The sequence below is a fragment of the Ochotona princeps genome, chromosome 16 (genome assembly GCF_030435755.1).
Source record: "Ochotona princeps isolate mOchPri1 chromosome 16, mOchPri1.hap1, whole genome shotgun sequence".
NCBI lineage: Eukaryota > Metazoa > Chordata > Mammalia > Lagomorpha > Ochotonidae > Ochotona > Ochotona princeps.
Window position 1 is genome coordinate 355159 of NC_080847.1, and position 271331 is coordinate 626489.

General features: G+C 59.7%; 10 protein-coding genes across 19 annotated transcripts in view; 6 read left to right on the forward strand and 4 right to left on the reverse strand.

Annotated features, from left to right (window-relative positions):
- Positions 1 to 9674: 9674 nt before the first annotated feature.
- Positions 9675 to 105759, forward strand: ANKRD11 (ankyrin repeat domain containing 11). Its single transcript, XM_058674029.1, has 13 exons — positions 9675 to 9818; positions 42414 to 42481; positions 87552 to 87699; positions 90656 to 90794; positions 94065 to 94235; positions 94445 to 94648; positions 95207 to 95349; positions 96262 to 96409; positions 96516 to 102742; positions 103543 to 103641; positions 103735 to 103878; positions 105059 to 105151; positions 105510 to 105759. Exons 3-13 carry the CDS (start codon positions 87613 to 87615, stop codon positions 105693 to 105695), a joined length of 7641 nt encoding a protein of 2546 aa, XP_058530012.1. The 5' UTR covers positions 9675 to 9818; positions 42414 to 42481; positions 87552 to 87612; the 3' UTR covers positions 105696 to 105759.
- Positions 105760 to 115793: 10034 nt separating this feature from the next.
- Positions 115794 to 127254, reverse strand: CDH15 (cadherin 15). 3 transcript variants are annotated; one of them, XM_058674035.1, is made up of 14 exons: positions 126430 to 127254; positions 121433 to 121591; positions 120994 to 121149; positions 120625 to 120769; positions 119572 to 119732; positions 119045 to 119173; positions 118688 to 118873; positions 117969 to 118222; positions 117505 to 117647; positions 117190 to 117429; positions 116877 to 117116; positions 116516 to 116652; positions 116268 to 116426; positions 115794 to 116002 (listed from the first exon to the last, which is right to left on the reverse strand). In XM_058674035.1, the coding sequence occupies exons 1-14, from the start codon at positions 126469 to 126471 to the stop codon at positions 115802 to 115804; spliced, it is 2352 nt and encodes a 783-aa protein (XP_058530018.1). In that variant the 5' UTR covers positions 126472 to 127254; the 3' UTR covers positions 115794 to 115801. The 3 variants fall into 3 exon arrangements, with proteins under 3 accessions (XP_058530018.1, XP_058530017.1, XP_058530019.1); XM_058674034.1 differs by having other exon boundaries at positions 117190 to 117647; XM_058674036.1 differs by lacking the exon at positions 116268 to 116426 and having other exon boundaries at positions 117190 to 117647.
- A 1932-nt stretch (positions 127255 to 129186) lies between these two features.
- Positions 129187 to 152213, reverse strand: ACSF3 (acyl-CoA synthetase family member 3). Of its 2 annotated transcripts, XM_004584244.2 has the most exons (9): positions 151549 to 152213; positions 151020 to 151175; positions 148985 to 149139; positions 148162 to 148310; positions 143460 to 143569; positions 134887 to 135013; positions 132449 to 132583; positions 131186 to 131297; positions 129187 to 129354 (listed from the first exon to the last, which is right to left on the reverse strand). In XM_004584244.2, exons 1-9 carry the CDS (start codon positions 152200 to 152202, stop codon positions 129237 to 129239), a joined length of 1716 nt encoding a protein of 571 aa, XP_004584301.2. In that variant the 5' UTR covers positions 152203 to 152213; the 3' UTR covers positions 129187 to 129236. The 2 variants fall into 2 exon arrangements, with proteins under 2 accessions (XP_004584301.2, XP_058530022.1); XM_058674039.1 differs by lacking the exon at positions 131186 to 131297.
- Positions 152214 to 182508: 30295 nt separating this feature from the next.
- On the forward strand, positions 182509 to 209106 carry CBFA2T3 (CBFA2/RUNX1 partner transcriptional co-repressor 3). Of its 3 annotated transcripts, none has more exons than XM_058674037.1 (12): positions 182509 to 182792; positions 198900 to 199043; positions 200918 to 200995; positions 202965 to 203206; positions 203372 to 203461; positions 205069 to 205247; positions 205488 to 205693; positions 206484 to 206569; positions 206770 to 206962; positions 207048 to 207116; positions 207638 to 207828; positions 208136 to 209106. In XM_058674037.1, the coding sequence occupies exons 1-12, from the start codon at positions 182714 to 182716 to the stop codon at positions 208403 to 208405; spliced, it is 1827 nt and encodes a 608-aa protein (XP_058530020.1). In that variant the 5' UTR covers positions 182509 to 182713; the 3' UTR covers positions 208406 to 209106. The 3 variants fall into 3 exon arrangements, with proteins under 3 accessions (XP_058530020.1, XP_036348430.2, XP_058530021.1); XM_058674038.1 differs by lacking the exon at positions 182509 to 182792 and adding an exon at positions 190202 to 190747; XM_036492537.2 differs by lacking the exon at positions 200918 to 200995 and having other exon boundaries at positions 182510 to 182792.
- Positions 209107 to 210873: 1767 nt separating this feature from the next.
- PABPN1L (PABPN1 like, cytoplasmic) lies at positions 210874 to 213096 on the forward strand. Its single transcript, XM_004584090.2, has 7 exons — positions 210874 to 211220; positions 211376 to 211511; positions 211637 to 211704; positions 212086 to 212192; positions 212270 to 212357; positions 212679 to 212824; positions 212944 to 213096. The coding sequence occupies exons 1-7, from the start codon at positions 210984 to 210986 to the stop codon at positions 212981 to 212983; spliced, it is 822 nt and encodes a 273-aa protein (XP_004584147.2). The 5' UTR covers positions 210874 to 210983; the 3' UTR covers positions 212984 to 213096.
- A 1252-nt stretch (positions 213097 to 214348) lies between these two features.
- TRAPPC2L (trafficking protein particle complex subunit 2L) lies at positions 214349 to 216123 on the reverse strand. Its single transcript, XM_004584089.3, has 5 exons — positions 216011 to 216123; positions 215580 to 215752; positions 215085 to 215172; positions 214915 to 214994; positions 214349 to 214507 (listed from the first exon to the last, which is right to left on the reverse strand). The coding sequence occupies exons 1-5, from the start codon at positions 216041 to 216043 to the stop codon at positions 214462 to 214464; spliced, it is 420 nt and encodes a 139-aa protein (XP_004584146.1). The 5' UTR covers positions 216044 to 216123; the 3' UTR covers positions 214349 to 214461.
- Positions 216124 to 216225: 102 nt separating this feature from the next.
- GALNS (galactosamine (N-acetyl)-6-sulfatase) lies at positions 216226 to 231607 on the forward strand. 2 transcript variants are annotated; one of them, XM_004584088.2, is made up of 14 exons: positions 216226 to 216419; positions 219141 to 219264; positions 219779 to 219853; positions 220850 to 220952; positions 221619 to 221762; positions 222989 to 223055; positions 223418 to 223545; positions 223989 to 224128; positions 224602 to 224705; positions 227137 to 227273; positions 227573 to 227675; positions 228657 to 228778; positions 231173 to 231290; positions 231470 to 231604. In XM_004584088.2, the coding sequence occupies exons 1-14, from the start codon at positions 216300 to 216302 to the stop codon at positions 231554 to 231556; spliced, it is 1572 nt and encodes a 523-aa protein (XP_004584145.2). In that variant the 5' UTR covers positions 216226 to 216299; the 3' UTR covers positions 231557 to 231604. The 2 variants fall into 2 exon arrangements, 1 of the variants encoding a protein (XP_004584145.2); XR_009246792.1 differs by lacking the exon at positions 228657 to 228778 and having other exon boundaries at positions 231470 to 231607.
- Positions 231608 to 231832: 225 nt separating this feature from the next.
- On the forward strand, positions 231833 to 233030 carry APRT (adenine phosphoribosyltransferase). Its single transcript, XM_004584087.2, has 5 exons — positions 231833 to 231931; positions 232011 to 232117; positions 232294 to 232427; positions 232712 to 232790; positions 232865 to 233030. The coding sequence occupies exons 1-5, from the start codon at positions 231852 to 231854 to the stop codon at positions 233005 to 233007; spliced, it is 543 nt and encodes a 180-aa protein (XP_004584144.2). The 5' UTR covers positions 231833 to 231851; the 3' UTR covers positions 233008 to 233030.
- Positions 233031 to 233624: 594 nt separating this feature from the next.
- CDT1 (chromatin licensing and DNA replication factor 1) lies at positions 233625 to 236280 on the reverse strand. 2 transcript variants are annotated; one of them, XM_058674040.1, is made up of 9 exons: positions 235964 to 236276; positions 235538 to 235788; positions 235260 to 235457; positions 235032 to 235177; positions 234858 to 234958; positions 234528 to 234716; positions 234295 to 234447; positions 234006 to 234204; positions 233625 to 233923 (listed from the first exon to the last, which is right to left on the reverse strand). In XM_058674040.1, the coding sequence occupies exons 1-9, from the start codon at positions 236192 to 236194 to the stop codon at positions 233763 to 233765; spliced, it is 1629 nt and encodes a 542-aa protein (XP_058530023.1). In that variant the 5' UTR covers positions 236195 to 236276; the 3' UTR covers positions 233625 to 233762. The 2 variants fall into 2 exon arrangements, with proteins under 2 accessions (XP_058530023.1, XP_058530024.1); XM_058674041.1 differs by lacking the exon at positions 234295 to 234447 and having other exon boundaries at positions 235964 to 236280.
- Positions 236281 to 242730: 6450 nt separating this feature from the next.
- The window catches only part of PIEZO1 (piezo type mechanosensitive ion channel component 1), a 30907-nt gene continuing 2306 nt past the window's right edge, over positions 242731 to 271331 (forward strand). The window contains exons 1-43 of one of the 3 annotated variants that reach the window (XM_058674030.1): positions 242731 to 243033; positions 256763 to 256858; positions 259620 to 259745; positions 260077 to 260119; positions 260201 to 260339; positions 260728 to 260875; positions 260958 to 261171; positions 261249 to 261420; positions 261553 to 261645; positions 261714 to 261807; positions 262235 to 262335; positions 262463 to 262723; positions 262823 to 262934; positions 263005 to 263183; positions 263256 to 263404; positions 263483 to 263665; positions 263739 to 263845; positions 263923 to 264083; positions 264157 to 264333; positions 264718 to 264843; positions 264981 to 265181; positions 265555 to 265759; positions 266341 to 266445; positions 266538 to 266691; positions 266765 to 267008; positions 267080 to 267176; positions 267255 to 267426; positions 267554 to 267643; positions 267729 to 267832; positions 268117 to 268188; positions 268323 to 268423; positions 268634 to 268730; positions 268803 to 268856; positions 268929 to 269101; positions 269194 to 269276; positions 269352 to 269543; positions 269618 to 269876; positions 269946 to 270134; positions 270210 to 270414; positions 270609 to 270714; positions 270791 to 270938; positions 271029 to 271243; positions 271321 to 271331. The exon at positions 271321 to 271331 is cut by the window's right edge and continues 148 nt beyond it. In XM_058674030.1, coding sequence (XP_058530013.1) covers positions 242970 to 243033; positions 256763 to 256858; positions 259620 to 259745; positions 260077 to 260119; positions 260201 to 260339; positions 260728 to 260875; positions 260958 to 261171; positions 261249 to 261420; positions 261553 to 261645; positions 261714 to 261807; positions 262235 to 262335; positions 262463 to 262723; positions 262823 to 262934; positions 263005 to 263183; positions 263256 to 263404; positions 263483 to 263665; positions 263739 to 263845; positions 263923 to 264083; positions 264157 to 264333; positions 264718 to 264843; positions 264981 to 265181; positions 265555 to 265759; positions 266341 to 266445; positions 266538 to 266691; positions 266765 to 267008; positions 267080 to 267176; positions 267255 to 267426; positions 267554 to 267643; positions 267729 to 267832; positions 268117 to 268188; positions 268323 to 268423; positions 268634 to 268730; positions 268803 to 268856; positions 268929 to 269101; positions 269194 to 269276; positions 269352 to 269543; positions 269618 to 269876; positions 269946 to 270134; positions 270210 to 270414; positions 270609 to 270714; positions 270791 to 270938; positions 271029 to 271243; positions 271321 to 271331 — 6022 coding nt within the window. In that variant the 5' untranslated portion in view covers positions 242731 to 242969. The remainder of the gene's footprint in view (positions 243034 to 256762; positions 256859 to 259619; positions 259746 to 260076; positions 260120 to 260200; positions 260340 to 260727; positions 260876 to 260957; positions 261172 to 261248; positions 261421 to 261552; positions 261646 to 261713; positions 261808 to 262234; positions 262336 to 262462; positions 262724 to 262822; positions 262935 to 263004; positions 263184 to 263255; positions 263405 to 263482; positions 263666 to 263738; positions 263846 to 263922; positions 264084 to 264156; positions 264334 to 264717; positions 264844 to 264980; positions 265182 to 265554; positions 265760 to 266340; positions 266446 to 266537; positions 266692 to 266764; positions 267009 to 267079; positions 267177 to 267254; positions 267427 to 267553; positions 267644 to 267728; positions 267833 to 268116; positions 268189 to 268322; positions 268424 to 268633; positions 268731 to 268802; positions 268857 to 268928; positions 269102 to 269193; positions 269277 to 269351; positions 269544 to 269617; positions 269877 to 269945; positions 270135 to 270209; positions 270415 to 270608; positions 270715 to 270790; positions 270939 to 271028; positions 271244 to 271320) is intronic. The other 2 variants (XM_058674031.1, XM_058674033.1) reach the window with 2 other exon arrangements.

Consider the following 271331-nt stretch of genomic DNA (forward strand, 5'->3'; position numbering starts at 1 on the left):
CAGTACCAGTGGCGAGGGAGTCTCCCACGGAGTCTAGAGCAGCCTGGGTTGTTGGGGGATTTGGGGAATGAAGAAGCAGATGCAAGATGTCTGTCTCCCCTCTGTCAGTGTACTTTGCAAACAAGCAAATGGGTTTTTTTTGTTTTGTTTTGTTTTGTTTTAAGATTTATTTTTATTACAAAGTCAGATATACAGAGAGCAGGAGAGACAGAGAGGAAGATCCTCCGTCCGATGATTCACTCCCCAAGTGAGCCACAACGGGCCGGTGCACGCCGATCCGATGCTGGGAACCTGGAACCTCTTCCGGGTCTCGCATGCGGGGGCAGGGTCCCAATGCATTGGGCCGTCCTCGACTGCTTTCCCAGGCCACAAGCAGGGAGCTGGATGGGAAGTGGAGCTGCCGGGATTAGAACCGGCGCCCATATGGGATCCCGGCGCGTTCAAGGTGAGGACTTTAGCCGCTAGGCCACGCCGCCAGGCCCAGCAAATGGTTTTTAAAAGCCTTTAGCAATTTATTCTAAGATGTAGTTTTTATTTGAAAGACTGACCAAGAGAGGGAAACAAATTTTTCATCCAGTGGTTCACTCCCCCAATGGTCAAGAAGGCTAGAGCTGGGCCAATGGGGAATGGAGGGGAGCCATGAACTGCGTGTGGTGGGGGAGGGCAGGGGAGCCAGGAGCTGCGTGTGGTGGGGGAGGGCAGGGGAGCCAGGAACTGCATGCAGATTTGCAGTGTGGGTGGCAGGGCCCTGGGCCATCTTGAGCTGAAGTTCCAGGAGGGGAGCAGGAACAGTGGGAAGGGGGGTAGCCAGCTCTCAGGGGGCTGGTATTGGAGTCTTGATTGGTCCTGCTGCTAGCAGCTCTGTAGGGTTGGGAAGAGTACAATATGCAGTGATGCTGATGTTGAGATCCCAAGGCTGCTGCCATCCTTGGCCAGGGTCACATGGACAGGGTGTGACCCTCCTCATCTGTGAAGTGGGGTAATAGGAATAATGATGAGCTACAACGCACAGTTAATACCAGCCTTGGCTTTTCCCACAGGGCGGCTGTCAAGATAAAACGCAGTAAAATGCCTGTGAAGGCAGCTTTGAAGGCAGGTGAGCAGTGACCTGTGAGGGTTTTCGTGTCACCACCAGAGCCTGGCCCCGGGCAGTAGGATGCCCTCTGATCCTCCCCACTGGAGCTGCAGACCCGCACCAGCTCCACTTCCCTCATGGCTATTTCCTTCTGGACTTTGTAACTGCTGTCCCCTCCCGGCACTTCCTGGTCACCCTGCCCGAGCCTGGCTGCAGTGACTGCTCTGTGGGAGCCCTGGAGGCAGTCCTCTTGGCTGGGCTTGGAAGGGGACTGGAGAGTGAGCCTGACCCCCCTCTCCCTGCACCGCAGGCTCTGCCCTTTGAAGCAGGGAGATTCTGGAGGCTGGAGCTCACCCTCTGGGTCCTCTTGGATTAAGGGCTGTGCTGCTTGTTAAGATCTCAGCAGGCAGTTGCTTGCCTCTTCCCAAACCAGATAGCAGCTGACTGCTGAGCTTCTTATTCATTTGTTTTTCTTGACATGACCACTTTCACACTTCCCTGGCATGTGGCCAACTGGTGGCTGCACCATTATGGTTGTGGTTGACTCATCACACGGTCTGTCCCTGGGTACCTGTGTCACTGAGGAGGGCTCCTGGGAAACAGCACCTTGGAACAAATTCGTGTCTCTGAATTTTGGCAGATTCTGTTTCTGAGTAAAGCTCTTCTTCCAGAAAGTTCCTTTTCATGCCTTTTACCAACTGGATTTTTAGCTCCTCATAAATATAAGATTTTGTGATCATGACGTTTCATTCTTCTTGAAAAACACCAGGTTCATTTCTTCTTTCTTAAATTATATTTATTTACTTTGAACGTCGTAGTTACAAAGGAAAGAGGGAGAAGCAGAAAAGGCCCTTCCTTCCCCTGGTTACTTCCCAGATGGCCACAGTGGCTGAGGCTAGACCAGGCCAAAGGCAAGGGCCGTTACAACACGAACCATCACCGCTGTGGAATGCCGGCATTGCATGCAGACAGCTCATGGGCTGTGGCTTAGTAGGTAAAACCACTGCCTGTGGCACCAGAATCCCATCTGCTCCCTGCTGCTGAGATGGACCCTTCAGTGATGAGGATGGACATGGGGGAGTGTACGGATAACCATGGTCTTCCCAGCTATGCGCCTCACACTGTGTGGCCGCAGCCAGAGCACCTCAGGGCCACATCAACTAAGACAGGACAGTCATGCCTGGAGTCCTCCAGCAGGGTTTCATCTGCAGAGGAGACGCTGCTTCCTGGGCCTTGGAACAGAAGCATGAGGCTGTGTGTGAGCCTAATGGTGAGGTCGCCTCCACTGCCCAGTGCCTGCCCCTCCTTTCCCTTGTCGCGAGCCAGTCCCTTATAGTTCTGCAAACTGAGATGGATGCTTATTTGCCCAGGCTCATCAGCTGCTCTGCAGTTACCCCTGGCCTGGGGTCAGTGCCAGGAGGGAAGGGGCAGCTGAAATCACTCTAGAGGACCAGAGCACAACTGGCACGCGTGTTCTCCCCAACAGCTTTTGTTGTGACCCCTGGCCAGCGCCATCCTTGCCCCCAGTGGCCTGTGTCTTCCAGCAAGTAGCAGTGGGCCTGCCGGTGTAGCTTCCCTGAGCCCCGCTGGAAATTGGACGGCCATAGTGGGACTGGCAGTGAGTGTGCCCACAGCACCCCCTCTCTGTCCGCTGGGCATCTCCAGCCCCCTGTCCCCAGGTTGCCTGCTTTCCCCAGAGGTTTTATAACGAAAATCATAGCATGTCAAAAGGCAGCCAGAGAGGCAGAAGAATGGGTACACGGGGCACCCAGGGCCAATATGCCAGGAACAGGTGCAGAGGGTGCTGGGCAGGCTTTCTAGAGCAGCTGCAGAGGAAGGAGGAACTGTAGGGCCATGCAGGGGTGGCAGCCTTTGTCAGGCGTTCCCTGGTGACCAGTGCTGGTGACATGGCAGGAGGTGGCACCTGGCCTCACAGAGCTACCATCCACAAGAAGAGAGGCACAGAGAGTGCACTGGGTGTGGGGAGACAGCAGGTGTATCTTAGATGGGTATCTGACCTGCTACTCAGAAGAGATTCCAGGGCCTTTGCTGAGGGAGGGAAGAGCATCACCCTAAGATGGCAGAGGCTTCTCGGTCAGCGCACGGTGGGCAGGCAGGGAGCACTGACAAGGCCTGTTTTGGACACCCTGGAGGAATAAAGACAGGCCAACAGGAGGGCCAGGGCCGTGGGCGGCTGTACCCCAAGGAAAAGGTGCTGCCGGCTCAGAGGGGACTGGGAGGAGCCTGCTTCTCTGTGTTTACTCTGTTGCCGGCTCCAGGAGGCTACCCAGCCAGCAGCACGTGGCTGTGGACCCAGCTGCCCCGTGGCGACAGGCGGACAGGCTGCTGACCACCAGGGCAGCATCAAAGGGCAGCCAGGCTCAGCTGCTGCAGGCACTGTTTCCTTTCCTTGTGGTTCAGGGGGCTGCTTGACTAAGCAGCTGGTGGCTTCCACTCAGAATCTGCAGTGGCCTGCTTGAGAGCCTTTCCTGTGGGTCCTTGGAAAAGTGGACACATGCTAGGCAGCGGGGCTCTGCTGGTGGGTCAGGTCCTGGTCCCCTCCCCTGCAGCTCCTGGGCCACATTCCTCCCACCTGCCCCTCTGTACTCCAAGGAGCCTGCTGTTGGCAAGCTGAGGCTGGAGGGACCAGCAGATGGGGTTAAGTCGGAGAGTATCTGGCTTCACTGATGTCTCTGGCCAAAGCACACAGTTTGGGTGTTTGGGTTTTGCTTTGGTTTTGTTTAGCTTCTCAGTGTGTTTGTTACTTGTGCCCTGAGGCGATCCCAGAAGAGTTTAGTTTCATCAACAACAGACTAAATAGAGCAAATTCCATCGACAGTGTTTATGATGCCTTGGTTGATGAGGGGCAACTGGGCACCTGTCTGGGTGTCCAGAGCATAGTTGTTCTGTGAGGTGGGAGGTAGGGGAGCCTGTCCCACAGTGGCTCATGGCAGGGGTGGGAGGTGAGGACAGGCAAATGGTTCACTTTCATTTAAGCAGAGGCACTGGACAGCCCAGTGCCCTTTCCCTATCTGACTTTTAAATTCCAAACTTTTGTCTTCTGAACACCATTTTTTTAAAGATTATTTTTATTGGAAAGGCAGATATACAGAGAGTAGGAGAGAGAGAGGAAGATCTTCTGTCTGATGATTCACTCCCTAAGCGGCCACAACAGCCAGAGCAGAGTCATTCCAAAGCCGGGAACCAGGAGCCTCCTCTGGGTCTCCCGCACAGGTGCAGGGTCCCAAGTCCCGGACCGACCTTGACTGCTTTCCCAGGCCACAAGCAGGGAGCTGGATGGGAAGTGGAGCTGCTGGGATTAGAACTGGTGCCCATTTGGGATCCCAGCGTGCTCAAGGTGAGGACTTTAGTCACTAGGCTACCGCACCAGGCCAGATTACCATTTTTTAAAGAAAATTTTATTTATTTATTTATTTGGATGGCAGTTATATACAGAGAGAGATGGAAAGGGAGAGAGCTTCTATCCAAATGGTTGCAACAGCTGGAATTGGACCAAGTTGAAGCCAAGACTATGGAGCTTCTGTTAAGTCTCCTGTGTGGTAGAGGACCCAGCCAGTGGAGCCAGCCCCTGGTGCCTCCCTGCGTGTGCATCAGCAGGGCTCTGGATGGACACTGCAGTGGGCACTGCAGGAGGGCATGCAGGTCTCACCGAGTCACTGAGTGCAGAGTGGCTGTGTGGTTCTGGAAGATGGGTGTGTACACCCAGCTGCAGCTCTGTGCTCACGACCATCACGCACTAAGCACAGGTGGTGTGTAAGTTAAAGAGTGGCTCATGCTTGTTGGGGGCAGCCCTGCTCCTGTGAAAGGCTGTGAATTTAACCCAACAGCCCACAAGCCTTTGGTTTCAGGGCCACTTTAGGTTTTGTTATTTACTTTGGTGCTTAAAGATGCATTTGTTATTTATTTGAAAAGTAGAGTTGAAGAGAGAAGAGGGGAGATCTTCCATCCATTGGTTCTCTCCCCACATGATTACAACAGCTAGGACTGAGGCAGTCCCAGAACTTGGAGCCAGGAGCTCCGTCTGGGTCTTCCACATAGGTGCAGGGGCACAAGCACTCGGGCCATCCTGAGAGTTTCCCAGGTGCATTGACAGGGAACTGGATCAGATGTGATACAGCCAAAATACAAGAAAAAACAAGCCAAGAAAAAATTTTTGATGTAGCCAGGACTTGAACCAGAACCTATATGGAGTGCTGGCTTTGCAAGTGGTGGGTTAGCTTGTTGTGTCACAACATCAGCACCCCCTTGAGGTTCTTTAGAGCCAATGAACCCATGATCAGCTTCTGTGGATCTATCTGTCCATTCAGAAGCCAAGAAGTGCCAATAGCATAATCACACTCCCCTCAGCTGTCAGGACACTTTGTGCTGCCCCAGGACGGCTGGCTCCTCAGACATTTTCAGAAGACAGGTGTGTCCCCTGGGCCCTAGGGTGCCCAGGTGGCTGACACAACTCCCTAACCCTTTGACAACAGACCCTGGACTGGGCAGTGGCCTTGGGAGGAGGCAGAACCGGCTCCCCACCGCTGCTGAGCTGCATCCTGTGCAGGCACATCTGTCTTGGTTGAGGCGGGCTGAGCAGGGACTGGGTGACGCTGGGCGAGCAGCCGCCTGACACTGGTGCTACAGCTGTGCCCTGAGCCTATTCATGTGACACATGCTGCTGCGGCACCTCAACAGCTGTTTTTACCCCAAGACAAAGATGAGTTTCGTAAATGCAGAAAGGCAAATCTGGAGTCAAGATCATCCCCTGTGAACCCCTCTTGTTTCCAGAACGTTGGAGGAGCTGGCTGTAGAATCTTTACTGAATTCAGCAAGAGTGAAAGTTCTGAGCTGGTCATCTCTGGAGTCACTCCCAGGGTAGGAACAGCCCCAGGACTCGGTCCCAGTGCCTTGCCAGCGTTACTTGGCTATGCCGGAGATGAGGGAAAGCAATACCTCCAAAGCCAGGCTGCCGTGGCCCTGACTGCAGGTGGCCACCCACAAGGCCCCTGGCATGTTCTACGCAGTCAGACTCGGGCAGTGTTTGGAGTCCTGACTTGCTGGCCTGTGGAGCTGTTGTCATTCCTGCCTGCCTTCCAACTCAGGCCTTGTTGATGAGTTCACGGGTCCTCTTCCGTATGAGTGAGCCTGCCTGTTGTAGCCCTAGGTCATTACGTAAGGCATGTTGCGCAATGTGACAGCTGTCTGGGGAAGTCCTGCCTCTGTTTTGCATCATCCCACTCGGGGTGCAAGCACGATTTCTATTGTATCGATGAGAGGAAAGATTGGAAAAAAAAATGTACAGTGGTAGCACTATAGAGAACGTCCTGGGTATTTCTGGAACTGGGTGTGGTGTCAGGACAGAGCCCCATACTGCTCTTCATGCCGTGGTTTCAGAAGGCAGCACAACAGGTCGCAGTGTAACATGAAGTGTGCACAAGTTCCTGGGCCCAGAGCTGGGAACACTGAGGAACTGGGGCTGTGTGCAGGACTGGCCGGAGGGGGTGGAGGGAGGGGACCTGTGTGCAGCAGGAAGTGGACCGTCGGCAGGGAAGCATGGCTGCCTCTTCAGCAGTGACCCTGGCAAATCAGTTCATCACAGGGAGATGGGTGGCATGGGGAGAAGGAAGGAGGCAGGCAAGCCTCCGGTGCCTTCGCTGGAGACGGAGGGCAGCCTGCATATCCTTTCTTCTCGGGTGCAGCACCCCCCAACATCACTGGGTCCATCTCCCAGTCCTGTGTGCAGCAGGCCTGGCACACAGCCTTGGTGCCGTGTACCACCACACGTGCCAACAGCAAGCAGCTGCTCCAGGCTCTGTGGACAGCTGGCTTGTGGTTTGTCCATGCTAGGCTGCTAGTCATCTGGACAGAGTGAACCAACATGTAGCTTTCTATCTCCCTCTCTCTGTACTCCTGTAATAAAAATAAATAAACAATGAAAGGAACAGCAGTTCCCCGAGTGACGTCTTAACCCCTGGAAATGCTTAGTAGTCGCATGTGAGCACATTCGGATGCTGCCCTCCCGTCTGCCCCAGAGGACTCTCACTTCCACAGGAGAACCCTCCTGTAAGCCAATTCCCACAGCAGGCGTGCTTCACGTCCTGTGTCCCCCATTTCTACTGGAAAGGCAAAGTCATATAGAGGGAGAAGTTAGAGGTTTTCCATCTGCCAGTTGACTCCCCACAAGGCTGCAATGGGAACTAGGGCAGCTGGGACACGAGTACTTACTATTGACTGCAGCCTGGTTGGCTTAGCAGCAGCAGACACATGTTCTTCAGTGTGTGAGGGTCCATTCCCCCACAGATGGTGCTGAGTGTCTTCCTAGTTGGAGAGGGTGCCCAGGCTCCCTTGGGCCTCTTTTCTTTCCTGATGATAAGTCAAATGAGGGCAGAGCAAGGCCCTGCCGACTTCCCAGTGCTTCATACACTTCCGGTGTTGAGTTCTGTGTTTATTCCCCACTGCTTTGCTCTGCCCTACACTTCTGCTTCAGTGGAACTCCAGCCTGTGTGTTTGCTTTTTTTTTTAAAGATTTATTTATTTTATTGCAAAGTTAGATATACACAGAGGAGGAGAGACAGAGAGGGAGATCTTCTATCTGATGATTCACTCCCCAAGTGAGCCGCAACGGCCGCTGCTGTGCCGATCCGGAGCCAGGAGCCAGGAATTTCCTCCAGGTCTCCCACGTGGGTGCAGTGTCCCAATGCATTGGGCCGTCCTCGACTGCTTTCCCAGGCCACAAGCAGGGAGCTGGATGGGAAGTGGAGCCGCGTGGATTAGAACTGGCGCCCATATGGGATCCCGGGGCGTTCAAGGCAAGAACTTTAGCCACTAGGCCACTGTGCTGGGCCCCAGCCTGTGATTTTCAGAATCAGTTTTCCATCCAAATTTCTGCCTTATTCATGGTGCCTACTTGGCAGTCTCTAGAATTTGATTGCCTTTGGTCAGTATTTCTCAAATTTACTGAGGAAATGAGCAGTGCATCATGTTTGTTTGTTTATTTTTTATTTACATGAAAGGCAGAGGGGCCTTGGCACAGTGGCCTAGTGGCTAAATCCTTGCCTTGCATGCTCCAGGATCCCCTACAGATACAGGTTCGTGTCCTGGCAGCTCCACTTTCCTTCCAGCTTTCTGCTTGTGGCCTGGGAAAGCAGTAGATGACGGTCGGCACAAAGCCTTCGGACCCTGCACCCGTGTGGGAGACCTGGAAGAAGCTCCTGGCTTCAGATCTGCTCAGCTCCGGCTGCTGCAGCTACTTGGGGAATGAACCAGTGCGTGGAAGGTTTTTCTCTCTGAATGTCCTTCTTTCTGTAAAATCTACCTTTCAAAAAAAAAAAAAAGGGCAGAGGGAGAAACATCTTATTTTGCTGATCTACTCCCCAATTCCTGCAACAGTCAGGGCTGGGCCCAAGGATGCAGGAACTCCACTTGGGTGTCCCACGCAGGGCATCACCCGGTGCGGTGGGGAGAGGCCGCTCTGATGCCCCCAGGCACTCCCATGTGGCAGTGTCCCAGTGGCCATGCACCCCCACCCCCAGGGTGTTCAGGTAGGAAAGAAAGGAAGATAGAGTTCGTGGGCCCCGCCTACACAGCAGGTGCGGGTGGGTGTCAGTCTCTGCAGTTGACCAACCCTGCGAATTCTCAAAGTAAAGCCTGTATGGAAACCCTGGAAGCACGTTTTCGTAGACTTGTGCGAAATGGGCGTGCTGGGTTTGTTGTCGTGTTTTACACAAACTGCTCACTTGAGAGGTTCTCACACACAGGCAAGACAGGTCTCTTCCGCGCACCAGGTCACTGCCCAGGCGTCTGTGACAGCCAGCGGGGCTGCAGTCGGGGGCCACGTCCACGCCGGTGGTGTGCGTGGCAGCCATGGAGCTGAGCGGTCACCCGCTGCTCTCCAGGAGTGCGTGCCCAACACTCGCCCCTGCAAGCAAAGCCTCCAGCAGGTGTCACACACGGTTGCTGCATGATTCCTCGGCCGCGCGTCCCGCAGCCTGCTTCCTGCGTTAGGAGCGCGGGCCAGTGGAGGATCAGGGGTCGCGGCAACACCCCGGGGAGGTCGCACTGCCCGGGGCAGCCTTCCCGGCCGACCGCCACTTCTTCCGCGGCCCGAGAGGACCGAGCCCGAGTCGGCGCACGACCTCGCTCCCTCCGGCTTCCACTTCACGCCACTAGCGCTTCCGGCACTCGGCCAGGCCAATCGTCGAGTCCGACAGCGCAAGACCCGCCCCCTGCGCGGCGCAGACAGCCAATCCGGTCCCTCGTGCCCCGCCGCGCGCTGCGCGCCCGGACGCCGCTCTGGGCCCGCCCCGCGCCGGCCCGGGAAGCCCGGCCAGCGCGACGCCGTGACGTGAGCGGCCCCTGCGGCCCCGGCCGCGGCGGGCCAATGACGGCGGCGCTCACGGCGGGCCAATGGGCGGCGGCGTCTCATGCGCCCGGCGCCCGCCGCAGCCGCCGCTGGGTCCTGGAGCCAGAGGCCGCCCGCGCCGGAGCGCGATGGAGCGAGGCCCGCAGCCCGGGAGGCGCCGCCGCCGAGCCCGCCGCCCCACGCCCGCGCATTAGCGCCGGACCGCAGCGCAGCCCCGCGAGCCTGGGCGCGCCGGACGGGCAGGCCCAGCCCGCCGCCCGCGGCCCGCGGCCCGCGCCGCCGCCGCCGCCGCAGCCTTCCCGCCCGGGCCGCGAGGCCGGGAAACCGGCGGGGCTGCATGGGCAGCGCCTGCGCCCCGCCGAGCCGCCGTGGGATCCGGTGAGAGGCCGGGGGTCGGGTCGGGGGTTGGGGCGGGGGCTGCGTCCACGCGGGGCCGCGGCCTGCAGGCCTGCTCGGCCGGCCTGGGCGGCCCGGGCGTCCGGAGCCCCCGGCGAGGCGCTCGGGGTGCGCCGGGGCGTCCCCGGCGTCCGAGCCGTGTGCGGGTGGGCGCCATGGCGGGCCCGGGGGCCGGGCGAGAGGGCCTGGGGCGCCGTGGGCACTGCGGGTGGGCTCTGGCTTCTGGGGGCGCCGTGTGGGGCGAGCCCGGGGGCGCTGACCTGTGGCCCGCGGCGGGTCTGTCATGGTTTCCCTCGGCGTCCCTGTTATTATCGTGATGTGGAAACCGGCTCGGGCGCCGGAGGGGGCTGGCGCGCAGGGACCGGGGGCTCGGCAGGGCAGGAATGCGGGCGGTGGGGGGCTGGGGGCGAGTGGGAGGAAGGCGGCGGCGGCTGCAGCCCTGGGCCTCCAGGAACAATGTGAGACGTTGCCTGAAATGTTAATTTCCGTTCCTCATTTCATCATCCCTGGCAGGGCGGTAGCTGTGTGTGTGTGTGTGAGTGATGTGAGTGTGTGTGAGGGAGTGTATGTGAGTGTGCGCGCGCGGGTTCGTCCTGCCACATGGATGAGGCCCTTCTCAGGGATCTTGTTGATAAAGCTTGTGTCTGTCGTGGGGGAGGCCCGTGATTTTCCTGCTGCCCGGTGACAGCGTTTTTGTTTGTTTGTGTTTTTGCAAAGCTTCCGCGGAGTCTGTGTTGGACGCAGAAGGCCCTCCCCTCGCGTGCAGGACGCGTCTGGGCAGCTCACTTGTGGCCTTCTGACACTCCCTGGTCTGGTTTCTGGGGGGCTGGAGGAGGAGGCAGGCGCCCTGGGCCAGTGGTGTGGCTCTTCCCCCCCCCCCCCCCAAGTCAGCTGTGGGTTGGACGGGATGGAGGAGACAAAGGGCCAGGTGCTGGAGGCTGTCCTGTTCCTGCTGCCTCTGCGTCCCGGGAGGGTGACCAGAATGAACCCAGACGTGGGACTTCCGAGAGGCTCCTTTCCTTTTTTGAACGGTGGTTTAAACCTTGCCTGCAGAAGGCAGGGTTTCAACTCCTGAGCTGTGGCTGCCATGTGGGCTGTGAGTGAGGCCGTTCTGCGGGTGAGGTACCCTTTCTTGCCTTGCATTTGGAAGTAGATTGGGCATCAGAGGGTATGTCCAGCTGTGAGGCTGGTTTTGCATGTGGGCAGGCAGCTGTGGTCATCTAGACGGGCACCTAGGGAGTGCTGAGCTTGTGCTCCCCGCGTCCTCTCAGCCTCGGCTCCCACGGGTCCCGCTGGCAGCAGTGAGAAGGCCGCTGACCGCCTGGCCGGCCGACTCACTAGGCGAGGTCTGAAGGTGTTTTCATTACTGAGTTTCAGATGGGATCTCTGTACAATTGAATTTTTAACACTTTTTTTTTTAATTGATTAAAAAATTTTTAATGGAAAGGCAGATTTACAGAGAGCAGACTTAGAGAGGAAGATTTTCCATCTGCTGGTTCGTTCCCCCAGTGGCCACAATTGCCGGAGCTGAGTTGATCCGGAGCCAGGGTCTCTGCCTGGGTGCATGGTCCTAAGGCTTTGGGCCCTCATTCTGCTCTCCCAGGCCACGAGCAGGGAGCTAGGTGGGCAGTGAAGTGAACAGGATGTTCCCGGGTGCCCATGTGGGATCACGGAGCTTGGAAAGAGAGGGTTAAACAGCTGAGCGCTCCTGCTGAACCCTTTGTACTTTTTATTTATTTATTTTTTTAGATTTATGTAATTTTATCTGAAAGGCAGATTTACAGCAAAAGGAGACACAGAATTCTTCCATCCTCTGGTTCACTCCCCAAGTGGCCGCAGCAGTCACAATTGAGCTGATCCAGAGCCAGGAGCCAGGAGCCTCCTTCGGGTCTCCCATGTGAGTTATGGGTCCCAAGGTTTGGGGCTGTCCTCCACTGCTTTCCCAGACCACAAACAGGTAGCTGGATGGGAAGTGGGGCTGCCATAATACGAACCAGCACCCTTATGGGATCCCGGTATGTGCAAGGCGAGGACTTAGCTAGTCGGCTACCATGCCGGGATCCCCTTTGCAGTTTCATCTTTTTTTGTTTCTTTTAAGATTTATTTTATTTTTATTGCAAAGTTAGATATACACAGAGGAGGAGAGGCAGAGAGGAAAATCATCCGTCCAATGATTCACTCCGCAAGTAACTGCAACGGCCAGAGCTGAGCTGATTCGAAGCCAGGAGCCAGGAACCTCCTCTGGGTCTCCCATGCGGGTGCAGGGTCCCTAGGCTTTGGGCTGTCCTCGACTGCTTTCCCAGGTCACAGGTAGGGGGCTGGATGGGAAGCAGGGGTGCTGGGATTAGAACTGGCATCCTGTGTGGGATTCCAGCACGCTCAAGGAAAGGATTTTAGCTGATAGGCCACTGCGCAAGGCCGAAAGTTTTATCTTTTTTTTTTTTTAAAGATTTATTCATTTTATTACAGCCAGATATACAGAGAGGAGGAGAGACAGAGAGGAAGATCTTTGGGGCCCCAAAGTTTTATCTTAAAACTGTGAAAGAGGGGCCTGGTGCGGTGGCCTAGCAGCTAAAGTCCTTGCCTTGAACCCACCAGGATCCCATATGGGCGCTGGTTCTAATCTCAGCAGCTCCACTTCCCATCCAGCTCCCTGCTTGTGGCCTGGGAAAGCAGTCGAGGACGGCCCAAAGCCTTCAGACCCTGCACACATGGGGGAGACCTGGAAGAGAAGAGCTCCTGGCTTCAGATCGGCACAGCACCGGCCTTTGCCGTCACTTGGGGAGTGAACCATTGGATGGAAGATCTTTCTGTCTCTCCTCCTCTCTGTATATCTGACTTCCAATAAAAATAAAATAAATCTTTAAAAAAAAGCAAACTGAAAGAGGATGTGAGTCCTCATCTCTGGGGACTCCTGCAGCTGGAGGGTAATGGTTGTGGAAACCCTTTCTAGGCTGAGAGAACAGGGTTGCGTGAGTGCTGGGCTCTGAAGACTGGTCCTCTCTGAGGTGCCTGACCCCAGACTCCCTGAACGCAGTCACAGGTCTGCAGTTTTCTTCACTTTGAGTTTAAAATTTTATAATTCACCTTTAGGCAAAATAGTGTTTTGTTTTGTTTTTATAAATGAGATGTTCATTTAAAGGACAGGGAACAGAATGAGAGAGAATGAGAGCGAGCGTCTGCTGGCTCCTTCTTCAAGTAGCTACTGTCTCATAGCTGCAAGAGTTGGGCCAGGGTGCAGCCAGGAACCGGGGAGTCTACCTTGTTCCCTGGTAGCTAGCAGGGCCTGAGTCTGTGGAGCGTCATCTGCAAGTGGAGTGACCCGGATGTCGGCGCTGGCCTCTGCTGCCTGCATACCTCCCGAGTCCTGGGGAGCTGGCCCCAATACCGCTGCCCACTGTTAGGGACGGGGCCCTTGTAGTTGGCTTGGCCTCGGCAGGCTGACCGCTCAGTTTGGGGCAGGCTGCTCCTCAGTGCTGGCACATCTACACCAACTCCTAGAGAACTCTGAGCTTCAGGAGCTTGGTTCCTGGTTATTTTTCTTTGAGGTAACATTTTTGGTTCCTGTTAGTGTTAAGCAGTTAGGTGAATGAGCGTGAAAGGACCCTTGTGAAGCAGCAAATACTATCAGCAGTGATCACGTGAAGCGATGTTTAGCTGCATTTATGCAAACGCAACTGTAAACTAGAGTACTAAGCAGTTCCTACCAATTGGTCTGGCAGAGATTTAAAACTGAGTTTGGGGCCTGGCGGCGTGCCCTAGCAGCTGAAGTGCTTGCCTTAAATGCTCCAGGATCCCATATGGGCGCCGGTTCTAATCCCGGCAGCTCCGCTTCCCGTCCAGCTCCCTGCTTGTGGCCTGGGAAAGCAGTCGAGGACGGCCCAAAGCCTTGGGACCCTGCACCCGTGTGGGAGACCTGGAAGAGGCTCCCGGCTCCTGGCTTTGGATCGGCACAGCACCGGCCGTTGTGCTCACTTGGGGAGTGAATCATTGGATGGGAGATCTTCCTCTCTGTCTCTCCTCCTCTCTGTATATCTGACTTTGTAATAAAAATAAATAAATCTTTAAAAAAAACCCCGAGTTTGGCAGAACACTATTTGCAGCAAAATTGATAAACCTGGGCATTTTTTGTCTTTGTAAAAGCTTTGCTCTCACATACAAGGCATAAGCTGCAGGATTTGTTTTTCTGTGTCTGACAAACTGCACTTAATGTGATGTGCTGCAGACGGTACCGTCTTGCTCCGTTCAATAGCAGAATAACGTCTCGTTGTGTCTGAGACCTTCCTGCGTGTGTGGAAATGGACATCTGGGTTGGTTGCCTGTTTTGGCTGTTGTGAGCAGTGCTGTTAGAAGCCTGGTGAAGGGCCCAGCGCCATGGCTTAGCGGTTAAAGTCCTCTCCTTGAACACCAGCATCCCATATGGGCGCTGGTTCTAATCCCGGCAGCTCCACTTCCCATCCAGCTCCCTGCTTGTGGCCTGGGAAAGCAGTCGAGGATGGCCCAAAGCTTTGGGAACCTGCCCCCGCGTGGGAGACCTGGAGGAAGCTCCTGACTCCTGGCTTTGGATTGGCGCAGCACTGGCTTTTGTGATCACTTGGGGAGTGAATCATCGGATGGAAGATCATCCTCTCTCTCTTCCTCTCTGTATATCTGACTTTGCAATAAAAAACAAATAAATCTTTTTTTTTTTTAAAAAAGAAGCTTGGTGGAGCAGGTTATCTCTTTGAAAAAATGGTTTCATGTGTTTGTGGTTTATAGGCCCATAGTGGGATTGCTGGACTTTTAAAAAAGTTTTTTAAAAAATATTGATTTATTTTTATTGGAAAGTCAAATTTACAGAGAGAAGGCAAGACAGAGAGAGAAAGATCTTCCAACCACTGGATCACTCCCCAAGTGGCCACAACAGCAAGAGCTGAGCCAATCTGAAGCCGGGAGCCAGGAACCTCCTCTGGGTCTCCCACGCGGGTGCAGGGTCCCAAGGCTTTGGGCCGTCCTTGACTGCTCTCCCAGGCCAAAGGCAGGGAGCTAGATGGGAAGTGGGGCTGCAGGGATTAGAACCGGCGCCCATATGGGATCCCGGGGTGTGCAAGGCGAGGGCCCTAACCACCATACTATTGCGCTGGGCTCAGTATTGTGCATCGTTTCATGTTTGTTGGCTGTTTGAGTTTCTTTCTAGCTAGATCTGTTCACGGTCTTTGCCTCTTTCTTCAACCGGATTGGTTTGTTGCGTGATTTGGAGGTGAATCATTTGTAGCCTTTGATTCTTGAGTTTTTGAAGATTTATTTATTGAAAAGGCATCCTGATAAGTTCTGTCATTCACTGGCTCCCTACCCCAATGGCTGCAGCCTGGGATGGGGCTGAAACCAGGCACCTAGAACCCTGTCTAGGTCTCCCACTTGAGTGCAGGCCCTGAGGGGTTTGACGTTGCCTGGAGGCAGGGGTGGTACATGGTACTTGATCTGCTGTGCCACAATGCTATCTCATTGTTTTTGAAGGACACTGAGAGAGAGAGAGAGAGAGAGAGAGAGAGAGAGAGAGAGAGAGAGAGATCTGCCATCTGCTAGTTCACTGGCCAAATGGCTGGGGCTTGGCCAGTCCAAAGCTCGGCTCGTTCTCTGGGTCTCCCATGCAGGTGCGGCCCGGGTTGTGTCCAGGTGTCTGCAGGAGCAGCTGGGACATGCTCTGGCGGCTGGAAGGGAGGCTGGTGCTGTAGGGAAAGGCTCACATTGCTACAATGTGGTACCAACTCCTCACTCATCTTTTCTCTCTGTCAAAGATTTGTTTGGTAGCCGCAGTACCAGTGTGAGATAGCTCCCACAGCCTGGGCTGGGCCAGGTTGGAGCTAGGAGCCTGGCCCTCTGTCTGGTCTCTGTGGGTGAGGACGGACACTGGAGCCATCCTGGGCTGGGAGCTGGGGCTGGCCTTGACGTGGTGTTCTGATCAAGTGTGGCTGTCAGGTTTTGTCTGTATGCCTGAGCAGCAGAGTTAGGCAGAGTGGTGCTCCATCTGCTGACTTACTCCTCGAATGCTGGAGTGTCTGAGCTGGGCCAGGTTCTGTTGCTTTCCCGGCCATTAGCCGGGAGTTGGACCGGAGGTGGGACATCCTGGACTCGAATCCATGTTCCTGGATGCGGGCTTAACCTGCTCTACCGTAATGCCAGCCTCCTGCTAGTGCTGCTCGCCTCTCACCCAGAACTTCGTCCACACTTGCTTATGAGGGTCATCAGAATTAATTGCTGCCCCCACCCTGATGGAGCTTAAGGATGGTTGCCTAGGCCCCACCCAGCACTCTGAGTTATCTGTTGACTTGTTTAAGCCTCCTATAGAGAGGTACTGGAGTGATATTAAAAGCGCAAACTTTGGGTCTTGAACTTAAGTTTATGTGGCTGGGAAATGTTGCTGTTTTCCTCCCATCTCTGCCTTTGAAACTTAGATAAAAGGTGTGGGATGGAACAGGAGATAGGGGAAATCCTTCAAGAGAACTGTCTGGAAGTTGAGTAGCAGCAGGGGCAGAAGGTCAGGAGCAGTCTGGCTTACCCCGTACGCTGGTTGTGCATTCTAGGGCATTGAGAACCCTTGGGTGGGAGGCTCTTTGCTGCTGTTCTTGACCCCTATCTTGGAACACCCCTGGCCAAAGGCAAGAACAGCGGATTAGCATCTGGGCCTCTGAATGTTTCACATTTTTTTTTTTTTTTAAGATTTATTGACTTACTGATATGAAAGGCAGATTTTACAAGAGAGCAGAGACCGAGTAGGTCTTCCATTAACTGGTTCACCCAAATGGCCACAATGGCCAGAGCTGAGCTGATCCAGAGCTGCTTCTGGGCCTCCCATGAGGATGCAGGGTCCTAAGCACTTGGGCCATCCTCTACTGCTTTCCCAGGCCATAACAGGGAGCTGGATGGGAAGTGGAGCATCCGGGATTAGAACTGGTGCCCACATGGCATCCCAGCGTGTTCAAGGCAAGGACTTTAGCTGCTAGGCCATGGCGCTGGGCCTGGTGGTCATCCCTTTGGAGGGAAGCACATCAAAATAGGGTCTGTGTTATTCCTTTCATGTGTAGATTTATGATTTTTTAAAGATTTATTTTTATTGCAAAGTCAGATGTACAGAGAGGAGGAGAGGTAGAGAAGAAGGCCTTCTGTCTGATGATTCACCCCCCAAGTGGCTACAACAACTGGAGCTGAGCTGATCCAGAGCCTGGAGCCAGGAGTTTCTTCTGGGTCTCCCACACGGGTGCAGAATCCCAATGCTTTGGGTCATCCTCGACTGCTTTCCCAGGCCACAAGCAGGGAGCTGGAAGGGAAGTAAAACAGCCTTTATATGAACCAATATCTATATGGGATTTTGGTGCATGAAAGGCGAGGACTTTAGCCACTAGGTTACTGTGCCAGGCCCAGATTTATGATTTTGTAACAATAAACTTACTTTTGATGAGGTTTATGATTTCTAAAATAAAGCCTGTTATGTAATTGCAAATATTCCTTTGTAAGGACTGGTGTGGTTGGAAGTGGACTGGACTTGGGTTACTTCAGCTTCCTGGGCTGCAGCTGGATGGAAGGAATGAGTGTGGCTGGAATCTGACACCCATAGGTGTAACAAGTCTAGATTCTGGAGCTGGCTCTGTGAATAAATAGTTCAGGGTGTTTTAGTCTGATTTTCCAAGGGCAGGAAGGGCTGAGAGCTGTCTACAGCCAGGGTCTGCGATCCCCCCGGTCCCCTCCCAACCCTGCTGATCTCTGAGGTCTTGGTGAGTGCAGTGCCCTGCCTGGACTGGCCTGTGTTCCCATTCTGTTCTTGGGGTGTCTGTGGTGCAGTCTTCTTTGTTTTTTGTAAGGTTTTGTTTTTACTTATTTGCAGGGTCCTAAGCATTGTGTGAGGGAAGTGCATTGTAAGTAGAGCTGCCAGGACATGCCTGGCACCCGGTGGGCTTCACTGGCTGTGCCCCAGTGGCGCTCTGGATTCTAGAACACATGTTCAATTCAGTCAGGGTCTGAGAGCAGCTCGCTCCCGGGCCTGTGTGCAGATGTGTCGGAGGAGCAGGCACTGGAGAACGTGCTGTGTCGTCTACATGCACGCCGCACTTATGCTGGGGTTGGTTTCCTGCAGTCCTGGCCTGACATAAATACGTGTGTAACTGAGATTTAGTTCACAAGAATTCGCCTCAGGAAGAGTAGCTGCGGCTGGTATCATGCAGTGGGTAACACTGCGGCTGCGATGCTGACATGCTGTGTGTCCTAGCTGTTCTGCTGAGGGTCTAGCTCCCTGCTGGTGGCCCACATCTTAGGACCATTCCAGCCTTGTGGCAGATCTGGAAGACGCTCCTGACTTTGGTTGGGTTCCATCTGGAGAGTGAGCCGAGGGTGGAATATCTCTCCCTGCAGAACTCTTTCGTGTGTGTGTGTGTGTGTGTGTGTGTGTGTGTGTGTGTGTGTTTACACAAACTTTTAGGAAGGAAAAGTGGTGATTGGGGCTGGCACCATGACTCAGTAGGCTGATCTTCTGTCTTTTTTTTTTTTTAAGATTTATTTATTTTTATTACAAAGTCAGATACACCGAGAGGAGGAGAGAGAGGAAGATCTTCTGTCCACTGATTTACTTCCTAAGCACCCGTAATGGCCAGAGCTGAGCCAATCCGAAGCCCAAAGCCTGGAGCTTCATCCGGGTCTCTAATGTAGGTGCAGGGTCCCAAGGCTTTGGGCTGTCCCCAAATGCTTTCCCAAGCCACAAGAAGGGACCTGGATGGGAAGCGGGGCCGCCGGGAACAAATCAGCGCCAATATGGGATCCTGGTGCTTGCTTGACGAGGACTTTGTCACTAGGCTATCGCACCAGGCCCTGATCTTCTGTCTTTTAGGCACTGGCATCCCATATTGGCACTGGTTCTGTTTCTGGCTGCACTTTTGATCCAGCTCTCTAAATTTTCTTTGTTTTTTAAATATCTTTCTCTTCATTATTTTGAAGATTTATTTTATGCTTAATGGAAAGTCAGAATTACAGAAAGAGGAGGAGAGACAGAAAGATTTTCCACCTGCTGGTTCACTGCCAGAAATGAGCTGATTTGAAGCTAGGAGCCAGGAGCATCCAGGTCTTCACATGGGTGCTTCGGAGCGTCCCACACTGCCTTCCCAAGCCACACACAGGAGCTGAATGGCAAGTGGAGCAACTGGAACATGAACTGATGCCTAAATGGGATTCCAGTGCTTACAAGGTAAGGGTTTAGCCCTGAGCCACCACACTGGTCTCAAAGTTAAAGAAAAAAATCTTAAAAGAGAAGTATGATTGTTAAAAAATGTTATGACCAAAAAAAAAAAAAAATAGTGATAACTAGTAGGAACACTCAGTCCTTTACAGAAAAAACATTTTTTAAAAAAGATTTATGTATTCTGCTCCACATCGGGCACTCTAAGATGACTTTGGGTGGCTGTTCCCCATCCCTGGGTACTGGGACAGTTGGGAGGCTGGGTGTGACTTCTTCCCTTGTCTCCCCCCTCCTCCCAAATATAGGAAGAAGATAAGGAAGGTGTGAAGATAGTGGTCTCACTCCTTTCCCATAGTCCTCCAGCCCCCACCGCATCAGCTGTGTAAACATCATCATCAAGGGCCGTCGCCATGGCCTAGCAGCTAAAGCCCTCCTCTTGAACGCACCAGGGATCCCATATGGGCGCCGGTTCTAATCTCGGCAGCTCCACTTCCCATCCAGCTCTCTGCTTGTGGCCTGGGAAAGCAGTCAAGGACGGCCCAAAGCCTTGGGACCCTGCACCCGTGTGGGAGACCTGGAAGAGGTTCCTGGTTCCCGGCTTTGGATCGGCGCAGCACTGGCCATTGTGGCTCACTTGGGGAGTGAATCATCAGACGGAAGATCTTCCTCTCTGTCCCTCCTCCTCTCTGTATATCTGACTTTGTAATAAAAAATAAATAAATAAATCTTAAAAAAATCATCACAAAAAAAAAGATTCAAGTATTCATTTGGAAGGCAGAGTTACACACAGAGAGGGAGCATCTCTCTAGGGGCTGCCACTCCTGGTTCACTCGCCACATGGCTGCAGTGTCTGGAATTGGGCTGGTCCGAAGCCAGGAGTGGTGTGCCCAAACGCTAGGGCCGTCTCCCTCTGCCATCCCAAGTGGCAGGGAGCTGGATTGGAAGTGAAACAGCCAGTGTCTTTATCTGCTTTGCCTCAGCACCAGCCCTGGGGCAGGGGTGCTGTCTTTGCTGATGTGCCCTGGCTTCCCCAGATCCGGTCCAGGGTCTAACACACCCCGGATTCTTCTCCCGTTACCCATGTGGGACAACAGGATGGGGTTGATGAACTCCTGGCTGTTGGCATGAGAACCAATGTCTTTCCTGTCACTCTGCGTTCAAACGTGTATGTCTTATTTTAACCTCTGTCAAGTTCACTAACTAGTATTCTTGAGTTGCCACAGCTCAGGGAGGTGTGCCCTCTGTCCTGTGTGTGAACTTGAGCCTGGCCAGGGCGAGCGGTGTTCACTGGTGCCTCAGGCCTTCACTTGGCGATGGAAGAACGGGGTGACCAGCCACATGGTTTGGTGTAGATGGAGCACACAGGGCGTGCGTGGGCATGCTGTGGTTGTGCTTTGAGGCCACTATTCAGCTGAGCACAGGCCCTGGGTTTTCTGTGCAGGTAATCTGATAACCTGGAGGACTGCAGTGACTAATGGACAAAGGGATGATTCATGTCCTGGGGCAAGATCTCCTCACACTCTCAAAACAGCACCCAGGCCAGAGCTTACAAGTAGTTCATTTCTGGAGTTTTCCTTTTAAAATCTCTGCACATGATTGTCTTCAGCTAGCCAGAACTATAGAAAGTGAACTGAGACTGGGGTGGGTCTTCCAGGCACTGGGCTCCGGGCAGAGGTGCTCCCAGGGAGTGGGCTCCGGGCAGAGGTGTTCCCAGGGAGTGGGCTCCGGGCAGAGGTGCTCCCAGGGTGTGGGCTCTGGCAGAGGTGTTCCCAGGAAGTGGGCTCTGGCAGAGGTGCTCCCAGGGTGTGGGCTCCGGGCAGAGGTGCTCCCAGGGTGTGGGCTCCGGGCAGAGGTGCTCCCAGGGTGTGGGCTCTGGCAGAGGTGCTCCCAGGGTGTGGGCTCTGGCAGAGGTGCTCCCCATGGTACGTTTACTTTTTCTTCTGTTGTTACTAGCAGATGGAGGAGAGCTCTGCCTCTCCCCTCCGCCCTCTCTCACTCTTCATCATGTAGAACTTTTTCAGGGCTTGTTGGTGTTAATGAGGATGGTTAGCTGTTTCAGTTTTCAGTGTTATAGTACCCATCCAGCCACTGTTTCTACTTTGAGTTTTACAGTTGTTTATGATAATCTTTATCGGAAAAACCAGAGAGTGGGAGAGGGAAGTAACATGGGAATGGGGAGGGGGAAGGAGGTGTGAAATGGAGCTTCCTTTTCTGTCTCGTTCACAGACTCCAAATACCCACACGGTTAGAACTGAGCGCTTGACTCAGATGTCCTTTTGGTGTTGGGGTCTCTCCGTGTGGGTGGGGGTCCCCAGCTGCTGCACCTGAATCTGTGAGTTGTGTGGGGCTAGACACCTCCATTGTTGAGCTGAATGCCTGCCCTTGCTCTCTTGATTATGCGTTTTATGTATTTATTTTTTAAGAGAATTACTTTATATAAAAAGACCTTCCTTCTACTAGTTCATTCTCCAAGTGGCTGCAAAGGCTAGAGCTGAGCCGATCTGAAGCCAGAAACCCCAGGAACAACTTCTGGGTCTCCTGCGTGGGTGCAGGATCTCGAGGCTTTGGGCCGTCCTCTGGCTTTCCTAGGCTATGTGCAGGGAGCTGGGTGGGAAGTGGAGCAGTGGGAACAGGAACTGGTGTCTGTACGGGATCCTGGCATGCGAGCTCCTATCCTCTTTCCCCTGATTATATAGATATATATTTAAAGATTTATTGTTATTTTTGTTTTCATTGGGAAGGCAGATACACAGAAGGAGATACAGAGAGAATGATCTCTTGGGCCCTGCACCAGCGCATGGGAGACCCGGAAGAGGCTCCTGGCTCCTGGCTTCGGATCGGCTCAACTCTGGCCGTTGCCACCCCTTGGGGAGTGAATCATCGGACAGAAGATCTTCTTCTCTGTCTCTTCGTCTCTGTATATCTGACTTTGCAATAAAAATAAATCTTTGTTTAAAAAAATTAACAGATTCAGAACTTTCATAGAGCTTACTAATTGAATCTATATCAAAGCAAACATTGCTTGTTGTTTAAATTTTTTTTTCAAAACAAAAAGGTTTATTTCAAAGGCAGGGTTACAGAAAGAGAGAGAAATCTTCCATCCGCTGGTTCACTCCTTAGATGGCCACCGTGGCCAGAGCTGGGCTGGTCCAAAAGCTTCATCTGGGTCTCCCGTGCACTCCCAACTCCTTGGTTTCCTGCCACCTGCATGGGGACTTGAAGGACGTGCTAGCTGTCAGGGCCATGGAAGGAGTGGCCCAGCTGGTAGACATACTCTCCCTCTCTGTCTCCTTCATGTAATAAAGTGTTTGTGAAGAGGTCTGACGGAAGCTGGAGAGCAGCTGTCAGCAGTGGGTGGGTGGGGCAAGAAGGGGCACATTTGCATGCTGCTTGGTAGGGTGCCACTGGCTGTGCCAAGGCAGCTGTGGGGCTGTGATACCTGTTCTCTTTGGGGCATTGTGGGCCAATTCCTGGGCTTAGGGAGAATGACAAGGTTTGGATGCAGGTGTGAAGGTGGTGACCAGTGTAAGGAGTTTGATTTCTTACAGATATGCTTGCAGTACCTGTCCTCTGCAGGTGGGGGGTTGGAAAACATCTCTGCCAGTCAGGAAAGTGGAAGAGACCCAGACCAGCTGTGGTCCCGGTACTCTGCAGACGCCTGGTACAGCTGTGGCCTTGGGGACGGAAGCCAGGAGGCAGGAGCTCAGGCCAGCTCTCCCACATGGATGGTTGTTGCAGTCCAGGGTGTGTCAGCTGGAGTCAGAGCTGCTTGGATACGGGGCGTGGCATCCTAACTGGTCAGCCAAGCACCCACCCCACAAGTTTTTGTATACTAATTAGAGATCATGAAAAGTTTATTTTCCTATGGCATTTTTGCATTTTTAAAAAACTTATTGAAGGAGTGGGAGTTGGGTCATTCTTTGTGTTGGATCATTCTGGAAATGCCTGCATTGGTCCCCAGTTGGAGAAAAAGCCAGACCTGGGGTTCAGTCCAGGTCTTCCACATGGATAGTGAGGTCTCTGTTGCTTGCTGCTAGCACTGCCTTCCAGGGTGTGCGTTAGTAGAACTGGGTGTGGAACCAAGGTGGGGGTGGGCAATGTGGATATGTGGCAGGCAGGCAGGCAGTTCCTGTAGGTCATTTTCCACGGTGGGAGTGAGTTCTTGTGGGGATTGTGCTCGTCAGTGGCGTGGGGCTGTCTGGGAGTGCAGGTGTTGGCAAGGAAGGCCCCTCATGCACTCGCCCCTGCTTGGGCAGCATGCCTTCTTGCCTCCTCTGCCCCCCACAGAAGGCCTTGCCTGCTGATGGAGTGGTCTGCTTTGGACTTGGATCTCTGAAATTGTGCAGCAACGAAAGCTTGCTTGCTACCTGGTTTGGAGGAAGGGAACAAGATAGCTATTTTTCCTTTTTTAAGAATTTATTTATTTAAAATTATTTGTTGAGATGAATTATTTGTCCTGAAAATTGCTACATCAGTTAATGGTGTGGGGCCCAAGCCAGGGACCCGAGCGCCACCGGGCAGCAGGCCACATATTTGGGCTGTCTCCACTGCCTTCACAGGGTTATTTGTAGGAAGCCTAATAGGCATATGGGATTCTGGAGTTGCAGGTAGTGGCTTAATCCACCGCACCACAGTGGGCCTTGAACAGTAACTTTGAGGCCATGTTTTCTTCTAATGTGGGGGGGAGGAGTATACAAGAGGAGAAACCATGCCCAGATGGGGAACTGCCACCTGACGTCACCCCAGGGTGCCCACTGTGGAGGTTTTCTGAGGGTTCTGCTCGTGTAGTTTCAGTAGTTCTGAGATGCTGCTGATACCGCTGCTCCATGGATGGGAAATCCTTCCGAGGTCAACTGGCTGTCAGAGTCCACCTCCGAGTCTTCATAGCAGGCATTGCTGCCAAGCTTCATTGGGTAGCTGGTTGATCAGTTTGTTCTGTCCCCGGTCTTCAGCCAACCAGTGTGTGCTGCTGTGTTACTCATTTTTAAAGACTGTATCTATTCTGCAGTCTAAATGTTTTAAAAAAATATTTATTTGGAAGGCAGAGTTAGAGAGGTAGATTTAGAGAGATCTTCTATCCACTGATTCACTCCACAAATGGCTGCTGTTACTGGGGCTGCACCAGGGTGAAGTCAGAAGCTTCATTCAGTGTTCCATGTGGTGCTGGGACCTAAGGACCTGGGCCATCTTCTGCTTCCCCAGTCACATTAGCAGGCACCTGAAACAAAAGTATCCTCACCTTGCAAGCTCCGGGATCCCATATGGGCGCCGGTTCTAATCCCTGCAGCCCCGCTTCCCATCTAGCTCCCTGCCTGTGGCCTGGGAAAGCAGTTGAGGACGGCCCAAAGCCTTGGCACCCTGCACTCATGTGGGAGACCCAGAAGAAGCTCCTGGCTCCTGGCTTTGGGTTGGCAGCTCCAGCTGTTGAGGCCAATTGGGGAGTGAATCATCGGACGGAAGATCTTCCTCTCTGTCTCTCCTCTCTGTATATCTAACTTTCCAATTTTAATAAAATTTTAAAAAGTAGTTGAGAAAGACTTTCCATCTGTTAGTTCACTCCCAAAATGGCTACAGTGGCCTTTACTGAGCCAATCCAGAGCCAGACGCTGTCAGGAACCTCTTCTGGGTCTCTTGTGGGTACAGAGTGCCAAGGCTTTGGGCCATCCTTCATTGCTTTCCCAGACATCAAGCAGGAAACTGGATGGGAAGTGGAGCAGCATGTCCACATGGGATGCTGGTGGTTGCAGGCAGAGGATTGGCCAGTTGGGCTGTGGTGCTGGCCCTTGACCCTTCACGTTTGGAAGTCACCTTGAGGCCCTTGTTGAGAGGAGCAGCAGCACACAGGTCTCTGTGTTGTGGAGGCTGTCCCACTGCCCTGGGAACAGTGAGGGAGAATGGCTGAGAGTTAGGGTTGCTGCATTTGTCATGAAGTGTGTGCGTCTGCTCGTTTGGGAAAACCCGGGACTTGGTTGATGTAAGGTGAGTTTTGGCCTCTCCAGGGCCACTTTGTGCTTTCCAGCTCTTGTCGCTGGTAGACCGCAAGGGAGAGCGGAGAAGAGCCTCTGGGACAGCCTTTCCTCTGAGGTTAAAGGAGTTGCAGCACTTTAGGTGGATTTAGGGGAGGAACAGGAAGCTGGAGAAGAGGTATGTGGAGGGGTGATGGCTGCCTCTAGCCTGTTAGCCTGTGCAGGGACTGCTGTGACCCTGGGGGCAGTGGTGGGGACTTAGGCTCTTACAGGGTTGGGGTGAGATTGGGAGCAAAGGTTTTGGGCAGGCTGTTCTCTGCAGCTTACGGGCTCAGTGCTGATGATGGCCGGGCTGAAGAGCCCCAGCCTGCTGAGCCGGGAGTGCGACGCCGTGCCCACCTGTCCAGGCTGGGTCGGCTGCGCCTGTCCTGTGGAAATGCCCCTCCTGGGGTAGCCAAGGGTTAGAGTTTTCTTTCTTTCTCATGTTGACATGTAAGTTACGTGGTCACAAAGCAATCATTTTACTGTTCCGAGAATCCGGAGGATCTTCTTTGCATCTTCCCCTGTTGGGGGGAAAGAGTGGGTCCTGGCTGGTGGGTATCAACATTGGGAGCATCAAGGGTTCTGGGATTCCGCCTTGTGTTTTGAGAGTGTGCATAGGTGTAACTATTTGGTATTTTGATATTTGGATATGAAAACATCCAAAACTGGCTAAAATTGTTGTCCTCATAATTTGCCTCTGCCTTTTCATGATTGTTTGACTCATTGTTTAAAACAATTTATTCGTTTTTGTTGGAAAGGCAGATAGAGGAGGAGAGACAGAGGAAGATCTTGCGGCCGATGATTCACTTCTCAAGTGACCACAACGGCCGGTGCTGTGCCAGTCTGAAGCCAGGAGCCAGGAACTTCCTCTGGGTCTCCCACGTGGGTGCAGGATTTGGGCCGTCCTCGACTGCTTTCCCAGGCCACAGGCAGGGAGCTGGATGGGAAGTGGAGCTGCCGGGATTAGGACTGGCGCCCACATGGGACCCTGGTGCTTGCGAGGTGAGGATTTTAGCCGCTAGGCGCTCTACTTGACCCTTTTTTTTAAGGTAACAGATTCATTAGTGTGAAAGGCAGAGCAGGGAGGCATGGGAGGAAAGACCTATCTGCTGTCTCACTTCCTCCATGGTCACACGGCTAGGTCTGGGGCAGGCCGGAGACAGGAACTAGGAACTCCAGGAGTGGCAGAAACCCAGGACCCTTGTGCGACGGTCACTGTCTGCTCTCTGTCCAAGGGCGTTGCAGGTAGAACAGTCAGGGTGTGAACCGGCACTCCTGGTCAGGAGTGTCAGTGTCACAAGTGGATGCATAATCCTGTGTCCCTGACCCGGTTGGTTGTTGTTCCTTATCCCCGTGCTAACTTCTGGATGTTGCTGGATGTTTAGAATGAAACCAGGGACGGAATGTTGGTGACCTGTTAGGATTCTGTTCACCCATTTTCCTAAATGGGAGCTTAGGGATCCCTGCTGGCATGCTTTCCTGGCGGTGGTATGTGAATGTCAAACTTCTGGTGTGAACGCTACAAACATAGTCTGGAACGGAAGGGAAAACCTTGATGCGTGTGAGTGGTATTTCTAGCTTGAACCTGATTAGAACCTTTTCTTTACTGGTTGGCTGTGTGGAGGAGAATGGTAGAGACTGGCTGGTGGGCGGTGGTGCCCAGTAGGCTGCAACCTTCCCTTAGCGGCTCAGGGCTGCTCCTGTTGCTTTTCCCCAAAGGGGTGTAGATGGTGAGTCCTGTGGGCTCTTTCTTCCTGCTTGTCTTGGACCTTGGTCTCTGCTGTCCAGCTGTGTACTCAGGTCCTGTGCTGCCACCTGCTCATTGGCTCTGTCTGAGCATGGTCAGTGACTCTCTCCTGGCTTTGTAGCTGAAGCCTCTGTTTTCCTGCCAGTCACCTGGGGCACTCCTGTGCTGCTGTGCCCTAATATCACAGAGAGGGACTGTTCTGTGAAGGATGAGTCCTCTGTAACCTAGTGAATACACAGGCAAGGTTGGATGGTCACCTTGCCAGCTAACGTAGTCTTGTCAGTTCGTCAGAAGTCAGCTCGTTGTGGACTTTGCCTGCCTTACAGCGAGGGGAAGGATAGCCCAGGACGGCATGAAATTGAGTGCTTGGCTGCTGGTCTGAGAAGCTGGGATTCAGACGTGTTGTCTTAGCGGAGTATGTCTCGTGTCTTCCTCTGCTCCTGTGCATCTCTGGCTGTCAGTGTAGATGGACGGAGCTTGGAATGCTGGTCAGGGCTGGCTTTTGCTCCTGCCTCACCGTCCCAGGTCTCACACTTAGCGCCGCCTGCTCAGCCTCAGGTTAATGGTGAAGAACGTGAGATGGCGAGTATGGCTGGTGAGCCAGCTTGTCTGGTCCTTAGAGTTCTCGTCTGGTTGGCCCGTTGTGACTGGTTCATTGTATTGGCCTGTCCAACCTTGCTTTCTGCTTGCTGTTTTGCTCAGTTTGTTGTGTGGTTGAGAGGTGTCAGTGATTTGCGAATTGCCGAGATCCTGTAATGCTGCAGTATGCCAGACTCCAGAGCGCAGGCAGCACCTGGATATCAGGGCTTCTGTGTGAGGTGTTGCTGCTCCGTCTGTGCCTGTGCGCCTGGTACTTCTGCAGTGGCTTCACCCGGGAAGAGGACAGGGAGCCTGTGGTGAGATTCTCTGCTCCTGAGCCGCTGCTGTCTTAGCTGGGAGTCGCCCTGATGTCAGGGCTGGAGGAGGCTTACAAGCGACATCCGTGACACCTGCCTGCCTGCCTGCCTACCTGCCAGGGGAGGCTGTGCTCAGAGAAGGGAGAGGCCCAGGTACTCAGAGGCTGTGTCTAGGTCAGTGATTGGAGGCCAGCAGAACATTCTTGTGCTGGCTGCACTTGTACCCGAGGCTTGCAGAGCAACTGGGGGATCTTGATGCTCTGAGAGTGAGATCACTTCTTGATGTAAGATTTCAGGTTGACAGGTTTTGTTTATTTTTTTAAACATTTATTTTTTGGGCCAGTACCATGGTGTTTTATATTAAGCCTCTGCCTGCAGTGCTGGCGTCTCATATGGGTGCCTGTTCAAGTCCTGGCTTCACTTCTGATCCAGCTCCCTGGTGATGTGCCTGGGAAACCATGAAAGATGACCCCAGCCTTAAGCCCCTGGACCTGTGGGGGAGATCCATGGGAGGTGGCAGGCTCCTGGCATCAGAGCAGCCCAGTTACAGCATTGCGGTGATGTGGGAAGTGAGCAGATGGAAGATCTGTTTTTCCTTCTCTCTCTGTAAATCTGCCTTTTAAAAGAAAATAAATAAATCTGAAAATATTTGTTTATTTCATTGTCAGATAAAGTGGTGATATAACCACTGTGCTCAATGTCTGCCCTTGAGGAGCATCTAGGTATTTATGTGAAAGACAGGCAAGGGAAGAATTCTCATTTACAACGCTGAGCTGGGCCAGGCTAAATTCATGAGCCAGGAACTTCCTGCGGGTCTCCCACCAGGGTGCAGGGGCCTAGGTGCTTGGGCCACCCTCTGCTCCTTCCCAGGTGCGTCCGCAGGCAGTGGAACTGGGGGCATGGTTGAGGACTTGGACTTGGATTGCCGCCTGTGTGTCAGCTTGGCGACCTGCCACCTGCTGGCTCCAGGAGGCTTTCGGTTGAGGAAGGACTTTGCTTCCTGTGCTTTCAGAGCCTCTCCTGGAGGCTGATAAGCTTTATTTTCTCTTTGCTAAAACCATCACGTTGATGAATTTTCCCTCCCTGGGTCCGTCTGCAGCCTGTGCCCTGAAGCTGCTGTGGACACTAGTGTTGTGCTACTGGAATCGCATCTCCCCTGTTGTTGTGGGCAGGTCATACCGTACAGCTCCTTTCATTTCAGCTGTTTCTGTGTTTTCATTTATTTCTTTGAAAGACAGAGGGCATGGGTTAGGAAGGAAAGATATTCCAGAGAGGCAGGCAGACAGACACGGACAGTCATTGCAGGAAGCCAGGAGGCAGGAAGGAATTCAAGTGTCACCCGTGGGTAGCATGCACCCCACTGCTCACAATACCTCATGCTGCCTCCCAGTCAGGATTTGTAGATGGTTTGCACCACAGTTACAAGGTACAACCAGGGGGAGTTCCCAATTTTTTTATGCTTTTGGTGCTCTTGTGAGAGTTGGAATTGAATCTACGACTCAACAGATATTTGGGAGCGAATGAACTAATGATTTGTAATGCAGCTCTCAGCTCATTGGCCCAGGAGTTGTGAGTCATTTTAAATATTTTTCCTAGCTGTTTTGCTTGACTGTTGATGCTACCAATTGCTATTCCCCCTCCCCCATAGCTTATTCAGATGTTATTGAGATGTGTAAGCTCTTACTGAAGTGTGCCATTTGATGGATCTTCTGCAGTCAGGACATGAATGTGCTGTCACCCCAGAGTGCTTCACAGGACCCTTGCCGCCTGTGTCAGCGGTGGGCTGGGGTCCCTTTTTCTGCCATGCTGACCATTAGTCGGCCGTACAGCAGCATCAGCTTGGTGCCTGTGTTGTGGCATAGCAAGTAAAGCACCACCCACAGTGCCAGCATCCCAAATGGACACTGGTTCATGTCCCAGCTGCTCCCCTCCCTGTCCAGCCCCTTGCTAATATCCAGGGAAGTGGTGTGGAAAATGGCCCAAGTTTTGAGCCCATGCCACCATGCATGAGGCCTGGAAGAAGCCCTGGCTTTGATGTGGCTCAGCACTGGCCTTTGGGGCTTCTGGATTGGGAACTAATCAGTGGATCAATGGGAAATCTATCGTCCTCTGTATAACTCTCAAAGAAATAAAATTCTGTCTCCCACAGGCTTATTGGAATTCCAGTCCCACCTGAGGTTGCTGTGGCAGGGCCTGTGGACAGGGTATTCCTCTCTCGTGATCATGGCGTGGTTTCTACGGTTCTGTGTCAACAGACCCTCTTCTCATTACCTTTGTGTCTCAGACACACACAGCAACCTGGGTGTATGTGGCTCTGTTCCTGGACCTGTTTTCCTGTCCTCTTTTTTTTTTTAAATTTATTTATTTTATTACAAAGCCAGATAGACAGAGAGGAGGAGAGACAGAGAGGAAGATCTTCCGTCCGATGATTCACTCCCCAAGTGAGCCACAACGGGCCGATGCGCGCCGATCCAAAGCTGGGAACCTGGAACCTCTTCCGGGTCTCCCACACAGGTGCAGGGTCCCAATGCATTGGACCGTCCTCGACTGCTTTCCCAGGCCACAAGCAGGGAGCTGGATGGGAAGTGGAGCTGCCGGGATTAGAACCGGCGCCCATATGGGATCCCGGTGCGTTCAAGGCGAGGACTTTAGCTGCTATGCCACGCCGCCGGGCCCCCTGTCCTCTTTTTGAATGCACCCTAAAAATGCCATGTAGGGCCAATCCTGCCTGACAGTGACTGTGCTTGCTTCCTTCCTTCCTTCCTTCCTTCCTTCCTTCCTTCCTTCCTCCCCCCGCCCCTCATTTATTTATTTTTATTGGAAAAGCAGATTTACAGAAGGAGAGAAAGAAATATCTTCCATTTGCTGATTCACTCCTCAGGTGACCGCATTGGCTAGAGCTGAGTCAGTCTGAAGCCAGGAGCCAGGAGCTTCTTCCGGGTCTGCTGTACGGATGCAGGGTCCCGAGGTTTTAGGCCATTCTCCACTATCCTCCAACGCCACAAGCAGGGAGCTGGAAGGGAAGTGGAGCAGGTGGGACAGGAAGCAGTGCCCATATGAAAAGCTGGCACTTGCAGGGGGAGGTTAGCCAATTGAGCCATCATTCCAGACCCAGTTTGTCTTCTCATATTAATCTTGTTTTGTATAGTCATACTAACCTTGCTTATAAAAGCTACTTATTGGGCCTGGCGCCGTAGCCTAGCAGCTAAAGTCCTCGTCCTGAACGCACCGGGATCCCATATGGGCGCCGGTTCTAATCCCGGCAGCTCCACTTCCCATCCAGCTCCCTGCTTGTGGCCTGGGAAAGCAGTTGAGGACGGCCCAGTGCCTTGGGACCCTGCACCTGCGTGGGAGACCTGGAAGAGGTTCCTGGTTCCCGGCTTCGGATCGGCGCGCACCGGCCCGTTGTGGCTCACTTGGGGAGTGAATCATCGGACGGAGGATCTTCCTCTCTGTCTCTCCTCCTCTCTGTATATCTGGCTTTGTAATAAAACAAATAAATCTTTTTTAAAAAAAGCTACTTATTTTAGTGGCTTTCTTTGTATTAATTCTTTGGATTTTTTGGGTATATAGCCTGTGAAGGCAGTCTCATTTTTGGTTTATTGCTGTGTCTCTGGTTCGATTGCCTGGACTGCCCCTGAGGGGGTTCCCCTCTGTGCTTGCCCCTCTCCGCTTTGCTGTGGTGTGCTCCTGGAGAGGTTCAGGAAGCTCACTGTTACCCCAAGGTTTCTGTATTTTAATGAAAACTGGCTGTTCTTTGAATGTTGACCCAACCCTCTGCAGTGACATGTCATCCTGTAGCCTGACCACTGGGTAACTCCCAGGCCGTCCTGTCACAGCAGGTCACAGGTGGAAGATCCTAGGTACCTGTAGGCACAGTCCCTGCATCCACCTAGCCCCATATCCCTTGTTTTTTGTGGTGATCTTCCCAGCCGCTGCTTAATGTAGTATCCTCCTTTTTAAAAAATATTTATTTATTAGAAAATGTTTATGTTCATAAGAAAGGAATTTTACAGAGCAAAGGAGAGACAAAGATCTTCCCTTTTGGTTTTTCTCATGGTTCAGGAAGACTTGAACTATCCCCTACTGTCTTCCCAGTTCATAAACAGAGGGCTGGATTGAAAGTGGAGCAGCCAGGATATGAACTAGTGCTCATGGGCCCAACACAGTAGCCTAGTGGTTAAAGTCCTCACCTTGCATGCCCCGGGATCCCATATGGGTGCTCGTTCTAATCCCTGGAGCCCCATTTCCCGTTCAGCTCCCTGCTTGTGGCCTGGGAAAGCAACAGAGGATATGTGAAAGCTTTTTTTTTTTTTAAAGAGAATTTACCTAGGGAGTGGCATTGTAGCATAGTGGGAAAGCCACTGCCTGGAACGCTGGCATCGCACATGGGGACTCGTTTGCATTCCAGCTGTTCTGCTTTCCACCTAGTTCCCTTAACAGACAAGATAGAGACGCAGCTGAAGTTGCAGGCTGTGGGCTTTGGCATGGCCCAGCACCGGGGCTTGTGGCCATCTGGGCAAGCAGCCAGCAGGTAGATCTCTTTCTCTCCAGCTCTCCCTTTCTCTATATGACTTTGCCTTTCAGCTAAGTCAATTTTTAAAAAAATTTTTAGAATTATTTTTCTTTGGGTTAAGTAAATCTGAAGACAGTTTACCTAGATAAACAAATTTAGGTCATGTAGGGCCTGTGGTCCATTTGGCAGTTACGTGATTGGAGGAGGATGACAGTAAAGCTGCTGTTGCAGTTTGTGGTGTTCTTCATTCTTTTTGTTTAGACCTGTGCTTTTCCTTCTGTCTCTGGGACTCTGTTTCAAGTATGGCGTTTTGTCTTTGCTTTCCAAGGGTGTTTTTGCAGCGTGAACCTTTCTTCAATCTGCTGAGTCCCACAGGTGGTCCCCCAGGTGGTCTCCAGAGAGATGCCCATTTCTGGGGCGCTCCCCTGTGGAACCCCTGAGAAGCCCCCATAGTCTTAGTGGAGTTTGATGTTTACTCCTGTGCAGCTTTTATATATCAGGCGGGGGTGTGTGGTAGTGTACCTCAGGCGGAGTGTGTGGTAGTGTACCTCAGGCGGGGTCTGTGACTGTGGTAGTGAACCGTTGAGGGGGTCTGTGGCTGTGATTACACCTTTGATTACTGCTAGCTGCAGTCTGCTGTGTCAGGCATTCTTTATTATTCCAAGGTTTTTATGATCTCATTTTTATACATACATGTATTAAAAGCACTACATGTTGTTAGGCTTGTTTCCCTTTATTTGAAAGACAAACTGAGCAAGAGAGGGAGAGATAGATCCGAAATGCCTCTAGAAGGGACTGAATCTAGGAACGAGGAACTTCGTGGGTCCCTCACGTGTGGGTCTGTGTTCAAAGTAGCACTTTACCATGATCCCCTGCTGTCTTCCGAGGGATGGTGTGCATTAGCAGGAAGCTGGACTGAAATGGGCACAGTGCACTCTGGCATGGCTGGGGTTCCCAAATGGCAGCTGAAATCACCACCCCAGACACCTGTATTCAATTTTTATTTATTGAAAAGGTACCAGGAGCAAGTGAGCGAGAGAGAAACACCATCTTTCAGAACTTGATCTGTGTCTCCCACTGGATGGTGGAGCACAAAGGCTGGAGTTCTCACCTGCTGCCTCCGTGGGGGCCCGTTAGGTGGGATCTGGAATGGGGTTAGGACTCCAGCCCAGGTGCTGCTCTACGGGGTCAGCCTGAGGAGCTTGGTTTACTTCCCTACTTGGCGTCATCATCTGCTACCTTAGAGCACACAGAAGGTGCTCGTGGCTTGCGTGTCACTTGGTTTGTGCACCAGTCCTGGTGGTTTTTCTGTCGTTGCTCAGCTTGAACACTTGCTTGTCTTGTTGCTTGCCTGGTTTGTCTCTGGATGTTTCTATGTCTCCATCAGGACCTTGGGCTGTGCTCTGGGTTGTACCTACACTGCTGCGATGCCGTTTGGTATTTCAGTTGTTTGGTTCAGGCCTCTTGACGTGGGATCTCTGATTGAGTCATGATCCTTGTTGTGGAAGCCAGTTTGGAGAACGTCCTCTTTATGCACTGCAGTGTCACTTGGGTGGCCCTGGCAGCCCTGGGCAGCCCTGTCTGTCCATGTTGGCCCCGTGGGGACTACTCTTGCCTTTTTGTTCCTTCTTAGCTTTGCTGTTGGTAAGGGGAATGGTGGATCTCATCCAAACGGGAGGCTGGGACACGTTTTCAAACATTGTTTTTGCTTGAATGCTCAGGTTGTATTGGCGGTAAGTGCTGATGGTTGTCCAGAGCCAACAGTTGTGGCAGTGCCTGCTTCTGCAGACTGCTGTCCCCTGCTGTGCTTTGGCTTCTTCACAGTGTTAAAGAGCTCTGGACTCTGCTGTCAAAATTGATGATAATTAAATTTTTCTGATTAAGGAAGAAATTGAAAAAATTATCACCTTTATATTTGTTTTAAAGATTTATTTCTTTGAAAGGCAATCAGGAGAAAAAAATAGAATCTTTCACTTGCCAGTCTACTTCCTAGATGGTTGCAATAGTCAGGGCTGGCCCAGGTCAGCCCAAGCCAGCAGCCCAGAACTCCATCCAAGTCTCCCATGTGGTACACTGCCTCCTGGGTGTGTCCACAGGACGTGAGCTAGACGCGGAGCACCCAGGACCAACCTTCTCTGATGGCATCGCCACTGTTCCCGTTGTGTGGGTGTGGAGACTGATGCCTTGAGTTAACAGACTAGACTGCTTCCCCCAATTCTGTGGAACCCCCAGCAATTTAACCCTGTTTGCAAGTCAGTCTTAGGAAAAAGACTAAATGATTGGGGCTTGGCAGCATGGCCTAGTGGCTAAGGTCCTCGCCTTGATCCCATATGGCCGCTGGTTCTAATCCCGGCAGCTCCACTTCCTCTCTATCTCTCCTCCTCTCAGTATATCTGACTTTGTAATAAAAATAAAATAAATCTTAAAAAAAAAAAAAAGACTAAATGATTGATGCTCATGGGGATTATGGAAGTGGATTGAGCTGCCAGTGAGTGCAGTCCTGGGTTGTCGTTCCGCTGGCTCCTTCCTGCGACATGGAGCACTGTGGGAATTGATGAGTGCTGGCGTCATGATAACAATGTGTTCCAGTGATTCTTTTTTAGGAAACAAACAGTAAACCATAAGCTTGTTTCCCTATTTTGAAACTTAAGTTCTGTTTTTATCCTTTGAGAAAGGGAATTACAATCAGGAATGTTCCTCTTTCTTTTTCCCCCAATTTTTTTCTTTCCTTTGTTCTTTCCTTCCTTCCTCGTTAAGATTTATTTATTTTGGTCCCAGTGCGGTAGCCTAGCAGCTAAAGTTCTCAACCTTGCATGTGCTGGGATCCCATAAGGGTGCTGGTTCTAACCCTGGTGGCCCACTTCCCATCCAGCTCCCTGCCTGTAGCCTGGGAAAGCAGTCGAGGATGGCCCAAAGCCTTGGGACCCTGCACCACATGGGGGACCTGGAAGAGGCTTCTGGCTCCTGGCTTTGGATAGGCTGAGTTCCGGCTGTTGTGGCTGCTTGGGGAGTGAATCAACCGACGAAAGATCCTCCTCTCTGTCTCTCTTCCTCTCTGTATATCTGACTTTGCAATAAAAATAAATAAATCTTTAAGAAGATTTATTTATTTTACTTGAAAGAGTTTCACAGAGAGTTGGAGAGGCAGAGAGAAATGTTCCATCCACTGGTTCACTTCCCGGATTTCCGCCGCAGTCGAGCTGGACTGGTCCGAAGCCTCCAGGAGCCAGGAACTTCTTCCAGGTCTTCCACGTGGTGCAGGGTCCCAGGGTGTTGGGGCATCCTCTGCTGCTTTGTCACGCACATTATCAGGGCCCTGGATTGGACGGGAGTAGAACAGCCAGGACTCAAACCAGTGCGCACATAGGATGCCACTGCCTCAGGTGGAAGGTTACATTGAAACGCCACAGCATCCCTTAAGTTGTGTTTGTTCCCTTAGAGTAGGCAAGGTGGGGTTTTACTTGAGCTCATGCTGTGCAATGGAATAGCTGTCTGTAGCAGCTTCAGAGGGAGCTGGTGCTCTGGGGTCTGTCTCAGCAGGCCACTGTGGTGAGCTCTGTGGATGGAGTGAGCTGTTCTCAGTAGGGCCTGCACAGCTGAGTTACCTGGAGGAGTGGTTACAGGAAACACCAGCGGGAGTATGTAATGAAGGAAGTAGAATCGTGTTCTGAATGAGATTTAAAACGTGAAGTCATTTAGAACTTTTGCGCAGTGACTGACCCTGGGTGCAGGGCCGTGGGCCGCAGTGTACAGGCTGAGCCTCAGCAGCCCATTGCCAGACAGTGCCTGTGCCTCGTCTGCTTTTATTTTTTCCTGTTCTTCTTTTTAAAGATTTATTTATTTTTGAGTCCAAATGACAGAAGAAAGGGTGGGAGAGAGATCTTGTATCCAGTGGTCGACGCCTTAAATGGCCTAACAGCCAGTCTGGACCTGGCTGAAGTCAAGAGCCTAGACCTCCTTCGGGGTCTCCCACGTGGGCGGGAGGAACCCAAGCCCTCATCTCTTTGCTTCCTGGATACAGCAGCAGGGAACTGGTTCACTTGCTTTCCAGTACAGTATGCTCAAGTCTCTTTGGCAGTTTAGAGCGCTGTTCCACAGTGCTGGTCCGTTAGCTGCTTGTAATGTCTTTTCCTCCCTGTTGGAGAGGTGGAAGGGCAGGTCACTCCCCCAGTGCTGATGGTGGCTCTGGGCTGAGCCCAGACTTGAGGGCGGGTGCTGGGGCTTAGCACAGTTCCCATGCTTGTGCCGTCACCAGCTGCCCTTGCTGGAGACTGGCATTGCTGCAGGACTAGAGCTTGGTCTCCACACTTCAACCAGCAGCTCAGCTGGTCTCTAAGCCTCTAGCCACACCTGTTTGCCTCTTGAGTGACCTGAGGAATTCCTACCAGACAGGTCACAGTTGTTCTTCCATTACTCTCTGAGAAGAGGAGCCGTGTTATATGTGCGTACTGCTGGTGATCAGGGAAGGGTGTGGTAAGCAGGTGATACCCCTGTGTGCTCCTGCTGAAGACAATAGCTTTGATGGGTTTTCCACTTTATTGGTTGCACTTTTTTAGTGATGATGTTTTGGAATTTTTGTTTGTCCATCTTGTGATGTTTACACATTGCCTGGAAGCTCTGGCCTCTTCCACAGAGAGATGTGTGCAGGCTTGCAGGAGCTGTCAGGGTTTTGTGAGCATCTGGGGAGAGGGAGACGTTAGGATGTCTTTGTGAGGATGCCTCCAGCCCCAGCTGTGTGCTCTGTTCTGGCTTCTGACTTTAGCTTCATGGGAGGGGACGGGACAGCTCCATCGCTGGGATTGGCTACTCTTTTTGTTTTTATTGAAAAGTGAAATATACAGAGAGGAGGAGAGACAGAGAAGATCTCCCATTTGCGGATTCAGTCTTCAAGTGGCTGTAATGGCTGGAACTGAGTCGATCCGAAACCAGGAGCCAGGAGCCTCTTCCGGGTCCCATGTGGGTGCAGGTCCCAAGGCTTTGGGCCATCCTCGACTGCTTTCCCAGGCCACAGGCAGGGAGCTGGATGGGAAGTGGAACAACTGGTACATGAACTGGCACTCACATGGGATCCCAGCGCTTGAAAGGGGAGGATTTACTAAGCAACCCATTGTATCAGGCTTGAGAAAAAGTATTTTTGAAAAACAATCAGTGTGTTTCTTGTTTGGGCAGTGCTGGGTATAAATACAAAGTGAGTCAGAGGTGGCAAACTCACTTCCCCTCCGGTGAAGCTAGAGTCGGAAGCCAGAGCGGTGTGTATGATGAAAGGAGGAGAGAGTAAAGTTAGGACAGTATGGGTGAAAAAAGATGGTGAGTTGAAGCTGAATTAGAGTCCAGGGCAGTGCCCTCAGGTGGGGAAGATGGGCACTAGCTCATGGACTTGGCAGGGCTTGTCAGTTGGCTTCTGGTGTTGAGGAAGGAAAATCAGCTGGATCCTGGCTTGGAGTATGGTGTGCACTGCAGTTCCAGAATGGGGCAGAAGTACAGGGGCTACACCAGACTCTGAGCCCTGAGGGACACTGTCTCTGGACCCAAGTAGGGGTGGAGTGAGGCAGAGGTACTGCCCTAGACAGGCATTGAAAAAAGAAACATTGAAGGAGATAAACTAGAAATAATGCAAGGAAGCCTGGACTGACTGGTGCAAAGCCCATTCAAGGCAGTGTCAGCTGCAGGAGGGCCAGGTGCAATGACTCAACAACTAAGTCCTTACCTTGCATGCGCCGGGATCCCATATGGGCACTGGTTCATGTCCCAGCTGCCCCACTTCCCATCCAGCTCCCTGCCTGTGGCCTGGGAAAGCAGTCAAGGATGGCTTAAAGCCTTGGGACCCTGCTCCCACGTGGGAAACCTGGAAAAATCTCCTGGCTTCTGGCTTTGGATCAGCTCAACTCCAGCCATTGTGGCATTGGGGGAGTGAACCAGCTGATGGAAGATCTTTCTCTCTTTTAGTCTGCCTTTCCAATAAAGTGTGTGTGTGTGTGTGTGTGTTTAAAAGAGTTACAGAGACAGGGAGATCATTTACTGGTTCACTTCCCCAAGTGACTATAACTGGGCCAGGCTGAAACCAGGTGTCTGGAATGCTGCCTAGGTCCCACGTGGGTACAGGGACCCAAGCATTCAGGCCACCTTCCACTGTATTTTCAGCCTGTTAATAGGGAATGGGGTTGGAGGCAGTGGCTCAACTTCCTGTACCACTGCACCAACCTCTACTCCAGGTCCTTTTGTGACCGGGAGCAGTGAGGCAGAACGTGTGACCATGAGGGTGCCAGCTCTAGAGTTGGAGTTTGACCCTGACTGGTGTATGCATCAGTCTCTCTGAGGTGAGGTGGGTCATGGGAAAGGACACATGGAGTGCAGGAACCGGGCGTGGTCAGTGCTGCTGACCAGGAGGTGTGGCTGCTCGCCAGCACCTCATGCCACGATGTGCCAGCCAGCAGAGCTGTGCCAGCCAGCAGAGCTGGGTTCTGGGAGGCATGGCCAGTGCAGACACACATAGGCCACATGCCATGGCGGTGAGCCACAAGCCTGCAGTGACTGTTACGTCTTGCACAGGCTTTGTGGAATAGGGGAGGGATTGCCCCACGCCGGGCCTGGGGGCGCTAGCTGCTGTGGAGCCCGACTGGTTGCTGGCCTCAGTGGGGAAGGTACACGCAGAGCTGGTCAGCAGCATGATTTCGAAATAGGAATTGCAAGTGATTTCACATGAGGGACAGATTCCTTTTGTTTTGCGGAGCCACTTGTCAGAAGCCGAGTTGTCCTTGAGCCATCTCTTCCTCTCTAGATTCACAATACCGTAGAGCTGTTCCCCTGTCCAAGATAGCCCTGTAGTCTCAGGCACCGTGCCTAGGGAGGCCAGGGCTGGGCAGTGTGTGCGGGAGGTGAATGCACAGAGCAGTTAATAAGCAGCCGCTTCCCTCAGAAACTTCTTGACCATTAGAGGAATTGGTGAGATGCAGTAAACTTGGAATCTTTTTAAAAGATTTACTTTGTTTTTATTGGAAAGGCAGATTGAGAGAAGGACAGGTAGAAGTATCTTCTGTTTGGGCCCGGCAGCGTGGCCTAGCGGCTAAAGTCCTCGCCTTGAAAGCCCCGGGATCCCATATGGGCGCCGGTTCTAATCCCGGCAGCTCCACTTCCCATCCAGCTCCCTGCTTGTGGCCTGGGAAAGCAGTCGAGGACGGCCCAGTGCATTGGAACACTGCACCCGCGTGGGAGACCCGAAAGAGGTTCCTGGTTCCCGGCTTCGGATCGGTGCGCACCGGCGCGTTGCAGCTCACTTGGGGAGTGAATCATCGGACGGAAGATCTTCCTCTGTCTCTCCTCCTCTGTGTAGATCTGGCTGTAATAAAAATGAATACATCTTTAAAAAAAAAAAAAAAAGAAGTATCTTCTGTTTGCTGGTTCACTCCCCAAGTGGTCACATCAGAAGGAGCTGAGTCGATCTAAAGCCAGGAGCCAGAAGCCGGGAGCCTCCTCTGTGTCTTCCACATGGGTGCAGGGTCCCAAGGCCTTTGGTCATTTTCTACTACTTTCCCAGGCCACAAGCAGGGAGCTGGAATGGAAATGGAACATATGGGACACAAACCGGCACCAATATAGAGTGCTTGGCATTGCAGGGAGAGGATTAGCCAATCGAGTGACTGTGTAGGCCCCACTCCTTTACATTAAAACACTCTTTGGGGGCCTTCCCACCAAAGGGAACCATTTTTTTTTTTTTTTTTTTTTTTTTTAAAGATTTATTCATTTTATTACAGCCAGATATATACAGAGGAGAGACAGAGAGGAAGATCTTCCGTCCGATGATTCACTCCCCAAGTGAGCCGCAACGGGCCGATGCACGCCGATCCGAAGCCGGGAACCTGGAACCTCTTCCGGGTCTCCCACGCGGGTGCAGTGTCCCAATGCATTGGGCCGTCCTCAACTGCTTTCCCAGGCCACAAGCAGGGAGCTGGATGGGAAGTGGAGCTGCCGGGATTAGAACCGGCGCCCATATGGGATCCCGGGGCTTTCAAGGCGAGGACTTTAGCCGCTAGGCCACGCCGCCGGGCCCGGGAACCATTTTTTTTAATGCCATGATTTTTTTTGCTTGCTGCTGCTGTTTTACTGCATATACAGTAAATCTAGTGCATTCAGATGTGTTTCCTGTGCAGGAGAGAAGGTGTCCCTGCCTGTGGGGAAGTGGTGTGACCGATTTCACTGTCAGCAATGCAATGTCACAGCTGCTGTTACATCATTCTCTCTGAAAGCAAGTGAAACATGAAATTAAAAAAAATTATTAATGCAGAATAAATCCAGGTATAAGTTTCTTCAGAAAGTTTGTAAAAAAATGTACATTATGGGGCCCGGCGCCATGGCCTAGTGGCTAAAGTCCTCGCCTTGAACGCCCCAGGATCCCATATGGGCGCCAGTCCTAATCCCGGCAGCTCCACTTTCCATCCAGCTCCCTGCTTGTGGCCTGGGAAAGCAGTTGAGGACGGCCCAAATCCGGCACTCACATGGGAGACCCGGAAGAGGTTCCTGGTTCCTGGCTTTGCTTGTCACAGCAGCGGCCGTTGTGCTCACTTGGGGAGTGAATCATCGGACGGAGGATCTTCCTCTCTGTCTCTCCTCCTCTCTGTATATCTGACTTTGTAATAGAAATAAATAAATCTTTAAAAAAAATGCACATTATGAAAAAAAACCTGTATGTAGATTACAAAATAGTTTGCACTAAAATGAAGTGTTCTTTTTTATCTAAGTAGAATTTATTTACTTATTTATTTGGAAGACAGATTTATAGATAGAGAAGGAAAGAGCTATCTTCTGTCTGCTGGGTGCCTCCCCAGATGGCTGAGTGCAGGTGCAGAGACCCGAGGCCTTGGACCATTTTCTCTGCGTTACCAGGACATCAGTGGTGAGCTGTACTGGAAGTGGAGCAGCTGGAACGTGAAGCTGCACCAGTATGGGATGCTGGCACTGCAGGCATAGGCTCACTGGGATTCTACAGCACCAGCCTCTAGGTATTACAAGTCATCCATAGGTCCTGGCGTGATGGCCGAATTGGCCTGTCCTCTCCTTGCAAGCATCTGGGGCTCATGTGGGCTCTGGTTTGTGTACTGACTGCTTTACTTTCCATCCAGCTCCCTGCTTGGGCCCTGAGGAAGTAGTGGAGGAAGGCCCAATCCTTGGGACTCTGCACCCTTGTGGGTGACCTGGAAGAAGCTCCTGGCTTCGGATCAGCTTGGCTGTTGCTGTTGCAGCTCTCTGGGGAGCAAACTAGCCAAGGGACAATCTTTCTTTCTGTTTCTCCTTCTCTCAGTAGGTCTGATCTGCCTTTCCAGTAAAAATAAGTAAGTCTTTAAAACACAAAAAACCAAGTCATCTAGAGCTCATTGAGTATAGCCAGGAGGATCTGCATACCACAGGGGGTTTGTTCCTGTGAGTGGCCAGCTGGAGCCTGGTGGAGCCCTGTGTGTTGACACGTTTCTGCAGCCTGCTCTTGTGTGATTTTCAGGGCTTGGCCTGTGTGCATCCGCTCCTCACACGCACACTGAATGTTCTCGTGGCCCATGTTGGGAAGAATGCTTGTGTTATGTTTCTGAACTGGATCACATGAAGTGTATCTGGCGTGGATTGCGGTTCTTCGGTTTTTGGGAATGATCCCTAAGTTTAGTATAAGTGAAGAGTGTGTGCCCAGGGCACTGTGGTGGTCTTTGTGGGGTTAGAGTATCCTGCCTGCAGTGCCAACACACAGAAACACATGGCAGAGGAAAGCCATTCTGATGGTGTTTATGGGAAAGGGAAGGGGAGGTGGCAGAATGACAAGCGGTAAGACAGGGAGGCCCTGGGGGTGGTAGCGGAGGGGCCTTGTTGGCCACAGGGATAGAGTGGTTTATTTATTTCAGTGTGGCAGAAATCCATGTAGGATGTAAAAGCTATAACATTGATACACGTTGATATTTGTGCTGTGAGGCTTCTGTGAGGCCTACCTGTGTTTTCTCAGCTTGGGGCAGCAAGGCCAGCTCCTGGTGAATGAGGGCTCTTGTGGACAGGCAGTGGCATTCCTGCTGCCACCTGTGCCCTGAGGAAGAGAGGGTGCCCAGAAGCCCATTGGCACAGGCGAGCCCTTTAGACCCCAATCTAGCCAGACCTCCTGGAAACGGCTGGTGTGGTCACTGGCCGTCGGGGTGGGCAGGAAGAGGAGCCCTGTGCTGACTGCCCTCTCGTTTCAGACGCTGCACCTCCCTGCCGTGGATTGAACACAGTGTCCTCATCACCTCGACTTTCAGCTATGGAATCGGTAAATCCTGCGTTCTCTTCAGCTTACATGGTTTTCACTGGGCTGTCCACGTTTCCGGCTTGTTTTTCTTGCGCTTGGTAGTGTTTTAAGTAAATGTTCTGACTTTGTCGGAGTGGGATAGTGAGCTTCGTGGGGTCATTCAGGTGAGGTATTCTGCCTTGGCTGTCAAGGAAGTTTGTGATGACAGTGAGTGTGAGGACCAGTTGTGGGAGGTACCTGCTGGCTCAGGCTGGGCTCCTGGCAGCTCGAGGCCAGAGTGTGGCCGGCTGTAGAGCTGGCCAACCGCCCGTTCTCCTGGGGAGGCCTGCAGTCCAGAAGTGCACCTTCTCCTGGTGACGGAATGCCCTCCCTGCTTTGAATTAGATGGAGCAGGGAGGTCTGAGTGTGCCTGATGGTGCGGGGTCAGGCGATGTCTTTGCCTCCTAGGGCTTCTGCTCCGCGCTTCTGTGACCGGGCTTGTCACTGAGGGGGGAGTGCTGGGCCAGAACAGCTCGCACTCGGCCTGTGTAGAAGTGTTGGCCTGGCCTTCACCTGCAGTGAGAACGAAGAAAATGCTGTCCGTGTCAGGGGGAGGTTAGATCGTCAGTGCACTTGTGGCACCTTCAACACGCTCTATGGGTGGGAGGGAATGCGGTCGCTGGGCTCTGGTAGAGGCGGTGCTGCCCAGGTCTGCATGTCACAGCAGTTGGCACAGGCGTGCTTTAGTTTGTCACCTCATTTGCTGCAGAGTCCAGCTGTCTGGTTGGGATGTTCCTTTGCATGAGGCCTCCCGAGCAGGTGCCAGTGCCCCACCCAGCGGCATGGAACTGAGAGGCTGAGCGTGGCGCTGGTGGGGGGCGCCGTCCCCCTCCGACATCTCTCCTGCAGGGTTGGAGCAGTGCTGGGAGTCTTGTCATTTGTTAACTGCTGCCATTCAGATTGTTCACAAGTGTGGGTAGCTGCCAGGCCTGAGGCCTGCAACTCTGCAGCCCCTCCATCATGTGTTCCAGCAGTGTCCCGGGCAGTGGGCGTGCCTGGCCAGCTCTCTCAGCCTCAGCTTCCTGCTCTGTGAAGTGACAGTGGTTGTACCCAGTGTGAGGTTTTCAACAGACGAAATCACTGGAAGTAAACTAAATGAGAAGATAAATGTGAAATCTTTCACAGTGCTGTGGCGTACCACTATGGCCAGAAAGTTCTCTGAGCACTGGTGTGGATGTGTGTGCATGGGGGTGTCTGTACATGCCGGCCTGAGCTGGCTCTCCATGCTGTGTGTTAGTAATGGGAAACTAGGCTTGGAGTTAATGTTTTGTACTTTCAGTTGGACAATTGAATTTAAAGTAGAACTGATCATTTTTGAACTTGCAAGGTTCATAGCACAATAGTGTGTGCTGCACGTCAATGCCCCTGGTTCCCAGGCTGGGCGTTTTGAAGGGCTGTGCTATGCCCAGCACTCACGGTGGCTGTTCCTGTTCTTGCTCGAGCTGCAGGGTGGAGCATGACTCTGCCCCCCTTCCCCCCGCAGGGCTAGGACTGGTAGTTCCTTGCTGGCCCCTGTCTTCTAAGGATCATCAGGAGGCATCAGGGCCACTCGGTTTCCTGCCTGCGTGCATATCTGTGCCTGTGAGGGACGTGCAGGTCGCAACCAGAATTTTCTACCCTCTTAAGATCTGTTTATTTGAAAAAGCAGAGTTAGAGATCTGGTCGCAGGCAGTGGCTTTCCCCTCTTGCCACAATGTGTATCTTGTCTGCCCTGTTTTGATATGAAGATTTTATTCGATTTAAATATAGATAGAAAAACACTTTTTACTTCATTATTAAAGGAGTATTCCTGGCTAATTATGTCAAGTTAAGGTACTGAGTTGTTCACTATACCCAGTTTGAGGATTCTGATGGATCGGCTGTGTCTCGATTCCCTTAGAGGTGCCATTCAGTGACTTGACTGGTGTGGAAAGTGCTGGTTGAATGATGTCTCCCATCACCGCGCACGCTCTCCTTGCTGTGTGGTGGCAGAGCCTGCAGGGCCACCTCCGTGTCAGGCTGGGACTTGGCCTCTCAGGTCTGCGACCACTGCCTGGCTGACAGGGTGAGTACACTTGTTGGAGCCCTGCTTGTGCTCACGATGTTGCTGTTGTTCTCATGGGTTGTTCATTTTTTTTTGTTTTTGAAGATTTATTGATTTGTTTGAAAGGCAGAGTGACAGAGTGGGAGGGGAAGAGTGTAAGAGATGCTAGACTTTTGAACCTAGTTTCCTCTTCTGACGAGTGCCACAGTAAGTTCTGGCCCAGGCCTAAACCAGTAGCCAGGAACTCCCTTGGGTCCTCCCGCCTGTGTGGCAGGGGCCCAAGATGCATTAACAGGAAGCAGGTCAGAAGCAGCGTAGTGGGACTGGAGCTGGACTCTGACTGTCCCGCTTAACTCCGGGTTCACAGGCTGACTTAGCTGCAGCAGGTACTGGGTCCTTCTTCCATGTTGTGTTGGAGGGTCCTGGCACAGAGCTGGACGTTCATTGAGCTCAGTTAAACCTGAGGCAAGTGCCTTCTCTGGTCACTGCCCATCCTCACTGCTGGGGGCCGTGGGAACTTGTCACTTCTGGCCGGCACCTGTCTCCTTAAACTCATGAGGTGACCTGGAAAACACCAGACAGCTTGGTCCTTGATGAGAATTTGTGCAACTGGATCAGTTACTTTGCTACAAAAAGGCTGAAATCCATGCATAATTGAAAGGCAAGAGCTGCACAAAGAGAGGAAAAGGGAAAGAGATCTTGTATCTGCTGGCTCTCTTCCCCAGAGGCCCAAACGAGGGCTGAGCTGGGCAGAAAGCAGGGTTTCTCATGCGGTGGTGGAGACCCAGGGACTCGCACCATCTTCTGCTACTTTCCCAGGCGAATTGACAGAGAGCTGGGTGGAAAGTGGAGCAGCAAAGGTGCAATCGAAGCCCCCAGCAATGCCTGTGTTGCAAGGGTCTCTCCCTCCCTTCCTCCTTCCTCTGCCCTTCTCCCTCCCCCTCTTCTCCCTCTCCTAACTCTTGGTTCTGGACCTGCTCCAGGCGCTGCAGGCCTTCACTCCAGGGGATGAACCAGTGAGTGGAAGAGCTTAGTAATACTGTCCCAGATCTGCCACATGGGAGGTGGAGCCCGGTAAGCCAGTTTCAGGAGCCTCCCAGCTTTACATCAGCAGGAAGCTGGAGAGGAGAACCAGACATGCAGCCTGACTACCCTGATATAAGATCTCTCTTTTTCTCAAGATTGATTGATTTATTTAATTTATTAGAAAGTCAGATATACGGAGAGGAGGTGAGACAGAAAGGAAGATCTTTAGTCCGATGGTTCACTCCCCAAGCGGTCAAAGCAGCCAGAGCTGCGCCGATCCAGAGCCAGGAGCCTCTTGCAGGTCTCCCACGCGGGTGCAGGGTCCCGAGGCTTTAGGCCATCCTCCTCTGCTTTGCCAGGCCACAAGCAGGGAGCTGGATGGGAAGCAGGTCTGCCAGGATTAGAACTGGAGTCCAGGATATCTTCTTGTTAAAAAAAAAAAAAGTACACATTATTTAATTTTAATTTGAAAGATTTGCAAAAAGAGAGAGAGATCTTTCATGTACCAGTTTACTCCTCAGAGGGCTGCATTGGTCAGAGTTGGGCTAATCCATGGCCGGGGGCCTGGAGCTACCTCTGGGGCCCAAGGACTTGGGGGATCACCCACTGCTTTCCCAGATCCATCAGCAGGGAGCTGGGAATCACAGCCACACCTCTATGGGATGCTTAGCCTGTCATGCCATGGCAGTGGTCCTGTTATGGGATATCTTAAATCAACATTTTAATTGCCAGGTTAAAGCCTGCTTCACATGTAACTTTAGCTTTTCCATAAATTGCTTGAAGTCGCTCTGTTACTGATTTTTTATAACATGAGCAGTGGGGAGTGGGGACAGTTCATTTTACAAAAGTGTTTGCTTCAAGATGTTCCACGTACAGCTTAGATTTTCATGGAGGGAGAGGAGAGCCCGAGGAAGGAACCTGGGTCTGCTGTAATCTGGTCTGAGATTTGAGTTTAGGGTGCTTCCTGTCTAGTCAGGAGCTTTTCTTTCTTTCTTTATTTTTTTTTTTTAAGATTTATTTATTTTTAATTACAAAGTCAGCTATACAGAGAGGAGGAGAGACAGAGGAAGACCTTCCATCCGATAATTCACTCCCCAGGCGGCCACAGCGGCTGGTGCTGAGCTGAGTTGATCTGAAGCCAGGAGCCAGGAGCTCTTCCAGGTCTCCCACACACTGTTGCAGGGTCCCAAGGCTTTGGGCCGTTCTCGACTACTTTCCCAGGCCACAAGCAGGGAGCTGGATGGGAAATGCAGCAGCTGGGATTAGAACCTGTGCCCATATCGAATCCTGGCGTGTTCAAGGCAGTGACTTTAGCTGCTAGGCCATGGCGCTGGGCCCTTGAAGGTCTTTTCTTAGGGCACCTTGGTGCTTGGTCTCTGGGTCCCTGCTGCTTGTTCCTCACCTCAGGGCTTTGGTACTGTTTCTGTCTTCTTAGCTCTTGTGGCTGAATCACCTCTCCTCCCAGTTCAGGTTCGTGGGAGGCGTAGACTCTGCTACATACTTTCCCTTGTTTTTCTCCCTACAAACCCAAGGAAATGGGTACAGACTTTGTGTTTATTTCACCACGTGGGGCTAGGTCAGTTTCCTGGGCTTCAGTGCCAGCCAACGGCACCATGTGTGAGGCTGCAGCTTCTTGTCCCCCATCTGAAGGAAGTGGGGGTGTGGCAGGGTGGACTGCAGGGAGGTTAGTAGGCGATGGGTCAGTAGAGAATTGCTTGCTGGGGCTGCTGGCAAGACCTGACACTGTCTGATCTGCAGGGAACCCTAGGTAGAGTGCAATCCCGTCTCCTCAGCAGTGTGCCCAGTTCCAGGTGAGGTTGCCTTGTTCAACAGGGCATGTGTCCTCCTCCCATGTGTAGCCTTGCCTGCTGGCAGTGTAGTCTACTTTACGTATCCTTTTCCTGGTGTCCCTGGATGTGCTAGGCTGAGACTGAGGGAAAGCTGAGGGACTGCTGCTCTGGGCGTAGTTGGAATATCTTCTTTCCCAGAGTGCACTGGCATGGGGAGCCCTTGAGTCAGACAGTGCTGGCACACCTCCCGCCATCTCGGCATGGAATGAGGCCTTTGGGTGTCCCCCTGGATGAGGCAACTCAGTGCCCCGGGGAGTTGCTTTCTTAATTATTGTCCTGATGCCAGCCCTGCTGGGGTGGGAAAGGCACCTGGTGAAGATATTTCAGTGTTGTTGAGCTGTGTGGAGTTCCGTCTCGTTCTTGCTGTACTGGTGGTAGTGGTGAGGTTCACTTGTCCAGCCTGCTGTGTGTGATGCTGCTTGGCTTCCAGGACTGTCTTCCCATTGCCTGCTGCAGCATGCAGGTCTCCGATGGAGCACATGTCTGCACCCCAGGGCTTTGCCCTTTCCTTGGGACCATCCCTGAACCTGAGCTCGGCTTTGTGGCGACATCTGGTTCCCCCACAGATAGACCTCCGCTACTGTCCCTTTACCTGGTCAGATGCTGACATTGAAGGCTGGTAAACCCCGAACTCCCACCCCATGTCTGCTGTGTCCTTGTTATCTGCTGAACACAGGCCCAGTTCTGTGTGCCTTGTTCTGTTTCTTGCTTGTGCTTCTGTCCCTTGCATCCTTCTTGAGTGATGACCTGTGCTTCTCTAAAATCGGTGGCATGACCCAGAACCTAGTTTGTACTTTCCAATTCTGCCTTCCCACCAGGGGTCCAGCACTGTGGGCAGAGAGGCCCATACCCGTGCCTGGAGACCATCTGTGCTTACTCCAGCTCAATTAAAGGCCTTAGCTGTGCTTTGATAGTTAAGAACATAGCCAACAGCACCTTTGTCATGGTTAAGTTGGGATTCATAGTTTTGCAGCTTTTACGCAGGTGCTTGGGGGAAGAAATGAGGAATTGTATCCCTAGGTACTGGGGGCTTCCTGGGTATGTGCCAAGACCCCTCTGCTGGTAGGGAGCTGGGAGGGCTTCCCTGGGCTGCAGTGTAGGCAGGGAGTCTGATGGGATGCCACTCGGTTGCAGAGGCTTTGTGAATGTGTGCTAAGGAGCCCTGTGCTGTGAGATGCTGGAGGTTGTTAGAGAGCAGGTGCTGCAGAAAGCTGTTGTGGAGCTCTGACAAATGCTGCAGCACTGTGCTCAAGCAAAGGCATCCTCCCCAGCTTGTACCCATGGCGTGGGCACCGTGAGCAGGTGACTGTGACTTGGGAGTAGTGGGGACTGAGAAACGTGGGCGTCTCTGTTCGGTGATCTTTGGTTGTCACTTGTGCTTGAACAGTCAGCATCACCCAGAGTGGTTCTTTGGTTGTGTAGCACTTAGGGAATGGAAGCAACATTTGTCTGCACAATCTTTGTGCCCCACCACAGCTCTGAGTTGGCTGGAGGAGAAGCAGTTGCTACAAGGGCCTGTGAGTGCAACTTGTCCCTCAACACAACCTGTTTCTGGTGGTGGCCTCAGGTGAGGCTCATGGTGCTTTTCATCCTTTCTTCAATGCATGCTGGGTTTTTAGGCTTTTCTTTGCTTTTTCAGAGAGCACCTGTAGGTATTAGTGCAGGGAGAGGTACATTTCACATGGGAGCACACTTTAAGCACACTCACTCAAGGCCAGCTTTTGTCTTGTGTAGTTTTGGGCTGTAACAGGGGAGGAGGCCAACCAGTCTGGGAGCCACTCCCTCTCAGGGTGGTGCTGGTGGCACCCTGTTTGCGAAAGTCGTCAGAATTGGCAGTTTTAGTCAGAAATTTGGCGTATTTTGGATCTTTTGCATGCTCTTGCCTCAATTTTAGAATCCATTCACTCTCTGTGCCCTGTTGTGAAGACATGCTCTCAAATCCTGGCCCAGAAGGCACAGCTTTTCCTCTCTGTGGCTCTCAAGTCGGCCGTTGGGGAAGCGCCTCCTCAGGCCTGGGCTCCAGTTGGAGGCTTCACTGAGCGCGTGGTCATGGTGTTTGATGAGGACGCACAGACGGCTGTGTTGTGCTGAGACCGGTCTGGGCTGCTGCCAGGCTCTCTCAGAGGCTCCTTCTGTGAATGGTTCATGTGGTGTTGTAGAGTGACAAAGTAACCTGTTGTGGGTGGGACTGCTTCCCTTCCAGATCACCCACAACCTGCACAGTGGGAGTGGTTTCAATGGCCTTGGACCCTTCCTGACGTGGTGCTTGACTGGTTTTCCTTAAAGATGTAGGGATATGCTGGGAAGCAGCTCAGAGACCATAGTTAGACTGCGCTGTGGCGGAGGGCCCTGGCACTGCTGAGGAAGGAAGCCTGCATGCCTGGGAGGTGTGCGGGGCAGGGGCGCAGCAAGTTCCTTCTCTCCTTGCTCCTCCAGGGTTTTCCCCATGGAGCTCAGCTCTTAAGGCTTGTTGCCATTGCGCTAGTGTTCCAGCGCCCGCAGAGACCACCTTGTCTGAGTGTTGTAAACAGTTCATGTTGCAGACTGGGCCAAAGCTGAGAGCAGAGACAGTACCAGATGAGTCCTGGGTCTGCTTGGCCAGGGCTTATAGTGCCTTGTGTCCAGTGCCTTGCCCAGGTGGTGTGTGTTGGGCTGTAACGTAGCCTGGGTCTTGCTGAGCTGCACCCTAGGAGGCAGCAGATGATGCCTGCAGGATATAGGTCCTTATCACCCACGTGGGAGACCTGATGGCTTTGACCTGACCCAGCCCTGACTTGTGGACCACATCATCCTGTGGATGGTCTCTGTGTCATTCCCCATTCAAACACACAAATGAACAGTACTTTAAAAATATATCTGAGATGGTCCTTTTTGCGTGTGTTTGTGGAGAAATGGGCTTAATTAAAATAAAAGAATTTATATATTTTATTTTAGAAGACCGATGTGCTGGGCCAGGCATCTGGGTCTCCCGCTTGGGTGGCAGGCCATGGTACTTGCTGCCGCCTCGTATATCCATTGGCAGGAATCTGGTCAGTGGTAGAGAGGCCGGGGCTTAGAGCTGGCCCAGCAGATGCAGACTGTGGGCTCTCAAATGGGGAAAGCCACCTCATCTGTGACTTTTAGGGACTGCACAGTCTGGAGAGATTATGTGACCTGTGTGGTCAAGGACACTGTCCAGGGCAGTGTCAAGCATATATGAGTTTGTACTTGACTAGAGGCAGGTTAGGGTGGTGGGAGTGAGAGGCTGTTGCTGCAGATCTGACTCCCCCACAGGATCCTGCGTGTAGGCATGCGTATTGGGAGGTGTGTTCCTTGGAACCCCGCAAGCAGTCCTGTGAGCTTTGCAAGCCTGGCTACCATCTGCTGGAGTGTGGTCTTCGAGGTAGGAGAATCACTGTGAACAGACAGACTCAGCTTTTCCAAGGTTGACCCTCCCCGAGTGGCCCTCAGAGCTGCTCTGGGTGCTGGATGTCCTGCAGATGCGCTCCATGGCTCCACCCGCTTGCTCCTCTTCCCCGCCTTGGCCACTGCAAGTCTTCTCATGGACAGCGTGCGCTCACTCAGTCCCTCCAGGGCTCCTTGGAACAGGTGGGTCTGGGCCTCTAGGTTGGCCAAGGCACCCTCTGCAGAGTGTCTTGGGCCATTTGTTGTCTCTCTGAGAAAAGCAGGTACTCTTGTGGTGTACTTCTTGTGGTGCTAGTGTGGTGCCTGCCTTGTCAAGCTCAGGTCCTTGCACTGGGAGGACTCTGTTGAAGAAAACCCCAAATGTCTGCCTCAGGGCTGTGTGTGGTGACATAGTGAGTTGTGCCTTAGTATTTTTTTCCCTGAGGTGAGCTCGGCCCCTCTGCTCTGTCCCTAGGATGGTATTGGCTGGCACGTGCTTTGTGACATGTTTGTGAGCAGGTTTTCTGTTGCAGACCAGTCTGTCATTTTCATTCTGGATTTAGATCACTCACAACATGTCAGCATCTTCAGCCTTTTCAAAATTCCACCACATTCTCCAGGCACAATTTTATTTTTTAAAGATTTTTAAAATGTATTTGAAAGGCAGAATCATGGACTGGTGCCGGAGAGAAAGAGAGGCTTTCCATCCACTGAGTCACTCCCCAAATGACCACAGTGGTTGTGTTTGGGCCAGGCCAAAGCCAGGAGCCAGAGGCTCCGTAAAGGTCTCCCACATGGGAACAGGGGCCAGACACACGGGCCGTCCTTCACTACCTTCTCAGGCAGTGATCAGGTAGCTGGATGGGAAGAGGAGTGGCTCGGACTTGTGCTGCAAGCATGTTTTAACCAGCTATACCGCAGCAAAGCGCCTTCTCCCATCTTAATTTTATGAATGCGTGCAGTGGCCGTAGCTTGTTGTCATTTCTGCTGGGCAGATGCTGTACACTGGGTGGAATCCCACTGTGGTTTCTGAGGCAGGCCAGCTTCCCTTTTCTCCAGGCCTCTGCCAGTTAGGAGACATCTGTTGTGTGAGCGTTCTGGGTGCTTTCTTAGGACACGGAACAGGTGGTGCTGGGTGCCCATCTATAGAAGAGTTCTCTGAACGGTTCACAGTGATGCCTCCTCACTCTTGGAGTCACACCTCAGCCCCAGGCTCCTAGGCCCCTTGTCCCTTCCCCGGTGCCACACCCTGCTCAAGTCCATCTTGCGAAAGCAGACCAAGCCTGTGTGAGTCCACGAGTCCAGAGGCAGGAAGCTGTTGCTCTCAGGGCTGGTTGGGTCCTTCTCATGCTGTTGATAGCCTCAGATAGACTCCAGGTCTGGTCTGCAGGGATCCTGGACATGGGGAGGGGCCGTGGCGGCCTTGTCCCCACATCCTGGTTCCCAAAACCTCTGTGCTTAGACACATGGTAGATCCCAGAAAACCAGTAATGTTAAGTTAGTGTGTCCCCATTCCACTAAAAGTGGGAACAGTAACCTTGTTGCACGTGGCCACCAGTAGAGCCTTCCTGTGTAAAGAGGAGCATTGTGTAATGGTTTTACAGATCCCTGTGGCTTCACAGACAGTGGCCGGGCCCTCGGAGCTGTTTCTACATCCGATCTTCTTGTAGGTTGACTGGTTGAAGCACATGAGGGAGATAAATAGTTGAAACATGGAAGATTTTTTTTTTTTTTTTTGCTATAATCTCACAGATTTAATTTGGTTTGTCACCAAAACCTGACTGATTGTTCTTGTCAGGGGATGCAGGGCACCTGGGCACCACCTCCGACCCTGTGTCCTGAGCAGGTGTGGCACCTTGGGCTCTCAGCCAGCTGTGCATAAGGCTGTGCTCACTGCTGCCAATGACTGGGGCTGTCAGAGCTGTGTGTGTGAGCTGGGGAGTTCCCTCACATTTTCATCTTTGCCTGACAGATCACATTTTGGGGTTGGTCAGTTGTTTTCCTTGATGTGGTGTGGCAGGCTCCCGTTCCCCATGCATGTCTGCAAGGGGCAGGCGTGTGTGAGTGCTTTCCCACCCCTCTTGGTCAGCAGAGCTGATGCGGTGTTGCTGCAGCCTGCAGGTTGCTCCTAGACACAGCGTTGTAGTCTCTTCCTGGGACTGTACTGTGGAGAACATCTAGTCTGGAAGCTGTCGGGTCTGGCCCTGCTGAGGCAGCTGCAAGCCGGACTTGACATTAGTAAATCTGAGTTGGTGATTTTGGCTAGTCTGTAAGTAAAATGGCCAGAGACAGGACAAAGAGTCCTCACCCCTGAAAAGGGGTCACGGAGGCCCGGATGCTGCAGCATGACTTCGGACATTGCTTTGTGTCTTTGCAAATGGTCTGTCTCTTTCCCCTCTGCTACTCCTCACAGATTGGCAGTTCCAGGGGGCTTTCGGTGTGGTGGCTGCCAGTTGGTGAGTCCCCATCTAGGATTCTGAAGGTCGGATCCCTGTGTTGGTGTGAGCCTCCTGTTGGCTGCATGCTCAGGTGTTTGCCGGGTTCATGGCCATGTTGGCACAGGAAGCTGCTCCTCTGTGGATCTTGTGGTGATGTCCAGAGGTCAGCACAGAATGGTCACTGCTTGGGCCTTCCCACGTGGACTCTGCCCAGGGTGTTGGAAGAGGTCCAGCCATGCCCAGCAGCTGTCAGCCGGTGCCAGGGCTCATCCAGTGTGTGTGGCCTCCGTACATTCTTCCTCTTACAAAGGTGCCCCCAAATTAGCTGTGAGTCTCGGCTTTGGGAGTGTCTTAGAATAGTATAGTGCTGTGGCCTAGGCATGGCTCAGTTTAATCTTGTCCTGTAGTTCAGTCTGATTGCTTGCTGTAGTAATTGCTTTTGTTTCTCCACAGTTATTTTTAAAAATTCATTCTTTTATTTACTGTTAAACAGAGAGGTAGAGTTCCATCTGCTGACACCCTCCCTCCCGACCTCTGATACTGGCAAGAGCCAGGGCTGGGGCAGGCTGCAGTTCTGGGCCGGAGCCTCCAGCTGGACCTCCCGTGTAGATGGCAGAGATCAGAAACGTGGGCTGTGGGCAGGAACACAGGCCTGGGGTGTGGGTATTCCAGCTGTGGTCTTCCTCAAGAGGAAATTCTCTGCCCCACTCTCGTCTCTGCTGGAACCCGAAACTCTGAGCTCAACCTTGTAGAGCTTTCGCTGTGTAAATGACTATGTTTGGTTATTTTTCTAAAATGCCAACAGTTTCTTTTGACTTTTTTTTGGAAGTTTTATCTGTTTGAAAGGCAGAGAGGAGAAATATTGATCTTTTGCTCACAGGTCCCCCTCCGGATGCCCACAACAGCTAGGGGTCACGTAGGGCTGAAGGCAGAACCTTCACCCAGCTCTCCAACGTGGGGGAAACTGCATCAAGCCGAGCAGATCGCCTAAGTGATGGCTGAAATTCTCCCTCTATCACCACAATATCCATTACACAATTGTATTTTTTTTTTTAAAGAACATAAACATTTATTTGCTTGAATGGCAGAGTTAGAGGAGAGAGACATTTTTCCATCCAGGTGGCTGTAATGGCTGGGGTTGGATGAAATTGAAGCCAGAAACCTGGAATTCCATGCCAGTCTCACGTGGGAGGCGTGGGCCCTAGCACCTAGGCCATTCTGGACTGCTTTTTCGGGTCTGTTAGTGGGGAACTGGACCTGAAGTGGAGCAACTGGGACATGAACCAGGTATTCTTCCACCTTTGAAATTGTGTCCTTTTGTTTGTATGTATAAAATGCCCCCTTTTCCCTGCCTCTGTCAGGAGTATTTTTGTAGTTTGAAGATTTCCAAGATGATGTGCAGCCCTTTGTTTACAGTGACAGGTGGACTCACCCCAGGACTGTGGTTTTGGTGTGTGCCTGTGTGGTGGGCAGCAACAGACTGCAGGTGCCTGTGGCCCTGGGTGGCCGCCTGTTTAGCTGTGCCCGCAGAGTGCCCTGGGAGCTTGACCCACCCCTGCGCTACGGCTTGTGAGGTAGAGAGAGGTGTTCCTGGAGTTGTTGGCACTGCTGGGTCCAAGTCATCAAAATTGACCTCCCAGCTGGGACCGCATGCACTTGGAAAGCACTGTCCTTATTTGTAATCTTCATGATTAATCTCTCTGTTCTATGAACTTCTGTGTGTTTTTTGGGGGTATGCACATTTTTGGATATACCTGCTTACATAAATCAGAATGCTAATTCTCACTGATGTATTTCCTTCTGTCCTGAAAACACTTAGCACTGAAGTGGGCAGGATGCCCCACACGGCTCGACTGCGTTTCCTCAGTGAAGGGAAAAGGCCTTCCCTCAGGCCTGTGCTCATCCTGGGACTCTCAGAGCCCCAAGCAGCTTTGCCATCGCACTTCCAGAAGCAGAGCCTTGTGTTAGGGGCTGGGACTGCAAGCCTTGGTGGTCCCTGCAGCTACCGTGAGCCCAGGGCAGTGGGGCTGGCATCCTGCCTTTGAGGTATTTGCCATACAACAGAAGATGCCTGCCACGACCCCTTGAGGGGCAGTCGAGTAATATTGATGAGGGAGCCCAGAGAGGCGTGGCTGAGGTCTGCAACCACTTGCCCTGTGGAGCTTTGGCTCAGGTGCAGGATGGCCCTGCTTTCACCCTGAATGGAGATTTGGGTGCAGGGCAGTCCAGCTAGTGCTGGACTAGGCATGAATGAAGGTGGGCAGCTGGACTCAGACACACAGGGATCTGCCAGCTGGACCCTGGCAGGTGGATGCTGAAGGTGCCTGTGCTTGGGGGTTTGCACTTGTGTTGCTTTTCACAAAGGTGTCTATGGACGGCCAGAGCTTGTTGTCTGCTCGCCTGCGTTGCTGACTTCCTCCTGCTCTGCTTCAGACGGTGACTTTGTGCAAGAGCGTTGCTTTCTGTTTGTCTACTTGTTGGGTATGGTGGGTTTAATTTAGTTTTCCTAAGGTGGGTTTTTGCTTATTCCCCATTTAATAGATGTAGGGGCACACTCAGACACAGATTTCTCAATATAGTGAGTGTAGGGCATACACACCTCACTGTGGCAGGTGTGGGCACAGACATGCATGCTCACATCACTGTGGCAGGTGTGAACACACACACACCTCACTGTGGCAGGTGTGGGCACAGACATGCATGCTCACATCACTGTGGCAGGTGTGAACACACACACACACACACACATCACTGTCCCAGGTGTGGGGGGCACCTATGTACCTATATACCTGTCACTTAGATGTGCCTACCTGAAGTATAGCTGCTTTCTGTGCTCCACCTGCTCTGGGGACTCCTGTGCCGAGCGTGGATGTGCTGCACATCTTGCTGGAACCACCCTCTTCCCATTTTTGTGCGGCTGATGGAGTGGGGTGAGCTGACGGGGTTCTTGCTGTGCTGCCCCTCATGGAGCACCTCCTTGGCTGCGTCAGGCCTGGTAGGCAGCAGGTAATTGGCATTGTTCTTGTGGAATGCATGTTTTGCTTACTAATATACCTGTGTTTTTTTTCTCATATTATGTTTTTCTTTGAGTTTCATGTTTATAAAACAAAAGTTACCCATGTGTCTGTGCACCTTGCGCTGCCTCCCTTACTGGCCAGCACCCTAACTGTGCAGACCAAAGCGTCAGCCCACTGTGTTCCGGCCTGTTTTCCTGCTGTGTCCTTCTGCTTGGTCAGGATGTTGCTGGGGGCCCCGGTGCCCTTGGTCCATCTCCCATGTCCTGGTCTCTGGCATTTTCTGCACGTCGTCTCTGTTTTCCTGTCAGCATGGGAGGACGCTGCTTGACTTGTTCCTCTGGTCATGGGTGGCTCTGAAGGGCAAGGCGGGACTGGCCCGCCTGACTCTCGCCATTTTCACTCGGGGCCGAACTCTTCCCTTCTTTTTTATAAAGATTAACCGTGAGAAAGGGACCCCCTGGGCAGAGCCACGGGGTGGGGGGACATCTCCTGTCTCTGAACCCTGACCTGACCTGGCCAGTCCCACAGTCCTGCTCTACCCATTCAAGCCCTTCTGTGCTGTGCTAGGTTAGCACTGGCAGAGGGTGCTGCGTGAGGTCCTCAAGCAGCTCTGAATTAGCTTTGCCACTTTTTTTGTACATCTTCATATTGTAAAAATGTTTTTTAAAAAAGAACATATGGAGTGGGTGTTCTTGCAGCAGTTAGGGTGCTCCTCTGGACACCTGCACCCCATGTCAAGAACTTTTCATTTTACTTGATAATCAGATGAACACAGAGAACTGTTCCATCTGCTGTTTATTGCCCAAATGCTGAGGGCCTGGCCAGGCTGGAGCCAGGAGCCAGGAGCGCAGTCCAGGTCTTGCATGCAGGAGCAGACTCAAGGCGTGGATCATCATCAGTGGATGTTGTCCTACAGTGCATGTTATGAGGGAGCTCGTTTGGAGTGGAGCCAAGGCTTCAGCCAGTCCCAAGTAATGCAGATTTTACAGAGAGAGAGAGAGAGAGGGAAGGAGAGACAGTGAGAGAGGTCTTCCATGTGCTGGTTCACTCACTAAATGACACAGTGTATGGAGCTGATCTGATCTGGAGCCAGCTTCTTCCAGGTCTCCCACATGGGTACAGGGACCTCATGACTTGAGCCGTGGTCCACTGCTTTCCAAGCCGTCAGCAGGGAGCTGGATGGACAGTGGAATAGCTGGGCTGTGATTTGCACCCATATGGTATGCCAGTGCTTGCAGGTGAAGGACTAGTCTATTATGCGATAGTGCTGGCAGCAGATGCCTGCCCCCAGGGAGCCATGCTTCTGTGTAGTTACCATGTGCCCAGGAAGCCTTGCAGTATGACCCGTGTTGGTGTGGGCAGACTGTCCGTCTGAGGTTTGAAGAAGTCAGAAGAACCTGACAGCGCCTTGCTGCTTTCACCTGAAACTGCAAAAAACTGAGTTGTTCGTTTTCCCTTGAGATTGTGTTCCTTAACTTTGTAAAGTCAGTGAGAGTTGAATTACTTTTCCCTTTTAATAATATGAACTGAAATGTGTGTTTTTAAAAGTGCATTATTTCTCTATTTGAGTGACAAAGATGGAGCATTCCCATCAGTAGGTTCACTCCCCTGGTGGCAGCTCGGCTAGGGCTGTATTCTGGGACCTCCTATATGGACGGCAGGGAGTCCGTCCTGGGAGCCCTTGGGTCTGCCCAGGGAAGTGGGGCTCCCTGAAGAGCTGAGGTTTTGCAGTCTGGGCCTCTGTGGTCTGTTGTGAAGGTTTGGGGTCAGCTTGTGGGGTGACAGCAGATAACAAGATAGTGGCCTTGGTGAGCAAGAGGTCCTTTGCTGTGAGTTCCCAGGTGGCCGATTCCTCACAGCTTACCTGTGTGACCACTTCCCATGCTGGACACTCACTGGGTGCCCACTGGTACCCTATGCGGGGAGAGGTCCAGGAGGTCTTTGTGTGGGTGTGGTTGGAACCATCTGTGGGAATCCTCCCTGGGAAGTGACCACGCTGGTCATTGGGACTTTTACTATAGCGTGGTTGATGGTTTGGACCTGAGCTGAGCTTGCATCCCTGAGGTCCTTGAAACGCGCATGGAGGCATTAGGGCATGGTGGCAGCAGCGACAGCTTCGTGCTGTGCCCAGTGTGTCTTCTGTTCATTGGTCGTGCACGGCCAGGTCTTTCTTCTTCCCAGAGGCCCAGCATCTTTATGGCCTCATAGTGGAGGTATAGTTTCAACCCAAGGACTTTGGGGGACCTTCGCACTGCAGCCATCTTACTGTGATTCTGAACAGCCCAGAAGTCCTGTTCTTCATGCAGACTCTGCCTTGATCAGCTGAGGTTCCCCCAGGGTCTCTGGGCCTTTGCCCCACTGGTCATTCCCTAATCCTACAGGGATTAGATGCAGGTTGTCATTTAGTGACCAAGACCATAAAGCCACCTTGACTGCTTGAAGCCAGTGGCCCTTTGTAGTGGCCGGCACGGAGTGGCTGGCGTGGCCTGCCTCTGTCCTCACTCTGGCTTGTCCTGGGTTGCTCGCTGTGCTGTATGCTTGGCTCCGGAGCTCAGGTTCTTTCTTAGCAGAAGGCAGTGTATGTGGGTGTTGAGCTCTGCATTTTAGCTGTTTGGGTTCCCAGGTGACTGACTCACATCACCCCAGAGCAAGTAGCTGCGTGCTTGCAAGGGGAATCGGGGTGCCCGGCCCAGCCTTCCTGCTGAGGCATGCTGCAAGACCTGACTAGGCGCTGGGGTGAACCTTCCAGAACACAGGGAGAGATGCTGCGGCTGGGATTTTGTGGACCTTTCTTGAGGCATCCACTTGGGGAGTGTTGAGGCTGACAGACAAAAAGCGAGGAATGTCTGTGGGGACAGGAGGGCAGTCCGTGTCCTGTGGGATCCCGGACCCACTGGGTGTGGAGTCCACACTGCTGGTGATGGCTCGTGGGCGGCTTGGCCTGCTCTGGCCCGCTGCGGCCACGCTGGTCCTCCTGTGGTCGAGGGCAGCTGGATGGCTCCTTTTTGCCAAAGCATCCATGCAGCTGAGGCTGAGTGAGATGGCAGCCATTGGCAGGAGTGCGTGCAGCATCCTGCTGTGTGCAGGGTAGAGATGTCAGGTGGAAGGCTGGGCTTTGTCCCCTGAGAAGTCACGTCTGGATTTTGGATTTTCCTGGAATCTTCATGGCATTTTGGTGGGTTTTTTTATGTTGCATGTTTGTTTGTTTTTCCAATCATCAAATGAACCAATTGTTCTTGTGGTTCCTGTTTGGGTTTTTTTTGTTTGTTTGTTTTAAAGATTTATTTTATTTTATTTTATTTTATTATTTTTTTAAAGATTAATTTTATTTTTATTACAAAGTCAGATATACTGAGAGAGGAGAGACAGAGAGGAAGTGGAGCTGCCAGGATAAGAACCAGCGGCCATATGGGATCAAGGCGAGGACCTTAGCCACTAGGCCACGCCGCCGAGCCCCATGTGGTTCCTCTTTGTTGAAGTCCCAGATGACCTCTCCCTTGGCTATGGGTTTTGAGCAAGCATTTCTGGGCACATGCACCTTTAGCATTTGTTGGTAAGGCACTGGCTGGCCCACTCTGTGACACTGCCTCCTTCCCCACATTCAGTGGCCCGGTGGGGCAGTTCTCAAGTTCTCCATGTGTGCTGCCTCTATCCTGTCCCTTGAGGAAGTGCCTGTGGGTTCAGCCTGTATGTGTGCTGTTCTCAGGAGCGGGGATGGGTGCGGGCTGTGGGTGTGGGCCAGTGCTGTCTTGCAGGTGGATGTGCAGCTGTGATCTCACAGTCCTGGGGCCCTGGGTGGAGCTGTGCACCTGGTGTCACAGGGCCTGCCTTGAGTCCTGCCTCTGGCGTCAGACGCCGTTCCCGCTGATACACTCCCTGGGCTGCAGCAGTACTTGTGCGTGTACGTGGGCCTTACCACTCCATTCTGGGCTCCTCATTGCAACCTGGCAATGAACCAGGGGACAGAAAACATCTGTGTGTCTCTCTGCTGTTCAGATCACAAAAATGAACTTCAAAAAAAAAAAAAAAACAAAAACCCAACCCCCAAATATGGAAATTGTCGCTCTTCTGCCTCCATCTTCTCATTCACGTACATACTCTAGCTTTGCAGAATGTGCGTGAAAATCTTTGTCAAACCACGGAAAAGCCAGAGTGCTTCTTGTCATAGCTGGGGGAGTGTGAGGCCTCTGCAGATCCTGGGAGGGGGCACTTAGAACCTTGTACTTGTGTTACCTTACTGAGCTGCCAGATGAACTCGCAGCAGGCCCGGATGCGGGAGTGAGATGTACTAGAGTGCTCACTCAGGTCAGGGAAGCTTTCCGCGATGTGACACGTGGCTTCCTGCTGCCCACCTGGAGACCTCAGTGATGCGCCCTGGCTAATGTGGGCATCTGGGACGTGAACCAGAGGACCTGCCATGCTGCGTCTTGTTAGACCTCTCAGGTTAGTGAGGCAGTGATTAACCCTGCAGGCTGCAGACTCACTTCCTGTCCAGTTCCCTACTGATGCCGCTAGGAAAGCAGCGAAGGTTGGCCCAAGTCCCTGTGCTGCCCACCCACACGGGAGAGCTGGGCGAAACTCCTGGTTCGTGTATTGGTCCAGCCTCACCCTGGCTATTGTTGCTGTTTGAGGAGTTGACCAGTGGGTGAGAGATTTCTCTCTCTGTAAGTGCCTTTGAAATATACATATATATTTAAAAGATGTGTTTAAGTTTTTTTTGAAAGACAGGGCAGTAGGGGACCAGTGCAGTATCCTAGTAGCTGAATCCTCACCTTGCATGTGCTGGGATCCCATATGGGCGCTGGTTCTAACCCTGACAAACCCTACTTCCCATCCAGCTCCCTGCTTGTAGTCTGGGAAAGCAGTTGAGGACGGCCCCAAAGGCTTGGGACCCTGCACCCGTGTGGGAGACTCAGAAGAGGCTCATGGCTCCTGGCTTCGGATCAGCACAGCACCGGCCGCAACAGTCACTTGGGGAGTGAATGAGTGGATGGAAGCTCTTTCTTTGTGTCTCTCCTTCTCTCTGTGTATCTGCCCTTCTGATAAAAATAAACAAATCTTTAAAAAAGGAAAGAAGAACCCAGCACGGTGGCCTGGTGACTGAAGTCCTAACATTGAGGACGCTGGTTCTAATCCTGGCAGCCCCACTTCCCATCCAGCTCCCTGCTTGAGGCCTGGGAAAGCAGCTGAGGACGGCCCAAAGCCTTGGGACCCTGCACCCACGTGAGAGACCTGGAAGAAGAAATTCCTGGGTCCTGGTTTCGGATTGGCGCAACACTGGCCATCACAGTCACTTAGGGAGTGAATCATCAGACAGAATATCTTCCTCTCTGTCTCTCTTCCTCTCTGTATATCTGACTTTCCAATAAAAATAAATAAATCTTTAAAAGAAAAGGCGGGGCAGTTGTGACTTGAGCAGTGCTTATACGCAATGCCAGCATCGCAGGAAGGGCTTCACCCATTGTACTGCAACACCATCCGCCTTTGAGAAATGTGAAAGAAGAAAAGGACAGATAACTCCGGTTAGGCCAGTTAAACCATTGCCAGTGGTGTTGGTGCCCTGTGTTGAGGGCTGTTTCAAGGTACAGCTGTGTCCCTCCAGCCCTGCTTCCTGTTGGCTTACCTGGAGGCATTGGGTGATGACTCTGGAACTCGTGTGAGAGACCTGGATGCCTTTCTTGGCTCCTGGCTTTGCCCTTAGTTGGGGTTCTAAGAAAGGACACTTGCACACCTCTGGGGGTGTCCTAGGAGAATAACCCAAGTAGCAGAGATCTGTCTCCAGGACCAGGGAGCGAACTGAAGTTTGACCACAGGAAGCGCTGTGGCTGTGGGGTAAAATGCAGTGTCCAGGAGGCTGGCCCTGTGACGTTCTGTGCACCTTGAGGTATGCCAGGATGGCACTGAGTACATGTCCTAGGACTCATGCACACGTCAGCGCGTGGCGGGATTCTCCCTGGGTCGCTAGACTGACTAAGCCAACACAGGCAGAGCGAGATCCAGCCGGTGGCTCACAAAGGAGGCCAGCTTGCTGGGAACCAGAGGAAACGGGAGCGTGCGACTAAGCTGGCATCTGAAGTTCAAATTCCCTGGAACTCCTTCACTTTAGTCAGAATGCTGTGATTCTCAGAGGCTCGCAGCCATGACCCACAGGAATGTGGGGGGAAGGGCACAGCCCCCCATACTTACCTAATGTGCATGGGGCTACAAGGTGGCACCCAGCCAGTGTAACTGCTTCCAAGTTGAGCTGTTAGCTACATCTGCTGGGAAAGCTTCCCATGGCACACAAGAGGGAACTGAGTGCCTGGAGGTGGTGAGGATGAGGAGGCATGACTCCCTGCCTTGTACGGGGGCAGTCAAGATGCGGGGCTCATCCATGGGGACCCTGGAAGAGAAGGTGGCACTGCCAGCCCTGCCCTCCCCCATCCCTCAGACCCTTCTCGGCCTGGCCAGAGCCCTGCTATGGATGTGCCAGATGTGAACTGGCAGTCCTGTGCCCACAGGTGCCTGCTCTTCCTCCTGGGAGGGCAGCAGGGGCAGTGGGAGCTTGGTGACTGGTGGGAGGAGGGGGCTGCGCAGCAGTGGCCTGGCCAGCTCATGGCTGCCGCACTGTGGTCCGGTTGAGGGCCTGTGTGCTCCTCTGAGAGGCTTGCCTCTGAACTCCTGACACCAGAGCATTGTGACCTGCTAATGCCAGCCTGGGTCCCCAAAATGTCCTGGGAGCTAGACTTACTGCCTTTTTTTTTTTTTTTTTAAGATTTTATTATTATTGGAAAGCCGGATATACAGAGAGGAGGAGAGACAGAGAGGAAGATCTTCCATCCGATGTTTCACTCCCCAAGTGAGCCGCAACAGGCCGGTGCGCGCCGATCCGATGCCGGGAACCTGGAACCTCTTCCAGGTCTCCCACATGGGTACAGTGTCCCAAAGCATTGGGCCGTCCTCGACTGCTTTCCCAGGCCACAAGCAGGGAGCTGGATGGGAAGTGGAGCTGCCGGGATTAGAACCGGCGCCCATATGGGATCCCGGGGCTTTCAAGGCGAGGACTTTAGCCGCTAGGCCATGGCGCCGGGCCCACTGCTTTTTTTTTAAAAAACAATTTTTAAAGTTTATTTTTATTGGAAAGTCTGATCCACAGAGAGAAGGAGAGACAGAAAGATCCTCCATCTGCTGGTTTACCCCCTAAGGGACCTCAGTGGCCAGAGCTCAGCCAATCCGAAGCCAGGAGCCCAGGTGCTTACTCCAAGTCTCCCCCCATGGGTGCAGGGTTCCAAGGCTCCGGACCATCCTTGACTGCTTTCCCAGGCCACAAACAGCGATTCAGAAGGGAAGTAGAATAGCCAGGACATGAACTGGTGCCCATATGGGATCCCAGCGCATGCAAAGTGGGCCACTAGGCAATCGCTCTGGGCCTGATTTTGTGCTTCCTGCAGGAGCCCCTGTATACTGTTGTCTCTGTGAATCTGACACATAGGTCTTTCAGGGTGAGCGCCTGGTTGAGGGAGTGAATGCCTGTTTGTTGCAGGATGACTTTTGTGAAACTGAGGCACTGCCAGGCAGCAGGACTTGCTCTGACTCCCATCCTCAGCACGTTGCTCTTCCTCCTCTCCTGGGACAAACACGAGGCATGAGAGCTCACAAATACTTTGAAAACAAGTTTCAGAAAGTTGTGGGACTTGGCACTACCACATCTCTGCGTGGTGCACGCAGCCATGCTGAGGGCCAAGCAGGTCCTTCTCTCATCTGAGAGGTTCGCCACCACTGGGGATGCGCAGAAGTACTTACTCTGTACCCTGAAGGTGACTGGCACTTTGACACTCTCACTTACCCGAAACAGAATGAGACACACCAGTTGATTCACTCCCAAAATGTCCAAAAGAGCTGGGATTGCATTCGGACCAAAGCTAGGAGCTAGACACCTAAGGTGGGTTGCAGAAACCCAGTCCCTTGAGCCCTGCCTGCTGCCTCCCAGGAAACCGGAGTCGGGAGGCATCAGCAGGAGTTGGTGGGTTTCAGTCTGCAACCCTGTGACAGTTGCACACAGGCACAGTTACAAGAGGGAGACCCCAGGGGTGGGTGAAGTAGCACAGTGTCTGTGACAGGAGATGTGGGGCTGCCTTCCGTGTACGCTGTCACTCCCTGCTCTGTGGCGGCCTGTGGAGCCATAGCAGGATTCAGCTCCTGCGCTCACAGCACATCTGCACTCCTTGCGTCGTGAAAGCATTCTAATATGTGTGACGTGTCATTTTTTAAAATTTATTTTTATTGCAAAGTCAGACATACAGAGAGGAGGAGAGACAGAGAGGAAGATCTTCGGTCCGATGATTCACTCCCCAAGTAGCCCCAATGGCCAGAGTTGAGCTAATCCAAAGCCAGGAACTCGAGTTTCTTCTGGGTCTCCCACGCGGGTGCAGGGTCTCAAGGCTTTGGGCCGTCCTCGACTGCTTTCCCAGGCCACAAGCAGGGAGCTGGATGGGAAGTGGAGCTGCCGGGATTACAACCAGTGCCCATATGGGTTTCTGGCACATTTAAGGCAAGAACTTTAGCCACTAGGCCACAGTGCCAGGCCCGATGTGTCACTTTTTAATTTATTTTTTAATAATAAATTCACTTTATTTTTGATAATGTTTACATGCCTGTGTGGACCATCGGTTAGGGAGGGGAGAGAGGGTCAGGGAGTGGGAGAGAGTGGATAGACAACTGTTTCCAGTCCGTGTCATTCTTTGCAGGTTTATCAGAGCTGACTAAAGTGTCATTTATGTAGGTGTGCTCATCTGCTGGATGAATTACAGGATGCCAATTTTGATGATTGGCATTGTTCTTAGAGGGTTTTTACACAGATTTTAGCATATACTGTCACTTAGAATATACTATAGACTACATGTACACATCTTAGATAGAAAGATGGTTCAAGTGGCTCTTAGGAGCTTGTCTAGCTCCGGGTTTTTGGTGGAGAGAGCTGAAAAGGGAAGAAGCTTTGGTGCCATTGACTGTCTCGGCACCACAGGGTTAGGCTGAGCATCCCGGAATGCATCCCCAGAACAGAGAGGCAGAGGCGGTGTTTTCACAGGCTGCCACCTGAGGGGCTGCAGTGTGGGCCCAGCGAGTCCTTGCTGCAGCTGTATGGGAAGGAGTGCTGTGAGAATCCCATCAGGAATTAACAGAGGGCAGGCGTTTGATTGCAGCCAGGCAGCCGTCGCTGGAGGCATTCTGTTCCTACTCGGCTCCGTGCTCATGGACTACAGAGGCATTTGGGTCCCTTCTACCTGTGGAGACCTGGCTGGAGTTCCTGGCTCCCTGTTTAGGCCTGGTTCAGCCCTGACTGTTGTAGTCATTTGGGAGTGAACCAGCAGAGGGAAGCTCTCTCTTTGTCTCCTCACTCTCTGTAATTCTGACTTTCCAATTTAGCATGTGTTGCCAAAGCAAGCAGCATAATTTGGACTTTCAAGTAAAACAGAGAATTCCCTTTTTTTTTTTTTCTTTTGGTAAATGGTCACTTGAATGATTTGCACCTAGCATTTAGGATATGTGGGAAGGACTGAGCCTGTTGAAGGTGTGGAGGGCAGGTGGCACCCAGGTTGTCCTGTGGAGATCTGCAGGTGACCAAGAATCAGAGAAATGGTGCCCCGAGGAGAATCAAGATGGCAGCAAAGGGTGCAGGCATGTTTGAGATGACGGAAAATTATTGGACGGGGTAAAGAACAGAGAGCAGGTTACAGAAAAAGTTAGGGATCAGGAAGTGAACAGGGAGGTACCTGGAGAACCGCTGGACTCGGGGAAGAGGCAACGACGGCGGAGTGGTGTCACAGGTAACGGAGAAATGGTTATGTCAGCTTAGGAGTGTATCAAAGTTTGTGGAAAATGTAATTGAAATGTAAGTTTGTATTTTTGGACATGTACTGGCATTTCATATGAACTTTTTGGAAACCCTCTCGTGCTGAATTTTCTAGATTTTTTGCACCAAATTAAGAACCTCTTCTCTCTCTCTCATTTGAAAGGCAGACTTAGAACGGAAGATACAGAGATCTTTCTTGCATTGGTCACTCCCCAAATGACTGCAGTGGCTAGAGGTGTGCTGGTCCAAAGCCAGAAGCCAGGAACTTCTTTCGCTTACCCTCTGTGGCCGTAAGAGCTCAAGGATTTGGGAATCTCCCACGGCTGCCCGTGGCATTTTAGGAGAGAGCTGGGTGGGTGGGAAAGGGAGCAGCTGGGACTTGAATTGACACCCTGCTACATCCCAACAACAGCCCCCCCAAATAACTTTTTTTAAAAAAATGATTATTTATTTTTATTGGAAAGTCAGTTATATAGAGAGGAAGATCTTCCGTCCGATATCTCAATTCCCAAGGAGCCGCAACGACCAGAGCTAAGCCGATCTGAACCCAGGAGCCAGGAGCTCTTCCAGGTCTCCCACGTGGGTGCAGGGTCCCCAAGGCTTTGGGCCGTCCTCGACTGCTTTTCCAGGTCACAGTCAGGGAGCTGGATGGGAAGTGGGGCTGCCAGGACCAGAACCGGCGTCCATATGGGATCCCCGACATGCAAGGTGAGGACCTCAATCAGTAGGGTATCGCGCTGGGCCCATAACTTTTTTTTTTTTAAGATTTATTCATTTTATTACAGCCAGATATATACAGAGGAGGAGAGACAGAGAGGAAGATCTTCAGTCCGATGTTTCACTCCCCAAGTGAGCCGCAACAGGCCGGTGCGCCGATCCGAAGCCGGGAACCTGGAACCTCTTCCGGGTCTCCCACGCGGGTGCAGTGTCCCAATGCATTGGGCCGTCCTCAACTGCTTTCCCAGGCCACAAGCAGGGAGCTGGATGGGAAGTGGAGCTGCTGGGATTAGAACCAGCGCCCATATGGGATCCCGGGGCTTTCAAGGCGAGGACTTTAGCCGCTAGGCCATGCCGCCGGGCCCGCGGGCCCATAACTTTTAATTCTGTTACCCACAAGCCTTTGAGGTTGTGTCTAGCAGTGCTTCCAGTGGTAGGAGCTGGTGAGAGCTTGACCCTCTGAACATCTCCGTGGAGTGTAGCCTCATTTTAAACATTTTATTGATTTGTTTACATTTTTTTTTCTTTTTGAAAGGCAGACAGATTGATGCATCTGTTGAGTCACTTCCAGAAATACCCACAAAAAGCTGGGCTGGGTGCTATTCTGAAACAGCAGCCGGGCTCTGTGTCCTTCATTGAGCTGTGGCCTGTGGTGTGCGGTCACATGGGCGGGGAGCAGAGCGGTGAGGCATCACAGGTGGTACCTGCCTGCTGCACAAACACCTGTCCTGCTGTTGCCTTTGCACTGAAGGGAAGTGTGGAATCCCCCCCACCCCCCATTTTAAACTGAGTTTAAATGGCTATGATTGTGTTTCAGAACTTAGAAAACAGAAATGTACTGCAATGAGGCTCAGTGAGATATCGAGCTGCGTCGTGTGAAGTCTTCAGTGCCCTGGTGTCTGTGCCTGGTGTGTGCACAAGGCTGGATGTGAGTGGTGGGAGAATCCTGCATGCTCCCGAACAGTCCCAGAGCCATGCTGCAGGAGTCCTGGGCACCTTGCACTTTGTTGTTGCCTTTCTGAGACGTCGGTTGAGTGTCCACCCTGGGGTGCTGGGATGGCTGCTGTGTGGGCCTTCAGTGGTGGACAGTGCATTTTGATGGAACATTAGTAGACTTCCTGTTGGGAAGTCAGACTGCATGGGTTTGGAGTGTTGCGTTTCTGATCATTTGTTTTGGTTCACAAAGAGCCTTGGTGGGAGGCTCGCATGACTGCAGGCCCTCTTACCTCGTTGCCCCAAACCTTACGGTTCCATTCTCTTCATGTGGTGCATGATGCATGGATGTAAAAATGCGCAGGCCAGGGCCCTAGTGGCTAAAAATCCTCACCTTACACATGCCGGGATCCCATATGGGCGCTGGTTCTAATACCGGCCTTTGGGACCCTTTCTGCACCCATGTGGGAGACTTGGAAGAGGCTCCTGGCTTTGTATTGGCTCAGTGCTGGCCATTGTGGTCGCTTAGGGAGTGAATCAGTGAACAGAAGATCTTCCTACCTGTCCCTCCTCTTTTCTGTATATCTGACTTTCCAATCTGACCGAATCAATCTGAAGCCAGAAACCAGGCATTTTTTCTGGGTCTCCCACGTGGATGCAGGGTCCCAAGGCTTTGGGCCGTCCTCGACTGCTTTCCCAGGCCACAGGCAGGGAGCTGGATGGGAAGCAGAGCAGCCAGGGCATGATCTGACATTTGTAGTGGGATCCCAGCACTGGCAGCAGGAGAATTAACCATTGGACATGGCACCAAGCCCTTTCTGTTACTTTGGCCCCAGTGTTTGTTTAAGAAGAGCAAGGTGTCCTTAGCAAGGAGCCACAGCCCTCTGCTCCTCTGGGGAGAGGACATGCTGGGCAGATTGCCTTTTGCTGTTGGGTGGGCTGCTCCTCTCTCAGAGGGCCTTTATGTAGTGATGGACTGAAAAATCGGTGGGTGCCTTCAGTGCCCGGAAGTGGAGCTCTCCATCATGTGCGCATTCTGGTTTTTATGGACCCTGGGCTGGTTCGCACTGTCTTTCCAGCAGTGCTGTGGCATCCCACTTGGTCCCCTATCTCTGGCTTCTGTGTTCCCTGTGCAGTCCTATCTGCTCATCCTGCATGGTACACCTCTAGAAAATTCATACACAGCCCCTGTCTCCATCCTTAGCAGAGCATGGTGGACCTGACCAGTGGTCTGCCTTCCCTTCTCTCCTCTTCTGCCCTCTGCTTATTTTGTAGTCAGATGTTGGCCCTGGCTGCGTCGCTGCTGGCAGACTGCTGGCATGGGGCTTCTACCTTTTGCATTTGCATTAGGCATAGAGCCCTGGTTGGCGGAGGTGACTGTTGAGGCCTGGGGTGGTCTTAGGGTCTGGTACAGGCTTTTGGTTTTTTGACAATGTGCATTCTATTAGGGATCCCAGGTACCATCCCTCCTTTCTTGTCCTGCCCTGTGCCCCTCCTTGTCATGCCTGCCACGCCCCTCTGTTGGACTGGCGCACGTGACTAGGAGGGGCCTGTCACCAAGAGAACCTGCTGCCCTCTGGAACTTTGTCTTTTGCTCCTTGACACAGGATTTTCCTATGAGCATGTTCATAGCCAGTGAAAAACTACAAAAAATTCTCTAAAATATTCCATATTTAAATAAAAATAAGGATCTTTTTTTTTTAAGATTTATTTATTTTATTGGAAAGGCAGATATACAGAGAGGAAGAGAGACAGGGAGGAAGATCTTCCGTCCAATGATTCACTCCCCAAGTGAGCGCAACGGCCGGTGCTGCGCTGATCCACAGCCAGGAGCCAGGAACTTCTTTCTGGGTCTCCCACATGTGGGTGCAGGGTCCCAAGGCTTTGGGCCGTCCTCAGCTGCTTTCCCAGGCCACAAGCAGGGAGCTGGATGGGAAGTGAGGCTGCCGGGATTAGCACTGGCGTCCATATGGGATCCCGGCGCATTCAAGGCGAGGACCTTGACTATTATGCTATCCTGCCGGACCCATAAGGGTCTTTTTGAGCCTTGAGAGTGTTTTTTGTCTTTTTTAGAGGCCCCTGATCCTGCCTGGTCTTCCCAGCACTTCCGTGTTGATTGAGCTGTGTGCGGGAAGCTATTTATGGCTGTCAGTCATTTGAGGGGTGTCACTGGGCTGCAGGCAGCTGGTCTTTTTGGGCTGCTGGTGCACTCCTCCTGTGTTTCGGCCCTGTGCCCCGGCCAGTGCTTGGAGGACTCCAGCAGCAGTGGCCGAGGCCCGTGGGGCTGTGAAGCTGCTCAGATGGTCCACATCTGCATCAGAGTCCCTGAGTTCCAGTGTGGTGGCAGGTGGTGACCCTAGTCTGCCAGGTAGAGAACATTCACACTCCCTTTTATTTACGTCCCAAGGCTCCTCAGTGGTTCCGTTGCTTCCACCCAGTGGGCACAGCCCTGCTCTTCTCTGCCTCAGCGTATACATGCTCATGAACAGATGTCTAGGAAAAATATCTTCACTTTTGTTGATTGAGGCAAGAGAGCTTTTATTTTTATGAAACCCTGTGTTGATGTTGGTGCTGTGACCTGGCAGGCCTGTGTTGGTGTTGCTGCTTGGTCCAGTGGCTGTCCTGGCTGGGAGAAGTTACTCTCAGAAGGTGTGTCCCAAGTCCCGAGCACAGTGAAGTGGAGCCTTTGCAATGAGAGGTTTTTTGGCAGGGGCCGTGGTCAAAACCGTTTCAGAACACCCTGTTTTGAATGTCATCGTCCTGCTCGCCTCCTGGGGAGTCTCTTGCTGTGTGAGTTGGAAGAGTGAGTGTGTGACATACTTTTGTGCTAGGAGGTCCTCAGGTGCCTGTCGCTGTCCACTGACCTGTGAGCGGCTGGGTGGGGTCTTGCTGGGAGGTCTGTACTGGAGACTTCAGGGAGAGGAAACCTCATGTTCTGGAATAAAGTAGGTGCTTCGGCAGGAACAGTGAGCCTGTTAAATAGTGTACCACTCTAAGGGAGAAAGTGCCTCCCAGCCACCCATGTGATGAATCTAGAAGCAGAGAACTGACATGATTGGTGGGCACTGAGGGTCTGGGGCTGGCAGCTGCCCCTGTGGCAGCATGCCTGTGGACAGAGCTCTGTTGTCATTTGAATACAGGACGTGCAGCCGGTTCTGCTCACGAGGCTGAGAAGACCGTGGAGTCTTACCCACTGTCCATCAGCGCTCAGTCCGCACAATGTGGACCATGTGCCAGAAGGGACATAGGCTGTGCTTTGTGAAGGGATTCACAGCTCCGTGTGTTGCCTTCCAACTGGGCCTGGTGGTTTAATCTTTAGCCTTCACCAGTGAACTGTGTGTGAAAAAACTTTGCTTATATACTGTGTGTGACTAGCCCTTCCTCACTACTCTGTGTGTGTGTCTGACCCTTGTCTCATGTATCCTGTGTGTCTACACCCTTTGGTTGCACACAGTATGTCCGGATTGTCTGTGTTCTTGGATAGGTGTTTATTATTTGTAGGTCACATATTGTATCTAATGCCTGACTGTGATTCTTTATGGAGAAAGGAAGGAAGTTGGCTTATTACTTGTGGTGTAATGGTGTATCAGTTTTATGTGAAGCACAGTAAATAGACGAGGGCCAGTGCTGTGGCCCAACAGGTTGCTCCTTTTCTCTGTGGCACCACTTCTCGTCCCCGCTGCTCCACTTCAGATCCAACTCCCTGCCTGATCCTGGGAGTGCAGCAGAGGGTAGCTCAAGTCCTTGGGCCCCTGCACCCTGCATGGAAGACCTGGAAGAAACTCCTGGCTTTGGTCATAGCAGCCGTTTGGGTAGGAAAGCACTGGATGGAAGACCTGTCATTCTCTGTAAATCTGCCTTTCAAATACAAATAAATCTTTCCAAACAAGTAGAAGCATGTTGTGAGAGTCCCGACTTCTTGAGGGCACGTGGACCTGGTCATCATGGTACCAGGCACAGTACTGTGCAGGCCCTGATGCTCAGTGGGTTTTTCTGGTGGACTGAGGCCTGGCCTTAGAGATTCTTCCGTAAGTGGAGTGGCCTGGGCTTCACTCAGATTATGGCAGCCCAAAAAGGGGCTGCAGGAGAAGAGGCTGCCCTGGTCATGAGTGATGGCCACTTCGCTTGCACCTGGGGCCTTCCCTATGTGGCCCTCTGCCTTGCGGCAGGAAGTATCATTGCTTGCTATGAAGGGTTATTTTATAAATTTGAAAGACAGAGTCACAGAGAAGGAGAAACCGAGCAACCTTTGCTCAGCTGGTTTCATTCCTCAAACGACCCCAATACCTGGACTGGGCCAGGGTGGAGCCAGTAATTTCTTGCAGGTCTGCCATGTGGGTTCAGGGACCCAAGTGACTGCGCCAACCTCTGCTGCTTTCTCAGGTTCATTAGCAGGGAGGTGGGTGGGAAGTGGGGTAGCCTGGACTAACCAGTGCCCATTTGGGGTGCTGGTGCTGCAGTTGCCAGCTTGGCATGTGCCACACCACCCGTCTGGACCCAGCATCAACATGTTCTGCTCTTTGTTTCTCCACAGGTGCTTAGCTGTCGTGGGGCCCTGTGTCTTTTTTTTTTTTTCCACAGTCACAAAATTGTGTGTACTTTATTGAAATGTAATTTTATAGCTTATTGTATTTACATGTTCACAGAATTATACTATTATCACCACAGTTCAGAACATTTCATCAAATCCAAAAGAAAATCTGTACAATCAATAGTCAAAATCCATTCTATCTCCAATCATGAGCATCCAATAATCTTTCATCTGTATAAATTTGCCCACTCTGAGCATTTGATAAAATTGAAACTATTTGGCACGTGCTATTTTGTGTCTAAATTCATTCACAAAATATTAGGTTCTCAATGTTTATCCATTGTTGCCGTATTGTTTATTTCCTTTTTCTTGCTGAATAGTATTCTATTTATTTTAGCTTTCTGTTGCTGCTATAACCATTTAACATAAGCCAAACACAGTGAAACAATGTTATATTATACTCCTGTAGATCAGAAATCCGACGTTGGTCTCAATGGGCTCTTGAGGTCTTGTCAGGGATAGACGCCTTTGGGAGCGCCAGAGGAGAATCTCGTTCCTTAGCTTTTTCAGATTCTTTTTTTTTTAATAGTTTTGTTTTGAAATTTGAATTATGTGGTACATTTTTATAGGCTGGGATTCCCCCCCAAACTCCCACCCCCATCAGATTTTTCCCATTTTGTTACAATAGGGTAGTCCTTCATAAGGAATCATAATTCTATCAGTCTTATTGAAGTGTACCCCAACATTGTTGGTACAGACAATGTCAGACAGTCCAGCATCCCATTGTCCACACATGTCCAACAGTTTCATTGGGAATCCATCTTTCATCTGGATGCAGGGATGCATGTCCCATTGTACCCCCACGTCTGTATATGATAGACCCCAGTACTCCACTATACATTACTCTAAGTGAGAAGCCATGAAACAAGGTCAACAACCGGTATGAGTTAGAACAGCCACATCAACAACAACAAATTACAGCACCTTGAAAAAATAACGTGCCACCGAGTAACCAGCACATGAGTGACAAAAAGGAAACACACAAGTCTCTTGGGAAAAATGATGCCAAGAGGCTCTGTGTCTTTAATGGACCCTGTGGTTGGGCGCATGCCTTCCCCAGACCACTAGTTTGTGATGGACATTAAGTCTGTACTCCCTCTTCCCCTCAGGGTCTGCTACCTGGTTAACCTGTTGGTAACACTTCCCATCACTGGGGTCATTTGCACAGTTGCACCTGGCCACACACGCAGAGTGCTGTGGCAGTACAGGTGCAGCTTGCACACAGATGGGTTAGAGAGTGTACCAACTGTGTGAAATGTGACACAACTAAAAAAGACTGTGTGTGTTGCTGAAATCAGATTCCTTGGCTCACTTGCGGAATAGATCTGTATTAATTTTTTTCCCCATTTATTTGAGAGAGGGGGAGCTTTTTCATCTTCTTGCTCACTCCTGAAATGCCTAAGCTAACTCCACCTGAGTTCCCCGAGGGGGTGGCAGGGGCCAAAGCACCCCCAGGGTGTCCGCAGGAGGGAGCTGAGTCAGAAGCAGAGTACCAGGAAAGGGGCACTCAGTCAGGGTGTGAGCATGCTAGACACCCATGCCACGTGGAGCCCGAGCAGGTCAGCCGCTTCCCAGCACATGCTTGTCCAGCATCTAGCACAGCTTCTTCCTGCTCCATTCTGCGCCCCTCCTGCTGCCTTTCTTGGTGTGGACTCAGCCAGTGCCTGCAGCTCAGTGTGAGGAGCTCAGACACACCTTCAGGCGGGACCCTGTGTTGCCCTCTCCTAGAAGCTGCCCTGGTAACCTTTGCCCACAACCTGGCCACTGGAGGTTTTTTTCTGTTTTAGAATGTGCTATGAATGGAAGTGTACAGCATGGGATCAAGTAACACCTCCTGTCCGTCAGCTCTTGTTGCTGGAGTTAGTCCCTGTTCGTTTGGAGCGATTGATCCCCCGCTGCCTTGATCCCTGCCTCAGCAGCTGCAGTGGCGGCGCGCAGAGCACCTAGGGGAGTGTTTGTGCTCCTCTCCTCCAGAGTGAGCCTGCGGTTCTGCATGCCTGCCTACAGGGAGGGGAATGGCACAGCCGGGTGGGTACAGACGTCCCCTGATGGGCAGGCATCACACACCTTCTCTCCCTAGACTTTTCTAACATTTGTCCATTGCACACAGTGGGATTTGTGTTCTTACTGAGTTTGTAAGATTTCTTTATACATGCTCGACACCAGTTCATTGCCCAGTGCATATTGTTTGAATGTTTTCTTCCCATGCTGTGTTGTATTGTTTTTGTTTTCATACCAGCATTTTACACAACGACATAGGAAACAAAAGCCATACATTTACTTTAGAGATGTGTGAAGACAGAGAGAGAGGCGTGCACAGAGAGAACTCCATTTTCTGGTTCACTCACTAAATGCCCCCTAGCAGCCAGTTAGGTGCCCAGAAGCCAATGAGGGTTCCGTGTGGGCAGCATGTGCCAGGCTGCCTGCAGGACCAGTCTGCTGCTTCTGTGGGATGTGCATGAGCAGGAAGCCATGTCAGCCTGCGGCAGGAGTTGAATCCAGGTCCTCTGATGGGAGACAGGCTGTGGTGACCTGCAGGCTAAGCAAGCACTGCTTACCAGCACCTCTGAAGAAAAGTCTGCAGTTGAGTGGGGTCCTGAAATACCTTGTACTTTTTTTAATTTTAAACATTGATTTGTTTCTATTGCAAAGTCAGATATATGGAGATGAGAGACAGAGAGGAAGATCTTTCATCTCATGATTCACTCCCCAAGTGACCACAACAGCTGGAGCTGAGCCGATCTGAATGAAACCATGAGCTTCTTCTAGGTCTGCCACGCAGGTACTGGATCCCAAAGCTTTGGGCCATCCTCAACTGCTTTCCCAGACCACAAAGCAAGGAGCTGGATGGGAAGCGGGGTCACCAGGATTAAAACCAGCACCCATATGGGATCCTGGCGTGTTCAAGGCGAGAATTTTAGCTGCTAGGCTACCACGCCAGGCTTGCATTCTCTGTTTAAAGAAACCTTTGTCTTACCCAGTGTTCCAAAGATTTTCTCCTCTTCTGGAATTTATGTAGTATTTATTCTGTGTGGCATGAGGTGGCTTTTTTTATTAGTGTAAGAATGTCTTCTTACTGTGGCTCTGTTTGCCCAGATACCAGGGTACCTGGTCAGAGATTTGTGGGCTCTGTCACACTTGTTTCTGAGTTGTCTCTTCTGTTCCATGGCTGATGAGTCCTACTGTCACCAGTACTACCCTGTCATGGTGGTCACATGCTTTTCAAGGCAGAGACTGTAAATGCTCACACTCAGTTCCTGTTGGAGGGCTCTTCGTTGCCCAGCACCTTTCAGAAGCTCTGTGTGTGTGTGTGTGTGTGTGTATTTTGAGGTTGTTGAATCTAGTAGTCAGTCTGGCTAGAACTCAGAGTTGCCCAGCGTGGGGTCTTCTGGCCAGGGCTGGCATGTTCCCCCGTTCCCTGTCATTGCGCAGCTCATGCAGTCGGGGCATCTTTGCTCAAGTTGGAAAACCTCTGTGTTTCCGGCTTCCTGCCGTGGTGCGTTGGGACACAGCAGTGCCGGCTCAGGACAGAGGTCTGGACCACTTAGGCGTGGTGCCTGGGTTCTGTTTGGGCTCCCGGCTTTAGCTTCCTGCAGGTCCAGCTGTTACAGTCATTTGGAAGACTCAGTAGCCAGTAGGAGCAGCTCCCCAGAGCTGATGGACTGTGGTGACCAGGGGCCCTGTTGTGGCCATCAGACTGGGACAATGTTGGCAGTGAGTTCCCTCTAAAAGCCAGTCTGATGATCACAGCAATTTAAGGCATGCTTCTTGTTGTTCACATTCATGTACACGTGTGCATACGTGTCTTCCTGCTTCCCACGCAGTTGCAGATTAAAGCAAATGGTATTGGTGTTGCTTGCTGTCCGTGCTCACTCCCTGCATTCTCGGGCTGGGAAGCCTGCTGAGCTTCAGACTGTGTGTGTAACTGCGTGCAGGGCCTCTCGGCCTCGGAACCTTCGTTTCTTGCCTGCTCCACCCATGAGTGCTCCTGAGGTCATGTATGGTGACGATTGGTTGCAGCTCCCAGCTGGTTTTTCACCCAGGAAGCTGTTCCAATGACCTCTGATCTCACTGGCCACTGACCAGTCCTGCAAATGGGCCACGGGTGTGGCCGGCTTCACCCATTGCTTTCCTGCTGTGTCATTTGTCTTGCTTTGTGAAGCCTCTAACCCTTGCCCTGCCTCTGTTCAGTCACTTTGAAAACCCCATAAGGGGAGCCCTCTGAGCGCACAGGCGCTTTCCAGGAGCCTCCTGACTTTGGTGTGCTGAGCGCCCTGAGCCCTGCCACCCTGACCTTTGTCCCGACCTTCCACATCCTGCTTTCTGCTTGCTCCTCTCTCACCTGACACGGCCTGTCCTTGCATGGCTTCCAGGCTTGCTCTGCTGTGTGTCTGTGGCCTGTGCACTTAAGCGGAGTGGGTTCCTATGGGATTCCTGGCTGGTGTTTGCCATGGCATCATCGTCTTTGTCTGAAGGGGACTCTGCAGGCTGCCCCGTGGCCGTGGCTGTTTTCTCAGCCCTGTGGATGTTTGCTGTTGATGTTGAACCTCCAGTATAGTGATATGCTTTATCTCCCCAAGTACCTGGTGGCCTCAACTCTGCACTCCCTGTGGCAGCCGGAGCCACAGTCCCGTGCCAGGCAGACAAGCTTTTCTTCCCTGCGTTTGGGAGGCCTTTCATTGTTAGAACAGAGGCCTACTTCTCACGCCGGCCACTTGTGGCCAGGTTGTGCTTGTGATGCCGTCCTGCTTTGGGGAGTGAGGGAGGAGGGTGGAGGGCCATTTCTCCCTGAGAAGACTGACCCCCTGCCGCCCCCGGCCTGGGACATGGACTGACCCCCTGCCGCCCCCGGCCTGGGGGATGGACTGACCCCCTGCCGCCCCCAGCTTAGGGGACAGCCTGTTGGTTAGGACTGAGTGCTCTTTCTCTACCCCATTTCTTCTGGATACAATGTAAACAGTGCTTTTCTTTTTGTGGTTGTGTTGAGGTGAACCTAAGGCTTGCTGGGGGCGTTAGACCCCTGGCACCTCTCTGCTGTGCCACCCTTCTAGACCTTTCCCTGCTGAAGGTCACTGTTCCTGGCCCTCTGGCTCTCAAACGTGTGAACTTTGTCTCTCCCACTCTGTGGTGTGCTCTGAGCCTGGGCCAGCTCCTGGCATGGCAGATGTGACCCACTGCTGGCCCTCACCACTTCTACCAAGTGCCCCCCTCATTCACAAAGTGCTGAAGCAGGCGGCATGTTTCGGACTGTCCTGGCCAGAAGCGTCCCCAGATTCTCTGGAGGCACTATCTCAAGTTGGTGGTCCAGCACTTGCAGCAAGTGCACATTTGTGGCGTCGCGCAGCTGCGGTCTGTCCACCTGTCCAGCAAGGCCTGGAGAGCACCATGCAGAGGTGAGGTGAGGTGAGGCAGTAAACCAGTCATTGACTGAGGGAGCTGGGGAACTCTCCTGAGACTTCAGTGTGTGCCGAGCACTGGCTGTGCCTGCTGCGTGTTCTCTGCTTAGCAGCTCACACCGTATCGTCCACAGCTTGGAGCATGGATGAAGCTCCCAATTCACAGATGAAGATGCTTTGCTTCTCCTAGTTGCAGCCAGTAAGCTGTGGTTCTGAGAGGCAGTGAGCATAGCTGGCTCCAGCTGCAGGGTGTAGGCACTGGAGTCCAGTCTGTCTCCATGGCTCTTCAGCTTACTTCTGTTGGGGAGTTCCTGGACACTGCTCTGTAGTTCTTCCTCAAAGTTTGAGACACTTACTATAGTAATGATTCTGTTTGGTTGTTCTAGGTGCACACACAGGGAGGGAGGCAGAGAGCTGTCCAGTCCCCTGGGTCACTCCCCAGATGCTCATATTGGCGGAGTCAGGCTGAAACCGCACACCCGAATGCAGTCAGTGAGAGCAGCGTGGCCTGCTGTGGGGCTGCTGGCGTCAGGAGCAGGGCCAGGGCTCTGTGGGGTGCAGCGTCCAGGCCGCTCTCCTAACTGCTGGGTGAGAACTAACCCTGTGCCTCGTCTCAGGCAGTGGCTGGTGGAGTGCACGTGGGCTACTGTTTGGTGCTTTCTGAGTGGATGCAATTTTGAATCAGGTAATGTCCAGTGACACACTGGGTTTGGGATGCATTCATTTGTTTAAATACTCCGATCTTTAAAAATCGCGTATGCCACCAGCTCGGGGAGCCAAAGCCTTCAGAGTTTACATGTCTTGCTTGGCTGCTGCCCTTGAAGCCTGAGCAGCAGCTGTTGGCGTCTTCACAGACGCTGCCTGTCCATTGTGGCGTCCTTGGCAGCCCTGATGGCTGGTTCTCGTTGAGCTTTCTGCTTTCTCTTGGCCGTTGTATCAGCAAGGGATGCACCAGTGACAGCTCTCTGGAATTTGACCGCACGGTGAGTTCTTTCCTTTTGAATTTCTTCCGATTGCCCCCCTTTAAAATTTTCTTCGGTAGAAGAAAGTCCAGTTTATCTGCCAAGGTTTCCTCTTGGAAAGAAACACAGACTCCTGTTTTGTGTTCAGTTGGGAAACCTTCCCATGGGTCCTCACATGGTGCCTCCTGTGTCTGGGTGGATCTCATACCCACTGAAACTGCAGAGTTCAGCCTTCCTGTCGGCGGCTCCCCCAGAAGGTGGCGAGGGCGGATGTGTCCATTCCTACAGTCGGTCCTGGGCCTCCTTGACTCACAACCTGCTCTGCCATGCGGAGTTTCTGTTTCAGGGACACCCGAAGTACCCTGACTTACAAGAATCTGCAGAGAGGGGCCGGGATCGTGGTGCAGAGGGCTAAGGGCTGTCTGTGACCCCCACGTTGCACCCTGGCTGCTCCCTGCTGACGACAGCCCAGGCTTTTGGCCCCTGCACCCGTGTGGGAGCCTGGGGTGGAGTTCCAGCCTCCTGGCTTCTGCCCAGGCTAGCCCCAGCTGTTGTAACTGTTCAGGAAGTGGAAGAAGATCTCCCCTCCCTGACCCACTGTCCTGTCTGCCAAAAAGCTGCTTTACAAATAAATATAAAACAAACAAACAAACAACAAACAGTACTGGCGTGGTAATATAACAGGTGGATCCACCTCCTGTAACTGCTGACATCTCATGGGTGCTAGTTTGGGCCCGGTTGCTCCGCTAATGATACCACTCTGTGGACTGGCAGAGCAGTGGAGGATGGCCCAAGCCTTGCAGACCCTGCCCCATGTGGGAGCCCTGGAGGAAGCCTCTGCCTCACAGCTTCTCTGAGAGCTCAGCCCCGAGCCCCTGCAGCCATTCTGGGGAGTGAACCAGTCTCTGTAGAAATCTGCCCTGCAAACATAAACAAACTGCACAAGCAGGAGCTGATTTTTACTTTGAAAGAATCTGTGCCACAAATGGTCTGAGAGGGGGTTAGACTGTGAGCAGTGGGCTAGAGGGATTTGGTGGGACAGCCAGGGGAGGGAGTGGGTGGTCCTTTAATTTGGAATTATTTTTATACCATTATCCTCTACAGCCTTCAGAAATCAGCTGGTGTCACTGCACATATGTTTAGAGCCGTTGCTAGGGTGATGAGGCTAGCAGCCCACGTAGTCCTTTTGGGAGGCTCACGAGAGGTGCTGCCCCCTCCACCTGTGGGGTCTGCCCATCACCTGCCCCGTGTAGATCGCCCTCTTTTGGCTTGGTTACCTGGTTCATTCACCTGGGAGTAAAACAGTGAAGGAACTCATGATGTTTTTAGGACAGAAGTGAAGCCGTCTTGCTGTCTTTGGTGTGTTGGTGTTTACGGACACAGACTGGCTCAGGGAAAGCGTTGGTGTTCTTTCTTGAGTCTAACACTGCATGTAGACACAGTTGCTGCTGGTGGAGAAGCCGGAAGCATTTGTGTTTTCCTGGTGCCTTGCTGGGTCGCTGTCGTCCCTTGAACAGGAAACGCAGTCTGCAGAGCGTGGTGTACCTGCCCATTTCCTGGAGCCTCTCAGAACTGTGGCCTCTGCTTCCCCCTGTCCACCAGAGCCCCACATTAGCGCGGAAGTAAAAGGTTCCATTTAAGGGAAGATTGTGAAGTACTGTCTATTTTTGTATACTTTAATGTTGTTATGCACGCGTTTAATCAAGATCTCTTGCTACTTTGATGATGGCGCGTGTCCGTCCTGACTTGAAGGAAGAGGGGCTTCACCCCACTTGTGGAAGCAGTTCAGTTCTGGCTGTGAACCGTGCATGGCATGAAGGGCCAACAGTGGTCATGGCGATGTTGTAGAAGCAGCTGGTGAGTGTCTTTTCAGCTGGCAAGCCCAGACTGCAGGGGGCTGCAGCGTGCTACCCTGGTGCAGGCCGCAGCTCCCGGGTGGGGCTCTGCTGAAAGCTGAACAGACCTGCTCGGCCCACCAGGTTGGCTTCTCGCTCTTTTCGATTCACGTCAGTTGGTTTTAAGCAGCCAGTCCTTGGAGCAGTGGTTCAGCAGTTCCTGGGGACAAAATGCAATGCTTGCTTCGTGCTGGTGTTCCTAGAAGGCTGATGTGTGGGTGCTGCTGGGCAACCCCTTGGTGAGGCACCCTGTGCGAGGGCTCTGTCTCCCATCTCTGTGCTCTCTCACTTTCAAATAAGCCAGTCATATATTTTTTTTAAAGATTTATTTACTTTATTACAAAGTCAGATATACAGAGAGGAGGAGAGACAGAGAGGAAGATCTTCTGTCCGATGATTGACTCCCCAAGTGAGCGCAACGGCCGGTACTGTGCCGATCCGATGCCAGGAGCCAGGAACCTCTTCCAGGTCTCCCGCGCGGGTGCAGGTCCCAAGGCTTTGGGCCGTCCTGAACTGCTTTCCCAGGCCACAAGCAGGGAGCTGGATGGAAAGTGGAGCTGCCGGGATTAGGACTGGCGCCCATATGGGATCCCGGTGCGTTCAAGGCGAGGACTTTAGCTGCTAGGCCATGGCGCCGGGCCCGCCAGTCATATTTTTAGAGTATTTTTGTTTTGTTACAAAACAGGGAAGATAGGAAACGTTAAATACACTGATGTGTTATTCCATTATAAATGAATACTGAAATTTTCTGAGTTCCTGAAATGATTTAAGAAGTGCCCAGTGTGAGTGTGACCACTACAACTCTCAGGTCTGGTATGGTAATTAGCCAGCCCAGTGAGTCCCTTGGGCCTTCCACTGGCGTGGTGCCTGTGTGGGCCTGCCTCGGCGTGTGGTCTGCAGGGTGAGTCCATGTGGCATGCCCAGGGCAGTAGCTCGTTCTGTGCTAGCCACACTCCTTCCTCTGTTGAGGTGTGCGTGCTTGATTGCCCTCGGTGCCTCTTGTGAGTACGGTTCCTTTGTCTCCTGAGCTGTTTGGGAAATTTCTTTTAGATATGCAGACAGTCTCAGACTGATCTCTGAGCAGTGCGTGCTATTGTACAAGCTGGAATGTCAATTTTGAGTTGAGATCTTTTCTGGGGTGCTGCTGCGCCATGCTGTCTTCTGTCATGCTGGCCATTGTAGGACCAGGAGTGCCTGGGAAACATTATCCATTGTAACTTGAGACACTCCCTCACTGAGGAAAACTTCGCACGTGGCTGAGTGCATGCCTGGCTGGCTCTGGAGCTGATCCTGACTACAGCAGCATGGGAACTGCAGCTGCTGACAGCTGAGCCTCAGCCAGCTCACCCAGCACCATGGCCAGCCCACCATGCTCGGCTTCTGAGGACGAGCAGGGGGTGTGCTGGCTGCTGGGGTGGGCCAGTGGCCGGCACCTGGGCAGAACTCTGCACACCTAGGCAGGCAGGCCCTTGGCCGCCACCTCTGTCATCCTGCCTGTTGGCTTTGCTGTATTCTGGTGGTTCAGCTTGGGTTTGCGACAAACCTGGGCTGGGCATATCCCCCGAGGCTGCTGGTGTGGCCAGCATGCCCCCTCAGCCTGAACTTGCATGTTTTCGTGACAGGAATCCCAGTGAGCTCAGGTTTGCTGCTCTCTGTGCAGGGCTGTGACTTGCCCGTAGGGTGTGACCTGCTCAGGCCTCAGGCACGTGGCATGGGGCCAGCTGGGCTTATAGCCTCTGGGTGGGCACTCAGGGAAAGGGGGTGCCCCTGTTGGCTTTGTTTTGGGCGTATTTCTGGAAGGCTTCATTGCTGCTAATTTGGCTTATTTAGCATCTGGCCTGTGCATGTTGCAGTTAAAGGAGGAGGAAAATTGCTGTGTGGGCCAGCCGAGTCTCTCGGTGTGAGCAGGGCCAGAGGATCATTGGAGTGCAGGGTTTCGGCTTCAGACAGGCCTTTCCCGGCAGATGTTTCAGATCTGCGGGGAGCTGGCATTTGTCAACACGCTGTCAATGGGCAGTTCTGGCCTGTGGGGGAATGGCCAAGCACCCCTGTCCTGAGGATGCCACAGCTGGGCTGCTGACAAACCTGTTGCACCCTGGTGTCATCTGGTGTCCCCTAAGGACTGGGTGTGTGGGGGCCTTCCATGGCAGCATTTGGGATGACGCAAGGTGTGTTCCACATGCAAGGGCGAGCTTGGGAAAGATAAGAGCGCCTGGCTCAGCAGGCACATGCAGTGTAGCCTGGGTGTTGTCTGTCAGGGGACACAGGAGGAAGAGCAAACGGTGTGTGTTCTGGCTGCGGTTGAGTGTGGGGTCAGAGAGCCCTGTGAGGACAGCCCTGTGTCTCCTTACTCTGTGGGAGTGAGGAGCCTGGGCACCACCTTGCGGAGGGGTGCTTTGTGCATCTGTCGGATTGGCATTTGTTGTCTGATAAGTTTATGTTTGGAATGTTGAACATCCCCGAGAAATGCGGCTATGTGCCCAGCACTGGCAGGTTGCCCAGTGTACTTCTTGGATTCTGTGAGGTGTCTGTCTGCCCGTACTGATCTGAAGGCACTGGTAGTGCCTACCCAAGGGGTGGGTGTCTGTAGCCACTGGTTCGTGGACCTGTCTCAAGCCCTGTGCAGGCCCCTGTGGGGTGACTCCTGCCTTTGTCCCTGGAGCCTTTGGAAGCCCTGGCTGGATCAGGTATGTGCGAGCTCTGGTAAGCTGACGCTGGTGAGCAGGCTGGCAGAATGGAAGCAGTAGTGCCTGAGTCCAGTGTCCTGTGTGCCGACCCTCCACATGTCACCACATTGTGCTGCTGGTGGCCGTGAGGTGAGGCGGGTCCACCTCGTGGGAAGCCAGGAGCACCTCCAGGGACTCAGTCCATGCAGTCCAGCTGGAGCCGAGCCTTGAGAGAAGGGGGTGTGTACTGCACCTGGTGGCAGAGCCTCTGGATGCCCAGGCTGCAGGTGGCCCCGGGTATGTACCAGGCTCCAGCCAGGTCCCCTGCAGCTTGAGAGCCTGCCCCTGTGCAGAATGCACCACGAAAGGGCAGTGGTGGTCAGACTCACTTGCTATGCTGTCTGTCCTTTGGGAAAGTGGTCAGAGAGCTCCGTCTGAGTCTTGACTTTCTTGGCTCCTTGAGGTCTGATGTTGCACTGAGGTGGAAACCGAGAACTCTGGCTTGGTTTCCCTAGACATAGCCGCTGCTTCCTGACCCCCAGGCTGCTGGTGCATGCAGAGACGCTCCTGCGTGCTTGTTCTAGGGGCTCCCCACCCAGGACAGCGGCTCAATTGGCTAATCTTCTTCAAGCTCTGGGATCCCATGTGGGTGTTTATTCATGTCCTAGCTGCTCCACTTTGCTCCCTGCTTGTGGCCTGGGAAAGCAATGGAGGACGGCCCAAAGCCCCGGGACCCTGCACCAAGTATGAAACCCAAAAGAAGCTCCTGGCTTCGGATTGGCTCAGCTCCTGCCATTGTGGCTGCTTGGTAGTGAATCAGCAAATGGACCATCTTCCTCTCTGTCTCTACTCCTCTCTGTATATCTGATTTTGCAATAAAAGTACATCTTTTTTTGAAAAATCCTACTTGTTTATTTGCAACAGCTAGAGGGAGAAGGAGAGATGGCGGTGGGAGGGGGGAGAGCTCCACTCTGTTGGGTCACTCCCTAGATTGCCCCCCGTGGCTGGAGCTGTCTGAGATGTCCAGCCCAGAGTATGAAGCTTCTTTTGGCTCTTCCACATGGGTGCAGGGGCCCAGGCCCTGGGGCCAGGTCTTGCTTTTTTCCCAGGCACATTATCAGAGAGCTGGGGTGCCGGCCCTGCAGGTGGTGGCTCACACAGTCCAGCAGTCTGCTCCCCGGTGTGCCGAGAGCCTCGGTGTGGCCTGTGGTCTAGATTTACTGTCTCCTGTTGGGAGTTACCCACAATGTGGACTCCCTGTGTTGGGGCTAGTGTGTCGCTTAGAAAGTTCTGTGGTTTTTTTTTTTTTTAAAGATTTATTTATTTTTATTGCAAAGTCAGAATTACAGAGAAGAAGACCTTCCGTCCAGTGGTTCACTCCCCAAGCAGCCACATTGGCTGGAGCTGAGCCAATCCAATGCCAGGAGCCAGGAACTTCCTCCGGGTCTCCCACGTGGGTGCAGGGTCCCAAGGCTTTGGGCCATCCTCAACTGTCCTTCCAGGCCACAAGCAGGGAGCTGGATGGAAAGTGGAGCTGCTGGGATTAGAACCGGTGCCTATATGGGATCCTGGTGCGTTCAAACCAAGGACTTTAACTGCTAGGCCACAGCACCAAACCCTCTGTGGGGTCTTAAAAGTCACTTTTAACCTGTAAATTTCTTTTTTTTTTTTTAATGTTCATAGATCTGGATTTTTTCCCATTGCCATTGTTATGTGTCATATCTGTGATGTGAACTGTGTATGTAGAGTTTATCTGTTACTCTCATTAAAGAATACAAGGAACAAGTGGAATGAATATTGAGGATGCATTTCATTTATTAGCCCTTCTACCCAACATGTGGAGTGGAAGTGAGTTGCCAGTGGCTTCGCTTTCCTGTCTCCTGCATCTGCACTCCCAGGCATCAGGATCCTGGGCGCGCATCCTGGTGCTTCCTTCACGGGTTTTTGGTGAGGCTCCCCCAGGCTGCTGTCCTCGCTGAGGTTGCTGGGCAGGGTCTCTGAGTTCTTCGTGCTCAGGCATGAGCATAAAGTACTGGGGGCCCTCCCCATTCTGACCTTGCACCGCAGGGCCCCAGCAGACCCGTCTGCGTGTCCTGAAGGCCGCCGAGGGTTCTGTGCAGCCCCAGGCACCTGGACCCTTTGTAGGGATTGTTTTTAAATAGTTAATGTCTTTAAGTCCTGTACTGCACATGATGGCAAAATTAAACACAAAACAGTTTGGTAGATAAGTGTCATGTCCTTCTTTGAATGATAATCAAATTAACTGTTAGCATCTTTATTCTGTTATAATTGAGATATAAAATGCATGCTTCTTCATTATATACATTATATAGTTGAAACCAGTAAGTCACAAACGCCAGGCAGTTTATTGCTGTATCAGAAACTTCCCTTGCTCTTTGCTTTCCTTGATTTATTTTTTTAGGATTTTTTTTTTAAGATTTATTCATTTTATTACAGCAAGATATACACAGAGGAGGAGAGACAGAGAGGAAGATCTTCCGTCCGATGATTCACTCCCCAAGTGAGCCGCAACGGGCCGGTGCGCGCCGATCCAAAGCCGGGAACCTGGAACCTCTTCCGGGTCTCCCACGCGGGTGCAGTGTCCCAAAGCATTGGGCCGTCCTCAACTGCTTTCCCAGGCCACAAGCAGGGAGCTGGATGGGAAGTGGAGCTGCCGGGATTAGAACCGGCGCCCATATGGGATCCCGGGGCTTTCAAGGCGAGGACTTTAGCCGCTAGGCCATGCCGCCGGGCCCTTACTCCTGCCTTTTGACTGGCCTGCTCTGTGGCTACATGGTGTTCGAGAGGGTGAACTCCAGTGGATGAAACATTTCACTGAGCTTGTTTGTGGTGGTTTTCCTGCCGTCGAAAGGCGGTCCTTCATGTGTGACACAAGCTGGTGGTTGGTCCTCCTGGAGTAGATGGGTCAGGTCCAGGCCAGGCTGTGGCGTGTGCTGACACTGGTCGCTGTCTGCCTTGGGCACAGGGCTGTTTCCATGCGTGCTTCCCTGTCCTCTCCCCCCTTGGAAGGCCGAGGAGAAATGGCCCGTGGCAGCGACTCCATCTACTGGTTGGCCATGTAGAGGCCGACGCAAGCCCCAAACATGTGAGCATTCACTTTAATTTTTTGAACTAAGACTTCTTTAATGTAGTTTCAGTCCTTTTTTAATCTGGTGCAAAACATTTTTTAAAAGATTTTTATTTTTATTGGAAAGTCAGATATACAGAGAAGGGAGACAGAGAGGAAGCTTGTTCACTCCCCAAGACGCCGCAGCAGCCAGACCTGCGCCAATCCGAAGCCAGGAGCCTCTTCCAGGTCTCCCGTGCGGGTGCAGGGCCCAGGGCCTTGTGCCTTGCTCCACTGCTTTCCCAGGCCACAGGCAGGGAGCTGGATGGGAAGTGGGGCCTTCTGCACTGCGCCACCTGCCTGCCTCGCTGTGTTCACTGGAGGACTTGCAGGTGAAAAACTGAATCATGAGTGGGCTGTTTGCTGGCATTTTCCTCATATACAGTACAGGTGTTTAACCTGCGGAGAAAGAGTGTGTGTGCGCACCCGTGCACGCAGCTCCCTAAAGACCCTCTGAATGTTCCTCAGTCCCCATCCATGGTGGCATCCTTGCCTCCTGCTGGTGCCCAGGCAACACTGGGATGTCAGGTGGCATTTTAGGTTGTCATGAAAGGAGTGGTGAGCTCACATACCCCTTACCCACCAGCCTGTGCATGAGGCAGGTCCTACCCCGTGTGGCTGGACATCCTGCTGCAGGCAGCCTGCTGTCATCCTAGCTGTGTCAGATCTTGGATTCGTTCTCAGCAGCCAGTGTGTTCTGAGTGAACTGGCTTTCTGAAGACCTCTGAATGACACAGCCTGTGGCTGTCTCTCTGAGGATTTTTCCTCAGCTGGGTGAGGATCCCAGGGCTGGGACACACTGCCCTGAGCCCCATCTACCTTTCGGCCTGGGAAGACTGCGTTCAGTCCCTCTCCTGCTGGGTTAGAAAGTGTCCTGAGGCAGCCCTACCCTTCTCCTTTGGCCAGGAACACAGTTACAGTGCGGGACTTGGGGGCCGCTGCTGTGTGTGAGTGGCCGTCGGATACAGGTGGGTTCCTGCAGGATGGTGTGGCATGTGGCTGAAACGAAGCCATCAACTGGTTTCATTTCTAGAATGTTTCTTCCTGTTCCATCGAGCTCAAAGGAGCAGGGAGGCTGTGACCTGAGGCATGGCTGGGCCTTTCTGCTGTGAGCCCTAGGTGTGTTCTGAGCGTGCTGGCTCTGGCTGCCTCTTGGTGTCGGGGAGCCTGACAGCTTCTGGGTCTTCTCTTGCAGCAGACGGTTGAGGACGAAGCGACGGCAGCATAAATGAAGACCACGTGAGGGGAGCAGAACGATGCCCAAGAGTGGGTGTTCTAGAACACCACAGCAAGACGACTTTTCTCTCAGCAACGACATGGTGGAGAAACAAACTGGGAAAAAGGTACTGCTCCCGCCGTGCACCGCTGCCCGCACATGCCGTGTGAAGCCCCAGGTCAGGGCTGTGAGGCTGGGTTCTGGTGCCGTTAGCTATGGACTCGGGTGTGAGATGCTTCTCCTACAGTGCAGAGTGGAGGTGGGGAGGACGCGGCCCTGCGGTGCACACCTGCTGTGCTGTTGTGCAGTGGGGGACATGGACCCTGTGTGTTCTGTGGAGATGGGTGTCTGGTGTCGTGGCTGCACAGTGCTGTGGCCAGCCCAGCTTTCCTCCCTGTTCCCTGCAGCTCTCATCTCTCTGAGCTGTGGTTTTCTGCACACTGCAAGCTGGGCCATGTTCCCTGGGGATAGCTCAGCTGTCGTTCTAAGACCTGGGGCCTGGTTTTGCCTCCTTGCCTGCAGTTCCTAAGGACAGGGATCTCGGGGTCCAGGTTGGAGCCATGTATGTGCCCAGCTTGTGGTCTGAGAGCAAGAAGAGTGCTAGATCCTGCCCTTGGCAAGCTGCAAGGCTCGGCTCTGCCTTGAGTCAGCGCTGGCAGGATAGGGATGAGAGTGGTGGTGGCCTGCCCACAGCCCACGACCTGGAGCGTCACCTGGAGCCAGGGGGGGTGTGAGGTGACCTCAGTTGCCAACTTGCAACACAGCCGTTAGCTTAATTTTCTGATTGCCCCATTGGAACTGGTGGTGCCGGAGCGTCCAGGCAGGGTTCCCCATCCCAGGAGCTGGGCCGAGGCTTGCTCAGCAGGAGTGCATTGTTGTTCTCTCTTCCCTACCACACTGCCCTGGAGACTGTGATGGTAGTAAGGGAGTGTGTCCCTGGTCCAGGGCTTACTGATTGGTTCAGACACAGACAGCGGGTTTCCACCTGCAGGGTCACTCCCCGCATGGCAGCCACAGCCAGGGGCCTCCCACCATCTTAAATAAGTGCACCACAGTCCCACCCCAACCCCGCCATTTCCTTATAAGTTATCCAAGAATGTTTGATGACAGTATTTTCCCTGAGCTCTTGGCCTGAGAGGCTGCTGTGGGGTCCCTCGTCCTTGGGAAGCAAGCACCCCTAGTTGCCAAGCCCAGGAGCACAGGGTGGCACTGCCTAGAATGGCAGCCTGCTACCCATACGACGGGGAGCACCACCTGCACGCCTCCCCTGGAGGCCAAGCTGCACTGTGACCTGGTGTCGCTCTCGTACACTGGGTATGGCTGTGCGAATACAGATTTTGGGGGGATAAATGTGACAGAGATGAATGAGTGTAGAGTCAGAACGCTGACGGCTGACGAGTGGGTCAGCATGGTCAACAGCCCTGAGTCAGCATGGCAGCATGCACGTGAGGACTCTGAGGACCTGCCGTGACCAGAGCCAAGGGAAGTCTTCATCTGACAGGATCGTGACCATGCTGCTGTGTGGAGTGTGCTGTGGTGCGCTGGGCTGCCGGGCACTGAGCACGATACATGGATGCCTGTAGCGATGGAAACACCTGTGAGGTGGCACTTGTCTCCTTCCTGGTCAGCGAGGGAAGCTGAGCCTGGGGCGTGTGGGCTGCAGGGGACTGGTCTGGATGCCCCGGTCCTATAGCAGTGCCCCCTCTTCAGATCCGGCCTCCTGCTGATGTGGTCTGGGAGGTGGCACGCTGGAGACCCAGGCTCCAGCCTGGCTCACCAGTTGTGGACATTTGAGAAGTGAACCCTCCAATGGAAGATCTCTCACTCTGCCTTTCAAATCAATAAATCTTCGAAAAGAAACTTCCATTGTCTGTTCATTGAGTTTAGCCTGTAACGTTGTACCTGCTCTTTCCGTTTTTTGGTAAGACACTCCAGGTCCTCTGTCGAATGAGAGGTGTGCGGCCTGGCATTGTCAGAACGGGAGACGCTCAGTCCCTGAAATCAGGGATCAGGTGGAGTGGACCCATCAAGCCAACTGCTGGGAGCCCACACACAGCCTGTGTTCTGGCGGGTGCTGCAGCCCGGCTGGGTGACTCTCAGCGACCCCAGCCAGGCCTACGCCCACACCCAGACCCAGTGTGTGTCAGCGGGTGCTGATGTGGAGTTGGCCAGCTGTCTCCAGGCAGACAGACTGACGGTGCCGAGGAACCTGATGAGGGTCAGGGATGTGGCACCTGGAGCTGCTTCTGGGTCTCCACATGGTGCAGGAACCCAAGGACTTGGGCCGTCCTCCGTTCCTTTCCCAGGCCACAAGCAGGGAGCAGCCAGGACACAAACTGCCGCCCATAGTGTGATGCCAGCACTGCAGTCAGAAGCTTAGCTCGCGGTACCACAATGCTGGCCCCTTGTTTACAAGTTACTTTCAGTTATTTAGAAGTCAGGGGTCTTCCATTCTCCGGCTCACACTCTGAATGTCCCCACCTCATGGAAACCCCAAACCTTGAGCTTCAACACATGTGTGCCCTTTGTCCGGGGCATGAACCCAAGCATGTGAGGTAGCACCTGCTACGTCCACGAGTGGCTCCGGCACCTGTCCTCTGGCTTTCAGTGCAGCTGCGGCCATCACAGGGTCCTCTACTGACCTCTGTCCTGGCCTCCCTGTCCGTGTGCACTTTGGGTTCCAGCTTCCAGGGGTGCCCCCCAGGGTGCCGAGGGTGGCTCCTGACAGGGCTCCCTGCAGGGTACAGTGAGGGGCTCTCAGTGAGGGCCTTCTGTTTGTACCTTCCACCCCACCCCTCAGGTCTTGGGTTGGAGCTGCTGCACGGAGGTTGCACATGGCTATGTGGCTGTGCACAGTAGCACCCTAGGTTTCTGCTCATGATGTCCCCCCCACAAGAGTAGGGACAAGTGTAGGACACGTGGGGTGCCTCATGCAGCTGCCCCTTGAGGATACCGGACGGGCCAGGATGCCCTGTGAGCGAGCAGACAGGAGGGGCTGGGGATTGCCTAAGAGCCTCAGCCCCGAGTGAGCTTGCAGCAGGTGAGGGTTTGGAGGTGGCTGAATGCATCACTTTCTCTCCTAGGATAAAGATAAAGTTTCCCTCAACAAGACGCCAAAGCTGGACCGCAATGATGGAGGCAAGGAGGTGAGAGAGCGTGCGACCAAACGGAAGCTCCCCTTCACCGTGGGGGCCAATGGAGAGCAGAAGGACTCTGACACAGGTACAGCCCTCCCACCCCCCTAGCCCCGGCAGAGGGACCATGAGGGCAGGGACAGGCTGCACTGTCCCTGTGAGCCACAGACACCTGAGCCTGAGTCTAGTTAGTAGCAAAGGCCAGCCTTCCTGGACGTGGTCAGGGCAGCTCCAGCACCGTCCCCTCACCTCAGCAGGCTTCCCTCTGTGCGACTCCTGGGTGGACTGCAGGAGCTTCAGCTACTCCAGGGGTACAGGGCCAGCAACCATGGACCCTACTGTTGGATGTGTTGGAGGACAGGAAGGTTGCAGAGGCTGTGGGCGAGCTGTGGGGAGACCTAGCCATGGGAGGGGTGCAGGACAGAGGGCAGATGTCTGCACTCCTGTTGGGGCCATGTTTGGTGGTAGCTGAGGGCTTGAAGTCGGGCTCCAAGATGCCCATGAATTCTGAGGATCAGTAGCAGGAGCGCTGAAGGCGGACACCACTGCCCAGGGGATCATGCTTCTTGCTCGGAGCCACACAGCCTTCCCTTCTGCAGGCCAAGCCATGCCTGGTGAGGCCAAGCACCCTCTGGTCCCAGGAGTGTGACCTCTGCAGAGGGGAGAGTCCAACTGTGTTGGTGCCCTGCAGGGCCATGGGGTGCTGCCTTTACCAGCCACCTTTATGACACTCACCTGAGCAGAAGCCGCTCCTCTCGCTGCCGGAGCGGCTGGCCCCTGGTGTGAGCCACAGCTCGTTCACTGCTCCCCTCCTGGGCAATCACTTGGTGCCACTTGCTGCTACCTGTGAGTGAGCCAGCCCAGCTCTCAGTGCTGTCACATGGACAGGACAGGGCTGCTGTACTGTCTCCTGCTCTGGGCCCAGGGCACCAAGGGGACACAGACTATTGGCTGTGTACGGGAAGATGCTGGGTGTGACTGGCGGGGCCCGGTCTCCTGGGTCTGGGTCCCTCCTCCTCTGGCCACCCGTGGCTCTCACAGCTTTCCCAGATGTGACAGGGACACACAGTCCTCCCCTTCTTCACACCTTGTCACAGGACTTGCTGACCTACCACCGCAGGAGGATGCTCAGCCTGGGGCAAGCTGGGAACACATCTGCCCCTGGGTGGCAGGGCGGGAGCGGGGAGGCGTCCTCCATCAGCTGCTGCACACTCTGGCTCGGCCAGGAGCCCAGTCCAGCGTGCCCTGGGGGTGCAGGGCCATCACTGCCTCCTCCCAGGTGCCCTAGTTGGGTCGGAGTAGGGCTCGAGCCAGCTGTCTGGTTGGGCATGCTGGCCTTGTAAGTGGGGGCTGAATCCACAGCCCTGCAGTTCTGACCCTCAGAGATCACTGTTGGGTAGTGTGGCATTCAGCTCCAGGTTGGGTGGCTGGGCCTGTCCCCTCCTGGGAGCAGCTCTGGGGTATGACCTCAGACTACAGGGGGCCTCACCCAGCAGAGCCTCAGGAGGGTGGGTGTGCAGTAACCTGTGAATACAGAGATGGGGGGGGTCATTGTTGAAACCTCTCTGACCTCTGGGGGAGGGTCTGCTCTAGTATGTGGCCTAGCTGGGCAGGATGACAGTGTGGGTCGCTGTTTTTCCACTGTGCTTCTGCACCATGAAAGTGAGCAGTGATGGTGGGCCTGTTCTGTCCCAGGGGTGTCTGCACCCTTCATACCAACAGCATGTCACTGTGACCACGAGCTGCTGGGGACAGTACCAGGGCAAGTAGTGCATGGGGTTCTAAGCATTCCCAGGGCTGGGCATGCTGGACAGGCCTGGGACCATCAGGTAGCTGGCAGATGTGTGTTGATTCCCTGTTTCCCAACCTTTGAGTAAGAACGACAGTTGTTTCCCAACTGGGTGTCCAGGTGGCGTGCAGGCCATCTGTGGCACTCAGCACCTCAGGCTGCTGTGTTTGAGAGGCCAGGTGGGACAGGCGCCGTTTCCATTGGGAGTTGTGGGGACTGGAGTGTTGTCCGTGAGCTCCTCCTGTTTAAAGTCTTGGCTTTCAAAGGCCACACTGTTGTGCTGTAGCAGTACTAACACTGGTCAAGACGTTGGACTGAAGTCCTGACCCTGCCAGCGCAGACCCTGGAATTCAACGGTCATGGCTGGTCCCTGCCACGGGCCTGCCTGCCAGCCAGTGGTTCCACGGAGGTGTGGCGTTCACGGCGTCTTCCTCTGCCAGGCCTCCCAAGGAGCTGCCTAAGGGACGCCCGCAGAGCTTGGCCTCCCCACATCTCAAGCCATCCTCTGCCGACTCTCCCTCCTGGACCTGCCTGTGTTCCACTTTGGCTGGGCTGCACTTGGGATGGGATGCACGTGACCGTCCCATCTCTCCCTTGGAAGCAGCTTTGGGCAGCCCCTCCCATTTCCAGACGAGACGGGCAGCATGGCCTGGGCAGGGTTTGCTGCCCTGTGGCTGCAGCTGTGTGGGCTCTGCAGCTGTCCTGGCTGCAGGCATCTGGTGGGGGTAGGTGAGTGGCCTGGGTCCTCTCTGGGCACACCCCCAGGGGATGGGAGCTGTGGGAGAGCAGAGAAGGGGGCATCCCCTGCTTCCTTGAGCATTGCCGGGGGACAAGGGAGTCCCTGGACACAGCAGGCACCCCACAGGCGCAGGCCAGCTCTGTGTCCTTGCCCAGAGACGTCTGGACCCAAGTGATACACAGGTGGGCTCCTGGCCATCTTGCCAGGTTCCTGTGACATCCTGCAGGGAGTTGTGCTTGGGGAGGATGTACCTCAAGTGAGAGCTGGATCCAGGCCTGGGACCCACACTTCCCCGCACAGCCCAGAGGCAAGACTGGCCCACTGGTCCCCAGCTGCAGTGCTCAGGAGGAACAGGTGCCACTCCAGCCCTGATCCTGTCCCATCGTGCGTCCCCTGGGAGGGTGTGTGCTTCTAGAGGGTTGTGTGGGACACGCCTCAGTTTAGGGATCTGAGGCGCACGGCCGCTGCCACCCTGTGGATGACATCAACAGGAGGCCTGTGAAAGGTGCAAACCAGGAGCTGTGTGTGCTGAGTTGGGATGTGGGCAGCCTCCTTGGCGCCATCCATGTTGGGGGCTGCGAGGCTGGCGTGCCCCCAGGAACCCCGTGGCGTGCGGGGAAGGTGGCTGGAGGGGCGTGCTCTGTGTCTTCTGTGCCTCCACTGTCTGCTCGAGGAGAGTGGGGAAGGATAGTCCGTCCCAGCCACTCGTGTGCTTCCAGCATAGCCTGTCTGGGGGCCAAGTCCTCCCAGAGCTCACCTGTCGCTCTGGAAGCTGCTGGTGGAGTGCAGGGCCTCTGTGCCATGAACTCCCTCTCTTTCCTGCCTCACAGAGAAGCAGGGTCCCGAGCGGAAGCGGATCAAGAAGGAACCCGCCACACGCAAGGCGGGCCTGCTGTTCGGCATGGGGCTGTCTGGGATCCGAGCCGGCTACCCCCTCTCCGAGCGCCAGCAGGTGGCGCTCCTCATGCAGATGACTGCAGAGGAGTCTGCAAACAGCCCAGGTAGGCCCCAAGCCTGGGGAGGGACCTCACAGTGCGTGCCCCCCCCCCCCGGCGTGCTGGGGTGGAGGTGGTCAATGCGTGCACCCCCGGGCACGCTGGGGCTGCTGGTTCCAGCACGGGTGTCCCCTTTGTCCTGATGGGAAAGGCTGGGTGCTGTGTGGGACCACAGCCAGTAATGCCCTGCCCCCCGCCCCGCCCTTGGCTCACAGTTGACACGACGCCAAAGCACCCCTCCCAGTCCACAGTGTGTCAGAAGGGCACACCCACCTCTGCCTCCAAGACCAAAGACAAAGTGAACAAGAGGAACGAGCGTGGGGAGACGCGCCTGCACCGGGCTGCCATCCGGGGTGACGCCCGCCGCATCAAGGAGCTCATCGGGGAGGGCGCAGACGTCAATGTCAAGGACTTTGCAGGTGAGCCAGGCCAGCCGTGTCCTGGGGAGAGGCAGCTGGACAGAGCAGGGGTGGGAGAGGGGTGTTCTTCCAGCTTGTGCCACCACCGCCCACAGCGTGTCTTCCCGGGAGCCTGAACCCTCCAGCTCATTTGACTGGCAGCTCAGCTGGAGGACACGATTTGCTTTGCTGTGTTCCAAAATCCCCAGTTTCACAACTCGGGAAGTTCCCTGTCACCCCAGCAGAGGGCGCCCTGTGCCGTGCACCCAGTCTCCCCGTTTGTCGCTCAGGTGGAGTGAGCCTCACGCTCCAGGCTGAGCCAGGCCCCAGTCACCTGAAGTGGCGTGAGACCCTCTAGTGAGAGCCCAGGGGCACCAGGTCACCGCTGCCCACTACAGCAGCTCTCCTACATGGGACGCAGGGAGGGGAGCCCTGTCTTTACAATGCAGAAGATGCCTGCCGGGGGAGGCCTTCTCCCGCGTGTGGCTGCCTGGGCCCCCCACGCACAGCCATGCCCTGCCTGGACACGGGAGGGCACGTCTGGAGGACTCCTGACTGCATCCAAGCCTCTGTTTCCAGGCTGGACAGCGCTGCATGAGGCATGTAACCGGGGCTACTACGACGTTGCCAAGCAGCTGCTGGCCGCAGGCGCAGAGGTCAACACCAAGGGTCTGGATGACGACACACCCCTGCATGACGCCGCCAACAATGGCCACTACAAGGTGGGCATCCCTGCCCCCCGTGGCTGCCGTCACCCCAGCCCCTGGGCACATTGCCACCCAAGAGCCTGGCTGGGTTGGCCCGAGCCCTCAGTCTCCATGATGAATACCAGGCATGCGTGACAGGCCAGAAGCCGAGGACTGAAGACTGCCCGGTAGGACAGAAGCTGTGTGATGTGCCGCTCTCAGCTCCCTCTGGCTTCACCACAGGGCTGCTGCGGCGAAACGCTTGAGAGTCGGACAAGTGCTGGAGGCTGCCTCCGTGTGGGAGGCAGCAGTCCAGAGGGGAATGGCCATTGAGGTCCTCCTTGAACAGCTGTATCCAGGCTTGAAAGATGCCCAGGGCTGGACGCCCTGGAGACACGGTGGGGCAGGCAGGGCAGTTGTGACCTGGAATCTGGGCATGACCTCTGAAGACCCAGTCACCTGGACCCCAAGTCTCGAGGGTTTGCACACCACCGAAGGATGTGGTGTGCTCCCACCTTGGGGTGCAGGGCTCCTGGCAGCTCAGGGGCCATGGTGGACATGGATGCTGTCGGCTCACACTGGGCTGTAGCTGAGTCAAGTCGAGTCGAGTTGTCCTACTCAGGTTCCGCGTGTCGCTGCCCCGGGTGTAGGAGCAGAGCTGTGCACCTGCAGCATCCCTGTGTGGAATCAGACAAGGAGACTGAACCAGCAGATCTAAAACCCGCTCCCTTTGCACCCTGGGAACTGTCCCCCAACGGGCCAATGAGCTTTCTGCCAGGAAGGGGGCACCCTGGAGAGAAGACTGAGGAGGAATGGTGGAGCAAGGACCAGGACGGGTGGCCATGGAGGGGTCAGGACCTGCACTGCTGTTCCCTGGTGGGCCACGTGGTTGTGGCGCAGGCAGGCAGGCAGGCAGACGTGGGCCTCACTGTGGCCCTTCTCTTGCAGGTGGTGAAGCTATTGCTGCGGTATGGAGGAAATCCCCAGCAAAGCAACAGAAAAGGCGAGACCCCACTCAAGGTGGCCAACTCCCCCACCATGGTGAACCTGCTGCTGGGCAGAGGCACCTACACCTCCAGCGAGGAGAGTCCCACCGGTAAGCTGCCGGGGGCCGCTCGGGGGGAGCCCCCGCCCACAGCCTCCCGCTTGTGTCGCCTGCAGCCTGGCTCCCCGCCATGACGTCTCCCTCCCTGTCTCCACAGACAGCTCCGAAGAGGAGGACGCCCCGTCCTTCGCCCCATCCAGCTCAGTGGACGGCAACAACACGGACTCCGAGTTTGAGAAGGGCCTCAAACACAAGGCCAAGAACCCCGAGCCCCAGAAAACCACAACGCCCGTCAAGGACGAGTATGAGTTTGACGAGGACGATGAGCAGGACAGGGTGCCCCCCGTGGACGACAAGCATTTGCTGAAAAAGGACTACAGGAGAGAAGCCAGGTCCAGTGGCTGTATCTCCATACCTAAGATGGAGGTCAGAAGTTTCCCGAAAAACCACACGGTCGCACCCAAGAAAGCAGTCCACCGTATCCTGTCGGACACGTCGGACGAGGAGGACAGCGGCCTCGCCGTGGGGCCCGCAGAGAAGCTGAGGCTCGCGGCACATGCGGTGGTGCCCACCAGTAAGACGCGCGAGTCTTCTAATGCCAAGCAGCAAAAAGAGAAAAATAAGGTGAAAAAGAAGCGGAAGAAAGAGCCCAAAGGCAAGGAAGTGCGGTTTGGGAAAAGGAGTGACAAGTTCTGCTCCTCCGAGTCAGAGAGCGAGTGCTCGGACAGCGACGAGGACGACGGGGACTCGGCGGGGAGCTCGGGCTGCCTCAAGGGCTCCCCCCTGGTGCTCAAAGACCCCTCGCTGCTCGGCTCGCTCTCCGCTTCCTCTGCCTCCTCGCATGGCAGCGCCGCAGTCCAGAAGCATAGCGCCAACCACGCAGACCCCCACGCCAAACCCTGGCACACGGACAACTGGAAAACCATCTCCTCCCCGGCCTGGTCCGAGGTGAGCTCCCTGTCAGACTCCACGAGGACGAGACTGAGCAGCGAGTCTGACTACTCCTCGGAGAGCTCCAGCGTGGAGTCGCTGAAGCCGGCCCGCAAGAAGCAGGAGCCCCGCAAGCGCGCAGGGCTGCCGAGCGCGCCCGAGCGGAAGGGCGTCTTCCACGGCAGCGCCGACGGCGCCATCGCCAGGCTGGACAAGGAGGGCAAGGTGGTGAAGAAGCACAAGGCCCGGCACAGACACCGGGAGCGGGGCAAGGGGGCCTGCGCGGGCGGCCAGGAGCTGAAGCTGAGGGCCTTTGCCTACGAGTACGAGGACGCGAGGCCCAAGGTGGACAAGGCCGTGCTCTTGGACGACGCCCCCGGCGACGGCAGCAAGGCCAGGGCGCTGCGGCACGAGCGAGACCACTTTAAGAAAGACGAGAAGCTGGGCAAGCTCAAGGCCGAAGACAAGGACTGGCTCTTCAAGGACGAGAAGGCGCTGAAGAGAGCCAAGGACGCGGGCAGGGCCTTCCGGGAGGACCGAGAGCGCGCGGGCAAGGGCGAGAAGGAGAAGGCCGCCAGGGAGGAGAAGCTGCGGCTCTACAAGGAGGAGCGCAAGAAGAAGTGCAAAGACCGGCCCTCCAAGCTGGAGAAGAAAAGCGACGGGAAGGAGGACAGGGGGCCCAAGGAGAAGGACAAGACCTTCCGAGACGAGAAGGAGAAGCTCAGGAAGGACAAGGCGCACCGGGAGGAGCCCGGGCTGGACGACTACTGCGGCAAGAGCCAGTTCCTGGACACGGAGGACAGCAAGCTGAGCCTCTCGGACGAGCAGCCCGAGCGCTGGTTCTCCGACCTCTCCGACTCCACCTTCGATTTCAAAGGGGAAGACAGCTGGGACTCGCCGGTGACGGAGTACAGGGACATGAAGGGCGACTCTGTGGCCAAGCTCATCCTGGAGACGGTGAAGGAGGACAGCAAGGAGCGGAAGCGCGAGGCCAAGGCCCGCGAGAAGCCGCGCGACCTGCGGGACGCCTTCTTCCGGAAGCGGGACCGGGACTACGTGGACAGAGGCGCCGAGAAGCGCAAGGAGCAGGCCGAGAAGCACAGGGGCCTCCCCGGCTTCCTGCCCGAGAAGGACAAGAGGAGGAGGGACGGCGACCGCAAGGAGGCCCTGGACGGCGCCAAGGAGCGGAAGGAGGCCCACCGGGAGGACGCCAAGGAGCACGGCTGTGAGGCCGACTTGCGGGGCCTGGAGCCCTGGGAGAGGCACCACCCCGGCCGCGACAAGGACAAGAGGGACGGCCCCGACAAGGAGAGGAGGGAGAAGGCGAAAGCCGAGAAGTACAAGCCCGTCCTGGACAAGTGCCCGAAGGACAAGGACCTGGACAAGTGCTTCCGGGACAAGAAGGACGCCAAGGAGAAGCACAGGGACAAGGAGAGGAGGGCGTCGCTGGAGCCGGCCCGGGAGCGCAAAGACCGGCTCCTCCCGGGCCCCGCCTCCGAGGACTTCCCCGAGAAGAAGGGCAAGGAGAAGAGCTGGTACATGGCCGACATCTTCACGGACGAGAGCGAGGACGACAAGGAGGCGCGGGAGGACGGCAGGGAGCCGCACGCCGGCGACAGGCACAGGAAGCCCCCCGCCGGCGACAGGGCGCACGCGGACAAGCCCAAAGACAAGGACTCGCGGGAGAAGAGGAAGGACGGGGGCAAGGACAGGAAGGACAAGATTCCTGAGAAGGCCAAGGAGAAGAGGGACAAGGAGTCCGCGGACAGGGGCAAGGACAGGCGCGAGCGGGCCTCGGGGGACGGCGCCCTGGAGAGGAGGGCCAGGCAGAAGCTCCCCGACAAGGCGGACAGGCGGCACTGCTCCGAGGACAAGGTCAAGAGCAGGCACCGGGAGAAGGCCGAGCGAGACCACGGCCGGGAGAGGAAGGCGGCCCGGGGCTCGGACGTGGAGCGCAGCCTGCTGGAGAAGCTGGAGGAGGAGGCGCTGCACGAGTGCGGGGAGGACGCGCACGACCGCATGAGCGAGGTCTCGTCCGACAGCTTCACGGACCGGGGGCAGGACCCCGGCCTGAGCGCCCTCCTCGAGGTGACCTTCACCGAGCCGGCCCTGGACGACAAAGCCAAGGAGGCCTGCGGCCTGCCCGAGAAGCTGCGGGAGAAGGAGCGGCACAGGCACTCCTCGTCCTCGTCCAAGAAGAGCCACGAGCGCGAGCGGGCCAGGAAGGAGAAGGCCGAGAAGAAGGAGCGGGCCGAGGAGCGGCAGGGCGGCCAGGCCGAGAAGGAGCCGCCGGGCGCCGAGCCCTGCGCCACGCCCTACGGTGTGGGCGCCGACACGGACGGCGTGCTCGAACGCGCCGTGGACTTGCTGTCGGCCGAGAAGAAGGACAGGAGCGAGCCCGAGCGAGAGCCCCCCAAGAAGGCGGAGAAGGAGCTCAAGCCGTACGGGTCGGGCGCCGGCAGCCTCCTGAAGGAGAAGAAGAGGAGGGAGAGGCACCGCGACAAGTGGCGCGAGGAGAGGGACAGGCACCGTGACAGGCACGCCAGGGACAAGGACAAGGCCCGGGACGAGAGCCTGCGGCTCGGGGAGACCCGAGGGAAGGAGAAGGGCGACGCGGCCAAGGTGAGCAGCAGCAGTGACAAGCCCCCGGCGCCCCCGCCGCCGCCGCCGCCGCCCCGGGACGCGGGCAGGAAGGACGCCCGGCCACGCGAGAAGCTGCTGGGCGACGGCGACCTCATGATGACCAGCTTCGAGAGGATGCTGTCCCAGAAGGACCTGGAGGTGGAGGAGCGGCACAAGCGGCACAAGGAGCGCATGAAGCAGATGGAGAAGATGCGGCACCGGTCGGGGGACCCGAAGCTCAAGGACAAGGCCAAGGCAGTTGACGAGGGCCGCAAGAAGAGCCTTGACCTGCCCCCCAAGAAGCCGCCGGGGCCGGAGCCTCTGTGCAAAGACCGGAAGCTCAAGGAGTCGGCGCCCACTCCGCCGGCCGGCCCCGAGAGCAAGCCGCACGCAGGCCCAGGCGCCGAACCCAAAGACTGGCTGGCAGGGCCTCCCCTGAAGGAGGGGCTGCCCGCCTCCCCCAGGCCCGACCAGGGCCGGCCCACGGGGGTGCCCACGCCCACCTCGGCGGTGTCCTGCCCCAGCTACGAGGAGGTGATGCACACACCCCGGACCCCGTCCTGCTCGGCTGAGGACTACACGGACCTCGTGTTCGACTGCGCCGACTCCCAGCACCCGATAGCCGTCTCCGCTGCCTCCACCAACGCCTGCTCCCCCTCCTTTTTCGACAGATTCTCCGTGGCCCCGAGTGGGCTTCCGGAGAACCCAAACCAGACGTCCACGCGGCCTCTGTCCACAAACCTGTACCGCTCTGTGTCTGTGGACGTCCGGAGGACCCCCGAGGAAGAGTTCAGCGTCGGGGACAAGCTGTTCCGGCAGCAGAGCGTCCCCACTGCCCCGAGCTACAGCTCCCCGGTGCAGCAGCTGCTGGAGGACAAGGGGCCCCTGCAGGCTGTGCCCACGGACAAGTGCGCCTGCCTGTCCCCGGACTACTACTCCTCGGACTACGGCCTCCCCTCCCCCAAGGCCGAGGCCCTGCACTGCCCGCCTGCGGCCGTGGTCGGCGTCACCCCCGCCCCGGACGGCGTCTTCTCCAGTTTACAGGCCAAGTCCTCCCCCTCTTCCAGAGGTGAACTGCTGGCCCCCGACCTGGGCCTCCCCCTGGATGCCACCGAGGACCAGCAAGCCACCGCCGCCATCATCCCCCCAGAGCCCAACTATCTGGAGCCCCTGGACGAGGGCCCGTTCAGCGCGGTCATCACCGAGGAGCCCGTCGAGTGGACTCACCCCGCGGCCGAGCAGGCCCTGCCCTCCGAGCACCCCGTGGGCTGGCCTGTGGGCTCAGACCTCCTGCTCAAGTCTCCCCAGCGGTTCCCCGAGTCCCCGCGGCACTTCTGCCCCGCCGAGCCCCTCCCCCCGGGCGCCCCCGGACCCTTGGGTGCCTCAGAGACCTCATACCCCGTCTCTCCCGTGTCCTACCCTTTGCCAGTTCCCGAGCCGGGGCTGGAGGAAGCCAAAGACCACGGGGTGGAGGAGCTGCCGGTCACGGTCGCAGTCGCGGTCACCACGGCCGAGGAGGCTGCCCCCTGTGCACCTCCTCCGCGGCTAGGGCCCTTTTTCAGCAGCTGCACCCCCCTCCCCGATCCCCCACTGCCCATAGACCCTGAGCCCGCATGTGGGACGGCTGTGGCCCCCGCGGAGCCCCTGGGGCCCTTAGAAAACACCTTCCTGGACAGCAGCCAGAGCCTGCCTGCCCTTGGCCAGGTGGGGCCGGTGACCTGGTCGGACGCCTTCCCCACCTCCGAGGACGACCTGGACCTGGGGCCCTTCTCGCTGCCCGAGCTGCCTCTGCAGACTAAAGATGTCCCAGAAGTCGAAAGTGAGCCCACCGACGAAGGGCTGGCTCCTCTCGAGAAGGCTCCTCCGGGGGCCCCTGTGGCCGTGGAGGGCGGCAGTGTCCCTGCCCTGACCACGGAGGAGCAACACGCCCTGACCCCAGACCAGACATCCAGCCGGCTCCCCACCGAGCCCGAGCCCGAGCCCGGACGGGAAGGGCCCAGGCTGGAGCCGGCTCCGGCAGGCGTGGTGGACGCAGGGCCCGCTGTGGCCACCGACAGGGTTCCCGAGGCCTTGGACTCCCTCCCGGGGTCCGGGGCGCCTAGACAGCAACCTCCGCAGGGCGAGGACCAGGAGACCGAGGCTGCTGACCCTCCGGCCACCTCCCACTGCGCGCCCGATGTCCCCCCCACGGACAGCTCCACGCCGGCCCAAGCTGTGGACAGCAGCGGGCGGGCCGAGGCGGAGCTGGCACCCACCCACGCGCCTGCCCCAACAGGGAGCCCGCTGGGTGGCCCGGCATCCGAAGCCACGGAGCAGGAGCCCAAGCCTTCCGCCGAAACCCCCCGAGCCCCCAAAGTGGAGGAGATCCCCCAGCGCATGACCAGGACTCGGGCCCAGATGCTGGCCAGTCAGGGCAAGCAGAGCGCACCTGTGGCCGAGCGGGAGGCCCCGGCCGCCCCGGCTGCCAGGACCAAGGGCCGGGGCTCCGAGGACGACGACACGCAGGCCCAGCACCCACGCAAGCGGCGCTTCCAGCGCTCCAGCCAGCAGCTCCAGCAGCTGCACACGTCCACGCAGCAGACGCGCGAGGTCATCCAGCAGACACTGGCCGCCATCGTGGACGCCATCAAGCTGGACGCCATCGAGCCCTACCACAGCGACAGATCCAACCCCTACTTTGAGTACCTTCAGATCCGCAAGAAGATCGAGGAGAAGCGCAAGATCCTGTGCTACATCCCGCCCCAGGCGCCCCAGTGCTACGCCGAGTACGTCACCTACACCGGCTCCTACCTCCTGGACGGCAAGCCGCTCAGCAAGCTCCACATCCCCGTGGTGAGTGGCCGGGGCCTCCCGGGCTCTGCACTGCCGCCTCCACCGGCCAGGCTGCTGCTCTCTGTCCCCCACTGTCCCGGCTGTGGCGCAGTGTGCTGGCAGGGCCACTCGTGTCCGGGAGAGCAAGCTCCCTGCTGGAACACTAGGGCCACATGTGGCCCTCTAGGACACCCCCCAAGGGGGTATGGCTAGCCTGAAGCAGAACCGTCTCCCCGGGACCCGAGCCACTGGGTACTCGGCTGAGGTGCTGCTCAATGGGCCTCGGCTGTGGCCCCACAGAGACCCGAGCCGCAGGCCCCAGCCAGGACTGAGAGCAAGCATGCAAGCCAGGCTTTGGCATCTCCTGCCCTGCCCCATCCTGGGCTCAGGAATGCCCCCGGCTCAGGGGTGGCTTTCCTTTGCCACTCCACAGGCGGGGGGTGGGGGGCATGGGTACCGCATGGCCACACATCCTCTCCTTGCCTGCCTCAGGGTGGGAGTTTGCCTGCCTCCCATGCCCCCGTCGGTCCGTGGGCCAGGAAGGGTGAGCACTGCTCTCTGCCCAGCACCGCGAAACCCAGGCTGTCTGCCCTGGGCCTTGAGCTGTAGCCCATGTGCGTAAGGCCTTCATGCGGGACTGTGCACTGGCCGTTTCTGTCCTGGCCCTGCGCGGCCCGCTTGGTTAAGTGCCAGAAAGGGGCTTGAGACCCCACCGTGGGTAAGGGGGCTCGGCCCGCTAGCCAGGGTCCACACCCCTCACAGTCTCACTGGAGTGGGGAGGGGGGCTGGTCCTGCTGCTCTGACCGCCCCTGCCCCTGCAGATTGCGCCCCCTCCCTCTCTGGCGGAGCCCCTGAAGGAGCTGTTCAAGCAGCAGGAGGCGGTGCGAGGGAAGCTGCGTCTCCAGCACAGCATCGAACGGGTACGGGCCGGGGCCGGGGGGCTCTGGGGAGGGGAGTGGTGGGCCTGTGTCGGGCCTGGGTCCCCACTGCCCACTCCCCTCTGCTGCCTCCAGGAGAAGCTGATCGTGTCCTGTGAGCAGGAGATCCTGCGGGTTCACTGCCGGGCCGCCAGGACCATCGCCAACCAGGCAGTGCCATTCAGCGCCTGCACCATGCTGCTAGACTCCGAGGTCTACAACATGCCCCTCGAGAGCCAGGTCCGTGCCCCCGCCCGCTCCCGGGGCAGCCCCCTTCCCGAACTCGCTGCCTCCCCAGGCTGTGCACCCGGGCCCAAGCTGTCACCGTTGGGACCCCAGGCCGTGCGGCTGGGGCCAAGGGGACAGGGTCGCGGACAGGCTGGAGCAGCTCCCTAGACACAGGCACGCGGGGAGTCCCGCAGCACCTGCCCCACAGGAGCCGACCTGCGTGCTCAGGAATCTCCCGGGACTTCCGACACAATGCTCCCACGCTGCCCTGGCCTGGGACTCACACCTCCCCTTGGGGCCGACTCCCATGGCACGTGCCCCAGTGGCCCCTCAGCAGCCGCGGGGGCCCTGAGTGCCACCAGGGCTTGCCGTGGGTGACCCCAAGGGCCCAGAGGGGCAAGTTCCCACGTGAGGCTGTCTCTCTTCCCCTGCAGACCTCTGCTGCGGGGGGCGGCCGAGAGGTGGCCAAGCCCACTCAGGACCCTCAGTCACCAGCTCAGGCTCAGACATCTGCTGAAAGAATCCGCTCCCCTTTGTGAAAAGGGGAAGAAAGCAGGAAAGCTGGGCAGGCCTTGTGGCTTAATAGGATAAACCTCCGCTTACAGTGCCAGCATCCCATGGGTGCCGGTTCGAGTCCTGGCTGCTCCACTGCTGATCCAGCTCCCTGCTAACCCTGGAAAGCAGTGGAGAATCGCTCAAGCCTGGGGACCATCCAGGTGGGAGACCTGGCTTCAGCCTGGCCCAGTGATTGCCGCCACAGCCATCTGGGGAGTGTCCTAGGGAGAACCCCCTCTCTGTCCCCTTAACTCTGCCTTTCAGATAAAGGGGATGTGGGGTGAGGCCAGGTCAGGGAACGGGGGTCACACGCCCAAGAGTCCCAAGTTAAACACAGCAGGTGAAGCTGCTGCTTGCAACACCCATGGCCACCCAGCTGCTGCCCTCGCCCTCAGCGTGCCTGCGGGGCATCTGGGGATGGCGCGAGGCCCTGAGCCCACGTGGCAGACCCAGGTGACCCGTGGGGAGCAGACCGGCACTCTCCCCCCACACGCCTGCCCGCAGCCATTCTGTGCAAGTCCTGGCGTGGGGGGCAAGGGCCGTGCCTGGCAGCCCCTGGAGGTGGCTGATGCCATGTCCTCCGGGGTCCCTGCACCGTCTTCCCCTGTCCCCATGAGGCCCACATCTGTCACCTCAGGGGGACGAGAACAAGTCGGTGCGGGACCGCTTCAACGCCCGGCAGTTCATCTCCTGGCTGCAGGACGTAGATGACAAGTACGACCGCATGAAGGTGAGTGACCGCAGCTGGCCGGTAGGGGGCAGCAGAGAGCCTCGCCTGCTGCCCTGCCCCTCCTTGAGGGGTACCCCCACACCCCTCAGCTGACACGCCAACACAGAAAGGATACCGCACATCTTCCCACCCCAGCTGGCTCCCTCAAGGCAGATCCTGAGTGTCCGGCTGGTTGTGGCGCTGGTCGGGCGCAGTGGGTGCTCACCGCAGAGCCCTGAGGGGTGCTGGAGGTTCATGGCCCGGCTCCCAGCCCCCACACCGCAGCCTGGGGTTGAGGGGGCACCACAGGGGTTGAGGGGGCTGAGGGGGGCGCCCCGCCGGTCCTGCCTGTGCCCAGCCCCTGGCCCTCTGCCCACAGACGTGCCTACTGATGCGGCAGCAGCACGAGGCCGCCGCGCTCAACGCCGTGCAGAGGATGGAGTGGCAGCTGAAGGTGCAGGAGCTGGACCCCGCCGGGCACAAGTCCCTGTGCGTGAACGAGGTGCCCTCCTTCTACGTGCCCATGGTTGACGTCAACGACGACTTCGTGCTGCTGCCGGCCTGACATGCCCAGCGTGGGAGGGAGACGCCACCGTGGCCACGGCCCGGGTGGGAGTGGGGGCACCTCAGCTGGGCAGGGGGCGGCGGTAGCACCCCGGAGCCCAGCACGGGCGGCTAGGAGCCCACCCGTCCACACCGGCGACCTCCAGGCCGAGGGCGCCCCACCTCAGCAGGCTGGGCCGCTCCCCTAGTGTTTTTAATGGAGTCAAATCCACGTGGTTTGTATATTTTTTTTTCCTTTAATCTTGGGCATTTTGTTTCTCTTTCTGAGAACATAACTTGAAACACTACAGAGCCAATAATCATATAAAAAGTGTATCCGTAATGCTGTACAGTTTTATATACATTCACAATGTACTTTTGCTGCCTTCTAGATAATTTATTTTGCAACACATTACTGCACAGTTGTAAATAACTTATGTACTGTAACATCACTCAGTTACGTGTAAAGAAATAAATAAATTAATTAAAATGCTCTGTGTGCCTCACGTCTCTCGCAGCGGCCGGGGACCCAGGCCCCACTGCGCTCGGCCCCTCGGCCCTCCCTCACGTCCCGGCCCTGCTCCCGGGGTGCCCCGTCGCGGCAGGGGGGAGGGTCGTGGCAGACGGGCCAAGCCACCGCCTGTGGTGCCACAGCCCATCTGCTGGCTCCGCCCGCCCAGCACCGCGGTGGCAGCAGTGGGGAGGGAGGGCCGGTTCCCTCGCACGCCCGCAGCAGCCAAGCCTGGCTCCGAGCGGGTCTCCCACGTGTCAGGGACCCTGGCACCTCAGCTGCCTCCTGGGTGCACTGACGGGGAGCTGGGACTGGACAAACCCAGGCTTGGTGAGGGGGCTGCAGCAGTGTCACACCCACTCCCCAAGTGACCCTGACAAAGGACCCCAGGTCGGCCACAACCAGGCCACCCCCGGGGACGCCGAGGCATGGCTCAAATCCCTGCCCCGGCCCCCCATGTGGGGAGGCACTGGGGTGAGGGGACCCCAGGGTGGAGGTTGGTAGATCTTACCCTCTACCTTCCAAATACACTGATTTTTTTAAAATAGTGCTCTTAGGGGCCAGCTTAGTGGCACTAGGATACAGCAACACACGTGGGTGCCGGTTCAAAGCCCAGCTCCCTCCAGTGGCAAACAGCAGGGGCTGCCCCGCCCCTAGTCATTACGGCCCTCTGGGAAGTGAGCTAGCACGCATGTTCCAACTCAACCTTTCAAATACAAGTAAATCTTGAAGAAATCCTGTGTCTGGACACCACTGGGGAACAGACCAACCTGCTGCTGGTGCGCTACAAGCACGCCAGCACAGAACCCCGCCTTGGGCCCGGCACTGCCCCGTCCTAGCCCTGTTCCAACCACCTGCCCCAGTGCAGTGTGCGTTCCTCTGCCACCCAGCTGTCCGCCTTCCCAGCAGCACACTTGTCCCTGGCCCCATGCAGGCAGCAGCAACACCCCAATGACATCACTGCCTTTACCCCCTCCCTCTCCTATAACCCAGCCAAAGCTGGCATTCCCTGGGGGATCCCCAACACCTGAACCCCACCCTTCACGACACCCTACAGGCCCAGGACCACACTACCGTGGGGGTCCCTAAGGGGCTCGAATGTGGCTGAGACAAGCTTCTACAGGGGAGGGGTTCTGTCCCACCCTCAGAGATGGACGCCAGGGGACAGATGCCACCGAGGACAGGGCTGTGAGCTCCGGAACGGCCAGGCCACTTCAGCGACTCCCCCCGCTCACAGCTGCCCCTGGGTCCTGGATTCTCTTGTCACATTTGTCTTCTGGAAACGCAGACACCAGCACCTCGGCCACGGCCTCGGGGTGGCTGAGCAGCTCCCAAGACCCCACGCTGCACAGTCCAGCTGCGCACAATTCCAGGAACTGAGCGAGAGCTCAGCTTACAGATTCCAAAATGCTGTGAGTGACTCCACTAGTGGGTCCCACAGCAAATCTTTTTTTTTTTTTTAAGATTTTTTTTTATTTTTTTATTACAAAGTCAGATATACTGAGAGGAGGAGAGAGAGAGAGGAAGTGGAGCCACCGGGATTAGAACCAGCGGCCATATGGGATCAAGGCAAGGACCTTAGCCACTAGGCCACGCTGCCGAGCCCCACAGCAAATCTTTTAAAAACATTTTTATTGGGAAGGCAGATCAGATTTCTACATAAGATCATCAGCTCCCTGGTTCACTCCGCAAACAGCTGCAATGTGGCCAGAGCTGAGCCCGTCACACAGGCTAGGCTAGAGCAGGTCTCAACTTGCTGTACTTGCTGTGGCGAGTCCTGGAACTGCACGATGGCTCCTCGGCTAAAGCTTTGGCTTCCATGTGCAGGATCCCACATGGGCGCCGGTTCTAATCCCAGCTGCCCCACTTCCCATCCAGCTAGCTCCCTGCTTGTGGCCTGGGAAAGCAGTGGAGGACGGCCCGGGCCTTGGGACCCTGTGCCTGCGTGGGAGACCCAGAAGAAGCTCCTGGTTCCTGGTTTTAGATTGGCGCAGCTCTGGCTGTTGCGGCCATCTGGGGAGTGAACCAGTGGACAGATGATCTTTCTTTCTGTCTCTCCTTCTAATTTGCCTTTCAAATAAAAATAAGTAAATAGTAGTGAGTCCCATGGTGGCTTCTATAGCAGATCTTGAGAGGTTCCCCTGCTATGGAAACAGCCTAGGCTGCCTTGTACCCAGGCAAGTGTCACACTGCTGGGAGGAGAACAGCTAACAGCTGGCGGACGCTCTGGGCCTGGCTTTGCCAAGTCTGTGTTAACTACACCAGTATGCCAGTGCATGTGTGGGGCGCGCATCGTCCCAGGCGCACAGGCAGGGCCCTAGGCCAGCATGTCACACCGCTGACGACTGGGCTCGGGAGTGTGCACTCACAGGCAGGGTGGCTGTGGATTGCTCAGGAAAGGGGGCACAGGGACGTGTGAAAGGGAACGTTACAGGCAAGGAGTGACTTCTGGGGAGCTTCCACTGACCAGACCACTGCACCTGCAGGTAAGTGAGGGGCTGCAACCAGGTGGTTTGCAGGAGGAAAACCAGGGGAACTTTGAGTCAAACCAATACACCCACAAATGTGGGAGACCTGAACGAGGCTGGGTAGCATCACCCATCATTCACTGGAGCTAGCGGGCCTGCCTGGCAGGGCTCAATCACACTCTGCCAGAGAGTGTTAGTGCAGCATGAGCCACGTTAGGCTGGGCCCTGACACTAACCAGCTCACGAGAGAACTGGATCTGGGGACAGATTTTGCGGGGGACTGTGAGCTCACCCCTGTGGGACCGCAATAGCTGCTGGTTTGCTCAAGAGCTGGGATGGCAATGCGCCAAGCTAGGCATTCCATGGAACTCACTGACACTTATGGGAACTGGGGTTGGGAACAGGTTGGGCTGGTCCAGACTGCAGCACCCACATGCACAACCAAACAGTAGGTATGGGGCAGGCCGGGCCACAGTACAAAAGCCAAGGCTCAGGAGGCAGATTGTGCGGGGTAAGGTACCCACTGATATACGTCAAATCTGAGTCTGAACTTGGGGTCCCCCTACTGGGCTGTAGCTCCCGCTGGTGGACATAAGAGTCAGGGCTGGGTGTGGTCCAGACCAGATAAGGTTACTCCACTTGTCAGCAGATGTGTGGGCTGGCTTAGGGGTGGACCAGGCAAGCCTGGGTGGAACCTTAGCACACTGGGATGCCCAGGAGCTAGGACGGGGCTCAGGCCATGCCAGGCTAGGCTATCACACCAACTGATAGGAATGAGAGCCGAGGATGGAGCCAGGCCAGTCTGCGGCATCCAGTGGGCAAGGGCCAACATGGGAAGTAGGCATGCCAGGGTGGGCCACAGCTCCCACCAGTGAGCTGAGATCTGGGATTGGAGGCGTACCAGGCTGGCAGGGCCTGCAGATGAGCTGGGTTTGAGGGAGATCTGGCAAGGGCCAGGGCAAGTGCCGAATGGCTGGGCTTTACTGCAGCATCTGCTAGCAAATGCCGGGACAGGGTTCAAGTCGTGTCAGCCTGGACTGTGGTACTCCCTGAGAAGTACGGTGCCGAGCTGGGGTGCACAAGGGCCAGAGTGGGGGCAGACTAGGACAAGGCAGTACCCGTCAGCATACATGCACTCTGGAGTGGGGGGGCCGCTGCCCAAGTGGGGTACAGCACTAAGCAGACTAGACTGCTGTACATGCTGGCACACGCAGAAACTGAAGCTGACGGGGATTTGGGGGGTCGTCCCAACTAGGCTACAGTTGCTGCTGGTGTGTGCAAGGGCCAGTCTGCGGCAGGCTGGGCTGTGCTGGAGCACCCACTGATCTGCACAGTTCAATGGGCTGCAGATGGAACTGACGAGGCAATGCGGGTGACAGACTGAATATGACAGTCAGGTCTGGGGTCACCCCAGCGAAGTCTCCCTGTCTGTGTTCCAGCTTTTGTTTGGCACCTACCAGACTGAAGGGACAAAGACCACGCAGGGTGTGGAGGGGAGCCGGGGGTGACCGGCCAGGGCAGCCCCACGGCAGACACGCCCTGCCCAGCGGTGATACTGGACCACTCAGCAGGTAGACACAGACAAAGCCAACATCAGATGGAAGGGACCTGGGACCGAGGCGCGTGGGCCATCCTCCACTGATGCCAGTCCACCAGCAGGAGCTGGACAGGAGTGGAGCCACCCCAGAGGCCAGCACCCAGCAGCAGCTTCGCCCAGAGGCCCCCCCAAAGACTTCAAACCAATCAAAGTCACAGGTGTGGAGCCCAGGGCACGACCTGTGTCCCATGCTGTGTGCCTGGGTCTGGTCCTGGCTCTGCCCAAAGGAAGTAGCAGTCAGTTTGAACAGCTGGGTCCCTGCTGAGCTCACAGGAGACATGGAGGGTGGTGGACAGTGTTCCCCTGGCCGCGCTGCGTCCATGCTACTGCAGACGTGGGTAGCAGAACTCACTGCCTCATTTCCCTTTCCAAGCTCTCTCGTACATACACTGATTTAGGGCCTGGCACCATGGCCTAGTGGCAAAGGTTGTCGCCTTGAGCACACAGGGATCCCATATGGGCACAGGCTCTAATCCTGGTGGCCTTGCTTCCCATCCAGCTCCCTGCCTGTGGCCTGGGAAAGCAGTGGAGGACGGCCCAAGGCCTTAGGACCCTGCACCCGTGTGGGAGACCCAGAAGAAGCTCCTGGCTCCTGGCTTCAGATCAGCTCAGCTCTGCCTGTTGCAGTCACTTGGGGAGTGAAACATCGGACGGAAGATCTTCCTCTCTGTATGTCTGACTGTGCAATCAAAACAAATAAATCTTTAAAAGACATTATTTAAAAATGTGACAGGCATGGCCTGGCGAGGAAGCCTAGTCCCAAAGTCCTCGCCTGCACATGATGTGATCCCAGATGGGCACGAGTTCGTGTCCTGGCTGCTGCACTTCCCATCACCTCCCTGCTAATGGAAGATCTTCTCTGTCTCTCTCCCCCACTTTTTTTTTTTAAGATTTTATTTATTTTTATTGGAAAGTCAGATATACAGAAAGGAGAACAGAGAAAGATCTTCCGTCCAATGATTCACTCCCCAAGTGACCGCAACGGCCGATGCTGTGCCAATCCGAAGCCAGGAGCCAGGAGCTCTTCAGGGTCTTCCACATGTACAGGGTCCCAAGGCTTTGGGTCGTCCCCGACTGCTTTCCCAGGCCACAGGCAGGGAGCTTGGTGGGAAGCAGGGTCCCCAGGACAGGAGCCAGCGCCCACATGGGATCCCAGTGCATGCGAAGTGAAGACTTTGGCCAGCAGGCTACTGCGCCAGGCCTTCATATCATCTTTTAAACAGAGCAAGACAGGGGTGTTAGTGCTGAGTCCACAAACACACGAAGCTTATCTGTGACACGCGGCCCAGCAGGACTCGGGTGCAGACCAGGGCCTGAAGCAGGCCAGGCCTCTGGCCCGCCTGAGCCAGAGCAAGGCGGCCTCCCACACACGGAGACCCTCCGCGACGTGAGAGCAACACCCCCGTTCCCACAGGCCGAGCAGGCCACAGCCCCGCTTGAGATGGGGACCCTCAGTGACGCGGTGCCAACACCCCCGTTCCCACCCGACAGCTGTGGGCCCGACCCCGAGCACTGGGGACCCCGTTCCCACCCCACAGCTGTGGGCCCGACCCCGAGCACTGGGGACCCCGTTCCCACCCGACAGCTGTGGGCCCGACCCCGAGCACTGGGGACCCCCGTTCCCACCCGACAGCGGTGGGCCGGACCCCGAGCACTGGGGACCCCGTTCCCACCCGACAGCTGTGGGCCCGACCCCGAGCACTGGGGACCCCCGTTCCCACCCGACAGCGGTGGGCCGGACCCCGAGCACTGGGGACCCCGTTCCCACCCGACAGCTGTGGGCCCGACCCCGAGCACTGGGGACCCCCGTTCCCACCCGACAGCGGTGGGCCGGACCCCGAGCACTGGGGACCCCGTTCCCACCCGACAGCGGTGGGCCCGACCCCGAGCACTGGGGACCCCGTTCCCACCCGACAGCGGTGGGCCCGACCCCGAGCACTGGGGACCCCGTTCCCACCCGACAGCTGTGGGCCGGACCCCGAGCACTGGGGACCCCCGTTCCCACCCGACAGCGGTGGGCCCGACCCCGAGCACTGGGGACCCCGTTCCCACCCGACAGCGGTGGGCCCGACCCCGAGCACTGGGGACCCCCGTTCCCACCCGACAGCGGTGGGCCGGACCCCGAGCACTGGGGACCCCGTTCCCACCCGACAGCGGTGGGCCGGACCCCGAGCACTGGGGACCCCGTTCCCACCCGACAGCTGTGGGCCCGACCCCGAGCACTGGGGACCCCGTTCCCACCCGACAGCGGTGGGCCCGACCCCGAGCACTGGGGACCCCCGTTCCCACCCGACAGCTGTGGGCCCGACCCCACCCAGGGTCCCGGGTCTGCTGGCTCCCCGACGGCCCCGGTGCTGCCCACCCCAGCGCCCGGCAAAGCCGGCCAGGCGCACCGGCGTGGCGGCCACTTACCGAAGCAGCGGAGGCGAGGCGCGCGGTGGCGGGGCTGCTGCCAGGCCGGCTGCCCGCGGGCAGAGGGGCCAGCCCGGGCCGACGCGCCTCCCGAGAGGCCGGAAGAAGGCCAGGCCCTCCTGCGCCCTCCAGCCGCGCGGCCATTTTGGGAGACCCAGCTCTCCTCTGTAAATACGATCTGCCTTTCCAAAAAAAACTAATCTTTATAAGTAAAAGAAGCGATAAGTAAGTAAAAAAGCAAGAACAAGCAGAAGACCAAGCCGTGGCCTCCACCACGCCGGCGCTGTGGCCGCCCAGCCAACATGGTGGCGTCCTCAGCGGCCCGAGCGCTTTTTGCTGCTGGACGCGCACACACTTCCGGAGAGAGGGGACTAAGATGGTGGAGGCTTCGTCCGCGGTCAGCCATGCGGGCAGCAGCCTGAGCTGCGTCACCCCACGTCACGTCAGTCACCGGGGTCACTCCCGCCTCACGTCAGTCACCCCCACCTCGTGTCAGCCACTGGGGTCACCTCACGTCAGTCACCGGGGTCACTCCCGCCTCACGTCAGTCACCGGGGTCACCCCACCTCACGTCAGTCACCGGGGTCACTCCCGCCTCACGTCAGTCACCCCCATCTCGTGTCAGCCACCGGGGTCACCTCATGTCAGCCACCGGGGTCACCTCACGTCAGTCACCGGGGTCACCTCACGTCAGCCACCGGGGTCACCTCACGTCAGTCACCGGGGTCACCTCACGTCAGCCACCGGGGTCACCTCACGTCAGTCACCGGGGTCACCTCACGTCAGTCACCGGGGTCACCCCACCCCACGTCAGTCGCCGCCCCCCACCCCGCGTCCAGCTGCCTGGAGCACAGCCACCTTCAGGAAGAGGGCGACAGACAGCGGGCCAGACTGGCACAGACCCACAGCCTGCCAAGAATCATCAGGAATTACTACAGCAGCTCAACTCCAACAAAGCGGAAAATCAAGAAGCAATGGGTGCGTTTCTGGCCACACACCTGCCAAGCTGGCTTGCTCCTGCTTTCAGCGTGCCAAGGGCCCAGCACGGTGGCTGCCCAGGCTGCGACGGCCATCTCAGCCGGGGGCCTCGCGGTGAGCCCGGCCCGGTGGGGGCCTCAGGGTGAGCCCAGCCCGGTGGGGCCTCAGGGTGAGCCCGGCCCGGTGGGGCCTCAGGGTGAGCCTGGCGGGGGTCTGCGAGGGGCCTCAGGGTGAGCCCGGCCGGGGCCTCAGGGACCAGGTGGGCAGGGGCTGAGCTCGCGGCCGCCCCCAATGCGCCTCAGCTGCAGGGCGAGGAGGCCCCGGAGCCGCGGGCGCGCGTGGACGCACGGGTCGCGGGGCAGGAGCTCGGACTCGGTCCCCGACGCCCCGGAGGGCTCGGGCCGCGCGTGGGCTCTGAACGCAGGGCGCAAGCGGGGCGGACCGGGTGGGGAAGCCGAGGGTCCGGCCCAACCCGCGTCCGGAGGCCGCCGCCACCTGAAGAGGAGGGGACCCCCAGCCCCGGGGCCCGCAGGGAACCCCGCAGCACGGCGCGCGGAGCGGCCCCAGCGCCACCGAACCTCCCGCGGGACGCGCAAAAGGCGCGGGGCGCTCCCCGGGGTCTTCACGCAGCAGCCGCGCCTCCCGCGGCAAACGCCTGGGCCGCCCTCGGACCTTCGGGCAGGAACCCCGCACCCGGACGCAACCCAGCCCGCTCCCCGCGAACGCGGACACCGCCGTAAGGACGGTTGCGGGAGCTCACCTTCCAGACCGGCCCGCGGCGCCCGGTCCCGGACGCGCACCTGGAGCCGCCCGGCCCCGCCCCGGTCCCGCAGGTGACCGCCGCACGAGGCCCCGTCACGCAGGTGCGCCCGCGACCCCAGGCCTGCCCTCACGTCCCGCCCTTCTCGGCCTCCGTCGCCCCGCAGCCCTGCAGCCCCGCGCGGGACCCTGCCCCTGCGGAAGGGCCCTGTGGGGCGTCGGGGTTTCTTATGGCGTCCCTCGCTGAGGCCTCTGGGCCAAGGAGACCCACTCCCAGCGGACTTGGGGCTGCTTTGGCGACCCCAAGTCATCCTTGGGCACATAGTGCCAGGACCCCCAAAGTACAGACCCCTGCCCGTCGGTGTCTGACTCCCGTGGGCAGCAGCCCCTTCAGCTACCATGTGGGGTTCCTGTCCGTCCCCAGCAACAAGGGCCGTCCCGGATTGCTGGAGTCCCCCCCAATGGAAGCCTCCCCCCAGGCAGCAGAGCAGTCACATCCTGGGCTGGCTGTGCCTGTAGTCCCTGCCCTTCTCCCCAGCCAGCTTCACGGCCAGCAGGAGCTGGACATGAGGGCCCAAGTGTCCCCCACTACACCCCATGTTTGGCCACTGGCAGCCAGCATCACCAGCTGCCGGCCTGTGGAGTACCCCTGGGGTCGCTGGACAGGAAGTTTCTGGCTCCTCACCCCCTGACCCTCAGGAAGAGGGCGGCACAGGAGGGCGCACCCCAGGGCATCCCGGCCAGGCCATCTGCCTGTGACTAGCCTGGAGCTGTGGGGCCTCCTGGGGTGGGGGGCTTCAGGGCTGAGCATCTGCTGAGCGGTCAGTGTGACAGGCTGGCCGCTGGCTGTCCTCATTGTGGCCCAGTGTGAGGGGTCCTGGAGGTCACACAGCTTTCCTGTGCTGGGGCTGAGGGTCTGTTCCGAGACCCTCCCCACCATGGCCCAGCCCCCCTGCACTTTGTGAGGGGGGCTGCAGGCAGCCGAGCCAGAGGGTGGGGCTGCTGGGAGAAGCCCCCGCCTCGCGCTGGACAGCCCACGGACGGTGCAGGGCTGAGGCCGACACAGGCCAGGGCGAGTCCTTCTTAGAAGTATCCACACCCGCGTCCAGGGCCCCTGCTGCCCGGGGACGGAACTGGAGAGCTGTGCTGGGCGTGGGGGCTGCAGCCCCTCTTCCCAGAGCCGCCCTCTGGCCCCCCACAGCTCCCCTCGCTGCTCCCAGCCCAGCCCGGGGCCAAGCTGTAGTCCACACTCAAGGCAGGTTTCTTTCATACAAAGAGGTTAACAGGAGGAAGCAGAAGTGGGGGCTGGGGCAGCTTTGGGTCCCGGGTGGGTGGTCTCGGGTGCGTGGTGGGTGGGCCCAGCGCCCTGCCACTGTCTGGCACCGGAGTGCCCGGGGCAGGCCTCAGGGGCGTCCGTACAAGTCCGCCAGCCGGGCAAAGCGCGGGCCCCAGTCCTGGAGGTAGTCGTAGTCCTGGTCCTCGTCCCCCCCGCTGGACACGATGGAGCTCAGTGTCCCCGCCGCCGAGCCGGCCCCCTCGTAGTCGTAGATGAGAGCTGTGTCGTAGGGCGGCACGCCGGGGTCGTTGTCTGCAGCCGCCAGGCCCTGGGGACAGGCAGCAGGGCTCTGCTCGGGTCGCTGGGTGGGTCGGGGGCCGGGTCCCCGCCCACGTGCCCTGCTCGCCGTCGGGCAGGCCTCAGGCCCCCCGAGCAGCATGCTGACCACCCGGGGGCTCCTGGGCAGTGTGGGGGAATGGACCCTCCGATGACCGTCCCGGGATCACTGCCCCACTCCGCAGCCCGGGGCTGGCCACTGGCGCCCCCGCCAGCCCACGTGGTGCACCGTGCACGCACGCACCCAGGACACCGACCTCGCTGATGAAGCTGGCCACGTCCGCGGGGCCGGCAGGCTGCAGGCGGCGTGGCCGTGGGGGCGCGTGGCCGTGGGCGGCGTCGCGGCGGAGCGGCGGCCGCCCCAGCCCGAGGGGGACGCTCAGCGAGGGCCGCAGCTGGTTGATGTCGTAGGCGTCCTGGGGCGCGGGGCGAGCAGAGCCCGGCTCAGCGCGAGGCCGACCGGCGCGCCCCGCCCAGGCCCGGCCTCCGGAAGCCCCGCCCTCACCTGGTCCTCCTCCCCGCCGCCCTGCTCGTCATAGTTGAGGACGTTGTCGCGGAGGTCGTCCAGCGGCCGGTGCAGCAGGGCCTTGTCCCGCACCGACGGCCGCCAGCGCGCGCGCCGCGCCCCGAGCAGGACCAGCACTGCGGGGGAGGCACGTGATGGGGCGGGGCCTGGGCTGCGGGGCGGGGCTGGGACGCCGCGGGGCGGGGCCTGGGCGGAGGGGCGGGCTGCTGCGAGGGGCGGGGCCTGTCCCGGGGGCGGGCCGAGGGCGGGGCCTGTCCCGGGGGCGGGCCGAGGGCGGGGCCTGTCCCGGGGGCGGGCCGAGGGCGGGGCCTGTCCCGGGGGCGGGCCGAGGGGCACTCACGCAGCAGCACGGCCACGCTGGCCAGCACGGCGAGCAGGGCGCCCAGGCCGACGCCCGCGGCCCCGGTGCGCAGCGCGGCCGCCCCGGGCAGGCAGGCGCCGTCGGGGCCGCAGCGACACACGGACACGTTGAGCGGCTGCTCGCGCTGCTGCGGCGGCTGCCCCGAGTCCCGGAGCAGCAGGCGCAGACGGTGCAGGCCCTCGGGCACAGGCTGCCGCGGCCGCAGCCGCGCGTGGCTCACTGCGGGGAGAGGGTGGTCAGCAGGGTGCTCGGCAGGTGGTCAGCAGGGCCCGCCGCCCGCCCGGGTGCGCACCGTTGACCGGGCTGAGGCTCCAGTTGGCGCCCAGCTCGGGCGCGCCGGGGCTCAGCAGGAAGTGGAAGGGAGCCCCGTGCGGGGGCAGGTCCTCGTCCGTGGCGCCCAGGAGGAGGCCGGGGCCCAGGTGCGGCTCGCTGCACAGGCTGCCCGAGGGCGGCGGCGCCAGCGCGGGGGCGTGGTCGTTCACCTCCAGGATCTCCACGGACAGCGTGCCGGTGGCCGTGCGCGGCGGGGACGCTGCAGAGAGGGAGGCCGGTGGGCTCGGGCCGCTGTCCCTGGGGAGGCGCCCGGCCGGGCGGGGCTGCGCCTCACCGTCGTCCAGGGCCAGGATGATGGCGCGGTACCAGCCGTCTTTGAGGAACGGGGAGGCCGGGCTGAGCACGCGCTGGGTCTGCACCTGGCCCGTGGCGCGGTCCACCTGCAGCCAGTCCTCCGGGTCGTAGTCCTTGGAGTAGCTGGGCAGGGGGCGACGCACGCATGAGCAACACTCCCACACGCACAGGCACGTGACAGGAGTGTGCCAGGGTGCCAGGCCCCCTGCTGACTGCTGCCGTGTGAAGGCAGACCCGGACACGGGGTCAAGGCCATGGGTCAAGGGCGGCAGGAGAAGGGTGGACAGCAGGGGAGGAGCCGCTCAGAGGCCAACCGCTGGACTGCGGCCGAGGGGTCACCATGACGGGCACATTCCGGCTCCCGTGGTGCCGAAGACCTCCCCCACCCCTAGAATCTGCTCCTGGGGTCCGCGGAGCCCCAGGGGTGCGGGTGGAGCAGCTGACCTCAGTATCTGCAGCTGCTGTGTGTCGGGGTCTCGGGCAGCGAAGGTGACCACCGGGGTGCCTGGGGGGGCACCCTCGGCCAGGCTGACCCGCAGGGGGTTCTCTGGGAACACAGGGGCCTCGTTGGCGTCTTGCACCCACACGCTGACCCTGGCCTGTCCCCGCACGGCACGTGGCGCGGCTGCCTGCAGCGGGGCCTGGTTCTGCACCAGCACTTGGAGCTCGTAGCGCTCACGACTCTCGTAGTCCAGGGGCTAGGGGAGGAGGCCAGGGTCGTGGCTGAGGGGGGTCCCATGAGCCCCTGCTTCCTCCCTCTTCAACCCTGAGGAACTAAAATGTGTGTGTGATAAAAGGCGGTGAAGTGGGAGCTGTGTGTGGCACTGTGAGTTAGGGGCCACATGAAGTGCTGGCATCCCACAGGGCGCAGGTTCAAGTCCCAGCTGCTCCTCTTCCCACCAGCTGCCTGCTAGTGGCCTGGGAAGCTGCAGGTGACAGCCCAAGTGCCTGGGCCCCTGCACCCAGACCTGCACCCAGCCAGATGGAACTCCAGGCTCCTGGCTTTGGCCTCACCCAGCCCTGACTGTTGGGACCCTCCTGGGGAGGGAACTGGGGTGTCCTCTCCCCACTGAAGACTCATGCAAGGACCCACGATGCCGGGGGGCACAGCCCTGCAGGGAAGGGGCGCGGGGTTCCAAGGACAAGACAAACACCAGGCTCACCTTCACCAGGGACAGCACGCCCTCATTGGTCCTGGGGTCCGTGCGGATGGCAAACTGCCCATCAGGGTCACCTCCCAGGATGGTGAACCTGGCCGCCCAGTTGGGGGACCCCGGCAGGTCCCTGTCTTCCACCTGCAGCCGCCCCACATCCACACCCGTGACTGCTTCTGTGGCTTCCATGAAGAACTGAGGGAGCCAAGCCGTGGTCACCCCTGGGGCAGGGGCCCCCTCCGCCCTGCTGCTCCAACAGAGGCTCCCAACCACAGGACCCCAATTCCGGTTACACCCCACACACTGCTCCCTCTTCCACCCTAACCCGCCCTTTGCCAGCAGCCCCAGGAAGGATGGGGTGGGAACCTCCTCCTTGGTGAACTCCGGCGCATTGTCGTTCACATCATCCAGTGAGATGATGGCCGAGGCAGTGGCGGTGAGGCCATCCCCAGACATGTCTGCTACCTGCAGGGTCAGGTTGTACACGGCCACCTCCTGGGGGTCAGGGCAGGCACGGTCAGGGGAGCTGCCAGACGCCAGGAGAGGTGGCGCTCAGGAGCGCCCCCTGCAGCAGACACTGGCACTGGCTGCCTTTGCCAGTCCTACCCAGGGTGTGGAGTGGGAGGCCAGGCGTGGGCTGCGACAAGCCTGGCCCTACACACAAATGGGCCCTGGCAAGCCTCACCTCACGGTCCAGCCCCCTTGCACCCCACCTTGCCCACTCACCTCAGGTCCAGCCCCCCTTGCACCCCACCCTGCCCACTCACCTCACGGTCCAGCCCCCCTTGCACCCCACCCTGCCCACTCACCTCAGGGTCCAGCCCACCTTGCACCCCACCCTGCCCACTCACCTCACGGTCCAGCCCCCCTTGCACCCCACCCCGTGCACTCACCTCACGGTCCAGCCCCACTTGCACTGTGCGGATTTCCCCAGTGAGCTCATCAATGCTGAACACCTCAGGGCTGCCCTGTTGCACAATGGAGAAGCGCAGCGCCGCATTGTCGGTCTCGGGGTCGTCGGCGTCGGTGGCCTCGGCCCTGGTCACGGAGGTGCCTGGAAGGGCGGGGAGAGGAGCACAGAGATGGCACGCACACGTCACATTACACGTGGGTCGTTGGCGCTTCTTGCATGACACCTGTCAGCCATCTCAGGGGTGCCCGTGAGGGTCTAGTGCACACCTGTGCCCGGTGGACAAGTAAACCCCCCAGACCCAGACACGACTAGGAGAGTGTGGCGTTAGACTCCTCAAGGCCTTGGGAGCCCATGAGGTGCAGAGGGAACTCACGCGGTGGCCTACCATGGCTGACTGCAGGGGACTGGGACCCGTGTGAGGACAGAGTATGTCACTGAGACAGACTGAGGCGCCAGGGTGGGAGCAGGCAGCCTGGGCTGGAATTCTGCCTCGTTCTAAAATTAAAGTGGTCCTGTCACAGTAGCCTAATGACTAAAGTCCTTGCCTTGCATGTGCTGGGATCTCATATGGACACTGGTTGGTAGGTTTGTATCCCAGCTACTCCACTTCCCTTCCAGTTCCCTACTTGTGGCCTGGGAAAGCAGTCGAGGATGGCCCAAAGCCTTGGGACCCTGCACCCATGTGGGAGACCTGAAAGAAGCTCCTGGCTCCTGGTTTTAGATCAGCTCAGCTCTGGCCATTGTGGCCACTTGGGGAGTGAACCAGTGGACAGATCTTTCTCCTTCTTTCTGTAACTCTGATTTTCAAATAAATAAATAAATAAATCTTACAAGAAAATTAAAGCGAAAATGTGGCTGTTTTATGCTAAAAGCAAGACAAAATTACACAGTCGGGGCAGTGGCTTAAAGAGCTACACCCATGGGAGTGGGGAGTGGGACTGCCATGGCGGCCCCCTGCACCGCCTGGGGGGACTGCCCTGTGCTCACTGTGGGGGTACCCAGCCTCTCCTCTGGCGAGCACCTGCAGCCTCACCTGGGGCGGCGCCCTCCAACACCCGGCCCACGAACATGTCCTGCAAGAAGGCTGGCCGGTTGTCGTTCTGGTCCACCACCACGATCTCCAGGTCTGTGGGGTCCTCCAAGGTGGACCCGCCCAGGTCCAGCGCGAAGGCTTTGAGCTGGAGGGGAACGGCTGGTGCTGTCAGGCTGGGTGGAGCCGGGGTGACCCATGTCCTCTCCTGCCTGGGCCTCCTGGAAGCTCGGTTGTAGGTGTTAGCCTGGCAGGCTTAAGGTGGCTGCTGACCCGCCTTCCTCCCCTCACCCCCAGCCTCGCTGCCTCCACTGGCCCTGACACTCGACCCCAAGCTCCCACCCCCACTCAGGTAACCCAGACCCTGCCCACCCGGAAGCGGTCAGTCTGCTCACGGTCCAGCATGGCATTGAGGAAGACTTTGCCAGTGAACTTGTCAATAGAGAACACGCCCCGTGGTTCTTCATCCACGCCGGGGCCCTGGATGCTGTACAGGACACTGCCCAGTGGCTGCTTGTCTGACTTGATCTGGGGGGAACCACAAGAGACACTGGGGTCCCCAGCTCAGACCCCTGGCCTCTGGGGTCACAGCCTGGCCATTGCTGGCCTAGGGACCCAGAGTCCTCAGCCTGTGGGGGGCCTGTCCCCAAGGGGGCTGCCTGAGGTTCTGAACCGCAGCCCAGGTGAGAAACCCCAAGATGTGGCAAGGGAGGCCACGGTAGGGGGCTTCCTCAGCGCTGAGACCTGAGGAGCAATGAGGGGAACACGCAGCTATCTCCCCGGCCCCTCGTTGCTCCCCATCATTCCTCACCTGCACCAATGGGTATGGGAGCCGCTTGTGGTTCTCAGACACGCTGATTGGGGGAATGACCCAGGCTCGCCGCACACGGTTCACAGAATGGGGCTGGTGCCAGGGGTACAGGGTACTGAGTCGCCACAATTCAGGGGCACACCAGGACGGGCCAAGGCCCTGCAAGAGAGATAGCCATTCACACAAGGCCCACAGTCACAGCACAGGACCCCAAACACGGCACAGGGCCCCCATGACACAGCATAGGATACCCATTCCACAGCACAGGGTCCCCAGTCACAGCAAGGACCCCCAGTACACAGCACAGGACCCCATTACACAGCACAGGACCCCCATTACACAGCACAGGACCCCCATTACACAGCACAGGACCCCCAGTACACAGCACAGGACCCCCATTACACAGCACAGGACCCCCAGTACACAGCACAGGACCCCCAGTACACAGCACAGGACCCCATTACACAGCACAGGACCCCATTACACAGCACAGGACCCCCAGTACACAGCACAGGACCCCCATTACACAGCACAGGACCCCCAGTACACAGCACAGGACCCCCAGTCACAGCACAGGACCTCCAGTACACAGCATAGGACCCCCATTACACAGCACAGGACCCCCAGTCACAGCACAGGGCCCCCATTACACAGCACAGGGCCCCCAGTCACAGCACAGGGCCCCATTACACAGCACAGGGCCCCCAGTCACAGCACAGGGCCCCATTACACAGCACAGGACCCCCAGTACACAGCACAGGACCCCCAGTCACAGCACAGGACCTCCAGTACACAGCATAGGACCCCCAGTCACAGCACAGGGCCCCCAGTCACAGCACAGGGCCCCCAGTCACAGCACAGGGCCCCATTACACAGCACAGGGCCCCATTACACAGCACAGGACCCCTAGTACACAGCACAGGACCCCAGTCAGAGACTCATTACAGGCCATGTCTCCATCTGCAAGACCTGGACCCAACAGTGAGGTAAGCAGGCTGGTGCTGGGCATGTACAGAGGCAGCTGTTCCTGACAGCCACTGGCCCAACCCATGCTCGGGAAGTCTGTGGGTCTCCCCTCGGCAGCCACATCCGCAAGCTGAAGGGGTACAGAGCAGCTTCTCTCCCCCAGGAGTGTGGGGCTGGGGCGCCCACCTCAACAAGCGCTGGTCATTGGAACCACAATTCCTGCCCCAGATGTGGATGGGCAGAGTGGCCCTGCTGCAGAGGTAGATCCCTCAGTGGGGAGGCCGTGCTGGAAGATGTTCCTGGCCCAAGGTGGAACAGAGGGAAACCTTGGCTCCTATCAGAAACAGCCGGGAGCAGGGCCAAGACCTGGGGGATCCTGACCCAGGATGGCCCTTCAGAGCACCGCCCAAGGCCCAGATGCTCCACCCCTAGAAACACACCCCAGCTTCCAGAGGTCTTGGTGTGGCCAGCGACGCCGGACATTCACATTGCAGGTGGCTGTCCAAGCCCCAGCTGCTCCCCTTCCCATCCAGCTCCGTGCTTGTGGCCTGGGAAAGCAGCAGAGGACGGCCCAGGGCCTGGGAGCCTGCACCCATGTGGGAGACCCGGAAGAAGCTCCTGGCTTTAGCCTGGACCATTGTGGCCATTTGAGAAGTGACCAACAGATGTAAGATAGATCTCTCTCCCCTGTCCCCAACTACCTTTCAAATAAATCTTTAAAAAGATGACACATGTTGCCGATGTAAGCAGCTCCTAGACTGACCCTGGCTCTAGCCTCTTGCCTGGATGACCGCCCACCCACTGCCCACTCTGTTTACAGGGAGGCTAAGCTGAGACCAGTTGGCTTTCAGTATGCACCTGTGCCTGGGACCACCCAAGCCCTAGGCAACCAGCGCTGCTCCCAGGAGCTCTGGTGCCCAAACTCCACCCCCACCCCACCTGGCACAGGATTCTTTCAGCATGACCAGAAAAACTGTGAGGCCAAGGCTGGAGCACCAGGGGCAGTCCCCTCACTGCCCCCTGGACAGCACCAGGCTGCAACTCCCCGGGCTCCTTGGCCGGTCCAGTGCGGCCACCCTCCACACCCTAGGCTCCCTTCCACATGTCCAGGCACTCAACGGCCCTCACCAGGCCTGGCTTCAGTGAGGGTGGCTGAGCCTGGGGGTCTGGCTGCCTGCTTCCCAGCCTCGGCCATATGCATGGCTGGGGTGGGCAGCATGGACCACCTGCTGGGGAGGCGTGGCCGGAGTCTGAGTCCTCCTCCGTCTCTGGGGCCATCTGTCACCTGTGCCCCAGCTGGTAGGCTACTCTCAGGGACACTGGGGTCAGGAGGGTGTCCCCTTCCTTGGGGCAGGTAGGGGAGAGCTGGGGGAGCTCATGGACTGTTCACCTGGTGCTGTGTCCTGCGCCTCACCTCCGGAGACTACACCCCAGCCCCTAAAGTGGGGATCAACTGCCAGTAAGGGCCCCTGTGCCTGGCAACCTCTGAGGGGTACTGCATGAGAGGGGCAGCAACGCCCAGTGAGTGGGAGAGGCCGAGGACAGGGCGAGGTGGGAGGTGGCCCACAGGACGGCTGCATTTGGCACTGTACTTGGCAATGTCCCCAGTGGGCATGGTTCCCACGGCCTCTGCTGGCCATTGTCCACTCCAGGGCCAGCCTGGAGGGCTCCCCTGCCCACCTGTGGGGGCATGACTGAGACCTCTATGGGCTGAGAGTCCGGGCAGCAGGTGGGGGCAGGCAGATGAGGCAGAAGGGTCCTTCATTCCACCCCCCTCCCGGGAAGCCATCCATGGACAGATGGCAGAGCTGGCCTGGGAGCTGGCCTCTTCCAAGCCACGGTACCTACCTGCCAGGGACGCACCTGCTACCCACAGGGGCACCGAGCTCATGGCCTCTGCAGCTCAGGGGCTGTCCTGGAGCCAGGTAGCCTTGAGTCCTCACTGTCCCTGCCAGTGAGGGGCCTGGGCTGTTGCTGGGCATGTGGTGTCCGAGCCCTTGGCTAGGCTGAGCCAGCACAGAGGGGGCACCTCGGGCCCTGTGAACCCTCATAGTAAGGGGGCTGTCCAGCTGGCCACAGTCAGACAGGGCCACCCAGGTCATTCTTCTGGGGCACAGTTGGGCAAAGCCCAGGAGACCTGAGTGCCTGACCTGGCCACAGCCCAAGCCTCAGGTCAGGGAAGCCACAGAAGCTGGGCAGGGCCTCGGGTCCACATCTGAGGCTATGGATGGTGGCTTCTCTCTGCCCTCTGCTCTTTGTCCTCTGCCCAGCTGCCCAGATGACATGGGGGCCGCAGGGAGGGCCTGGGAGTTGCTGAGGGGAGCTGAGGCCCCCCCGGTGTCCCATGCAGAACCACACGGCCTGGCCAGCTCACTGTTCCTGGCACGGCCACCCTTGTCTGGTCTTGGGCACAGAGCAAGGGGTCAACACTAGGAGGCCCAAGTGACGTCCGGGCACAGCGAGCAAGTGATGGGCTCCCTGGCGGAGTATAAGGGACCAGTGGCAGAGCTGTCCATGAAGGGCCCGGCTGGCCAGGTAGACAGGGAGGAGTGTCTGCACCCCTCACCCCCTGTGCTGTGAGTGACCGGGCAAGGTGGGCCTGGAAGGAGACCTGGGCTGCCTGCTGGGGGTGAAATGAGAAGCCCTTGCCCACCTCCTCCTCCTGCTGGAATCTGGGTCCTCCCATTCCTGGAGGGCCAGGGATGGGCCCAGCTGTCAGCCTGGCCAGGCGTCTACCCTGGGACTGTGCCCTCTCCAGAAGGGGGACAGGAGGGGAGGCAAAGGCAGCTGCTTCCTCCCATCCCCCCAACATGACAACGGACATGGCTACTGCCTGAAGTCTCACTGGGAAGCCCAGTCCTTCCTTCATACTCCACGTGGCTCTCCTGGCCAGCTCTAGCCCACCATGCCTGGTGCTGGGCAGGGGACCAGGGACCAGGGGTAGGGTAGGAGCTCATGGAGCTGGTTCTAAGGACCTGACCCAGGGCCTATGGGGGACTCGGACTCCACTGGGACCAGGACTCGAGGGCTGTCCACTTCTTCCAAGGCCACAGAGCCACCCCATGGGCTGTGGCCACCTGCCTGGGGTTTGGCAGGGACAGAGTATGTAGTGACCATGTGGGGTGGGAAGTCTGGGCCTCTGAGGAAGAGGAAGAATCATTAAAGAGGAACGCTGGCCTGGCTCGGGGCACAGGCCATGCTGGCCACTGTCTCCACGGGCAGCAGCGGTGCTAAGAGCCCGGGGGGAGAGGCTAGAGTGAGGATCTGACTGGCTCAAGGGGCAGCCTGGCTAAGGTCTGGACAGTGGCCAGGGGCTGAAACCAGAGCTGGTGAGCCAGGAGGCCAGCAGGTAGCGGAAGGGACTCAGGAGACCCCCGCAGTAGGTGTGTGAGGGAGCCAGCTGCCATCCCTGTGTCCAGTGGGGCCTGACCACCCTCTGGCCACCACGGATAATGACCCTCAGCAGTGCTGACCCCAAACATTCCAGGTTGGGAGTTACCCAGGACCACCGACAGACCTGCTGCTGCTGGCCCGGGGCCCCGGGTGCAGCCTGGGGCTGCAGGGGCTGGCGAGTGAGACCCGGTCTCCATTCCCAGCTCCAAGGCCACAGTGGCCAGCAGTCCTGGGGGTGGGAATGGAGCAGCCCGGACATCCCCAAGGATAGAAGGCCAGTTCCTGGAGGGCGGAGCCCACAGCTGCCCCTGTTGGCTAGGGGCCTGAAGTGGGGACTCTGACCCAGGCCAGGAACTGCAGGGGACCCCACTGAGACAGGCCCAGGCTCCCCCAAGGGAGGCTCTGCAGGGGATCTTGGCCTGGCCCCCAGTCCTCCCTCATGTTCACTTGCAGACAGGAGACTGGTCTCTCTCAGGCCTGCCCTGGACAAGGGAGCCCCACACACGGTGCGCACACGGTGCCCAGCCCACAGCCCCCAAAGGCCAGGTCGGGGGCTCTGGGGGCAGCCCGCAGGACTCACTTTAGATGCTGTCCCAAGGGCTGCGGCCGGCAGTGCTCCCCGATCACCCATGCCTTACCTGGGCCAGCAACCCGAGAGCCAGCAGGAGCGCAGTGTCCATGGGGTCGGTTGCGGAGCAGCGGCGAAGAGTCCACCTCGAGCTGGACCCAGACTCGCGCGGTCGGGCTGAGTGACAGCGCCAAGTGTGCGGGGCGGGGCCGAGCGCTGATTGACAGCGCAAGTGCACCCGGGGGCGGGGCCGAGCGCTGATTGACAGCACAAGTGCGGGCTGGCCAAGAGTGGTTGGAACCGGGGCAGGAACCTTGAGGTGGACGGGGCGCGGCCTGGAGCTGAGTGACAGCTGGTCAGCGTGTGTGGGCTGGTACTCTGTGGCGGCAGCTCTCTATGGATGGAGGGACCTCGCCCACTGGCCTGGGGTCAGTTCCAGTTGATCCTGGGCCCGGCTAGAGGAAGGGTGTGGGCAGGGGCTGCAGGGGTCCGGCTAAGGGGTCTGGGCCCGCAGTCACGTGCTCCACACCCACTAGCGTAGCAGGGGGTCAGGGGACAGGGTGGGAGATGACCTTGACCGAGCCGTGAGAGGGATGGGAGGGATTCCCCCCACTCCCCCCACTGCAGCCCAGACAGCACCCCAGGAGCAAGGACCTGTCTCAAAGTACCTTCCTCCCTCGGGGTGCCTCTGCCTAGGGGAGCAGGAGAGTTAGGGTTAGAGCTACCTCCGCAGAGCCTCGGGTCCTGCACAGGCCCACCTGGCACCTGCCAGGCTGGGCCATCCATTAGACCCTTGTCCTCCTCTTGTCCAGAGCCTGCAGGTGCTCCTGGTGGGCTCCTGGGTGGCTGGGAGCTGGTCCAGGCCTTCTTGGCAGGCTCCACATCACGTGCTGCCCGGCTGGTGCTGTGGGCAGAGACTGCATCCCTTCCAAGTTCCTGCCACACACGTTTAGGACCTGCCTGGAGACCCCCAACCCTCTGCCCTGTCACGCCCCTGAATGCGTGGGTGTGGGCTGATCCCAGCTCCATCTGGGGTATGTGGGCAGAGGGGGTGGGAGAGCGCACCTCATCTGTGGATAGCTTGCAAGCCTCCTTCTGACCGCAGAGAGACCGTAAACACTCACTTGGCCTCCGAGGTTCTGTCCAGTTCAACCCCAGAGAATCCATGTTTGAGTGAAGTGGCCAGCGGGGCAGGACTCCCCTGGACCCCTTGAGTGACCAGATGCAACACACAGGGAGCACAGTTTGGGAGCTCAGGAAGGGTGAGACACTGGCCTGGGGTGCACTGGCCTGGGGTGCATTCCCGAGAGGTTCCTGGGCCACCAGGCTCGCCCTGGATATGACTTGGTCTCCCCAAGGACCCTCGGAGCAAGCCTGGAACCTGTGGGTCTGGGGGTGCAAAGGGTCCAGAGCAGGCCCAGATGGTGGTGTGGACAGGGTCTGGGGAGTCACTGGATGGACGGTGGGGAGAGGGTGAGGTTCCTGTTTGTTGCGTGCCCCCTGAGGCAGTCCTGAGTGGGACCCTCCAGTCTGAGGACCTTGTGTCCCAGCAGGAGAGAGCCTAGCAATGGGTCCATTTGCTGTGTGGTGGGCCACTGGTGGGCCTCAGCCAGCCCAGTCCCTTCTCCTCCCTGTCTTGGTGATGAGAGGGAACAGCATGGCTCCAGGAATGCTGTGCAGAGGTGAGTGGGGGAGGGCCTGTGGCCATCCCCACCCACCGTCCCCACCCACCCTCTGGCCTGTTCCCACCTCTGCTCCCTCTGTGGAGGGGCCACGGCCCAGCAGCTGTGGGATCAACACAGGCCCTGGCCTGGCCCGGCCCCTCAGCAGGGCTGACAGTGGTGGGCTGCTGTGAGATGGAGTCTCCTGATGATGCTGGCCCCACGTACACGAGACAGTTCACTCAGGCTCCCCATTCCAGGCCAGCAGGAACCCAGGGGAACCTCTAGCCTGGCTAGTCCCTGGATAAGCTGCACTTCCTCTGGAGGAGGGGTTGGGGAATGCCCAAGTGGGCAGGGTTCCCCAGTGCCCTCGCTGATTGTGGATCAGGGCCCTGGCAGTCACTGGGCACCAACCTGCTGCGGGTCAAGTGCCAGCCCCGAAGCTGCCTCCCATGCCTCGACTCTGAGCTCTCTCCTTGGGGAGTGCTGTGGGCGAGTCCTGGCTTCAGATGCCCCTGGCAGGTGGGGCTGCAGAGGGCAGAGGTCACCACCATGCAGGGCGCGGCAGGGCCATCCCTGTCAATCCCCTGGACTGAGCCATGGGTGGCACATGCTCTTGGGAGCCGGAGCCCTAGGGTGTGGAACAGACAAGTGCTTCGGTAAACACAGACAACAAGACGAAACAGAGGAGGAATTCAGAGATCTTAGTTGCCCCGACTTCTCCAGGAACAGGCGCCAGCAGAGCTGCTAACAAGCCCAGACCCCACTGTCTAGACCAGTGAGTGCTGGGTCCTCCACCGGCCCAAGCTCCGTTCAATGGGCTTTTTCTCCGAGTCCAAGGCCAGCCCCCGAGCAGTACAAGGAAAGGGTGACCCAGTGTGGGGTGGCCAAGCCATGTCCTGGACATGCCAAGGCCAGGCGCGCAGGACTGCGCGTGCCTGCTGTGGGCAGACATGCCTTGCCCTCCAGGCATCATGTGGAAGCTTCTGGACTCTTTGCAGCCTCTGGCATACCAACCATGCCTGCGTGGGCTGATGAAGGCAGCTGCTCCTGCCCCATCCATCTCTCAGGGTGCACCTGCCCAGCAGAGCCAGCCAGGGGGCCGGGAGTTCAGGGGCCAGGGGGCCAGAGGGCCAGGGGGTCAGGGAGCCAGGGGCAGTGGGGCCGGGGGGCCACGGGGACACCTCCTCAGCGTCAGGCCTTGGTGCTGCTATGCTCACGCGGGGTAGAAGCGTCTGAGCAGGGCTTTCTTGTCCACCTTGCCCATCTGATTCCGCGGGATCTCCTCCACCAGCAGCAGCTCCGTGGGCACGGCGTATGGGGCCAGGACGTTCCTGTGGACACAAGGAGGCCCAGGGTGAGCATGGACTCTCTCTCTCTAGTTCTGCCCCTGGAGAGCAGTCCCGGCTACAGCCCCCAGCTCACCCATGCAGCCATGCTTCCTGGGGGCCTGGGACCCAGGAAGAGCACGCAGGGGCAGCCCTGGTGGGAACTTCAGGACGGGGTGTCTGGCTCTTCCCTGAACAGGAGGCAGGTGAGGCACCCCAGAAGGCTGGGGTCAGCTGCCGCCTGGACGGCCCTCCACAGACGACCTTTCGCAAACAGGGCAAACTCAAGGCCTTTCCAGGTCATGCAACTTAGCAGCTCTTGCCCTATAGACTCTGGCCAGTTCCAGCCCCAGGCCCACGGGGAGGGGGCAGACACAGAGGTTGTGGTCCCGGCCCCAGGCCCACGGGGAGGGGGCAGACACAGAGGTTGTGGTCCTGGCCCCAGGCCCACGGGGAGGGAGCAGACACGAGGCTGCAGCACCCTGAACTCTATGGAAGACGATGGGTTTGACGCTGGAACATGTGTGAACTGTGTGGTCTGACATGCACATCTTGTCTACTGCACTGGGCCACCCTGGTCTGCTACCTGGTCCCATAGGTGCCAGTCTGTATCCCACCTGCCCTGGGACCTGGGGAAGCAGTAGAGGAGGTTCAAGTAGGTTCAAGTCCTTGGGACCCTGCACCTATGTACAGGACCCAGAGGAGGCTCCTGGCTCCAGATTGGTTCAGCTCTAGCCGTTATGGCCATTTAGGGAGTGAGCCAATGGGTGGAAGATCTTTTCTCTTTCTCTTTCCCTATGTAAATCTCCCTCATAAAAAAACAAAACAAAACAAAAAGATAGAGTATCATATTGATATGTGAAGATACAATGCAGTGTGCATCTCTACTTCCAGATCAAAGATGAACTCCCAATGAAGCTGTTAAATATATCTTGACAACAGGATGCTGGACGCTAGGCCATTGTCCATCCCTACAATGTCAAGATGCACTTAAATGGCTGAAGGATGGACTTGTGACTGTTTTCAAGGGATTATACAATTGTAGCGGTGTAGGGGATGGGATGGGACAAGGAGGGCGATGTCCTGTTTATCCTGAGGTGGGAATTCACTGCTGTACCCTGTGACACCCAGCAGGCATGGCACCTCTGGGTGCTGTCTCCTTGGCTGGTTTGGGCTCAGAGGATAGCGGGGTCAGCAGTGTCCATTCTTCATATTCTCACTGGGCTTCCCCTCATTTGAAAACTCATGACTTTAGGCGAGGGGAGTCCTGGCTACTTCCTGGTTAAGTTCCCCAGACATTTCATCCCTGGGACCCCCAGGTGGAGCTGTGATGGCCCAGCAGAGCCCAGTGGAGCCGCTGACCAGAAACGTGAACATGGAGACTCCAGGAGCCCCCCACCGCCTGAGCTCGCTACAGGTGGACCCCTCCTGTCCAGTGTTGACCAGGATATGGCTTGAGGTTGGTCCTGCAGGGAGCCCCAGACACCATGGCTGGGGAGGTCCTGGGGGGTCCACACAGGTGGGTGACGAGCCTGGGGAGGGTCTGCAGCCTGAGACAGAGGCCCACACAATGTGATGTGAAAGGTGAGAGGCCCTGGCCCTTCCCACGCAAAGGGCCCAGCCGTGCTGGGCTGCACCACAGGGGCTCCAGAGCAGCCGACTGGGCCAGCACGAGAGACTGCCTGTGTCCACCCGACTGGACACACTCAGTGCCTGGTTCTCCCCGAGACTGACCCTGGATCTCTGAAGATCTGCATTTCCTGGGGGAAAGGGGCACAGAGACCTCAGCACCCCTTCCCAACCCCACCCAACCCCATTCAGCCCTGCCCAGCCCCACCTGGCCCATTCCTTGAGCTCCCCGTGGGACAGTGTGTGTCCTTCTTGAAGGGCCACCACAGCTGTGACACGCTGGCCCCATGTCATGTCAGGAACTCCGATCACAGCCACATCTGAGGATGTAAGAACAGGTTGGAGACATCGGGGATCCGCACACATCTGAGCAGTCCCCTGCTGGGGTCCGTGTGATGGGTGTGGAAGACAGGAAGGTGTGAAGAGTATTGTTCTATTGCAGGCAGGGCCGCAAGGAACCACCTGCTGTGCAGCTGGGCTCCGGCGGGAATATCTCTAAGATCACCTGAATGCAGCTCCGCCTCCCTTTGCATGGACACCGGACTATCCCACTGAGATTTCTGTAATTTATTTAGGCATTGTCTGCCTCTGCGCAGTTAACAGTTAATGTATAGTATCAATGAGAGCTTGAAAGCTAATGTTGCTGATATCGCTTTAGCCAAAAGGTTTCTCACTATTGCTGCTACGGCTGCCCCTCATATGCTGATCAGGGGTGTTAACTCCCCCTTTGATCCTGTGCTAATCAAGGGTATAGCAGGAACCTATGCTTAGGATCTTCCTCCCCTATTGACCATTTACTAGTCAAGGGTGTTCTGCCCACAATCGGTGGGATCCTATGTTTACGGTTTTTGTCCCCCATCCATCCTATGCTAATCAAGGGTGCTAGTCTCCAGGTGGAGGGGAAACCCATTCTTTCCCTCTTCCTTTGATCTTTGGGTCCTGCCTCCTGTGATACATTTCCTCCCTTAGCTGATTCAAGAGGAATGTGTTACTAATTGATAGCTTGCCTTAGGTGAAACAAATGGCAGAATTATCCTTAGAAACACCCACTTGATCATGACGTAAAAAGTCTGAGTCAGAGTTTGACTGGTTCTGTATAAATAAAGCGGACAGCTTTCTCGCATTGTCCACTACGATCAAGGAATCCTGGTGGTCCGTCTCTTTCTTCGCGCCTCATCCACGCACCCTTTGCGAGTTCCAAACTCCGCTGGAGCTGGTCTCTGGCAGGCCCCTGAGCGCTTGGCCACAGAACGTCCTGCTAGCTGCCCTGGTAGAATGGGTGTGTTGAGCAGAAAAGGACTCACATACATCAGGATCAGAGCTGTGGGCAACCAGAGCTGTGGGCATCAGAGCCCAGTCTCGAAGCCAGACTGGCGGGCAGGAGCAGCAGCAGGTGTGTTTCTGCCAAGCTGAGGTGGACCAGGGGAGCTGCCCACCGTGAAGCCGCAGGGGCAGGGCGTGAGGGGCTCACCTCTGATGCTGGGGTGGGCCAGCAGGTGCCGCTCCACCTCCAGGGCGCTGACCTTGTAGCCTCCGCTCTTGAGGATGTCCACTGAGGTGCGGCCACGGATCCAGTACCTGCCGTCCTTAAACACGGCAGTGTCACCTGCACAGAGTGATCTGGTCACTGCCCCGTGACAGCCATGAGAGCCCAGTGCCCTGACCAAGTTATCACGGGGCTGCCATGAGAGCCCAGTGCCTGGACCGAGTCAGCAGGGGGCCGCCGTGAGAGCCCAGTGCCCGGACCAAGTCAGGGGTAAGGTCAGACCCCTCACTCCTGGTTATTATGAGGGGCAGCAGGGGTGAGGTCAGACCCCTCACTCCTGGTTACTACAAGGGGCAGCAGGGGTGAAGTCAGACCCCTCACTCCTGGTTACTACGAGGGGCAGCAGGGGCAGAGTTAACCCCTCCCTTACTCCTGGTTTGCTCCCTGCTATGCCATGTTGCCGCCCCTGTCGCTCACTGCCCATGAAGACCCTCGCCCATGCCCCTTCCCCTCCTATTTTTGTGGCCTCTGATGGATCATCAGCATGTGTTCCTCCTTGCAACTGCAGATGGCTCTGGACACACCTCCCGCACCAGATACTGCCGCCCCAACACGGTTTTACTGTCTGCTGTTAAAGAAACCCTGGAGTTTTATCTCTGATTGAAGAACCAATGGAGTTGGCCACACAGCGACCCAGTGTGGGACTGCGGCACAGCTGCACTCCCCGGGACTGGGTTCACAGTCGGGGGCTGACCTGGGGGCTGACCTGGGGGCTGACCTGGGGGCTGCATAGGGCAGCCAGCCTCTAGTGTGTGGGTGGGCACACCTCCGGAACATGACACCCAGTTGCTGGCTGGCATGCCCTGCCCTCTGCCCGCATAAACACCAGGGTATCAGCAAGACCTTCCTGTCTGAAGGGATGTGGCCACTTCCAATCCTGGTTCTAGAACAAGCATGAGCAGGGGAACGTGAGGGGATCACAGCAGCAACTATGCGCAGCAAGGCCAGCCCCATGGCTACAGCAGGGAGACATTCCAGCTCTGTCTTCCTCAGAGGGCAGCTCACAGGCAGCTGACACCCCACCTCCCCAGGTACGGGCTGCCAGCCATAGCCAAGGCCCAAGAGCAGAGCCCTGCAACTGGGAAGGTCCTGCAATACATCAAACCAGCCTGTCCTGTGACCTCACAGAGCACACCAGCCTGAGACCTCACACAGACCACACCAGACGGTGACCTCACGGGCACAGCAGCCTGTCCTGTGACCTCAGACCACACCAGCCTGTCCCTGTGACCTCACAGAGCACACCAGCTTGTCCCTCTGACCTCACACAGACCACACCAGCCGGTGACCTCACAGACTGCCCCCAGCCTGCTCCTGTGACCACTCGTAACATCACCTCTGCTCTCAATGTCTCCCCTACACCCCACCACGTCACGGTAGTGTGCACAGTCGTGGCTGGGCCTCATTCGGACCTGTCCGCTCATGAGTAGCCTGTCAGGCACTGAAGGAAAGAGCCCTTCTCTTTGGGACATACAACCTAGGACTCTTACAGACTAACACACCTCAGGACAGACACACAGTGAGTCAACCAGAAGAATGCAAACAGAAGTGCATGGCCTCAGGCCCCGCAGCGTGGCCTAGTGGTTAAAGTCCTCGCCTTGCACGCACCGGGATCCCATGTGGGTGCCGGTTCTAATCCCGGCAGCCCCACTTCCCATCCAGCTCCCTGCTTGTGGCCTGGGAAAGCAGTCGAAGACGGCCCAAAGCCTTGGGACCCTGTACCCGTGTGGGAGACCCGGAAGAGCTCCTGGCTCCTGGCTCCCGGCTTCGGATCAGCTTAGCTCCAGCCACTGAGGCACTTGGGCAGTGAACCATTGGATGGAAGATCTTCCTCTCTGTCTCTCCTGCTCTGTATATCTGACTTTCCAATAAAAATAAATAAATCTTTAAAAAAAACGAAGAAGAATTGCATGGCCTCAGCAGCTGCAGGGCCTAGGGCTAGCGGCGCAGGAGGGGTCCCAGGAGGAAGGGCCAGCTGCCTTCCTGGTCTGTTGCCCCTCAGGAGACCCTTGCCCCAACAGCAGATGAACCACTTCATGGCAAGATGTCCAGTCCCAGGGTGACAGGGAGAAGGGCTGGGTGAGGGCAGGGGGACACAGTCTTTAAGGGTGCCCACTGGTCATCTGCAGGCAGCAGGAGCCTGTTGGATAGCCAGGAAGTCCCGCAAGGGGAGCCCACAGGGCCAGCACCTGGGTGCAGCCCCCTGCAGGACAAGGGTGATAGCGCCCCCTGCAGAGGGCAAGGCAAGCCAAGTCGGTGCCGGGCCAGACCCTGGCCTCCACTCTCCAAGTTTGGGAAACATTCTGGGGGCACTGGGCCCTGTGACCCCAGCTCATCCCCAGGCCTGTGGAGCTGGGACCCACCTGTCTTAAACCAGCCATCCAAGGTGAACGCGCTTCTCGTTTCTTCCGGTTTGTTCCAGTATTCTCGAAACACGGAGGGTCCCCGGACCAGCAGCTCCCCTTCCTTCTCCTCAAAGCCAGGGGTCACCTGTGGAGTGGGGGAGGGGCAGGGTCATGGCAGGCAAACCTCTGCTCCTGCCAGGCCACCCAGCTGTGCAGCCTCGATTGTACCCTAGCTGGCTAGGACACGCTAACCTTGCATCATGCTCCTGCCTTCTCCGCAGGCCCCTGCCTCCTGGAGCAGAGCTGGCCGACCACTTGCAGATGTCTCAAGACACCATGGACTGTGGAGCCCAGGGGAGGGGCAGATGCCGAGCCCTCCTGGAGGATGACTCTGCTTAGAATGCCCAACCTCACAGGTGCTCCAGGTGACAGAAGACAGAAGCCACAGGAGCAAGTGGGTGGCCAGAGGTTGGGCAACCCAGCAAGCCTTGGGCGCAGGGGGTGTGAGGGCTGCTCCCCCGGTCATGTCCCCATGAATGGGCTGGACTTCCTGCAGCACCAGAACAGAGGACCGTGGACCAGAGCAGGCGTGGCCAAAGCTTCTGGACCACTGGTCACTGCACAAGGTCAAAGAAGAACTGAGCCTGGACCCCGCAGGCCCCGCCTTATAAGGCCTTCCCACTGCCCACCAGCCACATTGGAGGGGGACGTCTCATCCTCTCACTGTCAGGAGTCAGGGACCTTTGAAACCATCAAACTACAACTCAATAATCTGATACTGGGAAAGAAAATGGAGTCACACTGGGTCATGGAGCACCTGGGTGGTGACGACCCCACCTGCAGTCGTGGATGGCAGGCAGGCCCTAAGGCTAGAGGCTCAGCTGGGATGTCCCAGGAGTCCCCACAGCCATCCACAAAGTGTTCATGCTCTGGGTGAACTGGCCAGGGCTGGCACACTAGTGGGATGGGTACATATGTCAAGACAAGAGCTTAAACAAGAACCAACACTTGGGAGGGGTGTGGCACAGTCGGTGAAGACAGCCGCTTCTTGGGGCACTGGCCCCACCTTTGCTGCCTATGCAGTGTTCCTGTTCATGCGCCTGAGACACAAGGGTGAAGAAGTGCACCAATCCGGCCACCCAGATGGGAGACCCGACCAAGATCCTGGCTGCTGGCTCCTGACTCCTGGCTCCTGGCTCCTGGCAGGCACTTGAAAAATGAACCAGTGGACGAAGAGCCAGGTTTGTCACAGGCTCTGCTGCTCTTTCAAATAAATACAATAAGAAAGTCCAAGTGACAAAGGCAGGGAGCGCCTGGTGTGAAGGCTCTTAGCTAATCCTTATCTTGTGAGTGCTGGGATCCCATATGGGTGCTGGTTTGTGTCCTGGCAGCTCCACTTCCCATCCAGCTCCCTGCTTGTGGCCTGGGAAAGCATTCGAGGACGGTCCAAAGCCTTGGGACTCCGTATTGTGTAGGAGACCTGGAAGAGCTCCTGGCTCCTGGCTTCAGATCGGCTCAGCTCTGGCCATTGTGACCATTTGGGGAGTGAACCAGTGGATAGAAGATCCTTTTCTTTGCCTCTCCTTCTCTTAATAAATCTGCCTTTCCAATAAAAAAATTTTAAAATCTTAATAAAAAAAAAGGCAGGGAGAGAGGGATCAACCTTCTATTCCCCAATCGGCTGTAACAGCCAGAGCTGAGCCAATCTGAAGCCAGCAGCTCCTGCTTGGTCTCCTATGTGGGTGTCATTGTATAACGCTTTCCCAGCTGAACTGGTCTTGGAGCAGCCGGATGTACACTGGTACCTAGACGGATACTGGCATCCCACGTGGCAGCTTCATGCACTGTGCTACAATACAGGCTGCCAGACTTTCAAAGAAGTTCATTTAAAAAACAAGCCCAGCAATGAAGTGGATACCACTGAAGGCAGCTAGAAATAGCAGGTTTAATTGGCCAACTAATGAATGTGGCTAACATCAAAACGTCAACTTTACTGATGCCTGACACCACAACTGACACAGAACACATGAGTTCACTGGGTAGGTGAGCAACCAGGGGGCGCCACTCAGGAGGATGTGCCTGACTCAGTGCAGGCTCAGCCACTGGGCGGCATGTGGGCAGGGGCCACTAAGCACATAGGTGGAAGACACAAGACAGAGTCAAGTGGGACTGTGGACGAGCTTTGTTAACAGAGGTCAGAGTATGAGGGCAGAACGCGAGCAGGTAGCCCCTGCGGACACAACATGGAGAGGCAGAGAGTAGAGGACAGCTGAGGCAGGGCAGCGCTGGCCAGGCCACGGAGCAGCGTGGCCCTGTGTGGCAGGCCTGGGCAGTGCTCACCAGGCCATGGAGCAGCGTGGCCCTGTGTGGCAGGCCTGGGCAGTGCTCACCAGGCCACGGAGCAGCGTGGCCCTGTGTGGCAGGCCTGGGCAGCGCTGGCCAGGCCACGGAGCAGCGTGGCCCTGTGTGGCAGGCCTGGGCAGCGCTGGCCAGGCCACGGAGCAGCGTGGCCCTGTGTGGCAGGCCTGGGCAGTGCTCACCAGGCCACGGAGCAGCGTGGCCCTGTGTGGAAGGCCTGGGCAGTGCACAGGGCAGCATGGCCCCTGGCAGGACAGCTCAGGTCGGCCCCTGTGGTGGTGTGTCCTAACAGGACAGCCCCAGTTGGTGCAACAAAGTGGCCTCCATGTGACTGACAGTACCAGGCCCTGCCTAGCTCCACTATGAGGCCAACAACAGCAGGAAACGTCCAATACGGGGGCAGCAGCTCGTGTAGTTTGTGTCTCTCAGATGGCTTTGGGGCGCTACCCCCATCAAGCACCAGGCAAGTGACACATCTGGGACTCCTAGGAGGGCAGGCAACAGCTGATACTCAGTTCCACCCTGAACTCTGCCCCCTTGTCAGGCATTAGGGTAGGGCCTTGCTGGAAGGTTCTAGATCTGTCCACACTTGTTCCTTGAGCACATGTTCTCCCTTCACTGTCAGTCACTCCTGCCTGAAGTCCTTCTGGCAACAGAGCCAAGACCCTGAACCCATGACCTGGAGAGCATAAGCAGGTGCACGGAACAGGAACGCCAGCAGGCTCAGCACCCACACCTGTGAAACACCTGGGCCACCCAACGGGGACCGCCTCACTGAAGGGTGAGCTCCTGACACGTTCTCCAGGGACAAAGACAAAGCAACATAAACAACTGGAGAATTCGCTGCTTGTAGATCTGGGGTAAGACAATTTCCACAAAATGTCTACCAGACAGAAAGGAAGTGGTGCAGAACCAACTGGCAACTAGAAACAGACAAAGCAGCTGCAGCAACAGCCAACATCTGGAGCACTGGCTGAGGACACTGCCACCAGGCTGCCTGCCACCGCTGACCCCTGGAACAGCGCACAGCCTGACTACACACGCAGCCTAAGGAGCTCCCTCCCAGCAGATGTGACCTTGCCTGGGGTCACACGCCAGCACCAGGGACTGAGAAAAGTAACTTCAGTGCACTGAGTCCCCAGACAACAGGGAGCAAACTACACACACACACACACACACACACACACACACACACACACACACAGAAAGTCATGAAGCTCACGGGCCCCTCCCTCACACACAGTCATGGAGACATTGGGTCCTGGGTCATACAAACAGTCATGAAGTTCATGCGGTCCTGGGTCTCACACACACACACAGTCACACGGCTCATGGGTCCTGGGTCATACACACACACACACACACACACATACACAGAGTCACAGACCTCATGGGGTCTTGGATCTTTCTCTCTCTCTCTCTCTCCCCCCCCCACACACACACACCACAGTCACAGATCTCATGGGGTCTTGGATCTTTCTCTCACACACATAGAACATGGAAGATTACACATGGATTACAAAAATTAACTGAGCTCTCCATGCCATTTTTCCATGAACTTTAAAAAATTCTCTGATGGGGCCCAGCGCTGTGGCCTAGCAGCTAAAGTCCTCGTCTTGAACACGTCGGGATCCCATATGGGCACCAGTTCTAATCCCAGCAGCTCCACTTCTCATCCAGCTCCCTGCCTGTGGCCTGGGAAAGCAGCTGAGGACAGCCCAAAGCCTTGGGATCCTGCACTCGTGTGGGAGACCTGGAAGAAGTTCCTGGCTGCTGGCTTCGGATCAGCACAGCACCGAACGTTGTGGTCACTTGGGGAGTGAACCACTGGACGGAAGATCTTCCTCTCTGTCTCTCCTCCTCTCCATATATCTGACTTTGCTATAAAAATAAATAAATCTTTAAAAAAATTTCTCTGATGGGTCAAAACCTCAATGGCTACAGGTGAGAGGGGCCTCCTTGGACAGCCCACAGCCAGGTCATGGCCTGTGCCCACCCAGAGCCCCATGGCCAGCTCTGAGGACACGCAGCAGCCGCCCACTGTCTGAAGGGCAGGTGCCTGGCCACTACACTAGAGGAGCCAGCACACACTTCAATGCTTTCAGTGCATCCCCAGCAACACAAAGCCATTCATGAGAAGACTGAACAGTACCTCCCACATTAACTCCACAGGAACCGACCATGTGCGTTTACTGCTCAACACGCCAATGACACGAGGCAGGAAGAATAAGCGGGAACAGAGGGTTGCAGGCGGAGACTCCTGCGCTGTCATTGGGGAATAGCCCCAGACACAGGGGTCCCCCGGGACACAGGTCACTGCACAAGAGAGTTTCAGAATATGTCAAATGAGGTGGGAGATGGGCAGGCGGGGCTCTATGCAGGCTATACAGGACCTAGTGCACTATGGGAGACGGGCAGGTGGGGCCCACACACACTAGACAGGACCTAGTGCGCTGTGGCAAAGGTAGCTTGCTGCAACAAATGCCATAATTTATCTCCTGCGGTGTGGAAGAGCTGCCTTGAGCTACGAAATTGAAGTTTAGGGAGAAGCACTGAGCCTACCCACATAAGTGCTGGGTCCGTCACATGGAGCAGTCCGCAGACACTGGGCTTACCATGTTGGCTCAGCCCTGCTCCTTTCACAAGGAGCCTCAGGTTCAGCAGCCTGGCCCTGCCAGCTCCTACCTGAAGCCACAGGGACACAGAGTGGCTAGTGTACTACTGAATGTTCAGAAGGAGCTGCATCCAGCTCGGCCATGGCAGGTGGGAGGACAGAGAAGGACAGGAGAGTGCAGAAACGAGCCTCGCAACATTCAAGACCCTTTCAACCCATGCCAGCACTGTCCATCCCCATTGACGTGTGAGCATGAGCCCCCCCAACAGGTCTTGTGGGGGTCTCGAGGGCAGCAGGTCCGGGCTCGGCATGCCAGGGAACTGCAGCAGCCAGGACGCCAAGGCCGGCTCTGGATGGGACATGGGCTCCGGGCAGTGCCCACCTCCAGCAGATGGCGTTGTCATCACAGACGACAGCCCCGCGTGGAGGACACTCACCCAGACCCAGGCAGGCCTCAACAAAGAAGTCTAAAACCTGAAACAAAGGTTTCTCCCAGGGACTCCCAGCCCGCCCCTTCAGCCTGTCCCAGGTAAGCAGCTTCCCCAGGGTCAACTTTGCTGAGCCACATCCCCTCCACGCCTCAGTGGTTGGTAGTGTTAGAACTCAATCTTCCCCAGGGCTTTTCTGTGTCTTCTGTCTGGAGGAGGCCACACAGAACACCAGGTAGAACAGGCCCATGGGTGGGTGGGGGGGCTAGGCTCTGTTGGGACAGCCACGCTTCTTTCTAGAACTGGCTGTGGTGCAGCTGCCCAAGTCTTTGAAGATCAGAGAGGACCCAGGGCCAGTGACAGGCCCCATGTCTCCATGTCCTGAAGAAAGCCTAGATGAATCAGCATGTGTCACAGGGCCCAGCCACAAGGCCCGGGGGGAGGCCACGCAGCCAACACTCAGGGCCCCCACCTCCTCGCTGGCCCTCCGCAGAGAAGGGAGACACACAGTCATGCCCTCTGCCTTGCCCATCACCTGTGGGCACGGTGTTGCCGTTCCAGCCTGGCCTCCAGGGCCCCCGAGCCCGCTGCGAGCCAGGTGCCGCAGCTGACAGCACAGCGACAGATGGCGGTGGGGGAGGGGCAGCAAGGAGCAGCCTGCTGTACGCTGTGACAGCTTGCGTGTGGACACACAACGGGACACAGCGAGGAAATGAAAACAGAGAAGTGGTTCCCGGGCCACCTGCCGGCCACCCACTCAGCCCACACGCACAAGCCCTGCACAAAGGCCCGACCCGAGCGCTGCCGTGCAGCTGTGCGGCCACTTAGCTGCTGGAAGGCCCACTGTCACTGGCGGGCGGCTGGCTCTCGTGCAAGTGAGCAATTCAAAAATAAAACAAGTCGACAGACACACCGCCTGCTGCGGTGGCAAGGTCTGCGGGAAGAGCCGGCTGGGAAGCCACAGCTCACGGAGGGGGAAGTTGGCATCCAGGAAGATCTCCCAGGAGACTCAGGGATTCCTGCAAAGCAGCAGACTTTACATCCTTCCCTGAAACATGCGCCCCGGGGAGGCCGGCCACTGGCAGCCGTGGCCAGACCAACCATGAGACATGGGTGCTTCTGTGCAAGGAGCAGCCATGAGCACTGTGTGTCCCGCATGGGTGCTGGGCTCCAGCCCCTTCCTGTCAGGGTGGGCACAGGGGCGCGTTGCGTGTCACCCACACAGCTCCTCCCTCCCTCTGGCTGCCCGGAAGCCAGCGCCGAAGCCATGGCAGTGAGGCCCCAGGGCTTGCAAGCTGCACAGGGCAGGGTGGGGCTCTCAAGCAGGGTCTGAGAGAATTGCAGCCAAGTACCCCCTGGGCAGAAGGGACAAGTCCAAGCCTGGGGAGTACAGGTCTGGCCTGAGAACAGCACAGTGATACCAAGCCCACGGCCAGGGGGCAGTGTCGCTCTTAGTGTATGCTGACAGTGGGAAGAGTTGGGAAGCCATGGCAAGCACCCACACGGCTCCGGTTCACATGTAACCAGGCGGAGTGAAGACGGGCTCCCAGAGAGGCGCTGGGGAGTGCGCACAGGGTCTGTGCCGGCCACAGCTCGCACGGCTGGGGGCAGTCAGCACTGGACTGTCCAGGAGGACCCCCGGGGTGTGCACACAGGCCCTGAGTCAGGAACAGGCAGGGGCCCTGTGCAAGCTGGGGAGCCAGGCCTTCAGTGCCCCTGGGCACACCAAACCCCTCCTGACATTGAACCCTGAGCTCTCAGGGCTGAATCTCCCTGAGTGAAGACCTTCATGGTACAATCTGTCCACATCAGGGGCACATGCGCACTGAGTACCCTGAACACGCACCGTGTACAAGCATGGCTCCTTCCTCCCTGCCTGTTCCACGGGCTCCCAGAGAGGCGCTGGTGCTGTAGGCAGCCCCACAAGTACGCAGACGGCCACCTGGGCTGTGCATGCCCAAGAACTGGTGCCAGCAGGCCCAGGTGCCCCCACCTGGATGTCTGAGCAAGGGCTTGCCTTTCGAGAGACCACAGTGTGTCCAGGCCTAAGCAGGCAGCAGCCCCGACTGCCCAGGTGCCTGCAGCTGGGTTTCCATGTCTTTCCTCCTGAGCACAGTGGCAGGGAGGATTCTCTGCAGATGTGTGGCCGGGGGGACAGGGCCATGACAGGTGCCAGGGCTGGGCAGAAGTGCTCCCCACCCTTCTTCTGACATCAGGGCCATATCCAGCAGAACTGTGCCAGGGAAACACAGGCACCCAGAGTCTCTCCCCACCCCTGTGGGTCCAGCACGCGGGGCAGAGACCCCTGGGGAGGAGGTGGTCCTGACAACTGGGGGAGGCGGTCAGGTTGACACACAAGGTGTGGTCAACAGCTCAGGGACAGAAGGGGCCAGAGCCAGGCAAGAAGGTGGGGGAGACAGCAGGTAGTGAGGCGTCAGCAACACACAGGTGGAGCCGCTGTTTTAGCAAAGCTGTCCCGCGGCACTCCGTCAGGGACCTCAAGAGTGTTTTGAGCTTCAGCAACACCTAGCAGGGAGGATCCCAGGGAACAAAAGTGTGTGTTGGGCTGGTGCCACAGCTCAGTGGCTAAATCCTCACTTTGTAAATGCCAGGATCCCATTTGGGTGCCAGTCTGTGTCCGGGCTGCTCCACTTTCCTTCTAGTTCCCTGCTTATGACCTGGGAAAGCAGTTGAGGACGGCCCAAGGCCTTGGGACCCTGCCCCCGTGTGGGAGACCCAGAAGAAGTTCCTGGCTCCCGGCTTCAAATTGGCTCAGTTTGGGTTGTTGCAACCACTCACACGTGCGCGCTGAGGCACAGCAGGTGGTGCTGGCCCTCAGCCCACAGGTGGGCAGGCAGGAGGCCTCCTGAGTGCACAGCACACTTGTGTGGACATTGTATCTCCATCCCAGGACACTCTGGACTCCGAGCTCAGGGAATATGGACGGCCACCAGGTCAGCGGGACACAGAATGGAGGCCAGGGTCCCGCCAGGCCTGGCCCACAGTAGCTTTGCTGTCCATGCCCGCTTCTCCTTCAGGGAGGCCAGCAGACTTGCCCACAGACACAGCCCCGGGGAGGATGCAGGCCAAGCCCCTGGCAACAGGACAGAGTTACATGACTCCTCTCCATGCCAGCACATAGGGCAGGTGCCCGTGGAACGTCCCCAGCAGCATCCCTGCCCACAGCATACCTGGGTCTGCCGCTCATCCCCCTGTGCGTAGACGGCATGGGGCCGGCCCTCCTGTGGACTCTCTGAAACAATGCGCACCTCCACTCCAGGCAGCGGGGTCCCCACCGAGCCTGCACAGGACAGCCAGGGCAGAGAGGCGGGCATCAGGGAGAATGCCACAGGACAGCCCAGCACTAGGACTCACGAGGGAGCACATGAGGTGGGTGTGGGCAGGGTCACGTGGGTACCAGTCTCACTGGCACAGGCACTCCCTGTGATGAACAGCCCAACAAGGTGGGCTCACACAGGCAGCGGGGTCCCCAGGACTGGTGGACAGTGTCCTGTGCTGTGTGGGCTCACATGGGTAGTGGGGGTCCCCAGGGTTGGTGGACAGTGTCCTGTGCTGTGTGGGCTCACATGGTCAGCGGGGTCCCCAGGGCTGGTGGACAGTGTCCTGTGCTGTGTGGGCTCACATGGTCAGTGGGGTCCCCAGGGCTGGTGGACAGTGTCCTGTGCTGTGTGGGCTCACATGGTCAGCGGGGTCCCCAGGGTTGGTGGACAGTGTCCTGTGCTGCAGCTCATGCATGAGACTCCACGCTTTGCTCAGCCTGGAGGGGGCGGGACCCAGATGGTGGGCCCATGCAGAGCGTTCTACCCGGCTCTGCCCACAGCTCTGGTTCATGGGTGGTCAGGGCCAGCACAAGCATGACCATAGTACAGCTGAGGGCACTGTCCCCCGACTAGCAGCTCTAGCTGGGAGGCTCACTGTGCGTGGACTTGGAGCTCCCGGCCCTGGGTGTCTGCCCCAGAGTGCACATCTTCAAGGACAGTGGCCCAGGGGATGGGCTCCAGACATCACCCAGCCTCCTGAACGCAGCCTAGCAAGGGCTGTCTACTCCAGGCATGCCTGCAAAGCCACTCACCCACCACCCCTCTGGCTCCTAATTACACACAGAGATGGAATCCACACTACAGCCACCTGCTTCGACCTGCAGTTCTGGTGTCTGACGCACACACCACATGTACTGTTATCTTATCAAACACCGGGTACCCAGAGCTGTCCCCACCACCATTCACTTCCCCCGGCACTGCCCAAGGCCCACAGCTGTCCCTACCGCCACTGACCTCCCCAGGCACTGCCTCAGGCTCACAGCCATCCCCTCACTCACTCACTTCCCCTGGCACCGCCCCAGGCACACAGCCATCCCCTCACTCACTCACTTCCCCTGGCACCGGTGGCCCCAGGCACACAGCCATCCCCTCACTCACTCACTTCCCCTGGCACCGCCCCAGGCACACAGCCATCCCCTCACTCACTCACTTCCCCTGGCACCGCCCCAGGCTCACAGCCATCCCCTCACTCACTCACTTCCCCTGGCACCGCCCCAGGCACACAGCCATCCCCTCACTCACTCACCTCCTCCTCTCTGGCCTCCCTAGCATGCCCCTATGCCCCTAGTCCTTCTTTTCCACTCACATGGCCACATGCTGTGGTGTCCTCTTTGGTGGCTTGCTTCCTACCCACCCTGGCCCACCCTGGCCCGCCCTGTGTCCTCTGCCCCTGCTGGGTCCAGCAGCCTAGACTGCTTCCAGCTGTTAGACCCCAGTCCAAGCCCTCCACCCAGACAGCGCTGCCTGCTGCTGCCCAGGCTTGCAGGCTCGGCCACACTCCCAGGCCTCAGGGCACAAGGGGACATGGTGATGATGAGAGCTTGGACCCACGGCAGCCACCAGAGCATGGCCAACACAGCCAGCCATGCAGGTGGCGAGCAGCAGGCAGGAGACATGCACTGTCTCTCCTCCACAGGACTATCTTGCTGTTGGCACTTTCCAGACAAGCCACGTCAGCCTCTGGCTCTGTGCCAGAGGGACAGGCCAGCAATGTCCAGCTGCTGCAGCCACCTGCAGCATGAGACTCTGAGCTGACCCCGCCCTGTGTGGCACACAGGCTGGCCTGGCCTTGTACATCCTCTTCAGCTGACAGAGTCTCAGAGGCCTGGGTGACAGAGGGGCTTCTCAGAAATGGCTCTCAAGCTGGGGTCCACGCAGGCAGAAGACACGGCCTAAATGTATGTCCAGGCCCTCAGCTGGGTGCAGCTGGGTGCAGCTGGGTGCAGCGGGTTAAGCTGCCGCCAGCACGCCAGCATTCCACGTCAGCTCTGGCTTGTGTCCCGGCTGCTCCATTTTCAACCTGGCTCCCTGCGAACAGCCTGTTAAGGCAATGGAGGCTGCCTCTACTTGGCCTGCACCGACATGGGACCCTGGAAGGGGTAAACCAGTGGGACTCTGTGTAACCCTCTCTTCCTCTCCTTCACCTTTTTCAAAGACTCATTTCTTTTTATTGGAAAGGCAGATATACAGAGAGGAGGAGAGACAGACAGAGAAATATTCCACCTGCTGGTTCACTGTCCAAGTGGCCCAATGGCTGGAGCTGAGCTGATCCGAAGCCAGGAGCCAGGAGCTTTTTCTAGGTTTCCCACACAAGTGCAGGGTCCCAAGGCTTTGGGCCATTCTCGACTGTTTTCCCAGCCCACAAGCAGGGAGCTGGATGGGAAGTGGAGCTGCCCAGACATGAACCGGTGCCCATATGCGATCCCAGTGCACATAAGGTGAGGATTTAGCCATTGGACCATCGTGCTGGGCCCAACCCTGACTTCCTTCCTTCCTTTCTCTCTCTCTCTCTCTTTTTTAAAGGTTTATTATTTTTATTAGAAAGGCAAATTTACAGAGAGAAGGAGGGATAAAGATCTTTCATACACTGGTCACTTCCCAAGTGGTCACAACAGCTAGAGCCGATCCGAAGCCAGGAGCCAGGAGCTCTTCCGGGTCTCCCACGCGGGTGCAGGGTCCCAAGACTTTGGGCTGTCCTCAACTGCTTTCCCAGCCCACAAGCAGGGAGCTGGATGGGAAGTGGAGCAGGTGGGATATGAAGTGGTGCCCATATGGGATACAGATGCATGTAGGGCAAGGACTTTAGACACTAGGCTGCAATGTCGGGCCCCTGACTTTCAAATAAGTAAATATATCTTATTTTTTAAAAAAGAATGCTTATTTAATTTATTTCAAATGCAGAGTGACACAGAGACTGAGTGAGCTCTTCCAGCCCAGCTCCTTCCCAAACTGCTTGTCACAGCTGCGGCCAAGTCACGGCCAGGTCACGGCCAGGAGGCAGCAGTACCACTCAGGTCCGCACACTGGGGCAGGGAGCAGATACTGAGCCATCCTGCTATCTTTGGGTGCAGGGAGCTGCAGCTGGCAAGCCTTTGATGCCAGGAACCCTGCCATGATGTACAAGTGCCCAGGCAGAGTCCTAATGCGCTGAACCCCAAGGCTCACCCCTTTCTTATGAAAGGCAGAGTGACAGAGGGCAAGTAACTAAAACCTGATAAGGACCCTATGTCCAGAACTGTACAAACCTAGACAGAAAGCACCACTGCAGAGTCGGGGCAGAAATCAACCAAGAGGCAGGGCGCAACACGCAGCCTAGGGCATAGGGCTGCTAGGAGAGGGACCATGGCCAGGCATCCTGATTCCAGTGGGGAGCCAGCGATCACCCACAGTGGTGGGGACGGTCCAGACCCACACCACCTACTGCATACAGGCACCACGCACGCATATGACCCACTCTCACCTGCATCACCCGGGAGCCTTACTGTGCAACAGAAAAGCACATGCCTGTCACCTGTAGACTGCTGCACAGCGGCGCCCCCCACAGTGTACACCACCTGCACACAGCACACACCACCTGCACACAGCACACACAGTACACACCACCTGCACACAGCATACAGCACACACCACCTGCACACAGAACACAGCACACACCACCTGCACACAGCACACAGTACACACCACCTGCACACAGAACACAGTACACACCACCTGCACACAGCACATATCACCTGCACACAGCACACACAGTACACACCACCTGCACACAGCACACAATACACACCACCTGCACACAGCACACACAGTACACACCACCTGTACGCAGCACACAGCACACACAGTACACACCACCTGCACACAGCACACACAGTACATACCACCTGCACACAGCACGCACAGTACACACCACCTGCACACAGCACACAGTACACACCACCTGCACACAGCACACAGCACACAGCACCTGCACACATAGCACACAGTACACAGCACACACAGTACACACCACCTGCACACAGCACACAATACACAATACACACCACCTGAACACAGCACACACAGTACACACCACCTGCACACAGCACACACAGTACACACCACCTGCACACAGCACACAGCACACACAGTACACACCACCTGCACACAGCACACAGTATACACCACCTGCACACAGCACACACAGTACACACCACCTGCACGCAGCACACAGTACACACCACCTGCACGCAGCACACAGTACACACCACCTGCACACAGCACACAGTACACACCACCTGCACGCAGCACACACAGCACACACCACCTGCACACAGCACACAGCACACAGAGTACATACCACCTGCACGCAGCACAGAGCGCACACCATCTGTACATAGCAATCCCCCACCTGCTGTACCTGCTCTGTCTGCTGAAGCTTCCACGGGTCCACCCTGTCAGGAACAGGCCTCACCAGCTCAGTGCCCTATGCCATCACAGGAAAGCATCCCCTGCCTGGTCTGGGCCAGGGAAAGCAGGATTGCAGAGAGCACATGAGGGTGTAGCTGGTACATACCTGGCATGCGACCGTCCATGGCCAGAGGGTTGGACAGGGCCATGCCAATCTCAGTCATGCCATAGCGCTCCAACAAGGTGTGGCCCGTGACGTGTCTCCACTTCTCTAGCACAGGGATGGGCAGAGCAGCAGAGCCAGACACCATCAGCCTGTGGCACACACAGAGACCCCATATGATCACTGTGTAAACATTTTCTGGGGGAACCCATGGGGCTCCCCAGGAACAGATTTTTTCAGGGTTTGGGGGCTCCCTGAAGTGGCCCCAATGCCATGTGCAGGTCGTGCAGGAGGTGCAGCCACCCTGAGACACCTACAGCCGGGGTGCAGGGCACGTCCCCCACAGCTGATGCTCTCTCCTACCCTGCTGTCTCCCTCCTGTCAGGGCCTGGCCCAGCTCAGCAGGAGGAGCTGGTCCAAAGGAGTGTGCATCCCACGAGGGAGGGAGTCAGTGGCCAGGGCGCCATGCCTGCCTGCCCCACAGAGTGGGTTTCAGCCCATCCAGGGCCGCTGTACCACATGCTCGCCCACTTGCTGTCCAGAGGGAGCCATGGGTCCTCAGGGACAGCACGCCTTACACCACTGAAAGGCAGGGAGGCAGGTGGCCAGGGAGAGGAGCCCTCGCCCAGTAGGCCAGGCAATATGACAGCTGAGGGGAGAGGCAAATGACATGCGTCCACAGGACACAGGGCAGAGAGGCCTCCCGGCTCATCCTCATCCAGTGACCCTCCTGGGTCGACAGATGGGTCAGGTAGGCACATGGCAGGGACATCACACACACAGACACACCGTGAGGACCCCCGGGCAGAAGTGGGCCCCACTCTACCTGATGCTATCCTTGCACACGGCACGCACAAAGTCACGGACATGCGGCTGGGTGAAGTGTGTGTCGTAATAATCCAGCAGCTTGCTGTAGATGGTGGGCACAGCCATGAACACAGTAATCTTCGGGGTCTCGGCACCCAAGAACTGCTCCCAGACCTACAAGGAGGACAGGCCTGCAAGAGCCACTGCGGGGCAAAACCAACTATGCACTGCCCCAGATCACCCAGAGACCTATGAGGACAGGCCTGCATGAGCCACTGCGGGGCAGAACTGACCACACGCTGCCCCCAGCAGAGCTTCCTCTCCATAATTCTTCACAGGACGAAGTGTTAGCTCCCATGGGCACCAGGGCCTGGGAGGGGGAACAGGCAGAGGGAGACAGGCGTCCATTTATTGTGCCCAGGGGAGGGGCCCAAGGCCCACCAGGACAGCTAACACTGAAGCCCTGAGAGATGGACATGAGCAACAATGCAGCCCATGCTGTCCTGCTTCTCAGGGTCACAGCAGTGAGCACAGACACAGGAGTGAGTCCAGGGGCAGATCACAGGGACAGCCCCAGGACAAAGCAGGACAGGCCTGGAAAGAGCAGGACACACCAGGACAGAGCAGGGCAGAGCAGGATGGACCAGGACAGAGCAGGGCAGACCAGGACACACCAGGACAGACCAGGACACACCAGGACAGACCAGGACACACCAGGACACACCAGGACAGAGCAGGGCAAAGCAGGATGGACCAGGACACACCAGGACAGAGAAGGACAGAGCAGGGCAGAGCAGGATGGACCAGGACAGAGCAGGATGGACCAGGATAACCAGGACAGAGCAGGACAGAGCAGGACAGAGCAGGATGGACCAAGACAGAGCAGGACACACCAGGACAGAGCAGGGCAGAGCAGGATGGACCAGGACAGAGCAGGATGGACCAGGACAGACCCAGATAGACCCACACAGAACCTAGAGCAGCTGTTGGGTCTGTAGAGAGCGTTGGATCCTGTCCATCCACGTGATGGAAGAGAGCTTGTCCTCCCGCGGGACCTTTGTCCTGAAGGACACAAACACTTCAGACAACAGGCGCCAGGGCCCTGCCCACAGCTCTCTGTGCCCCAGTTATTGCAGGGTGCAGGTTAAAGCCTTCTGCACGCACACAAGCTGTCTTTGTGGCGTGACCTAGGGCTGCAGGGAGAGGGACGCCATGTGGCTCCTGCTGGTCGCGCCACCCTTGGTCCCTTCTGCAGCCCACGAACTGTTGTCACACAGTGCTCACCCGACTACAGTGCACATGGACACTGAGCCCCTGCCGGGGCACTTGGCCCATGCCTGGATGCACACTGGGATTCTAGAAGTACATGACATTAGGTGCATGAGTGGCCACAGAGGACAGGTAGGGCTCCGCACTGTCTTCCTGCCAGCGGGGAAGCACAGAGCCAGTTCTGCAAGGTTCCTCTGTGATGACATCATCCACCACGCTCTGCGGGTCCCTCTGGGATGACATCACCCACACACACTCTGTGATGACATCACCCACCATGCTCTGCCGGTCCCTCTGAGATGACATCACCCACCATGCTCTGCCAGTCCCTCTGGGATGACATCATCCACCACGCTTTGCCGGTCCCTCTGTGACGACATCACCCACCATGCTCTACATGCTGTTCCGTGGGAAGCGCAGTCAGCTGGCCAGGCGTCCAGCTGTCCATGCTGGACGGGGTGGGAGCTGGTGCCACAGCTGAGCAACAGCCCCCGTGTGGCAGGGACTCTGTGGGAGAGGCTGATCTGGGTCTGAGAGTGGAGATCCCCCAGTTCTAAACAATGGGGTGTGGTGGGAGGACAGGCCCACAGCAGCAGAGCCATCCTTGGAATGGCAGCTGTACCCAGCAGCTGGCAGGGGCAGGCAGCCTTCAAGAGCCACTGGCAAACAGTCATGAGCACCACCAGGACAGACTGGGAGCACGTGGGCCGCTGTGATCCACACGCCTGCGACCAGCGTCACACGGGACAGGCCAGAGAGAGGTGTGTCAGGCCTGCTGTACTCACCTGCTGGGCGCTGAAGTCCGGCAGCATCACACAGGTGGCTCCCACCCACAGTGGACAGAGCAGCTTGTTGACCACCCCGTGCATGTGGTGCAGCGGGAGGACATGCAGCAGGACGTCGTCTCTAGTCCAGGCCCACGAGCGCACTAGGCCGCTCACCTGCAAGGCAGAGCAGGGACCCACTCCAGCTTCCTGTGACCCCTAAACAGGGCCCAATCACTGCTCCTGCTCAAAGGAACTGTCTAGTACCAGCTGCTCTGTGCAAGTGCAGGCACCGTGCCAGCCCTGGAGATGCAGCTGGTGTCTGAGGGACCCCACCCACCAGCCCTGACACTCAGGAGCTTCACCCCACCCCTGACGTGGCCCACATCCCGGACCTCTGACTGCCAGCCCCATTACGTAGGACCTAGTGGGCCATGCAGTCTTGGATGACCTCACAGAACAGGAACGGACACGCCAGCCCAGTGAGTGGCTATGAGAGACACCAGGACCCATGAGAGCGAGAAGGTGTGCCGAGCCCACCAAGATTCACCATGGCCTGGAGATTGCTGTGGGTGAGAAGCACTCCCTTGGGCTTCCCGGTGGTCCCGCTGGTGTACATGATCATGGCGCCACGATGTCTCCACTCCCGTGCCTGCACCTGCTCCTCTGCTGTCCCCTCTGCTATCCCAGTGTGCATGGAGCCCAAGAGGGGCAGCAGCGGGATCCCCAGCTTCCTGGCCACCGGGCTCAGGAGCTCCATGTGCTCTGGGCTGGCCACCACCACGGAGCTCTGTGAGTCCTGGATGTAGTACTCCAGCTGGGCTGCAGGGTGCTTCCGGTAGAGGGGAACAGCAATGCCACCACTCATCCATGAGGCCCACTGAGCCACCACATAGGAGGCGTCATTGGAGCAGAGGAAGGACACGCGCTCTTCCCGTAGATCCTGGCTGCCGCGGAGTCTGCACAGCTCCTGGGACAGCTGGAGGCTGCGGCGGTACAGGTCTCTGTAGGTGTGGCGGCCGTGCTGGTCCACCAGGGCAGTTCTGTCCCTAAAGAGCAGTGCTCGTGTAAACACAGGGGTTGTTCTGTCTGAAGGGGCCCCCAGGGCCACGTGTGTCTCAGGAGCTGGTCGGCAGGAGGTCAGCACACACAGCAAGCGTCGGGAGGGTAGTGCTCTGTAGGGCAACATTGTGCCGGCAAACATCCCTGAGTTGCCTGGGGGCCAAAGGAAGGACACAGGAGTTAGTGGCCTCATGGTCTTGTCCTGGCAGGCCTCAGTGCAAGACTTGAAACCCCTTCCAGGAAGGACCAGCAACAGACTCAGCAGCTGCTAAATGAGGCACTAATCCCCTATGAGCTCCAGTTTGAGTCCTGGCTGCTCCACGTCTGATCTAGTTCCTCGTTGGTGGCCCAAGTGCTTGGGCTCTTGTGACCATGTGGGGGACCTGGATGTGGCTCCTGTCTCCAGACTCCATCCTGGCCCCACCCTGACCATTGCAGCCACTTGGGGAGTGGACCCACAGATCTGACTCCCTGTCTTCATTTCAAATAAAATAAACAAATCTTTAAAAATGACAACAAAACTTCCAGGGGTCAGCGTTTGTAGCACAGCCTGTTAACACACCACTTGTGAGGTTGCCTAGAGACCTGGCTGCACAGCTTCTGGTCCAGCTCCCTGCTGATGCACCTGAGAGGGGAACGGTAGGCATCCCAGGGGTGCGGGTCCTGCCATCCAGGGGGCAGGCATGAGGAGAGCCCAGGGTAGCCCACAGCTGGCTACTGCGGCCACTTGAGGAGTGACCCAGCAGTTGGAAGAGCTCTCCCTGCCCCAGCTCCCTCTTTGTCACTCTGTAAATCTTGAACCAAAACACCCTTCCAGGGCCAGCGCATGGATCAACTGGCTCATCCTCCATCTCCAAGTGCCACTATCCCATATGGGCACCAGTTCATGTCCTGGCTGCTCCACTTCTCATCCAGCTCTTTGGTTATGGCCTGGGAAAGCAGTGGAAGATGGCCCAAGATGTGCAAACCACATGTAGGACCAGGAAGGAGCTCCTGACTCCTGGCTTTGGATCAGCTCAGTGAACCAGTGCATGGAAGACCTTTCTCATAAGTCTTCATTCCAGTATGAGCTGGAACTGGGTGTGGACCAAGCCAGGCCAGGCTATGGCACCTGCAGGAACTGGGTGTGGACCAAGCCAGGCCAGGCTATGGCACCTGCTGGCAAATGCTGAGGTGAAGTGGGCCAACCCCTCCTGCCTTGATCAACTATGTAAACATCAAAAATAAAAATAAAATTCTAAACTTTCAAATAAGCAGATGAAGCTGAACTTTGAATCACAGAATAACATCTCCAAACACAACGGCCAGTGCTGCCCTGGCAGAAGTCCAGGAGTGCAGCTGCTGGGCTTCCCAGCCCCTCGCATCAGACGCAGGACTATAACACAACAACCCAAGCACTGGTACAAAGCAGGGAAAACCAAGAAGCACCAAATTAGCATAACAATCCAAAGTCAACTCAGATGAAACCTTTACATGCCTTGGGCTTGTCTGAACTACTCAGAGGAATGTCCAGGGCAACCAGTACACAGCATGGCTACAGGCCATTGGGGCCAGTCAGTGCTACACCAGCCTGTCCCCACGTGCCTGCCTTCATGTGCCTACCCCAAGTTCCTGTCCCCACACCCCGGTCCTACACGGACCTGTCCCCACATGCCTGCCCTCATGTGCCTACCCCAAGTTCCTGTCACCACATTCCTGTCGGCCAAGTGCCTGTGTTCCAGGTTCCACATCACAGGCCCTTGGGAATTGATGGTTCAAGGCGGCGGGAATAACAAGGCTCCAAGGAGAGCAGGTAGGTTGGTCTTTGGAACACAGCTGGAGTGACAGCAGTCACAGCCTATCAGAATCCAAGCTTAGCAGGAGGCCACAGGAACAAAGACCAGAACTGCCCCGCAAAGCCCCAGTGGAAGGCCTGCAGCAGTGGGCCCACCACACTCTCGTCAGGGTTTGTCAGGTGGGTCAACCTGGCAGCTGCTGAGGCCCCACCCGACCCTCCCTGCCACGCTGCTGTAGGGACGCCCCTCTAGGGTGAGGACGTGGTCCCACCAACCTGTGGCTTCTGGGCACCTCCTGCAGGTGGGGTGCAGCTGCTATCTGCGTGACCTTTGCCCCAGCTGCCTCGCCCTGGCTTAGCACAAGGAGAGCTGACCAAGCAGGGATACCTGAAGACAGTACGTACCCAGGGAGCCTGTCAGGCACTGCAGAACAAACCCAAGCCACAGGCATGGGCACCAAGCAGGCAAGTTGATTCTGCCCCAACAGCAACTCTCCTGCCAGCCCACAAGGCACTGCAAGGGGTCCAGCTCCCCCATCAGAGCATTGGTCCAAGTCCTCACGCTCCTCCTCTGACCCAGCGCTCTGCTTGTGGCCTGGGAGGGCAGCAGAGGACGGCCCAAGTCCCTGGGCCCACGCACCCATGTGGGAGACCCGATGGAGCTTCTGGCTTCAGTCTGTCCCAGCCCCGACCACTGTAGTCATGTGGGGAATGAACTAGCAGACGAAGACCTCTTTCTTTGTGTCTCCTTCTGCCCTTGTAACTCTCTTGCAAATAAATAAAAAATATTTTAAACCCAGTAACCCTGCCTTTCTCCCCTCAAAAAAACATAAGCATAAAACAATGGGAACGGGCCCGGCGGCGTGGCCTAGTGGCTAAAGGCCTCGCCTTGAATGCCCCGGGATCCCATATGGGCGCCGGTTCTAATCCCGGCAGCCCCACTTCCCATCCAGCTCCCTGCCTGTGGCCTGGGAAAGCAGTCGAGGACGGCCCAATGCATCGGGACCCTGCACCCGCGTGGGAGACCCGGAGGGGGTTCCAGGTTCCCGGCTTCGGATCGGCGTGCATTGACCCGTTGCGGCTCGCTTGGGGAGTGAATCATCGGACGGAAGATCTTCCTCTCTGTCTCTCCTCCTCTGTGTATATCTGGCTGTAATAAAAAATGAATAAATCTTTAAAAAAAAAAAGCAATGGGAATGGTCAGCCAGCACTCCCAGGGGCACTGTGACAGGACCCTCCGCCTCGCTGGAGGCAGCTGTTTCTGCCCAGGGACCAGACCCCTGTTCGTGGAGGCTGTCACCGTGACTCTCTGCCAGGCCACATGATCCTCCTGTGTTGACCACTGGCCACGAGAAGGCACGCCGTGCACTGCGCTGAGGCCTGGAGGTGTCAGCACGGCCCCCTGGGTGCCCAGAAGCAGAGGACAGGTCAGGTCACTGGTGTCCCACCAGGCACTGCTTGCTGTCTCCAGGGGACCTGGTACACCAAAGGGGGCGAGCCTTGCCTTGCTCTCAGTGACGGATGCAGTGAGGAGTGGGGTCAATGTACCCACTAAGCCTGGGAACCCTGTGTGACAATCATCATGTCAGATCCTCCGTGCCCCCCAGGCCCCACTCCACCCCCATTCTCACAACCTCCCTTGTAGGCAAACCCCTAACTATCCACATGGCACCCACCCCAGGGAAGAGAGTTGGCGTGGGAACCAGGAACCAGGCATGTGGGCGTCAGAAGAGCGGCTTTGGGGGAGGGAACCTCAGGGTTGGGGGCATCAGTGTGGGGGTGTCAGAGTTAGGGGGCGTCAGACGAGGAGACCTCAGGGGAGGGGGTGTCAGGGTGACGGGGGACAGGAGAGGGGACCTCAGGGTTAGGTGGTGTCAGGGTTGGGGGCGTCAGGGGAGGGGCGTCAGAGGAGGGGGAGGGGCTTCAGGGTGACGGGGGACAGGAGAGGGGACCTCAGTGTGAGGGGGTGTCAGGGTGACAGGGAACAGGAGAGGGGACCTCAGGGTTAGGGGGTGTCAGGGTTGGGGGTGTCTGTCAGGGTTGGGGGCGTCAGGGGAGGGGAACGGGGAGGGGACCACAGTGTGAGGGGGTGTCAGGGTTGGCTCGTCGGGGAAGGCCCCGCGGCGGCCAGCCGCCCTCTCGCCCTGGGTCCCGCAGGCTCAGCGTTCTTCCGCCCGGATCGCAGGGCGGACCTGCAGTTTCTACCTCGACCAGGAGGTCTTCGTGTCCTCGCCCGCTGCTGCCGGCCGGGAAGGTCCACGGGTCGGACCGGAACCGCGTCCGTCGCCTCATCGCGTCCCCCAGCGCAGTGGTCCGTCACCCAAGAGCGTCCCCTGAGCACGGCGCACCGCGGCGGCCGGTTCCGCGCCGGCTCTGCGGTCCAGCTCTCGGAGTGCGGGCGCCGGGCCTCGGGCGTCCCCGGTTGCTGACCGGGGCCCACTCGGCAAGCCCGACCGCCCCTGCCTGCTGCCTGGCGCGCTCTCCGCACCGTAGGCCTGGCCTGGTCACTCGGCCTTGGGGACACGGTGCACGCTGTGGGGTGGCACGGGGCCAGCAGCCCCTGTGGACCCTCAGGAGAAGCTTGCTGCCCCCCAAGCTGAAGGCGAGGGACCCCCAGGAGACCTGCGGCTGGCACAGCCCTGCCTGCTGGAGCCAGTGAGTGAATGGAAGAGCTCCTTGTCCCTCCTTCTCTGTAATGCGGTGAAAATGAATACTAATAGCAACAAAGTTTCCTCACAACTGGAGAACTATTTCCATGGTTCGGCATTGACTCAAAATGACATTAATGCACCTAAAAACCTAGAGCTGGGACTGCCTGCTGCAGGTGGTCGGGCCTAAGGGCAGTCTGACCGGTCAGACAAGTGCTCCCAGCACCTGTGCACCCCACAGACAAGTGCGTGGCAGGCTGCCCTGGGCCTTGCCCCAGCACTCGCCACACAGGAGGCAGTGAGGCAACTCTGTGTGTGGCCACCACAGTAGTGTCTTCTGGCTGCAGTGTTGGGGTTCAACGAATCCAAGCGAGAGTCCAAGGCGAGTGAGATAATTTTGATGTCTAGTCCAAGGGGCAACCTCTTGCCATAAGCAAGAAGCGCCCCGAATGAAATAATCATGAGGTTTTTATAGTAAGAGAATCAAAAGCCACGTGACAGTGAGCGAGTACATGATTAGGGGCTGGCAGTGACACAAAACAGCATGTGACAGGAATTTACAGTATAGGCTTGGGGGTCCTGATCATATCACTTCAATGAAGACAGTAATCAAAGAGCATACCTCAAAGGTAGCCGTCTTTTCCGTAAATCCAAAAACTCCAAGGTTGTCCCTATCTCCTGCCTGCCTCCTGGTCTTCCAGGAAACAGGAGCTTTGCTCGTAACAGGGTGCAGGTGTTTCTTTGGAGATTCCAGACTTCCAGGAGTACAGTCACCTTTCACTGCAGTGTCAACAGGAATCAGCTGAGGGGTCCCTTGAGCTCAGGCGGGTAGGAGCCGGGAGGACCCCTGGGACGGAATCTGGGCTATGGCTTTTCCCTGGTCCTTCTCCTTGTGACGGATTCTCACAGCCCAGGGGGCTACAAGCCCGGATGGGTCACCCTCCCACCACCTCTAGGTCTTCCCAGGTGCCTGTCATGGCCAGTCCTTGGGGTTGTGCAAGTGGCAAGTGCCTCCGACAGGGGGAGGGACCTGCGGGAAGGAGAGTGCAAGGCCCAGGCTCAGCGGCTGTGCGCAGCTCACTGTACAAACAAGAGCCGGAGCAGCAGGGCGTGCTGGTGCCCAGGCTTCTGGCCACATGTGTGCCGGCAGGAAGCACAGCTCAGGCCCTTCGTTGGCAGACACCTCGCATACAGGGGGGTCAGCAGACAGCAGCAGACCCTATGAGGACCCTCCCCAACAACTCAGGAAGGCCCCCAGCGCCAGCCTGTCAGGAGCTCCAGCTAGCGCAGGATACAGCCTGACAGCTGGGGACCGAGGCCTGGGAGCGTCCGGCAGCTTGCCCACGGCCACTCTGCAAACATTTGTGGGTGGTGCAGATGGGGGCGGCAGTGTGCCCGCCCCTGGGCAGCCAGCCAGGCCACGTCTGCTCCTGGGGGTCAGGCCCAACAGTGAGGGCAGTATGGCCACCCTCCTGGTCAGAGCCGGCCATGCCCTCAGCAGGTCTTGGGATGGCAGCAAGGCAGGGACTCTCCTCCACAGCTCCTCCCACTCAGCTGTGTGCCCGTGCCTTGGGAGACCAGGATGTGGCCCCTGCACGGGGCAGCAGAGTGGAGCCACTCCATTCTTTGGGACCTGGAGCCCATTTCTCCGCCAACCCCAACATCCAGCTTGGCCCTGGCTGCCATTCTGAGTCTGAATCCCCACTATTTTTTTTTAACACACCCTTCCTCTATAAAGTTCATCTTTGACCACAGAAGTCGACATTCACTTGTTCCAGGTGACGTTGCCGGGGGCAGGGGGCAGGACTGAGTCACAGGATCCACGGGGGCCACCATGGGGGTTCTTGCAACACTGTACAGATGGGGACCCAGCTTGAGAAGTCCTGGACTGGGCCACATGTGAGACCCTGCCAGCCTGGCCTGAGTCCACCTGGAACCCCAGATACCCCCTACACACACTGGGAGCATGGGGGCCGGGCAGGAACATGTCCTGTGGAGTGCCACCCAGAGAGCCAGCAGCACCTTGTGAGGTCATGGCCAGTGCAGGCTGGAGTGCAGCGTCCACCTCCTAGCCATGGGCACTGAGGAATGGGGTCATGGCCACCCTCAACACCCAGGCTGCTGTCTGAGAACAGAGCTCCACGGCAGCTACTGCAGGGATGTGGTCTTCCCAGGAGGACCTCCCCCTCGGCCCTGCACAGTCAGGGCCTGGCATGGCTGCCCCCATGGCCTCTGATGGACCTCGTCCTGCAGCCACCTCCTCCCACACACACGGCTGAGTGGGTGTAAATCAGCAGGTGGGACCTGCCAGATGGCCATTTGCTGGACCCTGGCCCTACGGCCAGTACAGGTGGAGCAGTTTCACTTCCCAGTGCTCTGGGTGGGCAGCACCAGTGCTGGGGGTGGAGCATCCTGGCGCCCACGCACTGCACGCTTGGGCTCTGCACAGCTAGGCCCCACCAGCATCCAGAAACCTGGGCCCCCTTGGAGCCCTACAGTGCTGGTTGGGGTCCCCATTAGAGTTGGCTCTGAGGGCCCCAAGAAATCATGGTGAAAGAAAGTCTCTGCTTGCATTCGTGTCCTAGTGGACTGACGTGGCACATGGCACACACAGCCACAGGAGGAAAGAAGCCAGAATGAGGTTCCTAGAAAGCACAGCAGCCTCCACTGCCCTGGCCTGCCCTACCCTGGCTGGGACCTGCTGGGGGACCTGGGGATGGAGCCATGAGTCACCTGGTCCCCACCTCCGCATGGAGCAGGGTAGGCAGGCCAGCCTGGGAGCAGCTGGAATATGGCCAGGCTCCAACAGCTCTGAGGGTACTGGGGGAGACCAGGGGCGGGGCTTGAGGGTGGGCTCCCTTCCCATAGGCCTGTGGGTGCTGGGAGACCAGGAGTCCGGCCCCAATCTCAAGTCCCCCATGTTTTCAAAAGTGGCAGCTGTGCGGCTGGGAAACCCCCATGGGCTGCCCCGTCCTCTTCCTCTTTCCTTGGGTCTGCTCTGGCCCCATCTCACCTGGGGCATGGCTGTGCTGAATCTCCCTACACACCTCATCGCTGAGGACTCTTGGACACCCAAGACAGGGCCTGGAGCTGCCAAGGGAATCCCCAGGGTTGCCTGTTGGAGCCAGGCCCATGCTGTGCTTGGGGCAGCCAGGCTGTGCACAAGGACCCAGAGATCCAGGCTGAGAAAGGCACCACCCAGAGCAGAGAGGTGAGACCCCTCACTCCTGCCCAGGAGCCCCCTGGCTGGTGTGGACAGAAGGTGGTGGGAGAGGATGAGCAGGGGCTGAGGCCCCATAGGGACCAGGTTAGGGCAGCCTTCAGCTGGCCTTTATCTAGGGACTGATATGGTCAGGCAGGCCAGGCCCTGTGGTGACCAGCTGAGGCTGACCCTTAACCGGGAGTCTGACCAGGGCCAGTCAAGCCCTGTAGTAACCAGCTGAGGCTGGCTCAAGAGGCACAGACACCTGCTCGGGCCTGGTCAGGCCTCCAAAGAGGGCAAGGGGCCAAGGTCATCCTACAGTGGCCAGGGACAGTGTTGAGTCATGGCCTCCCTTAAGCTCAGGACCACCATGTCCAGCACTGGCTGTGAACCCCTGCTGGCCACTGTCATGGAGGCTGTAGCACAAGGTTAACCACAATCTGCGGGACTCCCAGGATTCCTGCGGGCCCCTCCCTCTTCCCTCACGATGCTGGACCCCCCACCCCAGCCTTCCAAGGCTCGAGGACTGCTCCCCGGCTCTCTCACCACCCCTCAGGCTGCCCGTGTTCTTGCAGCCTCTTGAGGGCTGGGGGTCTCAGAACCTCACCCAACCAGGCACGTGGCTCAGGGCTGTGCTCCTGCAGGAGTGTGTGTAAGGAGGCTTCAGAAGGCAGCACCGAGGAAGAAAGCACAGAAGGCAGCTGCTCGGCCGCTGCAGCCAGGCCGGGCACAGGAGCAGCCCCAGCAGGCTGGTCGCGACTGCAGATGTCTCCTGAGTTCCTCATGGGACACAAGCCACGAGGTCCAGCCTTGAGGCCTTCCAGTCTTCGTCTGACGCGCCCACAGCTCTAGCACTCTGGTGCCTCCTCCTCTGTGCTGCATGTGTGTCTTTGTCACCAAGATAGGGACAGGGAGCAGAGTGGAGCCTGGCACCCTGCCCCATATGGGTGCCCAGGTCTACCTGGAAGTGTCCAGCCCCACACGGGGTGTCCTGCCCCACACGGGAGTGCCCTGCCCCCACACAGGGTGTCCTGCCCCACATGGCAGTGCCCTGCCCCACTGGGATGCCCTACCCCACACAGGGTGCCCTGCCCCATACGGGGAGTCAGGAGCCATGAGGTGCCCTGCCCCACACAGGGTGCTCTGCCCCATACAGGGTGTCCTTCCCCACATGGGGTGCCCTACCCCACACAGGGTGCCCTGCCCCACACAGGGTGCTCTGCCCCATATGGGATGTCCTTCCCCACATGGGGTGCCCTGCCTCACATGGGGTGCTCTGGTCTACACGAGGTTCCCTGATCCATGTGGAGGGCTGAGATTCGACACCAGTTCCCAACACCAGCGCTCTGGGAGTCAGTGGCAATGGCTCTACCCGCTGGACCTGGCTGGTGCCCCTGGCTCCCAGATCCCAGTTTTTGTGGGGGGATTTTTGCTTCCATATTTCCAGAAGATCCTAGTCTGCATGGGTTGCAGATAGGGTGGGGCCTCCTGGAGAAGGCTGAGAATAACCCGGTACTCTGTGACCGCCTTTCAAACAAAAGCAAACCTTTTAAAGTAAGAGAGCCAAGCAAGCTGAGGGCACAGGAAAGGTGACCTGGGGCAAGGAGGAGGCCAAGGAGACCACCCTCCAGTTTTCCTTATTAAAGTTCAGAGTCCAAGAGAGATGTGACTGTGGTTGTGCCAGGCCAAAGCCAGGAGCTCCTACTGGGCTCCCACGTGGTGCAGGGGTCACAGGACTAGGTCCCCCTGGGCTCCCACGTGGTATAGGGGTCGTAGGACTAAGTCCATCCTCTGCTTTCCCAGGCTATAGCAAGGAGCTGGGTGGAAGTGTAGCAGCCAGGATTCTAACCTGTGCTGATGTGGGATGCTGGTACCATAGGTACTAGCTTTACCTACTGACCCCCTTTACTCTGCTTTTGAAATCAACACCACATTGGGCCCAGTACGATGGCTCAGTTGTTAAATCCTCAACTTGCAGGTGCCGGGATCCCATATGGATGCCAGTTCATGTCCCAGTTGCTCCACTTCCCATTCAGCTCCCTGTTTGTGGCCTGGGAAAGCAGTAGAGGAAGGCCCAAAGCCTTGAGACCCCGCACCCACATGGAAGACCTTGAAGAAGCTCCTGGCTCCTGGCTTCAGATCAGCTCAGCTTTGGCTGTTGCGGCCACTTGGGGAATCAATCAGAGGATGGAAGATTTTTTGCTGTTTCTTTCTTTGTGTTAATCTGTCCTTCCAATAAAGGTAAATAAATCCTAAAAAAAAAATAATAACCACCACATTAGGGTCCCACCAAGGTCACAGGCCACCCTGTGCTGACATTTGTAAAGTCAGCAGAAGTGGGGTCAGCCGCATCTGACTCTGTCCCAAGGAAAGGAAGTCTGCTTTGGGGATGACCACACTGCTCCATCCTGGGGGAGGCGACACGCCCTCCCTCCTCTACAAGCTGCCACCTGAGGTACGTCCACCTCCCAGGAAGGCCGGGGGTTCTCCCAGCACCAGTTGCTCAGACCTCTCCACACCTCTCCCTCACCCACCCTCAGGATCTCTTTCCTCATGTGAGAGGAAGCAAGAGTGAGGGCCAGGTCATCTCTGCTTGGTCCCACACGTCCACTGGGCTGGGACCTCGCGCCCCGCCTCCACCATGGGCAGCTTCAGGCACACCCTGGAGAAAGCTGTGTTGGGAAGCCGGGCAAGCCTGGACCCAGCTGCATCCTACCTGCCAGGCCATAGGCTGTCCCCGACAGAAGAGCAGCCACATCAACCAAGTTCCCAGTTCTCAAGAAAGCAACAGACGTCCAACGAGAAAACAGCAGAGAACGGGCAGGGAGTTTCTGAAAACAGGCAGGATGGATGCATGGGCACGCAGGAGGCCGAGAGCCCACAGGACTCCTCCACACACTGGTCAATTAGATTACATGGGTGCCCGTGGGTTCACACACATGCACCCAGTAGCACTCAGACCCACACATCTGAGGTGCCCATATGTGCCTGGTGCAGAACTCGCACCTGGACTCGCGTGGAGGTGTTCAGCTCAGAGCCCACGCCTGGTCGCATGTGGTGGTCCTCAGCGTGCTCTCCCTGGACCCTGAGCATCCAGAGCCCTCGGTGCCCGCAGGAAGCTGCCCAGTGTCCTCCAAGGGACAGGGCCTCAAAGGCTCTGAAGCTGCGGGTTGCCTGGGGCCTCTCAGGGTCTCTGTGTGGGTATTATGGGAGACTCTCTGTGTATTATGGGAGACTTCTGCCCAGAGGGGGTAGGCAGTTCAGGATGTAGGGGATATCTTGCCCTGGCCTCCAGGCCCTGGAATGGCTAACTTACCCAGCCCAGGGGTACCTGACTCAGTCCATCCATCAGGGTGACTGACAGAGCCCCAGGTGGGCAGACCTGCGCACAGGCGACTTCTCCCACGGGTCATAGCTGCCTTGAACCTCATGCTGACTCAGCCTCATGAGGGTGTCCTGGCCTGGCCCTAGCCTTGACCTGGCCTCGCGGGGGAACCCTGGCCTGTCCCCATCCCACATCCCACCCACCCCCCAGTGGGAGTCCTGACCTCATGTCAGGTCGTCAGAGCACCTAACAGACCCCACGGCTAACTAAGCCAGGCCCTAAACTGCTTCCTCCTCAGCCAGCGGGCTTACCTGTGTGCCTCAGAACCAACACCAGGAATGAGGCACAGGGGATGGTGGAGTACCCAAGAGGCACACAGACTGACATGTCCAGTGGGCAGAACCTACGGTAGGCCAGGCCTCCCCATCTGCTGGCACAGAACCCGAGCAGTGACCCCCAGACCAAGGCCTCGGCCTCCCTCCAAGTCACAGGCAGAGGCTGGCAGACTGGAGTGGGCTTTGAGCCAGAGCCCCCCTGGCCCAGCCCCTCCCCAGGCCCCACCAGCTGCTCAGCCCAGCCGAGCAGTGGGGGTTGGGAGGCAGCACAGAGCGGGCCGTGTCACGGGGCCCAGCTCCATCCTCGACACGCAGACAGTGGACACTACATGACTGCCAAGTCTGTCTCCACCAGCAAAGCAACTCAGGAGTTGCCACGTGCGCTTGGCAGTTGAGACGGGGATCCTGGCATGAGGCCATACTGGCAAAGGACAATGAGAGAGGCCGGCAGCGTCCATCCTGTGCCCTGGGGTTGGGGTCGAGATGGCCAGCGGCATCCTCCTTGCAGCACAGGTCTCGAACTGGCTCTTAACCAGCACACACTCTCCAAGGCATGCTGGGAGCAGGTGTGGCGGAGGGGACCTGGCAGGGGGCCTGGGTGGCACAGGGCATACCCAATCAGGAGGCTGGGAAACATGACGAGGCTCTGCCTCCTGCCCATCCTTCCTGGTGCCTACGTCAGAGGGGAATGGATGGGGACGGGAAGGGACGGAGCCCCTGCTCTGCCAACCCCAGCCTGGCTCTGCCCACACAGAAGATGAGCATGACCATGCTCAGCTGTGGGAGGTGGGCAGGGCGTAGCCGCGCCAAGTCCCCTCCGCACTGGCTCCGTGGGCACCCCAGAAGCACCAGGAGGCAGCCGAGGTGAGGGGTGGGTGAGCCGAGTTGGTGGACATGTGCCACTGCACAGCCCACCAAGAATGTCATGAACAGCGCAGGCACTGTGCCCGCGGAGGGACGCTGGGCTGGCTGGCATGGGGGTGCCTTGTGGGGTCGCCTGGGCTTGGGTTGGCTTGCCCAGGTGGGGACTCTGCAGCACAATGGTGGCTTTTGGGGTGGGAGAGAGCTATGCCAGCTGGGTCTGGATCCTACTGAATCTGGACTCACAGACACCCTCTTTCCAGCCTCCCACTCTCTCAACCCTGCCAGCTGGGCCTGGCAAGAGGGGAGGGGATTTCTGGGTTGCATGGGCAGGGGTCCTGCGGGTGTCCATGAGGCAGCTGCACCCCGTCTGCTTCACTTTCCCATGGTGCCCCGATCCCACTGGTGCCCCCTCCCAACACCCCCTTTTGTCCCTGGGAGGGTTTTAGATTCACATTCCTCCTCCTCCCTCCACTGCCTGGCACCTCAGAGCTTGAGCATGGACAGGTGGGACAGATGCCAAGTGTCCCCCCAGAAAGGGGCTTGAGCGGCAGGTGGCTGGGCAGGGAGGGGCCCACAGCTGGGCATAGAGCTGGTACTGCCCGAACGGGTGTGCACCTGCTCTGAAGCTCAGATCAGCTGGTGTCTTCCCTGGTAGACCCATAATTCTCCCCTCAGGCACTGCGGCCACACTGGGTGGTCCAGAAAGGTGCCAAAATGAGGGAATAGGTGCTGTGGGGGTCATGGCAGTGTGGGGCTGAGATGGACACAGGGTCTCAGAGCCGGGGGCATGGAGGCGGGAGAGACTCTGAGGATGTGCCTTGGATGGTGAGGAGGGGCTGGGAGGAGAAGCCCCGAGGATGTACAGTGAAGAGGGGCCTGGGAACCAGCCTGGTCCCTGCTGCCCACCTGTCAGGCTTTGACGAGGACCCTGAGGACTGGAGGGCACCTGGAGGGCCCTGGGCACTGCGGCATCCCAGCCTCAGCAGAATGAATTGGGTTTGGGGTCTGTAGCTCTGCTGCAGGTCTGGATAGTTGTCCCCGGGTGGGCCCTAGCAGGGAGGAGCAGGCAGTACAGACCCAGCTGGGCTCCTGGTGTGGTCTCTACTGCCCAGCCAACCCAGCCCTCCCTGGGCCAGATCCCCGACGCTACACCCTCTCCCCGAGCGAGGTTGGCCCAGCAGCTGGCAGGAGCTGCAGGCAGCTCTGCCTGACAGTTCTGCCTGCAGCAATGTGGGGACCCTGGGCTCCCCAACCTGCATGGCTCCTGTCCCCACCAAGTTGGAGTGCAGACACTCCTGGTTCCTCCCAGCTTGAAGTCCCACCCCACCTGCCCGTCCACTGCTTCCCCCTACCCCCACCTAATTCACAGCCTTTGCTTCCCGCTGGCTCCAGCCTCCCCCGAGCCTCTGCCAGATGTTCTGGGCACCACGTGGCCCCTGATGAAATATTCATGGAGACACCATGCACGCAGCATAGTCCCCCGCCCCCCGTGAAAGCCAGGCACTCGGACCCCTCTCAGCTCCCACGCTGGCCCGATAGCTCACGCCTGGGACCTGGCTCTGAAGTGGGGAGGGATGAGCAGCTCATACTTGTGGCCAAACCTGGGTAGACACGGCCCTGCGGCCCCAAGAAACTCAGACAACTCCAGCCCAGTCTCCCACAACAGCCAGATCCTTCCTTGGGTCCCTGCTCCTGGGGGCGGGGGAGGGTGGCAACTCCTGCCAGCCCCACACAGCACCTGGTCCTGCTTGGGGTGTGGAGGAACTGAAAGGAGCTGAGGGCGAGGCCACTGGACACTGAGGGTTGCCCCCTCTGGGTTCTTCCCCTGCTCAGTCAAGCCCCCTGCTCTGGGGGCAGGCCAAGGGGCAGCCAGTGTGCTCTCTCCTGGCTCCGGGGCCTCTTGGTGGAGACCTGCCTGCCCTAGCCAGCCAGACCTTGGTGGCTGCCAACTATAGCAGCAAGGACAGAAGGTGGTACCCTACCTGCCCTGAGGTCCCCACTTGTGGAAATACAGGCAGCTTGGACGGGGGGTGGGGGGAGGCCCTGCGTTGGTCCCCAGCAAGACCAGCAGACAGAAGTGGGGACCCTCTCCCAGGCCCCTGCACTGCTAAAAAGGAAATGAGCTGCATGCCATGTTCCAGTGAACACACTCAGCAGAACAAATGAGGTCCGTCGTCCTGCCCCAGGCCCAGCTGCAGACTTGGCGGCATGGGCCCCTTCTCCCCGTGCTGCTCAGCGTGGTCTGGACTCCAGGGACCCAGGTCCCTTCCCTGTCTCACTCACCACCCGGCCCCACTGAGTGCCCCATGCATTCCAGTGTCCCCTCCTCCCGTCTGTCCTCCAGCCCTGTCCAGTCAGCTCAGTCATCCACCTTGCCCCAGCTTCTCCTCGTTCTCTTGTGATGGTCCTGAGATGGACAGGCAGATGGACAGTTGGCTTCCAGGATCCGTGCGGGCCCCAGGGCCTGCCTGCTGCTGTCACCCCGTCCACCCTGGGGCCAGGTAAGCTTGATCCTGCTTCCCTTACTGTCCACCCCCACTGCCCAGAGGCTCATGCCACTGCCCATTCCCTGCCACCACCCTGGTGGGGGAGGAGTTCTTATTTGTTAAGGTGGGTCTGGGTCTTCCCTCCCTGAGGCTGAGGGGGCTCATTGGGTACTGCCTCAGCCGCCTCACATCTGCTGCAGAGGTACCAGCCCCCAGCCCAGCGTGCCCGCCGCTCAGCTCATCTGAATGGGTAATTAGCTCAAGCATTCCACCTCGCTAATTTCATGGCAGGGGAAGGGAGCGGAGGGGTGGAGGAATTTGCATATTGATTCAGCCAAGGAACACGGCACAGCCTCTGGGTGCCCAGAGGCACCTTAACTCTTTCCTGCTCCCTGCAAGGGTGTGCAGGAGCCAGGGGACTGTTCTGGCCCCACTGGCTGGACCCCCCCTCCACTGACTCCAGGGCTCTCTAACCCCCGAGTCCTCCCCTGCTTTTCCATCTGTCCCACAGCCCTCCTTGGCAGAGCCATCCAGCCTAGGGCAGGGTCAGGTGTAGGGGATCCCCCTGTCCACTTCCGCCCGGGCCAGGAGCCTGTGCTTCAGTCGGGCGGCCAGTGCAAGCAGCAAGGTCAGGGCCCCAGAGCACTGCTTGGTCCCCTGGATGGATGCATGCTTCAGGGCCAGCATGTGACTCTGAGAGGAAGTGCCTGGGGTCAGGGCATGTCCAGCTTGGGTGGGTTTGAGGGCCTGAGCAGTCTCAGAGGCACAGCTGTGACCAAGGCAAGCACCTGTTCCCACCAACCAGCCTGCGTCGGAGCTGCAAGGGCCGAACTCAGGGGCCACATCCTGCAGGACAGAGAAGCCGTACACAGTGCCCCCATAGGGCCCTGACAAGGACCAGAGTGGTGCTGGCACAGCAACAGTGCCTCTTGGGTCACAACAACACCCTAATGCAGGTCCTCTCAGCAGCCTGGGACCCCAAGCAGCCTCCCCCGAACCAGGGCCACTGCCCAGCCAACTGCCATGCCCACCAGGCACGCCCAGTGGCCAGGGTCAGCCCTTTTGGGGTCTGCCCAGCTCCTGGCCCCGAGACTTCCAGTGGGAGCACAGCGGCAGGGCATCCGGGGCTGGATGCAGGCACCACATGACATGCCTCCCATGACCCAGGGACTTCAAGTCTCCCAGGCCCCAGGCAGGCAGCTGCCAACCTACAGGGTAGCCTGTCGTGCAGGGCTGCTATGAAGCCCTGGGCCTCATTCCTGAAGTCCATGGCTCATATGAGCAGGCCGGGGCTAGGCTTGGGGTCAGAACATGGGGGCAGGCCTGTGGATGCTGCAAGTGGGGTCTGGGAGACAGGACCAGCTTGCTCTGGCCCCCCAGTCATGCCCCTCTTGCTGGGAGCTGTGGGTGCTAGGTGGCCTGGGGGTGACTCACCCACCCGGCTGCCTGCTGGCCTGGCTGTCGGCTCAGCCCACTGCATGCCAAGTCCAGCTGCAGACTGGGGACCTCAAAACCTTGGATGGGCTGGACACCCAGCATAGAGAGCCGCTGGGGGACCAGGGGGAGCCAGGGGCCCTGTCACCTGCCCCGCAGGACACCGGATCATCCTCAGAGGCAGCAGGAATCAGGAGAGGTCAGAGGGACCTGACTAGGGGCTGAGGACCCAGGGCAGGGGAGGAGCCGGCACAGCTGGGGTTAAGCATTGATTGCAGCTCTTTCTCCATGGCTGTCTAGATAATGCACTCCTCATTTGCATATTGCAGCGTGCGCGTGATTAAAATGAACTTTTAATTCCTTCCAAGTAAATGACTTCTTGCCGGTACGTGCTGCACACAAATGGAGGAGCCTCGGCGATCCAGGAGCCCCTGGGAGGCTGCTGGGAACAGCCCAGGGACACAAGTGTGTGTACGCCACACCAGTGCCCTGGGGCCCCAAGGCCAGCCGGTGTGCACCCAGCAGACAGCAGAGCAGCCCATCTGCACAGTCCCTTATGAAGGATGGCAACCATGGTGGCCAGCCACAGGACGCTGCCCGTCCCTCGGTCTGCTGGTCAGCCGTGTCACACTGCCCATCCCCCAGGCCTTGTTATGGCCTGAGCCCTGTTCACATCCTGAGTATCTGAGCAGGCTGGAGAGAAGGCACAAGGCAGGTTGGGGACCTGTGTCCCACAAAGCCTGCTATTCAGGAAGCAGACTCCAGGTTCCCAGCACAGGTGCCCAGCAGAGACCAGGCTGGGCCAGGCGCTGAGTGCTTGCTCTGTTCTCAAGTCCAGCGCTGGCCAGTTCAGCACCTTAGAGCGAGTCGGGCCAGGGACCAGAGTCCGCTTCTCTGGTTCGTCCCAGACACAGACCTGGACAGCCTTGGCTCCGGACCCATAAGCCCCATGGCCTTCACACAGCACCAGGCTGGGGAATCCTGCCCAGTCCCACATGGGCTGGGTCACTCCATGTAATACAGGAGCCACACTGGACAGCTCCGAGCCTTGGCCACTGCTGGGAAGAGAGTGGCAGCTCCAACTCCCACTCCCCCACCTCAGCATACACTGTGCACCTGCTAGTGGAGTGGCCAATGCACAGGGGACCGCTGGGAGGACCCAGGCCAGGGTCCCGAGCACACCTGATACCGGGGCCATGAGCCTCTCTGCCCACCTAGAAACTGTGGTGTTGGACAGGAACCCCGTTTTTACCATGCCAGTCTCCCCCACCAGACCTGGCAGATGGGGTGCACATGAGCTACTGTGTGGGGGTCCCCGCATGTGTCCTGTATGCACATGTACCGTGAACACCATGACACACACATGTGTGCACTATCCTGTGTGCTGGACAAGTGTTGTGTGTGGACGTGCTGTGTGTGGACGTTCTGTGCAAACATGCCATGTGGACGTGCCATGTGAATATGCTGTGTGGATGTGCTGTATGGACGTGCTGTGTGTGGACGTGCTGTATGGACATGCCATGTGAACGTGCTGTGTGGAGACTGTGTGAATGTGTTGTGTGAATGTGCCGTCTGAACACACCGTGTGGACGTGCTGTGTGAACATGCTATGTGAACGTGCATGTGGACATGCTGTGTGGACGTGCTGTGAATTGACGTATGAACGTGCCATGTGGACACACCGTGTGGACGTGCTGTGTGGACGTGCCGTGTGTGCCTGTCTGCACAGCAGCAGACTGCAGCCCAGTTCTCCCTCACCACTGAAGCGTGCTCTGAACCACAAATTAATTTCATAATTTTCCCGACTAATTATGCCGCATCTGCCGCACCCTCGCCCCTCAGTGCTCCACCCTCCTCGCAGCTGTGGGTGCTCGCCTGGCTTCATGGGAGGGATGTGGGGGAGACTGCTGCTTGCCCGCCTCAGGCAGCCAGTGCGGCACGCCTTGTGTGAGCATGATGTGTGTGGGCCAGGCCACTATGGTGTCAGCCCTGCCACTATGCAGCGGTCCTGGGGTGTAGGGGCACAGCACCCAGGTTGCAGGGGCACAAGAATACAGCAGTTCCAGAATGCAGGTATGCAGAGGCACAGTGAACCCAGGGTGCCAGAGTGCAGTGATATAGCACCCTGGGTTGTAGGAGTGCAGGAGTGCAATGGCTCCAGGGTACAGCAGTCCTGGGTGCGGGGGTGCAGTGGCCCAAGGGTGCAGCAGAGTACACCCACCACGGTGCCTGTGGCACATGCCCATGCATGACGCCCATCACCTGTATGCGTGGGGCACTGCAGCCTTGTGGGCACGGTGACCCAGGGAAGGGCAGGCTCTAATAAATGTAGAATTAGTCATAATTGTTAATAAATAATTTAAACCCCTCTGTTTTTGAGTCCGTGGCAGTGCGTAAGCACGTTCAAGCACGGCCCATGTTGCCCTCGACGTCCCCAAGCACACATGCCTGCGTCTGACTTCTACCCTTCAACCCCACGGCCCCCCGCAGCCCCTCAGCCCCTCAGCCCTGCTGTCCCACAGCCCCACAGCCTCCCCCGTGCTCTCTCTGCTCCCAGGAGGCACCCTGCGCAGCCTACTTGATACTTGCGGCACCCAAGGCTCGCCAGCCTCTGGGCCCCCATGGCCACAGACAATGAAGGACGTTCTCAGGCACGGATCCTGCCTTCCTGAGGGCGACCCATGTGGCCATTCGGGAAGTGACTCAGCACCCACTCCTTCCATCTTGCTGCCTCTCGGAAGATGAGAAGATGACCCTGGCCACGAGTGGTCCTCGGTGGCGGGCAGATCTCGGGGGTACAAGCTTCTGCAGCCTGGGGCGCTCCCCCAGGGGAGTGAGCAGACTCCCGAGGGACTAGGATGGCCATGCGAGGTGACACTGCCCTGCAGGGCACACCAGGCAGACGCCTCTGTGTGTGTGCGTATGGCGGTGTGAGTGTGCTGTGACCAGACCTGAGTCCCTGGGTGGGGTGGGGCTGGGTCTTCCCTCCCTCTGGTCATGTAGCCCTTACCAGCCGCCCCCAGTTCAGTGGTCCCTGGACACAGCCTCCCTGGGAGCTCCTCACTGCCAAGGAACCTGAGCTGGGAAGCTCCAGGTCTGGGCCCTGGGCTGCTGACCCCAGGCCTGGGCAGGGCAGAATGGCTGCAGGGCACCCTCACCTCCTTCCAGCACAGTAACTGAGCTGTCCCTCCTTTCGAGCAACAGCATGAGAGAGGTCTCAGGCGGTGGGTGGACGCTGCTGCCACCGTGCTGGGGCTGGGAGGCACTGGACCTCAAGGTGCTGCAAAGCAGTTTCCCGTATAGCCTTAGGCTCCCTGGCAGGAGTTCACTGCCACCCGTGGGCGCACCTGCTGAAGCTGGGCACAGCCTCACCAAAGGGCTGCAGGGCAGATCCTGGAGGAAGCTGATCCTGGGAGGCTGTATTCCCTGGGTGGCTGTGCCTGGCCATACCACACGCGGGGCCCTAAGATAGCACTGCCCTGGCCCCTGAGTCCCACTGTGCAGTGGTGGAAGCAGGAAGGTGACCCTGCCCACCCCTGCGTGTAGGGTGCCTGACTCCCAGGCCCACCGAGCAGGCAGGTCCCTAACTCAGAAGCCCCATCTGGCCCGGCATCCTCCAGCATCTCCTCACTGACGTACCACACAGTCCAACCTCAGTGCCCACACAGGACCCCACCCCTGCCAGCTCACCCCTGGGGCTCCCTGCACTCAGGTATGCTTTAAGGGGGTTCAGGGAGGGACTGTGTGCCCCACAACACGTGCCTGTGAGCAGGGGCTCTGCAACCTCCCCCAGTCCCAGCCAGGTGTCCTCAGAGGGTCCCTGAATTCATGTCACTGTGGACACTGCCCAGGCTTCAGCTCTGCTCACGGGGCAGGCACCAGCATTGGCATGGGCTGAGGAGGGCATGAAAGGAGCCTGGCCTGCCTGGGCCTTGGGCAGCAGATTCCCCACCAGCCCTCTCCTGCCCCCGAAAAGCTGGGAACACAGCACGGGTTGGCGGGGAGGGCCTGAGCGCCCACAACGGATTAAAGAGGTCTGGGTGAGGGCCGCTATGGCAGCCGTGGTCTGTGTCTGGGATTCAGGACGTGGCTTTATCTTGTGGGTGCAGGCAGCCAGGCTCTTATCAGCCGCTACAGCTGCGCTCCCGCCCCGCCCCAGCTTGCTTGGTAATCTGAAGAAGTTGCTGCCTGGATGTTCCCATTTGTCTGTCGTCAACTCTGTCTTCCTATGCGGCAGGCCAAACCCAGGTCGCTCACAGCGCCCTGTGGCCAGGCTGCGTGGGTGGAGGGGCCACAGGTGCGGCGGGGACCAGGGCTGGTGATGTGCTGGCGAGGAGGGGCTGGCAGCTTATCTTCCCCATGCAGGCATGGACAGGGAAGCCGAGATTCCCAGGGTTTATCTGTCCTCCCCGCCTTGTGCCTGGCCGGCGGCTCTAACCAAGAGCAGAAGGGAGGACAGTGGAGCGCTCAGGAAGGGTCTGGGTGACCAGGCTGCCCTGTCGTGCTTCTGGCAGAGCCCAAGCTGCCCTTGCCTCTTGTCTCCCATGTCTGTGAAGGCAGCAGCTTGAGCCCCTTCCAGGAGCCAGGCAGCTCCAGGTCCCTGGCTTTTTAGAAAGCTTACCGTTGTGTTTAGATTGTTTATTTGAAAGGCGGAACAAAGAGAGAGAGTTGGGGTGGAGTGGAATCTTCCATTCATTGACGTTCCCTAAGTGGCAGCAACAGGTAGGGCTGGGCCAGACTGGAGCCAGGAGCTCCACCCAGGTTGCAGGGCGCCAGGGACTTGGCCATCCTTGGCTGCTTTCCCTGGTGTGTCAGCAGGGACTTGAACCAGCTCTCTGACCTGTGGGCCACAGCACCTACCCCAACTATCTGGTTTTGAACCTGCAGCCCCCAGCAGCAGCTGACTGGTAGCCCTGCAAGATTCATCCAAGAGACCCCTAAACCCACCAGCAGCTCGGAAGGAGAGCGGAGAGGGGCTGCGTGGAGTGGCCGTGGGGGCAGAGGGCCAGCCCACATCCCAGCATGCGTGGAGCCGCCCGAGTCACCAGGCATGTGTGCTCACAAGCACAGCTGGTGATGCCCAGCCTGCTCTATCCCCAGGCCTTTGCCCCCCAGGAGGCACCTCAGGAGGGGTTGTTCAGTCAAAAGGGAGACATAGGGCAGGGCAGGCACTTGGAAAACAGCCTCTCGTCCTGGAAGCCCCCGGTGCTGTACCCCTGCACATATTATGGGAGTGGAGGTTGAGCCAGAGCACACCCCTACCTGCTGGGCTCCACCCTCCCAGCCCTGAAGATCCTGATTTGTGTAGCCAAACCTACCCAGAGGCCTGGGCCCCTGCAACCCTTCCCTCCACCCGAGGCGGGGACTTGTCAGAAGGGCACTAGTCACCCCCAACCCAGTACCTAGCCTGAGTCCAGTGCCCACCCACTCCCAATGGCTACATGAGTCTATCCTGGCTCCGGCTGGCCCCACTCAAGCCCAAATCCTGGGCACTTTCTAGGCCTGCACCCACACAGCTCTTCCACCACTAGTGTCCCTTTCCGTTGGCCAGTGTCTGGCCAAGGTCCACCAGCCGCACAGGGAGGCCACAGCTGTTCCAGGGAAGGACAGGCTCTAGGCTGGGGGAAAGCCATGACCCCACGGGTCCCAGCAGCCGTGACCTGCAGCTCAAGCACCAGGTGCAGCAGCCCTCAAAAGGTGGCCAGACACGCAGGAGGCCCCAGGACCACAACCTGGAACACCGCCGCCTAACCCACGGCCGCCTGGGTTGGCCTGAGGTGGCAGTGTGGACTCTGCTGCTGCTGTCACGGAAACCCAGCTCTGTTCAGAGGAGCCGTGAGCCCCAGGAAGTCCTGCTGTGCTGGGGGTCCCCCAGCAGGAGCAGCTTGGTGAGACCTACAGGACTGTGGCATGGGGGCAGCAGGAAGCCACAGCGCCTCCCCTGGCTGCTTGCTCTGCTGGGGGGACACAAGAGCTGGTCTGCCCGGCCGACCAGCTGGTGCCACATGCTGGAGGGCGGGGGGGGGCAGCTGCTCACCTGTCTCCTATCGCAGGTGGCACCAGCTCTGAAGCCAAATCTTCCCAGCTGGCACACACAGGGCCCGAACCATGGGCGGGCACAGCTGCAGCCACCAGGGGGCCCAGCCAGGCCTCTGAACACCCCCTCTCCGGGGCTCCCAAAACCCATCCTGTTCCCCCCAGACGCTAGGCCTAACCTTGATATCAGCCTTCGCCACTCTGCTTCCCAAACCCAGGTCACACCTCCGTCCTGCAGCCAGGTGGGCAACTAGCCTAGCCCCGCCTCCCACCCTCCTGGCCACGCCGCCCACAGTGGCTTGCCTTTCCGCTCTGCCCTCTGTGTGGCCGGCTCTGACCACCTTGTCTCTCACCAGGGCCCCATTGAGGTCCTTGCCTCTCAGCCTGGCTGTCTGGCATGCTGCTAGCCCCTGGCCTCCCGCTCACAGGACCTGCAGGGTCCCACATGCTCCAGCTGTCACCGCGCCCACTGTCCTCACTCTGGCCGCCCTGGCCTGAAGCTCTGGGGCCGCGTGCGCCTCCACCCCTCACTCAGCGGCCAGACACTCGTTGTTCTGCCATCCGTCATGGTGTCTGTGCCCATCATGCGTGTCGCAGCTTAGCTACCACATTCTAGGGGATGGCGGGGGTAATGTCACATGGAAGTGGCAGGGGCATGGCCAGGTTGTGGCCCAATGTCAGCCACCAGCCGGATCTCCACAGAGGCAGACGAGAGTGGGCAGCCACAGGTTTCTACTGAGACCCAGCAGGGGCAGTGGCTCAGGAGCTGAGCGAGGCCTGGGCAACAGCACCCAGCCGTGGCCCCAACATGGTCCCGGGATGGCCCACTAGGCCAGCTGGATGGGCAGGGACAGGTCTGTCAGAGGCCTGGGGAAGATGTACACGTCCAGGCAGGGGGGCCCAGGACACACGTCAGTATGGGCTCAGGTCCCTCTATGGGCTGCACCAGCCTCCACCACTGCCATGGACAAGTCTCAGACACCTGGATACAGAGTTATCCTCACCAAGATGTGCCAGGGAAAAGAGCAGGGGTGCTCGACTGGTCCAATGGTGAGAGACTGAGGGGTTCACGTGGGTTCTGAGGTGAGACTGAGGGGTTCATGTAGGTGCTGAGGTGAGACAGAGGGGTTCACATGGGCGCTGAGGTGAGACTGAGGGGTTCACATTGGTGCTGAGGTGATACTGAGGGGTTCATGTAGGCACTGAGGTGAGACTGAGGGGTTCATGTAGGTGCTGAGGTGAGACTGAGGGGTTCATGTAGGCGCTGAGGTGAGACTGAGGGGTTCACATTGACGCTGAGGTGAGACTGAGGGGTTCATGTAGGCGCTGAGGTGAGACTGAGGGGTTCACATTGACGCTGAGGTGAGACTGAGGGGTTCATGTAGGCACTGAGGAGAGACTGAGGTGAGACTGAGGGGTTCATGTAGGTGCTGAGGTGAGAGTGAGGGGTTCATGTAGGCACTGAGGAGAGACTGAGGTGAGACTGAGGGGTTCATGTAGGTGCTGAGGTGAGAGTGAGGGGTTCATGTAGGCACTGAGGAGAGACTGAGGTGAGACTAAGGGGTTCACGTAGGTGCTGAGGTGAGAGTGAGGGGTTCATGTAGGCACTGAGGAGAGACTGAGGTGAGACTGAGGGGTTCATGTAGGTGCTGAGGTGAGACAGAGGGGTTCACGTAGGCACTGAGGTGAGAGACTGAGTTGAGACTGAGGGGTTCATATGGGTGCTGAGGTGAGACTGGGTTCATCTGGCCAAGATGAGGGCTTCGGGTTAGTGGCAGGTTCTGTATGCAGAGGGTACCCTTTACCCCTCTGTCTGGGCCAGCGTGGACATCAGGAGGCTCTGTGGTGGCCTAGCGGAAGATGGCTGCTGGGTCAGGGGAGACACGAGGCAGCTGCAGACCTGGTATAGCCGGGTGGCAGCGGTGAAGGTCGGATATAGGCCTGGACAAGGGGAGGCCTCGTCCAGGCTGGAGGTGACCACTGCCCACCAGTAGAGGGGACACGGGTGTAGTCCTCACGCAGGATGGAAGGGTGAGCAGCTCAAGTAAGCATTTGTGGGGAGTCTCGGCCACAGCCAGTGGCTCTCTGAATGGGTCAGGGGCTGGAGGGGGACTCTCAGGAGGCTGCCAATAGGAGTTGGCTGGGGGCCAACCGTGACATCACCACCTCTGCCCATGCGGGGTTTCTGCTGTACCCATTTCTCTGCACATACAGGGCCACTGCTGTCCCCACCCCCTCCCTGGGGTGATGTCTTCTCTGTGTGGGTCCTGGCCACACTGAAACTGCTGGTGCCACAGCCGGACGGGGCACCTGATAGTAGCAAGGGACAGGGCTGGTCACCCAGGGAGCACCCCGAACCTCGGTCCCAGCCTGGGCCAGGTGCTCTGTGACTGTGGCCACCGTCCAACCCCAACCTTGAGTCACAATCCTGTGATCTGCCATTGCTGCTGTCCAATGACAGCGGGGCAGGGGGCAGGCGAGGCTGCAAGCTAGTGTCTCACAAAGTGGATGGAGCTGTGCGCCTGAGCGAGATCCAAGGTGTTGGGGTTGACGGGGTCCTCCAAGAGAGGCCAATGCAAAGGCCTTGGGTGGCCATGCCCCCTCACTCGACTGTGGCCAGCCAAGATCCAAAGACTGGCTCATAGCAGGAGCTGGTGGCAAGGGGCCTGGCTGCCTGTCTGCTGGGGGTGGGGTTGCCCCTGTCAGGGCGGGGGGTGGGACAGCAGGTGCTGCTTCTCACAGCCCTGTCTGACGGCTCAGAAACCCACAGCACATCTGTGCTCCTCAGTCACCGACAGATGGGCCCTGGCCTCATATTTTTGGATTCGGTTAGTGTCAGGGGGCCAACGTGAACCTACATGGAGCGCAGGTGTGAGCACAAACACCTCTCTGGGTGGGAGACGCAGACTGGCAGAGGAGAGGGGCTCGGGGTCCTGAAGGAGCGAGGCAGGGCTGCTGTGAGCAACTTGGGTGGGCCAGGGACGGAAGTGGCAGAGAGGCGCCCATCACTGGGACCCCTTGGTCTAGCAGTGATAATGGCTGGCCAGGCTGGGTCCTACAGATAAAATTCAGGAAAGTGGGATGAGGCCAGATGGCAGGAGCCGTAGCTGAGGCTGCTGTGTGCCACTGCCAGAGACAGGAAAGCCCCACCCAGGGGCCCAGACTCTCCAGGGCCACCTTGGGGTCCCGCCAGGGCAAGTTCTCAGGAACCAAGATAATGTGTGGCCTGGATGTGGCTGGGCTGCCTCCCACTGCCTCAGTGGAGTGACCCAGAGGGGCCCAGGGGCCAGCAGCCCCTGCCCAGGTGTGGCAGGGGACAGAGCCCTTGTCCAGGGACCACTGCCTGCAAGGCCGACACAGGAGCTCCAATTTCAGCCAGAAACATCAGCAAGTGATGGTCCAGGAGGAACTCCTGGGGAGAAGGGGACCAGGTCTGTGTGATCAGCGAAGGGACTTCAAAACCCCAAAGCCAGGCCCGGCGGCATGGCCTAGTGGCTAAAGTCCTCGCCTTGAATGCGCCAGGATCCCATATGGGCACCGGTTCTGATCCCGGTGGCTCCACTTCCCATCCAGCTCCCTGCTTGTGGCCTGGGAAAGCAGTTGAGGATGGCCCAAAGCTTTGGGACAATGCACCCGTGTGGGAGACCCGGAAGAGATTCCTGGTTCCCGGCATCGGATCGGTGCAGCACCGGCCGTTGCGCTCACTTGGGGAGAACCATCGGACAGAAGATCTTCCTCTCTGTCTCTCCTCCTCTCTGTATATCTGACGTTGTAATAAAAACAAATAAATCTTAGAAAAAAAAAAAAAAACAAAGCCCCGGCAGAGGTGCAGCAGCCAGAACACCTTGGCCCAGGCACCCTTGAGGCAGTGGCAGCCAAAAGACCCTGGACTTGTAGATGGTGACAAACATAGCTTTAAAAAATGAAATATAAACAAAAACCATTTTTTATTTATCTTGGACACACACCAGCTGAGATCACTCACAGTGACACTATCAGTTCATCGAGACCACTCCACCGGGGCCACTCCACCGAGACCACTCCACCGAGGCCACTCCACCGGGGCCACTCCACCAGGGCCGCTCCACCAGGGCCGCTCCACCGAGGCCACTCCACCGGGGCCACTCCACCGAGACCACTCCACCGAGGCCACTCCACCAGGGCCGCTCCACCAGGGCCGCTCCACCGAGACCACTCCACCGGGGCCACTCCACCGAGACCACTCCACCGAGGCCACTCCACCGGGGCCGCTCCACCGAGGCCGCTCCACCGGGGCCGCTCCACCGAGACCACTCCACCGAGGCCACTCCACCGAGACCACTCCACTGAGGCCGCTCCACCGGGGCCGCTCCACCGAGACCACTCCACCGGGGCCACTCCACCGAGACCACTCCACCGGGGCCGCTCCACCGGGGCCGCTCCACCGAGACCACTCCACCGAGGCCACTCCACTGGGGCCACTCCACTGAGGCCACTCCACCGAGGCCGCTCCACCGGGGCCGCTCCACCGGGGCCGCTCCACCGAGACCACTCCACCGAGACCGCTCCACCGGGGCCGCTCCACCGGGGCCGCTCCACCGAGACCGCTCCACCGGGGCCGCTCCACCAGGGCCGCTCCACCGAGACCGCTCCACCGGGGCCGCTCCACCGGGGCCGCTCCACCGAGACCGCTCCACCGGGGCCGCTCCACCGAGACGACTCCATCAGGGCCACTCCACCAAGACCACTCCACCGAGACCACTCCACCGAGACCACTCCACCGGGGCCGCTCCACCGGGGCCGCTCCACCGGGGCCGCTCCACCGAGACGACTCCATCAGGGCCACTCCACCGAGACCACTCCACCGAGACCACTCCACCAGGGCCACTCCACCGAGACCACTCCACCAGGGCCACTCCACCGAGACCACTCCACCAGGGCCGCTCCACTGAGAGCAGCAATCATATTCACATGGAGGTCATGTGTACCTGAGCTCTTGTAGCCACCTGAGTGACCATGATTTCATCTGGGAAAACTGGACACTGTTGTCCACCATCTAGTTCCTGGCTCTTCTCTCTCCCTACAATGTCCTTATCCCCTGGGCCTGGGTGGTTCTATAAGCCGCCAGTGCCCGCTTATCCCTTGTTGTCTAAGAAACTTGTGGATGGGTCTAGGAGGCCTGACAGGGATTTGCTGTGGACTTGGTCTGCACCTGCTATCCAGGGTGGGGGCCAGCAGTGACCCCAGAAGGGCCTCCCCATGGATGCTGGGGCCCTGATGCTGCTGCACATGGCAGGTGCCAGCTGCTGCCACTTCCCTGGTGGAGACGGTGCTGCTTACTGGGAAAATCTTACCTCAGTCTCTGGGTTCCGTTTCAGAACATTTCAGAACACCTTAAATGGGGTGGTGGGATCCAGGGCATGAGCCCCCAAGGTGATGTGGGGAGAAGTATAGGTCATAGGCTCCCTGCCTTTGGCTGGACTGTGCAGCACAGGGAAGCCCATGCTGAAATGGGCGGGAGAGACCTCCAGCACCTGCAGACAGGCCCACGGCAGACCGGTGTGAAAGCCCCGGGGGCTGAGTCAGAGAGAAACTGGCCCACCCTGCCCCCTGCACCACAGAGCTCCGCAGAGGGAAAGTGGCCTTGGGAGGGGCTTTCCCCCTCTGCAGCACCTGGGGCCTGGGGCTCCCGGGGGGGCTGGGTCACGCAGAGGTTGGCCTGTCCTCCGGGAGCCTCAGTTTCCTGTGCTGACAGTAGGCACTCAAGCCTGGCCCTGACTGCCCAGGGCAGTTGAGGAGCAAGGACATGAGACCCCAGGTCCGCAGCCCCCACCCCTGCCCTCCATCTGGGTGGTCTGACGTCCAGGGACCAATTTGTCAGACTCCAAGACTAGAGGGTCCACCATGGCGGTGGGGAGCCCCCAGTAGGCCCAGGGTGTACCCCTCTCATCTCAGGGCTCCGGTCCCCAAGCTCTGGCCCTGCTCATCCAACCAGAGGGCAGGACACACCCATGGGCTGTTTGCCCCTTGCCCACCAGCAGCTGGGCACAACCAACAGGCTGGAACGCCCCTGCCATGCTGTCGAGGCCTCCTCAATGCCCAGAGCAGGGGGCTGGATGTGGGGGGCAGCCACCTCCTGGCGGGCCCCACCCACACATCCCAAGCACCTTCCTCCTTTGCCCACTGCTTCCAGCCCAGAAAGCAGAGGTCAAAGATAATGGCTTCCTCTTGCTCAGTTGCCTGTTTCACACCCAGCCTTCTCTGGGCTGCCCTGCAACTTCCGTCCCCTGAGCTTCTGGCCAAGACATTCCCCTCCTCCATTCAGCAGCTCGGCATGAGAGGTCACAGTGCCGGTCCACTGCCACCTACCCATCTGCCCATCTGCCATCCGTCCCTCCACCTTCCTTGCCTCAGCCACACACCTGCTTCCACCTACCCACCCGTCCACCCAGCCGGCCAGCCAGCAGCCACACCACAGAAGGAATGGGATGTTTCTACATGCGAGGAGAGGAGGCAAAAACAGAATCTCCTGCCTCAAGTACCCCACCCAGTGCCACTTGCTGTGACACTGTCCCACATCATCCCTGGAGAGTGACCAGCTTCAAGCCCTCCTGCTGGACCACAGTCCCATACATCTCCTGCCACCTCCTGTGGCTCCCAGGAGGCAGGAACAGAGGCTCTGGGGAAGTGGGAAAGGAACAGGGCAGGGGCAGGCGGCATCCCGGCCCCCTCTACCTCCTGCCCCTGCAGCCGCTTCCCCCAGCTCCTTATCTCCCGCCCCGCCCAGCTCACAAAGCCGCAATCAACGTCTGCTTCCCCACAAGCACCAACTGCCCAGCCTAGGGGAGCAGTCGAGCAACTTTCTTCTCTTCCCAGCCCCACCCCTATCAGACCCACAGATCAGTGAGCCAGGCCGGGCAGGCCAGGCATGTGGGCAGGCCGTGTGGGCAGCTCAGGGCCCCTGGGGAAGTGTCCCATTTTGGAGGGGGCAGCTATGGCGAGGGGGAGGGGAGCCAAGCAGGTGCAGCCTCCGTAACATCTGCGGGGGGGGGGGGTTGGGATGGGCTGCATACCTCCCCTGCAGGGTCCTGTCCAGCTGCCTTCAGGGCTGAGGAGGGGGGCTGTGTCTCCAGAAACCTCTCCCTGTCCTGGCTGTGAGGCTACAAGGCAGTCCTGCCCTGCCCCCATGGGGGCCTTCTCCCCAGGCCCACAAGGATCACGAGGGTGGAGGAGGAAGCCCCGAAATGGCTGTGGGGAAACCAGGAGCACAGGGTGACCCTGGTTGACCAAGCATTCATCATCAAGAGAACTCTACACTGGCGGTGGGGGAGTGCAGCCAGGCGGGGCCCTTCCCTGCACAGGTGACCTGAACCCAGGGCTGACCCTTGCCAAACTCACCCCGACCCAGAGGGACCCCCATCTTCTGGGGAGGGGGTGGGCTACGATGAGAGCTGCCTGAGTCTTCGGGGTGACTTTCAGAGTAAACCAGGCGACCCAGAGGCACAGCCATCCACAGCCCCAGATCCCTGGCCTGGTCAGAGCATGTGCCTCTGGCCACAACTCGTCCCCAGAAAAGTGTCTAGGAAGCCGCCAGCACCTCCCCTGCTCGTGCAGCCGCTGGCCATGCCCTCGGCCTCCCATGACATGGGTGTCCTCTGCTCAGAGCCTTCTCTTGTGGCGTCTGCAGTGTCTCCCTGGCTATTTGTGGGTACCCCTAGAACCCAGTCCTGCCCCAAGGAAGCATTTGCATTCCCTCAGACTAGCAGGGGGAGAGCCATCCTTTTCCCTACAAAAGTCCCAGGCTCCTGAGGAGAGTGGCCCAGCTATGCAGCAGTAGGCCTGGTCCCCTGGGGTTTCCGATACATGTAGCCAGTAGTCTCTGGAAGGCCCCTGGCCAGCTAGCCCAGTGGCACATGATACACTTGCCCAGGAGTGAAGTCCCTGGATCCAGAGGCAGGGAGACCCCTGCAGAGTCCTGGGCAGGGGTGAGGGCTACACTCTGATGTCCACAGAGCCTGGCTGTGGAAAGGACAGATTCCCAGACCAAACAGGCGGGAAGAAGCACCACACCCTGGTGGGTGGCCGGACAGGCCAGAGTGGACAATGCCCCTGGTGCCGCCCACCTGCCCTCAGGGTCCGGGAGCTGGCTTGGGGCGGCTTTGCCCAGGCCAGGCAGGAGGAAGTTGTTGGGAAGCCGGTGCAAGGCAGAGGGGAGCCAGGCAGGGCAGGGCCCCAGATGGTTCCTGTCAGGGAAGTCGCGGGTGCAGCTGCAGCCCCCAGCCCCCGCCACCCTATCGCGGCGACACAGCTGGCTGCCTCGCCCCTGCAGGCCTAGGGTGACTTCCCCACCCACCCCATCACATGAGCTCCCGTGGCCGCCCGCCCCTTCCCCAGGGCCGGCTGCCCAGGTCTGCAGGCAGCAGCATCAGGAAGGGTCTGGAGCCTTGTGGGGGCTCTGAAGCCCCCCAGCTGGCCCTGGCCCTGTACTGCTCCTCCAGGTCGCAGAGGCCACAGGCGCCCCGGCTGTGGGACAGACAGCCAGGACGGTCTTGGGCTCCCGTTCCGGCTCCATGTCCAGGGTACCTTCTCCAGGGCTCCTGGAGTCCACTGGCTGCTCGGAGCCTGCAGGTCCCAGGAAGGGCGGCCCAGGTAAGGGGCTGGGGGTGGGAACGTGCCGTTGCTGAGCCACCAGCTGCCCCACATCCGACAGCAATCCCATTGACTCACCTCACAGCTCAGCAGGGCCTCCCTGGGGGGACCGTCCCTTGCAGCTGAGGCAGGTGGCATGATAAGGCTGGCAGGTGCTGGGCTGGCATTTTGACCCTGCCTGAGGCAGATGCTAGCGGCATGGACAGTTAGGGGGTGTTGGGGTGTGTGTGGAGGGGGCACAGGGCAAGGTTTCCAGACAGCGTGGATGGGGAAACTGAGGACTGAGGAGAGGGTGCTGGCTCCAGGTGCCCCCCCCTCGTCCATGACAGACCCCTGCCAGACAGCAGGTAGGGGCCACAGGAAGCCTGAATGCTCAGTTTCCCCATGGCCAGGCCCTTCCCATGACATCCCCAACCCACGTGGCAAGGGCCTCATCAAGGACTCCAGGATGTCAGAGCTACAGGTCACCCGCCCACTGCCCAGCCCACGCTCCAGGCTGCCCAAAGCCTCGGGGCCCATGGGAGCCTCCAGCTGGGAGCTCAGCCACATGGGATCTGCTGTGCCTCCGGCTCATGCCAGCATGGGGCCTGGGCATCACTTCTGGCTCTGCACGGAGACCATTTCCCTGAGCAAATCCCACTTCAGGGACTAGGGAAGGCTGGCCAGGAGGGGTCAGCAACTTGCCCTGCCTCCAAAGTGACCTCGGTCTCCCCAGCTGTCAGAAACCTGCTGCTCCCAGCAGACTTGGCGGCTGCACCCAACCTGGGTACGAGCAGCCCGCTGGGGCTACCAGCCTGCCAGGGCAGGGGTGGCCATGGAGGCCTCAGGCCAGGCAGTGGCATGGGCTGGGCCACATGTGAGGCTGACAGAGATGGGTAGCCGTGACCTGGTTGGCCTTTTGGCTTCGCTCAGGGGCAGTGGGCGCTCAGAGGTGGGGTGTGGCCGGAGTTGAGGGAGCTCCTCTTCCCAGTCACCAGGCTCTGCCCGGGCACTTGTTTGGGTGGCCACACCAGGTTGCGAGGACTCTCAGGTGGATGTGCAATTGTGGAAGTTACCACCTGGGGAAGCCCAGGCAGAGCCCTTGTGGACGGGAAAGTGAGGTCTGGGAGGGTAGGGGGCTGCACAAGGAGGGACTCTTGGGCGAGTGTCTGGCCTGAAGACCCAGGGTGGGGGGAAGGTGGCATTGTCCTCTGCCTGGAGCCTGGCTGGTGCCCCGGTCCCTCAGCAGACCCCTCACTAGGGGCCCTGCTGGTTGCAGAGGGCGCTGGCGTTGTCCCGCAGTGCTGTCCTAGGCTACAAGGAAGCGTGGGCCACGTGGACTGAGCAGGCACCTGCTGCACAGGAGGAGAGCTGGGCAGACATGGCCAGGCCAGCAGGAGGCTGAGGGCCAGGGTGTGAACCGCCTGCCCCAGCTGGCTCAGCAGTGCCCCTCCCCCCCTGGGGGACTGCAGGCTTCTGCAGGCAGGAGCTGGACTCAGCACCCAGAGGGCTCGGGACAGCGTGGTGAGGGGCTGCTGCCCCACCTGCTGGGTGGGAGTAGGGAAGAAGCTTTTCCCTGTCACGGGAGCTCTCACAGCCTCACCCTAGCGTGGTGACCAGGAGTGGCACTGTTCTTCTGTCCCCTGCCCAGCCCCACACTTTACACAGTTCCGTGGGGCTGGGGGTAGCGGTCCAGGCTCCTTCCCGCCCGGATGAAGTGGGGTGGGGTCAGGGTCAGGTTCACAAGTCAGAGGCCAAGACACCACACTGTGCAGGCAAGAAATAAGGTTCCCAGCACTCCCTCCCCCGAGTCCTGAGCACCCATGGGTGCTCTTGCCCTACTCTCACAGCCCAGACAGGTCAGCGAGGCAGGCCCAGGTCTGTGGTCTCCAAGGGGACGGCATCCCTGCTGTGGGCCAGCTCAGCCCCTTCTCTGACCCTGCCAGCCATACCCTCCACCCCAATGCTCCTCACCCCAGCCCCCCAGAGGCAGAGGGGGCCCCCATGGCTGTGCAGCCTGGGACTCTAGGGGCTGCCCCAGGGTCTCCCGTGAAGGGAGGGCTACCAGGGCAGACAACACAGCTGGGCTGGGAGGTCGGGGCTTCCTGTCGGAAACCGAAAGGGCCAGGTGCTTCCCGCACTCCGCCCGGGATCCAGGGGCAGCTGGTGCAAGCAGTCTGGCCTCCCCCTCTCCCTACTGTCCCAGCCACCGTGGGCAGCTGTAGCACATACCTGGCTCTGAGCCCTGCTGAGCTCAGCCAGGAGGGTGTTGGGGGTCCTGCCTCCTCAGGCATCACCCCAAAGTAATCCAGGCCCAGACAGGGGGCAGGAGTTCTAGAACATGTGTGGGCAGGGAGCACTACACAGCCAGGACACATGTGTGTAGGGCGTCTTGAGATGATCGGACTCCCCAGGAGGTCCCCAGCAGAGACTGAGATGCTCAGTGCATGGGTGGTCCCACCTCCCCATCGTGGCACTACCCGTCCTTGACGGTCACCTGTGCATGTGGACACAGGGTCAGGGGCTCTGGGAGTCAGCCCCAGTATGTTTCTCTGTGAAATGGGAAGGCAGCAGCTCCACGGGCCCTGTGCCCTGTGCTCTACATGCCCTGCACCAGCCAGGCCTCAGGGTTCCCGGGTGGACAAGGTGCACAGGTATGCATGACGTGGGTCAGGCACCTCCCCTGCGTCCCAGCCCAGGTTCCCTTCCCTGCTGCGCTAGCCCCTCAAGGCTTGCTCCCAGACAACAGTCAATCACGGGACCAGAGTGGCCGCCAGGTACACTTTCTGGCCTGGGGCCTTGCCCTGGGACTGAAGGGTTGGTCAGGCAGTAATCCCAAAGCCTCTGCGTCAGGGTGGGGTGGGCCCACAGCTCACATGGGCCAGGGCTGGTGCAAGGGTGCAGCAGGGTGGCTCCTGTGGTTCCCACTCCCAGGAGAGAGGGCAGGGAGAAGGGTTGGGCGTGGAGCAGCCACGGATGTCTGCAGGGCCAGGTGCCTCCACCAGGCTTTGGCCTCTCGCCTGCAGGTGGCTTTGACGGCTCCTCCCCTCCTCACCACTTTTCCTGGCCCAGCAGCCCAGGGCATGACCTGCCCCACTAAGCCATTGGTTCTGCGATCAGATTACCTGGGCACCATGGCGTGACCCACAGAGTCTGTCAGGGGCCAGGGGCATGTGAGCAGATCCTGCTGAGGGGAAGGGGAGACTTCGTGGTAGGGAAGAGCTGCAGCCCAGCCCAGCGTGGGTCCCTGGATCACAGGACAGGCAGGTGCACAGGTGTGTGTGCCAGGTGGCAGGTGCACAGGAAACGCTGGCCAGGAAATTGGGGGCAGTGGGGCTAGTGGAGCTCAGGGTCATTGAGGTTTCTTCCTGAACACAGCCAGTGTAGACAGACCTGAGAGTGACCCCAGCGCAGGAGCCAGACCAGAAACAGGGATGTGATGGAGCAGGGGCAGGGCCTAGGACAGGGGGACCAGCTCCGTCCCCTACCCCACTGTCCATGTGTGCACAGCCGGCAGGCCCCAGAAACAGGAAGGTCAGAGGCCGTTGCCCACCGTGGTTCTGAGGGGCCCCGCCCCCAGGGAATACTTCCCCTTCCCACCCTCGTGCCTGGCCGCAGCTTCTCCCTGGCAGCCTGGGGCGTGGTCATTCTGCGTCCTCCCTGCCCACACCCTGCAGTCCACCTGTGTGACCTGTGCCGGGAGACACTGACTCTGTGGCCCAGGACTGGCAGGGACTGGTGCCCTCCCTAGGGTCCTTGTTCTGTGGAGTGAACGGGCCCTGTGGAGTGAGGGTTGCCCTGAATCCTTGTGGCAGGGCTGGACCTGGGTGTCTCAGACATGGGCTGCAGCAAGGGGCCAGGGAGGGGACACCCTAACATTGGCCTCCTCAGGCTTTGGTGCATCCACAATCCCTGTGACCTCTGACCCAGCTTGTAAGTTCTGCTGAAGTCGTGGTCCTGGCTGCCTTCCAACCCCGTCAGAGAGCACTGAACAGCAGCGTCCAGCTGTTCTGCCTAGCAGTCCAACCGCACTGCAGAGCTTGAAGCCTTCTGCCAAAGCCAAGGCCCCAAGGCCAGATGGGGGAGCGTGCCCCTGCAGGCATCTTCCCAGGAGCCACTTTGGCCACCAACTCTGGGGAAAGTGACACACAGTGGACTATGGCCTGGGCTTCAGGTTGTCGCGGCTCAGGCTTCCACATGGCAGTGACCTCCAGGTGAACAGGAGGGCAGGGTGGACCCAGACACATGCAGACTGGGCCTTGCATTGTCCCAGGAGAGTGACTAGGTGGGGGCTGTTGGGGTGGGGTCAGGGAGTGCTGTCCCAAGTTGGGGGCCCTCTAGTCTCCTGTAGCGTGGCCAGCTCCTTGGCTGCTCCCAGCCTCATTGCCCACACTCTCGGGGCTTGGATGTTGGAGCAGCTCTGTGTCAGGGGCTGCTGGGTTCCTGGGCAGAGAGCAGTGAGTGGCTATAGAGGTCACCGGCCCAGCACTGGGTCAGCAGCAGGTCAGACAGTGACCTCTGTCATGGCAATCTCAATTCTTGGTTTTTAAAAAATCGAAGATAAAACAAGATCACCAGGGGAAACTTGATGGACACGGGTGAAAGATGGGGAGACAGCAAAAGTGTGGGTGCTTCCTGGAGTCCCTGGCCTCGGCACCCTGGTGGGCGGGAACCCCAGGCAGGGACTCTGTGGCAGTGAGAGGCGGCTGTCTGGCCTGGAGCGTGGCGGCAGGGCTGGACCTCCTGTCTGGTTGCGGGGTGGGCACTTGGTGTGTGTGGGGCCAGGGTACGCACACCTTCTACTTCCGTCCTCAGAGCCACACCGCGGACTGACTCCCTGAGAACAGACTGCTAGAGCAATGTTGAGGTTCTCAATAATGACCTTGAAAAGCCGCAGGAGAAGCTGTTTTCAAAGGTGCCTGGGGCTTCAGGTCACCCTCGCAGGCTGGGGCACCCTACCTCTGTGCTGCCCGCCATACCCACAAACACCCAGCCCCCAACGCTAGGTTCTGGGGACTTTCCAGGGCCCTTGGTGGAGCTCTGGGAGCCGGGGTGGACGGCTCTGCCATTGTCACCATGTGGTTCTGGGTGCCCAACGCTCAGGGGCACTGTGGGAACCCAGCTTCCATCTGCTTATTTCTCACACAAAACCAGGGGCACTTGCTAGCAGAATGGACCCCAACACCAGCAGCGATGAGCAACACTTGCCCGCGGGCAGCGTTGGCCCGTCCATCTTTCCAGGCAGGGACACTTTGCTGTGTTTCGCAATCCCCGAAACCTGTGAGCTGGCACCAACTGCACCAGTCAGGCCCACAGCTGTGCGTCTGTCTGTCTCCTGGACTTCAAGGGGTTTTCAGTTCTGTCTGCTTGAGAGAGAGAGCCCCTGGCCTGGGTCACCAACCAAAAGCCCCAGGCCTCGTCCACAGGTAGCAGGGACCTGGTGTTTCACTTGCTGCCTCCCTGGGGACACATGGGTCAGGATGCGGGGCCTGGGACTCCAGTGGGGGACCCAGGAGGCTGGCACATCTCCCCCTGCCCCTATTCAAAGGGCAGTTTGGGTGTTACAGGAAAGTCCACCAGAAAGGAGGGGCAGAGAAGTGGAGGGGCACAGGGAAGCATCCTCACCAGTTTATACCAGGGTTGCCTGAGGGTGCACCCAGGCCTTGGGCTACGCACATGCCCCGCGGGGTGCCTGGCTCGAGTGTCGCTCTGCTTCCGGTTCAGCTCCTCTCTGACGCTGGCCTGAAAGACAGCCGGGACAGGCAATGGCTCAAATGCCGGGTCCCTGTCTCCCATGTGTGAGACCCACAGTGAGCCCCAGGCTTCTGGCTCCAGCCCAGCCATGCCTGTTGGGGGCTTTTGCGGAGTGACCCAGCAGATCGGAGAGAGCTCTGTCTCAGATAAAATAAAAGCCAACAAGCACACATCTTTTTTTTTTTTAAAGATTTATTTTTATTACAAACTCAGATATACAGAGAGGAGAAGAGACAGAGAGGAAGATCTTCCATCAGATGTTTCACTCCCCAAGTGAGCCGCAACGGGCCGGTGCGCGCCGATCCAAAGCCGGGAACCTGGAACCTCTTCCGGGTCTCTCACGTGGGTGCAGGGTCCCAATGCATTGGGCCGTCCTCGACTGCTTTCCCAGGCCACAAGCAGGGAGCTGGATGGGAAGTGGAGCTGCCGGGATCAGAACCGGCGCCCATATGGGATCCCAGGGCGTTCAAGGTGAGGACTTTAGCCACTAGGCCATGCCGCCAGGCCCAACAAGCACACATCTTAAGGAATCGCATCCCAGTCCTAGTGCCATTAGGCCTCTCCGTGGGCCTCTGGGCTGGGAGCTGGGCAGTGAGCTCTCCACTCCTGACCGAGAGGTGCTAACCTGGGCTCCGGCTTGCCAGCAGCTTGGTCTCAGTGCCAAGTGACACCTGTGGACCGCATGTCCACGTGTCCACACGCTGGAGGTTGCCTAGCTGCTCCCAGTGTTGTCAAACATGTGCACACAGCTGTGGGCCCAGGGGCCAGCAGCACGGCTGCAGCGTTCTCTGGTTCCTCTGTGTTTGCTGTGCGCTGGGTTTCACAGGAGGGCAGTCCTCTGGACCACATGTATGGTGGTCAGCAGGGGAGGCGGGGAGTCTTGCGCTCATCCCTGGGTGGGGTCAACTCCTCACCGCAGTCGCGGGATCCGTGGCTGCTCTAACGCTGCAGCCCGGTGCGGGGGAGGACCGCAGCTGGCAAGTCAGGTTAGGAGGCCAAAGTGGTGGGGAGCCCTGCCATGGTGGACTGGACTCTCAGCGTGGCGTTTGAGTGGCTCGGTGGGAGGGGGCATGGGGCCGGCCAAAAAGGAGCTCAAAGTGGAAGACAGGAGAGCAGTACAGGTGCCACCTGAGGCTGGGCAGGGCCCCAGAAGCCGCCGGCCAAGGGGCTGCCTGTCCATGCCCTGCCCTGGGCAAGGGTCCCCGCGAGAGGCCGGGGGCAGAAGGAGCAGACCCCAGCAATACTTAGAGGCGGCCCCGGCTCCAGGGATAGCAGTGACCCCTGGCCTGCACCCCATGCCTTGGGAGATCGTCACCTTGGCCTGGATACAAGGGGTTCAGCAGGCCACGCTGGACCTCGAGGCCAGGGACCAGGGGCGGGGGTCTTCGGGGAAGAGAAGGTGGGGGCGGTCCCGCAGGCTGACTTGAAAAATGAATGGGATGCAAATGGATGCAAAACAGATGCAAAGAGAGGGAGCCAGGAGCCCCGCCCCGGCGCCGGACCGGAGGCTGAGCGCATCGGGCAGGGCGCGCCCTCTGCCGGGCGAGCGCGCCGGGGACCGGAGGACGCGCCCGGCCCGCGGGTCAGACGCGGCGGCTCCGAGGGCGGCGCGGCTCGGGGTGGGCGTGCGCGCCGGCGAGGGGTGGGCGCAGCGCGGCTGTGTGCGCCTGGCTCCGCGGACCCCGCGCCCCGCAGAAGCCGCCGCCCAGCGCACTCAGCTGCTCACGGCCCGGGCCGCTTCCCAGGACCCGGCCGAGCGCGGCGGGGCGGCGGCGCGTGGAGCCCCTCTCCGAGCCAACCCGCACCGAGCGCGGGAGCCTCTCCGGCAGCCGGCACCCCGGGGCGGAGCCCGGCGCGATGGGCGCCGAGCAGAAGGCAGGTGGCGCGGCGGCGGCGGGGGGCAGGAGGCGGAGCGCGCGGGGCGGGGGCCGCGGGGCCCCGTGAGGCTCTCGGGCGAGCGCGCGGCCCCGGAACCCGGCGCCCGCGCGCCGACTGCGCGGCGACTGGAGCGGCGCGGCCTCCCGGAGTCCGCCCGGGGCGGAGTGCGCGCTTTGTTCCCGCGCGGACGGCCCGAGCCGTGCCGGGGCATGGGCCAGGCGGCCGCCCCGCGCGCCCCGGCTCCGTCGCGCGCTTGAGTCCGGCACGCCGATCGCCCGAGTTGCGGTGGAGGAGACGGAGCTGGGAGAAGCCGCGCCAGGAGCTTGCCGCCCGACCAGAGCATCGTAAGTGCCCCGACTTTGCAAAGTTGGAGCCCGCGCGGCCAGGCGTCCACCCTCCAGGGTGGAGACCAGCCGCATGGAGCGTCCCTGGCGCCGTTGAACTTGGGGTGGGAGCTGCACGCCGAGGGGCGGGTTCCTAGCAGGGACCCCAACCGAGTGACAGGGACCGGGGGCGGAGCAACGGCGAGGGTGTGGAGCGACCCCTGCCCCTTGCGCCTCTTGTTGTGATCCCCGGGGCCGCCATCGGGACAGTGCTTCGATTCAAGGCTGGGCAGGGGAGCGCTGCCCGGCACTGCCCGGGGCTCCCAGGGGCGGCGCGTCCGGCTGTGGGCGCGGGAAGGGGCGGTGCCGGCGAGCGTGGACAGATGGACCCGACTGAGGCGCGGCAAGAGGCATCCAGGCTGAGGCTCTTGCCTCCCAGGAACCCTGGCGGTGGGTGGTGGCAGCCGTGAAGGTGCAGACCCCTGGGCCCCCAGATAAAGCTGCCAGCAGGCACCCCGAGGGCCCAGCTGACCTCAGTCCACGAGAAAATATTTCCTTTGCAAGCAGTCTTGTGCTGCAGGACACCAGAGTGGCCAGGATGTCGCCTCATTATGTTTGTCCGAGCGTGGACTTCCTCCTCTGACTCGGGCTCCCAGGGCGGCCAGGCTTGACCGGCCACGGGATGGATGGGGGCGTCGTCTTTGCAAGCTGCTTAGAGATTTGAGAAACTTGGGTAGGTCAGGACAATGCTGTGCCCCCACCCCAAGCAGGCGCACTGAGCTGAAGCGTCCAGCCTCACCAGCGGGAGACACAGGCCATGCCTGGCCCAGGCGGGGCAGGGCAAGACAGGACAGCCCTGGGGTAGTTCGAGACATGCTCAGAGAGGGGTGGTGGTGCTCCGGCGGAGTGGACAGGGGCCCCAGCTCTCACACAACTGACCCTACAGGCCCTACAACCACTGGCCTGTGGCACCAAGCCTAAAAAAGCGGGGCTGTTGGGGCTGCTGGCAGGGTGGCCACCCCTCCTGGCCCTGAGGCCAGACCGTGGACACAGCTGGGAGGAATCTCAGGGGGCGCTGCCAGAGTGTGGGGTGATGAGGGTCAAAGGAAGGGCAGGTGGGCTGGCCTGGGAACACAGGGCTTCCTGGGTCACCCAGTCCAGGAAAAGCCGTGATGGCCCGCTTGGGTAAGTGTCCACACCATGTCACCTGCTATACAGAGCCGTGGGGACACCGGCCAGCTATGGTCCTCAGCCCTTGGCCCCAGGGCTGCAGAGGGTGGCGGAGCCCCACCCCAGGTCTGAACTTCCCTTCGGACCTGGGAGCAGCTGCGGCGTGCTGGCGCTTGGTGCGTACACGCATACACACACTCACACACGCTGGGGCCCAGCGTACTGAGCATGCTGTGCACCCGCCGTTCCTTCGGAACAGAGGGCTCATCTGGGTCACTGTGGCCCGCGGTCAGCCTGATGCCAGCTGCCCCACTTGTGTTGTCACTGTGGGGCGTCCAGGTCGAGGCAGGCGGGGGAGGGGCTGTCCTGAGCTCGGGGTGCAGCACCTGTTGCATACCCAGTCACGCAGGGCCAGCCAGTGCCAGCCATGATGCAGCACTATTGCTGCTGTCCCATTGCCCAGGTGGGGAGGCCAAGGCCCAGTGAGTTCAAAGTGCCAAGTGGGCAGCAAGCAGCTGCAGCTCCACCCCCATACCCTGGAGGGCCAGCCGGCCAGCACACAGCCAGCAGCAGAGGTTCGAGACCTGTTGCCCCACAGAGGCAGGAGCAGGGGGTACAGTGCCTGCTGAGAAAGGGGACGGCTCCTGTGGCGGGAGAGCTGTGTGGGGGCTGGGAGCTGCCCGCCTGGCTGTGAGGACGCGGTGTTTCCTGGGACAGTAAAACAGTGGCTCACACTTGTGCACTGTGGAGCTGGCAGCCGCGAGCCAGATGTCACCGGGCAGGGAGCCAGGGGTGGGCCGGGCATGGGAGAGAGCTGACCCCTGCTGGCACCCGTGGGGGTCTGGGTGCTGGGCCAGGCTGTGGGGAAGGGTGTGGGTAGGAGTTGTGGCTCCAAGCTTTCTGTGTGCTCAGGAGTGAGGCTCATATGGGGTGGGGGGTAGGGATAAGGTGGTCCTGGTGGAGACAGGCTCCATCAGGACAGGCCAGGAGGGGCCACCCAGGCCGCTGGCTGGGAGCCCCACCTGTATGCGATCCATGCCGGCTGCTCGGTGCCCCCTGCTCACTGCCTGCCCTCTGCTGTGGCTGCCCACACGTCCCAGCCTCAATGAGGCCTGCCTGGCCTGGAGGTGGGGGACAGCCTGTTCCTCATGCTAGGCTGAGCACCCAGGCTCGAGTGGACACTTGGTTGTCCCCTCAGCTCGCCACGATTGACACCGACCAAGCAGATGCTGCCCCCTGGGGGGCGCACAGTGACCTGTAGCATGCTGGCCCTGGGTAAGCTGCTGGGTGGCCTGGGGAGGCTGGGAGGTGACAGCAGGGTTTGCCCTGCCCCCACCCACTGGAGGCAGCGAGAGCTGGCTCAGGCGTTGGGGTCCCTGGCACCCTCTATTTTGCCTGTTGTAGAATGGGGCGGGAGTTTCTGTGAGGGCCGCTCAGGCCCTGTCCTAGAGCCCTTCAAAGCCCTGAGTCAAAACATTCAGAAGGTTCTGTTGGGGAGGGGCTGCGCGCCTGTTTCCCTGTAGCAGCTGCCACCTCTGCTAGGATGACATCAGTCCCACTCCCACCCGCCTGCCCGCCTGATGGGGATAGGAAGTGCCCTGGGGGCTGGGCACTCCTTGGTCTGGGATCAGGGTCTCCCCTGGAGTGTGCATTCCATGGCCTTGGAGAGGAGAATGTGGTGTGGGGAGGAGGCACCTCTGGTCACACGTATCCTGCCGGGGGGTACCCGTGGAGTGGGCGGTTGGCTCGAGGCCAGCTGTGTGCCCTCCTGAGCCTTGGTTTTCCCGTCTGTGAAATGGGCTTTGTGCTGTCACTGACATTCTGTCTCTCCCTATAGGGCTGTGGGGAGGGCTGGCTGCTGCTGAAGCGGCTTCACTGGGACTTGACCTTGGAATGGAAGCAGTCACGTGACACTCAGGAGTGGGCGGGGCCACTCAAGTGGGCGGGGCCACTCAAGCGTCCTTTCTCCACTGGACGTTTGCTCAGCTGGACGTAGGTGGAGGAGGAAGTGAGGAGGGGCCAGCAGGATCAGGGGTCCAGGATGGGTGGCCCAGGGGCTGTAGGAGTCCTGGAGGAGTGGCCACTGGGCCCCTGCCACACACGCGTTGCCATACGCCTGTCAGCAGCTCTGTGGGCGGGGAGGCGAGGGCCCTTCTTCCTGCTGCCTGCGTGTAATTAACAGAGTAATTAAAAACAGGATGAGTTAATTGGTATTCATTTATGTGGCAGATGTTTTTAATTGAGGCAGGAAACAATTTACCTGTTTACATAAACAATGGTAGAGGCGGCTTGTGAAATCTGTTTTATTTCCTGCCCTGCCCCTCCCAAGGAGAGGACTGGGGATCCCTCAGGCCAGGGGTGGGGCCTGGTTCACTGTATCATGGAGGGGACCCTGTTCCCAGTCCCTAGAGCCGCGGGGAGCCGTGGACTCTCCACGTATGTGTGTGGCACGTGTGCATAACACGTGTGTTATGGGGTTCACTTGGAGCTCTCAGCCCTGGGTGGACGCCCAGCTCCTCCCCTCCTCACTCCGCACCAGAAATGGTCCGGGGTGTGTCAGTGTTCCTGCGGTCACCTGCTCACACACACACACGCATGCACAGTACATAGCTACACCGTTCTGTCTCTCACCATTGGCTCCCTGCGGAACGCAGCTGTGGGCTGTGCACCACTGGGTGCTTTCCCAAGTGGCCGCATGCAGGCGAGGAACCACCCCCAGCCAGGAGCCAGGCCCTTCCAGCTGCACCACCTACCTGACCTGTGGGGTCTGGCCTTTCCGGCAGCCTCAGCAGACAAGTGATGGAAGGAGGAGGCAGCCGCACTGCCCTTGAGCAGGACAGGAGTGGCCAGGGGGGTGAGGGTCTTGCCAGGGAGACCTAGGGCTGCCATCCTCAGCTTGCAGCCACCCACCATCCACTTGCCTGTCCCAGCACCCTCTTGTCCACGTACCCATGTGCCCAGCCACCTTGTGGCTGTCCACCTATTCCCCACTCCCTTGCCTGTCTGTCCGTCCATTTACTCATCGACCCAACCATCAGTCCATCCGTGCACCCACAATCTGCCATCTCTGATGCCATGCCCCCCATTAGCTGTTGCCGCTGTGCACATTCAGAGCTGGGCTGGGCCGCAGACCTGGCCTTGGTGACCAGTGTGCGTGGGGGGAGGGGTGGGATCTGATGTCCCTGAGCCCCCAGCATGCCAGGACTGCGGGTGAGGACGCCCATCCTCCCGTGGCCCCGGCCAGCGGCACAGATGGCAGAGCTGCCTCCCCCACAGCTCTAGGGAGTTGCTGGCAGCGCGGCTGCAGCAGCTGGGCAAGGAATGTGCTTCCTCTGCGGGCCAGCAGGCCCTGGACATCTGGGGCCCATCTGGGCCTGGGTAGAGTTGGAAGAGTTCTGCCCCAGCCCCTGAGAGTTGCCGGCTCAGCCCAGGCTCCAGAGGGCTGCCCTGGGGCCTGCAGCAAAACGGTCCTGTGTCTCCGGGCACTCGCTCACCCAGACTGCGCTGCAGAAAAGCAGGCACAGGCACGCCTCTCACTGGGAGGCCACAGCCCAGGGCACTGCCTCCTCCACACGTCTGTTCGTGTTGAGTCTCGAGTTGTGCCACCTACCACGTCAGTCGCTGCTCAGTGGTGGCAGTGAGGTGGGTGGCAGTGAGGTAAGGTGGCAGTGAGGTAGGTAGGTGGCAGTGAGGTAGGTGGCAGTTAGGTGGTTCCCGGGGCCATGCTTGGTCCAGCGAGCATAGATGGGGATGCCCAGGGAGCCACAGCGAGCTAGCCTCTTCCCCCCAAGCCCTGCCAACACAGCTGTGGTCCTAGCCGCTGGGAGGGGCTGCACACACATGCAGCAGTGAGGCCGCCTCCAGCTGGGCCGGCTCTGGGCCCTACACTCTCCTGCCGTCCCCAGGCCGACTCCCGAGCCGACTCAAGAGCCCATGCCCGTGTCCCACTGTGCCATCAGACACAGCTGCGGCCTTCATGTGTCTTCCGTGTCCAGCTGGCTCTCTTTTGGCTCCAGGCAGCTCACGGGTGTGGCTGGCCCCTGATGACGTTTGAGTCAGCAGGCATAGGCACTGCTCTTCTTGGACCCTGTGTTTGAACTCGTGAGGGGTGCCTGTGGCCCTCTGCTGGGTCATCGTGCTGGCGTCTTCTGTCCAGGAAGACAGAGACCTGCTCCATGGTCTGCTGGAATAGATGCCGAGAGGTGGGGTGGCGCTGCTCTGATGAGGAGCTCCCCACCCACAGGAGCATGGATCAGGGGTGAGGCTGCCCTACCCCCACCACTGGCCTTCCGGTTGCCACCTGTCAGTCTCTTGTGCCTTCCAGCTGTGCTGAGCTGGGTCCTAGGTCCAGCTCTGTGAGTTGGCAGCATTTAGGGGTGGAGGGACTTGCTCGCCTGGTCACCCCATGTCTCTGCTCGCTGGACCAAGCAAGGCTGGACACACGCCCAGCCTGGGTGAGCTGGGCAGCTTGGGTGGTCGGGGGACAGCTCACCCCACACTAAGCACCAAGTGCCTGTTTGGACTCTGTCCTGGGGACAGCTGAGCGCTGCAGGTGCTGGCTGGAAGTGGAGTCAGGGAGGGACCTTGTGAGCTCGACTCTGGTGCTGAGAAGGTAGTGGCCTTGCAGACCTAGGGCAGGCACCTGACAGGTACCAAGACCTGGGCCGCCAGCCACAGCCCCAGGAGGCACTAGGTCCATCTATCACCTGCTGGGCCCTGTCCAAGCAGTCCCCTTGTTAAGCCCCAGGTCCATGTGCTGTCAGGGTCACCCCTGACCCTCAGGTACCAGATCCTCAGTGGTGTGGAGGGTGTGGGAGAGGCCAGGCCAGGTTGTCCTGGGGCTCTTTGGCCTGCTGTTCCAAGCCAGCCCCAGGAAGGGAGCAGTTGTCCAGGTATGCGAACCTGGGACGGACCCAGCGCCCACCCCGCTCCGAGTCTGACCCCTTGCAAGCTGGTGTCAACCCTAGCCACCTCTTGTAGACTGGACACATGATCCTGCCTTGGCCCTGGGGCTGGGGGCTCTGTTCTGGTCCCTGTTCTCTGAGAAAGATTGGAGCTAATTACACCCTGGCCACCTTCTGTGGGGGTGGCCACTCAGTAGGACCCTAGTGTCTGCACACTGACCTCAGGGTGCCCAGCACTGAGCCAGGCCCTGGCGGATGATGCATGGCTCATGGGCTCAGGTCAGGGTGCTGAGGAAGGGGCCCCACCAGTCCTGGGGAGGTGGTGCTGAGACACTGCCGGACCCCTGCAGGTGGCTCCAAGCCACCGTCCAGTCTGGAGGCTGGTTGGCATGCTGGGTGACCCCGATGCCCAAAACTGAGGCCCAGGTCCTGTTCTGAGCCAGGGTGGGTTTGGAATGCTCAGAGGGTGTCCTTGGGCCTGGGTCCTGGCACGCTAATGCTGCACACTGACATGCTGTTTACCGCTTGGGGGTCTATAGAGCTGGGAGGGGTGGGCTCCACCAGGGCACCACCCCCACCTCACATTCCAGGAGGGGGCTGTTCTTGGGGTGCCACCGACTGTGGGCAAGGGTCTCCCAGGTGCCGACTGAGGCCTGGCCTAGAGCTCCCCGCCCTTGGCTTTCCACACTTGGCATGGGGAGGATGACCACCAGCCCTTCACCCCCCCTCCCTTGCCCCCTGGGACTGGCTCCCACCCCAGCAAGGCGGCAGTGTGTAAGGGAAAGCAAGGAGGAAGGTTTGGGGACCCAGCCCTGGGGTTCAGCTGCCCTGCCTATTTTCCCCTCTCAGCCACAGGGGATGGAGCTGTGCCACCCCCTCACCCCATGTCTGTGGTAAGTGACCCAAGGCCAGCTCTCAACCCTGCTCCTCTTCCCCAGGCCCATGCTGCCTAGCCCCCCCATGCCAACCTCCCCCCTCTGTCTGCTGACTCCAGCCTTGCCTCATGTCTCCCCATTTACCAAGGAGGGGAGGTTTCGAGGGGTGGACTGAACCCCCTTCCAAGGACATGCAGCCAGGAGCAGGCTGGGCAAGGGCTGCAGCCTCAGGAGTTCCCCTCCAAAGTCCTGGGCAGCAGGCTGGACCTGGGAAAGACACCAAGTCCTGTGGGTCCTCGACTCCCAGGCTTGCTGCCCCTGTGGGCCCCTGGTGAGTCCCCTGGGCTCTTAAAAGAGAAGGTGCCAGTGACACCAGGGCCTGGAGCCCTGGGGAGCCACTGCCTGTCCTGGCCTCAGCACCGTCTCCTTGCTGTGCGGCCTCAGGCAGGTCCCTCAGTTTCTTTGGGCCTCAAGATCTAGGCCGGCAGCAGCATGGTGGCTCCTGCCTGTGGCCCATCTAAGGCCCTGGGACCTACCTTGTTGGCCTAGGGGAGGATGCGTGGGAGTCAGCTGTGTGGCTGTGGGTGTGGCCTGGCAGGGTCGCGGCAAGAGCCCCAACACACAGGCCCCACTCCGTGTTCTCTGCGTTGCTGCCACCTCTGCCAGGCCGCTGGCCTTCTGCACTTGAGCTGCTCGCGGCCCTGGCCCAAGGGCAGCCGGGGCCGGCGAGCACCAGCCTCTTTCTGGTTGCCTTCTTTGGTTGTGTCAGGGTCTAGCCATGGCCTGCACCGGGCGGGGTGCTGACGGGCACCGACAGCTGTGGCCGCACATGTGCCCAGCAATCAGGCTCTGCACAGGCTGGGGCACAGCAGGAGGGGCAGCCGAGGGGACGGCAGGTGCTGCAGGGCCAGGCTGCTTCCCACACCCCCCGCCCTGCCCTCCTAGGGCCTGGCTAAGCCCTCTCCTAGGTCCCCATGGGGCCTATTGAGTTCCATACTGGGTCCCTGTGCAGGCAGGGCTGACCAGAAGGTCCCTGGCCTCACTGGATTTTCAGCTGCAGTATCTGAGATGGACGTGTCCCCAGCCTCAACTGATCGTGTGTCTCCTGGGTGGAAGAGTGTGAACAGGTGCCTGCTGCCCGTCCTGCCCAAGAGTCTCTGTCCTGTGAATGCCACCCAGTGGTCCCCGCATGCCCTCAGCCCACCTCTGCCCCTTTTCCTGCAGTGGACAGGAAGAAGGCTGCCACGATGCCTGACTCCCCGGCCGAGGTGAAGACGCAGCCCCGGTGCACACCCCCCAGCGTGCCGGCTCCACCTCCCGCTGCCACTCAGGGCGCCACACGCCCCCAGTCCTTCACACCTCACACGGGTAAGCAGCGAGGCCAGGGCGGAGGGGACGGTGCTTTGGGGAGCCTTGCGGGGCTGCCTGCCCTGGTGGTTCAGTACCTCCGTGGGGTCCAGAGCCCAGTTTGGACAGGGTGGGTTGTCAGCAGAATCTCGCTGGCCGGCTCCAGTGTGGCTACTGACCAGCTTGGTGTGAGCACTGGCCCGAGTACCTGTTCTCTCGTCACTCTTGGGGCTCAAAAGGGTAGGGGCACATGGGGCCCAGAGAGGGACTAGGAGGGGCTGCAGGGCTTGAGGGTGAGAAATGGACCGCATGGGCTGCTGGGAGTCCAGCTGACTCAGGACCAGGCTGGGCTGTGTCTGCCCTGGCCTCGGCTTTCGCCTGTGTCTTGCTGGGCCTCTGGCCCTGAGCCAGCAGCTGGCTGACCTAGTCCCGGGCACCCAGGGCCTGCCCCTTTTGATGCTGTGACCTTGGAGGGCTGGCATAGGGGGTAGGCGGAGGCTTGGCCTGTGTCTGGTGGGGACTCTGCCTTGAGGTTTGCAGGATCCCTCCCTGCAGGGGTCCTGGAGGGCTGTGGGCCTGGCCAGGCCCCTGTGTTCCTGGGCGTTAAGAAGCTGGCACTGCCCTCCATGGCAGCTTTGCAGAGGGTGCTAGGCATGTGTGAGCCACTGTGTGAGATAAACTTCAGTGGCTGTTGAGGCTGAGCCGTCCCCCATGCAGGCTGGGTTGTGTCCAGATGGAGCTGGGCCATCCCCTGACAGAGCTGGGCCATCCCCGTCCAGGCTGGGCCACGTCCAGATGGAGCTGGGCCATCCCCGTCCAGGCTGGGCCACGTCCAGGCAGAGCTGGGCCATCCCTTGTCCAGGCTGGGCCACGTCCAGGCAGAGCTGGGCCGTCCCTTGTCCAGGCTGGGCTGTGTCCAGGCAGAGCTGGGCTACCCCTAGAGCTGGGATTGCACCTCCTTGGGGACTGGGCCAAGCCGCTTCCTGATGTGGCGGCCAGAGCAGGCCGGGGCCTGCTGCCCCTGGTGAAGGCTGTCATTCTTTTGTGCCATCCCACTGCCCACTGGGCTGCGTGGGCTGTGTCGTCCACTACTCCTGCATGGCCAGCTGCCAGCAGGAGGACAGATAGGCTGCTGGCTGGGCTCTGAACCATCCTCAAAACCTGAGGGGTGCCTGTTTTCAGAGGCTCTGCAGGTGTGGTCCCCCTGCTCCAGGCAACCATGATCAGCTGCCCACCCCCAGGCAGGACAGAGGCCAGGCTGGCAGGACAGCTGGGATGCCCCTTAGCCTGAGTCTTGTCTCAGGGTTGCAGGCCTGGCACCATCTGAGGCACAGGAGCTTGGGAAGCAGACTGCCCTGGTCACATCTGGAGGGCTGGCCTCAGGTTGCTGTGAGCAAGGGGTTAACAGCAACTGCAGCTGTCAGCAGCCTGGGGTGGCCCCGCTGCTCAGCTGCTTGCCCCGCCAAGCTCTGGAGTCTCCTGGGGGATGGAGGCTGACCTTGACCTGGACATGAGGGCTGTGGTGTCCCTGGGCAGGGGCCGCATTGGGCACAGATTCACGTTGGAGCTAAGCCACGGCATGGCCCTAGAGGAAGGTAGTACAGGGAGGATCCGGGGCTCAGCCTGGCCATTGTGGGTGGGAGCACACAAGGGCTGAGGCCGCAGCTGTCCTGGACACCCCTTGCTGGGACTCCCCCGCTCCCTGCTCAGAACTGCCCGTCCAGCTCAAATGAGTTGTCTTCCTGCCGGAGGCCCCTGGGACATGAGCCCCAGGACCAATGTGCAGTCCTGTGGACCTCCTGGGTGCTCCCCTGTCACCTCACAGAGAGGAGGCCGAGGCCCCAGGCAGGCAGAGCGGCCCTTGCTGACCGCTGCTCTTCTCCTTTTGCTCACAGATGGAGAGGACGGGCCTGCGACCTCCCCGCCCCATGGCCACTTCCATGGCTGCTTAAAGTGGTCAATGGTCTGCCTGTGTAAGTAGACAGCCGAACAGGGGCCAGGCCTCCGACAGGACCCCCGAGCCCAACCCCTGACCCACCACTCCCCGACAGGACCCCCGAGCCCAACCCCTGACCCACCACTCCCCGACAGGACCCCCAAGCTCTGCCCCGGCAGGTGGACAGGGCAGGTGGACAGACAGGCACTGGGTGCCAGCATGGATGACAGGCCAGACAGAGTTGTGGTGCCCACTGCACACCTAGGGGATGTTGCTGTCCACACTCCCAGCTGGAAGCAGGTGGCCAGCACTCAGAAGCCCTTGGGCCATGCTCGGCGGGGTCAGTCCCTTGAGGGGGCGGTGCAGGCCCCTGGCACTAGTGACTGTGTGGTCTTCAGTGCTGGGGCTGACATCAATCTGGCTCCAGGGCATTGTTCACAGAACCTCCGACTGAAAGGAAGGTGGTTGCGGGGGCTTCGGCAGGGGTCCCCCTTGCCTGGCCTGGACCCGAGACAGGCAGCAGGGCTGCGGGTGTGTGCCCCCAGTGCCGGCGGGACACGTGTGTGGTCTAACTTAGAAACGCACCTGTCGCCAGAGTGCGAGCACTTGTGCCGGGGTTATTTTCGGCGTCTCTTCAGCGAGTCGCTGAGACTGCCCAGCAGCCTGAGGGAGGGAGGACGCGCCGGCCAGCGGGGACCCGAGCTGGTAAGGGAAAGGTGGGGGCCCAGGCAGAGTGGACGGTGGTCCGACCCAGGAGGTGCTGGGGGCCCCAGGACCCTCTGGCCAGGTTGGCTGTGGCTGTAAGGCCTCCTAAGGTCCTGACCGCCTCCCAGCCTGGTAGGGATGGAGGGGTCTGTCACTGGGTATGCATGCAGCAGTGTTCAGTGCATGTCCTCTGAAAGGGGCCTTGGCCACGGCTGGTCACCCCAGTGGACACACTGTCAACATGCACCCTTGTGTCCCAGCTGGCCCATTCAGACCCCCCACCCCTCTGCTGCCTGCAGTGGGGTCTTGTTGCTTGGAGCTGCACAGAGCAGGACCGGGTGCCCTGGGCAGGGCAGCTGTGGCTAGCTCCTGACCTCCAGGGAATGAGTGTCCGTCTTGGCCAGCAATACAAGAGCACCCTGGCCAGGTCTGCAGGGAATGCCAGTACTGGACGGCAGTCAGCGTGCTGGAACTGGCTGGGCTCTGACCCTGGGACCCCTCATCAGCCTGGAGGTGGGAATGGCCACCCAGGGCAGGGTTGTGTTGCCTCAGGCTCTCGGGGCACAGGGTGGGGGGTATGAGGACCTCTATGCTCATCCCCACCTGCCAGGCCCCCAGTGGGTACAGGTGGGGCAGAGTCGGAGCCTTGCCATCCCAGAAGCTCCGGGCTGGGGTCCAGCCCATCTGACCCTTGTGGAAGGCAGGACCACCTGCTGCATTTCGTCCACTGCCTTGGCTCCATGAGGGTGGGTGGTTGGAGGGTCTCTGAGGGCTGAACTTGTGGGGGTTGGTGGGGCTGGACCCAGCCATGACCCTGGCACATGCAGGACTGGGACTTGTGGGGGTTGGTGGGGGCTGGATGTTGAGACCGGCTACAGCGTGGGGGCAGTGGGACTCTGGGTCGCTGGAGGCTCTGATGGCACTGCAGCTCATACCAGTGCATGGTGTGGACATGTGAGGACACACATGTGTGCTCTGCATATGTGTGTGAGAATGTTAGCTGTGCACCTGTGAGAGAGGCCTCTCTCTATCAGAGGGAAGGGCCTGCCAAGTGACTCAGGGCCCGGGCCCCCTCTGACCTGCCCCTGGGGGCCAGCGTCCAGGTGTGCACATCCCCAGAAGGAAGGTACTTGAGTGCCAGCAGGTGTGAGGAGGCAGAGCTGAGGGCAGGCCCACTCACCGTGAAGAATGGGGGCTCACTCCACCTCCAGGGACCTAGAAGCCCTACTGGGCACGGGGCAAAGGGGCAGCCAGCCCACTGGGGGCCAGTGCCCCTGCCCTCACACCCATCTCTCCTGCAGTGATGAACGGCACCAGCTACTCACCCACAGCCGTGCACGGCACCCCATCCACACCCAACGGCGTCAGCAATGGCCCATCATCGTCGTCCACGTCCACGCTGTGCACACAGCACCTGCCCCCTGCATGCGGGGCACGGCAGCTCAGCAAGCTCAAGCGCTTCCTGGCCACACTCCAGCAGTTCGGCGGCGACATCTCTCCAGAGATCGGCGCACGTGTCCGCACGCTGGTGCTCGGGCTGGTGGTGGGTTGCATCCGGGACCCTGCCCTGTGCCCCTCTCAAGACGCCCACCCCCGGGTCCCTGCAGGGCCCTGCCCATCTGCCCTCCATCTTGATGCCCTGCCCCATGTGACCCTGGGGATCTACCCGGGCGGACATGTGCTGACCAGAGCTGGCTGCCTCCTGCAGAACGCCACGCTGACCATCGAGGAATTCCACGCCAGGCTCCAGGAGGCCACCAACTTCCCACTGCGACCCTTTGTGGTCCCCTTCCTGAAGGTAAAGGGTGCCCCCGGCCTGGCTCCAGTGGACTCTCAAGACACCCATGGTGCCCCCAGTTCCACGCTTCACCACCAGCCACTCGCCCACCTGCTCTGTGCTGAGCACTGTGCCAGCCAGCCAGCCCTGAGCCTGCGTGGGGGTGTGGCAGGGAGGGGACCCCTCAGACAGGCTCCTGGGGCCTGATGGGGTGGCTGCGTGATGGGGGAGGGAACAGCTAACAGGTACATGGTGAAGACAGTCAGATACCAAGCCAGCTCTGGGTGACAGTGAGTGTGAGGACTGGGCCAGGGGCTCCAACCTCAAGGTTGGAACAGGCCAGTGACCTGCATGAAGGAGGGACAGGTGAACACTTCTGTGTTAGACCAACATCTGGCCAACATCTGCCAGGCACACCGCAGGCTGCACCTCTGCTGCTTCCAGTGCAAGCTCAGACCCCAGGTGGGGAGATGGAACAGCCCATGTACCTGTCGGCGCCCGTCCCCTCACAGGGTGCCTGACTGGGCCCTTGGTCCCTCCAGGCCTGGCCAGGCAGGACCCACTCCACAGCCCAGATCTGTTCCCATCCCTCACCACTCGCAGGCTGCTACCCTGGCCACACCAGCCCATCTAGCTACAGCTCCCTGGACAGCCTGCCCTGCCCCATTCCTGTCCCTCAGAGCCATCTCTGGGGACCATATGTATGGGAGAGCAGGCGTGTGCCTGAACCGGTATGTGTGTGAGAGACGACAGGTGTGTTTGTGTGTCAGAGCCTGGACACCCACTCAAAACCCAGAGCCACTTCTTGCTTGGCTGGCACAGCACCAGCAGCTAATGTCCCTCCCTGGATCCCTAGGGCCAGAGGGGGCACTGCTGCCTGGGCTGGGCAAGCAGTGGGCCTTGCCCTTCTGCCAAGGCTGCCTGGCTGGCCCTGCCTGGCCCTGGTTCCTCATGCCCTCTCCTGAGCCTACCCTACCAGCTGGACTGGGAGCCTACCCTCACCCCAGCTACCAGCTGGCCTCAGCTGGTCAGAACCCAGATGTTTGTACCGTCCGTTCCAACAGCAGCTGGTGGACATACCAGCAGCCTGTGACAGTGACCAAGGAGAGGCCCACGAGAGAAGGGGCAGTGAGGCCAGGGGCCTTGCTAGCCAGCTCAAGCTCCTGGCACAGGTTGCCAGCTCAAGCTCCTGGCATAGGTTGCCAGCTGGCACCTCCCAGTGTTGATGTAGGGGTGCTGGGGAGGCCCTCACAGCTGGGTGGCGTGGGACAAGTGGGGGAGTCATCTCTTGACAAGTGCCCTGGGCATGGCACTCTGCCAGGGGATCCTCCTGTGCATGCTGGGAGGCCCACGTACAGGTGCTGCCCGGGGCAGAACTGGGGCAGCTGCAACATGTCCACGAGCTGGCCCTGCCACGTGCTCCAGCCTCGCAAGGCTGAGGCTGCAAGTGAAGGAGGGGTCAGGCACCTGGGCCCCCACCTCAGCCCCAGTTCCCACCCCTGTTCCTGCCTAGTGAGGTCTTCCTCACCCTGGTCCAGAGCTGGGGTCCAGGGGTAACCCCCCTGGGGCCTGAGTGGGCAGAGTGCTGTGCACCAGCTCCGCCTGAGCCCTTGTCTCCCTGCCCACAGGCAAACCTACCCTTGCTGCAGCGGGAACTCTTACAATGTGCCCGCCAAGCCAAGCAGACCCCTGCCCAGTACTTGGCCCAGCACGAGCGCCTGTTGTTGGACACCAGTGCCTCCTCCCCTAGTGACTCCTCCGAGCTGCTGGATGTCAACGAGAATGGCAAGAGGAAGACGCCAGACAGGTGTCCGACACCCCTGTGGCCCCAGATGCTGGGGAGGAGCTGAGGGGCAGCCACCTGGCAGGGCGGGGCTGGGTTGTCCCCTGTGCCGCTCCTGGACCTCAAGTGTCCAACCAGGCCCTTTCGCCGTCCAGGTCAGGTACTCTGCACACTCCACCCCAGGTCCCAGGCGCAGAGCCCGCCCCCTTCAACCCGCCCTGTGCTAACCATTGCCTCCCATCTTGCCGCCGCTGTTGCCACCAGGACCAAAGAGAATGGGCTGGACCGAGACCCACTCGGCAAGCGGCCGTGCACTCTGAGCCCTGCCCAGCGCTACAGCCCCAGCAGTGGACTGCCCCCGCCCACACCTCCACCCCCGCACTACCGTCTGGAGGACATGGCCCTGGCCCACCACATCCGTGACCCCTACCGCCACTCTGCAGAGCTGCGGGAGCGCCATCGGCAGCTGGGTGAGTGGAGCCAGGCAGGTAGACATGTGTGCACGTGTACAGGAGTCAGTGTGTGTTGGGGGACATCAGAGCTGTACACTCGGGGACTGCACTGTGGCTTCTGTGTCCTCAGCTATCCAGGGCAGTGGGGGCCCCTGGAGATTGTCCTGGAGCAGCCGAATGCCTGAGGTGCTCGTGGCCCTGCTCTGAGGACTGAAGTGAGCAGGTGCTTCCTTGGTGTGCTTCTGTGGCTGTATCTGACCTATGACCCTCCTCTGTGTAGGGATCCCCTCCGAGAACGAAGCCTCTGTGTGGGGAGAGGGGCACCTGGAAGCGCCAGCCTTGGGGTCAGAGGAGGCCGCCTCCCCACCCCCACCCCACACAGCCTGCAGGGCCCAGGCCAGGCGGCAGGTGCCAGCGTCTGGCTGGCCGTGGCTGGGGTCAGGCAGGTGCTAATTCCCACCGCTTGTGCTAATGCAAAAATAAACGCCAGCTGTCACTGTCTCAGGCCCTGTTCTGGGTGGGGAAGGGCGGCAGGCCTGCCCCACGCCTCCTGCCATTTGAGGCAGGTGTTTTGGATTTGAGGGCGAAGGGAGACCTCAGGCCCCAGGAAGCCTGGCTTACAGCTCCCTGGAGCAAGGTGAGGGCTGGTCAGCAGGGTACCACTCCCATCCTGGAGCTCGGGGGCAGGGCTGAGTGGGGCTGCTGTGCTGAGGTCCCAGACCACAGGGCTACTCGGGAGGCCTGCCTGGAGCCAGTGGGCTGGGGGTGAGGGGCCTGGGCGAGGCCTGAGTGCGCCCTCCCCCCACAGGGGTGCCTGGGGTGCGGCCGGAGGAGGTGGTTGACCACCGGCTGACGGAGCGCGAGTGGGCCGAGGAATGGAAGCACCTCAATGGCGTGAGTGTCCCCCAGTGTCCCCCAACCCCAGGGCGGGCCACATGCTGGCTGCTTCCATCAGACATGAAAGTAGGCGACCCCCAGAGCCTCACCCTCTCTGGGGGGATGCCCAGGGGCCCATGGCAGGCCGGAGGAGGGAGCCTCCCGAGTTCTGTCCAGCAACTGCAGGCCCCCTCTAAAGCCCACGCCCACGTCTGCAGCTCTTGAACTGCCTCATGGACATGGTAGAGAAGACGCGGCGCTCGCTCACGGTGCTGCGCCGGTGCCAGGAGGCTGACCGCGAGGAGCTCAACCACTGGATCCGACGCTGCAGCGACGCTGAAGACCTGAAGGGCCCCCTGGCAGCCGCCACCCGGCCCCTCGGCAGCTCTGGCACTGAAGGGTCCCAGCTAGGTGGGTGCCCAGGAGGGCCAGGGTGGCCCTGGGACTCCCCTGACCTTTGGGCCCCCGCTAAGCCTGGCCCTGGCCCGTGTTGCAGATGTTCCCCGGGATCTGCTGCCCAGGGCCCTGTCCGGCTACATGCCTGAGGAGATCTGGAGGAAGGCCGGTGAGTGGCATGCAGAGTGCAGCAGGGACCTCGGGCCTTCTCCAGAGGGAGGCCTGCCTGGAGGGGGCGTGGGGGGTCCAGGCCTGGCTACAGGCTCAGCAGTCCGTCCATGAGCTGATGCTTAGATGGGATGCGGCCGTCTTGCTCAGTCCTGGCCCTCCCATGCAATACTACTAGGTCGACTGAGGCAGGCCCCAAACAGGCTGGCATCCTGGTGGCCCAGGCCAGCCAGTGGACACTGGGTAGAGCTGGACAGCAGACATAGGCTCCTCAGGTGAGCACTGGTCTCAGGCTAAGCAGGCAGAGGGACGCAGGGGCCATGGACAGGGCCGCATCTGCACTGTTGTGGTCAAGGCCTGGGAAGGCAGATGGACCTGGGCATGCTTGGAATGCAGGTTCCCAGGCCTGCCTGCTTGTACTGAGGGGTGGGCCCACTGCCTGCCAGCCACCGGAGCTGCCATGCCCCAGAGCGTACCCGCACCCTGCGTGTGCTGACCGGGGCCTACGTGTGGCTCCTGCAGAGGAGGCGGTGAACGAGGTGAAGCGGCAGGCCCTGTCGGAGCTGCAGAAGGCTGTGTCAGACGCAGAGCGCAAGGCACATGCGCTCATCACCACTGAGCGTGCCAGGATGGAGCGGGCACTGGCCGAGGCCAAGCGGCAGGCCTCAGAGGACGCACTGACCGTTGTCAACCAGCAGGAAGACTCCAGTGAGGTAGGGCAGATGCTGAGGTGCAGCGGACACTGTGTACTGAGGATCCTGACCCAGGGCTGGGTCCCTCTCTGTGACGGCAGGAGGCCAGGGAGGGCTGTGGGCACTTGGGAGCCGCACAGCTCTAAGCACACAGGGGCAGGGCCTCCTCAGTTGTGCCTGCAGCCCCTGCCAGTAAGGGTGGAAGGTGGTTCAATGGCGTGAACCCATGTGGCTAGGGGCTGCTGTCAGGGTGCCCCATGCCCTGCCAGCTGCTCCCTCACTGAGTCTACGTGCTAGGCTCTGATCTCGCCCTCCTCCCCCTCCACAGAGCTGCTGGAACTGTGGGCGCAAGGCCAGTGAGACATGCAGTGGCTGCAACGCGGCTCGCTACTGCGGCTCCTTCTGCCAGCACAAGGACTGGGAGAAGCACCACCACGTGTGTGGCCAGAGCCTGCAGGGCCCCGAGGCTGCCGCGGGTGCCGACCCGCTGCCCCCGCAGCCCGACGTTGCCAGCCCTGGCCAGGCGGGCTCCGCAGGGCCTTCCCGCCCCGGCTCACCCACGCTGCCTGGCCCACTAGACGCCACCGTGGGCCGCTGACCTACGCAGCCACATGCTCCACAGCCCACTCAGCCCTGGCAGGGGCCTCTGCTGCTGTTTTAAAAGGAGGCCGGAACCCCGGAGCCTGTGCCCAAGGCAGCCTCCCAGCAACCCAGCAACCTCATTCAGACCCCTCGCCCAGCTCCACGGCTACAGAGTACCCCATGACCTCCTGACAGCTTTAGCGGAGCGGCACGCCCAAGCTGTGCCCGGCCCTCTCGCCCCGCCAGCTCTCTCCTACCTTGGCGACATTCATTTGCTTTCTTTCTAACGAAGAAGCCTCTTGGGAGGCTCACCCGTGTTTTCAGCAGGAAGTTCTCCAAGTTTGGTTCCGTTGGTACAAGAGCCTCTCGGAAATGGACCAGACGGTGGGCATGTGTCCCCCACCCACTCCCAACACTCCGAGCTGAGATCTGAACCCCACAGACCCGTGTCTCACACTATTTCCGTCTCCAGCTCGAAAAGCAGCTTTGCTTCCATGGCTCCTCCCTCGTAGGCTTTAACTAAAAATCCAAAAAGGTTTTTGTAAACAGTCAAGGGCAGCTGGCCCACTCGCCCGCCAGTCAAGGATGCCAGACAAAGGCCACTGAAGCCCCAAACCTCATCACTGCCAAAGCGTGTCCTCTGCCCGCCAGCCCTGGTCACGTCAGGGCTCTCCTTGCCTCTTTACTGTGTCCTGGTCATGCCCGCGGTGCCCAGAGGCTTCTGCCCACCAGGAAGCAGCCCCTCGTTTCCTTACTGGGGATGGACCAGTGGGCAGCCAGACTGACTGGCCACACCAGTGCACGCATGTGCCCAGTGTGTGGGCCTGTGTGGCCCAGGTGTCATGGCTGTCACACATGTGCCAGCATGTGCTGTGGCTGTGCCATGCGTCTCATGCCCTCCATTTTCCACTCGTGAAATGGAGTGCCGAAGTGTTCTTCCCAGCACCAGGTTCCGAGTGTGACTGTGGCTGGTGTGGGGGTCTAGAGCTAGCCGTGAGGAGGTGGCAGCCGGGCCGACCACCCCTGTCCCCACTACCTCTCCTCCTGGCCTTATCCATCCCTCCCAGCTTCTGCAGAAAGTGGAAGACAACCATGGGCGAGCAGCCAGCCCTGCTCCACAGCCCCTCTGCCTGGGGCCTCCTCATGGTGCGCCCTTTTTTGCCCCAGTCCTGACACCCCAGTACCTGCCCCTCAGCCACCCCCAGCCCCGCGGTGGCCGTGCGGGTCAATGTGAATGTATAGTCTCCAGAGGTCCAGATGTCTGTGTCCACGATGGTGATGATGACAGTGATAAAGATGTTTGCCAAATAAAAGCATTGAGAGAAGCCATGGGGCGTGAGGGTTGGGGAGGGTTCCAGCCCCCCCGGGATCCTCTGTCCGGGTCCCCCCACTCCCCACTGAGGCTGTTGTCTGCTGTGAAGATCCACGCTGGGATGGACCAGCTGAGTAGGTTGCGGCCCTGGGCCTGGTCAGATTGTCCCGTCCATGGGACGCCATCGGGCTAACCAGGCCAACTGCTGACTCTTGTCTGGGAGTGTGGGGCTGTTCAGCAGCCATTCAAGCACTAAGCCTTCTAAAACCTGGCACCCCCATTCCTGTCTTCGGGACCCGGGATGGACACTGGGCTTTGGGGAAGTAACAAGTTGGGCCTTTGCTGGGGGGTGCCCCTGGCCCGGAAGAGGAACCCTGAGCAGCTCCTCTGTGGCACCCTGCTCCTGGGGCTGGTCTGGCTGAGCTCTGGCAGACGGCCTCGGGATGTTAGGGGTCAGCACAGGCCCTGTCAGCAAATTGGGGCCGCACAGGCCCAGCCGTTTGGGGGGGACACATTCCCTGGCAGAACCCCAACATGGGTGGGGGTTGCCCGCCCAGCTCCCAGGCCCCAGCACTCCTGGGTAGGCAGTTAACAGCTGAACCTGCTGGGAGGCCTGGGCAGCTGTGGACCCTAGCAAGGACCCTGATCCCTACCTAATGTGCACTGACTGGGACCTCCCACCAAGGGGACCCAGCAGGCCAGGGGCATCATGGAAGGCTGGCCTGGTGTGTGCTCCACACAGCACAGGGCTGACAGTTTCCCACCACACACCCTGACTCCGAGGGTGCCAGCCTCAGGGATGGGTTCCAGCGCCACCTCCTTCCCAGGGTGGCTCCTGGTCATCCAACTGGGCTCCTTCCCAGTCATGTCCCCGGGGCCAGGCAGCCACATCTGTAAAGGGGCCTGTCAGCATAAAATCCAACCAGAGTGGACCCTGCAGCTTCCCAGCGGCCCTCATGAGGGCCTTCACCATTGCCCTTCCGGAAACCAGGGCCCTGCCTGGTACAACCCGCATCTCTGGCCTCCCGTGGCACACACTGCCCTCATCCACTTTACTGAATGAAGCCCGCTCCCTGCATCTCTGCCCCTTGCTGGCCGCGCCCCCTCAAGCCCACTTCTGTGATTGAGGCCCCCCAGCCCAGTCCGCTGTGCGGGTGCCCAGCAGGGGGCGCCATGCAAGGCCCAGCGCGCAGCTTTGTCCTCCCAGGGCTCTAGTGGGTGCAGCTGGCCTGGCTGGGAGCTTAAAGCAGGGTGAGCAGGTGTGGTTGTGGAGGTGAGCACCATGTGGCCCTTCCTGAGCCGCAAGCTCTTCCCGCCGCCCTCTGAGACCTGGCTCCAGGTGGTCTCCTCAGACCCCAAGGCTCAGGGCTGGGGAGCCTGGGGCAGGACTGAGAAGACCCCATTGGGGGCTGACGCTGGGCACAGGAAGGAGCAGGAGGAGGACACGGAGGACGATGCCGGCCTGCTGCTGGCCCTGCTGGAGCCGGAACACCTGGCCCAGTGCCCGGTGCCTGACCAGGTAAGAGTTCCTGCAGCTCTCAGGAGGCCCCAGCCCCAGGGTGGGAGTACAGAGGCTTCTGTTCTGGTGGGTTCCAGTGTGCCGCTGTGGCCTGCAAGAGGCTCATCCCCCCGGGGGCGCAGTGTCCCTCGGCTGACTGGGCCACGTGTCAGCAGGAGCTGGAGGCCATCAAGCTGAAGCTGTGGGCCATGGAGCAGGCCGAGGAGGCACCACAGGCACCCGGAGCCGGAGGCGAGGCTGGCCAGGAGGAGGATACACAGGCCAGCCAGCTGCTCAGCTCCGAGACCTCCGGTAGGAGCCAGAGCCCCCACCTACCCCACCATCTTGGGATCAGGCTGGGCCTGGTGGGCCCCCACAGGTGTGCTGGATGAGCCCCACCGCCACAACGCGTGGTTCTGAGGCTGCTGCCTCCCCAGGCTGCTCCTTACCCGAGACCCCCAAGGACAAAGTGGAGGCTGACCACAGGTCCATCTACGTGGGCAACGTGAGTGGTCCTTGTCTGTGGGAGGGGCCAGCCTCGATGGGTAGGTACGGAGGGCGGGGCCAGGCTGGGCTTTTCCACAGGACTAGGACCGGGTGGCAGCTGAGGGGCCCCGCGGGTGTGAGCCACAGCTGGCATCATGCAACATCCTTATCAGTGTTTGTTGGAGTCCCAGCTGCTAACACCCCTGGGAGACAGCAAAGACAGCCCCACATGCTGGGCCCTGCACCCATGGCAGAGACCCGGATGGCGCTCCGGGCTCTGGCCTGGCCCAGCCCTGGCTGTTGGATCTCTCTCCCTGTCACGCTGCCCTGGGTTGAAGCCCTCTCGGGGTTCTCTGCTCCCTGTCTGGAGGCCTCAGGGCTCCTGGGTTCCTGTGGGCAGGTGGACTATGGGGGTACTGCCGAGGAGCTGGAGGCCTACTTCAACCACTGCGGCGAGATCCAGCGCGTCACCATCCTGTGCGACAAGTTCTCCGGACACCCCAAGGGGTCAGTGCAGAGCTGTGGCAGGGCCAGGGTGGGCAGCAGCCGGAGCTGGGCCTTCACTCTGTCGCCTCTGTCCCCAGCTACGCCTACATAGAGTTTGCCAGCGAGCGTTCTGCCCAGGCTGCTGTGGGGCTGGACGCCAGTGTCTTTCGGGGCCGAGTCATTAAGGTGTGTACCCCTGGCCCCATGGAGCACTGCTTGTCCGTCCACCCACGGGTCCTGGAGAGCGGAGGTAACACAGGTCAGGGTGAGACAAGCAGGGACCTTCCCCCTGCAGGAGAACCTGGCTGTCCCCTGTGGAGACAGGATGCTTGGGTCCAGTGCCCAGCTCAGCACAGACTCTGGACCTGAATTCAGGCAAAGGGGCTGATGGGCTGGGGTCTGTCCGCTCCTGCCTGCAAGACCGGGCAGAGAAACCCTGGAAACTCCTGAAGGCAGCTTTTGCCCTGGGCGGGGCCTCAGAGGCCAGCAGAGCCTGTGGTCCTCCAGGTGCTGCCCAAAAGGACCAACTTCCCAGGAATCAGCTCCACTGACCGCGGGGGCCTGCGGCTGCACCACAGCTCCAGGGCAGCGTTTCCCTTCTGCCGCAGCAGCCTCCTGGGCAGGCCACGCTTCAGACCCCGAGGGCAGAACCGGTGAGCTGGGCATGGTGGGTGCCCCTGGGGAACCAGGCCTCTCCCCAGAGTCCCTGTGAGCCTCCCCTTGTCCCTAGGGTTCTGACAGAGGTCATTCTCCTGCCCCCATCCCTTTGCAGGGGCGGGGGGAGAGCGTTGCCATGGTTCTCGCCATACTGAGGCGCCCCAACTTCTACAGCGGGAACAGCTTACTGTCACGGGGCGGGTGGCAGCGGGTGATGTGGCCAGAGCCTCTGCTGCCCCCTGGCGCCCAGCTGGAGGACAGCCCGTGAGGTCCCACAGGGCGCAGCCAGAGTACAGGTCTGCTCTACACTTCACTGGGCCCTGGGGTCAGCGAGGCCGGAAATGAATCCATTTTAAAGAGAAACATATGTGTATGTCTTAGCAGGAATGTGCAACTTATTAAACTTGAGTATCTTTTAAAAGCATGATGGATGCCTCCCCACTGCTGTCCAGGACAGGGGTCCAACATGTGGCTTGGAGATGTGGCTGAAGGTCCCGGGCAGGGGTCCAGAACCCACCCCACCCGCACAAGTGGCGGGTATCTGGCAGTGCCCCAGACCTGAGGGAGGGGTCCCCACAGTCTTGGGCAGCTGTCGGCACTGCTGGGCATGGAGATTTCCACGTCCTGGTTGTTCTCTGTCAGCCCCCTAAGCCCCAGGACACCTGCCCCTTTCCAAGGACCGGAGGCCTGAGCAGGCCAGGTGGAAGGCCCTCGGTGTGCCCCCCTTACAGGTGAACCCCTGGCGGGGCACAGGCACTGCCTGCCCCTGGACTGAGGTGGCCCAGGGGTGGAGGGAGGAGCAGCTGACAGATGCCCCCTCTGACAGGACTGTCTCCAGCTGAGGGAGCCGCTGCCTGTCAGCACACATGGGAGCACACTGCTCCCCGTGGGAGGCCCTGAAGAGGGCTGCCACCCCAGGCAGGGGTCTGTCTTCATGCTTCCCAGGCTGAGCCCCCAGAAGGACCTGAGTGGTCACTCCAGGACTGGGCAGGAAGGCTGTACCCTACAGCTCCAGCACTTGGGACCCCCATGAAGTCCCCCAGGCTCTCCTGGAGGCTGGCTGGCTGGTGAGCTCCCATGTCAGGACTCGCTCCTCAGCATGGCCAGGCGACGCCCATAGCACTCAACCAGTTGGGACTGGTCACAGTCACCTGTCCTGGTACAAGGAGGACAGGGTGTGGGCCATGATGCAGACGTGGAGGCAGCTGACCAGATGGACTTCACGGGGCACTGGGCCAGGTGCCACCTGAAAGCCAGGCCCAGACAGGAAGGACCCCGCCCAGCAGGGAGGTGAGCCCGCTGCAGCCCCCAGCCCTAGGCCAGGAGAGTGTCGTACCAGTGGGAGGTACGCAGCCTGTGCCCTCTGTCCACACGGCTCAGCAGGGTCACTGCTCCCACTCCAGCCATTCCCCGGCTGTCAGCCACTACTCAGGCGCAAAAGGAAAAACAAGTCTCCTCATAAGATGTTTAGTGGGTCAGACCTACGGCTTCCCCCTCGGCTAGCTGCATCGTCGGGGAGCCAGCACGCAGCCCGCACAGTCAGGGAGAGGCGTCGGGGAGCCAGCACGCAGCCCGCACACATGTGGGGAGAGGCAGCCAGCCCAGCTGTTCTCCTGAGCAGTGCCACAGAGTCTCAGCATACTTGCACCATCATGGAGCTCACCATGTTGTCAAAGACCCTGCCAAGAGAGGCAGTGCAGCAGCCCAGGACACGCAGTTGACGCTGGACTCCAGCCCCACCGCCCAGGCAGTAACCCCTCCGCAGCACCCTAGCGGTTCTCCCAGTGCCGACACCTTAGGGTCCTGGGCAGGCGGGACTGCCCCTCTAAAGGGTGATTCAGGTGCTTGAGCCCCTCAAGTCTGGGACAGTCACAAGGCACAAAAGCACATGTTCCCCTGAGGCCACCGCCCGTGGAGCTGGGCCCTCGCTGGGCACACATGCAGCATGCAGGGCCAGCTCTGCCCTTCCCACCGTGGCCTGGGCTGCCCAACTGCAGGTCTGAGCACCAGGCTAGGCCCCCGCAATGAGAAGGCAGAACCGCGGTCCACCCACCAAAAGGGCTGCACGCTCCCAGGCCTGGCCCACCTGGATTGGATCCGGTCCCCAGGGTTATAGAAGGGGTTGCACATCACATCCGTGTACGAGCTGTGCAGCTTCCGGAACATCTGGAACAAGATCCAGCCACCTTGGGTTAGGCTGCCCTGTGGGGCAAGGCTGCCCACCAGCCCTGGCCTTGTTCCCGCCCCCACACTCACACTGCGAATCTCGTTGTCTCGAAGGGCAGTGTTGGAAGAGTCAACCACCATGACGAACCTGACCTTGGAATTGGTCACGTAGCCATACCTGCAGGCTCCGTCAGGGAAAACAGCGCACAGTGGGAGGGCAGCCCAAGTTGCAGCAAGTGCCTGGCAGGGTCACTGTCCAGGCCTGGCCCCTCGGAGAGGCCCAGCACGCTGCAGAACGGGTGTTGGGGCAAAGACCACGACCGGACAAGCCACAGCACTGCTAGTGGGAGCCGCTGGGCTAGACCTAACAAGTGTCCCTCGTCCACTAGCCTTTTTGGAGACACAGCAGAGTCCCCAGTCCCTCAAAGCCCAGACAGGAGCCCTGGACACTCACTGTCCAGGGAACCCAGCCTGCTGTCCCAGGCGTCTTCGGTCAAGGGAAGAGCCTGCATGAGTTGGGGTGCTCTAACTCCGATTTGCAAGGCTCAGACCCCTCAGGAGCCCCTGCCATCCCAGGAAAGATACACCTTGTAGTCCTCTGTGGGATAGAGCAGGCCCAGGTAAAGCTCCCGCTGGTCCACTAGGGCCTTCCCCATGGCCGAGATCTTCTCGTCGACCACGTCCAGGGACGTGTGCACCATGTAGTGGAATTTGAGCTCGCTGTCCGTGGGGGTGCTGCGGATGTACAGGGGGTAATTCTGCAAGAAAGAAGGCGTCCCCCGCAGGCTGAGACAGCACCCGGGACCCCGGCATGCCTCTCCCCAGCTGGGCACGGCCAGGGAGAGGCCATCGGCCCGGCGTTCGGACAAACGGCAGCCGGCCGCCGCGGTGGCGGGACGGAGGCCGAGCGGCCCCGGGGCTGACACTGCAGGCAGAAGCCGAGGGTCCTGGCGGAGCCCACCGCCGAAGCAGCGCCCGGGCCCCAGCAGCCAGGACACTCGCCGCCCCGTACTCACCTCCTTGGCGATCACCGCAATGCACACCGCCATCTTGGAGGCCAAGCGCCTCGGCCGTGTCACGTGACCTGCGCCGTTACGCGCCCGTGCGCTCGGGCCCCGCCCCGCTGTCGCTCTGGCAACCCAGGTCCCGCCTCCACCACGCCCCACTTTTAGCCAGCCCCGCCCCTCCCGCCGTGGCCACGCCCCGCCGACGCTCACCAGGGCCCAGGCCACGCCCTCCCGCCGTGGCCACGCCCCCGAGGCCGGGCCCGCTCCCGAGGTGCGGTAGGTGGGCTCGCCTGTTGCCATGGCGGCTGTTGCCGCGGGGAGCGGGTGGTGGCCTCTGCTGCTGCTGCTGGTCGCCGTGGGGCCGGGGAGCACGGGCGCCGCGCGGCCCCCCAACATTCTGCTGCTGCTCATGGACGACGTGAGTGGACACCTCGGCGGCGGGTGCAGCGCCCCCGCGTCGCCCTCACTGCGGCCCCGTTAGGCCAAGGGTTCTGACACGCGGGAGACCCGCGCACGCGAGGCCGCGCCTCGGTAGAGGGAGGCCGGGGAGGCCGGGCGGGAGTCCACGGGGCCCAGCTCTGGCCGCAGCCCCCCCAAGCCATCCCCCTGGAGCCGGGGGTGGGGAGGCAAATGCCGGAAGAGGAAGAGGAGACCGTTGCGGGGCCCTGGGCCCTGAGGAGGGCAGCCTGGCCTGGGGCTCCCCGGCCCTGTGGCTCTGTCCTCACCCCGGATGGCAGTGCTGGCCCGCGAGCCGGACGCAAAGGGGGACCCCACGGTGCAGCCCCAGGACTGGATGCTGTGCCTGCGGCCCTGCGGGGAAGGCCCCAGCCGCCTCCTGAGGGCCAGGGCTACTGTTAGCTTCTGGGTTTTGAAGCCACGAGGTTTCTTATTTATTTAGAAGACAGTTACAGAGAGGGAAGAGAGCCTTTAGTCTGCCAGTTCACAGATGGCTGTAGTGGTCAGGGCTGTGCCGCATGGAAACCAGGAGCCTCCTCCAGGCCCCCGAGGGTGCCCCCGTGGGTGCAGGGGCCTCCTCCAGGCCCCCCAGGGTGCCCCCAAGGGTGCCCCCGTGGGTGTAGGAGCCTCATAGGGTGCCCCTGTGGATGTAACAGCCTCCTCCAGGCCCCCGTGGGTGCCCCCGTGGGTGTAGGGGCCTCATAGGGTGCCCCCGTGGGTGCACGGGCCCCAGCATTTGGGAGTCATCTGCTGCCTTCCCAGGCCGTTAGCAGGTTGCTGGATGGGAAGTGGAGTCTCTGGGACTTGAACCGGCAGCTGTGTGGGATGTCAGCATTGCGGCACCACAGCTCTGACCCTGTCCTTGTGTTTTGAAAGACAGCTGTGTGTGGCTAGGGGGAGGGACTCACTTGTGATGACACCTCTCCCTGGCGGGTCCCCCTGACCCCCAGTGCCTCTGTTTTCAAACTGATAGGTCATCGAGGTGGCAAGGAGCCTCATTCCACAGACCTCTCAATGATTCTTTTCAATTAATTAACAAGAGGTTGAAAGAGGCCTCCTGTCACTGGTCCACTGGCCACCTGCCTGTAGTGACCTGGGCTGGCCAGGGAGCTGGGTCCTGGACTCACCACGGGGGTCATGGACCCAGTGCCACTGCCTTCCGGAGTCCCCGTCCGCTCGAGTCAAGAGCCTGGGCTGTGGACCATCCCCGGGCACTCATGCAGGCTGAGGATCTGCACTGGGTTCCAACTATGGGGCCACATGCCCACCCTGTATGGTCCTGAGCGGAAAGGCTGTGGGAGTGGCCGCCCTGCGTCCTGACTTGATCCCAGCCATGGGTGAGTTGCAGCCTCCATGTGGACGAGGGCCTGAGGGACCTCCCACTTTGAGGCTGTGCAGCAGGTCCTGGGCACAGGTGGGCAGAAGGCTCGCATTCCGTCCTGGCAGACACTGGCTGTCTGCCCCAATCCGCCGTCCTGAGCCAGAGCTCAGCTCTACCCCTCGCCTGCCCAGGCCTGCTGCCCGGCACACGCCTGGCCACTGAAATGCAGGTGGGACAGTGCTCCCTAAAGAACAGAGACCGGATGAAGACCCTGGGCCCAGGCAGACAGCTACCCCCAGGCTGTGGGGAGCCCGTGTGTCCCTGCGGCCTCGAGTGGACATCAGCTCCATGCCCTGGGCAGGGCCTCCTGCCCGGTCTCTGTACCACAGGCTTGGTACCAGGTCCATGCCCACCGCTGGCTGCATGTCCCCTCTCTGCCTGCCAGCCGGCCGCTCAGCTGCCATCTCTCTCCTTTCTGACTCCTGTTTTCATCCAGTTGGGCCCACGCTCATGACATTTGATGCCCATGTTCTGTGGTGGGGAGCCCGGTTAGGGTCTCTGCTGCTCTGCCTTGCTTCTAGCCAGAGAGGAGAGACGGGTGGGGAGGCCTGCCCTTCCTGGGGGGAGCCTCTCCTGGGAGGAGCCATGAGCCAGGGTCTCAGGCCGGTGCGGGAAGTGTCTCACCTAGGGCTCCCAAGAGTCCCACTGGCAGACTGGTGTCAGCTTCCTGTGCTCGGGACAGACCCTGCCCGCTGGCCCTGTGTTAGCAGATGTGAGCCAGGTGGCTGCAGGCCGAGCCTTTGGGTAGCAGCACTTGCCTCTGGACCCAGCTGTGTGTCCTGGGTGTGTGTAGGGCTTGTGCTGATGTTGGAGACAGTGGCTTTAGAAGCTGCTGTGAGGAGAGCCCAGGGCAACGGCTCAATGGCTAACCTCACCTTGCAAGTGCCAGGATCCCATGTGGGTGCGGGTTCATCTCCTGGCTGCTCCACTTCCCATCCAGCCCCCTGCTAACGGCCTGAGAAAGCAGAGCTTGGGTCCCCATGCACACATGGGAGACCTGGAAGAAGCTCCTGGCTCTGGAATGGCTTAATATCAGCTGTTGTGGTCTTTGGGGAGTAAACCAGTGGATGAAAGATCTTTGTCTCTCTGTAAATCTGCCTTTCCAATAAAAATAAATAAATCTTTTTTTTTAAATTGGAGGAAAAAAAAAGCAAGTATGAGGGTAGACACAGGGTTGGGGTCAGGCCGCTGTCCGGAGCCAAAGTGGACAAGTGCCGGTGAACCCACCCACCTGGCTCTGATCCAGACTCCCACGGTGGGTGCAAAAGGGGCTTACTGTGCCCCCTCCTGTTCTCCCTGCAGATGGGTTGGGGTGACCTGGGGGTGAACGGGGAACCCTCCCGAGAGACCCCAAATCTGGATCGGATGGCCGCTGAGGGCATGCTGTTCCCAAACTTCTACTCTGCCAACCCTCTCTGCTCTCCGTGTGAGTTGGGGCTGGCCTGGTGCGTCCGGCACACCAGCCTTCTTCCTTCCGCCCTTCCCAGGCACCGAGAGTCCTTGACTTGGATGGGCGTTGTGTGTGGGTGCTCAGTGTGGACAGCGCCGTGGCCGGGTGGGCGTTGTGTGTGGGTGCTCAGTGTGGACAGGGCTTTGTCGGGGTGGGCGTTGTGTGTGGGTGCTCAGTGTGGACAGGGCTTTGTCGGGGTGGGCGTTGTGTGGGTGCTCAGTGTGGACAGGGCTTTGTCGGGGTGGGCATTGTGTGTGGGTGCTCAGTGTGGACAGGGCCTTGTCGGGGTGGGCGTTGTGTGGGTGCTCAGTGTGGACAGCGCCTTGTCGAGGTGAGGGCCAACCTTGCTTGGGCACAGTGTCGGCCTTTGGAGCCTGATGGAGCTGGCTGGTCCTTCGGGGTGGACGCTGGGCTGCAGGCCCCTGCAGTGAGGACTGGCACATGGGGCTAGCAGGGCCTGGTTCTCACTTCCTGTCTTCCCCACCTACAGCCAGGGCAGCCCTGCTCACAGGGCGGCTGCCCATCCGCAACGGCTTCTATACCACCAACGCGCATGCCAGGAACGGTACGTTCCCCGCCAGGAATGCCAGCGTGGATCAGCCCAAGCGCACGTGGCCTCACTGTGCAGTCTCTTGTCCGTTTCTGTTGTAACGGATTATGAGAAAAGATTGCCACACACTGGCCAGGGGCTCATGTGAGAACAGAAGCAGCTCAGCCCTTCGCAGCCCATCATCCCTACCCCGCCCCCCAGGCCCCCCTGCTCTTCCGACTCCAGGCCGTGAGCCCAGTTAGGCTGAGGAGCAGGTGGCTCTGGCCCCACAGGGAACATTCTGGAAACAGTGCTCATGGGTATGGTGGGTCTCCAGAGAAGTCCCCTGAACCCCAGTGGCCTCCAGTGTGAAGTAGGATGTGTAGGGAAGCTTGGGAGAGGCCCTCCAGGGGCTGGGGCAGCGATCTGAGACCGGGGGCAGACCAGGCTGGCAGGAGCACTGAGGCTCCTGGGAAATCCTGGGGATGCATCCCTACTTCAATTTGTCCTCATCCGCCTCTGTGTGTGTGTGTGTGTGTGTGTGTGTGTGTGTGTGTGTGTGTGTGTGCCGGGCTCATGGCCTTGTCTGCCTCTGTGTGTGTGTGTGTGTGTGTGTGTGCCAGGCTCATGGCCTGTCTGCCTCTGTGTGTGTGTGTGTGTGTGTGTGCCGGGCTCATGGCCTTGTCTGCCTCTGTGTGTGTGTGTGTGTGTGTGTGTGTGTGTGTGCCGGGCTCATGGCCTTGTCTGCCTCTGTGTGTGTGTGTGTGTGCCGGGCTCATGGCCTTGTCTGCCTCTGTGTGTGTGTGTGTGTGTGTGTGCAGGGCTCATGGCCTTGTCTGCCTCTGTGTGTGTGTGCCGGGCTCATGGCCTTGTCTGCCTCTGTGTGTGTGTGTGTGTGTGTGTGCGGGGCTCATGGCCTTGTCTGCCTCTGTGTGTGTGTGTGTGTGTGTGTGTGTGTGTGTGTGCCGGGCTCATGGCCTTGTCTGCCTCTGTGGGGGCAGCGGGGGGATCACATCTGCCTTGCTCCCGCAGCGTACACACCGCAGGAGATTGTGGGCGGCATTCCTGACTCGGAGCTCCTCCTCCCCGAGCTCCTACGCAAAGCTGGTTATGTCAGCAAGATTGTGGGCAAGTGGTGAGTGCGAGGGTCTGCTTGGCAGGCTCCCAGCGGAAGGTCAGTGCCCTAGGCCAGCTCAGTGGGGTCCCTGCTTGTGGCCAGTGTCCCAGGCCTGGCGGGGTCCTGGCTCATGGTCAGTGCACCCTGGGCCTGTTTTGATTCCTGCTTGGGTGCCAGGGGTTCCCAGTGAGGACGAAGTTATGGGTGGGAGGCAGGAGCTCTCGACTCTGGGCCCACCCAGGCTCCGCTGAGGGCCGTTCCCCTGAGAGCTGCCTGCTACCACACTGCCTCACACAGCCCATGGAGGGTGTCTGCCTGCCACAGCCGGCTGTGGTGACAGTCACAGAGGTCACATAACCAGGGGCGGAGTCACCTGGGGGAGCCCCCACCCCACGCTCCCCTGCTCAGCTCCAGGCTGCTGGAGGAGTGAGGGCTGAGCAGTGACCTGGAGAGAGCCTACACACAGCCTGGTGGCCCGGCTGGGGACAGGCAGGAGCCGGCAGCCTCAGGCAGCAACTGGCTGTGTTGCCAGCTCATCCTGCCCGCCTAGCGTCTGGGCCCCTGCGTCCACCCCCATCTTGGCGTGTCTGGGCTGTTTAGGCTCCTGCTCCGTGAGATGTTCTGTGAACATGGACTTCGGGGGTCCCTGCGGGGCTCCTCAAGTGTCTGGGTTCCTGTTTCTAGGCACCTGGGTCACAGGCCCCAGTTCCACCCCCTGAAGCATGGATTCGATGAGTGGTTTGGATCCCCCAACTGTCACTTTGGACCCTATGACAACAGGGCCAGGCCCAACATCCCTGTGTACAGGGATCAGGAGATGGTTGGCAGGTAACGAGCCTTTCCCGCCCCCATTTCCTGCCCACGCTCCCGCCCCTGGCCGGCCACCCCTGGACCCAAGGAGCAGCCTGTCTCCTTGTGTTTGTGCGAAGATTGGTTGGAAAGGCAGAGCCACAGAGGGGTAGAGCAGTTCTGCCCGCTGCTTTACCCCCAGATAGTCACAGCAGCCATGGCAAGGCCAGGCGGAGCCGGGAGCTTGCAGCTCTGTCTGGTCTGCCACGTGGGCGTGGGGCCCAGCGCCAAGGCTGTCCTCTGCTGCCCTCACAGACCATCAGTAGGAGTCCAATGGAAGGAGAAGCCAGGACCCCCACCCCCGTGCACAGGTGTGGGCTTCTCACGTGGTTCACTGGCCCGCTCAACAGTGGCCATGTGACCCTTGGCCCCAGCGGCCAGTGGGGAACAGCTGAGTCCCAGGTTGAAGGGCATCTGCCTGTGCCCCGTGGGTTTCAGCCACGGTGCTTGCAGGGGTAGGATTCGAGCTCTAACTTGTGCACCAGACCAGAAGCAAGGCCTGGCTGGGTGGATGCGGCCCAGATCCTCGTCTGTAGCCCTGGTCTGTCTGGGACCCGAGCATCTCCCTGTCTTTCCCCACTGTGGGAACTCACAGGCCCGTTGCCCTCAGTCTTATTTATCCAGCACACAAACAAGTAAATTCCCTGGTTGCCTGTGACTGCTGGATCTGGGTGGGGCCTGAGTAGGGCCGCAGCTGGGGGCACTACCAGGTGCCCACAGGGTGGCCGGGACGTACTGCCTCCCAGGCTGCGTTAGCGGGAAGCTCTGAGCCCAGACACTGGCATGTGGGAGCAGGTGTTGGGGGTGGCACCCCTGGGCTCAGTCTGACTCACATCTCTTGGCTCACCTGTTCAGAAGTAGCACAAGGCTCCAGTGCCAGCTGTTGGCCACCTTCAGCTGTGGGCATGTCACACTGCAGGAGCCCGTGCCCTCACTGTCGCTGCTGCCACAGGTGGACTCCTGGTCTCTTAGCCCGTCCGCAGGAGCAGCCGGGGCTACTGGCGTCCCCTGGGGCCATCCCGGCCTCTTAACCTGGTCCCCAGGAGCAGCCGGGGCTACTGGCATCACCTGGGGCCACATGGTGCTCCAGTGTCAGCTCAGGCTCACCAGGACCTCTCAGTGGCACATTCGGTCCTGCTCAGGGAGATCCAGAGAGGGGCTCTTTGACCTAAATCCTGGCTTCTGATATGTCTGCCCATTTTCAGATTCTACGAAGAATTTCCCATCAATCTAAAGACAGGTGAAGCCAATCTCACTCAGATCTACTTAGAGGTAATGGCAGGCCCAGGGGTGCAGGGGCCTGGGCACAGCGGCCGGTGTGAGGTAGACGGGCAGGCCCAGGGGTGCAGGGGCCCGGGCAGAGTGACCTGTGTGGGGTAGACGGGCAGGCCCAGGGGTGCAGGGGCCCGGGCAGAGTGACCTGTGTGGGGTAGACGGGCAGGCCCAGGGGTGCAGGGGCCCGGGCAGAGTGACCTGTGTGGGGTAGACGGGCAGGCCCAGGGGTGCAGGGGCCCTGGCAGAGTGACCTGTGTGGGGTAGACGGGCAGGCCCAGGGGTGCAGGGGCCCGGGCACAGCGACCGGTGTGGGGTAGACGGGCAGGGCCGGCGCAGAGCAGCTGGGGGCTGTTCCACAGGAAGCCCTGGACTTCATTAGGAAGCAGCAGGCACAGGCTCGCCCCTTCTTCCTGTACTGGGCCATCGACGCCACCCATGCGCCTGTTTATGCCTCCAAGCCCTTCCTGGGTACCAGTCGGCGAGGGCGGTGAGTCCTAGGCCTGAGACCCTGGGTGTGAACTTCAGCTGCCTGCCGGTAACCCCCCCCCCAGCGCCCCCAGGATCAGGGACTCCTTGGTGTTGACCCCAGGCAGGGGGCTCCAAACCTGAGTCTTCAGTCATTGCAAGAAGCTCCCCGGCCTTTTCTTCCTCGGCCTCTGAGTCTGGGCCATACTCCCGTCTCAGGCAGGCTACCTGAGGCCCCTGCCGCCCATGTCCCCTGCCCACAGCCCCCACCGCCCGCGTCCCCTGCCCACAGCCCCCACCGCCCGCATCCCCTGCCCACAGCCCCCGCCGCCCGCGTCCCCTGCCCACAGCCCCCGCCGCCCGCGTCCCCTGCCCACAGCCCCGCCGCCCGCGTCCCCTGCCCACAGCCCCTGCTGCCCGCGTCCCCTGCCCACAGCCCCTGCTGCCCGCATCCCCTGCCCACAGATACGGGGACGCAGTGCGTGAAGTAGATGCCAGCGTTGGGAGGATCCTGCAGCTGTTGCAGGAGCTGCACATTGCAGACAGCTCCTTTGTCTTCTTCACGTCTGACAACGGGGCCGCCCTCATCTCTGCTCCCACACAAGGCAGGTGGCCAGGCTTGTCCATGGTCTCCAGGAGCCCTGGCCAGCAGCAGCCTTGGGGGTGCATGTGGGCACAGGGCTGCTGGGGACAAAGCCTGTGGGTGCAGCCTTGCCAGGGCCTTCCATCTTCCTGCCTTGGGCAGCTGAGGCTCTGCCAGCTCTTGGGATGATGCCCCAGGCCCTGGACTCATGTTGGGGAGTGGACTGCAACCCAGCATCTGGAAAGACCTGCTCCAGGTCCCCAGCACCCCCACACCGGCTTTGCTGCCTTCCCAAAGCTACCCGTCTGGCAGGGAGGAGCAGCGTAGGGTGACCCCCATCTTCTCAAGCTGTGCCACCCAACACACAGCTGAGGAGACCCCTCCTCACAGAGACGGGGAGCCTCCATGGCAGCAGACCTGCCCCCATCCCGTCTTGAGCAGTGACTATGCTCCATGGCATGTGATTGGCATCTGACTACTCATGCCCCTCCCCAGGCGGCAGCAACGGCCCCTTCCTGTGTGGGAAGCAGACGACATTTGAAGGCGGAGTCAGGGAGCCTGCCATTGCATGGTGGCCTGGCCACATCCCTGCAGGCCAGGTGAGTGGTTCTGGGCCAGAAACAGGTGCCCGTCCTTGCTCACCCTCCAAGTGCTTGGCCAGGCTCAAGCAAGAAGCCAGGGACCCATGTGGGCATCAGGGGCCAAGTACCTGAACCGTTCCCTCTGTCTCAGCTGTGTCAGCGGAACCAGGAGAGCTGGGCTCAGCCTAGGCCTGCGTGTGTGACATCCCCACCACCATCCCAGCCCTCATGTGGGGTTCCCTGCCCGCCCAGCACCTTGACTGTTATGTGTCCCTGCCAGCATCCTGGCCCTCGTGTCCCCCTGGGCACCCTGGCTGCTGAGCCCCGCCCACCGTCAGTGGAGTGTCAGGCACAGGATCTTTTCTCTGAGGCGAATCTCACCAGGCCAGTGTGATGTGGGTGCAGGCTGAGAGAATGGAGTGGCCACCCCAGCCTGGCCTGCCTTTCCCCTGACCTCCAGATTCCACGGGGAAGTGTCCAGCGGGGCCTCGCAATGCGGGCACTCCTCAGGCCTGGGTGGAGAGGGTCATGTCCGTGTGGGCGCCTCACTCTTGTTTAAGATTTGTTTATTTGAGAGGCAGTTACACAGAGGGAGAGAGCGGCACTTGTGGTTCACCTCCCCACATATCTGTCGCACAGAGCTGGGCCTGGCTGAAGCCTGGAACCCACACTCCATTTGGGTCTCCCGCTTGGGTGCAAGGGCCGAGGCACTTGGGCCGCCCTCGGCAGCCGTCTTAGGCCATTGGCATGGGTGGATGGGAAGTGGGGCAGCATTCATGAGATGCCAGTGCAGCAGGTGGAGGCTTGACTAGCTGTGCTATGGATTGGCTCCTGGTTCTTCCTTGACTGGCCCAGGTCCTGCCGTCTATGTCCTGGGAGGCGGGGCGTCCCTGCACTGCTGGACATGGTGCACACGGCTTGTGAGTTGAGCTGAGGCCTGGTGGCTGTAGAGCTGCTTCCTCTGTGGGCTGTGGGAAGAGCTCATTTCCCTTTATGCCCTGTTCTTGAGGTAGCTCATGTCCCTTGCATACCCTCACAGCCAGCTGGCCGCTCTCTGTCTTCCCCTTTCCTCCTAGTGCGGGCCAGCCCTGTATTCAGGTCAGCCATGTGTAGAGGACACATGAGTGTTGCTCATGAGTGAGTGTTGCTGCTAACCACAGGCTCCCTACATTCTGGCGTGCCCAACTTCCCTGCCCATGTGACAGTGTCTCAGGCTCCAGCTGTGCCCCATAGCCACTACTTCATAGTGGGTACAGCAGGGTGACAGTGACCCCAAGGGAACCCTGGCGCCCACAGGGACCAAGATACAACTGCCCTGAGAGGACCCTGGCGCCCATGGGGACCGAGACACAGCAGCCCTGAGGGGACCCTGGTGATCACACTTTCCCACCAGCCCCTGCGAGCTCCAAGCTGACTGGTCCATGGTGGTGTCAGGTGCACTGTGGTCACCATGAGGGATCTCAGTAGATGGTTTGCATGGGTCCTGATGCTCTGCTTTGCTACCCCCAGCAGGATCAACCTTGGATCCTGAGCTGAGCCTGGGGTGCAGGTGATGGAGCCCAGGCTTCTCGCAACTGAGGCTGCCCCTCACCCAGGGTGCCAGATGGGGGTGGGGTCCCCAAGGCCCCTGAGGCTCAGAGTCCCAGAGCCTGGCTCCACTCCAGCCTCCTGCTGCAGTGCACCATGGGAGGCAGCCATGATAGCCCAAGTATGAGGGCCCTTCCCCATGTGAGAGCAGATGGCGTTTGCAGGCAGTGAGGCAGAGGGACAATGTCTGTCTCTTGCTGCCTTGCCAAGCAAATAGACTGACGGAATGGCAGCTTGGGGGCCCAGCACCTCTGGATACCCTGCCCACTGCCCATGCGCATGGCCTGAAGGCAGTAGGCAGCACAACCCAGAGAGACTCGCTGTGGTCACTGCTAGCCGTTGGTGACCTACCTCCACTCTACTGGGGTATAAGAGGGGGAAGGTTGGGCATGTGTGGCTGGGCCAACAGGCCCTGCAGCTGTCCACCCCTTGCTCTGTGAGTGGTGCTGCCAACCAGCCCCCTTGGTGGGCAGCTGTCCCCTTGATCCCAGTCAGTCTGGCTGTACCTCCACCATGCTCATCGCTGCCTGGGGCCCTGGACCTTCCCCACCTGTGTCCTTGGGTAAGTTGTAGAGCTAATGGTGGCCTCAGGGTATCTGGGGACCCTCCTGGTGTCTCCCAGGGCAGGCTGGTGGTCTCCCCTCCCTAGTCTCCACAGCAAGCAGAGCCAAGCCATGAGGTCCTCAGGGTGGGCAAGTGCTGAAGCCTGGAACCCACACTCCATTTGGGTCTCCTGCTTGGGTGCAGGGGATCCTGGCACGCATGGGCTCTGGGCTTGTGGGCACACATGCACACACAGCCCCCCAGCTGTGTCTGGCCTCAGCAGCATGGTCCCAGTGAGTCTCTGCCATGTCCATCCCAGGTGAGCCACCAGCTGGGCAGCCTGATGGACCTGTTTACCACCAGCCTGGCCCTCGCGGGCCTAAAGCCACCCAGCGACAGGGTAATCGATGGCCTGGACCTGCTCCCTGCTGCCCTGCATGGCCAGCTGACACACAGGTTGGTGGTGGACACATGGCATCAGCTGCCGTGGTGGGAGGAAATGGGGTGGGCACTTTTGTTTCTTTCAAAATTCCTCACTTTTCTCTTGGGAAAATTGGCCCAGAGAGTTGTTAGCAACTGGCAGGGAAGGTGCTGGCACCCACCTTCCTCAAAGGGGACCCCCACTGCTGTGGCTGAGCTACACAACCCAGGGTGAAAGCCTGCTGGATGGGGCCTGCAGCTCAGCCAGCTGTGTCCTGTGCTGGATGGGGCCTGCAGCTCAGCCAGCTGTGTCTTGTGCCTCCTTGCCCCCCCAGGCCAATATTCCATTACCGTGGCAACACCCTGATGGCAGTCACTCTTGGCCAGTACAAGGCCCACCTGTGGACATGGACCAACTCCTGGGAGGAGTTCAGACAGGTACAGGGCTCACATATGGGTACCAGGGGCAGGTCTGGGCACCAGCTTGACCATTGGTCCTGGGCCTCTGAGTAGCCACACTCCCTCCACTGGCATGTCCCCTCCACGCTCCCCACTGCCCTCACCTCACATGGAGTCCCGGCCTTGGCGGGGGCTAGGATGAAGGCTGGGCCTGCTGTGGGGCACTGGAGCCACCTGCCTGGGGGACAGCAGAGTGCCGCTGCCAGACACAGCCTTCCCATGCTACCTCAACACACGGAGCCTCGCTTCACACTGCACCTCCCTGCCAGTGAGGGCTGTGCGGCATGTGCATGTGTGTGGTGAGGGCTACGGTGTGCACACAGAGCCCACCCAGTTGAGGGTGAGAGGCCTTCAGACCTGGGCCTGGGGTATTCCAGCTGGTATAGCTCACTTGGAGGACTGGTTGACAGAGATCCCTAGGGGAACCACAGATGCCCACAGGGCCTCAGAATTGCACTGGGGCCTGGACATGGTGAGGCTGCCTGGACGGGGCACGGAGCAGGGTAGCACTCGGCTGCCTGGATTTTTATTTGAAAGAAGGAGAGAGACACTGACACTCCTCAGACGGCTGCAGCAGCCTAAGCTGTGCCAATCCAAAGCCTGCACCCACATGAGAGCTTCTCCCATGTGGGTGTAGAGTCCCAAGACATTTGGCCATCCTCCACTACTTTTCCAAGCCACAGGCAGGGGGCTAGATGGGAAGTGGAGCAACTGGGACATGAACTGGTAGCCAGATGAGATTCTGTTGCTTGTAAGGGAAGGATTAACCAATTGAGCCATCACGCTGGGCCCTCTGGATCCTTTAAGGAACTCAGCTGGTGACCCCTGCTTCCTGAGGTGTCACTGATAGTTCCTCAGACCCCCACACACAGGGCCTGCAGCAGACACGGCCCCCCTCAACCCCATGCAGGGACCCCATGTCGGGGGGTTGTGCTCACTGCCTTCACTGACTCCCCACAGGGAATCGACTTCTGCCCTGGGCAGGACATTCCAGGGGTCACGACCCACACCCAGGAGGAGCACACAAAGCTGCCCCTGATCTTCCACCTGGGCCGAGACCCTGGGGAGAGATACCCGCTCAGGTGAGCCGAGAGACGGGAGAGGTGCCCGCTCATTGAGCCAAGAGACGGGAGAGAGGTGCCCACTCAGGAGAGCCAAGACCCTGGGGAGAGGTGCCCGCTCAGAAGAGCCGAGAGACGGAGGAGAGGTGCCCACTCAGGAGAGCCAAGAGACGGGGGAGAGGTGCCCGCTCATTGAGTCGAGAGACAGGGGAGAGGTGCCCGCTCATTGAGCCAAGAGACGGGGGAGAGGTGCCCACTCAGGAGAGCCGAGAGACGGGGGAGAGGTGCCCACTCAGGAGAGCTGAGAGACGGGGGAGAGGTGCCTCCTCATTGAGCCGAGAGACGGGGGAGAGGTGCCTGCTCATTGAGCCGAGAGACGGGGGAGAGGTGCCCACTCAGGAGAGCCGAGAGACGGGGGAGAGGTGCCCACTCAGGAGAGCCAAGAGACGGGGGAGAGGTGCCCGCTCATTGAGCCAAGAGACGGGGGAGAGGCGCCCACTCAGGAGAGCCGAGACCTTGGGGAGAGGTGCCCACTCAGGAGAGCCAAGAGACGGGGGAGAGGTGCCTGCTCATTGAGCCGAGAGACGGGGGAGAGGTGCCTGCTCATTGAGCCGAGAGACGGGGGAGAGGTGCCCACTCAGGAGAGCCGAGAGACGGGGAGAGGTGCCCACTCAGGAGAGCCAAGAGACGGGGGAGAGGTGCCCGCTCATTGAGCCAAGAGACGGGGGAGAGGTGCCCACTCAGGAGAGCCGAGACCCTGGGGAGAGGTGCCCACTCAGGAGAGCCAAGAGACGGGGGAGAGGTGCCTGCTCATTGAGCCGAGAGACGGGGGAGAGGTGCCTGCTCATTGAGTCGAGAGACGGGGGAGAGGTGCCCACTCATTGAGCCAAGAGACGGGGGAGAGGTGCCCACTCAGGAGAGCCGAGAGACGGGGGAGAGGTGCCCACTCAGGAGAGCCGAGAGACGGGGGAGAGGTGCCTGCTCATTGAGCCGAGAGACGGGGGAGAGGTGCCCGCTCAGGAGAGTCAAGACCCTGGGGAGAGGGTCCTCGTAGGCCACACCGACCATATTTGCTAGGCTCAAGAGCCCTGTAACTGGCTTCATCAAGGACAATCCTGTGCTGGCACTTTGCGGGCCTCTCAGCACCTGCCCCTGGCTGCCCCTGGCATGTCACAGGGTTCCCTCAGCAGTCTCCTCAGCAGAGGTACAAGTGCTAGCTGCCTTCTCGCCCAGACAGGGGCAGGCAGAGTCCATGGCCACCCTCCTTGTGCTCATATGTCCATTCCTGCCTCGGGGGGAGGGGAGAGCCAGGGGCAGGATTGCCGCCCTGGGAGGCCACAACCTGTCAGAGGTGGCCAAGTGGAGATCAGGTCAGGCTGTCTGCAGACGACGTGCCTCCTGCACCCCTACTGGGCTGTGGTGCCAGTGCTGGAGGCTCTGGTGTGTAGGTCCCTTTGTATGCCCCGTCTGTGCCCTCTGACCTGGAGATGCAGTGAGGATGCGGGAGAGAAGGGGACGGATACATGGGTCAGCCATGTGAGGGGCAGCTCCGTGGCCAGAGCCCAGGGGAGCCAGAGGTAGGAGGAGGGGCTGCCCACCCATCCCTGTCATTGGGGCCAGATGATCCTGAAGCGGCCTTTCTGGACAAGTCAGAAGTGCACAGCCGGCCATGAGCACATCCACTCCATGGGACGGGGCAGGCTCTCGGGATGTGCTAGCCACGGAGCCCTGCCTGGACATGGATTCCTGAGGCCCTGCTTTGGAGTGAGAGTGGGTGCTGAGATTCCCCACTCGCTCGGGTGCAGGGCCCAAGCCCACTTGGAACCCATCAGTGGCCCCAGAGAGCGCCCAGGAAGTCGGGGCAGCCCCATGTCTGGCCATGGCCTGGGACTCTATGAGAAGCTCATAGACCATGTGTAGCCTGAACAGGACCCTGGGCCCATGTGGGCCAGGCTGCTCCCCAGGAGGAGGGGCCCCTGTGCAGGGGACGACACAGCCATACCCACAGCCCCTTTCTGGTTGCTGGGTCGCCGGGTACTCCCCTGCCCACGGTTTGGAAGTTGGGCCTCAGGTTCCTCTCTGCCTACCTGGGAACCAGAGACGCTACGGGGTGCCCACGTGAACATGGCTAGCAGGTCTGGATTGAGGACCATAGCCTTGGTTGGTCTGTCCTGTCCGTGTGCTCGCTGGCAGCTCTGGAAGGGGCTGGTGCCTGTGACAGCCTTGTGGCCCACCATGGCGCAACAGGACGGGAAGCGCCGGGCAGAGCCAAGGACAAGCCCCACACCTTGGGACAGAGCGGGGACACTGCTCACGGGGCCCACAAGGCCTAGGCCTGGGAGCCCTTTGCTGGCCACCCCCCCCCCGGCACTGTGTCCCAGGCTGGGCCGGCTGACACTGCTCTCGCCTTCTCAGCTTCACCAGCAGTGAGTACCGGGAGGCCCTGCGCAAGGTGGGCCCGGTGGTGCAGCAGCACCAGGAGACCTTGGTTCCCGGGCAGCCCCAACTCAACGTGTGCAACCGCGCAGTCATGGTGAGTGGGCCAGCTGCGTCCTCTGAGGAGGACTCCGGGGCCCGGGCCCTCCCACCACGACTGGAAAGAGCTGCGCAGAGGAACCTTGGGGTGTGTGGAGGGTGGGGACGGCGGCGGGGCTGCTTCCGGTGGTGTAGAGTCCCTGGCGCCTGCTGACTGTTCCGCATTTTCCTACCCAGAACTGGGCGCCCCCCGGCTGTGAGAAGTTAGGCAAGTGCCTACCGCCGCCCTCATCCGCCCCGGAGAAGTGCCCCTGGCCCCACTAGCACTGCAGAGCCCAGCCCAGGCATCTCCGGGCGCTGGGCTCCCACCTGCCCCGGACGCCCATCTCGGGACCCCGAGCTCCGGCCTGGGCGCACGCGCTGCGGCGGGTGATGACCTCAGCCTGCCTCGCCCTCCCCGGGCCCTGCCGCAGCACGTGCCGCCCCAGGACCGAGCTGCACACGTCGGGGAATCCAATAAAAGTGGCGTTGGAGCTAGCTCCGCCTTGGGGTGTGTGTTCGGGAAGGGGCGGGACGAGGCGGTGCGACTGGAGCCGGGCCGCCCTGCGCGCACGCCGCCATGGCGGACGCCGAGCTGGAGCTGGTGGCGCGGCGGGTCCGCGCCTTCCCCGACTTCCCGGTGCCGGGCGTGCTGTTCAGGTGCGGGCGCGGGGTGGGCGCGGGCGACGGCCGGGCTGCGGGGGCCACAGGGTTACCAGCCTGCCTTTGCGTGGCGCAGGGACATTTCGCCACTGCTAAAGGACCCCGACTCCTTCCGCGCCTCCATCCGCCTCCTGGCCCGGCACCTGAAGGAGACTCACGGCGGGGGCATCGACTACATCGCAGGCGAGTGTGGGGCGCCGCGCACCCCGTCGTGTCCCGCCCTGGCGAGCTTGTGCTGAGCGCCTGGCCCGGCGGGCGCTGGGGCTGCTGCCCAGGCTCTGCGTCCGCTGGGGCCACCTGAGCCAAGGGCCCCGCAGGGGGACCTATCGTGCTACCAACACCCCGCTTCACCCCGACAGGCCTGGACTCGCGGGGCTTCCTGTTCGGCCCTTCCCTGGCGCAGGAGCTGGGCCTGGGCTGCGTGCTCATCCGCAAACGTGGGAAGCTGCCGGGCCCCACCTTGTCAGCCTCCTACGCGCTGGAGTACGGGAAGGTGAGTGTGGGGTACAAGGAGGGGAACGGTGGGGTAAGGGGAGGGGAACGCTGGGGTAAAGGGAGGTGAGTGTGGTACGGGGAGGTGAGCGTGGGGTAAGGGGAGGGGAACGCTGGGGTAAAGGGAGGTGAGTGTGGGGTACAGGGAGGGGAACGCTGGGGCAGGGGAGGTGAGCGTGGGGTACTGGAGGACGGGCCTGGGAGACTCCAGATGGAGCTGCTCAGAGTACAGCAGTGGGCACCTGGGTGGGCAAGGATGCAGCCATGTCCACTTCTGGTCCACAGGCTGAGCTGGAGATCCAGAAGGACGCCCTGGAGCCTGGACAGAAGGTGGTCATCGTGGATGACCTGTTGGCTACTGGAGGTGAGGAGCCTCCCCGGGGAGCCATGTGTGGGTGCCTCTGGGGCCCTTGCTGCACCCTGTTCCCTCCCCCACAGGGACCATGCGGGCAGCCTGTGAGCTGCTGGGCCAGCTGCGGGCCGAGGTGCTAGAGTGCGTGAGCCTAGTGGAGCTGACCACGCTGCGGGGCCGCGACAAGCTGCAGCCAGTGCCCGTCTTTTCCTTGCTGCAGTATGACTGAGGGCAGCCAGGCTGTGCAGACCGTGCCTGCCCCGGGATCCCCCAGCAGGGCACCTGCAGCACAGCCTCTGCAAGTTGGGGACCCAAGCCCAGGGGCCCAGATTTCCCCCAGCCCCCTGGGCAGGTTCTGATGTCGCTCAGGCCTCAGGCCCCATGCAGTAGCCCTGTGTGCCAGTTCACCTCCAGCCTCTGGTCTGGGAAAGTAGACGCCACCCCGAGGTCTTGCAGGAGCCCAGTTCCAGATGCTGCGTCCACTTGGGGAAAGAAGTCAAGCACAGGATGTTTGCCTTGTGTGTAGTTGCCTTTCCAATAAAAGTAAAGTTTAAAACTGCTGTCATCAACCTTTATTAACCCTAACGTGAGGAGCCTTGTAAACCAGTCTCACTGAAGGTTGGGTCTCCAGAGCCAGGAATGATTAAAAACACAAGCAGGAGAGTGGGGGCCCTGCTTGTCAGTGTGTCAGCCCAAGCACGTCTGATCCTTGCTCACACTTGGTCCTGTCCATCAAATCCAGCCATCAGCTGTGTGTGCACTAGCTTCCAAAAGGTTCCTACCGGCAGGGAGGAGCAGCACTAGGGGAGTTGGCCTGGACCCAGGCTCAGCAGTGGTTCTGTGCTGACATGCGGCAGTCCCTGCCAGCACAGCTGCCACCACCTCCAGTCTGTGCAGTGTCCAATGGCCAGGCAGTCCACAGGCCTGGTCCAGACACGGGTGGGACAGCAAAGGGCCCAACACAGGGAGACCTGGGGCTGCAGTTCACAGCCCCTCCACGCGGGCCTGGCGGGCCAGCCGGGCAAAGATGCCAGCCAGGTCAGCAGCCTTGTCCAGCTTGATGTAGGTGTCAGTGCGGACGCGGTGCAGGCTCAGCCAGTCGGGCAGCAGCTCAGATAGCAGCAGCACACACTGCTCCATCTCCCCTGCGGAGGGCACCTGTGAGTGGGCAGCTTGGGCCTGAGGCACCCCCCCCCCCCCCGAAACCCCTCCTGCCCCACCACGTACCGGGACTCGTGCTGCCACAGCTGTCCTGCAGCCGATCACAGGCCACCTGCATGGAGAGCGCTGGCTTACGCTCGGCCACGAACACAGCGCGCAGCACACGGGCCAGCTCAGGTAGCCGCTGCAGCCGCTGCAGCCGCTGCTCCTGCTCTGGGCACCGCGTCATCTGTGCCAGGCGCTTCTGCAGCTCCTTGGCACGCACCTGCAGCAGGCATCAACAGGGCAGGTCAGCAGGCAGGGGTTCAGGTCTTGGGGGGGCCCGCATCTCCCGGACGGTGGACTTGAGACTCACCCGCTCCAGCAGTGACTGGGACACACCTTTCAGGGCACTGGGAGAGACTGGAGGCGGCGTGGCTGGTGGGGTGGCCGGCAGAGCCGAGATGGGAGGCTCGGGGCCGCTGGGTTCAGCTGAGCGCAGAGCAAGGTCACGCAGGGCCTTGTCCATCTGCAGGACAGGCAGGTCAGAGGTCAGGGAAGGCCAGCCAAGGGACCTGGTGCGCCCAGTACAGCCACTCTGCGCCTTACCCTGGGTGACATGAAGCTGCGGGCACGGGCCAGCACCTCCTGGGCAGTGCTGGGCCTCTGGGCAGCGGGTGGCTGGGGCAGCTCAGCTGGCTCGATGTCGGGTACCTCATCCACATTGAAGCGTGGGTGCCAGCGTCTCAGCATCTCCTCGGGCACTGCCATCGGGGGGTTCAGGGTGGCCAGGAAGGCCTGCAGGACAAGGGGCAGCCATGGGGGCGGGGCGCTGGCCCCAGCTCACAGCACCACACACACCGGCCCTCACCCGCCCAGCATTCGCCTCCCCAGGGCCTGAGGCACCAGGAGCTGCTGGACAGCCATGTGGGTGTTCACCTGGTGGTGCTCCTGGACGCGCCGCAGCAGGTTCTGGCCGAAGATCTGTCGCCGCTGCAGCAGGCAGGTGGCCGTGAACGGGGGTGCTGTACTGTTGGCTCCTGCAAGGACAGCACGGCCTGAGCCCCGTCTGGCCCAGCCCGCGACACCCCCTGCCCATGGTAGGAGGCTCACCCTGGCCCAGCAGCGGCTCCACAGTGAGCTGGTATTGCGACCTGCTGACCCCGTCCCTGAAGGTGGGCACGTTCTGCTCCTGGCGGAAGCGGTAGCCCTCGGGATACACGGTCCTGATCTGGCCCACGTTGCGCTCCTCGAAGCGCCTGTGGGGGAGGCCCGGATCAGGATGAGGGTCATGGCGACCGCTTGCCAGGGCAGGGCGGTCCAACCCTGGGTCTCACTCACTTGTGCATCATGTCCTGGACGCCCCGCTGGACCTTGGCGAAGGTGGCGGTCTCGGAGCGGTTGTGCAGCATGGCCACTATGGTGTCCATGCTGCGGAACATCTCGGCCAGCACTTGGTACTTGTAGGGCAGCACCAGGCCCGGGGCGCCCGGCTGGGCCAGGGCATGGAAGCGCTGGTAGGCCGGCGCCTGCGAGCCGCTGGGGAGAGGAGGGTGGGCTGTGAGGGGTGTGGGACTCCCAGCCTCCAGCTGCGCGCCGTCCCACCAGCACACACTCACCTGGGCGGCTCGTCCCCATCCTGGGCCTTGGGCGCGCTGGGCTCGGCAGCGGCCTCCGGGGCACTGGCCTGCAGCGCGCGCGCCCTTGCCCCCAGCGCCCGCGCCCGCCGCAGGCAAGACCGGAGCTCCGACGCGCTGTACTTGGCCTTGGCGGGCTTGGCTGCGGGGGCCGCCCTGGGGGGCTGGGGACAGGCCTCCTGCAAGTCCTGGGCCACCGCCGGGGGGCTGTCCAGGGAGCCGGTGCCGGGAACCTGTCGCGGGGCGGGAGGAGCGCAGGTCAGGGGAGCGGCGGTCAGCTCCCGGAAGGACCAGATCTGACGGCGGAGACCCCACAGGGCCCCCGCCGAGGCTCCGGCAGGCGCGCTGGGCAGTCCCTCCCCGGCAGCCAGGGACCCCGCACGGTGCGCCCCGCACCCCCGCGCTCACCGGGGCCAGCAGCCGCAGCCTCCTGCGCGCGGGCGGCGCCGACTCCTCGCTGGACTCGGGGGACCGGCGCGCGCGCTTGCGGCCGCTGCCTGGGACCGGAGGGCCGGTCGGCGGCGACAGCCTGGCGAGCTTGGCGGGACTCGGGGTGCGGCAGGCCGCCTTGGCCCGCAGCGGCGCTCCGGGCCCCGGGCGGCGGCGCGCGAAGAAGTCGGTGAGGCGGCGCTGCGCCATGGCGGGAGCCGGGCGGGCGGCGACCAAGGTGGCGGCGGCGGAAGCGACGGGACGCGCGGTTCCCGCGGATTTTCGCGCGCTCCCCGGCCCCGCCTCCGCCGTGGGCCCAACCATTGCCCGGACGGGCGCGGGGGAGCCGCGGCAACATGGACGCGCCCGCGCATGGGCGGCGCTACGCGCGGGAACGCTCGGCCCGGGCCGCGCAGGCGCCGGCGCAGCTGTCTCCGGTCTCGGCCGCCCGCCCGGAGGAAACCGCTGGCCGGATGGCCTGGGTGGCACCCGGGGATGGCCGGCCGGGTGGAGGAGGACGGACCCTGGGCCCGGGCGCGCGTGGCTCGCGGCTGCTCAGGTGTGTCCGGGAGAGTAGCCGCGGGAACGCCGGACCAGAGCCCCGGAGTGCTCGGGGTCGTACACGCGGCGCCTCGTGCCCGAGATAGCGTGAGAGAGCCCGGGCGTGGTCAGCCCGCTCGCCCCCTGTGGAAAAGAGGAACCACACCCCGTCCCCCAGCCGGCCCCGCATCCCGTCCCCCGGCTGACCCCGAGCACCCCCTCCCGGCCGGCCCGCACCCTGTCCCCCCACCTCACCCCAGTGTCCTCTTCCCAACCAGCTCCAAACCCGGCTGACCCAGAGCACCCCGCCAGCGCGCATTCCTTCCCCCCACCCCGACCCTGCACTTACCCCGGCCACCCACTGTCCCCTCCTCTGCCCTGTCCCTAGCGACCTCAGTTGCTCAGGTCCTACCCGGCTGGCTGCCTGTGTAATCTCCTTTTATCTAAGTCTGTGGTTGCAGTTCTGTTATTACAACGGGCAGCTTGTCTTATGCCCGGGTGCTGGCCGCCCGCAGCGCCTGCCCTGTGGCCCAGAAGGGGACCCTGGCCCCCGCAGGCTCCTGCTAGGTGAGGGTGTGAACCTGCTGTAACTTGCAGGGTTAATGTAAGGGCACAGGAAGATCTTCCATTCGATGGTTCACTCCCCAAGTGAGCGCAACAGCCGGTGCTGTGCCGATCCGGAGCCAGGAGCTCTTCTGGGTCTGCCACACAGTGCAGGGTCCCAAGGCTTTGGGCCGTCCTCCACTGTTTTCCCGGGCCACAGGCAGGGAGCTGGATGGGAAGTGGGGCTGCCGGGATTAGAACCATTAGAACCGGCGCCCATATGGGATCCCGGCGCATTCAAGGTGAGGACTTTAGCCGCTAGGCCACGCCGCCGGGCCCAAAAATAAATAAATCTGAAAACAGTGTAAGGCACATCGGACTTCAGGGAGCCTGAGCCACAGGCCACAGTTCCATCTGTGGGCCTCAGGTGTGACCGCCTGGACTGCTGCAGGCTCCCGCAGTGTCTGCCTGCTGCAGGCTGCCATGAGCAACCCAGGAAGACCAGCTCGGGGGACGCTGGGGACCTGACTGCTGCCCTGTGTGGGGAGCTTGAAGACCTGCCTGTGGCAGGTGTGTGCTTTCACAGCTAGAGCCTGGGATGGGACAGCGGGACAGCGGGAGCACACTGAGCTGCAGGTCCCCCACATACCCAGAACCAGAGGAAGCAGGCAGCTCATGGGGGGGGGGCAGCTGCCCTCATGACACACCAGGTGCCCAACAACTAGGATGCATTTCATTTGCAAGGCAGGGGGAGATGTTGTCCACCTGCTATTCCCTCTCCAGATGGCCACAGGGGCTGGAGTCCAGGCTGTAGTAGAGCTTCCTCCCATGTGGGTATAGCAGCCGAGCTCTGCTGCTTTCCCGGGCACATTAGCAGGGAGCCGGGTGGGAAGTGGAGCATCCTGGACACGTGCTGGGGCCCCTGTCAGAATGCTGGGCTCAAGTCCCCACTCCGCTTTCTAAACAGCTCCCTACTGTTGCAACCCTGACGGGCAGCCAGTAATAAACCCAGACCCTGCCGCCCCTGTGGGGGACCGCTGGAAATCCAACCTGGCATGAGCCCCGCCCAGTGCCAGCTGCTGCAGGTACTTGGGCAGTGAGGCAGCGGGTGTGAGATCTCTCTTTGTAATGCTTTTGAGTAAGTAAATAATAGTAAAACTTTTGAAGCGAGAAATTACTCTGGCCAGAGCATTTGAGACCATCTTAAACACCAGAAGTGCAGAGCCTGCATGGAGGAACCAGAAGGTGGCCCCAAGGCCATGGGGGCCTGCACGCCCTGTGGGACAGGAGCGGGGAGAGGGCCCCTGGGGACGGCTGTGGCGTGGGGGAGTCCCCAGGGAGCAGGGCTGGGGCAGCAGATGCTTGCACGTGTCCCCGTGGACTCTCCTGCCAGGGCCAGCTGAGTGTCGGATGAGGGCAAGATGAACAAGGCCCAGCTGTCCAGGGCCACCCCTCCCGTTGAGCACAAGGCAGGTAAGGTACCAGATGAAAGCCAGGTGTGAACAGTTGGGCAGGGAGCCCCCGGTGACAGGCGCCCTGGGCTGTACACAAGCCGCGGTCCACCTCAGGTCCTTGACCTCGGCTGGATTGGACCTCCAGCTGGTAAGTGCTGAGGCCGGGCCAGAGCCCAGCACCCCTTTGGGGCTCCCAGGGACTTGAGCTGCAGCTGGGAGCAGGGCTGGGGCTCCGTAGGGCACTGCAGTGAGGATCAGCTCCTTACACACCCCCAACTCGACCTGGCATACCTGCAGTGGCCGCTATGGTGACCATGACGCAGCCCCCTGTGTGAGATCCACAATGCTGGGGACCAAGGATGAAGTTAGATGCTGGCTGGCACCCCACTCCTAGGTGGGTGTATCCTCTCCCTCTGCATGTGGGCCTGGAGCTTCCTGGGCCTCCCTGCAGGCTCCTGGGGTCTGTCACCAGGCAGCTGAAGCCCCTGCCCCAGGGATCCTCACAGCCTGACAGGAGTCTCTAGGAGGACTGGGGACCAGTGGGTGACAGTAGCCAGGTCACACGGGGGAGGGGGCCTGAGGACACGATGGGGTGCTGATGAGGACACTCATGTGGTCAGCAGGGCCCGCTGGGGCGAGGGAGGGCTCACCCACCCAGCTGTCCTTCCCTGGCTGCTGTGTGTGTGTTTGGGGGGGCATTCCTGTGCTCAGGAATGCCCAGGAGACAGCTGGGGTCAGAGGTTCCCAGACAGAAGCCGACATAGGGGTCCCCAAAGTACCAGGACTGTGCCAAAGGGGGGACCCTGTGTATGAGGCGCACTGGGAGGCTTGCCTCCTGGGCCTGGTCTCTGGAGCTGTGGGCCAAGCAGGCACAGGGCAGGCTTGGGGCCATGTGACTGGGCTCCTGGCTCGGTGGCTGCGGTCAGCACTCTGCCCTGGTCCCATGGCTCCTTTGCAGGTGTCAAGTGGTGTTTCCTGTGGGGGGTGCATAGCCCACACTTGGTCACCTGTGCACACATGGGCAGGTAGCAGGCGGGGTTTGCCACATGGGCAGCATTCCAGTGGGAGGTGTGGCCCAGGGTGACAACGTTTAAGATTGCCCCAAGAGGTTGGCAGGTACGTGGGCAGTTGCTGAGCTAATGGGGTCAGCCAAGGCCAGGCTCCCTGCCTGGTGCCCTGGATCCCCTCCCGGGAAGCTGAGGGTGCAGGGTAAGGCTACGCAAGTCCTGAGGGCCGTGAGGTGCCCTGCAGGAAGGTGCCAGAGGCCTCCCTGTCCTGGGAGCTTCCTAACGATGAGGAAGTGAGGGCGCCACCTGCCAGCTGGCCCAGCCAGCCCAGCTGAGGACAAACGCACAGGAAAGGGTGGGGGCCGGGCAGCCAGCCCCACACACAGGCACGCTGCAGTCAGCTGCTGCCCAGCTCTGAGTGAGGACAGGCCCAGCAGCACTGAGGCACAGCCCACCACATGCCTCAAGGCCCACTGCTGCCCGGCTGCTCACTTCTCCCTGCTCCAGGGAGGCTGCAGCCACCACCACTCTTCAGAGACGGCGTCATGGGCCAGGTCTAGGCAGGGACGTCCCACCTCAGCCGTCTGTAGTTAGTCCAGAGGTCCTACATGGTCTGTCCTGTGGGTCCATTTGTAACCCCAGCCCTTGGCTTCAGGGCTTGCTCCTGCTGGCATTCACCAGGTAGTGGGGTCCTAGCTGCTGTCCTTCCAGCCCTCAGCAGGTAGCCATGGCCAGTGGGCAGGGTCCAGATCTGACAGCCAGTTGCGGGTGCTGAGCAGGGGCCACTGCGGGCTCTCAGTCCAGGCACTTCCTGAGCCTGTGCAGAGCCGGACGCTGGCCTCCGAGCAGGAAGAGCTGGGGTCAGCAGGACAGTCCTGGGCAGGCGGGTGGGAGTGGGGCTGGGGGAGAAAGGAGCAGGCAGAGCCCAGAGGCTTCTTCCTCAGCCCCCACCCGGGTTGGGGAGGAGGACCAGGGGTTGACATCCCAGCGAGCTCTCACGAGTCAGCCAGCTGGAGCAGGGCAGGTGCCTGGGTCAGAGCCGCCTGGCAATGGAGGAGTGGGCTTGGGGCACAGCACGAGGCAGACACATGCGCACATCAAGGCCAGCAAACGCGTGCACATGGGGGCACCGCCGTCCCAGCCCACCCCAGAGCGAGCAGGGGCTCTGGCCCCCTTCCTCATCCCACCCCAACCCTGGTACCCACAGCTCTGCCCCCAGTGTCTCTGCCTGTAGTGGGTGACAGCCTGCAAATTCAAAATGGTGTCAGTTTTGTCAGGCCCTCTAAGTCTACGTGAGTCTCATGGTGAAGAGAAAAATAAGTGAGAGACACACAGGCGGGACCAGAATATTACAAGGGCATCTACTGTCCGCTTAAAAACGTGGCCAACTGTAAAGCTGGCGTCTGGAACCAGCCTTGTTTGCTTGCTTGCTTCAGCTGCTCGACCAAGCAGGATGTAGCTCTCAGTCTGTGTAAACACTCGCCATCGTATAGTTTAAAGTACATGGTATTTGTACTAACTGACCTCCAAGAAATGTTAGGAGGTGGACCAGAGACCACACCAGACTCGGAGATGTTGGGGTCTCGGACGGTCACCACCTCCTGGTGTGCCTGGCAGTTAGGTTGCACAGAGTGGACCTTCCACTTCGATTAGCATGAAGTTCCCCTGAAGCTCAGGACAAAACATAGGTGTCTTATCTATTTGTTTGTTAATTCTGTCCTCTGATTTACTCCCCAGGTGACCTCGATGGCCAGCGCTGAACCAATCAGGAGCCAGGAACTTCCTCCAGGTCTCCCACGCGGGTGCAGGATCCCAACGCTTTGGGCCGTCCTCCACTGCTTGCCCAGGCCACAGGCAGGGAGCTGGATGGGAAGTGGAGCTGCCGGGATTAGAACCGGCACCCATATGGGATCCCTGGGCTTTCAAGGCGAGGACTTTAGCTGATAGGCCACGCCGCCGGGCCCTGTCTCATTCATTTCTACACGGCGACAAGCTATGGGGACTGTAGTCCTCAGGAACCTCAAGTCCTGAGTGATGGGTGGGCACTGTGGTATAACAGGAAAAGCTGCTGCCGGTGGCACTGGCAGCCGCGTGGGTACCAAGTCCCGACTGTTCCCCTTCCCATCCAGCTCCCTGCTAATGTGCATCTTGGGAGTCACTCCTGGTCAGCCCTGGCTGGCGGGGACCTTGGGGTGAACCAGTGGATGGAGGGTCTCTCTCCCCTTCTGTCTTAGGGAGCTGGATTGGCTGAGCAGGCTGTGGGTAGCACTCCTCAGAGCCTCCCATTGCACCCCCACCCCTTCAGCTGACACATAGTGCCACGTAGGAGGGAGCAGCACCCAAGGGTGCTGGCTGTTCACAGGACCCTCCCAGAGGCAGGTGAAGCCAGCTCCTAGTGTGGACGTAGTCTCGAGGTCTGCGGATCCTCTGGACCTTTAACAAAGTTCCCACGGCGAGACACACTGTAACCACGGGCCCTGGTCTTGAGGCCCACACCCAGCTCCTGCTGCCAGATCCCAGCCTGGGTGCCCCCAACATCTGGTTCCCGGGAGGGGAGGGGGTCTGTGCCCAGGACCAGCTCCCATCAGTGGCAGCCCCTCCTGGCTGGGTGGCAGCTGCTGGCACAGCCCTACCCCTTCCATCCCTGGCGGAATCTGCGACCCTGGACTGAGGGGTCCAGAGTCGGAGCACAGGAGGCTGCCCGGGGGCGGCCTGGTGAGGTGCCCCCACACCTCGCCCTTAGAACCGCAACAAGTGCTCCGGCCGCCGTCGTGACGCCTGGACGGGGGTGGGGGGCGAGGCTGCCAGTGGCCGGCGGGGCTGCAGGAGGCCCCGAACCCAGTTCGGCTGCCCCGGCCAGCCCCGCCCGCTCCCACGGCCCCCAGGGGGCGCTGCGCCCCTGCCTCTGGGCCGCAAAGTGAAAGTCGCTCCCGCCACGCGGGCCACAGTTGCGCGTGGAGAGGCGGGGGTCCACGCGGCCTTCCTTAGACTCCCAGGCCCGGCCCGGCCCCTGTGAGGGTAGGGGCTGTCTCGGCCGCGGCGCGCCGAGTCGGGGTCAGCCACAGCCCCAGCTCCGAGGGGCCGGCTGGGCGCGCCGGCCGTCGGGGGAAGCGCGGGGGCGGGCACGCCGGGGAGGGCGGGCAGCGGGCGGGGGCCGAGCTTATAAAGGCCCGCGGGCAGCGTGGGGGTAGGGAGCCGCCGAGCCGCCGTCCGGCCCAGCCCAGCCTCTCCGCGCCGCGCCTGGACTAGGCGTCCTTCGCAGCCAGCGCGGCCCGGACCGTCGGCATCCGCGGGGAAGAGGCGGCCCCGGCGCGCGGGCCCCGAGGACAGCCGGGGTCCCCGGGCGCGCGGCACACGTGCGGAGACCCCCGCGCGCCATGGCGCGCCGCGCCCCGGGACCCCGCACCACCCCTTAGCGCCGAGGCGGCGCGAGCGTGGAGCATGGAGCCGCACGTGCTGGGCGCCGTCCTCTACTGGCTGCTGCTGCCCGGCGCGCTCCTGGCCGGTGAGTGGGGCCACGCCGCCGGGTGGGCCGCCGGGGCCCCCGCGCTTCCCGGCCGGGCCGCGGGGCGGGCAGGGGCGGGGACTCCCCGGACGCGCGGCCCTGGTGCCCACGTTCCAGGGGAGCGCGCGGTGTCCGAGCGAGCGTGGGGCTGGGGGCTGGGGGCTCCGGGCGGCGGCGGGGCGAGCGCAAATCTCTTTTTCGAGTGAAAAACAAAAGTGTAAAGTTGCGTCCGGACTTCCTGACGCTGCGGGCCGGCGGCGGGCTTCCTGCCTGGAGCTGCCCAGGGGCCGAATAGGCGAGCGTACCCCTCGCCGCCCACAGCGAGCCCCGCCCGGCTCGGGCCGCCAGTGGTTGGGGGACACTAGGGGTCCCAATGACAGGCGTTAGTCGTCGCGGCAGGCCGGGGTCTGGCGCCCCCGCCTCGGGGCGGGGTCCGCCCAGGGCGCGGTGCCAAGCAGCCCGATCCCTCCTAGGGGCCGGGTGGGCCGTCTCCACCCGCGGGTTGACGGGCAGATTAGATTAATCCGGAGCCGGCGGGGCGGCTCGGGGCCGGGGAGCCCCCTGCCCGCCTGGAATTCCTAGCGCTCGAAGGCGGTGCCGCCTAGGGGTGGGGAAGACCGGTGAGGTGGGCCCGGTTCGCCGGACGCCTCCGCCTGTGGTGGACACGGGCCTGGGACGAAGCTGGCCGGGACCCCAGCGGTGCCATCCCATCGTGGAGCTCCTTTCGGGCACCCCCCCCCCTCGGTGTGTGGAGCTGAAGGCGGATCCGGGCCAGGTGCTGTTTTCACATCTGATTCCTTTTCCGGTCGTTGAAAACCAGAGATTCTGGTAGTTTTGAGGCTGGGCCCCTCGGTAGGCCCTGGGTCTGACCTGAGGCGGCACGTGGGTCACCTGGGCAGCTTTCTCCCAGTGGGGCTGGAGCTAAGGGCGCCCCAGCGAGGAGGCTGATGTCCTGGTCACACCCACCTGCCTGAAGCCTGGGCATGGGGGCTGGCCAGGGTTAACACCTGAGCTGTGTAAGTCCAGCCTGCTGGCCCCTGGGTGTGGGCAGCTCCCCAGGGACCTGCCTGCTGCCCAGCTGAGGTCAGGAGTGGGCTGGCCTGGCCGCTGCTGGAACAGGCGAGCCCTTGTCCCTGGAGCCCTTCGTGCTGTCCGGCCGGTGCTAGACGGCGTTTGGAAATGAATGCCACCTTCACAGGGACTTAGTCACCCCGCTCCCCTGCTGGCCGGGGTAGCAGCCAGGGGCGGTGGGGTCTGAGTCATCTGGGGTGCCCAGGCTCATGCCCAAACTTCCATGGGGTACAGTGGGCTCCGGGAGGGCCTGCAGGAACTGGGTGGGGTGGGGTGGGGCACAGGCGGTAACTGTAGGGTTCCAACATGGTTTCTGCTCCCCAGGAAGCCTTATGGCAGGGCTGGGTGTCAAGATGCGAATGTGTCACCCCACCCCCGTGAGGCAGGCAGGTCTCAGGCCCCCCGCCCCGTATACCTGGTGATCCCTGCCCTGCTCTGGTCTGAAGGGGTACCAGGGAGAGCTGGTGAGTCAGCAGCAGGAGCGTGGACCAGCTGTGTGTTCATGGGTGTGTGAGTGTGGGAGCAGGGGGAGGGGGCAACCGAGCTCCCTGCCCCATGCAGGACTGGGGTGTCTTCCTGCCACCGCTCTCCCGGGGTCACCTCCTGTGGGGAGCCCCCAGTGTAGGTCAGCTAAGCACTGGTCTCTTTGGAAATGTGCAAGTGGATGCCAGCCTCTCCTGTCCCTGATCCAACAGTTGGGTCCATGGCGGAGCTGGCCCTGTGTCCAGCACTGTGTGCTGGTGTCTGAGCTGCTGGCCGCTGTCCCTCAGCTCTGGCCTTCCTGGAACCCGAGTCCCCCTGGAGAGGGCTGGGGAGGCCACTCCATCTACTGCCGACCTCCGGACTGTGGGCAGCGGGGCAGGCTGCTCTGAGAAGGAATCTGGGGTGAGGGAGGTTACCCTGTGTGGGACACGGCCTCCTCCCTGGGCAGGCCCCACACCTGCTGCTGGCACACACACCTGCCGGGCCTGGGCTGGCAGGTCGCAGGGAGGCCGAGGAGCAGGAGGGGCCTGGCTGGGAGCCGGAACCCTGCCCCCTCCTTGGGTCTGGGCTTCCGCTGCTGTAAGCGAGACGGTGAAAGCTCTGTGCTTCTCAGTTCTGGATTTGGCGCCTAGGCTGGGCAGACAGGCCGCCTTTCCTCCCGGGTTGGGCTGGGAGCCCAGATCACTTTCCCAGATGTGCTGCGCACTGGCCCAGGCGCTGGCGGGCAAGGAGGGTCGGGCCCCCTGGGAGCAGGGCAGAGGGAGCCACCCACTGCTGCTGTCCTGGGACTTGGCTGGCTGCAGGGGCCATGTGCAGCCCGTGTCCCAGTTGTTTCTGCACGAGCTCCAGCAGGGCCTGTAGGTAAGAGCAGAGTTCTCCAGGCCGAGCGTGGTAGGCGGTGTTGGTGTCCTCTGAGTGGGCGGGGCGACCCTCTGAGTGGGTCCCCAAGGGGCTCGGCACCACCTCCCTAGAATGAGCAGCTGTCAGGGGCAGTCAGTGCGAGGCTGTGAGACTGGAGAGAGATGGGCCCGGGCGGCCTCCGGACCTCAGGACAGTGCTGGGCTCTTGTCATAGCCCCCCAGTCCTGGCATTGGTCCAGTAGCTAGCACGAGGCTTGTGCATATGGTGTAGCTACCATAGTGTGTTTTCCTAGATGGTCATGTATGATCACGTGTCACATACCGTTCGGAAATGAATGTGTCACTATCACATTACAGCGTGTCTCATATCCTGTATTGAATGTTGTGTATCACATTATACATAGCATGATCACACATCGTGATATTACAGACTGTTACAGATTCTCATGCAGTGTGTGTGATGTGTCCTGTTACTGTATGCCATGTCCAGCAGCATGGGCCTGTGCTGCCCACATGGCCTGCATGTCACGTCATGTGTAGCATTATTGGGTCACATGTTTATCTAACACACGTCATATGTTGCCTAACACTTATGTACCATTGCCATGTTATCACATATTTTATATATATTACTTGCATTTTTTTTAAAAAAAGATTTATATTTATTGGAAAGCGAGATTTATAGAGAGAAGGAGAGACAGTTTCCACAGTTTCCATCCACTGGTTCACTTCCCAAGTGGCTACAACAGCTGGAGCTGAGCTGATTTGGAGCCAGGAGCCTCTTCTGGGTCTCCCACACGAGTGTAGGGTTCCAAGGCTTTGGGCCGTCCTCGACTGCTTTCCCAGGCCACAGGCAGGGAGCTGGATGGGAAGTGGAGCAGCCAGGACACAAACTGGCACCCATATGGGTTTGCAGCGCATACAAGGCAAGGACTTTAGCCACTAGGCTAACGCGCCAGGCCTAATACTTGCCTCTTTACTGTGAGTTGTGTTGTATAACATAGGCACTGCTGGGCACATAGCACACACTGGTGTGAGCGGCGTGTTCACACCTGCGGTGAGGTTTACAATTTGGCACAACAGGCTGTGAGCTAGAGTGTAATGAAAGTGATTCACAGTGTAGAAGTAGTTTATTTCTGGAAATTTCTACATTGTATTTCAGGCCATGGTCGAGGTAGGTTGCAGGAACCCTTGCATGAAGGGAGGTAACCACGTGGGAGCCACTTGAACTTATTTTGTGAGGAGTTGACCCTGTAGAGACCAGGTTCTCTGGGGCTTGGATGCTGCTGGGTCGAGACCAAGACTGAGCAAGTGTCCCCATCCTGGGCCACTCTCACCTGAGCAGGCACTGGCCCCATGCATGTGTTACTGGCATGTTTTGTTGGATGTTGAGTTGCTCCTGGGTTCACAGGAGCCCTGGATGGCGCCATAGGCACACCTATGTCCAATGCGTGTGGGTCAGGCACGTCCCGGTGTGGACAGGCCCCAGGCTGTCCTCAGGCAGCCACTCCTTCCGGGTTTTTGGGGAACGCCAGCCAGCCCTGACACGTGGTGGGCTTTGGCAGCTGTCTCCAGCACCAGCCTGAGCAGCGTCCCCTGGGTGAGGCCGGGCCCCTGGGACTGCAGGGCACGGCCTGCCAGCTCCCGGCAGCCGTCTCGGGAGCTGGGCTTGGCAGGTGGGTTGGTTTCCTGGTGTGTCTTAATGACATAATCATAGGGCGTATTTTTAGGCTGCCCGTGAGAGGCCTGCAGTTGACGGGGTGCGGTGTGTGTGCCGTTGTTCTCCCTGCATATTTATAGTTGGGCCCCTCTGCCTTCCTCGGGTCCAGCCCCGGGGTGGCCACGTCCTGTGGTTTCCTCTGCCAGTGAATGGGCTGAGATGGGCCTGGGCTGGCTGGAGGCCCGGGAGGCTGCCCAGGTTGGGCGCCATCTGTCGCATCTGTACTATGACGCCGAGGCCCCTCCTGCGTGTCCGGCCAGCGCACCCTGTGGTCACCTTCCTCTTCTGCTTACCTGAGCTGTGTGTCTGCTGAGCCCCCAGAGCAGGCTGTGTGGGGCAGACTCACTCCTCTGCCTGCTGGGTGCTCTGTCTGTTTATGGTCCAAGACTGTGATGGAGAGAGTTCTAGAAGCAAGCCTGGCCGCCCAGCTGCCCCCGCCCAGCAGCTGCTCCGAGCAGTCCACACGAAGACCTGGGATCAGTCGACCCTGCCCCCTGGGCCTCATGCCTGCTGGGCACTGCCAGCAGTGCTGTCGCTCGGCTCGACCTCACACCTGCCCTCCCAGCCCCCATGGTCCTGCTGGCTCTCCCAGGGTGAGCCTAGCACTGCCTGGTGCCCATGCCCCAAGCCCTGCTGTCTCCGTGGGCAGTGCTGTGGCCTGTAGCTTGTGTTCCAGAGCGCCCAGACCCTTCCCGGGACCCCTGGCCCATCGTCCCAGCCATAGGTCCAGGAGACCCTGCCGCATGCTAGAAGAGGGTCCCTGCAGCCCCTATGGGGGACCACCTCACCCCATTCTCACCCCCGTTTTCCAGGTGTGTTTGTTCCACCTGCACAAAGGTGCAGCAACAAGTAGCTAACCCCTGTCTTAGATCACTCCTCAGATGGTCGCAGCGGCGGGGCTGAGCTGGGCCATGGCCAGGACCCTGGAGCTCTGTGCAGGGGCCCGAGCACTTGGGAGGCTCGTGTGAACGGGCTGAAGCCAGGCTCTGGGAGCCACTGGTGGCTGCAGGCCCTTTGCCCTGCTGGGCCCTGGCGGGGTGCTGCCTCGTGAGGACTCACCTGAGTCCGGGTTGGGCTTGGACCAGTTCCACATGGATGTGCGTGCAGCTTTCCCAGCAGCCTGTGGCATCTTGCATGTCCAGCTTCGGCAACTGTCTTAAGCTGCATGTGGGTGGTCATGCAGTGTGGCCGGGACGTGGCCAGGTGGCCTGTAGCCCCGCCCAGTGCTGCCTGGCGACCATCCCTTATCAGTGGCCCCAGACCTCCCTGACTGGAGCCAGGGTCCCTGGGGTGGGCCCTAATCTCTGGAGGTCAGGGGAGTGGTGGGAGGAGGCTCTGGGTGCCAAGGGGCTTGGGGCCCAGGGAGGCTGGGCAGGACCAGACCTGAGTCTGCGTGCAAGCAGCTGTGTGGCCCCCCTCCGTGCAGGGGCCTCTCAGGGGGCTTGAGGCCCCTCGACGCAGGAGGAACAGCTCCTTCATAGAGGTGGGGATGGTTGGGGCTGGGAGTTCCGGAGGTCCCACTGGGTGGCAGTGGACACTGGATGGCTAGGCCCCCCACTTTCCTGTGGTGTGGCCCCCGTTTGCTGTGCGCCAGTACTGATGTAGCTCAGCCTTCTCAGAGCCTGGTCGTTCCAGTCAGAAGGCCATGACTCTGCACCCCTGCTCACAGAACATTCCACGCCTGCTCTCGGGGAGGAGAGCTCCCACAGGGATGGGCCACATTTTCCTACAGTTCCTGGGTTGGGGTCCCAGTAGAGGAGTATGGATGAGGGGTGAGCCTGAGAGACCCTGGGGGTGAGGGGACCCCAAGCTGGTGCTGGAGGTCAGGGATTTCCGGGTGTAGGGGCAGAGGTCAGCCAGGTCAGGGCAGCTGGGTCAGCTCAGCTGTGAGCTGAGGGCAGAGAGGAATCCCAGGCCGACTGGCCCAGCCACATTCCAAAGGCTGCTGGGCTTGGGTTCTGCCTGGGACAGATCTGCAGGATGGAGGCAAGGCCTGTCACCACTGGGGATAGCTGGGTGGGGGACAGAGGTGTGTGTGTGTGTGTGTGTGAGAAGAGGAGTGTGTGTGTGTGTGTGAGGAGGAGCAGGGGTGTGTGTGTGTGAGGAGGAGCAGGGGTGTGTGTGTGAGGAGGAGCAGGGCTGTGTGTGAGGAGGAGCAGGTGTGTGTGTGTGAGGAGGAGCAGGGGTGTGTGTGTGAGGAGGAGCAGGGCTGTGTGTGAGGAGGAGCAGGTGTGTGTGTGAGGAGGAGCAGGGGTGTGTGTGTGTGAGGAGGAGCAGGGGTGTGTGTGTGAGGAGGAGCAGGTGTGTGTGTGTGTGAGGAGGAGCAGGGGTGTGTGTGTGTGAGGAGGAGCAGGGGTGTATGGTGTGAGGAGCAGGGGTGTGTGTGTGAGGAGGAGCAGGGGTGTGTGTGTGTGGGGAGGAGCAGGGGTGTGTGTGTGTGAGGAGGAGCAGGGGTGTGTGTGTGTGAGGAGGAGCAGGGGTGTGTGTGTGAGGAGGAGCAGGGGGGTGTGTGTGGGGAGGAGCAGGGGTGTGTGTGTGAGGAGGAGCAGGGGTGTGTGTGTGAGGAGGAGCAGGGGTGTGTGTGTGAGGAGGAGCAGGGGTGTGTGTGAGGAGGAGCAGGGGTGTGTGTGAGGAGGAGCAGGGGTGTGTGTGTGAGGAGGAGCAGGGCTGTGTGTGAGGAGGAGCAGGTGTGTGTGTGTGAGGAGGAGCAGGGGTGTGTGTGTGTGAGGAGGAGCAGGGGTGTGTGTGTGAGGAGGAGCAGGGGTGTGTGTGTGAGGAGGAGCAGGGGTGTGTGTGTGTGAGGAGGAGCAGGTGTGTGTGTGTGTGAGGAGGAGCAGGGGTGTGTGTGTGTGAGGAGGAGCAGGGGTGTGTGTGTGAGGAGGAGCAGGGGTGTGTGTGTGAGGAGGAGCAGGGGTGTGTGTGTGTGAGGAGGAGCAGGGGTGTGTGTGTGAGGAGGAGCAGGTGTGTGTGTGAGGAGGAGCAGGTGTGTGTGTGTGAGGAGGAGCAGGGGTGTGTGTGTGTGAGGAGGAGCAGGGGTGTGTGTGTGTGTGAGGAGGAGCAGGGGTGTGTGTGTGTGTGAGGAGGAGCAGGGGTGTGTGTGTGTGAGGAGGAGCAGGGGTGTATGGTGTGAGGAGCAGGGGTGTGTGTGTGAGGAGGGGTGTGAGGAGGAGCAGGGGTGTGTGTGTGAGGAGGAGCAGGGGTGTGTGTGTGAGGAGGAGCAGGGGTGTGTGTGTGTGAGGAGGAGTGTGTGAGGAGGAGCAGGGGTGTGTGTGAGGAGCAGGGGTGTGTGTGTGAGGAGGAGCAGGGGTGTGTGTGTGAGGAGGAGCAGGGGTGTGTGTGTGTGAGGAGGAGCAGGGGTGTGTGTGTGAGGAGGAGCAGGTGTGTGTGTGAGGAGGAGCAGGTGTGTGTGTGTGAGGAGGAGCAGGGGTGTGTGTGTGTGAGGAGGAGCAGGGGTGTGTGTGTGAGGAGGAGCAGGGGTGTGTGTGTGTGTGAGGAGGAGCAGGGGTGTGTGTGTGTGAGGAGGAGCAGGGGTGTATGGTGTGAGGAGCAGGGGTGTGTGTGTGAGGAGGGGTGTGAGGAGGAGCAGGGGTGTGTGTGTGAGGAGGAGCAGGGGTGTGTGTGTGAGGAGGAGCAGGGGTGTGTGTGTGTGAGGAGGAGTGTGTGAGGAGGAGCAGGGGTGTGTGTGAGGAGCAGGGGTGTGTGGTATGAGGAGGGGTGTGTGAGGAGGAGCAGCCCTCAGGTAGCTCCTTGCTCTCTGGTTCTCTGCACGGTCACTGAGAATCCTTTCTGCCCCTCTTTATTCTTCTTTTTCTTCTTCTTTTTTTTTAAGATTTATTTTTTTTTCCAAAGATTTGTTTATTTTATTACAAAGTCAGATATACAGAGAGGAGGAGAGACAGAGAGGAAGGTCTTCCATCTGATGATTCACTCCCCAAGTGAGCCGCAACGGGCCGGTGCGCGCCGATCCGATGCCAGGAACCTGGAACCTCTTCTGGGTCTCCCACACAGGTGCAGGGTCCCAAAGCTTTGGGCCGTCCTCGACTGCTTTCCCAGGCCACAAGCAGGGAGCTGGATGGGAAGTGGGGCCTCCAGGATTAGAACCGGCGCTCATATGGAATCCTGGCACTTGCAAGGCGAGGATCTTAACCGCTATGCTATCGCCCTGGGCCCAGTCTTGGCCTTTCTTAACCCCAGAGCTAGTCCTCTGTGGACACTGAGTCACGGTAGGTGTTTGCTCCAGCCTTGGCTGGACTTCTCATGGGAGGGCCGGGCCTTGGGTCCCTGGCCATGCCTAGGGAGGGGGATGACAAACCTGAGCTGCGGGGACAGAGACAGCTGGCCCACCCACCCCAACACTTCACCAGGCTGGCAGATGTCCCCCCGACATCCCACTGGGCTGGCTTTCCCCCTCCTCAGTGCACACCCCCAGACTGGCCTGTCCCCCTGCCCCAGGCTGGCAAACACCTCCCCCGACATGCACACCTTACCAGGCTGGCCTGCCCCCTACCTGGAGGGAGATGTTCTGAGGCCTTCCATGTGAAGGGGAAATTGAGGCACACTGGGAACTGGGCCACAGCCTGAAGCTCCTGGGAGGTGGAGACGGGCTGAGCCTGCCCCCACTGGTCACCGGGAGCCGCCGTGTGGATTCTTGGCTGCACGTGGTCCTGCGGACATGCAGCTGTCCTGGGCAGCCGCCCCAGCTGGGGACGGGGCTGGGGTGGCAAGGGTCCCAGGACCTGGAGTTCGGTGTTCGTGTACTCGTGTGTGTGCAGGGGGGCTCGGCTTCCTGGATGGTGGGGCCGGCCAGTGGGGCCCGCTGTTCCTGTCTTACCCCCAGTCCCCCGGGGGGCTCCCTGCCCCACAGTGCCACTCCTCCAGGGGCCTCCATCATCTGCAATGGAGTGCTGCCTGCTGGGGTTCCCGGGGGCTGGGTCCTTGCCTGGCCCCACACTGGCCGGTGGCATCTGGGCAGTGTCCGTGGTGGGGCGGAGCCTGCACCCTCTCCCTGTGTTGACCCTGTTTCTGTGGAGGGGGAAGCCAGGCTGGGGGAGAGGGCGGGGCTGAACTTCCTCAAGTGGGAGCAGGAGGCACAGGCCCCCCCTTTCCCAGGCCCTGCAGCTGTGGGAGGGGAGTTCCCAGGGAGGCCACGGAGTGGGGCTAGCCAGCGGCCAGGGCCCTCGCAGCTGGCACAAGCCGGCTGGACAGGCCGCGAGCCATCATGGGCCAGTGAGTCACAGGGTGGAGCCCCTGAGTCAGCCCCTCTTCCCCCGCGGCCAGGAGCTGCTGAGACACCTGAGAGATGGCCCTGCTCAGAGGGCCGCTGCCTGGCTTCTGCCACGCCACCTGGGGGAGGAGCCAGGTGGGGCCAGGCCTGTCCTCCTCATGGGAGCTGCCGGTGCTGAGTATCCACGCAGGACACCTCTCCCCGCCTCTGTCCTGCTCACCTGGCCTGTGGGCGTGGGATGCTGGGCCCTCGGGCTCCAGGCAGGCCGATGGGGCCCAGGAGCCCCCCGTCAAGGACCTCGGCTGTGATCCTCACACCACCCGTCTACCCCTGCGTCCTGTGTAGTATCCCACAGGGTTGATCCCTGCCATCCCTCAGTGGTTCGCTGGAGGCATCCTTGGCCAGCTGCCCTCTTTGACGCTCTGTCTCCCTGCTACCTGTTGAGACAAGCAGCACTGGTAGCCCAAGGCCCACTGGGCCCCTGAGGGATGACCAAGGTCTGATTGCAAGACCTGAACAAGAACTGAGTGAGGCCCTACCACTACTGGTGTCTGGATGGTACAATTCTGTCTGTTACACTTGTTAGGCCGTGGGGCCTGGGTGGTGTAGCGTGTCACGTGTCAGGCCGTGGGGCCTGGGTGGTGTAGCGTGTCACGTGTCAGGCTATAGAGGGGCCTGGGTGGTGTAGCGTGTCACGTGTCAGGCTATAGAGGGGCCTGGGTGGTGTAGCGTGTCACGTGTCAGGCTATAGAGGGGCCTGGGTGGTATAGCGTGTCACGTGTCAGGCTATAGAGGGGCCTGGGTGGTATAGCGTGTCACGTGTCAGGCTATAGAGGGGCCTGGGTGGTATAGCGTGTCACGTGTCAGGCTATAGTAGGTAATGTGGCCCTGTTCTGGGGCTGACTATAGTGTCTAAGTGGGCCTGTCACACGTCGGGTCATGGTATTTGGTGTGGCTTCATCACACATGTGATGACATGGTATTTGGGTGTTGTGGCCCTGCCACACATGTCTGGCCGTGGTGTCTGGGTGGCTGGGGCATGTGTGTCAGGCCAGGGGCATGTGTGTCAGGCCAGGGGCATGTGTGTCAGGCCAGGGGCATGTGTATCAGGCTGTGGTGTCTAAGTGGCCACATCTTGTGTTGGGCCGTGCTGTCTGGTGTGTCAGCTGTGGCGTCTAGGTGGTTCTGTCACACGCATCAGGCTGTTACGTGGGTGGCCCTGTCCCGTGTGTTGGGCTGTGTCTCTGGGTGGTCCCATCACATGTGTTGGCACATTGTGACTAGTCTGGGCCTTATGGAGCCAAGAGCAGGGTCTCTGGCTTCTAACCCCCCACCCTGGTCTTTTGTGCCCTGAGCTGTGATACTGGGGTCCTCTTGCTCACCCCGACCTCATCTGTGTGACCTGAGGGCTTTCTGGGTCTGAACCCCAGACCTTGACGAGAGGCTGCGACTGAGGGGCTGCATTTGCCTGTACGCTGTGGTCTGGGGCCCGCCTGGCGTCTGCTGTACTCACAACTGTCTGGATGTTGACACCATCCCCTCCCCGTGGGCCCCGCAGGATGCAAGCCAGGGTTGGAGGCTCACGTGGGGACATCAGCTGGGCCAGCAGGCGTGTCAGCACCTGGAACTCCAGACAGCCGTCCTGTCCCGCAGGTGGTTCTTCTGCATCCGTGGCTCCCTCTGGGACGAGGCTAGATGCTGGCCCTGCAGCTGTGTGCCCTACCACGGGTGGGTGGCTGGTGGGTGGCCCAGGGATGAGGCCAGGTGAGGGTCCCTGGGGGCAGTGAGGGCTGCTGTCTGCCAAGGCTCTGCCTGGCCCAGTTGCCCTCCTGGTGGGGATGCCTGGCCTGGCCCTGGGCAGCTGCTCCTCCTGCTTGTTTACCTGGGACTGCCTGGGAGATGGCCACCCAGATAAACCCGCTTCCTCCCACCCTGCAAGGCCTAGGGGCGGGGTGGGGGTGACCCGCCTTTGGAATGCAGCCCCGCCCCTGTCATGGGGACTGCCCCTGCTGGGCTAACTCCTGCAGGATGCGGTGAGGATGAGACCTGCTGGAGCAGCAGCAGCAGCAGCAGCTTGGGCTGCCTATCCAGCTGCAGCCACCCCATCCTGGGCTCAGTGCTGGAGGGGCCTCCAGCCTACTGGCTCTGCAGAGCCCTCTGGGTCCTCAGTGTGTGTCAGCATGGCCACAAGGCTGGGGGTGTGTGTGTGTGCACCTTTTCTGCCCTGGCTGTTTGCAGCAGCCTCATGAGGCCATGATGAGGGAGTTTCCGGGCCGTCTGTGCCCTGTGCAGGTCAGGGGAGCCGTAAACTGTTCCCGGACACTGAGCTAATTAAACCCCAGACCCTTGGCTCGTTAAACCAACAGCAACCAGAGCCCCAGGCTGCCTGCCTGGCTTCCAAGTAGGTGACAACATCCTGTGGCCTCCCCACATACCTGGTGTCGGCACAACCTTGGTCTGGGGAAGGGCCGGAGGTGGGGCCTGGGTAGGCACTGCCGGCAGGAGCTGCTACAGCCTGACCCGCGTCGCGTGATGGGGCCGTGAACCCACCCGCCTCCCGCTTCCTCTTCCGTCTCTGCCCGGCCCCACCCGCTGGCAGAAGCGCTGGCTCACAGTGTTTATGGGATCCTTGTCCGAGCCAAATAAGGCAGAGGGAGCTTGCCAGGCTGGGGTCTGGACCCTGGGCTGGCCGCTGACCCGCCCCAGGCTGGAGGCTTGGGGTTTGATGGCCTGTGCTGTGTGCTGTGGAGGGCACACTTCCCCCGGTGCCTGGGCCTTCCCTAGGAGGCCAGGCTGGGCCGGGTGATCTCGCCACGTCCTGGCCGCCTCTGGGGTCCCCATGCAAGGACAGGGACTCAAAGGCTTCCTGCCCCGTTTTCCTCAGGGCTGGCTCTCCCACTGGGTGCAGGGCTCGGGGACCCAGGAAGAGTGGCTGTCCGGGGTCCTCTGAAGGGACTAAGGGCACGGGTGGCTCACCCTACAGGGCCAGGCTGGCCCCGGGGGTGCTTCTCCAGGGTGGGACTGGCTTGGAGCCTCCCTGGGGACTTCTTGCCCAGCCCCCGGGCCCCTAGGGTGTGGGGGACAGGCCTGCTCCCTCTGCCGGTACAGGCACTGTGGCTGCCATTGGTTATGGCTGTCAGTTGGGCATGTGTCCCCCACTTTTGCTGAGAGCAGGGTGACAACTCCCGGTGCCACATTCAGCCTCATGGGCTGTAGTCGCCCGCGCTGCCCGTGCCCTGTCCTGGCTGGCTGCACTGGAGCCCTGGTCAGCGAGCTCTGGAAGGTAAAGAGGCCTGGGGGGCCTCAGGCTGCTCATGGGGTCAGGATGGAGGGCCGCTTGCTGGCTCCCCGCCCCCACTGCGACCCTGGTGGCAGCTGTGTGCTGGGCCCTGTTGGCCTCTGGCCCTTGTAGTGTCAGCATCCCCAGGGTCCTCTGCCCCCCAGCCCTGCCTCACGCCACTTCCTCAGATGCCTGTGGCTGTGCCATGGGCTCCAGCCAGACCCGGGGGCCCTCTGCCTGTGAGGAGAGGAGGCTGGGCTCCCCGGGGGGGTGGCTATGGGCAGGGCTTCCCAGTGGGGTCTTCTCCCCACCTCCAGCCCCACCCGGGTCATTGCCTTCCTGTGGGCTTGGGCAGCCTCCAGCCCTCTGAAATGTTCCCATGAGCTGACCCAGTGCCAGCGCTCCGGGTCCCGGGCATGGTTCCCTGAAGGGTTAAACTTGGGTAGAGGGACTTTCCGCCCTTTACCCTGTCGTATTGTGAGTGGCTCGGGGAGAGGCCTGGCCTGGCCCCTGCCCTGCTGGAGCTGAGGGGCACACATTGCCGCCTCCTCCAGGCAGTGCACTGTGCTGTCAGTCTCCCAGACTTTCCCAGCACAGACGCCGGGGGTGGGTGGAGCCTGGACGCAGGAGCCTCAGCCCGGGCTCTGCTCCCTGAGGCCCTCGTCAGTGGGCCACTCAGCCGCAGGGCTACAGTGCATGTCCTGTGGCTTTGGCCCCGATGTGCCTTGGTGGACGCTGGCTGAGAAGCAGAGTAGCCACCCCTCGGGCAGCCCTGGGCCATGGAGTCTCCGGCTTGGGTAACCTGCAGTTGTTGACGGCCTTTGCCCCACCCTTTCCGGTTAGCAGGCGGGTGGCCGCAGGCCACTGCCCTCGACACAGGTCAGCTCATGCTGCTGGCTGCCTGCAGGGGCTGCTGTTCAGCCTCACATGCCCAGGCGTACAGGCTCAGCCATGGGGGTGGCCTGTGGGGCAGCTACGGGTGCCCGTAGCGCTTGGTCGGAGACCTGGATGGAGGGGCCTGGGGGTGTGGACGGTGTCAGGGGGAGCCCCCAGTGCTAGGCTGCTGACCTTTTGTCCTGCCCCCCCCCCAGCCTGCCTGGCCCGCATCAACGTGTTCTCGCTGGTCTACCTGCTCTTCCTGCTGCTGCTGCCCTGGCTGCCCGGCCCCGGCCGTCACGGCATCCCAGGTCAGTGGGGAACCGTGGGGGGAGGGTTGGAGCAGTGTGGGTTGAGACCATGCCCTGGCCCCATGCCCTGCCCGCTGAGCACAGCAGTGGGGGTGGCCGGGTGTCAGGGACTCGTAGGGTCCAGGACATGCAGGGACAAGGGCTCAGACTCCTGTGGTGGTGAGGCCAACCAGGGTGGAGGGGTGCTCTGCAGCAGGACAGCCACTTCCCTGAGAAGTCACAGTGGCCTTGGGTGGGGTGGGGGCGGGAAGGGGGCACTGGGAGAAGCCCTCAGGGGGCTGCAGAGGAAGGTGGCCCGGCTGGCCCCCGAGGGCCGCAGTAGGCTGGCCACCAGTGCACACTGGTCCTCTGCAGCCGGCCCCTAAAGGAAACTCCGGGGGAGACCCTCCTGTGACCACAGATGCCACCCATGTGACCCAGGCCAGCCTGCCTTTGGAAGGATGTATACCTGGGACAGATCTTCTTTCTGCTGGTTCACCCCCAGTGCCAGGGCTGAGCCAGGAGCTTTTGCTGGGAGACACACGTGGCTGCATGGGCCCAAGCCCTTGGTCTGTCCCCCACTGCTTTCCCAGGTGTGCAGGCAGGGAGCAGGTCCTGGCGCAGGGTCAGCAGGCCCAGAGTCCTCCAGCCTGGGGCTCCTTCGTCCCGGGATGCCCTGACGGACTTGCTGTGCCCTGTGCTCGCTCCCAAGGTCCGCTGTAGCCACGGCGCCCGTCCTGCCCATTCCCAGGCCCTGGGAAGAGCCATTTGTTCTATAAACATTTCACGCCCCGAGTGAGATTGGAAACGCAGGGGAGGCGGGGGCCGCTGGGCTCCTGGCCTGGCAGGGGAGGGTGGAGCCCCTGAGCTGGATGGCAGTGAGACCACCAAGGAGGCCCCGCCTGGCCGTCATCTGCCCGTTCCTCACGCCTCAGGGTGCCCCGGGCACAGAGGCACCGCCTGGTTTTTCCATGCAGGAGAGAAAACCTAACAGCCCTGTGTGGGCTTCCAGTTGCTGCAGCTGCTACCCTTGGCATAGACCCCATTGGAGGTCTGACGCTGCCTGGCCCCTGAGCATTGCCCGGGCCTGGCCGGCGGGGGCTGGTCCCCCTCCTCATTCAGGCCTTGCCCAGCCTGACAGTGCCCCTCCCACTGGCCTGGGCTATGTCCTTGCCCCCAGGCCCCGGTGCCTTGAGCAGCTCTTGGCAGTGGCTTGGATGCAGGTGTGAAGGCCTCGTAAGAGGTGCCACGTACAGGGTGAAAACTGGGTGAGATCCTGGCAGTCCAGGCCCCAGGCCTGTGATTGACCCCCAAGGCAGAACATTGGGCTCCTGTAGCTTGGGGCCACAGAGACCAGGCCACTCCCTGTCAGAGTGGCTCCCTAGCTCAGACTTGGGCCCCAGCACTGTGGGTTTTCCTGGGTGGACAACCACAGACCCCTGGGGCAGCCCCTCGCTCTGCAAGGTCTGGCACAGCCAGTGAGCCAGGCTGGGACCCAGCTGGTAGTAGGGCGAGTGATGGCTGACTGTCCTAGCCCCTGGGGCCAGCAGAGGGGGCATTTAGGGCCGGATGGGCAACTGATGAGAAGTAGCAGAGGGAGTGGGAAAGCGGTGCCAGGAACTGCAGTGTGCACGACCCCTGTTTTCTCTTCCTGTTTCCTGTGGAGTCCCCCAGGGCAGTCCCGGCTTCCACTGGGCCCCACCCCTAACTGGGCACCACCTGCCCTGGAGGTGGGCATCTCTCCCCGACTGGCTCTCTGTCCCTTGTGAGCAGAGGGCCTGAAATTTGGGGACCAAGGGCTCCAGGGCAGGAGACAGGGGACCCTGACCCCTGCCGGGTATGGCCAGGGCTGAAGTGGTCCATGGGCTCCTTCTAGGCCCCGCCTGGGAGGCTGGTCAGTGTGCGGGCAGCTGGGCCCCGCCTTGCCAGTCCACAGGAAACAGCCCCAGCCTGCATTGGGGAGGCGGCTCCATTCGGGGTACCCATTGCTGTCTCCACATGGAGGCCTGCTCTGCCATTGTCCACCCCCAACTAGGAGCTACAGGGCCTTACTGCGGCGTCCCTACTGCTCAGGCCTCCCGCCTCTGTTCCTACATGCCCCTCCACATGGTGCCAGGCCACTTGCACTCCCCCTTCCCTGTGAGCCAAGCCCTCCGCTCAGGGCAGATGTACGCTGTGTGGCCACGTGACTGGTGTCCAGGCTGCAGGGGGAACAAGGCAGGTCCTCCTGGCCACCATGGCTGGTCATCTGCAGCCCTCTGATCTGAGGATGACATCAGATCCCATGGGGACGTGCTGCCAGCTGCTCGCAGCTCAGAGCTGGCTGAGCCTGCGCAGGGAGGGGCCGCTTCCCCTGGGAGCGGACCCCTTGCCATCTTCATGCGATGAATCCCTCTGTCCTCACAGAGGGGACCCTGGGTGGGCCAAGTCCCTGGGCCAACGTGGCCAAGTCCCCTCACTGAAGCTGAGGCCCTCTGGCAAGTGCCACCTTGGTTTTCATGGCAGTCTGTCCTGCCTCCCTCCTCCCCCAGGGCTGAGCCTGGAGCCTGCTGTGTGGCCCCAGGAGTCCTTCAGTGCCCACCACACAGTGAACCAGGTGGGACGAATTAGCAGTGTCTGGGACAGAGCCATCCCCACTGGTCACTACTGTCTTCCGGGTGGACACTGGCCAGGGTTCCAGACCGTGAGAGACCTGTCGGCCAGCTGAAAGGTGCCCTGTGTTCCAGCTGGTGTGTGGGGCCAGGAGCCTGAACCCAGCCTCGCCCTGCCTGCTCGCCCACAGGTCACACTGGCCGCCTCCTCCGGGCCCTGCTGGTCCTCAGCCTGCTCTTCCTGCTGACCCACCTGGCCTTCCAGATCTGCCTACACACTGTGCCCAGCTTGGACCAGTTCCTGGTGCCCCCCAGATGTGAGTGGGGGCAGGGACCCCCAGGGGATGTAGGGGAGGCAGTCTTGGGATGTCCCTGCCCAGTGCCCACAGTCTTGGTGTCCTCCCCGCCATGGTCAGCTGTTTGCACCTCTGCACTGTCCCTGCCGGCTCAGCCCACGTCTGTGCCCACTTGCAAGTCTCAGGGTGGGAGCCCCAGCGTCCTGTGTGTCACTGTCCTCTCTGTGGTCCAAGCTCCGGTTGGGGCCAGCCCTGGCAGCCCTGCCATGGCCCCCATGGGCAGTTAGGCCAAGTCCTTGACTGTTCCTGCCGAGGGCCACTGTAGCTGACCCCGTCCCCACGCGCTCTGCAGGCAGCCACTGGGAGATCCTGTCGCTACATGTGGGGGTCACAAGGTGAGTCCCTCCCCCTCACAGCCTCTGTGGGGCCCTCCTGTGGCCCTTGGCTCCTTCCTGACCCACTCTCCTGTCCCTCAGGCTGGACCTGCATGACATCCCCAATGCCGTTCGCCTGGTGGCCCCCGACCTGGGCATGCTGGTTGTCTCCTCCGTCTGTCTGGGCCTCTGCAGGCGCTTCGCCCGGAAAGCCCGGCAGAGCCGACACGCCCAGGAGCCGGTGAGGGGCATGTCGGGGGTGCCCAGCTGTGTGTGCCTTGACTGCCACCACAGGAGGCGGCAGATGATGGCTGGTGGAGTGAATACACACAGCGCTTGCCTGCCTCTGCCTCCGTGGTGACCTGTGTGTGTGCCGCTGCCCTGGCCTCCAGCCTGCTCTGTTCTCATGTGGAGAACGAGAGAAGAGCCTTGGCATGTCCTGGGATAGCCTGTGGTCAGTCTCATGTGCGGCCCGTGAGGGAGGCGGCGGCCGGTGGCCAGGAGGGCCAGCTCTGGGTGCTGTAGGCCCGTAGCCGGTGGAGGGGAGGCTGGGGGTGTGGAGCAACCACAGGGCTGTGTCCCTGAGCTCGCCCCTGTGTGCTGGACAGGACCGTGACGATCTGGGTGAGGGTGCTGGGCCTCTGGCTGGACTGCAGACGACCCCTGCCCTGGCCCCCAAGCACAGGTCACGGCTGGCTGCCCGGTTCCGGGTCACTGCCCACTGGCTGCTGGTGGCTGCTGGACGGACCCTGGCCATAGTGCTGCTGGCACTGGCAGGTACCAGCAGGGGTGGGGAAAGGGGTGTACCCAGGAGGGCCCCCGTCCTGGGCAGACCTCACCCTGCGCGTCCCACCCACAGGAATTGCCCACCCCTCGGCCTCCTCTAGCATCTATCTGCTCATCTTCCTGGCCATCTGCACCTGGTGGGCGTGCCACCTGCCCATCAGTGCCCTGGGCATCAGTGCCCTCTGCGTCATGGTGGGCTGCCTTGGTGCTGTGCATCTGCTCTGCCTCTACTGCTACCAGGCCCCCTTTGTACAGACTGTGCTCCCACCGGCCAACATCTGGGCCAGGTGAGGCCCAGCCCCAGCCCCGCCCGCCCCCTGGTGGCCTCCAGGGCCAGCGCTCAGCAGCTGCCTTCTCTGGGCAGGGTGTTTGGCCTCAAGGCCTTTGTGGCCCCTGCCAACTGCTCCAGCCCCAATGCGTTCGTCCCCGACACCAGCCACGACTGGCCGGTCTATGTGAGCCCAGGCATCCTGCTGCTGCTCTATTACACGGTCACCTCGCTCCTTAAGGTCCGCACGCCCCACCGCCTGGGCCAGGTGAGCCGGGCAGGGCCCTGGGGTGGAGGTGGGGTGCACAGCTGAGCCGGGCAGGGCCCTGGGGTGGAGGTGGGGTGCACAGCTGAGCTGGGCAGGGGCCCCCAGGCTGAGCCCTGGCTCTGCCCCTCACAGAGGAAGGAGGTGTCCAAGGAGGAGGAGGCCCGAGAGCTGGAACTGGATCAGCTGGACCAGAGACCCCAGGGCTCGGCTGGGAAACCCGCCCAGGTGAGAGGGCTGCCAGGGGAGGCAGGGGAGCTGAGGGAGGTGCCAGCTCAGCTGTGACTCTCCTGCAGTACGTGGTGCCCACACTCGCGGGGCTGGACGCCGAGGCCGACAGCTGCATAGTGCACGACCTGACTGGACCGAGCCCTGTGCGCCAGCGTCCCCGTGAGTGCCCTGCCTGTGTGGAGGGCGAGGCTGCCCCCTGGTGGCCAACGGGTGATCTCCTGGGTCCGCCTCACTGTCTTCCAGAGGCCACCCCAACACCCTCCAGGTCTTCTCCCTCTGCCTGGGGACTTGACCACGTGGCCTTGGGCTGGCCCATGGAAGCCTGGGAGCTTCGTGTTGGCTGCATGGCTGTAGTCTTGTTCTGTTCCCTGTCCCTGAATGGAGTCCATGGGGCTTCTGGCCCTGGGGCCTGAGCAGAGCCAAAGGGGTTAGGGGCGTCCTGCATGTTGCCTTTGGGGTCTCGGAGATGGAGGCCCACAGGGTCAGACTGTGGGCTCGCCCCTGTCAGGTCCTGGTCACCTCTGTGGGGCTGTGGTGGGGTGTTCTGGATGTCCCCACAGGGGAGCTGACACCTGTCCACCCTCAGGGCACCTCGGGTGGGCTGAGACAAGAGAGAGGTCCCCACTGCACGGCCTGGGCCACCTCATCCTGGACCAGAGCTATGTGTGTGCGCTGGTGGCTGCCATGGTGAGGCTGGGTGCGGGGCGGAGCTGGGGGCTGGGGGCTGAGCGCGTCCTGGGCCCACGAGGGCGGCGGGGGCTGAGCGTGTCCTGGGCCCGCGAAGGCTGAGTGTGTCTGGCTCTGCCTCCTGCAGGTGTGGAGCATCACCTACCACAGCTGGCTAACGTTCGTGCTGCTGCTCTGGGCCTGCCTGGTGTGGACCGTGCGCAGCCGGCACCAGCTGGCCATGCTGTGTGCCCCCTGTGTGCTGCTGTACGGGCTCACCCTGTGCTGCCTGCGCTACGTGTGGGCCCTGGACCTGCGTGCCGAGCTGCCCACTGCCCTGGGCCCCATCAGCTTGCGCCAGCTGGGCCTGGAGCATACCCGCTACCCCTGCCTGGATCTTGGTGCCATGGTGAGGGCCAGGACTACATGCTATCTCCACTGGGCTGTGCCCTGTGTGTGTGCCCGTGCCCCATGCGCCAGGCCGCGTCCTCATCCACCCCTTTTGCAGCTGCTGTACACACTGACCTTCTGGCTGCTGCTGCGCCAGTTTGTCCGGGAGAAGCTGCTCAGCAGGAGGCGGGGCCCGGCCACGCTGACTGAGGTCACTGTGGCTGACACAGGTGGGTATGGGCGAGGTGGTGGTGGGGGCTGTGGCAGGGGAGCCCCGGCCCACACCGCTGCTGTCTGCAGAGCCCACGCGGACGCAGGCGCTGGTGCGGGGCCTGGGGGAGCTGGTCTCGGGGCTGCACGCCAAGTACTGGATCTACGTGTGTGCTGGCATGTTCGTGGTGGTCAGCTTCGCCGGCCGCCTGGTGCTCTACAAGATTGTCTACATGTTCCTCTTCCTGCTCTGCCTCACCCTCTTCCAGGTGCGGGTGCACAGGAGGGCGGGTGCCCCCACTTCACCGCCCCCGGCCTCACCTCCCCTCCTCCCCCCGCAGATGTGCTACAGTCTGTGGCGACGCCTGCTCAAGGCTTTCTGGTGGCTGGTGGTGGCCTACACCATGCTGGTGCTCCTAGCAGTCTACACCTTCCAGTTCCAGGACTTCCCCGCCTACTGGCGCAACCTCACAGGCTTCACGGACGAGCAGTGAGTGGCGGGTGGGCAGGCAGCCCCGAGGTGCGGGCGGGATTGTCCCTGCCGGCCACTGAGCACCCCTGGCCACAGGCTGGGCGACCTGGGCCTGGAGCAGTTCAGCGTGTCGGAGCTGTTCTCCAGCATCCTCGTCCCCGGCTTCTTCCTGCTGGCCTGCATCCTGCAGCTGCATTACTTCCACAAGCCCTTCATGCAGCTCACTGACCTGGAGCGCGTGCTGCCGCCCACCACCCACCGCCCGCGCTGGGCACACAGGTGCCTGGGGGACCCTGGGGGCCAGGCGGGGGGTGCCCGAGAGGGAGCCTTGACACACTCCAGGCTCTCCCAGACAGGACCCGGCCAGCGGGGCCCCGCTGCTGCAGCCGGAGGAGACAACCCCTGCGGATGGGGGGCTGGGCCTGGCTGAGCCCCTGCAGGCCACACAGGTCCCTGAAGGTAGGTGGGGCCCACTGGGGCAGAGGGGGCCTCTGTGCCTGCCTCCCAGGCCCCTCCTTAACACTCCCTTCCCCCAGGCGAGGCCAGCAAGTGGGGCCTGGTGGCCGAGCGGCTGCTGGACCTGGCCGTCGGCTTCTCGGACATGCTGGCGTCCGTGCAGGGCTTCGTGCGGCGCCTGTTGGAGCTGCACATCTTCAAGCTTGTGGCCCTCTACACTGTCTGGGTGGCCCTGAACGAGGTGAGTGCCCACCCAGTGTGCCCTGGCACCCTGGCCCAGCATGGGGCCACTGCCCACGCTCCTGCACCCACAGGTCTCGGTAATGAACTTGCTGCTGGTGGTGCTGTGGGCCTTTGCCCTGCCCTATGCCCGCTTCCGGCCCATGGCCTCCAGCCTGTCCACTGTGTGGACCTGCACTGTGATTGTATGCAAGATGCTGTACCAGCTCAGGGTCGTCACCCCCCACGAGTACTCCAGCAACTGCACGCAGGTACTGGGCAGAGCCGCCCCAGGGGCTTCCTGGAGGGTCCCTGACTCTGAGGCACCTCTGGGCTGCAGCCTCAGCTCCCGGGAGGGTCCCTGACTCTGAGGCACCTCTGGGCTGCAGCCTCAGCTCCCTGGACGGTCCCTGACTCTGAGGCACCTCTGGGCTGCAGCCCCAGCTCCCTGGAGTGTTCCTGAGGAGACTTGCGTGAGCCAGGCCTAGGGGCTCTCTGCTCCCTTTCCCTCGCCAGCCTCTGCTCATGGTCTCCCCTGGCTTGCTGTCCAGGCCCGGCCTGGAGCCCTCCGTGGTCCTGCGCTGGCTGGGGCTCAAGGCAGGGCCAGTATCCCTTCGGGGGCCAGGAGCCTGTGCTGAGCCCACCCCACCCCCCAGCCTTTCACCAACAGTACCAACCTGCAGCCGGCTGAGATCAGCCAGTCCCTCCTCTACCGCGGCCCTGTTGACCCAGCTGCCTGGTTCGGGGTGCGGAAGGGCTTCCCCAACCTGGGCTACATCCAGGTGGGTGAGGGGCCAGCTGGCGGGTGAGGGGCCAGCTGGCGGGTGAGGGCAGGGCCGGCCGGGGCGGGTGAGGGGCCACATGGCGGGTGAGGGCAGGGCCGGCCAGCGGATGGCAGCCTCACGGCCCCATTCCACAGAACCACCTGCAGATACTGCTGCTGCTGGTGTTTGAGGCGGTGGTGTACCGGCGCCAGGAGCACTACCGAAGGCAGCACCGGCTGGCCCCGCCACCCGCCCAGGCCGTGTGTGCCGAGGGCACCCGCCAGAACCTGGACCGGGACCTGCTTGGCTGCCTCAAGTACTTCATCAACTTCTTCTTCTACAAGTTCGGGCTGGAGGTGAGGCTGGGGGGCGCCTGGCCGTTGCTGCGGGAGGGGGTACCCTGAGGCTCGCAGAGGACTGTAGGTGCTAGGCGGGGGTCCCTTCACGCCCCTGTGGGGACAGGGAGCAATCTCGATGTGATCCGCACCCTGTGCCTGATGCTCTGTATGGCAGGGACGCCCCCACAAAGGTTCACTCCCTGAAGTCTAGAGACACGGGTGCCCGCAGGGAACTCCAGACACCCGGTACACATCTGCTCCCCACCAGGGGCCGCAGGGGGCGTGGCACCTGAGCTGTTACTGCCGACCCGGGGGCCTTGGGGTTCCTGTGAGCCCCAGGGTTTGGGTTTCAGCCTTGGCCATGTCCTCATGTCCCCCTTGCCGACTGCAGATCTGTTTCCTGATGGCCGTGAACGTCATCGGGCAGCGTATGAACTTCATGGTTATCCTGCACGGTTGCTGGCTTGTGGCCATCCTCACCCGCCGGCGCCGTGGGGCCATCGCCCGCCTCTGGCCCAACTACTGCCTCTTCCTCACGCTCTTCCTGCTGTACCAGTACCTGCTGTGCCTGGGCATCCCCCCAGCCCTGTGCATTGGTGAGGGCCTGGCCGCACAGCTCTACCTTCTCCCCGGGTCCACAGGAGCGTCCGCTCCGGCCCTGTGTGTGGCAGAGGGCCTCCCTGCCCATCCTGGCACTCACGGGGGAGGGGCAGCCACAGCTAGCTCCTGCCTGCCTCTCAGTGACCCTAAAGTCTGGGACCCGACTGCGTCCGCTGGGCTGTGCCCTGTGCCCCTTGCATGCAGACTTCAGGGTCTGCCCTTGGTATTGTTCCAGGCGTGGCCACTGAGGGCGCAGTGCGCCTGACAGCTCTTGGAAGCCTGGGTCTGGGGGCAGGGGTCTGGTGCCTTCCTATGCACCCCTCGAGCAGTCTTGCCGGTTCCTGCCAGGGCCAGGGCCTCTGCTCATCTCCCAGCAGCCTCTGTCGCGGCCCCCTCTCTTGGCACAGGTGTCTGAGACCATGCAGGAGGCAGGGTGGTGGCCCTGCCACCCTCGCTGCTCCTTACCCACTGCTGCCTTAGGGTCCCCACGTGGTCTGCCCCAGGCTTTCTCCCTGGAGGGGTGCTGGTGGGCCCTGGGCCCCAGCTGTCCTAGCTGCCCTGACACCCTGCCCCACAGACTACCCGTGGCGCTGGAGCAGGGCCATCCCCATGAACTCGGCACTCATCAAGTGGCTGTACCTGCCTGACTTCTTCAGGGCCCCCAACTCTACCAACCTCATTAGTGAGTCGCCCCCACCCTGGCCTGCCCACCAGGGCGTACACACGGGGAAAGCGGGTCACACAGACGGACGTGTGCCCTCCCCTCTCACACAGGCGACTTCCTGCTGCTGCTCTGTGCCTCCCAGCAGTGGCAGGTCTTCCTAGCTGAGCGCACAGAGGAGTGGCAGCGCATGGCCGGTGCCAACACTGACCACCTGGAGCTGCCGCGGGGCGAGGCCAACCCCGTGCCCAACTTCATCCACTGCAGGTACGTGCCCAGGCCAGGCCACCCGGGGCCTCCTGGGGTGCAGCACACCCACAGTGCCGTCTGTCCACCCCAGGTCCTACCTGGACATGCTGAAGGTGGCCGTCTTCCGCTACCTGTTCTGGTTGGTGCTGGTGGTGGTGTTTGTGGCGGGGGCCACGCGCATCAGCGTCTTTGGGCTGGGCTACCTGCTGGCCTGCTTCTACCTGCTGCTCTTCGGCACGACTCTGCTGCAGAAGGACACGCGGGCACGCCTCCTGCTCTGGGACTGCCTCATCCTCTACAACGTCACTGTCATCATCTCCAAGAACCTGCTCTCGGTGAGCCGCCCCCACCCCGACTGACCCCGTTCCTCCCACCGCCCCTACTGACCCTTCACCTCTGTCCCCAGCTCCTGTCCTGCGTGTTTGTGGAGCAGATGCAGAGCAGTTTCTGCTGGGTCATCCAGCTCTTCAGCCTCGTGTGCACGGTCAAGGGTTATTACGACCGTGAGTGGGACCCGGGGGCTGGGGGGCGGCTGAGCGGTGCTGCCTCTGGCTGGGGCCTGACGCCCGCCCTGCCCACAGCCAAGGAGATGATTGGCAAGGACCAGGACTGCCTGCTGCCCGTGGAGGAGGCCGGCGTGCTCTGGGACAGCGTCTGTTTCTTCTTCCTGTTGCTGCAGCGCCGTGTCTTCCTCAGCTACTACTTCCTGCACGTCAGCGTCGACCTCCGTGCCACCGCCCTGCAGGCCTCCAGGTGCGCCTCGGCCCTCGAGCCCAGCCAGCTCTGCCCTTTCCACGAGCTGTGGGTGGCACAGCCTGTGGCGGGCGGGGACAGGGATCCCAGCAGCCTGGCGAGACCCCACTTCTCCCCCTTCCTGCAGGGGGTTTGCCCTCTACAACGCGGCCAACCTCAAGAGCATCGACTCCCACCGCCAGGCGGAGGAGAAGTCCCTGACGCAGCTGAAGCGACAGTAGGTGCTCCCGGGGTGGCAGCCCCTGGGTGGGGCCCTGCCCTGCTGTGGCCATGTGGCACTCACCCTGCCCTCCCCTGCCGAGGATGGAGCGCATTCGTGCCAAGCAGGAGAAGCAGAGGGAGAGCCGCGCCCGCCGTGGCCGCCCCCAGAGCACCCTGGAATCCGAGGGCCCAGGCGAAGAGCCAGGTGGGTGTGGACCGAGCGCAGGGTCCTGGGGCTGCTCTGTGTCCAGGTGTGTCTCTGCGTGCTGTGATGTGCCCACAGTACCCCCTGTTCTGTGCCATGTCATCCAGCTCTGTCCCTGTGGGCCACCTGGCCCCCACGTTATCATCCAGGGCCTTGGACCACACAGTCCACACAGCTTCCAGCACAGCACAGGCTCTGGCGTGTCCACATCTGCCACACGGCCCCCTTGTCCCTGGGCAGGCTGCCCTCACTGTCGCCTCACGCTCACCCCGCCCCCTCCACAGGGCCCGGCCACCCAGGGACCTCGTCCCCTCCACAGACACAGTGGTGGCGGCCCTGGCTAGACCACGCTACAGGTACCCCACCGCGTCCATGCTCACCCCGCTGCACCTGTGCCGTCCTGTCATGTCCTGTGCATGGGACCCCATGGGGGTGGCCCCTGGGGGATGTGGGGGAGGGCATGGAGACTGACTCACCTGCCCCGCTCCAGTTATCCACTCTGGGGACTACTTCCTGTTTGAGTCCGACAGCGAGGAGGAGGAAGAGGCCCTGCAGGAGGACCCCAAGCCATCGGCGCAGAGCGCCTTCCAGGTGAGCCCACAGTGGCTGGCACAGGTGACAGTCACCCACTGTTCAGAACCAGCAGGTGTGGCTCTGGGCATCCTGGCCATGTGGTTGTCCAGGGAGGCCTTGGCTGTTTCCTGGGGCCAGGAGTGGCCTGGTGTGCCGGGTTGGGGGTGTGTGTTCCCACCAGGCTCCCAAGGCGCTGGAGGCCAGCCCCTAATGGCCTTTGTGCCGCAGATGGCCTACCAGGCGTGGGTGACCAACGCACAGACTGTGCTGCAGCAGCGCCGGCGGCAGCGGGCACAGCAGGAGCGGGCAGAGCTGATGGCCCCTGGTGAGTCGGGGCATGGGATGCTGGCGGGGCACTGCAGGGCTGTGTGATGCTGACCAGCTCCCCTGTGCCCAGAAGGTATCTTGAGCCAGGAGCTGGAGCCAGAAGGCCCTGAGGAACAGGTGGCAGGTACGTGGGTCCCAGGGACTGGGGGGGGCTCTGCGTAGGCCGGCCGCCTCTCCAGCACCCCGCCTCCCCCAGGCCGCAGCCACATGATGCAGCGGGTGCTGAGCACGGCGCAGTTCCTGTGGGTGCTGGGGCAAGCGCTGGTGGACGGGCTGACACGCTGGCTGCACGCCTTCACCAGGCAGCACCGCAACATGAGTGACGTGCTGCGGGCGGAGCGCCACCTCCTCACGCAGGAGCTGCTGCGGGTGAGCCATGCCCCCCCCCCAAGGCCCTGGCCCGTGGGCCATAGGACTCCCCACCCGTGACCCCCACGAATTCTCCTGCCTGTGCCCCGCAGCACGGGGAGGTGCGCCGCAGTGTGCTGGACCAGCTGTACCAGAGTGAGGCAGAGGCCCGTGATGTGCTGAGCACCGCGTCGAGGTGGGCGTGGGTCTGAGGCCGGGAGCCCCTGCCTGGCCAGCAGCACCTGCAGCACAGCCTTCTCTCACCCCACAGCGGGCTGGGGCCCGAGGAGCCACTGGCCAGCGTGGCCGAGGACAGCAGCAGCCCCCTGAGCACGGGCTACAACACGCGCAGCGGCAGCGAGGAACTGCTGAGCGAGCCCGGTGTCTCCCTGCGCGGCTCCCAGGAGCTCCTGGCCAGCAGCCGGCCCCGGATGCGCACGGCCAGCGAGCTGCTGCTTGACAGGTGTGTGGGGTGTGGGCCAGGGGCACGGGTGGGCAACCCTGGGGGTCCGTGCGCCTGAGCCTGGTCCCTCTCAGGCGCCTGCACATCCCGGAGCTGGAGGAGGCCGAGAGGTTCGAGCAGGGGCAGGGCCGTGCACTGCGCCTGCTGCGGGCCGCGTACCAGTGCGTGGCGGCCCACTCGGAGCTGCTGTGCTACTTTGTCATCGTCCTCAACCACATGGTCACCGCCTCGGCCGCCTCGCTCGTGCTGCCCGTGCTGGTCTTCCTGTGGGCCATGCTGTCCATCCCACGGCCCAGCAAGCACTTCTGGATGACTGCCATTATCTTCACCGAGGTGGGCCCCGGCCGGCCGGCGGGTGGGGCCGGGGGGCTGCGTGGCCTGTGCTGACCCCTGTCCCCACAGGCCACCGTGGTCATCAAATACCTGTTCCAGTTCGGCTTCTTCCCCTGGAACAGCCACGTGGTGCTGCGGCGCTACGAGAACAAGCCCTACTTCCCGCCGCGCATCCTGGGCCTGGAGAAGAGTGACAACTACGTCAAGTACGACCTGCTGCAGCTCATGGCCCTCTTCTTCCACCGCTCCCAGCTGCTGGTGAGCGCCTGGCAGGCAGGCTGGGCACTGGGCACCACGCCCAGCCTGCCTGCTCACCACCCGCTTCCTGCACAGTGCTATGGTCTCTGGGACCACGAGGACCCCAAGGAGCCTAGTGGGAGCAACAGCCAGGAGCGAGTAGAGGAACCAGGGGCGGACCCACTGGAACCCAAAAACAGTCCCTCAGATGTGGCCCCCGAAGCGGCAGAGGCCAGGTGTGGCAGCCTGCGTCTCAGGAGAAAGAAGGGCAGCCTGGAGCCCCAGGGAGCGGCAGCTGCCGGTAACAGCCCTGGCCTCGGTGGGCGTGGGGGGCACTAGGGCCGGCGCTGCCCAGGGAGCTTGCGGCGCCTGCCCCTCAGTGCGTGGTTGAGGGCTGCCGGCCTGGAGTGCCCCCTTCCTGATGACTGGGGGCTCCCCGGGCCCAGTAGGGGGTGAGGGGGCAGGACTCTGTGCCTGGGGCTCTGTGAGCAGCAGCTTCTCCCCCAGAAACGGAGCACAGGGAGGAAGAGAAGAGGCTGGGCCGTCCCCGGGAGTGCGTGCGGGCCGCCGGGCACTGCCTGCAGCGCTGCTGCCTGTCCCTGTGAGCGCCCCTGGCCGGGCCCGGGGGGCGGGGGGCCCGGGGTGGGCAGCAGGCTGACTCCCCTGGCCGCCCACAGCGCCCGGGGCATGTACCGGCCACTGCGGTGCTTCTTCCACGAGATCCTGCACACCCGGTACCGCGCGGCCACCGACGTCTACGCCCTCATGTTCCTAGCGGATGTCATCGCCTTCATCATCATCATCTTCGGCTTCTGGGCCTTTGGGGTGAGTGCACTGGGAACCCTCGAGGGTGCAGAGTCCAGCGGCCACCGCGCCCCGGCCAGGCTGCACCTGACTTTGTCCTCCCGGCCACAGAAGCACTCGGCGGCCACGGATATAACAAGCTCGCTGTCGGACGACCAGGTGCCCGAGGCCTTCCTGGTCATGCTGCTCATCCAGTTCGGCACCATGGTGGTGGACCGAGCCCTGTACCTGCGCAAGACCGTGCTGGGCAAGCTGGCCTTCCAGGTGGTCCTGGTGCTGGCCATCCACCTGTGGATGTTCTTCATCCTGCCCGCCGTGACCGAGAGGTGGGCGGTGGCGGGGCTGGCCAGGCTGGGGCCTCGGAGCAGGACAGCTCCCGACACGCCCCCCCCGCCTGCCCCAGGATGTTCAGCC

Excerpts from the sequence above, each read along its gene's own strand:
- CDH15 (XM_058674034.1), bottom strand. The coding sequence starts at position 126,471 with ATGGACACTGCGCTCCTGCTGGCTCTCGGGTTGCTGGCCCAG. Across the intron at positions 117,117-117,189 it reads GAGCCTCAGCCCGGTCAACG|TGAGCCACGCGCGGCTGCGG; the intron begins GTGCGCACCCGG and ends CTCTCCCCGCAG. Across the intron at positions 116,003-116,267 it reads TGGCCAGCTTCATCAGCGAG|GGCCTGGCGGCTGCAGACAA; the intron begins GTCGGTGTCCTG and ends GCCTGTCCCCAG.
- TRAPPC2L (XM_004584089.3), bottom strand. The coding sequence starts at position 216,043 with ATGGCGGTGTGCATTGCGGTGATCGCCAAGGAG. Across the intron at positions 214,995-215,084 it reads GAGACAACGAGATTCGCAGT|ATGTTCCGGAAGCTGCACAG; the intron begins GTGAGTGTGGGG and ends ATCTTGTTCCAG. Across the intron at positions 214,508-214,914 it reads GGGGACCGGATCCAATCCAG|GGTCTTTGACAACATGGTGA; the intron begins GTGGGCCAGGCC and ends CTCTCTTGGCAG.
- ACSF3 (XM_004584244.2), bottom strand. The coding sequence starts at position 152,202 with ATGTTTGCCGGCACAATGTTGCCCTACAGAGCACTACCCTCCCGACGC. Across the intron at positions 151,176-151,548 it reads ACAGCAATCTCCAGGCCATG|GTGAGCGGCCTAGTGCGCTC; the intron begins GTGAATCTTGGT and ends TCTGCCTTGCAG. Across the intron at positions 131,298-132,448 it reads GGCCCACCCCAGCATCAGAG|ATGTGGCTGTGATCGGAGTT; the intron begins GTGAGCCCCTCA and ends TTACATCCTCAG.
- PABPN1L (XM_004584090.2), top strand. The coding sequence starts at position 210,984 with ATGTGGCCCTTCCTGAGCCGCAAGCTCTTCCCGCCGCCCTCTGAGACC. Across the intron at positions 211,221-211,375 it reads AGTGCCCGGTGCCTGACCAG|GAGCTGGAGGCCATCAAGCT; the intron begins GTAAGAGTTCCT and ends ACGTGTCAGCAG. Across the intron at positions 211,705-212,085 it reads GGTCCATCTACGTGGGCAAC|GTGGACTATGGGGGTACTGC; the intron begins GTGAGTGGTCCT and ends TCCTGTGGGCAG.
- GALNS (XM_004584088.2), top strand. The coding sequence starts at position 216,300 with ATGGCGGCTGTTGCCGCGGGGAGCGGGTGGTGGCCTCTGCTGCTGCTG. Across the intron at positions 223,056-223,417 it reads TCACTCAGATCTACTTAGAG|GAAGCCCTGGACTTCATTAG; the intron begins GTAATGGCAGGC and ends GCTGTTCCACAG. Across the intron at positions 231,291-231,469 it reads TGTGCAACCGCGCAGTCATG|AACTGGGCGCCCCCCGGCTG; the intron begins GTGAGTGGGCCA and ends TTTCCTACCCAG.
- CBFA2T3 (XM_058674037.1), top strand. The coding sequence starts at position 182,714 with ATGTCCAGGGTACCTTCTCCAGGGCTCCTGGAGTCCACTGGCTGCTCG. Across the intron at positions 203,207-203,371 it reads CGCTGGTGCTCGGGCTGGTG|AACGCCACGCTGACCATCGA; the intron begins GTGGGTTGCATC and ends TGCCTCCTGCAG. Across the intron at positions 207,829-208,135 it reads AGCAGGAAGACTCCAGTGAG|AGCTGCTGGAACTGTGGGCG; the intron begins GTAGGGCAGATG and ends CCCCCTCCACAG.
- ANKRD11 (XM_058674029.1), top strand. The coding sequence starts at position 87,613 with ATGCCCAAGAGTGGGTGTTCTAGAACACCACAGCAAGACGACTTTTCT. Across the intron at positions 94,236-94,444 it reads GGAGTCTGCAAACAGCCCAG|TTGACACGACGCCAAAGCAC; the intron begins GTAGGCCCCAAG and ends CTTGGCTCACAG. Across the intron at positions 103,879-105,058 it reads ACATGCCCCTCGAGAGCCAG|GGGGACGAGAACAAGTCGGT; the intron begins GTCCGTGCCCCC and ends CTGTCACCTCAG.
- APRT (XM_004584087.2), top strand. The coding sequence starts at position 231,852 with ATGGCGGACGCCGAGCTGGAGCTGGTGGCGCGGCGGGTCCGCGCCTTC. Across the intron at positions 232,428-232,711 it reads ACGCGCTGGAGTACGGGAAG|GCTGAGCTGGAGATCCAGAA; the intron begins GTGAGTGTGGGG and ends TCTGGTCCACAG. Across the intron at positions 232,791-232,864 it reads TGACCTGTTGGCTACTGGAG|GGACCATGCGGGCAGCCTGT; the intron begins GTGAGGAGCCTC and ends CCTCCCCCACAG.
- CDT1 (XM_058674040.1), bottom strand. The coding sequence starts at position 236,194 with ATGGCGCAGCGCCGCCTCACCGACTTCTTCGCGCGCCGCCGCCCGGGG. Across the intron at positions 235,458-235,537 it reads GATGGGGACGAGCCGCCCAG|CGGCTCGCAGGCGCCGGCCT; the intron begins GTGAGTGTGTGC and ends TCCTCTCCCCAG. Across the intron at positions 234,717-234,857 it reads GCGTCCAGGAGCACCACCAG|GCCTTCCTGGCCACCCTGAA; the intron begins GTGAACACCCAC and ends CTTGTCCTGCAG.